At 41.8% G+C, this 255,750-nt stretch overlaps 24 protein-coding genes and 3 long non-coding RNA genes across 52 annotated transcripts in view; 11 read left to right on the top strand and 16 right to left on the bottom strand.

Moving 5' to 3' along the window:
• Window positions 1–28,972: 28,972 nt before the first annotated feature.
• LOC103978484 (chaperone protein dnaJ 8, chloroplastic) lies at window positions 28,973–29,973 on the bottom strand. The gene is made up of 3 exons (XM_009394291.3): window positions 29,739–29,973; window positions 29,402–29,482; window positions 28,973–29,322 (listed from the first exon to the last, which is right to left on the bottom strand). Exons 1-3 carry the CDS (start codon window positions 29,937–29,939, stop codon window positions 29,194–29,196), a joined length of 411 nt encoding a protein of 136 aa, XP_009392566.2. The 5' UTR covers window positions 29,940–29,973; the 3' UTR covers window positions 28,973–29,193.
• Window positions 29,974–71,441: 41,468 nt separating this feature from the next.
• On the bottom strand, window positions 71,442–74,794 carry LOC103978485 (serine/threonine-protein kinase-like protein CCR4). The gene has a single exon (XM_009394292.3). The coding sequence runs from the start codon at window positions 73,898–73,900 to the stop codon at window positions 71,540–71,542; it is 2,361 nt and encodes a 786-aa protein (XP_009392567.2). The 5' UTR covers window positions 73,901–74,794; the 3' UTR covers window positions 71,442–71,539.
• Window positions 74,795–78,070: 3,276 nt separating this feature from the next.
• Window positions 78,071–82,070, top strand: LOC135625838 (leucine-rich repeat receptor-like serine/threonine-protein kinase BAM1). Its single transcript, XM_065130938.1, has 2 exons — window positions 78,071–80,934; window positions 81,439–82,070. Exons 1-2 carry the CDS (start codon window positions 78,270–78,272, stop codon window positions 81,891–81,893), a joined length of 3,120 nt encoding a protein of 1,039 aa, XP_064987010.1. The 5' UTR covers window positions 78,071–78,269; the 3' UTR covers window positions 81,894–82,070.
• Window positions 82,071–86,087: 4,017 nt separating this feature from the next.
• On the bottom strand, window positions 86,088–88,649 carry LOC135638693 (protein SUPPRESSOR OF GENE SILENCING 3 homolog). Its single transcript, XM_065151977.1, has 2 exons — window positions 87,276–88,649; window positions 86,088–87,205 (listed from the first exon to the last, which is right to left on the bottom strand). Exons 1-2 carry the CDS (start codon window positions 88,647–88,649, stop codon window positions 86,600–86,602), a joined length of 1,980 nt encoding a protein of 659 aa, XP_065008049.1. The 3' UTR covers window positions 86,088–86,599.
• LOC135638699 (protein SUPPRESSOR OF GENE SILENCING 3 homolog) lies at window positions 86,160–86,589 on the bottom strand. Its single transcript, XM_065151986.1, has 2 exons — window positions 86,465–86,589; window positions 86,160–86,388 (listed from the first exon to the last, which is right to left on the bottom strand). Exons 1-2 carry the CDS (start codon window positions 86,587–86,589, stop codon window positions 86,160–86,162), a joined length of 354 nt encoding a protein of 117 aa, XP_065008058.1.
• A 679-nt stretch (window positions 88,650–89,328) lies between the features above and the next one.
• On the top strand, window positions 89,329–93,029 carry LOC103978487 (putative pentatricopeptide repeat-containing protein At5g08490). The gene has a single exon (XM_009394295.3). The coding sequence runs from the start codon at window positions 89,605–89,607 to the stop codon at window positions 92,425–92,427; it is 2,823 nt and encodes a 940-aa protein (XP_009392570.2). The 5' UTR covers window positions 89,329–89,604; the 3' UTR covers window positions 92,428–93,029.
• Window positions 93,030–93,219: 190 nt separating this feature from the next.
• LOC103978488 (two-component response regulator ORR2) lies at window positions 93,220–96,751 on the bottom strand. The gene is made up of 5 exons (XM_009394296.3): window positions 95,955–96,751; window positions 94,939–95,021; window positions 94,772–94,849; window positions 94,592–94,662; window positions 93,220–93,619 (listed from the first exon to the last, which is right to left on the bottom strand). Exons 1-5 carry the CDS (start codon window positions 96,109–96,111, stop codon window positions 93,424–93,426), a joined length of 585 nt encoding a protein of 194 aa, XP_009392571.2. The 5' UTR covers window positions 96,112–96,751; the 3' UTR covers window positions 93,220–93,423.
• Window positions 96,752–98,374: 1,623 nt separating this feature from the next.
• On the bottom strand, window positions 98,375–102,627 carry LOC135625802 (pentatricopeptide repeat-containing protein At1g71460, chloroplastic-like). 3 transcript variants are annotated; one of them, XM_065130894.1, is made up of 3 exons: window positions 100,105–102,627; window positions 98,895–99,034; window positions 98,375–98,792 (listed from the first exon to the last, which is right to left on the bottom strand). In XM_065130894.1, the coding sequence occupies exon 1, from the start codon at window positions 102,601–102,603 to the stop codon at window positions 100,531–100,533; it is 2,073 nt and encodes a 690-aa protein (XP_064986966.1). In that variant the 5' UTR covers window positions 102,604–102,627; the 3' UTR covers window positions 98,375–98,792; window positions 98,895–99,034; window positions 100,105–100,530. The 3 variants fall into 3 exon arrangements, with proteins under 3 accessions (XP_064986966.1, XP_064986972.1, XP_064986961.1); XM_065130900.1 differs by having other exon boundaries at window positions 98,917–99,034; XM_065130889.1 differs by having other exon boundaries at window positions 98,375–99,034.
• Window positions 102,628–102,741: 114 nt separating this feature from the next.
• LOC103978491 (uncharacterized) lies at window positions 102,742–114,561 on the top strand. 2 transcript variants are annotated; one of them, XM_009394299.3, is made up of 10 exons: window positions 102,742–103,068; window positions 104,151–104,189; window positions 104,418–104,538; window positions 109,964–110,025; window positions 110,369–110,436; window positions 110,750–110,799; window positions 111,595–111,664; window positions 113,305–113,425; window positions 113,498–113,614; window positions 114,296–114,561. In XM_009394299.3, exons 1-10 carry the CDS (start codon window positions 102,772–102,774, stop codon window positions 114,389–114,391), a joined length of 1,041 nt encoding a protein of 346 aa, XP_009392574.2. In that variant the 5' UTR covers window positions 102,742–102,771; the 3' UTR covers window positions 114,392–114,561. The 2 variants fall into 2 exon arrangements, with proteins under 2 accessions (XP_009392574.2, XP_009392576.2); XM_009394301.3 differs by lacking the exons at window positions 104,418–104,538; window positions 109,964–110,025.
• A 1,726-nt stretch (window positions 114,562–116,287) lies between these two features.
• On the bottom strand, window positions 116,288–119,223 carry LOC135637354 (zinc-finger homeodomain protein 4-like). Its single transcript, XM_065150052.1, has one exon. The coding sequence runs from the start codon at window positions 117,468–117,470 to the stop codon at window positions 116,697–116,699; it is 774 nt and encodes a 257-aa protein (XP_065006124.1). The 5' UTR covers window positions 117,471–119,223; the 3' UTR covers window positions 116,288–116,696.
• A 958-nt stretch (window positions 119,224–120,181) lies between these two features.
• Window positions 120,182–125,992, top strand: LOC135625783 (zinc finger BED domain-containing protein RICESLEEPER 2-like). The gene is made up of 3 exons (XM_065130874.1): window positions 120,182–120,468; window positions 120,755–120,817; window positions 123,801–125,992. The coding sequence occupies exons 2-3, from the start codon at window positions 120,813–120,815 to the stop codon at window positions 125,809–125,811; spliced, it is 2,016 nt and encodes a 671-aa protein (XP_064986946.1). The 5' UTR covers window positions 120,182–120,468; window positions 120,755–120,812; the 3' UTR covers window positions 125,812–125,992.
• Window positions 125,993–130,863: 4,871 nt separating this feature from the next.
• Window positions 130,864–132,275, top strand: LOC135625789 (B-box zinc finger protein 22-like). Its single transcript, XM_065130879.1, has 2 exons — window positions 130,864–131,085; window positions 131,820–132,275. The coding sequence occupies exons 1-2, from the start codon at window positions 130,864–130,866 to the stop codon at window positions 132,186–132,188; spliced, it is 591 nt and encodes a 196-aa protein (XP_064986951.1). The 3' UTR covers window positions 132,189–132,275.
• LOC135625797 (uncharacterized) lies at window positions 132,063–141,224 on the bottom strand. The gene is made up of 3 exons (XR_010492163.1): window positions 141,193–141,224; window positions 132,275–132,703; window positions 132,063–132,198 (listed from the first exon to the last, which is right to left on the bottom strand). It is a non-coding gene; the product is annotated as an uncharacterized LOC135625797 (long non-coding RNA).
• A 2,118-nt stretch (window positions 141,225–143,342) lies between these two features.
• Window positions 143,343–149,578, top strand: LOC135625758 (potassium channel KOR2-like). The gene is made up of 12 exons (XM_065130852.1): window positions 143,343–143,569; window positions 143,687–143,908; window positions 144,730–144,809; window positions 144,873–145,196; window positions 145,418–145,713; window positions 146,189–146,269; window positions 146,379–146,477; window positions 147,308–147,529; window positions 147,627–147,815; window positions 148,242–148,317; window positions 148,404–148,698; window positions 149,372–149,578. Exons 1-12 carry the CDS (start codon window positions 143,349–143,351, stop codon window positions 149,466–149,468), a joined length of 2,202 nt encoding a protein of 733 aa, XP_064986924.1. The 5' UTR covers window positions 143,343–143,348; the 3' UTR covers window positions 149,469–149,578.
• On the bottom strand, window positions 144,312–150,922 carry LOC108952436 (uncharacterized). 5 transcript variants are annotated; one of them, XR_010492161.1, is made up of 4 exons: window positions 150,307–150,891; window positions 147,361–147,445; window positions 144,635–144,786; window positions 144,312–144,566 (listed from the first exon to the last, which is right to left on the bottom strand). It is a non-coding gene; the product is annotated as an uncharacterized LOC108952436 (long non-coding RNA). The 5 variants fall into 5 exon arrangements; XR_001977435.2 differs by having other exon boundaries at window positions 144,659–144,786; window positions 150,307–150,890; XR_010492160.1 differs by having other exon boundaries at window positions 144,312–144,786; window positions 145,362–147,445; window positions 150,307–150,922.
• Window positions 150,923–151,288: 366 nt separating this feature from the next.
• On the bottom strand, window positions 151,289–158,246 carry LOC135625743 (PHD finger protein ALFIN-LIKE 8-like). 2 transcript variants are annotated; one of them, XM_065130842.1, is made up of 6 exons: window positions 158,107–158,246; window positions 157,859–158,025; window positions 157,730–157,762; window positions 155,607–155,835; window positions 152,024–152,150; window positions 151,289–151,928 (listed from the first exon to the last, which is right to left on the bottom strand). In XM_065130842.1, exons 2-6 carry the CDS (start codon window positions 157,956–157,958, stop codon window positions 151,656–151,658), a joined length of 762 nt encoding a protein of 253 aa, XP_064986914.1. In that variant the 5' UTR covers window positions 157,959–158,025; window positions 158,107–158,246; the 3' UTR covers window positions 151,289–151,655. The 2 variants fall into 2 exon arrangements, with proteins under 2 accessions (XP_064986914.1, XP_064986909.1); XM_065130837.1 differs by having other exon boundaries at window positions 151,413–151,928; window positions 152,003–152,150.
• A 1,599-nt stretch (window positions 158,247–159,845) lies between these two features.
• LOC135637347 (probable methyltransferase At1g29790) lies at window positions 159,846–161,423 on the bottom strand. Its single transcript, XM_065150048.1, has one exon. The coding sequence runs from the start codon at window positions 161,307–161,309 to the stop codon at window positions 159,984–159,986; it is 1,326 nt and encodes a 441-aa protein (XP_065006120.1). The 5' UTR covers window positions 161,310–161,423; the 3' UTR covers window positions 159,846–159,983.
• Window positions 161,424–162,142: 719 nt separating this feature from the next.
• On the top strand, window positions 162,143–167,958 carry LOC135625696 (uncharacterized). Of its 2 annotated transcripts, none has more exons than XM_065130793.1 (6): window positions 162,143–162,299; window positions 162,882–163,475; window positions 164,460–164,770; window positions 164,852–164,908; window positions 166,322–166,764; window positions 167,223–167,958. In XM_065130793.1, exons 2-6 carry the CDS (start codon window positions 162,916–162,918, stop codon window positions 167,694–167,696), a joined length of 1,845 nt encoding a protein of 614 aa, XP_064986865.1. In that variant the 5' UTR covers window positions 162,143–162,299; window positions 162,882–162,915; the 3' UTR covers window positions 167,697–167,958. The 2 variants fall into 2 exon arrangements, with proteins under 2 accessions (XP_064986865.1, XP_064986860.1); XM_065130788.1 differs by having other exon boundaries at window positions 166,319–166,764.
• Window positions 167,959–168,810: 852 nt separating this feature from the next.
• Window positions 168,811–170,166, bottom strand: LOC135625738 (uncharacterized). The gene is made up of 2 exons (XR_010492159.1): window positions 169,797–170,166; window positions 168,811–169,705 (listed from the first exon to the last, which is right to left on the bottom strand). It is a non-coding gene; the product is annotated as an uncharacterized LOC135625738 (long non-coding RNA).
• Window positions 170,167–171,079: 913 nt separating this feature from the next.
• On the top strand, window positions 171,080–173,751 carry LOC135583976 (ubiquitin-like-conjugating enzyme ATG10). 4 transcript variants are annotated; one of them, XM_065130814.1, is made up of 7 exons: window positions 171,080–171,277; window positions 171,739–171,923; window positions 172,001–172,051; window positions 172,130–172,189; window positions 172,759–172,861; window positions 172,939–173,036; window positions 173,150–173,402. In XM_065130814.1, exons 2-7 carry the CDS (start codon window positions 171,762–171,764, stop codon window positions 173,258–173,260), a joined length of 585 nt encoding a protein of 194 aa, XP_064986886.1. In that variant the 5' UTR covers window positions 171,080–171,277; window positions 171,739–171,761; the 3' UTR covers window positions 173,261–173,402. The 4 variants fall into 4 exon arrangements, with proteins under 4 accessions (XP_064986886.1, XP_009392589.2, XP_064986873.1 ...); XM_009394314.3 differs by having other exon boundaries at window positions 171,103–171,277; window positions 171,691–171,923; window positions 173,208–173,751; XM_065130801.1 differs by having other exon boundaries at window positions 171,105–171,277; window positions 173,208–173,751.
• A 930-nt stretch (window positions 173,752–174,681) lies between these two features.
• Window positions 174,682–176,518, top strand: LOC135625685 (uncharacterized). Its single transcript, XM_065130777.1, has 3 exons — window positions 174,682–174,874; window positions 174,960–175,026; window positions 175,971–176,518. Exons 1-3 carry the CDS (start codon window positions 174,791–174,793, stop codon window positions 176,234–176,236), a joined length of 417 nt encoding a protein of 138 aa, XP_064986849.1. The 5' UTR covers window positions 174,682–174,790; the 3' UTR covers window positions 176,237–176,518.
• Window positions 176,519–177,492: 974 nt separating this feature from the next.
• On the bottom strand, window positions 177,493–190,784 carry LOC135625669 (FRIGIDA-like protein 3). Of its 2 annotated transcripts, none has more exons than XM_065130758.1 (4): window positions 190,633–190,784; window positions 188,996–190,033; window positions 182,562–182,731; window positions 177,493–178,138 (listed from the first exon to the last, which is right to left on the bottom strand). In XM_065130758.1, the coding sequence occupies exons 2-4, from the start codon at window positions 190,020–190,022 to the stop codon at window positions 177,728–177,730; spliced, it is 1,608 nt and encodes a 535-aa protein (XP_064986830.1). In that variant the 5' UTR covers window positions 190,023–190,033; window positions 190,633–190,784; the 3' UTR covers window positions 177,493–177,727. The 2 variants fall into 2 exon arrangements, with proteins under 2 accessions (XP_064986830.1, XP_064986838.1); XM_065130766.1 differs by having other exon boundaries at window positions 190,530–190,753.
• A 1,847-nt stretch (window positions 190,785–192,631) lies between these two features.
• On the top strand, window positions 192,632–205,920 carry LOC135625652 (BAG-associated GRAM protein 1-like). 4 transcript variants are annotated; one of them, XM_065130740.1, is made up of 18 exons: window positions 192,632–192,974; window positions 193,324–193,374; window positions 193,546–193,643; window positions 195,879–195,954; window positions 196,542–196,667; window positions 196,753–196,799; window positions 197,248–197,353; window positions 197,462–197,578; window positions 199,413–199,442; window positions 199,725–199,770; window positions 200,309–200,412; window positions 202,340–202,483; window positions 202,564–202,668; window positions 204,340–204,486; window positions 204,581–204,634; window positions 205,120–205,183; window positions 205,275–205,336; window positions 205,636–205,920. In XM_065130740.1, exons 1-18 carry the CDS (start codon window positions 192,771–192,773, stop codon window positions 205,750–205,752), a joined length of 1,698 nt encoding a protein of 565 aa, XP_064986812.1. In that variant the 5' UTR covers window positions 192,632–192,770; the 3' UTR covers window positions 205,753–205,920. The 4 variants fall into 4 exon arrangements, with proteins under 4 accessions (XP_064986812.1, XP_064986805.1, XP_064986822.1 ...); XM_065130733.1 differs by having other exon boundaries at window positions 199,671–199,770; window positions 205,636–205,919; XM_065130750.1 differs by having other exon boundaries at window positions 192,857–193,016; window positions 199,671–199,770; window positions 205,636–205,917.
• Window positions 205,921–213,413: 7,493 nt separating this feature from the next.
• On the bottom strand, window positions 213,414–221,802 carry LOC108952399 (uncharacterized CRM domain-containing protein At3g25440, chloroplastic-like). 5 transcript variants are annotated; one of them, XM_065130683.1, is made up of 8 exons: window positions 221,664–221,802; window positions 221,181–221,571; window positions 219,335–219,736; window positions 218,484–218,993; window positions 216,928–218,102; window positions 216,328–216,546; window positions 215,571–215,824; window positions 213,414–215,184 (listed from the first exon to the last, which is right to left on the bottom strand). In XM_065130683.1, exons 1-5 carry the CDS (start codon window positions 221,759–221,761, stop codon window positions 218,094–218,096), a joined length of 1,410 nt encoding a protein of 469 aa, XP_064986755.1. In that variant the 5' UTR covers window positions 221,762–221,802; the 3' UTR covers window positions 213,414–215,184; window positions 215,571–215,824; window positions 216,328–216,546; window positions 216,928–218,093. The 5 variants fall into 5 exon arrangements, with proteins under 5 accessions (XP_064986755.1, XP_064986766.1, XP_064986762.1 ...); XM_065130694.1 differs by lacking the exons at window positions 213,414–215,184; window positions 215,571–215,824 and having other exon boundaries at window positions 216,118–216,546; window positions 216,928–217,374; window positions 217,884–218,102; XM_065130690.1 differs by lacking the exons at window positions 213,414–215,184; window positions 215,571–215,824 and having other exon boundaries at window positions 216,218–216,546; window positions 216,928–217,374; window positions 217,481–218,102.
• LOC135625647 (transcription factor bHLH153-like) lies at window positions 213,842–214,816 on the top strand. The gene is made up of 5 exons (XM_065130723.1): window positions 213,842–213,997; window positions 214,089–214,151; window positions 214,240–214,305; window positions 214,404–214,451; window positions 214,558–214,816. The coding sequence occupies exons 1-5, from the start codon at window positions 213,842–213,844 to the stop codon at window positions 214,681–214,683; spliced, it is 459 nt and encodes a 152-aa protein (XP_064986795.1). The 3' UTR covers window positions 214,684–214,816.
• A 145-nt stretch (window positions 221,803–221,947) lies between the features above and the next one.
• On the bottom strand, window positions 221,948–222,770 carry LOC135625645 (calmodulin-like protein 3). Its single transcript, XM_065130709.1, has one exon. The coding sequence runs from the start codon at window positions 222,696–222,698 to the stop codon at window positions 222,033–222,035; it is 666 nt and encodes a 221-aa protein (XP_064986781.1). The 5' UTR covers window positions 222,699–222,770; the 3' UTR covers window positions 221,948–222,032.
• Window positions 222,771–223,515: 745 nt separating this feature from the next.
• LOC135625608 (eIF-2-alpha kinase GCN2-like) overlaps window positions 223,516–255,750 on the bottom strand; it is a 49,656-nt gene continuing 17,421 nt past the window's right edge. For 5 of the 6 annotated variants that reach the window (XM_065130630.1, XM_065130648.1, XM_065130656.1 and 2 more), the window contains 19 exons: window positions 247,764–247,818; window positions 245,958–246,124; window positions 243,247–243,434; window positions 241,053–241,201; window positions 240,513–240,762; window positions 237,655–237,937; window positions 237,441–237,534; window positions 234,691–234,771; window positions 234,557–234,613; window positions 232,915–233,046; window positions 232,755–232,838; window positions 231,697–231,805; window positions 231,494–231,630; window positions 230,834–230,935; window positions 226,953–227,038; window positions 226,761–226,863; window positions 226,541–226,663; window positions 224,676–224,814; window positions 223,516–223,834 (listed from right to left, as the gene is read on the bottom strand). In XM_065130630.1, the coding sequence (XP_064986702.1) occupies window positions 224,704–224,814; window positions 226,541–226,663; window positions 226,761–226,863; window positions 226,953–227,038; window positions 230,834–230,935; window positions 231,494–231,630; window positions 231,697–231,805; window positions 232,755–232,838; window positions 232,915–233,046; window positions 234,557–234,613; window positions 234,691–234,771; window positions 237,441–237,534; window positions 237,655–237,937; window positions 240,513–240,762; window positions 241,053–241,201; window positions 243,247–243,434; window positions 245,958–246,124; window positions 247,764–247,818 (2,311 nt within the window). In that variant the 3' untranslated portion in view covers window positions 223,516–223,834; window positions 224,676–224,703. Of the gene's footprint in view, window positions 223,869–224,675; window positions 224,815–226,540; window positions 226,664–226,760; window positions 226,864–226,952; window positions 227,039–230,833; window positions 230,936–231,493; window positions 231,631–231,696; window positions 231,806–232,754; window positions 232,839–232,914; window positions 233,047–234,556; window positions 234,614–234,690; window positions 234,772–237,440; window positions 237,535–237,654; window positions 237,938–240,512; window positions 240,763–241,052; window positions 241,202–243,246; window positions 243,435–245,957; window positions 246,125–247,763; window positions 247,819–255,750 lie in introns of all 6 variants that reach the window. The other variant, XM_065130640.1, reaches the window with a different exon arrangement.

The raw sequence follows: 255,750 nt of genomic DNA, 5'->3' as shown, positions 1-255,750 counted from the left end.
GGTCTCAGTCCGACACCTCGGGGTATGTTAATTGTGCCCGGTCCGGGTATTCTGTGGCTCACCCTTAGTCCTAACTTTTGTCCGACTTCTTGCATAAATGGTGAACCTCCGATCCCTTCTAGACAATCGGGCGTTGTCGGCTCCTTCTCCACGCCCATCGGCCGACCCAAAGCCCGGCTCGAAGGATGCCCCGTTGGAGATTGAGGCCGGGCGTCCTCGGAAGAAGGCAAAGGTCACTGCCTCCAAGGGAGTTGAGGCGGCCCCGGGACGGGTGGACCGAGCAGAGGCGGGCCCTCTTCGAGGCACGGCAGGGCCCAGTCGGGAGGCGACAGGGAAGGACCCGCGCCCTCCCTCCGTGCGCTACTTGTGCCGACTACCCGCGGGTGACGACGAGCCGTTTTTGTCGTGGGTGGTGGGTGAGAACCCGACGGGGGAGGCAAGCGACCCCCTGGTCGCCCGCTGGGGAGGCCTGTCCCAGGGTGACAGAGTGTGGGCCGAAGGGGATTCCTCTGCCGCATTCCTCCGGGGTGCGCTTCATCCCGACATGGCTCGGGATATATATACCTTGCCCTCGGAGGCTCTGCTTGGCAAGTTAGCCAAGTCCCTGACATTGGTAAGTGTTGCGCCTACTATTCCTAAATATACATTCGACGATGTTCCTCCTGACCTCTCCTCTCTCTTACAGGGCCTTCACTACGCGACGGCCCTGATGGATTGGGTGCGTGACGCTAGACGGATTATCGGGGGCCTCAGCGGGTGTAATGCCGAGCTGCGCCGCCAAGTGGAGGAGGTCCGAGCCAGGGTGGGCCCGGAAGTCGTGGCGGTCGCCGAGAAGCGCGTGGCGGATTCGGAGGCGGAGGTGGCTCGCCTCAAATCGAAGCTCCAGACATCCGAAAGGACGAATAAGGAGCTCCAGAAAACTTTGCGGATAGAGCGGACCGAGCTCCGCTTGATAAAGACAGAGGCGAGCACCCTTAGCAAAAAGTTGGAGGAGGTGAAGGTAGAGGCAAGAGCAGCTTCCGAGGCACTCGCCTTCGCCCTGACAAGGACAAGGAACTGATCGAGACATACAAAAAGTCCGAGGGGTTCGAACTCGGGCTTACGCGGACGGGGCGAGTATCTTTCGAATATGGATACCGGATCGCCCTGGCCCGCTTCCGTGCGTGCCACCTCGGCCTCGAGGTGGAGGAAGATCCCTTCACTTCCCATCCCGAAGATCTGGAGGTGGACATGCTGATAAGACCCTAAAGTCTTATCGTAGGCTCTGATATCAAATGATAAGACCCTAAAGTCTTATCGTAAAAAAGAAGAAGAGAAAGGGGATGATCACTTCGAGGGGATCGGCCTCCTTGATCGCTTCGAGGGGATCGGCCCTCCTTGATCGCTTCGAGGGGATCGGCCCTCCTTGATCGCTTCGAGGGGATCAGCCCTCCTTGATCACTTCGAGGGGATCAGCCTCCTAGGGTTAGTCAAAAGACAGAATAATATTTTCCATAGATTACTGAAAAGAAGCAATTACATCCCTATTTATAGAGTTCCACCCAAAGTCCATCAGGACTTGAACTCTAATAATAAATAAATATTAAATAAATCTCTACTTGACTCTAACTGAACCAAACCGACTCAATAAACAATTGGACTAAACAGACTCAATAAACATTATTCAAAAGCTTAGAAAAAGGGTCCTAACAGTTCCTCCCTCTTCAAATCAGCCTTGTCCTCAAGGCTGAGCAGCATAAATCTCAGGGAGCTTCTCTTTCAGCATTTTAGTCATAGACTATCTGCAACGCATCACAACTCGTTGATCAAGTAAGTATGATCTCCACTTTTTGATAGTGTAAGCAACAGGTCGGTCTTTCAGTGTAGTAATCGTTGCATGAAACTTCTGGCCCTGTATAATCAATTTTATCTTTGAACCTGTGCTATCACAAGTGAAAATCCGTCCATCAACGATCTTTACTTCGAATATGTCATAGTCTTCAATGTGGAGGGCCAATCGGTCAATAGTCTCACTGTCCATAAAAATTATTAGTGCTACCAATATCAAGCAAAACTATAATAGGCTGATGCTCTAGAGTTCCGGCAACTTCCATAGTTTGCGGGTTAGAGTAGTCGGCTAATGTATGCGTTGTATGTACGGTAGGTTCAACGTCTTCATTAGAATTTATACCTTCATGATCGAAGTCCACATTCTTAGCTTTCGGCTCCTCTCCAATTGGTTCAATCATCAGAAGTTTCCCTTGTTCACATCGGTGCTTTATACTCCATTTTTCATCGTAGTACAAACCCCTTGTTGATCTTTCCTTGCTAATTTTTTTCTCATGTAGATTTGCAAATGAGATCGCAGCTATCATAGTGCGGGGTTGACGAACCTTAACTTCATACCGGATCTCTGGAATAAGCCCTTCAATAAATGTATCCAGAAGTTGTCGGTCCGACCAATCTCTAGCTTGATTTGACAATCTTTCAAACCTACTCTGATATTCTAACACTGTAGAAGTCTGACAAATTTTTGAGAGCTGTGCATCCACCTTCATGTATGAGTAGATTGTGTCACAATCTTGGGGCCCTTTTCTAGTATTTCCAGATCTGTGCAATGTAGAACTTGAGCTCCCATCTTGTTGAAATTTACTAAGGCTCCCCAGTAAGTCCTTTTTGAAATCATTAAGTACTTCTTGTAACCGGTTCTCAATTCTAATTTTCAATGCTTCCATTTGTGCTTTCACTGAGTTATCGGTGGCTATTTCGTAAGACTGCAAATCTGTAATCTCAACTCATATTTTTGGTGTTGGTCAAGGGCATCAATCACTGCCCTATTCGGTGCTGCTATTGTGACGCAGTCGGTGGCAACACTATGGGAATGAATGGTTGCTATGAGGATGCGGGGATGTAGCTGCGGTTGTCGCGTAGGAGGCAGCGATGCTTGTTGCGGTTGCTGCGTAGAGGGATCGCTATTGCTGAGGGCTTGGAGGCAGTGTGGTGGTGCGGCTGGGGCAGCACCGCCAAGGGCTCACCGCTGCGATGGCTGTGACGCCATGGATGGAAGGCAGCGTTGCTCTGGTTCTGTCACACTACGGAAGGAGGCGCTGGTGAGAGGCAACGATGCTTGTTGCAGTCGCTGCGTGGAGGGAGAGTTGCTGCCCTGTGTTTTTATCACCGTATGAGATGAGAGCGTCGAGGCTGAAAGGTGACGGTTGTGACTGCTGTGACCCAAGGAAGCAATCGCCGAGTAGCCGGGTTGAGGCTGCGGTGATGGCAACCAACAACTGCAGCAGTAGAGGCAGAACAAGAGGGAGGTGGCGTTGAAGCGGCTGGGGTTGAGGCTGTAGTGGTGGCAACCGGCGGCAGCGGCAAAGATGCAGAGCAAGGGGGCTGCAGCAACGGTGCAGATCGAGGGGGTTGAGGTGAAGGCTGCGGTGGCATTGCCGAGGTTGAGGCTGCAGTGGAAAATAGGAATCGACGGTGGCAGGCTGGGCGGCGAGCAGCATCATTGCTGGCTGGGCAGCAGCGGTGACGGTGGTGGCAACCGGCGTTCGCAGCAGCAAGAGGACCGGCGACTGCTTCGCAGCAGCAAGAGGAGGATTGCCCTGTTTTGGTCTCCAAGGGGGCAGAGCAAGGGGGAGTGGCGGCGGTCATTCTCGCTGGTTGGGCAGTAGTGGCGATGGTGGTGGCAACCGGCGTTCGCAGCAGCAAGGGGATCCGCGACTGCGGCAGCAAGGGGACCCGCGACTGCGACGGTGGTAACTGCCCTGTTTCGATCGCCACGGATGCAGAGCAAGGGGGAGCAACGGCTGGGAAGCGAGCGGGAGTAGTGGCTGGGAGGCGAGCGACGGTCGTTGTTGGGAATTCTTGGGGGCGACATCACATGCGCAGCGGAAGAACAAGAAAACAAAATCCCCGATTCCCAAAAAGATGTTCGTTGTCGTGCGAAGATTGGTGCGAAAAATCCGCGAAACATAAAACTGCGTATAGAGTAGATTGTGTTACCTAGGGAGATCGTATATCCCTGTTTCCTTGCAGATCCTTAGGAGAGGGTGAAGGAGGTCAAGCGTCCTCCTCTCTAGCGGTGATCCACACAGCAGGGTTGCGACGACGCTCCTCAAGACTCCAGGCCTGCTCTGAGGTGGAGAGGAAGAGGAGAATAGGAAAGGCAAGCAAAGGCTCTAGCCTATGAGGCTCTGAATCCCTCCTATTTATAGAGGTCCCCTGTCAAACCCTAATGGGTCCTCCCCTAGTGGGTATTGGATCTGCATCCAATAAGATAAGGGCTCCGTCGGATATCTCATATCTGAACCTCTACTCATCACAATGCCTACCATATGTGTGTGACCCTCTAGGCCCAATATCGAGCTGGCCGTAAGTCATACCTGTTCCTTCTAACTCAGTGAATTATTATCTCTGTAATAATTCACTTGACTCATCGACTACGGAAGTATTAGGCCACTACGCCATAGTCCCCAGACGATACAGGGGAATCCAATCCATTGGACCTGTCTGTCCTCAGTTACCGTGTACCTATAATCCCTCATCCATCTAATATCCCAGAGACCGTATATCGAGCATGGTGTTGTCAGACCCATACGATTTCTACTCGAGTCTCGCTCTAATCGGATTCTCCCGGAGAACTCTTTCTCTCTCAACCCGAATGACCCTGGCCAGGGATTTGTCTGAGCAAGAACACATGGGATATTCCTCTCATGACGCCGAGAGTGGATGATCCTCTATCGACACTCAATAGCCCTCGTAAGGTCGACTACCACTCTCAATGACCAGCTGTACTAGATCTGGGACAGCCAAACCTATAAGTCTGGTATCAAAGAGTGGAGCACTCATACAGGACATCCTTGGTGTCTCAAGTCTAAGGACCAGATACACCACTAGGACTACGGAATCGCTGTCTGACAATAAGGCATCATCAACCATCCAGCATTCCGTAAGCGGATCAATCAGTGAACTCATTCTCCAATGAGCACATGTATTGTATCCCTAGTGTCTCTACACGAGCAACTATGTGACCAGCTGCATCCATCATATGGACGGGTATACAGCACACCAGTCTATCCGGTTATCACGATGTCCCTCTCGAGTAACCTATGACTGGGATTATTTAGGATATGTGTTTAAAGGTGAATCGATCTCATTATCGTGATCTCATCACGATCCGATTCCCATTGCACAAATCCAAGGACATCACAATATATGTATGCATTTATGCAATAGTTATAAAGTGATATACGCCAAAATATAATAAGCAAAAAGATTCTATATCAAGTCACACGTGCCATCACTCACGTGATTGGCTTGCTGGACACCTATGACTAGCAATCTCCCACTTGACCTAAAGCCAATCACCTATGTGTCTGATCCCCATCAGACCCCTGTGACGCTCAAAGACAATATGAGACAACGGCTTTGTCAGTAGATCTACAATGTTATCTTCGGATGGAACTCTTTCCACTGCTACATCTCCTCGGGCTACGATCTCTCTGATAAGGTGGAACCTCCTCAGAACACTTCTGATGAGACCTAGGTTCCCTTATTTGAGTAATCGCCCCATTGTTGTCGCAATATAAGGAGATCGGCTCCTCGCTACCCGGCACGACTCCCAAATCTGTAATGAACTTCTTCACCCAGACTCCCTCCTTTGCTGCATCTGATGCAGCAATGTACTCCGCCTCTATGGTCGAGTCAGCAGTGGTATCTTGCTTGAAACTCTTCCAGCACACTGCTCCTCCATTCAAGGTATACACATACCCTGAATTCGACTTGCTATCATCGACATCAGATTGAAAACTTGAGTCAGTGTAGCCTTCAATCTTAAGGCTATTACCTCCATATACTAGTAAAAGATCCTTAGTCCTTCTCAAGTACTTAAGGATACACTTTACTGCTTTCCAGTGCTCCAAGCCTGGATCCGCTTGATACCTGCTCGTGACACTCAGAGCATGCACTATATCAAGCCTAGTACATAGCATGGCATACATGATAGACCCTATTACTGAGGCATAAGGTATCATATTCATGTTTGCCCTTTCTTCTGGAGTCTTTGGAGACATACTCGTAGAAAGCGATATCCCATGTCTCATCGGTATGAGACCTCTCTTGGAATTTTCCATGCCAAACCTTTTGACAATGGTTTCTATGTACCTGGACTGGGACAAGCCAATCATCCTTTTGGATCTATCTCTATATATTCTAATCCCCAAGATATAGGATGCTTCCCCTAAGTCCTTCATGGAGAAGTGTCTAGATAACCAAGCCTTTACTGTGGATAGCATTCCTACGTCATTCCCAATGATGAGGATGTCATCCACATATAACACCAAAAAGGTGATAGCGCTCCCACTTACTTTCCTGTACACACAAGGCTCATCTTCGTTCTTAACGAAGTCATAAGATCTGATTGCCTCATCAAATCTTATGTTCCAACTTCGGGAAGCTTGCTTTAGTCCATAAATGGATCTAAGCAACCTACACACCTTATCTGGGCAGTTCTTGGACACGAATCCCTCAGGTTGCATCATATACACCTCCTCCTCGAGGTTCCCATTGAGGAATGCAGTTTTCACATCTATCTGCCAGATCTCATAATCATAGTGTGCTGCAATAGCCAATATAATTCTAATGGATTTTAGCATTGCTATGGGTGAGAAGGTTTCGTCGTAGTCAACACCTTGCCTTTGACGATACCCCTTAGCCACTAGCCTTGCTTTATAGGTCTCTACCTTTCCATCCACTCCGATCTTTTTCTTAAATATCCATTTGCAACCGATGGGTACAATACCTTCGGGCGCATCAACTAGGTTCCAAACCTTATTGGAGTACATAGAATCCATCTCAGAATTCATGGCTTCTTGCCACTTCCCGGAGTCTATACTCATAATAGCCTCCTCGTAGGTCTGAGGATCAATATCCTCTACATCCTCTCCTCTAATATGTCCCACATATCTCTCAGGAGGATGGGATACTCTATCAGACCTGCGTAAAGTTGATACTTGTGTATTAGGTACCTGAACAGACTCGGGCTGTAGAGTGGTGCTTGAGCTTGGTTCTCTAACCTCGCTCAACTCTATCATTCTCCCACTATCTCCGCCAAGAATGTGTTCCTTCTCAAGGGACACTACTCTCTTAGCTACAAAGACCTTTTGGTCCTCGAGATGATAGAAATAATACCCACAAGTTTCCTTGGGGTGTCCCACAAATTTGCATCGCTCTGTCCTTGATTCTAACTTATCGGAGTTGTGTCTTTTAATGTGGGCAGGGTAGCCCCAAATCTTAACAACCTTAAGATCAAGCTTCTTCCCTTTCCATATCTCATATGGTGTAGACACTACCGACTTAGTTGGAATTCTGTTCAGAAGGTAAGCTGCGGTTTCTAAGGCATATCCCCAGAATGAGATGGGTAGGTCAGCGAAACTCATCATGGACCGTACCATATTCTAATAACGTACGATTTCTCCTTTCAGAGACACCATTGAGCTGAGGTGTGTAAGGAGGTGTCCATTGGGATAATTGTTGAATCTCAGATTTTGATGATGAAGTCAATTGACAATTGGTTGCCTAATCAGTGTGTTGAGATAAGTGTGCAGGATTAACTACGATGAAAGTAAGACATGCAGCAGGAGTTGCGCCGGAGTCATGACAATGATCACGTTGGGAGTTCCAGAGCTCGACGGAAGTTCGGACGGTCGTCGGAGGTTCTGCGGGAACAAATCCGAGAAGTCCAGAAGCTTGCCAAAGGAGCTCGTCGGAACTTGCCAAGTGGATCGTCGCAGTCCAGGAGTTTGTCGGAAGTCCGCAGGAGCATCACCGAGAGTTCATCGGATGATCGACGGAAGTTCGCCGGAAACTCGCCGGAAGAAGCGAGTGACGCACCGAAGCAAACTGCAGAATATGTCTAAGGAAATAATCGTAGTTAGCACTTTGATTAAGTTAGAAATGGGAGGTGATCCCATTAGCTTAATCATGGGGCAATTGGGCCTCTGAAGAACTCAAGTTGGGTCGAATGGTTCAACCCATTCGGACCCAGGTTGCTGTGGGAGGTGCAACCGCCCAGGCAGGGAGGTAGCACCGCCCAGGCTATGTCTCCCAGTGAGACTGGGCGGTGCAACCGCCCCAGCCAAGAGGTGCAACCGCCCAGGGCTCAGTCTCCGAGCGAGACTGGGCGGTGCAACCTCCTCTGTCAGGAGGTAGCACCGCCAGAGCTCAAGTTTCGAGCTCTGCCAGGCGGTGCAACCTCCCCAGTCAGGCGGTGCAACCGCCTGAGCTCGGTCTTCGAGCTCTGGCAGAGAGGTGCAACCGCCCCTGACAGAGGTGGCACCGCCTAGAGGCTCAGTCTTCGAGCTCTGCCAGGCGGTGCAACCTCTCCAGTCAGGAGGTGCAACCGCCTGATCCCGGAATTCCGGGATTTGATCGTTTTGAGCTCCAAATTTGAACTGGGTTGGGGCCTATAAGTACCCCACCCATTCAGCACTGAAAAGATACAGAACCACACCGAATTCTTGATCTTTTCTGTGATTCTAAGAGCTCAAATTTGTGTTAAGTCCAAAAGTTCTCCTCTTTCTATTCTTCAAGTCTTGAGTTGTAAAGAGAGGAGAGAAAGGTTCTGTAAGGGTTGTCTCCTGAGCCCGTCAAAAGGAGTGAAACTGTAAAAGGGCAGTTGGCCTTCGCCTATTGAAGGAAGGCCTCTAGTTGACGTCGGTGACCTCGTCGGTGGAGGAAGCCAAAAGTGGAGTAGGTCAAGACTGACCGAACCACTCTAAATCTCTGGTTTGCTTTCATTTTGAGCACTTTATCATTACTGCAAACCTCCTACACAGCTACTGCTCTCTGCGCTTTTACGAAGAAGTTTCTAAGTTCTGTTCTTTCCGAATCTGCATTCAGACGTAAATCGGTGTTTTCTTACGATCTCTACATTACGGTTTACGTTTACGTCTTGATTCTGTTAATAACTGCAAACTGATTTCTACGCTTTTACGAACGAGTTCCTCTGCAGTTTACGTTTACGTTTTGATTCCATTTATAACTGCAAACTGACTTCTGCGCTTTTACGAATGAGTGTCTAAGTTCAGATCTTTCCGAATCTACGTTTTGACGTAAAACTGTGTTTAGACGCAAACTGCGCTTAAGACGCAAACTGTGCTTAGACGCAAACTGCGCTTAGACGCAATCTGAGCTTCGACGTAATCTGCGCTTAGACGCAAACTGCGCTTAGACGCAAACTGCGCTTAGACGCAATCTGAGCCTAAGACGCAAACTGCACTTAGATGCAAACTGCGCTTAGACGCAATCTGCATTTAGACGCAAACTGCATTTAGACGCAAACTGCGTAAACTGCGCTTAGACGCAAACTGTGTTTAGACGTAAACTGTACTCAATCATAAGTAATCTTAGAATCGGCTTTTGCATCAAAATAGTTTTTATCAAACGAACGCAGCTTTCGTTTTAATCGCTGAAAGATTTCCGCTGCACTAATTTACCCCCCCCCTCTTAGTGCTCTCAATCCTAACAATAATATCCCATGGTCCTTGAGGAACTGAGTAAACTCTGTACTTAAGTACTCACCTCCTCGATCTGATCGAAAGTTTTGATACTCTTTCTAGTCTGGTTCTCCACCTCATTCTTATACTCTCTGAATTTCTCAAAGGCCTCGGACTTGTACTTCATTAATTACACATATCCATACCTTGAGAAATCATCAGTAAATGTAATGAAGTAGGAGTAACCTCCAATGGCATGAGTTGACATGGGTCCACATACATCACTATGTATGAGTTCCAACAACTCAGTGGCTCTCTCTCCAGTTCCACTAAATGGAGAGTTGGTCAATTTTCCACGAATGCAAGGTTCACAAGTTACATATGACACATAGTCAAATGGATCTAGATATCCATCATTTAGCAACTTTTGAATCATTCTTTCATGGATGTGACCTAGCCTACAATGCCATAGGTATGCACTGTTCACCTCATCTCATTTCCTCTTAGACACTTACCTTCATGATATATGGAGTAGTGTCTTGCATAAACAAACCTTTATGCAATATTTCTCTCGTCAATCTCCCCTCGGCATTGCTAGAGTTTACAATAAATTGTAGATGTGATAAGCAATACTAGTATCCAATACCAATGCACTTTCACAAAAATCTGACAATTGGAGATTGATCATTAATGTACCTGAAGCTTCTCCAAGCTTGTATTTCGCCCTTTCTGCAAGGTACCCTTTGCAGTTTCTCTTCCAGTGCCCATCTTTACCACAGTGGAAGCACTGGCCTTTATCCTTTGTTGGGTCTTTCTTAGCAACCTTTGCTTTACCTGGTCTGCCTTTGCCCTTTCCTTTCTTAAGGGACCTTTCTGCTTTCCTTTTCTTTCTGGTCTCACCAGTGTAGAGTACTCTCTGCCTCCCTCAACATATTGAGGAGCTCTGGGAGAGTCACCTCAAGCTTGTTCATATTAAAATTCATTATGAACTGTGAAAAGGAATCTGGTAGGGACTGAAGCACAATGTCTACACACAAGTTATCCTCTAGGGCCATTCCTAGACTTGTGAGTTTCTCTATCCACTCAATCATCTTTAGGACATGGTTTTGAACCGGTGTCCCCTCAGTCATCCTAGCGCGGAAGAGGCTCTTAGATATCTCATATCGCTGAGTCCTTCCCTGTTCCACAAACAATTTGCGGACATGTAGGAGAATGGATCTGGCATCCATCTTTTCATGTTGTCTCTGTAACTCAGGAGTCATAGAGCCCAACATATAGCACTGAGCAAGAGTGGAGTCATCAATGTACTTCATGTAGCGAGCGATCTCATCCTCGTTTGCCCCTTCTTCGGGCGCAGGCATCACTGTATCAAGGACGTACACGATTTTCTCCGCTGTGAGAACAATTCTCAAGTTACGGAGCCAATCCGTATAATTTGGACCAGTGAGGCGGTTGACATCAAGTATGCCACGTAAGGGATTTGAAAGCGACATTTTCTGAAAATAAAGATGCAGCAAAAATGAATAACATGCAGATTTTGCAAGAAATAAACTATCAAGATATGGACTTCTATCTTAATATGCTCCCACTATTTTACTAACGAGTCACGCGACACCCTCAGCACGTGAAACGGAAGTCTCCGGCAGACTTCTAGTGGGGATCAGGATCCAATTAGCGTCTTAGTGTAACCTCGAGGGACTCGACCAATCACACTAAGCCTCAAAGGTAGGCAACTCTTGCCGATCACAACTCCTTGTGATTCCCGTCCTGTTCGGCCTCCGAATCACCATGGCCTCGAGGGACTCGACCAACCATGATGCTCGGTTAAGTCAACACCTTCGTTACAAGATGAGTCTGATTTGATGATATACCCTCGAGGGACTCGACCAAGTATACCATGCCCTCAGGTCACCGGTGACATCTCTATGTCGTAAGCAAGATAGCGAATCGCGATATAGGTGAGTCTCGAGGGACTCGACCAACTCAACCTACACCGGGAATCGGTTCCTACTCATAACGATGGAAGGCCACGTGGGTCAATCTAATTGCCTCACGTTTACCGACTTAATATTATCGAGAGATGTTTCTAAGATTTGGTCTCCTAATATGACATGTCACACATATACATATTTAATATATATCTACATCGCATGCAAATATATATACTTATCTAGTATGTGTATAATCAATTACACCAGATGATCATGGACCACAACCTAATGTGATTAGGCCCGAGCCAGTAGGCCTAATCATTCACATCAAGATCTATGTGTGCAATGGTGCATCTCCATGCCCTGTGATCGTCCATCTCATCCTCGTCGGTTCCGTCGACATCTTGATGCATCTTCATGCATCGCGATCATCCTTCTCGTGGGTCCCGCTATCGCATCCACGCTCCCGCTGCGCCTCTTCATGTGATTACAACTTAATTATAGGCACGCAGGCCCGATAATAAACGAGAAATATAATGGAGGCTCGCAAACCTCAATAATAATAATCACAAGTACACACATCACACGGTCCATGATCATCCGTCCACACATCATACATCACATGTATAAATATTCATCACCATGTAGGACTACTAGATAATAATAAAAATAATAATCAACTAAACCTTTTAATTAATTAATATTTTCTAAAATCAGGGACATGTAGGGAATTTCTGAATTTATAGGGGTATTTTCATAATTTGGACAAAAGACAGAAATTGGAATTTCTCAAATTCCGAGGGGCAAAACTGTCTTCTGCCCAAAAACCCTAATGTCCTTTCCCGATTTCGCTGCTGCCGCCGCCGCCACCCTGCCGGCGGCGACCTGTGCGGCGAGGGGCGGGGCGCTGCCCTCGCCTGCGGGCGTCGCCGCCTCCGCGGGCAGTTCTGCCGGCGGGGCAACGCCTGCAGGCGGCCGCCCCTGCGGGGTTTTTGCCCGTGGGAGCAGCGGCCACAGGCGCCGTTGCCCTGCGGTGCCTCAGCCCGCGCTGCTGCCCCGCGGCGCCTCTGCCGGCAGGCTCAGCGGCCGCAGGCGCCTCTACCCGCGGGCTGCCAGCCCCGCCGGCCGCAAGTCTGCTGCAATCAGACCGCCAACCGGCTACTGCAGGCACAGCGCTTGCGCATGCGCCGGCGCTGTGCTGCCTGGCTGCGGTTGCGGCTGCCGCTGTAGGTGGCTGCAGGCATGCAGATCGAGGGCAGCAACAGTTGCTGCCCTTCCTCGCTTTTGCGTCAACTATTTTGACGTCAAAATTCTTCCTAAACACAACACATGCAGTTCAAAACCAATCATTCGCACGAACAACCTGGCTCTGATACCACTGTTGGGAATTCTTGGGGGCGACATCACATGCGCAGCGGAAGAACAAGAAAACAAAATCCCCGATTCGCAAAAAGATGTTCATTGTCGTGCGAAAATTGGTGCGAAAAATCCGCGAAACATAAAACTGCGTATAGAGTAGATTGTGTTACCTAGGGAGATCGTATATCCCTGTTTCCTTGCAGATCCTTAGGAGAGGGTGAAGGAGGTCAAGCGTCCTCCTCTCTAGCGGTGATCCACACAGCAGGGTTGCGACGACGCTCCTCAAGACTCCAGGCCTGCTCTGAGATGGAGAGGAAGAAGAGAATAGGAAAGGCAAACAAAGGCTCTGGCCTATGAGGCTCTGAATCCCTCCTATTTATAGAGGTCCCCTGTGAAACCCTAATGGGTCCTCCCCTAGTGGGTATTGGATCTGCATCCAATAAGACAAGGGCTCCGTCGGATATCTCATATCCGAACCTCTACTCATCGCAATGCCTACCATATGTGTGTGACCCTCTAGGCCCAATATCGAGCTGGCCGTGAGTCATACCTGTCAGAACTCCTTCTAACTCAGTGAATTATTATCTCTATAATAATTCACTTGACTCATCGACTACGGAAGTATTAGGCCACTACGCCGTAGTCCCCAGACGATACAGGGGAATCCAATCCATTGGACCTATCTGTCCTCAGTTACCGTGTACCTATAATCCCTCATCCATCTAATATCCCAGAGACCGTATATCGAGCATGGTGTTATCAGACCCATACGGTTTCTACTCGAGTCTCGCTCTAATCGGATTCTCCCGGAGAACTCTTTCTCTCTCAACCCGAATGACCCTGGCCAGGGATTTGTCTGAGCAAGAACACATGAGATATTCCTCTCATGACGCCGAGAGTGGATGATCCTCTATAGACACTCAATAGCCCTCGTAAGGTCGACTACCACTCCCAATGACCAGCTGTACTAGATTTGGGACAGCCAAACCTATAAGTTTGGTATCAAAGAGTGGAGCACTCATACAGGACATCCTTGGTGTCTCAAGTCTAAGGACCAGATACACCACTAGGACTACGGAATCGCTGTCTGACAATAAGGCATCATCAACCATCCAGCATTCCGTAAGCGGATCAATCAGTGAACTCATTCTCCAATGAGCACCTGTACTGTATCCCTAGTGTCCCTACACGAGCAGCTATGAGACCAGCTGCATCCATCATATGGACGGGTATACAGCACACCAGTCTATCCGGTTATCACGATGTCCCTCTCGAGTAACCTATGACCGGGATTATTTAGGATATGTGTTTAAAGGTGAATCGATCTCATTATCGTGATCTCATCACGATCCGATTCCCATTGCACAAATCCAAGGACATCACAATATATGTATGCATTTATGCAATAGTTATAAAGTGATATACGCCAAAATATAATAAGCAAAAAGATTCTGTATCAAGTCACACGTGCCATCACTCACGTGATTGGCTTGCTGGGCACCTATGACTAGCAGTCGTCGCACGGGGGAGCAGCGGCTGGAAGGCAACGACGACGGTGCTCGAGGCGACGCCGGCGGTTGGAAACAAGGGCAGCAGATGTGAGTTGCCCGTGATTGCCCTGTTTTGGTTACAAAAGATGCAGAGCAAGGAGGATCGGTTGCTGGAAGGCGTGCGGCGGTCGTCGCACGGTGGCTGGCAGCGGTGGTGGCTCGGCAACGAAGGAGAGGGGTGCAGTTGAAGTGGCCGAGAAACAGCGGCGGCGGTAGAGGCAACCGGTGCCTGCTCCAGCAGAGGGACCAGCGGTTGCTCTGTTTCTATCGCACCACAGAAACAGCGACGCCGACAGATCGCACGGCTGAAGCTGCAACCAAAGGAAGGCAGTGATGGCGGTGATGCTAGGGCAGCGTCGCCGATGGTAGAAGCGGCGATGGGTGGTCCGCTGGCTGGGAAACAACGGCCGCGGCCCTTCTCGCCCGAGCGAGATGCGGGCAGCAAGGAGGCGAGGTGAGAAGGTTGTTGGCCGGGACACAATGGTAGCGGTGGGCGCTGGCGAGGGAGCAGCGGCGGCGGTGGTCACTGATCAGGAAGCTACGCCGGCGATGGAGGAGAAGGAAAGCAGGGGTGGTCGGCGCCAGGAAGCAAATGTTCCACAAATTTTTTTTTTTTTAGATGACGAACTACAGCGAGAACGCCGAGGATCACTGCTCTGATACCAAATGATAAGACCATAAAATCTTATCATCGGCTCTGATACCAAATGATAAGACCCTAAAGTCTTATCGTAGGCTCTGATACCAAATGATAAGACCCTAAAGTCTTATCGTAAAAAAGAAGAAGAGAAAGGGGATGATCACTTCGAGGGGATCGGCCCTCCTTGACTCTAACTGAACCAAACCGACTCAATAAACAATTGGACTAAACAAACTCAATAAACATTATTCAAAAGCTTAGAAAAAAGGTCCTAACACATGCTTGAGGACATCCCTTTCGACGATCGCCTAGAGGTCCCGAAGGAATAAAAAGGGTCCTATAATAAAAAGGGTCGGTCAGTCTGTAAGTCAGGGTCGAGTCCTGTAGTCCTAGTTTTCCTTAAATGAAAGAAATTCATCTTCTCTTGCATATTGCCAACTTTTGTCTTTTCACACAAAAAAACTTCTTAAGGTTTTGGACGTTCCATGTCCTCGGCAAAGAACAACCTGCCATCGTTGCGAGCCGGTACGTTCCCGGTCGAACAATCTCGATGACCCGATAAGGTCCTTCCCATTTGGGAGTAAGTTTACCATGCGCTCGGGTAAGGTTGGTTACCTCGGCCCTGCGGAGCACTAGGTCGTCCAGCTTGATAGGTCGTGGGCAGACCCTTCTGTTGTAAATCCTAGCGACGGCTCTCTTGTAGGAGAGGGTCTTCAGGTGCACGTCGGCTCGCCTTTCCTCGAGCAAGTCCAACCCGGCTCGGAGTCCGTCGGCCGATGTCCTTTTGTTATACGATTCCGTTCGTGGGGTGGTAATTTCCACCTCAGCGGGTAGGACAGCCTCGGCGCCGAACGCTAGGCTGTAAGGGGATTCCCCAGTTGCGGTTTTAGGTGTGGTCCGCAAGGACCATAAGACGCTTGCTAGTTCGTCAACCCAAGCGGATCTGGCCGCGAGCGTCCTCCTCCTGAGTCCGCCCAGGATGGCTCGGTTGGTCACCTTGGCGAGCCCGTTCATTTGGGGGTGCACGACCGAGCTGAACCTCAGCTGTATCCCGTAGGTCACGCAGAACTCCTTGAACCGGGCACTGGCGAACTGCGTTCCATTGTCGGTGACGATGACTCGGGGTAGACCGAACCGGGTAACAATGTTCCTCCACACGAATCTCTCCACATGACGCTCCGTGATCGATGCCAGCGGTTCAGCCTCGACCCATTTGGTGAAGTAGTCAATCCCGACAATAATATATCTTCGTTGTCCTGAAGCTGGGGGGAAAGGGCCGAGAAGTACCATTCCCCACTGCGCGAAAGGCCATGCGCCGTCCATGGGCGTCAGCGGTAACGCCGGCTGCCGGGGGGTTGGTGCGTGCCTCTGGCACGCATCGCACTTCTGCACATACGATCTCGCGTCGCGGCACATAGTGGGCCAGTAGTACCCTTGACGGAGCGCCTTGAACGCCAAGGTACGCCCACCTATGTGCTCCTCGCAAACACCATCGTGGACTTCAGCAAGAACCGACTGAACCTCTTCGGGCTCCAGGTAGCACAGGAGGGGACGTGAATACGACCTCCTATATAACCGTCCGTCGATTTCACAATACCAGGCTTGGGTTCGACGCAGGCACCGAGCCGCAACTTCGTCCTCAGGAAGCGTCTCGTGACGTTTGAACTGCAACATCTCCTGCACCCATGTTGTCGGCGGGCCAGCGATGGCCACCGCTGCGACCGCGATGGCTCGGATGGGGAGTTCCTCCACGTCGGGCTAACCCTTGGGACCCGATCTAGAGGCCAGTTTAGCCAAGGTGTTCGCCCGATCGTTCTGGCGTCTCGGCACCCTGGATAATGTGAAGCAGGAAAAGTGGGCGGCGAGAGCTCTTACCTCCGCCAAGTACTTCGACATAATTGAGTCCCTGGCCTCGTACCCACTGGAGAGCTGCTCGGCTACTAGTTGCGAGTCGGTGAGGATGTGTATGTCGCCGACTTGCATTTCGATGGCTAGTCTGAGCCCCGCCAGCAGCGCCTCGTACTCCGCCTCGTTGTTGGTGGCTTTGAATCCGAAGCGAAGGGAGCGCTCGAACGAGCGCCCGTCGGGGGCTTCTAGCACCAGCCCGGCCCCCGCGCCTTTTCGGTCGGATGATCCGTCAATGTAGAGGGGCCATTCCGTCTTCACGCTTTCGGGCTCAGCTTCGGGCTGAGTCGGTTCGGAGATGAAGTCGGCCACCACCTGTGCTTTGATGGCGGTCCTCGGGACGTACTGAATATCGAACTCACCGAGCTCTACTGACCACTTGAGGAGGCGACCTACAAGGTCAAATTTAGACAAAATCTATTAGAGCGGTTGGTCGGTGTTAGAACCCTTGCAGATTCTAAACTTGGGGTTGATCTCTTTAGGGGATCGGCCTCCTGAAACTCTATAGGGGTTCCTCCCTCCAAGTTGCTGCTCAAAGGCTCCAGAAAAGATTCATCTATTGCTTATCAAAAGAGAAGGAATACATGGCTATTTATAGGGCTTCTAAACCCTAACTCCTAATAGGACTCCTACTTAAGACTCTTACTTCTAACCAACTCCTAATAGGACTCCTAGTCAAGACTCCTATTCCCTTACAACTCCTAATTCTTCTCTAAGAAAACACCTCCTACATGAATGCCCCTCTCAATTAGGACTCTCCTAGCTAGAGTCCTAACAAAATGTCCCTCTCAATTAGGACTCTCCTAGCTAGAGTCCTAACAGTTTTACATGAATATCCCTCTCAATTAGGACTCTCCAAGCTAGAGTCCTAACAGACCCGCCCTCTTTAAATCAGCCTTGTCCTCGAGGCTGATGATTTATGAATTCTGGGAATTTGATCTTCAAGTCGTCATAGTTCTCCCAAGTGGCATCTTCTATTGGTAGGTTCGCCCATTGTATTAGAACTTCATTAGTGGGTCGTCGTCGTCGAGTCACGATCCGTCGATCAATAATGGCACTTCGCTGGGTCTGGAGTTCTCTTTGGGTAGTCATATTTGGTGGGTGGCTTTGGGCTGTCTCCAAGCACCTATTTACAACTGTCTCGCCGTCGATTTGTGGGTGATATGCCATACTCCTTTTCAATTTAGTACCCTTATAGTGTAATTCTTTTGAGTCCCAATTGTAATGAGCCATGGAGCTTGGTGCTTCCTCCAATTTTTTTATAATCTTACTAGTCTCTGAATCTTCCTGCCATTCCATCTTAATATCCTCAAGGAAGTCACTAGTCGGAAGTGAAACGGTCGAAACTTCAACTTGCTCGGGTAGCTGCGAAAGCGCATCTGCAAGAACATTCTCTTTCCCCTTTTTGTAAGTTATTTCAAAATCAAATCCAAGAAGTTTTGTTACCCATTTTTGCTGCTCGGGGGAAGATATCTTCTGCTCCAAGAGATATTTTAGGCTTTTATGGTCGGTCTTGATTTGAAAGTATCGCCTGATCAAGTACAATCTCCACCTCGTTGCTGCGCGCACAATGGCGAGCATCTCCTTATCATATGTTGACATATTTTGATCGGAGGGAGATAATGCCTTGCTAGTGTATGCGAGTGGTCGACCATCTTGCATGAGAATGGCTCCAATTCTGACTCCAGATGTGTCGGCCTTAATAATGAAGGGTCGGTTGAAATATGGTAGTGTTAGCACCGGCGTCGTCGTCATGGCTGCCTTAAGTTTGTCGAAGGCAGCGGAGGCTCTGTCCAACCATTGGAAGACATCTTTTTCTAGTAAGGAAGTAAGTGGTGCACTGATCTTTCCATAGTTTTTCACGAACTTGCGGTAGTAGCCTGTTAAACCCAGAAAGCCATGTAGCAATTTTATGTTTCTCGAGGTCGGCCAGTTTTGCATTGCTCCAATTTTGAAGGGGTCCACTGCCACACCTTCCTCTGATATAATATGCCCAAGATATTCTACCTTTTGTTGAAGAAAGCAAAAATTCGTGGTTGTTGTGTGTTCAAAAGGTGGTTTTCCGTATGTCTTCTTCGCATGCTCGTATTTGATGATACCCGGATCAAAGGTCCAGCTTTGTAAAGATTTGTGCTCCCTTTCATCTAGCAATTCATCTACTATTGGAATAAAGTATTTGTCCTTTGATGATTATGCCATTGAGAGCTCGGTAATCAACACATATTCGCCTTGTTCCGTCCTTCTTGCGTACAAGTAGCACCGGCGAAGAGTAGAGGTTGCAACTTGGCCGAATAACTCCTGTTTCGAGCATCTCTTTTATAATCCTTTCTATTTCATCCTTCTGGAGATGTGGATACTAATATGGCTGAGCATTTGCTGAAGATTTGCTTGGAAGAATCATTATACAATGATCATGCCGACAGGTAAGAGGTAGGTTGCGCGGTTCGTCAAATATATTTGAAAATTCAGCAAGCAAAGGAAGTAGATTTGGATCTTCAAATTCTGTTGGCTCTCCCTTAGTTTGCTGCTCAAGTTGTATCAAAAAGCCGCTGCATGCTTTATGCAAAACATTCTCCATTTGTTGTGTGCAAATCGTTGTTATGTCGCCCCCACGTTTCCCGTGCAATGTCACATGTTTCTCCTTACTGTAAAATTTCATAATTAGTTTCATAAAATTCCAAGAAATATCACCTAATGTCGTCAACCATTTAATTTTGAGCATGGCCTCATGATTGTTAAGAGGGAGAAGGAAGAAATCTGCAATTATCTCTTGGTCCTGCAGCAATAGTTTCTCCTGCAAGCGCCTATGATCACAATTCAAAATCGGTCCGTCGGTGACCTTAACATCAAACCTGCAGCGATTCTCGATAGGTAATGATATCCGAACAGCAAGCTTACTATTTAGGAAGTTAGTAGTACTGCCCGTGTCGATGAGAACAGTGATTGGTTGTTGTTTGAGAAGGCCTCCAATTTTCATCGTTTGCGGGTTTGAGTAGTCAGCTAGTGTATGTACCGTAACTTCGGTCGGTTGTGGCTCTTCTTCTGCATCTTCTTCTTCATGTTCAAGGCTCTCTTTTGGATGTTCAATGACCTCTTCTTCTATCGGTTCAATCATAAGAAGTCCCCCTTTACGACAGCGATGCTCACGGCTCCACGGCTCGTCACAATGCCAACATAACCCCTTCGCATATCGCTCCCGAAGCTCTTCTCCTGTTAACCTCTTTGGTGCAGGGACATGGTCGACAGTAGGGGGGGCTGAGGGCTTTAATATTACTGGTTGAGGAGCGATCCTAGTCCTCCAAGCTTCATGGTTCAATTGCTCCTCTTGATGTCGTGCGAAAGAGATGACTGCCATAAGCGTATACGGTTGTCGCGCTTTAACTTCTCCTCGGATCTCCGGCTTCAAGCCCTCAATGAAGGTCCTCAATAGCTGTTTTTGAGACCAATCACGAGTTTGATTAGATAACCTTTCAAACCTGGTTTGGTACTCCTGAATGGTGGAGGTTTGTTGGATCTTTGCTAGTTGTTCGTCAATATTCTCGTAATCGGTTGGTCTGAAGCGAATCAGCAGTCCTTCTTTGAATTGATACCATGAAAGGACTCCATAAGTATGTTCAAACCAGTCAAACCACTGTATAGCATCCCCTTCAAGATGTATAGCTGCAATTTTCACCATAGATACATCCGCGGTTTTGTGGTACCGAAAATATCGCTCCGCGCGCGAGATCTAACCAATCGGGTCTCCTTCTTCCCATCTAGGGAAGTCCACTCTCATGCATGGATAGTTGGGGTCGGTCATAGAGCCTCTCCTCTCTTGGAAGTCATCTCTTCGGGCTTGGTGTGATTGGGCAAAGCTCTCTCCTTGATATGATTTCTTCGGGCTTAATGGTCGGCCCAATCTGAGTTCGGTAAAGAGCGTCCGAATCTTATCCTCCATTCGCGCCTCCAAGGCTTCGAATTTAGCATTGATTGCCTCCTTAGATGCCAGAGTATATGCCCCGAAATCTATGATGTTAAGATCTCTCTTTTGTTGTTGGGTTAAAGGCATGTATAGGTTGAGAGAAGTGATGGTTGAAAGGGTTGGTGTATTGGTGGATGTAGGCTGCGGTTTAGGCTTGTTTTGTGGCTGTTTTGGGTACAGTTTGAGGGTGTGGTTTGGTAGAGTTTTAGGGCTGTGGATGAAAGTTTTGGATCTGTGGTAGATGGTAGCAAAGGTTTGACAGAAATCCGTGGAAGTTGCAGCAAGTATGTGCTGTCTTGTAAGAGCAGAATTGTCGTCGAAGAAACAACGGTTTCTCAACGTAATTTCCACCAAAAACTTGAGAGAATTGAGGAGGGAATTGATAGCAAAATCACAGTTTATATGACAGCAAGGACATCTAATTTAATCAAGAAAATTTCGGCAGTATAACAGCAAAGAAATTGGTGCAAGTTGCAATTGCAGAATTATCGTTGAAAAATTTCAGCGGGTTACGATGAAAATTTGCAGCAACATAAAATCGTTTTTAGAGATGAATTTCTTAATAGATCAATCTTAGATGGAAGCCAAGATAATCTATGAAGTGTATAAGAAATTTCATTCAAAAAAGATTGCAAATAGATGGGTTAAGGCAACGATATGCAGCTGAAATTTTCTGCAGCATAGATTTTCAAGTGCAGCAGATTGGACATAAAACATCAGTAGTTTATATTGAGAATTTTTCGATGAAATCAAAGGAAAATATACTGTTAGGAAGTGTCAAAGATGTCATAAAAATTTCGTAGAAATTTGGATAGAAAAAGCACAGTAGCAAGATCAAACAGATGGTGCTATGCGGCTTGAATTCTGCAATTCAAGTGCAGCAGATTGGACATAAAAGATCAGTAGTTTATATTGAGAATTTTTCGATGAAACCAAAGAGAAATCCACTGTTAGGAAGTGTCAAAGATGTCATAAAAATTTTGTAGAAATTTGGAAAGAAAAAGTACAATAGCAAGATCAAACAGATGGTGCTATGCGGCTTGAATTCTGCAATTTAAGTGCAGCAGATTGGACATAAAAGATCAGTAGTTTATATTGAGAATTTTTTAATGAAACCAAAGGGAAATCTACTGTTAGGAAGTGTCAAAGATGTCATAAAAATTTTGTAGAAATTTGGATAGAAAAAGCATAGTAACAAGATCAAACAGATGGTGCTATGCGGCTGGAATTCTGCAATGTATCTTTCGTCGTAGAGATGAAAACTTTGTGACGAAAAGTTTATGCAGCAATATAGGAACAATTTTTTTTTTTTTTGGATTTTCGAATAAGGATAACTAAATTGCAGCAGCAGTAAGGTAGGAAACCAGAACCTGTTGCAATTCACGGGGAGATCAAAGGATGATCCGCGGTGGTGGAGATGATGGCGAAATTCGGTGACGATCTTTTAAGCAATTGTGGGAATTGCTTTGGATGGTTGTAGAGGGTTGATGGATGGCTGTGGAAGGGCAACGAGACGCCAAGAACGCTGCTCTGATACCAGGTGTTAGAACCCTTGCAGATTCTAAACTTGGGGTTGATCTCTTTAGGGGATCGGCCTCCTGGAACTCTATAGGGGTTCCTCCCTCCAAGTTGCTGCTCAAAGGCTGCAGAAAAGATTCATCTATTGCTTATCAAAAGAGAAGGAATACATGGCTATTTATAGGGCTTCTAAACCCTAACTCCTAATAGGACTCCTACTTAAGACTCTTACATCTAACCAACTCCTAATAGGACTCCTAGTCAAGACTCCTATTCCCTTACAACTCCTAATTCTTCTCTAAGAAAACACCTCCTACATGAATGCCCCTCTCAATTAGGACTCTCCTAGCTAGAGTCCTAACAAAATGTCCCTCTCAATTAGGACTCTCCTAGCTAGAGTCCTAACAGTTTTACATGAATATCCCTCTCAATTAGGACTCTCCAAGCTAGAGTCCTAACAGTCGGTGATTACCTCGATCGGATGAGCTTGGAAGTAGGGGCACAACTTCCGGGCGGTTAATACGAGCGCCAGCTTCTCGATGGGAGGGTATCGCTCATCGGGTTCGTTAAGGACATGGCTAGTCTAGTAAACTGGTAACTGCTCTCCAGAAGCCTCCTTGATCAGGACAGAACTTGCTGCACGCCGAGAGGCGGCCAGGTAGACACCCAGCTTTTCCCGAGGGGACACCAATGCGAGGCGAGGGAGGGACGCTAGATGCTCCTTCACTTGGGTGAAAGCCTCCTCGCATTCCGCTGTCCACGCGAAGTCCTTGCGGGTCCTTCAGAGCCCGGAAGAAGGGGAAGCACTGGTCTCCCAATCGGGACAGGAACCTTGACATGGCTGCGAGCCTCCCGTTCAGGCGCTGCAACTCCTTAATTGTTCGAGGGGCCTGCATGTCGACGATTGCTCGTACCTTTTCGGGGTTCACATCGATTCCCCTTTCATGTATGATAAACCCTAGGAATCTACCCGAGTTGACACCGAAGGCGCACTTGGCGAGGTTGAGCCGCATGTTGTACCTTTGTAGTGTGTCGAAGGTCTCGGCTAAGTCGGACAAGTGAGTCGCAGTCGCGCGACTTTTCGCAATCATATCGTCGACGTAGACCTCCATGTTTCTCCCGATCTGGTGAGCAAACATTTTGTTCACGGTCCTTTGATACGTAGCCCCCGCGTTCTTCAGCCCAAATGGCATAACCTTGTAGAAATATACCCCTTGGTCGGTGAGGAACGTGGTGTGCTGTTGATCCTCGGGTGCCATCCTGATCTGGTTGTAGCTGTTGGGAAATCATGGGGCGACATCATATGCGTAGCGGAAGAACAAGAAAACAAAATCCCCGATTCCCAAAGAGATGTTCGTCGTCGTGCGAAGATTGGTGCGCAAAATCCGCGAAACTTAAAACTGCGTATAGAGTAGGTTGTGTTACCTAGGGAGATCGTATATCCCTGTTTCCTTGCAGATCCTTAGGAGAGGGTGAAGGAGGTCAAGCGTCCTCCTCTATAGCGGTGATCCACACAGTAGGGTTGCGACGATGCTCCTCAAAACTCCAGGCCTGCTCTGAGGTGGAGAGGGAGAGGAGAATAGGAAAGGTGAGCAAAAGCTCTCTAGCCTATGGGGCTCTGAATCCCTCCTATTTATAGAGGTCTTCTGTCAAACCCTAATGGGTTCTCCCCTAGTGGGTATTGGATCTGCATCCAATAAGACAAGGGCTCCGTCGGATATCTCATATCCGAACCTCTACTCATCGCAATGCCTACCATATGTGTGTGACCCTCTAGGCCCAATATCGAGCTGGCCGTGAGTCATACCTGTCAGAACTCCTTCTAACTCAGTGAATTATTATCTCTGTAATAATTCACTCGACTTATCGACTACGGACGTACTAAGCCACTACGCCGTAGTCCCTAGACGATACAGGGGAATCCAATCCATTGGACATGTCTGTCCTCAGTTACCGTGTACCTATAATCCTTCATCTATCTAATATCCCAGAGACAGTATATCGAGCATGATGTTGTCAGACCCATACGGTTTCTACTCGAGTCTCGCTCTAATTGGATTCTCCCGGAGAACTCTTTCTCTCTCAACCCGAATGGCCCTGGCCAGGGATTTGTCTGAGCAAGAACACATGGGATATTCCTCTCATGATGCCGAGAGTGGATGATCCTCTATCGACACTCAATAGCCCTCGTAAGGTCGACTACCACTCCCAATGACCAGCTGTACTAGATCTGGGACAGCCAAACCTATAAGTCTGGTATCAAAGAGTGGAGCACTCATACAGGACATCATTGGTGTCTCAAGTCTAAGGACCAGATACACCACTAGGACTACGGAATCGCTGTCTGACAATAAGGCATCATCAACCATCCAGCATTCCATAAGCGGATCAATCAGTGAACTCATTCTCCAATGAGCACCTATACTGTATTCCTAGTGTCCCTACACGAGCAGCTATGAGACTAGCTGCATCCATCATATGGACGGGTATATAGCACACCAGTCTATCCGGTTATCACGATATCCCTCTCGAGTAACCTATGACCGGGATTATTTAGGATATGTGTTTAAAGGTGAATCGATATCATTATCGTGATCTCATCACGATCGGATTCCCATTGCACATATCCAAGGACATCACAATATATGTATGCATTTATGCAATAGTTATAAAGTGATATACGCCAAAATATAATAAGCAAAAAGATTCTGTATCAAGTCATACGTGCCATCACTCACGTGATTAGCTTGCTGGGCACCTATGACTAGCAGTAGCCGGAGAAGGCATCCATGAAAGAAAGGCGGGCGTGACCGACCGTTGCGTCGACTAGTTGGTCGATCCGTGGGAAGGGGGTAGCAATCCTTCGGACAAGCACGATTAAGATCGGTGTAGTCAACGCACATCCTCCAGCTTCCATTGGGTTTTTTCACAAGAACTACATTGGACAACCAGTGCGGGTACTTGGCCTCTTCAATGAAGCCTACCGCCAGAAGTCGCTCTACTTCTCCTCGGATGACGTGCTAGCGTTCGGGAGCAAGACGTCGGGGCTTTTGCTTTACCGGCCGCACGTCGGGAGAGATGCACAAGTGGTGCTGAGATACCTCAGGGTTCACGCTTGGCATGTCAGCGAGTGACCAGGCGAAGACATCCACATTCTCGTGTAGAAGATTGATGAGCTGGGCTCGCTCCCGCTCAGGAAGCTCCTACCCGATCTTCACCGTTCGATTTGGGTGTCCCTCCTGTAGTGGCACATCCACTGTAGGGTCCGTTGGCTCGGGGTGCTGGGGCGACCTTTTTGCTTCTCGGGGGTCCTCGAGGGGCGGTTCATCCCTTCTCCTCTTATGCAGGGAGACCGCGGTCAGGTAGCACCACCTTGATTCGCGGGGGCTCCCGCTGACTTCCTCGACCCCCGCACGGGTCGGGAACTTCACAGTTTGGTGGTAGGTGGAGATAACTGCTCTGAACTTATTGAGGGTGGGGCATCCCAGAATCACATTGGAAGCGGTAGGGAGCTCGACTACCAAGAAGGTTGCCATTACCGTCTTTGTCCTCGGTACTTCCCCGAGGGTTAAGGGTAGGGTGATTACGCCCAACGGTGAAATTGACTCGCTGGTGAACCCGGTGAGCGCTGAGCTCATAGGCTCCAGGGCGTCGTGGAGGAGTCCGAGCTTTTGGAAAGCTTCCAAATAAAGGATGTCGACCGAGCTTCCAGTGTCGACCATGATTTTTTTCACTCGGGCATTAGCAATCCTGGCGGTCACCACCAACGCATCATCGTGTTTGGGCTGCTTGGCTTTCTCTGCGGGAAATGTGACCTCGGGCCCGGGCCCGTTCCCATAGTCTTCAGCTGCGGCCGCGCGGGCATATGCTTTCCGCCCAGACATACTGTTTCCCCCAGACGCCGGGCCGCCCATGATCACGTCGATCTGCCTTTCAATGGGGTTCTCGAGCCGTGGGGAACGCTCTTTATCCTACCGTAGATAGCGGCTGAGGTGCCCTCTTCGAATCAGCTCCTCGATCTGTCGCTTCAACTCGCGGCACTCCTCTTTGTCATGCCCGTTTTGCCGGTGGAAACGGCAATACCGCGTCTGGTCCGCGAGCTCCCGTGGGTTTCTCATCGGGTTGGGGGTTCGGAGCAGCCCCTTCTCCTTTATCTGGAGAAATATCTGCGTCCGGGATGTTCCCAAGGTGGGGAGTGGCGACCTTGGCACGGGTAGGTCGAATCGGTCCGACCTGCGCCTCGGCAGGCCGGGTAACTGCCCTCGCGGTTGCTCCATCTGGGGCCTTTTGTGTTCCTCTCGCCTCCCCGACATCCAGGCTTCGGCCGCAACATACTGGTTGGCTCTCTGAAGCATTTCTGAAACTGCGGTGGGGGGCCGTTCCACGAGGGACTAGAAAAACCTAGAGGGACGGAGACCCACCATGAATACCTGCATCAATAGGGAGGGGTGAGCATCCGACAAACCCCAGATTTCCGTGGCGAATCGATTTACATAATGGGAGAGGGGTTCGTCCTCTTTCTGGTTTAGCCCTAAGAGCAGGGCGACGGATGGCTTCGGTCGGGCCAAAGCTAGGAAGTTGAGCTCGAACTCCCTGGCGAGCTAATTCCCTCGGTCTTTAGGCCGCTGTACCACGTGCGAGCAGGCCCCCTCAGGGTTGTAGGAAACGCTCTGCACATCAGAGCGTCAGAAGTTTCGTACAGCGCCATTTGAGCCCGAAAGGCAGACACATGGTCCGCCGGGTCGGTGGTGCCGTCATAAGCGCCCAGGGAGGGGAGTCGAAAGTTCGCGGGCACCGGCTGGTCCCACATTTCAGCCGCGAACGACGACCCCCTGTGCGGATCGTCCCCTAGCTCTCCCTTTGAGGTACAGACCTCCCTTTGTACTTCATTGAGTCACTGACCAAGAAGGCGTAGTTGGGCCCGGAGGGAGTCCGTCGAGCCCGAGGATATCGTCTCCTGCTCGGGTCGATCGGCAGGGTTTCACACTGCTTGATCCCCAAGGGGAAACACCTGGGTCTATGGTGAGCTCGGGAGTTCCGGGGTGGTTACGTGAGTAGGCGCAGACGGCTCCAGTCGATGCGCAGGCTGGGCCGCCGACGGGTTTGCTGATTGGGAAATGAGCGGAATGACGGTCTGCACCATTCTCGTCAAAGTTCGGACCTGATGGGCAAGGTCCTGGAAGGCCTCGGTCGACACGGGTGAAGGGACGCTAGGAGCGCCTTCGGGCGGAAGCAGACCCGGGTCGTTGAACAAACGCCAGTAGCGTTCTGAGGTCGCGGCGAGGTCGTCTGCCCGTGGCCCTTCACGCAGGGGCGCACGACCGACGCCCCTGTTAAGAACGACCCCTCGGTTGGGGGCTCGTTGGTGTCGGTTAGTGGATCCCTCGACATTGGTGCCCTCCTTCTAGCGCCAAAATGTTTGTGTAAACAACCTTAAGCCGTGGCCTCGGGGCCGATGCGGCTGGGTTCGGATCCGAATGATGGGGATCTTCTCGAGACGGCCTTCGCGTCCGCCAAGGTGGTCGGGTGCGGTGGTTGGGATGGTGTTGTTGTCTCCTCAGGGCAGGAACTCCTCACCTTCGTGTCCCGCGGGGACCTTCGGCTTTGCACCTACACAAAGGTCGGGTCAGGGTGCTCGGCCCGACCCCTCCGACGATCAAGTTAGTGGATAGCGGAGGGGGTTTCAGACGAAGAAGTCTTTTTGCCTGTCTCTTTCTTTCCCGTTCGGAATGCGAGGATATTTATAGGGAAGCTTATTGTTTCCTGATGTGCCCGCTTGCAAGGGGCAAGCTGGTAACGTCTGACGCTGGTGTTGGCGTGGCGTGAAGAATCGAGCTTGAGCAAACGTTAATGTACCTCGGTCGATGTTTTGGTCCGTTTGACCAGGTGCTGTCACATCGATCGAGGCGTGATGCGTCATCTAACGTCAGCCGAGTCTTATCATAATTACTATCCTTATCAATTTTAAAGATGTCAACTATGTTAACTAATAAATATCTTGATTATTGATAATAATAAAATTATTTCATATTTTGATAATAATATTTTTATTTTTCTGAATGTTGTTATATTTAAAAAAATATTATTTTGTAAGGGAATGCAGTCGATGAATCATGACTCACTCGATCAAGTAAAAATATTATTTTCATATCTCGTTTTAATTTATTTCTTAAAAAAAGATCGATAGTGAAAAGTTTGTAAGTTAGTATCTTACAAAACTAGTATGGCTTATTAGTATGATATCAATCAAATATGAGTTATTAAGATGTTACAATATAATTTAAAATTTCCAAGGAGAAAAATATATTTTTAAAAATATTTATATAATTTTTATAGGATGAAGGGAAAAAAATTTAAAATCAAAAGAATATTCAAAGACTAACAAGCTAAAAAGTATATCAAAAAATCGACCAAGTTCAACAAATCCGAGAAAAATTAAAATTTTCAAGATCAATTACGAAACACTGAGTTAACTCTACTTAAATATAATTTTTTTTATAGATCCTCTCATATAATTTTTTAAAAAAATTATATTCTTTTCTTTCACTCCCTTTAAATATTAAAAAATTTTAAGAACATCAAAAATATTTTTTCTCTCAATAAAAAAATTGTAAGATATTTGTCAATCGTAAAACGATAAAACTTTGTTTTATTATCAATAGATATATCACTTATAAACGGGATGGTTTGACCCGATTGACTGTATCAGACAAAGATAACTCCATCACAAAACAGAATCCAAGACATTACACTATTCTGCAAATGCCTAACATGAACTCGACCATCCGTAAATTGCATCACTAAGATGGCAGCAACAGCAGCAGCAGCAGCAGCAGCTTCAAATCAAGAGCTACGAAGGATTGCACACCACAGGAAACCCTCCTTCAAATCCCATCCATTCGTCCCACTCATCCCACTCGTCACCATAGCCATCCACCACGTCCGAGTTGCTCTCTTCCTCAAACTTGGACATGAGGCTCTGTCCACCTTACACGAGCACTCGTCAGATACATGCAGGAAGAGACACCAAACAAACGTCTATCGCCTCCGTCACTTACCTCGTAAGCCGACTTGATCTCCCTAAACGTCTCGTCCTTCTCTCCGCCCCCGTTGTCCCCTCTCACCACGTCCGGATGATACTGCGCACGTTGGCAAAAGAGTTGCCGAGTCAACCAACAGGAAATGGTCACAAACCAAAGCTTCAATCTAATATATACAGTTCCTTTTCGATAAGATTGTGATATGAAACTATCCATCATGTTCTAACATAGAAAAGTCAACGTTTATGCACTTTGACTTTGGAACTGCTGCTCCACGATTGTTTCCACAGAGAAACATATATCAGCGCTAAGGAGTAAATGTAATCCAGAAAGAAAAAGGATGCAGATCGCTTGCCTTCAACGCGAGGCGCTTGTACGCGCGCTTGACGTCGCACCTGGACGCGAAGGGCGTCAGCCCAAGAGCCGCGAACTCGCCGGCGATGGGGAGCGACCTGGCCGGGATCCTAAGGCACCGCCCGCCCTTCGCCAGCCTTGCAGCCGGGAAGCGGTCCATCGGTCCGTTCCCGAGTGCCCGCGGAGTCGCCGCTCTCCTCATCGCCCCCCTCTTCTCCTCTCCTCTCCTCTCGAAGGCCTTGAAGAAAAAAACTGGAAGAAATAGACCTGAGACTGGGTCTAAATGACGACGTTGCCATTGTATGACCACCCGTCGATTAGTGTGGGAGTGGTTCTTTTGTAATAGAGAGGGCCTCCTGGAATAAAAAGACGGATATAGCCCTTAGCTACTTACTCCTTGCGACGTGTACTTTTCTCCACGGAGTCGGGAATGTTCCGTTCGTTAGCAGCCATTCATCTAAAATATGTCATACGAGAACGCTAATCTAAAAGCTCCGATGCGAACAACCTCATCATGTTTGGTGCGATTGGACGAAGGTGCATGAGAGGAGCACCGCGTCATGGTTGCGTCAATATCCGTGCGCGAGCATTTTGCCGAAGTGCACCGGTACTGATGCAGCACGCACAATGATGAGATTAGATTTTGTTGATGTATGTATACAACACCGCATAGATTCTGAATCAAGAGAGAGATGACCGTTCTGATGTACCTTTGAAGTTGGGCCCAAATTATATATAAGGCCCAATTTAGGCGGGGGTTAGTCTCGAAAATATCAGTCTAATATGTATGTATATGTGTATATACAGGATCCAAATTATTCATTAGCCGATAAATAATATATTTAATGGACTTTGGAATTCTGCTTCTCATCTTACAAATTTTTTATTTTATTTTTTCCAAGAAATCTAAAATAAACATGATATTGAATTGACATTTAGCTTGATAAAGATCTGCTCATGGCCTTAGAAATTATTCTTGTTCAGTTTTTTCGAATTTTAGATTTTATTATTTGTAATTTTATGGTTTCTTTTATGAATAAAACAAAGGATTACAAGCTGATTTACTGAAGGGCATTTTATCATATTATAGATTTTTTTCTCGGTTCCTTTTGCTTACCTGAATGCCATTCTTGTAATTATTTTGTATGTTAATTAATATACACAGGTATTTTCTTGTGTGCGATCTATTTGAAAATTCTTAATCTATAGCAAATTATTCGTGTTTGAAAATTCTTAATCCATAGTAAATTAAATGAATATTCTTAATTATGTCATGTGTTGAGAGAAGATGTTGTTGACATGTTGGTCAGCCTGACATGGTTCAGACCTATATGCGTATGGTTATCCAAAGTGCTTTTGAGGTAGAAACGTCGAGCTCTCGAGATATCACCTGTACAAATATGAACGTTGGAAGAGGTTTCTTGACTCAATTCCTCTAACTCCTTAACTTGAGGCATCTAAATGTAGATGCAAGTGGTCAAAAAAGATAACCCCCATTTTCATTGTGTTGAAGAGGAGCTTTTATAGCTGCTCGTAAAAGCGCAGAATATTCTATGAAATGTTTTATGAGGAGACGATCTCTAATTGCCTTTAATAACCTCTCTTTGGTGTCTTATCCACGTGGGTGACAAGAGGGCAACTGATAACCGCCTATCTTGGACCCTAGCCCACATGGGCAGACGGGTGGAGGGTGACGATCACGTGTCATATGAAGATTATTTGATGATGTACTTTGTATTATTTGTCTCCTCCCAAGGTGTGCTTTGGGGCTCTCACGAGAGTGATCTGAAGTACAACATCTAGTTCATTTGACACGTTAAACTTGTTGAATCTCAGATTTTGATGATGAAACCAATCAATATGTGTTTATGTTTTAATCTGCGTTTTGAGTGACGAAGGATGCTTCGATCAAGATAAGACGATTAAATCAAGAAAAATCATGTTGGGCCGGAGGAACATGTCAGAAGATTGGACGTCAGACCGATGAATCGGTCGACGTATCGACAGAAGGCTTCAGACCGTGGATTCGGGCATCGGGCCAAGAAGAGCGGAGATTGCACCAAGGATATCGGAGTTGCGGAGTCAACTGGCCGATTGGGCAATAGGCCGCAAGAGTGGACGATGTGCCGAAGAATCGGACGAAGCGTCGAGGGACCAATGACATGCCGGACAACTTGATTAGATGCTTAGGATTAATTGTCTAGATTGAAGTGTGTTTTACATGTGCAGGATTAACTATAATAGCAAGACATGAAGCAAAATGAAGTCCTGAAGTCAAGATCGAGATCATATTGGGAGTTCGAGAGTTCGTCAAAAGTTCTACGGGAACCAGCCGAGAAGTCGCGGAGCTTGCCAGAGAAGCTCGTCGGAACTCACCAAGAAGATCATCGTGAAGTCCAGGAGCTTGCCAGGAGTCCGTCGGAACATTACCGAGAGTTCATCGGAGGTTCGCCGGAAGATCGCCGGAAGCTCGCCGGAAGAATTGACATAGGGATTTGTTTAGCTTAGAATATGTCTTAAGAATCGTAGTTAGCATGTAATTGGGATTAGATTTGGGCCAACCCAATTAGGGTCCAGCTAGGCCCATGTAATCACTGTGTTGGGCCCAATAAGAAGCCTAAACAGTGCCCCAAGAATACTCACCGTCGTGGCACAATCTTCGAGGCTGTGTCAGGCGATGGTACCGCCAGTCTGGGTGATTATACCGCCACTGATAGGGTGTCAGGCGGTGGTACCGCCAGTCTAGGCGGTGGTACCGCCCAGCACTCTATTAGAACCCTTGCAGATTCTAAACTTGGGGTTGATCTGTTTAGGGGATCGGCCTCCTTGGAACTCTATAGGGGTTCTTCCCTCCAAGTTGCTGCTCAAAGGCTGTAGAAAAGATTCATCTATTGCTTAAGAAAAGAGAAGGAATAATGGCTATTTATAGGGCTTCTAAACCCTAACTTATAATAGGACTCCTACTTAAGACTCTTACTTCTAACCAACTCCTAATATGACTCCTACTCAAAACTCCTATTCCCTTACAACTCCTAATTCTTCTCTAAGAAAAAACCTCCTACATGAATGTCCCTCTCAATTAGGACTCTCCTAGCTAGAGTCCTAACAGAATGTCCTTCTCAATTAGGACTCTCCTAGCTAGAGTCCTAACACCCTCTCAATTAGGACTCTCCTAGCTAGAGTCATAACAGAATGTCCTTCTCAATTAGGACTCTCCTAGCTAGAGTCCTAACAGACCCGCCCTCTTCAAATCAGCCTTATCCTCAAGGTTGAGATTCCATGAACTCAGGGAACCGGGTCTTCAGCTCCTCATATGGTTCCTATGTGGCATCTTCAAGTGGTAGATTATTCCAATGCACTAGTACTTCAGTAGAGGGACGTCGGCGACGCATCACGATCCTGCGATCGAGGATGGCTTGTGGTTGGGCTTGAATAACTCCATCCTCAGTTGTGTTGGGCAGTTGGATCTGGGGTGACTCCTGTTCTCCCAACTTGGGCTTTAGGCATGATACGTTGAAGACAAGGTGAATTTTGGCATTCTCAGGTAATTTAAGTCTGTATGCCACGGCTCCAATACACTCTGTGTTTTGATAGGGCCCATAAAAACTTGGGGATAGCTTCATGGAGGCTCGAGTGTTGATAGAGAGTTGCTTGTATGGTTGTAGGCGAAGATAAACCCAATCTCCCACTGAAAATTCTCTTTCACTTCGTCATCTATCGACTTGCTGCTTCATTCTGGCTTGAGCGGTAGAGAGATTATCTTTTAACAGTTGTAAGAGTTTGTCCCTATCAATCAATTCTTGGTCAACCTAATCTACCTTGGCCGAGCCAATTACATACTTTGGAATCACAAGGGCTGGTCGACCATACAATGCTTTATAAGGGGCACATTTTGTAGATGAATGATATGTAGTATTATACCACCATTCTGTCACGGACTTAGCTGGTTTTGCCTAAGTCGTGCGACACCCTTGCGTGTCCGTTCGCAAGGGTCAGCCTCCCCGAAGCCTCCCATTGTCCCTTAGGACCAACAAAAGAGAGAACAGGTTAGAGAGAACGCCTCAATCGGGATCCACAAGCAAACATCTCTGAAAAACACTTCATAGACAATGCAAATTACAAACAGACTTTACAAGCTCTGAACAGTGGCACAACAAAGGGTAAAATGGTCCATTACAGACCGAAAATCTCTCGCACGTGTCCACATGACACAACCTTTATTTACAAGCTAAAGAGGCCACAAACCCAACTAAAAATGAGACTATTAAGCCTTCGGCTGCCCCTCTACATGTTGTACAAGGTATGAACATGCCAACAGACACGGACATACATAAGCATTACATCCAACATCTTGTTTAGAAGTTTGTCCGTGACATTCTCCCCCACTTATTCCTTCGACGTCCTCGTTGAAGCCTTTGTCGACACTGCAACTCCTCGCCTTTGCTGAGTCTTCAATCTTCTGCTCCAGCTACAATGCGCCTCTTGGCTCCCAGCTGCTCTCCGTTGCTATTTTTGAGTAGTCGAACCTTTGATCCGCCATGCTGCTGTAACTCACCAATGACTCTGACTCTGGTGTGGGGTTGGCTGAGTTGTGTTGATCATTGTTGATTCATGCGGATCCCCCAGATGAAGGAAAAGACCATTCTTACTGCGCCAGTCTCTCAAATTCCACATGCTGCTTGAACTGGGTGGATGCTTGTTGGAGCTTTAACGAGCATCGTCTCGCAAACTTATGAAGTTTTGGGTCCTTCCTCCACAAAATTTGCTCATTGACTCTTCTTTCACTTAGTTGTCGTATCCAAGTAGGTTCGCATCACTTCCGCTTTCGATTGGCATTTCGTTGGGAAATGAAGCGGACAATCTACTCTCAATAACACCGATCACCGTTGGTGAGGATTTGACAACTATTGTCTTCCATTCTCTTCGAAGGGTCTTTGAACATATGCAGAGCTCCTCTACTGGATAGATAAGAGAATTGGGGTACTCGGTTTCGCCCATTCTCTTAAGAGTTGAGAAGGTAAAGGTTTCTTGACTTCGCCCGCCTCCTCGAGGTTGTACTCCATGCATCGAGCTGGTTACTAGCCTTCGCCTGCTCTTTGCTCACACTTCTGAAGCACTTGAAGTGTTTGCACTCCTTGCATTGAGTTAGTTACTATGATTCACCTTCTCAATGCCATCGAACTTCTGGAATGCAGGAAGTTTTCACCCTGACTTGGAGTAATTCTCTCATAGGTTTGGTCGCCTCTGGGATTGTACCGTCTTCTCCATCAACCTTGCCGCCTACTCCACTGAGTAGCAAAGGTACAGCACCGCGTACTGCCTGCTTCATTCCTTGGTTATGCACTCTTGCATGACCCGAAGTCCTTCACTTTCGGCTATCTTGATGAGAAGCACATTGACACCGGTCTTATGAAGTTCTTCGGCCTCTACCCTTCAGCCTTGTCTCGGTACTTGGAGATTGCCTCTGCATTCTCCACCTCCTCGGCCCCTTTCATGACCAAGCGCTCTCCCTCCATGAGAGCAAGGGATCAATGACTTTCACGGAAGTCCCACCTCTGCGGTACCATGGCGCTACCATGCCCATGGCCCTACTATCCGTCGCCTCGCATCTGCATCCCTTTCCTTCACGATCAGTAGATATGTCTCCGTGGCACTCCTCTGAGTCCACCTCTATTCTAACTGATGCTTGATTTTGGGTAGCTAAGTCCCTCTGGACTCGTCGTCGCTTCCTCGCCCCTTTCGACCCCCTGCTTCAACACCTCTGTGTTCTCCAGGCAGTATATTTGGTCGATGGAGAGACAAACTGCAACTCCCATGCATGGCCTCTGCCATCACGTTGTAGGGTTTACACCGATTCTGTTCTCCTTAGCTTTCTTGGTAGCAACGTTCGCTTACTCGGCCTTGTCCTCTGACTTGCCGGGCTCCCTTAAGCGAATATGAGCTCTGGAGCAGTCAAACTCTCCAGCTGCTTCGATCATACCTATGTATGATCAAGTCCCTCCCATGAAACTCACTGGTACTTGTATGATCAAGTCCCTACAATGCGCCTCTTGGCTCCCAACTGCTCTCCGTTGCTATTTTTGAGTAGTCGAACCTTTGATTTGCCATGCTGCTGCAACTCACCAATGACTCTGACTCTATGCTAGTCATAGGTGCCCAGCAAGCCAATCACGTGAGTGATGGCACGTGTGACTTGATACAGAATCTTTTTGCTTATTATATTTTGACGTATATCACTTTATAACTATTGCATAAATGCATACATATATTGTAATGTCCTTGGATTTGTGCAATGGGAATCGGATCGTGATGAGATCACGATAATGAGATCGATTCACCTTTAAACACATATCCTAAATAATCCCGGTCATAGGTTACTCGAGAGGGACATCGTGATAACCGGATAGACTGGTGTGCTGTATACCCGTCCATATGATGGATGCAGCTGGTCTCATAGCTGCTCGTGTAGGGACACTAGGGATATAGCACAGGTGCTCATTGAAGAATGAGTTCACTGATTGATCCGCTTACGGAATGCTGGATGGTTGATGATGCCTTATTGTCAGATAGCGATTCCGTAGTCCTAGTGGTGTATCTGGTCCTTAGACTTGAGACACCAAGGATGTCCTGTATGAGTGCTCCACTCTTTGATACCAGACTTATAGGTTTGGTTGTCCCAGATCTAGTACAGCTGGTCATTGGGAGTGGTAGTCGACCTTACGAGGGCTATTGAGTGTCGATAGAGGATCATCCACTCTCGGCGTCATGAGAGGAATATCCCATGTGTTCTTGCTCAGACAAATCCCTGGCCAGGGTCATTCGGATTGAGAGATTCTTGCTCAGACAAATCCCTGGCCAGGGTCATTCGGATTGAGAGAGAAAGAGTTCTCCAGGAGAATCCGATTAGAGCGAGACTCGAGTAGAAACCGTATGGGTCTGACAACACCATGCTCGATATACGGTCTCTGGGATATTAGATGGATGAGGGATTATAGGTACACGGTAACTGAGGACAGACAGGTCCAATGGATTGGATTCCCCTGTATCGTCTGGGGACTACGGCGTAGTGGCCTAGTACTTCCGTAGTCGATGAGTCAAGTGAATTATTACAGAGATAATAATTCACTGAGTTAGAAGGTGTTCTGACAGGTATGACTCACGGCCAGCTCAATATTGGGCCTAGAGGGTCACATACATATGGTAGGCATTGCGATGAGTAGAGGTTCGGATATGAGATATCCGACGGAGCCCTTGTCTTATTGGATGCAGATCCAATACCCACTAGGGGAGGACCCATTAGGGTTTGACAGGGGACCTCTATAAATATGAGGGATTCAAAGCCTCATAGGCTAGAGCCTTTGCTTGTCTTTCCTATTCTCCTCTTCCTCTCCACCTCAGAGCAGGCCTGGAGTTTTGAGGAGCGTCGTCGCAACCCTACTGTGTGGATCACCGCTAGAGAGGAGGACGCTTGACCTCATTCACCCTCTCCTATGGATCTGCAAGGAAACAGGGATATACGATCTCCCTAGGTAACACAATCTACTCTATACGCTGTTTTATGTTTCGCGGATTTTTCGCACCAATCTTCACACGACGACGAACATCTTTTTGGAAATAGGGGATTTTGTTTTCTTGTTCTTCCGCTGCGCATGTGATGTCGCCCCCAAGATTTCCCAACAGTGGTATCAGAGCCAGGTTGTTCGTGCGAATGATTGGTTTTGAACTGCGTGTGTTGTGTTTAGGAAGAATATTGACGTCAAAATCGTTTACGCAAAAGCGAGCAAGGGCAGGAACAGTTGCTACCCTCGATTTGCGTGCGTGCAGCGCAGGTGTAGGCAGGCAGCACAGGGGCTGCGTCTGCAGCAGCCAGCCGGCCGGCGGTCTGCTTGCAGCAGGCTTGCGGCCGGCGGGGCTGGCAGCCCGCGGGTAGAGGCGCCTGCGGCCGCTGAGCCCGCGGGCTGAGGCGCCGCGGGGCAGCAGCGCGGGCTGCGGGCGCTGCCTCGCGGGCAGAACCGCCCGCGGAGGCGGCGGCGCCCGCAGGGGGGCCAACCTGCAGGGGCAGCACCGCCTGCGGGCGTTGCCACGCCGGCAGAACTGCCCGCGGAGGCGGCGACGCCCGCGGGGGCGCCCACCTGCAGTGGCAGCGCCGCCAGCGGGCGTGCCGCCCGCAGGCGAGGGCAGCGCCCCGCCCCTCGCCGCACGGGCCGCCGCCAGCAGCAAAGGGTAGTAGGGCAATTAGGGTTTTCTGGGAAAAAGACAGTTTTGCCCCTCGGAATTTGAGAAATTCCAGTTTCTGTCTTTTGTCCAAATTACGAAAATACCCCTAGAAATTCAGAAATTCCCGACATGTCCCTAATTTCAGAAAATATTAATTAATTAAAAAGGTTTAGTTGATTATTTTTTTATTTTTATCTAGTAGTCCTACATGATGATGATTATTTATACATGTGATGTATGATGTGTGGACGGATGATCATGGACCGTGTGATGTGTGTACTTGTGATTATTATTATTGAGGTCTACGAGCCTCCATTATATTTCTCGTTTATTGTCGGGCCTGCGTGTCTATGATTAAGTTGTAATCACATGAGGAGGCGCAGCGGGAGCGTAGATGCGATAGTAGGACCCACGAGAAGGACGATCGCGATACATGAAGATGCATCAAGATGTCGACGGAACCGACGAGGACGAGATGGACGATCACAGGGCATGAAGATGCACCGTTGCACACATAGATCTTGATGTGAGTGATTAGGCCTACTAGCTCGGGCCTAATCACATTAGGTTGTGGTCCATGATCATCTGGTGTAATTGATTATACACATACTAGATAAGTATATATATTTGCATGCAATGTAGATATATATTAAATATGTATATGTGTGATATGTCATATTAGGAGACCAAATCTTAGAAACATCTCTCGATAATATTAAGTCGGTAAACGTGAGGCAATTAGATTGACCCACGTGGCCTTCCATCGTTATGAGTAGGAACCGATTCCCGGTGTATGTTGAGTTGGTCGAGTCCCTCGAGACTCACCTATATCGCGATTCGTTATCTTGCTTACGACATAGAGATGTCACCGGTGACCTGAGGGCATTGTATACTTGGTCGAGTCCCTCGAGGGTATATCATCAAATCAGACTCATCTTGTAACGAAGGTGTTGACTTAACCGAGCATCATGGTTGGTCAAGTCCATCGAGGCCATGGTGATTCGGAGGCCGAACAGGACGGGAATCACAAGGAGTTGTGATCGGCAAGAGTTGCCTACCTTTTAGGCTTAGTGTGATTGGTCGAGTCTCTCGAGGTTACACTAAGACGCTGATTGGATCCTGATCCCCACTAGAAGTCTGCCGGAGACTTCCGTTTCACGTGCTGAGGGTGTCACGTGACTCGTTAGTAAAATAGTGGGAGCATATTAAGATAGAAGTCCATATCTTGATAGTTTATTTCTTGCAAAATTTGCATGTTATTCATTTTTGCTGCATCTTTATTTTCAGAAAATGTCGCTTTCAAATCCCTTACGTGGCATACTTGATGTCAACCGCCTCACTGGTCCAAATTATACGGATTGGCTCCGTAACTTGAGAATTGTTCTCACAGCGGAGAAAATCGTGTACGTCCTTGATACAGTGATACCTACGCCCAAAGAAGGGGCAAACGAGGATGAGATCGCTCGCTACATGAAGTACATTGATGACTCCACTCTTGCTCAGTGCTATATGTTGGGCTCTATGACTCCTGAGTTACAGAGACAACATGAAAAGATGGATGCCAGATCCATTCTCCTACATGTCCGCAAATTGTTTGAGGAACAGGGAAGGACTCAACGATATGAGATATCCAAGAGCCTTTTCCGCGCTAGGATGACTGAGGGGACACCGGTTCAGAACCATGTCCTAAAGATGATTGAGTGGATAGAGAAACTCACAGGTTTAGGAATGGTCCTAGAGGATAACTTGTGTGTGGACATTGTGCTTCAGTCCCTACCAAATTCCTTTTCACAGTTCATAATGAATTTTAATATGAACAAGTTTGAGGTGACTCTCCTAGAGCTCCTCAATATGTTGAGGGAGGCAGAGAGTACTATTAAGAAAGAGAAGCCAGTTCTCTACACTGGTGAGACCAAAAAGAAAAGGAAAGCAGAAAGGTCCCTTAAGAAGGGAAAGGGCAAGGGCAGACCAGGTAAAGCAAAGGTTGCTAAGAAAAACCCAGTAAAGGACAAAGGCCAATGCTTCCACTGTGGTAAAGATGAGCACTGGAAGAGGAATTACAAAGAGTACCATGCAGAAAGGGTGAAATAGAAGCTTGGAGAAGCTTCAGGTACATTTATGATCAATCTCCAATTGTCAGATTTTTGTGATAGTGCATTGGTATTGGATACCAGTATTGCATATCACATCTACAATTTATTGTAAATTCTAGCAAAGCTAAGGGGAGATTGATGAGAGGAATATTGCATAAAGGTTTGTTTATGCAAGACACTACTCCACATATCATAAATGTAAGTGTCTAAGAGGAAACGGGATGAGGTGAACAGTGCATACCTGTGGCATTGTAGACTAGGTCACATTAATGAAAGAAGGATTCAAAAGTTACTAAATGATGGATATCTAGATCTATTCGACTACGTGTCATATGCAACTTGTGAACCTTACATTCGTGGAAAATTGACCAACTCTCCATTTAGTGGAACTGGAGAGAGAGCCACTGAGTTGTTGGAACTCATACATAGTGATGTATGTGGACCCATGTCAACTCATGCCATGGGAGGTTACTCCTACTTCATTACATTTACTGATGATTTCTCAAGGTATGGATATGTGTACTTAATGAAGTACAAGTCCGAGGCCTTTGAGAAATTCAGAGAGTATAAGAATGAGGTGGAGAACCAGACTGGAAAGAGTATCAAAACTCTTCGATCGGATCGAGGAGGTGAGTACTTAAGTACAGAGTTTACTCAGTTCCTTAAGGACCATGGGATATTATCCTAATGGACACCTCCTTACACACCTCAGCTCAATGGTGTCTCTGAAAGGAGAAATCGTACGTTATTAGATATGGTACGGTCCATGATGAGTTTCGCTGACCTACCCATCTCATTCTGGGGATATGCCCTAGAAACCGCAGCTTACCTTCTGAACAGAATTCCAACTAAGTCGGTAGTGTCTACACCATATAAGATATGGAAAGGGAAGAAGCGTGATCTTAAGGTTGTTAAGATTTGGGGCTGCCATGCCCATGTTAAAAGACACAACCCCGATAAATTAGAATCAAGAACAGAGCGATGCAAATTTGTGGGATACCCCAAGGAAACTTGTGGGTATTATTTCTATCATCCCGAGGACCAAAAGGTCTTTGTAGCTAAGAGAGCAGTGTTCCTTGAGAAGGAACAAATTCTTGGCGGAGATTGTGGGAGAATGATAGAATTGAGCGGGTTGGAGAACTAAGCTCAAGCACCACTCTACAGCCCGAGTCTGTTCAGGTACCTAATACACAAGTTTCAACTTTACGCAGGTCTGATAGAGTATCTCATCCTCCTGAGAGATATGTGGGACATATTAGAGGAGAGGATGTAGAGGATATTGATCCTCAGACCTACGAGGAGGCTATTATGAGTATAGACTCCGGGAAGTGACAATAAGCCATGAATTTTGAGATAGATTATATGTACTCCAATAAGGTTTGGAACCTAGTTGATGCGCCCGAAGGTATTGTACCCATTGGTTGCAAGTGGATCTTTAAGAAAAAGATCGGAGTAGATGGAAAGGTAGAGACCTATAAAGCAAGGCTAGTGGCTAAAGGGTATCGTCAAAGGGAAGGTGTTGACTACGACGAAACCTTCTCACCCGTAGCAATGCTAAAATCCATCAGAATTCTATTGGCTATTGCAGCACACTATGATTATGAGATCTGGCAGATGAATGTGAAAACTGCATTCCTCAATGGGAACCTCGAGGAGGAGGTGTATATGATGCAACTTGAGGGATTCGTGTCCAAGAACTGCCCAGATAAGGTGTGTAGATTGCTTAGATCCTTTTATGGACTAAAGCAAGCTTCCCGAAGTTGGAACATAAGATTTGATGAGGCAATCAGATCTTATGACTTCGTTAAGAACGAAGATGAGCCTTGTGTGTACAGGAAAGTAAGTGGGAGCGCTATCACCTTTTTGGTGTTATATGTGGATGACATCCTTATCATTGGGAATGACGTAGGAATGCTATCCACAGTAAAGGCTTGGTTATCTAGACACTTCTCCATGAAGGACTTAGGGGAAGCATCCTATATCTTGGGGATTAGAATCTATAGAGATAGATCCAAAAGGATGCTTGGCTTGTCCCAGTCCAGGTACATAGAAACCATTGTCAAAAGGTTTGGCATGAAAAATTCCAAGAGAAGTCTCATACCGATGAGACATGGGATATCACTTTCTACGAGTATGTCCCCAAAGACTCCAGAAGAAAGGGCAAACATGAATATGATACCTTATGCCTCAGCAATAGGGTCTATCATGTATGCCATGCTATTTACTAGGCCTGATATAGCGCATGCTCTGAGTGTCACGAGCAGGTATCAGGCGGATCTAGGCTTGGAGCACTGGAAAGCAGTAAAGTGTATCCTTAAGTACTTGAGAAGGACTAAGGATCTTTTACTAGTATATGAAGGTAATAGCCTTAAGATTGAAGGCTACACTGACTCAAGTTTTCAGTCTGATGTCGATGATAGCTAGTCGAATTCAGGGTATGTGTACACCTTGAATGGAGGAGCAATGTGCTGGAAGAGTTCCAAGCAAGATACTACTGCTGACTCGACCACAGAGGCGGAGTACATTGCTGCATTAGATGCAGCAAAGGAGGGAGTCTGGTTGAAGAAGTTCATTACAGATTTGGGAGTCGTGCCGGGTAGCGAGGAGCCGATCTCCCTATATTGCGACAACAACGGGGCGACTGCTCAAGCAAAGGAACCTAGGTCTCATCAGAAATCTAAGCATGTTCTGAGGAGGTTCCACTTTATCAGAGAGATCGTAGCCCGAGGAGATGTAGCAGTGGAAAGAGTTCCATCCGAAGATAACATTGCAGATCCACTAACAAAGCTGTTGTCTCATATTGTCTTTGAGCGTCACAGGGGTCTGATGGGGATCAGACACATAGGTGATTGGCTTTAGGTCAAGTGGGAGATTGCTAGTCATAGGTGCCCAGCAAGCCAATCACGTGAGTGATGGCACGTGTGACTTGATACAGAATCTTTTTGCTTATTATATTTTGGCGTATATCACTTTATAACTATTGCATCAATGCATACATATATTGTGATGTCCTTGGATTTGTGCAATGGGAATCGGATCGTGATGAGATCACGATAATGAGATTGATTCACCTTTAAACACATATCCTAAATAATCCCGGTCATAGGTTACTCGAGAGGGACATCATGATAACCGGATAGACTGGTGTGTTGTATATCCGTCCATATGATGGATGCAGCTGGTCTCATAGCTGCTCATGTAGGGACACTAGGGATACAGTACAGGTGCTCATTGGAGAATGAGTTCACTGATTGATCCGCTTACGGAATGCTGGATGGTTGATGATGCCTTTTTGTCAGACAGCGATTCCGTAGTCCTAGTGGTGTATCTGGTCCTTAGACTTGAGACACCAAGGATGTCCTATATGAGTGCTCCACTCTTTAATACCAGATTTATAGGTTTGGTTGTCCCAGATCTAGTACAGCTGGTCATTGGGAGTGGTAGTCGACCTTACGAGGGCTATTGAGTGTCGATAGAGGATCATCCACTCTCGGCGTCATGAGAGGAATATCCCATGTGTTCTTGCTCAGACAAATCCCTGGCCAGGGTCATTCGGGTTGAGAGAGAAAGAGTTCTCCGGGAGAATCCGATTAGAGCGATACTCGAGTAGAAACCGTATGGGTCTGACAACACCATGCTCGATATACGGTCTCTGGGATATTAGATGGATGAGGGATTATAGGTACACGGTACCTGAGGACAGACAGGTCCAATGGATTGGATTCCCCTGTATCGTCTGGGGACTACGACGTAGTGGCCTAGTATTTCCGTAGTCGATGAGTCAAGTGAATTATTACAGAGATAATAATTCACTGAGTTAGAAGGAGTTCTGACAGGTATGACTCACGGCCAGCTCGATATTGGGCCTAGAGGGTCACACACACATGGTAGGCATTGCGATGAGTAGAGGTTCGGATATGAGATATCCGATGGAGCCCTTGTCTTATTGGATGCAGATCCAATACCCACTGGGGGAGGACCCATTAGGGTTTGACAGGGGACCTCTATAAATTGGAGGGATTCAGAGCCTCATAGGATAGAGCCTTTGCTTGCCTTTCCTATTCTTCTCTTCCTCTCCACCTCAGAGCAGGCCTGGAGTTTTGAGGAGCGTCGTCGCAACCCTACTGTGTGGATCACCGCTAGAGAGGAGGACGCTTGACCTCCTTCACCCTCTCCTAAGGATCTGCAAGGAAACAGGGATATACGATCTCCCTAGGTAACACAATCTACTCTATACGTTGTTTGATGTTTCGCGAATTTTTCGCACCAATCTTCACACGACGACGAACATCTTTTTGGGAATAGGGGATTTTGTTTTCTTGTTCTTCCGTTGCGCATGTGATGTCGCCCCCAAGATTTCCCAACACTCTGGTGTGGGGTTGGCTGAGTTGTGTTGATCATTGTTGATTCCTGCGGATCCCCCAGATGAAGGAAAAGACCATTCTTACTACGCCAATCTCTCAAATTCCACATGCTGCTTGAACTGGGTGGATGCTTGTTGGAGCTTTAAAGAGCATCGTCTCGCAAACTTCTGAAGTTTTGGGTCCTTCCTCCACAAAATTTGCTCATTGACTCTTCTTTCACTTAGTTGTCGTATCCAAGTAGGTTCACATCACTTCCGCTTTCGATTGGCATTTCGTTGGGAAATGAAGCGGACAATCTACTCTCAGTAACACCGATCACCGTTGGTGAGGATTTGACAACTATTGTCTTCCATTCTCTTCGAAGGGTCTTTGAACATATGCAGAGCTCCTCTGCTGGATAGATAAGAGAATTGGGGTACTCGGTTTCGCCCATTCTCTTAAGAGTTGAGAAGGCAAAGGTTTCTTGACTTCGCCCGCCTCCTCGAGGTTGTACTCCATGCATCGAGCTGGTTACTAGCCTTCGCCTGCTCTTTGCTCACACTTCTGAAGCACTTGAAGTGTTTGCACTCCTTGCATTGAGTTAGTTACTGTGATTCACCTTCTCAATGCCATCGAACTTCTGGAATGCAGGAAGTTTTCACCCCGACTTGGAGTAATTCTCTCATAGGTTTGGTCGCCTCTGGGATTGTACCGTCTTCTCCATCAACCCTGCCGCCTACTTCACTGAGTAGCAAAGGTATAGCACAGCGTACTGCCTGCTTCGTTCCTTGGTTATGCACTCTTGCATGACCCGAAGTCCTTCACTTTCGGCTATCTTAATGAGAAGCACATTGACACCGGTCTTATGAAGTTCTTCGGCCTCTGCCCTTCAGCCTTGTCTCGGTACTTGGAGATTGCCTCTGCATTCTCCACCTCCTCGGCCCCTTTCACGACCAAGCGCTCTCCCTCCATGAGAGCAAGGGATCAATGACTTTCACGGAAGTCCCGCCTCTGCGGTACCATGGCGCTACCATGACCATGGCCCTACTATCCGTCGCCTCACATCTACATCGCTTTCCTTCACGATCAGTAGATATGTCTCCGTGGCACTCCTCTGAGTCCACCTCCATTCTAACTGATGCTTGATTTTGGGTAGCTAAGTCCCTCTGGACTCGTCGTCGCTTCCTCGCCCCTTTCGACCCCCTGCTTCAACACCTTTGTGTTCTCCAAGCAGTCTGTTTGGTCGATGGAGAGAAACTGCAACTCCCATGCATGGCCTCTGCCATCACGTTGTAGGGTTTACACCGATTCTGTTCTCCTTAGCTTCCTTGGTAGCAACGTTCGCTTACTCGGCCTTGTCCTCTGACTTGCCGGGCTCCCTTAAGCGAATATGAGCTGTGGAGCAGTCCAACTCTCCAACTGCTTCGATCATACCTCTGTATGATCAAGTCCCTCCCATGGAACTCACTGGTAGTTGCATTCGAACTTTTCCCTTGGTGGAACCCAACCCCCATATGCTGATGACCAAGGCTTTCATCCGATGCAAAATTCGATGCACGCCCGGAAGACCCGCCTCTGCGGTACCATGGCCTTCACTCCTTGAATCCATAGCCCTTCTTGTCGTCGTATTGTTCACCGAAGTGGAGCTTCCAGTAGCTCCCGATCATACCTCCATATGATCTAGTCCCTCCCGGGACTAAGTCGTGTGTATCGCATTGCCACGAACTGTTCCACCACGATCCGCTGCACCATATCGCCTCCTGGTGACATCTCCATTGCATTCTGATCCTTGTTTAATAAACTCGAATTGTGAACCCTCCATGTGTGGCCTCTGCCAATACATCGCAGGGTCTCCTCCACCTTCGATTTTGTTCGCTCCTTTGGCAATCGACCTTCATCCACCCACTCTTGGGTCACACCTAGATGAAGCACTGCTCTAGGACAGTCCGTCGCCTAGTAGCTCCCGAAGTCCACCGACTTCACTGTAATTTGTGCACCATTGTCTGGATCCTGGGCCTCTGCCCCTACCAACACAATCTCCGCTGCGCACCGCTTCCTTCATGGCAACTTTGAATGACAACACTGTGGCATATTCTTTAAGAGTACCCGCCTCTGCGTCCTCTTGCCCCGTGCTAAGGTGAACTCAACTTTGAATGACAACACTGTGGCATATTCTGAACTCAACTTCGCCTCCGCAAATTTAGTTGCCTTAGTTCCTTCATCATATGCTCCTCCGAGATAAGGTGCATGTGCCCCGAAGTTCCCTTCGTCTTTGGCACCATGCAAGATGAGTCCACTCCGTCAGAATGAAAGACCCATGAAACAACATGATCCTACTCTTGCCTTTGCAAGAGTTCATGTCCTTGACCTCTGTCTAAGGAAAGCACTATGCCTCTGCTCTATGTTCTAACTTCTATGCTGGCTCCCTTCATGCGGCTTGAGTACTTCGCCAAGTTACACCCAAGTTGCTCCGCTCCTCGTTTTTGCATTGAGTCGATGGTGGCCCTCGCGCCCACCATTCCACGGGTCAGCCCTTCCTTGAGTCCGATCTCCACATCGACTCCAAGTGTGCATTCATTTAAGTTGCTTTGGATCGCTCCCCCACTTGATCTCGCAATGCATCCACCAATGCATTCTCTCAAGCGAGATCATGCGGCGACTCCTCGCCGCCTGCTTAGTCCATCGAGCTTCGTGGAGTTGTTGTTTGTTGAGGTACTCGTCCTCAACATGTGAGGTCCATCTCACATGATTCTCCCTCTGGAGAGCCGATACTTATCCCTCTTGGATAACTGTCCCATTGGAGCAACATCTCTCTTCGTTTCGGAGACCACCATCCCCTTGGACTACTCTGATCTGCTGAACAAACTATGCATTATTCTGCCTCCTACAAACGCACTTGCTAGATTGCGACTCCACGTCAATACAGCCCCCGCTGCACCACTCAAGGCCTAGCAACATGTTGAACTCGTTGCACACTTCAGCCTCCTACGGTCGTATCCTTCACATGCCGAAGAGAAAGTTTCAATGCTCCATGGCGCCGAGTTTCGGTCGCCTTGGGATGGCCACGAACATTCCATCGTCCGCATACAAGCCCATGCATGAGTACCAAATTCTTCGAGTTAGCAATTCCCCTCATCTCTGTGAGCTTTGCATAACTCTTTTGGCCGTTGAGCAACTCATTCCACCTTGCATGGTCTCATCCTTTACCAAGCGCCTCGCTTGCCTTGAGCACCATCAAGTATAGTTGCCAACGTTGAGCCGTAGCTCAAACTCAGCCATCCCAACCTTTGTGCACTCCAAATTCTTCCAAGCTTGCCTATTCTCGTGGTGCCTCTTGCGCGAAGGGTTGGCCATTCCTCTGAATGCCAATGTCGGATGCCAGCTCCTCTGAGCGACTCCTTTTCCCTACATCCCCATGCCCGTTTTCCCCCAAACGATCGCGCGTGTGCTGATTGCCCTCAATGCAGCCCCGCTAGGTCCCCCACGTTTGCATGCTAAGTGTTTCTATGAGTGCTTGTCCCGCTCTGATACCATCTGTCACGGACTTAGCTGGTTTTGCCTAAGTCGTGCGGCACCCTTGCGTGTCCGTCCGCAAGGGTCAGCCTCCCCGAAGCCTCCCATTGTCCCTTAGGACCAACAAAAGAGAGAACGGGTTAAAGAGAACGCCTCAATCGGGATCCACAAGCAAACATCTCTGAAAAACACTTCATAGACAATGCAAATTACAAACAGACTTTACAAGCTCTGAACATTGGCACAACAAAGGGTAAAATGGTCCATTATAGATCGAAAATCTCTCGCACGTGTCCACATGACACAACCTTTATTTACAAGCCTAAAGAGGCCACCAACCCAACTAAAAATGGGACTATTAAGCTTCGGCTGCCCCTCTACATGCTGTACAAGGCATGAACATGCCAACAGACACGGACATACATAAGCATTACATCCAACATCTTGTTTAGAAGTTTGTCCGTGATAATTCGGCCCGGGGAAGCCATTTCGCCCACTCTTTTGGTCGGTCGCTAGCGAAACACCGGAGGTACGTCTCTAAGCACCTATTTACCACCTTTATTTGGCCGTCAGTTTGTGGATGATACGCTGTGCTCATCTTGAGTTTGGTGCCTTGTAACTGAAATAACTCGGTCCAAAATTTACTAGTGAAGATCCTGTCACGATCACTTACGATGGACCTTGGCATCCCATGTAGTTTAACAATATTTTCTATGAAAATCTGGGCAATACTAGCAGCAGTGTAGGGATTTCTCACAGCACAAAAATGAGCATATTTCGTAAGTCGATCAACCACCATGAGAATCGTGCTTTTACCTTTGGAAGATGGCAGCCCTTCAATGAAGTCCATAGAGATGTCAGTCCACACTGAGTCTGGTATGGGTAGTGGTTGTAGCTTCCCTAGATTTGCCACAGTTTCACCCTTGTGCTGTTGACATACATCACATTGTGCCATATATTCAGCAATAATTTTTTTCATCCCTCTCCAATAAAAATTTTGCTTCACTCTTTTATGGGTTCTTAGGAATCCAGAGTGCCCTGCTAAAGGTATGGAGTGCATTTCATATAAGATGATTGTGATGCAAGGGGAGTCAGGTATAAGCACAATGCGACCTTTGTAGCGTAGATCCCTCGAATCCCAGGTGTAGTGGGCTATTGCACTTGGATCATCCTCCATTTTTTTTATGATGTTGCTGATCTCTAGATCCTTCTTCCATTCTTCCCTAATGTCCTCGAGGAGACCGGTGGTAGGAAGGGAGATGGCTGAAACCTTAGCTTGTTCAGGTAGTCGTAAGAGTGCATCTACAACAACGTTTTCTTTCCCCTTTTTGTAAATAATTTCATAATCAAATCCAAGAAGTTTGGTTACCCATTTTTGCTGCTCAGGGATGATATCTTTTGCTCCAAAAATTACTTGAGGCTTTTATGGTCAGTTTTAATTTGAAATCGCCGGCCGATCAGGTAGGGTCTCCACCTTGTTACTGCGTGTACAATGGCAAGCATCTCCTTATCATATACTGACATGTTTTGATGGGAGGGAGATAATACCTTGCTAGTGTATGCGAGTGGTCAACCATTTTGCATGAGAACAGCTCCAATTCCGACTCCAGATGCGTCGGCCTCAATGATGAAGGGTCTATTGAAATCTGGTAGCGCAAGCACCGGCGTTGTTGTCATGGCTGCTTTAAGTTTGTCGAAGGCAGCAGAGGCTTTGTCCGACCATTGGAAAGCATCTTTTTTTAGTAAAGAAGTGAGTGGTACACTGATCTTCCCATAGTCCTTAACAAATTTTCGGTAGTAGCCCGTTAGTCTAAGGAACCCCCGTAGTAATTTCACGTTTGTAGGTTTCGGCCAGCCTTGCATTGCCTCAATTTTTGTTGGGTCTACCGCCACTCCTTCTGATATTATATGCCCAAGGTACTCTACTTTTTGCTGGAGAAAGCTGCACTTTGGTTGCTTAACAAAAAGAGTATTCTCCCGAAGGATCATCAAAACAATCCGTAAATGCTGAAAGTGAGTCTCAAGAGAAGGGCTGTAAATGAGAATATCATCAAAAAATACCAGCACAAATTTACGAAGAAAGCTCCAAAATATATCATTTATGAGACTTTGAAAGGTTGAAGGAGCATTAGTGAGTCCAAAAGGCATTACCAAGAATTCATAATGGCCATCATGTGTGCGAAATGCAGTTTTTGGAATGTCATCGTCACATACCCGAATTTGGTGGTAACCGGATCGGAGGTCCAACTTCGTGAAGACTCGAGCTCCTTTCAATTCATCAAGAAGTTCATCCACCACTGGTATTAGGTACTTGTCCTTGACGGTGATGCCATTTAAAGCTCGGTAGTCGATGCACATCCGCCAAGTTTCGTCCTTCTTGCGTACAAGTAGCACCAGTGAGGAATAGGGGCTGCAACTTGGCCGAATCACCCCTATTTCAAGCATCTCCTTTACGATCTTTTCAATTTCATCTTTCTGGAGGTGAGGATATTGGTACAGTCGAGTGTTCGCTGGTGGCTTGCCCGGAAGGATTTGAATTCGATGGTTATGTTGCCGAGAAGGAGGAAGATCGCGCGGTTCAGCAAATATGTCGGCAAATTCAGTAAGCAATTGGGCAAGATTTTGATCTTAAATTTCTATTTTCTTCTCTTCTGGTTGTGGCTGGAGATGCATCAAAAAGCCACCATTTACCTTGTGCAAAACTTTCTCCATTCGTTGGGTCGAAACAATGGTAATGTTGCTTCTGCGCTTCCCGCGTAGGATGATCTGTTTGCCCTTACAGTAGAATTTCATAATTAATTTAGAAAAGTTCCAAGAGACATCACCTAGTGTAGTCAGCCATTCTATACCAAACACTGCCTCATAGTCATCGATTGGTAGGAGGAAGAAATCGGTGATAATTTCTTGGTCTTGCAGTAATAGTTTCACCTGCGGGCATCTTTGGTCGCACTTTATGATTCTGCCATCGGCAACCTTTACATCGAACTTGCTACAACCTTTAATATGTAGTGTCATCCAAGCAGTAACCTTACTATTCAGTAAGTTATTAGTGCTACCCGTGTCGATGAGAACAGTGATCGGCTGTTGTTTGAGAAGGCCTCCAACTTTCATCGTTTGCGAATTTGAGTAGCCGGCTAGTGCGTGTACCGTAATGTCGGTCGGCTATGGCTCTTCTTCCATATCTTCTTCTTCATGTTCAAGGCTCTCTTCTAGATGTTCAATGACCTCTTCTTCTACTGGTTCAATCATAAGAAGTCTACCTTTTTTACAGCGATGCTCGCGGCTCCACGGCTCGTCGCAATGCCAACATAACCCCTTCGCATATCGCTCCCGAAGTTCTTCTCTTGTTAACCTTTTTGGTACTGGGACTCGGTTGATAGTAGGGGGGGCTGAGGGCTTTAGTATTGTAGGTCGTGGAGTGATCATAGTCCTCCGGGCTTCATGGTTCAATCGCTCCTCTTGAAGTCGTGCGAAAGAGATGGCTGCCATAAGCGTGTATGATTGTCGCGCCTTAATTACTCCCCAGATCTCCGGCTTTAAGCCCTCAATAAAAGTCCCCAATAGTTGTTTTTCAGACCAATCATGAGTTTGATTAGATCATCTTTCAAACCTGGTTTGGTACTCCTGAATGGTGGAGGTTTGTCGGATCTTTGCTAGTTGTCCGTCAATGTTCTCGTAATAAGTTGGTTCGAAGCAGATCAGTAGTCCTTCTTTAAATTGTCGCCATGAAAGGACTCCATAAGTGTGTTCAAACCAGTCAAACCATTGTATGGCATCCCCTTCAAAATGTATAGCTACAATTTTCACCATGGATGCATCCGTAGTTTTATGGTACCGAAAATATCGCTCCGCGCGCGAGATCCAACCAATTGGGTCTCCTTCTTCCCATCTAGGGAAGTCCACTCTCATGCACGAATAGCTGGGGTCAGTCATAGAGCCTCCCCTCTCTTGGAAGTCATCTCTTTGGGCATAATGTGATTGGTTAGAGCTCTCTCCTTGATGTGATTTCTTGGGGCTTGATGGTCGGCCCAAACTGAATTCGGTAAGGAGAGTCCGAATCTTATCCTCCATTCGTGCCTCAAAGGCTTCAAATTTAGCATTGATTGCCTCCTCAGATGCCATAGTATATGACTCCAAATATGTGATGTTAAGATCTCTCTTTTGTTGATGGGTTAAAGGCATGTATAGGTTTGATAGAAATCAATGAAAGTTTGCTACAGAATTGTGTTGTCTTGTAAGAGCAGAATTATCGTCGAAGAAATAGCGGTTTCTCGACGAAATCTCCCCCAAAAATTTGAGAGATTTGAGGAGGGAATTGACAGTAATATCTTAGTTTATATGACAGCGAAAATATAGTATCAAGATCAAACAAACAGTGCTATGCGGCTGAAATTCTGCAATGTATCTTTCGTTGTAGAGATGAAAACTTTGTGATGAAAAGTTTATGCAGCAATATAGGAACAATTTTTTTTTTTTGGATTTTCAGATAGGGATAACTAAATTGCAGCAGTAGTAAGGTAGGAAACCAGAACCTGTTGCAATTCACGGGATGATCCGCGGTGGTGGAGATGATGGCGGAATTTGGCGACGATCTTTTAAGAAATTGTGGGAATTGCTTTGGACAGTTGTGGAGGGTTGATGGATGGCAGTGGAAGGGCAGCGAGATGCCAAGAACGCTACTCTGATACCAGGTGTTAGAACCCTTGCAGATTCTAAACTTGGGGTTGATCTGTTTAGGGGATCGGCCTCCTTGGAACTCTATAGGGGTTCCTCCCTCCAAGTTGCTGCTCAAAGGCTATAGAAAAGATTCATCTATTGCTTAAGAAAAGAGAAGGAATACATGGCTATTTATAGGGCTTCTAAACCCTAACTCCTAATAGGACTCCTACTTAAGACTCTTACTTCTAACCAACTCCTAATAGGACTCCTACTCAAGACTCCTATTCCCTTACAACTCCTAATTTTTCTCTAAGAAAAAACCTCCTACATGAATGTCCCTCTCAATTAGGACTCTCCTAGCTAGAGTCCTAATAGAATGTCCTTCTCAATTAGGACTCTCCTAGCTAGAGTCCTAACACTCTTTCAATTAGGACTCTCCTAGCTAGAGTCCTAACAGAATGTCCTTCTCAATTAGGACTCTCCTAGCTAGAGTCCTAACACACTCTACCCCAGGCGGTGGTACCGCCAGACTTGGGCAGTGGTACCGCCAGACATGGGCGGTGGTATCGCCTAGGACAGTGTCATTCAAACTGACACTATGCGATAGTACTGCCCAGCGCAGGCGGTGGTACCGCCCATGCCCGGGGAACCCGAGATGAGATGTTTTTAGGCTCCAAGTTTGAATCAACTTGAAGTCTATAAATACTCCTCTCATCCCTAGTTAATACACACAAGCACAGAGAGCAAAAAAGAAATGAAACACTATAGAAATTAGTTGAGAAATCCCTCCTTTAGCTTAAGTGTTAGAATTCTGTTTTAGAGAGGAGAGTGAGTGCTTGTAAGGGCTATCTCCTAAACTCGGTAAAAGGAGAAGAGGGGTGTAAGAAGGAGGTTGATCTTCGCCTAGTAAAGGAAGATCGTTAGTGGATGCCGATGACCTCGACGGAAGAGGAATCAGAGGAGTGGATGTAGGTCACGATTGACCGAACCATTATAAACTCCTGTCTTCTCTGGTTTGCATTTTATTTCCTGCTATTACCTTACTGCAAACCCCTTCAATAGCTTACTGCCTTCAATACATTTATGTATGCTTTCAAGTTAAGTTTCCGAAATCAGTTTTACGTCGGAAATAGTTTTTATCGTACGAGAGATTTGACGAAGTTAACATTTTTATCCGCTGCACTAATTCACCCCACCCCCCTCTTAGTGCTCTTGATCCTAACAAAACTTATGTCTCTTCATTTGGTTCTTTGACTCCATGCATTAAGTGACTCCAATAAGGTCAGGGGGCGCCTGACCCCATCTTGAATTGATAACCTTAGTCCCTTAGTAAATGGTCGCTTCTTGTTGATGGGCCCTCATCGGTGGTAGGTTAATCATTATCGTTGTGAATCTGACCCTCATTCAAGTGTGGATATCGACAATAATAGGTATCAGTTTCTTAACTTCCATACCTCGGACGGAGGAGGGGGTCAAGTTTGCTAACCTACTTGGCTCTATGAGGATCACATATAATGAGTGCGAGCATTGCTAACAAGACGGTCATGTTGGAAAATTTGGGATAGCATCACATGCACAATAAAAGAATAGAAAACAAAATCATAGATTTCCTGCAGAAAAAGTTTCATCATCGTATGAAGATTGATGCACAAAAATTGTAAAACCGAAAACTACGTGTATATGAAAGATGTGTTACCTAGGGAGATCGTATATCCTTGAAATCTTATAGATTTACGGGAGAAGATGAAAGATGTCAATTGTCCTCATCTCTAGCGGTGATCCATATGGTAGGGGCTATCAAGACGCTTATCAAATTGCTATAAAGTCTTTCTTTCCACGCGCACCATGCGATCAAGAAGGAGATGTCTCTTATTACTATCCACATGCCCCAAACTAGGGTTGTTGGCTGAGGAGGAGAGGGAGAGATGAGTCTAAGAGGTGGTAGCCGAAAAGGGTCTAGCCTATGACCCTTTGGTTCACTTCTATTTATAGAGGCCCCTTGTCAATTTAATCCTAATGGATCATGCGCTATTGGGTACTGGATCTCCATCCAACTACTAAAGCCTCTTAGATTAGTGGATCTCTACCCAATAATCTCTCAATGACTCTTATTGGATTTTATCCATAATATCCAATAATTTAGGGGCTTATTGGATATCCAATAAGATAGGAGCTCTAGTGGATATCTCATATTAAAACTTCTAATCGTTGCAATACTTACCATATGTGTGTGACCCTATAGGCTTAATATCGAGTTAACTATGAGTCATACATATCAGAACTCATTCTATCTCAATGAATTATTATCTCCTTAATGATTCACTCGACTCATCGACTACGGACGTATTATACTACTATGTCGTAGTCCCCAGATGATATAAGAGAATCCAATCCATTGGACTTATCTATATTTAGTTATTGTATATCTATAGTTTTTTATCTATCTAATATCTCAAAGACCGTATACCAACCATGGTGCTTTCAGGCTCATACGGAATTTGCTCGAGTCTCGCTCCAATCGGATTCTTCAAGAAAACTCTTTCTTTCTTAATCTGAATGACCCTGGCCAGGAATTTGCCTTAGTAAGAACATATAAGATATTTTTCTCATGACACTGAGAGTGGATAATCCTCTATCGATACTCAAATGACCATCGTAAGGTTGGCTATCACTCTCGATGACTGACTATGTTAGATCTGAAACTATCAGTCATATAAGTCTGGTATCAAATAGCGGAGTACTCATACAAAATATCATTGGTATCTCAATTACAATGACCAGATACACCACTGGGACGACGAAATCATGGTCTAACAATGAGGTATCATCAACCATCTAGCATTCCATGAGCGGATCGATCAGTGAACTCATTCTCCAATTAGTACTTATACTGTATCCCTAGTGTCCACACACAAGTAACTATAAAACTAACCACCTCCATCATATGGATGAGTTTACAATACACCAGTCTATTCGATTATCTCGATGTCCCTTTCGAGTAACATATGATTGAGATTATTTAGGGTTTACGTTTAAAAATAAATCAATCTTATTATTGTGTTCTCATCATGATCCAATCTTATTGTACAGATCTATAGACATTACTATACATATAATAGGCAACATAAACTGAGAAAAAATATCAATAAATAATAAGAAAAAAGAGTATATATATTATGTCACATGTGCCATCACTCACATGATTGACTTGTAGGGCACCTATAACTAGCAGGTCCTTCATCGACCTGCCACTCTCATTATTGAGGAACCCATCTTGGGTGGAGGGGGCATGTCTTTACCCAACTTGGTCGAGTTTTTCAACTATCAGACCTCCGGTGAAGGAGGGGGTTAGGTATCCCGACCTCCTTGGCTCAATAAGGATTGCAAGCAAGGGTTATGATCGATGTTAGCTTTGGTCTATCATTGACCTACCCCTCTTCTTCTACTAGTTGTCGAGGTGGGTTGTGAGAGGAGTAAGACGGGTTATAGGCCATTTGAAGGTGGACTCCTCTTCTGTTCATTCTTGAGGGACTCACATTGAGCAATGGATCCATTGAGAAGATGTTGCAAAGCCCCTCATTGCAAACTGTTGGATCCAGCCCATATGTGGGTTTGGACAATTGGGTCGTTTGAGCCCAAATCAGTAATTAAAAAGAGACGTGCACGGCGTGTGCAGCGAAGTTTTTGAGGGTAGCGAACGTGAGAGAATAAAAATGAACGAGAGCGCACAACTGTTGCGGCGCACTGTCACGGACAAATTTCTAAACAAGGTGTTTGATGTAATGCTTATATCTGTCCGTGTCTATTGGCATGTTCATGCCTTGTACAACATGTAAAGGGGCGGCCGAAGGCTTAATAGTCCCATTTTAGTTGGGTTGGTGGCCTCTTTAGGCTTGTAAATAAAGGTTGTGTCATGTAGACACGTGCGAGAGCTTTTCGGTCTGTAATGGACCATTTTACCCTTTGTTGTGCCACTGTTCAGAGCTTGTAAAGTCTGTTTGTAATTTGCTTTGTCTATGAAGTGTTTTTCGGACATGTTTGCTTGTGGATCCCGTTTGAGGCGTTCTCTTTAACCCGTTCTCTCTTTTGTTGGTCCTAAGGGACAATGGGAGGCTGACCTTTGCGGACGGACGCGCAAGGGTGCCGCACGACTTAGGCAAAACCAGCTAAGTCCGTGTCATATGGTATCAGAGCGGGACAAGCACTCATAGAAACACTTGACATGCAAACGTGGGGGACCTAGCGGGGCTGCGTTGAGGGCAGTCAGCAACCCGCGACCGTTTGAGGGAAAAACGGGCATGGAGATGTAGGGAAAAGAGTCGCTCAGAGGAGCGGGCATCTAACATTGGCATTCAGTGGAATGGCCAACCCTTCGCGCAAGAGGCACCACGAGAACAGGTAAGCTTGGAAGAATTCGGAGCGCACAAAGGTTGGGATGGCTGAGTTTGAGCTACGGCTCAACGTTGACAACTATACTTGATGGTGCTCTAGGCAAGCGAGGCGCTTGGCAAGAATGAGACCATGCAAGGTGGAATGAGTTGCGCAACGACCAAAAGAGTTATGCAAAGCTCACTGAGGTGAGGGGAATTGCTAACTCGAAGAATTTGGTACTCATGCATGGGCTTGTATGCGGACGACGGAATGTTCGTGGCCATCCCAAGGCGACCGAGACTCGGCACCATGGAGCATTGAAACTTTCTCTTTGGCAAGCGTAGGATACGTCCGTAGGAGGCTGAAGTGTGCAATGAGTTCAGCATGTTGCTAGGCCTTGAGGGGTGCAGTGGGGGCTGTATTGACGTGGAGTCGCAATCTAGCAAGTGCGTTTGCAGGAGGCAGAACAATGCACAGTTTGTTCAGCAGATCGGAGTAGTCCAAGGGGATGGTGGTCTCCGAAACGAAGAGAGATGTTGCTCCAACGGGATAGTTATCCAGGAGGGATAAGTCTCGGCACTCCAGAGGGAGAATCATGTGAGACGGACTTCACATGTTGAGGAGGAGTACCTCACAAACAACAACTTCACGAAGCTCGATGGACCGAGCAAGCGGCGAGGAGTTGTCGCTTGATCTCGCTCGAGAGAATGCATTGGTGGATGCATTGCGAGATCAAGTGGGGGGGAGCGACCTGAAGCAACTTAAATGAAGGCACACTTGGAGTCGATGTGGAGATCGGACTCAAGGGAGGGCTGACCTGTGGAATGGTGGGCACGAGGGCCACCATCGACTCAATGCGAAAACGAGGAGCGGAGCAACTTGGGCGTAACTTGGTGAAGTACCCAAGCCGCATGAAGGGAGCTAGCAGAGAAGTTGGAACATGGAGCAGAAGCACAGTGCTTTCCTTAGACAGAGGTCAAAGACATGAACTCTTGCAGAGGCAAGAGTAAGATCATGTTGTTCCATGGGTCCTTCATTCTGACGGAGCGGACTCATCTTGCATGGTGCCAAAGACGAAGGGAGCTTCTAGGCACATGCACCTTATCTCGGAGGAGCATTTGATGGAGGAACTAAGGCGACTCAATTTGCGGAGGCGAAGTTGGGTTCAGAAGGCCTTAGCACGGGGCAAGAGGACGTAGAGGCGGGTACTCTTGAAGAATATGCCACAATGTTGCCATTCAAAGTTGCCATGAAGGAAGCGGTGCGCAGCGGAGATTGTGCTGGTAGGGGCAGAGGCCCAGGATCCAGACAATGGTGCACAAATTACAGTGAAGTCGGTGGACTTCGGGAGCTACTAGGCGACGGACTGTCCTAGAGCGGTGCTTCATCTAGGTGTGACCCAAGAGTGGGTGGATGAAGGTCGATTGCCAAAGGAGCGAACAAAATCGAAGGTGGAGGAGACCCTGCGATGTATTGGCAGAGGCCACACATGGAGGGTTCACAATTCGAGTTTATTCCACAAGGATCAGGATGCAATGGAGATGTCACCAGGAGGCGACATGGTGCAGCGGATCGTGGTGGGACAGTTCGTGGCAATGCGATACATACGACAGAGTCCCGGGAGGGACTAGATCATATGGAGGTATGATCGGGAGCTACTGGGAGCTCCGCTTTGGTGAACAACATGACGGCAAGAAGGGCTATGGATTCAAGGAGTGAAGGCCATGGTACCGCAGAGGTGGGTCTTCCGGGCGTGCACCGAATTTTGCATCGGATGAAAACCTTGGTCATCAGCATATGGGGGCTGGGTTCCACCAAGGGAAAAGTTCGAATGCAAGTACCAGTGAGTCCCATGAGAGGGACTTGATCATGCAGAGGTATGATCGAAGCAGCTGGAGAGTTGGACTGCTCCAGAGCTCATATTCGCTTAAGGGAGCCCGACAAGTCAGAGGACAAGGTCGAGTAAGCGAACGTTGCTACCAAGGAAGCTAAGGAGAACAGAATCGGTGCAAACCCTACAATGTGATGGCAGAGGCCATGCATGGGAGTTGCAGTCTATCTTTCCATCGACCAAACAGACTGCTTGGAGAACACAGAGGTGTTGAAGCAGGAGGTCGAAAGGGGCGAGGAAGCGACGACAAGTCCAGAGGGACTTAGCTACCCAAAATCAAGCAATCAGTGAGAATGGAGGTGGACTCAGAGGAGTGTCATGAAGGCATATCTACTGATTGTGAAGAAAAGGGATGTAGATGTGAGGCGACGGATAGTAGGGCCATGGGCATGGCAGCGCCATGGTACCGCAGAGGCGGGACTTCCGTCAAAGTCATTGATCCCTCGCTCTCATGGAGGGAGAGCGCTTGGTCGTGAAAGGGGCCGAGGAGGTGGAGCATGCAGAGGCAATCTCCAAGTACCGAGACAAGGTTGAAGGGCAGAGGCCAAGAAACTTCGTAAGACCGGTGTCAACAAGTTTCTCATCAAGATAGCCGTAAGTGAAGGACTTCGGGTCATGCAAGAGTGCACGACCAAGGAACGAAGCAAGCAGTACGTGGTGTTGTACCTTTGCTACTCAGTGGAGTAGGCGGCAGGGTTGATGGAGAAGACGGTACAATCCCAGAGGCGGCCTCATCTATCAGAGAATTACTCCAAGTTGGGGTGAAAACTTCCTGCATTCCAGAAGTTCAATGGCATTGAGAAGGTGAATCACAGTAGCTAACTCAACGCAAGGAGTGCAAACACTTCAAGTGCTTCAGAAGTGTGAGCAAAGAGCAGGCGAAGGCCAGTAACCAGCTCGATGCATGAAGTACAACCACGAGGAGGCGGGCGAAGTCAAGTAACCTTTGCCTTCTCAACTCTTAAGAGAATGGGCGAAACCGAGTACCCCAGTTCTCTTATCTATCCAGCAGAGGAGCTCTGCACAAGTTCAAAGACCCTTCGAAGATAATGGAAGACAATAGTTGTCAAATCCTCACCAACGGTGATCAGTGCTACTGAGAGTAGATTGTCCGCTTCATTTCCCAACGAAATGCCAATCGAAAGCGGAAGTGATGCGAACCTACTTGGATGTGACAACTAACTGAAAGAAGAGTCAATGAGCAGATTTTGTGGAGGAAGGACCCAAAACTTCAGAAGTTTGTGAGGCGATGCTCGTTAAAGCTCCAACAAGCATCCACCCAGTTCAAGCAGCATGTGGAAATTTTGAGAAACTGGCGCAGTAAGAATGGTCTTTTCCTTCATTTGGTGGATCCGCAGGAATCAACGAGGATCAATACAACTCAGCCAACCCCACACCAGAGTCAGAGTCATTGGCGAGTTGAAGCAGCATGGCGGATCAAAGGTTCGACTACTCAGAAACAGCAGCGGAGAGCAGTTGGGAACCAGGAGGCGCATTGCAGCTGGAGCAGAAGATTGAAGACTCAGCAAAGGCGAAGAGTTGCAGTGTTCACAAAGGCTTCGACGAGGACGTCGAAGGGATAAGTGGGGGAGAATGTCACGGACAAATTTCTAAACAAGGTGTTTGATGTAATGCTTATATCTGTCCGTGTCTATTGGCATGTTCATGCCTTGTACAACATGTAAAGGGGCGGCCGAAGGCTTAATAGTCCCATTTTAGTTGGGTTGGTGGCCTCTTTAGGCTTGTAAATAAAGGTTGTGTCATGTAGACACGTGCGAGAGCTTTTCGGTCTGTAATGGACCATTTTACCCTTTGTTGTGCCACTGTTCAGAGCTTGTAAAGTCTGTTTGTAATTTGCTTTGTCTATGAAGTGTTTTTCGGACATGTTTGCTTGTGGATCCCGTTTGAGGCGTTCTCTTTAACCCGTTCTCTCTTTTGTTGGTCCTAAGGGACAATGGGAGGCTGACCTTTGCGGACGGACGCGCAAGGGTGCCGCACGACTTAGGCAAAACCAGCTAAGTCCGTGTCAGCACGTTGAGAGAAAAGGCAGAGAGAGAGAGAGAAAAAGAAGAGAAGAAAAATGAGGACTTTGAGTTTTCTGCTTGACGATCAGTAGCTAAACGTTGTTAGTTTTGGCCCAAATTTTATGCATAGAATCCTTGTAGTAAGCTCTGCAATCCTAACGATGTTGATCTATAGTTTACCCTTGAAGATACTTTCCTACAATACCCATTTTATGAGACCTAAAATTCTCTCATGATAAGATCCATCTATGTGATGAAAATATGCTATTCTTGAGCCAAGATATATGGTCTTGATGTTATTGTGATCCTTTAGTTATTTTAGAGAAGACTTATTGTAAACCTATTATCATTACTATTGATAGTGGAAGTTTGAGGTGGACTATGGTCCTATGGTTTTTCCCACATTGGGTTTTCCACGTTAAAAATTTGGTCTCACTGTGTGATTCATTTATTGCTTTACTATTTATGCTGCTCTGGTTAATATTTATATTTTGATATCAATTTGGTATTTTGATGAGGAACCCATTTTGATACACAAAGAGGGAAAAAAATTATTCCACTTTAACATGTTTTTTTCCCAATAAGTGGTATTAGAGCAACCAAGTTATTTGATGCTAGTTTTTCTTGTATGATTGAAATAAAGCAGTCAGATTGTATGATTAAATTGAACTCATCAAATTATTCCATTTAGAAGCGTATGATGGAAGATTTGCTCTATTGTAAAGATTTGTATAAGCCTATCAAGGTTAAAGATAAACCTTCTACTATGGACGATGAAGAATGAAAAGTTTAACATAGAAAAACTATTGCTTATATTAGAAGATGGATGGATATAAACTTGCATGAGCATATTTATGATGAAACGATAGCTAATGTTGTTTGGCAAAGGTTAGAAAACCTCTTTAAGAAAAAGACAATAGGAAATAGAATTTCTCTCCTTAAAAGACTTGTAAATTTGAAGTATAAAGATGGTGGTAATATTGTTGAGCACATAAGCCAATTTCATAGTCTTGCAAACAAGCTTGTTGCTATGAAAATGAATATAGATGATGATATGCAAGGATTACTACTTCTCAACTCTTTACTAGAAAGTTAAGAAATATATGTTGTGACAATTTGTAACTCCACGCTAGAGGGGACTCTAACTATAGATATGGTTAAAAATAGTTTGCTAAATGAAGATGTTAGAAGGAAAGAACATGGTGAATCTTCTTCTGGTGCATTTATTACTGAAAAATAAGAAAGACGTGGAAGAAGTCAAAGCAGAAATCTATGTGGTTATAGAGGAAGATCGAAGTCTAGAAGAGATATAAAATGTTTTCACTGTAATAGGCTAGGTCATATGAAGAAAGAGTGTATGTTTTGGAAGCGAGAACAGAATGAAAGGAAGAAAAATGAGAAAGAGACCAATACAGTTGCTATTGAAGGTGATATCATTATTGTTTGTAATGACGGTTGTGTCAGTCTTGCAGCTCAGGACAGTAACTGGGTAATTGACTCTGGTACTTCATTTCATGTTACTTTTCATGGTGATTTTTTCAGATCTTACACTACTGGTGATTTTGGTAATGTCAGAATAAGAAACAGTGGTACATCTAAGATTGTGGGTATTGAATATATTTGCTTGGAGACCAGTATTGGGAGCAAATTGATACTCAAAGATGTAAGGCATATTCCATATATTCGTCTTAACTTGATATCTACAGGCAGACTTGATGATGAGGGCTTTGCACATTATTTTGATGAAAGCAAATGGAAATTCACTAAAGGTTCTCTAATTGTAGCAAGAGAAAATAGCTTATCTTTTTTTATAGCATAGAAGCTAAGCTATACAAAGAAGAGATTAATGCAATTCAGAAGGGTGAAAATATAGATCTTTGGCATAAGAGGCTTGGTCATATCAACGAGAAGAGTATTTAAACTCTTACTAAAAAGCAATTCTTACTAGAGTTGCAAGGTACATCTCTTAAATCTTATAATCATTGCTTAGTTGGAAAAACACATAGAGTTGCCTTTCATACATATCCATCATCTGGAAAATCAGATGTTATTGATTTAGTTCATATTGATGTTTGTACTATGCAAACTAGAACTCTTAGAGGTGCTCTTTATTTTGTTATTTTTATTGATGACCATTCTAGAAAAGTGTGAGTTTTTGCTTTGAAATCTAAAAACCAGGTACTTGATATTTTCAAGGAGTTTCATATCAGTGTTGAAAGAGAAACTGGCAGAAACCTAAAGTGTGTTCGATCAGATAATGATGGCGAGTACAAAGGTCCTTTTGAAAATTATTACAGGTTACATAGTATCAGGCTTGAGAAAACAGTTTTTAAAACTCTTCAACAGAACGGTGTGGTAGAAAGGATGAACAGAATCATTGAAGAAAAGATTAGGTGTATGCTTTCCCATGCCAAGTTACGTAAGTCATTTTGGGGGGAGGCTATGAGAACTACAATTGACCTGATAAATCTTTCTCCATCAATTCCTCTGAAAGCTGATGTTCCAGAGAGAGTATGGAAAGGAAAATATATATCTTATAATCACTTGAGAGTCTTTGGGTGTAGAGCATTTGTTTATATTCCCAAAGATAAGAGGTTCAAGCTTGATAATAAGGCAAAAGCATGTATCTTCTTGGGATATGTTCATGAAGAGTTTGGGTACATATTATGGGATCCAACGAATAAGAAAATTATTAGAAGCCGAGATGTTGTATTTTTTTAAGACCAATTGTTTGATGATGACGATAATGTTGAGAAGCCAAAAACCTCTATTTATATTCCTTGGAGTTTGGGTCTAGTTCATTCGTCTGTAGTTCATAATGATCATTGGGGAGATGAACAAGAAGATCGTGGTGAGAATGTCAGTGATGAGACTCCTACAATTGATGATGTTGAACCAACTGAACAAGTACTTCCACCACCAGTTGAGATTCCATTTAGAAGATCCATAAGAGAGCGACAACCATCTACTAAATATCCTCCATATGTATGTTATGCTTATTGATGGAGGAGAGCCAGAAACTTACCAAGAAGCTATTCTACACGAGCATAAGAATGAGTGGGTTAAAGCTATGTAAGAAGAAATGAGATCCTTGATTGAGAACCACACATATGACTTAGTAAAATTGTCTAAAGAGAAGAAAACTCTTAAGAATAAATGAGTTTACAAATTGAAGACTGAAAATAATAACTCACAACAAAGATACAAGGCACGACTAGTTGTGAAAGGATTCAGTCAGAAGAAAGGTATTAACTTTGAAGAAATATTTTCTCCAATTGTGAAAATGTCCTCTATCCGAGTTGTTCTTGGTTTAGCTACCCGCTTGAATTTAGAAGTTGAGCAACTTGATGTGAAAACAACATTTCTTCACGGTGACTTAGAAGAAGAAATTTACATGGAGCAACCAGAAGGTTTTAAAGTCAAGGGAAAAGAAAATCTGGTGTATAAGCTTAGGAAAAACTTATATAGATTCAAACAGGCACCTAAAAAGTGGTACAAGAAGTTTGATTCCTTTATGATGAGTTAAGGGTATGATAGAACCACATCTGATTATTGTGTATTTATGATGAAATTTTAAGATGCTGATTTCATTATTCTCTCACTATATGTTGATGATATGCTGATTATTGGCCATAATGCTGGTAAAATTAAAAAACTTAAAAGAAAGCTAAGTAAGTCTTTTGCCATGAAAGACTTGGGATCGGTGAAACAAATACTTGGCATAAATATTCTTCATGATAGGAAGAAAAGGAAGATTTGACTATCTCAGGAGACTTATATTGAAAAGGTTCTTGAAAGATTCAATATGAGTAAATCCAAAGCAGTTAGTTCTCCACTTGTAGATCATTTCAAGCTTAGTTCGAAACAATGTCCTACAAGTGAGAAAGAAAAAGAAGAAATGTCCAGAGTGTCTTACTCATTTGCAGTAGGCAGTTTGATGTATACTATGGTTTATACTAGGCCAGATATAGCTCAAGCAGTTGGAGTTGTCAGCCGATTTCTCTCTAATCCTGGAAAGGAACATTGGGCAGTAGTGAAATGGATATTAAGATATCTAAGAGGTACTTCCAGGTTGTGTTTATGTTTCGGCAGTGATGAACCTATGTTAGAAGGTTACACAGATGCAGACATGGCAGGTGATACTGATTCCAAGAAGTCCACTTCGGGGTTCTTGATGATATTTGTAGGGGGAGCAATCTCTTGGCAGTCTAAGTTATAGAATTGTATTGCTCTATCAACCACAGAAGTATAATACATAGCAATTACTGAAACATGCAAGGAAGCTTTATGGATGAAAAAGTTTCTGTAGGAATTGGGCTTGAAACAAGAAGCATATATTGTTTACTATGATAGTTAGAGCGTCATTCACCTCTCCAAGAATTCAATATACCATTCTAGATCCAAGCATATTGATGTGAGATATCACTGGATTTGTGAAGTGCTTGAGATGAAAAAATTACAGTTGGAAAAGGTGCACATACCAATGAGAATGGATCAGATATGTTGATAAAGTCTTTGCTTAAGAAGAAGCTTGAAGCATGTAGGTGAAGAGCGGGCTTAGTACAACCCACCATATGAGCTGGAGGGGGAGAATTGTTGGATCCAACTCATATGTGGGTTTGGACAAATGGGTCTTTTGAGCCCAAATTAGTAATTAAAAAGAGACGTGCACGACGTGTGCAGCGAAGTTTTTGAGGGCAACTAGAGCGTACATTAGGACTTTGAGTTTTCTGCTTGACGATCAGAAGCCAAAAGTTGTTAGTTTTAGCCCAAATTTTATACAGAGAATCCTTGCAGTAAGCTCTATAATCCTAATGTGTTGATTTATAATTTACCCTCTCTTAGGTACTTTTCTGCTATACCCACTTTGTGAGACCTAAAATTCTCTCATGATAAGATCCATGTATGTGATGAAGATATGCTATTCTTGAGCCAAGATATATAGTATTAATGTTATTGTGATCATCTGGTTATTTTAGAGAAGACTTATTGCAAACATGTTATCATTACTATTGATAGTGGAAGTTTGAGGTGGATTACGGTCCCGTGATTTTTCCCACATTGGATTTTTTACGTTAAAAATTTGGTCTCGTTGTATGATTTATTTATTACTCTACTATTTATACTACTCTGGTTGATATTTACATTTTGATATCAAGTTGATATTTTGATAAGGAACCCATTTTGATACACAAAGAGGGAAAAGAATTATTCCGCTTTAATAGGTTTTTCCCAACACAAACCTCTTCCTCTACTCGTTGTCGAGGCAGGCTGCAAGAGGAGCCAAGACAGGCTACAAGTGGTGCCCCTCATCCTCTACTCATCATTGAGGGACTTATTATGGGCAACGGGTCTACAGTAGGGATGTTATGAAGCCTCTCATCATCGACTTGCCTCTCTTCCTCTACTCGTCATTGAGGTGGGTTACGAGAGGAGTCGAGGCAAGCTACATCTAGTGTAGAGGTGGGCTCCTCCTCTACTCATCTCCGAGGGATCAACATCGAGCAATAAGTCTACGGTAGGGATGTTGTGAATCCCTTGTCACCGACCTAATCCTCTTGCTCTACTCGTAGTTGAGGCGGTCTTTAAGAGGGGCTGAGGTAAACTATAGGTGGTGTGGAGATAGGATCCTCCTATGCTTGTCCTTGAGGGACCCATGTCTAGTAATGGGTCTATCATGAGGATGTTGTGAAACACCTCTACTGACCTACCCCTCTTCCTTTTCTTATTATCAAACGAAGCTACGAGGGGAGTCGAGACAAGTAGCAAGTATTGCTCCTCTTCTTATGCTGATCCCTAAGGGACCCATGTCGGGTAATGGGTCCACAACGGGGATACTATGAAGCCTCTCGTTATTAACCTCTTCCCCTACTCGTTATTAAGGCGAGCTGCGAGAGGAGCTAATGCGTGCTGCAAACGGTGCAGAGGTGAACTCCTCCTTTGTTTATCGTGGTGGAAGTCAAGTTTCCCAACCTCTACACCTTCGACTATAGGTGGTGTTGAGATGGTCTCTTCCTTTGTTTATTGTGGAAGAGGAGGTCGAGTTTCCTGACCTCCATACCTTAAGAAACGGAGGAGGGGTTCATGTTTCCCGACATGGCAATAGTCCACCATCGACTTGCCCCTCCTATTGTTAAGGGACCCACCTCAAGTGGGGACCCTTTTTTTTGCACGAGGTGCTCGTATCTTCTTTTTCTTTTTTTATGGGTCTTTAGGCTGATGGACTATATTAGACAATAGCTTACCTACATTAAGTAAAGGAGTAGTCGATGCTCTATCTTCCTTCTTTGGCCATTGTTTCCCTTGTGTCTCTCGTCGTGATGAATTTACTCTCATGTGGGTTGGGATTTTTTAACTTATATGCCTTGGATACATCTCTTATGCCTCCCGTCATGATAGATTTCTTCTTACTAGGGTTGGGTTTTCCTAACTTTTGCGTCTTAAGCACATTTGGTTTTACACCTTAGGCGCATTTGGTTTTGTGCCTCCTGCTATGACGGGTTTTTTGTAATATAGGTCAAGTTTTTCTGATACATACACCTTGGGTACATTTTGTATTATGTCTCTCATCGTAGCATGTTTCTTATAACATAGGTTGGGTTTTCTTAATGCATGCATCTCGTCATTAATTAGTGATCCCTCATGATCGACAAATCTCTACAAGAAGGTGAAGGGGCTGAAGAGGAAAAGGGGAGACTCAGCACTTATCACTAAGGTAGAGGCTCGAGGAGTCAAGCTGGCGAGACAACTAGAAGAGGGCGACCGATGCTTTGCCAAGAGCTAAGTTCGATAAGGGCATACTACTATGGGCTCGTCGAGCAAGTTGTGAGGTTTCAGGGGGAGGTGATCATTGTCTTATCTTATAAGGTATTGGTCTTTACCAAGTTGTCAAGTCTACATATCCGACTTAGTTCTCATGTCTTTCCTTGCTACATCGTGTGGCTTGTCCACCTGAGTAGTCTCCACCTCGGTAGATCAATGTCTCATTTTGGATGTAGAGACTTGATCGAGTTAGTGTAGTCTTTTTCAAGTAATATTTTTTTTTCCTCAACTTGCAACACCTATACTCTAAAAATATATTTTTTACAACTGACACCAAAGGCATGATAGACCAAGGCTTGACGCTCGGGACATAGTCACCCCGACCTAAACCCAAGGGATGTCTCAAGAGTAAAACATCTTTAAATTTATAATATGATATGTCCTTGAAGGAGCCATGCCTTATGTTATCCCAAGGCAATAGGTTTCATCTTGGGCGACCTCGATGATTTGATATGACCATTCTTATTTTGGCTTTAGCTTAACTCGGGATCTAGTTGGGTCACTGACTTCAGCTTTCCAAAGTTTCAGGTTGTCTAGGGGTGCTTTAATTAGTAGCTCCACTAGCTTAGGACATAGGATGGACTTAGCGAAGTCTTAGGGGTCTATAGGTGACACTTCAAGTCAGGCTTTCTTTGGTAGGGAGACCATCATCATGTAGTACTAGCACAACTCTTTTGAATTACTTCTTAACTCTTCAATGCCAATCTTCGTTGGGAACTTCATCACCATATAGTAGGTTGATACCATTGCCCTTAGTCTATTTAGTGTATCAATTTGTGTCATGTTATATGCTGAGAGACATATACTACCATAAATTTAGTTAGAATTATTTTGAAGCAAGCCTCGTCTCCGAATTTGATGTGTAGGTTCACCATCCCACAAGGCGAGATAGAGTTGCCAGTGAACCCTACTAGTGAATAAGTTATAGGGATAAGGTTGTTAGTTGATAGTTCGAGTTTTTGGAAAGCATCATAGTAGAGGATATCAATAGAGCTATCTGTGTCAATCATGACTCTCTTGGCCCAAGCATTAATCATCCACAAAAAACTTATTAAGGCATCGTCATGATTTGGGTTAAGGTCATAATTCTAGTAGAATCAATAGCATTTAGACTTATCTGTTTTTATCAATAGTGTCTTTATCGGGTAAGGATCTTTTAAGAGTCTATTCTCTTTTATTTGTAGAAAAATTTTAGTTCTAGTCATATTTAGGAGAGTCAGCTCGAATCTTGGGTGAGGTATCTTAGGTCATTCATTCTCCCTTATCGTGGTAACCTCATGGTCGGGGTTGATTGTGGCCATTTCTTCACTCTCTTACGTGATTCCTTATGCTTGCCCAAGACCATTACCATGACAATAATATATTGATTGGCCATTTGAAGTACCTTTGACAGAGCTACTGATTGACTCTCTATTAATGACTATAAGAGGCGATAGGGCCTTAGCCCTATCATAAAGGTTTATATTATGAGTGACATATGAGTATCTAGCATGCCTTGGATCTCACTCGTGAACTGAATGATGAAGTTTGCAACTATGTTTTCCTTCCCTTGCTTAAGTCCAATAAGCATTGCCATCGATAGTCTCGAGCACACGTTCCTAAGGAAGTGAATTTTGAACTCGCTCGCTTGCTAGATAAAAGAACTAATGAAAAGTGGCTTTAAGCGAGCATACTATTTTCATGCTAGGCCTCTAAGTGTGGTCAAGAGGGTACGGTACATTAGGATATCTGAAGTACCATACAATGATATTTGAGCATGAAAAGTTATAATGTGCTCTATTAAGTCAATATTGCCATCGAATGCCTATAACAACAGGCTGCAAAAGTCCATTGGATCGATTCCTTCTAAATTTTCTAGGTAAATGATGACCGACCAGAGGTGGGGATAACTAGCATTTCCCCTTTGGATTGTTGAAACTTTTGTCATGTCTTATCCAAATGTTGATTCATTTGCCATAGTTGGATCTGCATAGAATCTTCATTGAATTTGTCGATTGAGTCTCAAATTTAGGTAGGATAGAATGGTGGTATGGTCTACTAAATTTTAAGGTTGAGGAGTGAAATGCCCCTTAACTGGCGGTTCAATGGGTCTTGGGCACTCCTGAGATATTGATACCACGTCGGGTTAGGGAACCTCGATGGGTGTTGGTGTCGATGGTTGAGCCGATGACTATAACTAAGTTGGTGGTTTCACTTGTTAGGTTAACGAGATAAAAGTGGAGTGATGATTTATATCATACTCGTTAGCATTTGCACTTGTTAGGTGAGATTTAAGAATACATCAGTAGAGACGAGCAGGTGGCTTGTGGGTCATCTCCAAGGGTGAGAGATTTAGATTATTGAATAGACGCCAATATCACATAGATATTTGCACCGAGATCAATGCATTCATGCACAAAAAAGGTGGTTATTGCCTCCCTTGAGTAAAAATACTATTGGTCGAGAGCAAAGCCTCCTCGCTCAAGCGTTCGTTGTAAGGATGGGTAGGTGTGTGTTTATGTGATAGTCATTCTTCTAGCACTAAAAATATTAAGGAAATAAGTCATTGATGTCCTAGTCAGCTCGACATGATTTGAATCCGTATGTGTATGGTTGTCTGAGCGAGATGGAAATGTCGATCTCCTAAGGTGCCATATGCATGATGATTGAGGTCGGAAGAGGTTTTCTGACTCGATCCCTCCGATATCCAAATTAGTAATTCAAAATATTTGAGTATGGACACGAGTAGTCAAAAAAGATAACCCTATATTCATTGTATTGGATATAAACTTTCATACAATATTGTAAAGGGATAAGATATTTCATTGAATATTTTATAGACAATATCTAACCGTCTCCAAGACTTTCTTATTAGCCTCTTATTCACATAAGCGATATAAGGGGCACAACACATAATCGTCTATTTTGGATCCTTACCCATGTGGGCGGATAAGTGGAGGGTGATCATTTTCTCCTTTCACCTTAGACATTATGTGATGATCATGTGTTTGAATAGAGATTAACTGATTGTATACTTGGTATTAAACTATAATTTAAAGGATTCTACCACTATAAATATTTGATCACGGTGTCAATTTAATTTTTCCTTCAATATCCTAATTCAACATGTGGACGCAATCAAACTCAATCCAATTTAAAATATACATTATAGATTCCACAATCTCCCAACCATTAAAATATTTATCCTGCGCAAGGCATGGGGGCACACAGCTTGCAGTAATTTAATTAGGTAGCTTATTAGGGTTCCAACCGGTGAAACATTAATGTACTCGTCCCAGCAAATGATGCAGTGGCATTGACATCAGAGTACCCAAATGCCCTAATGATGGTAACGGTATCCTAATAAAAATAAATAATACACCATCAGAAACATGGACCTATCCAACGTATTCACTTGGCCTACTAAACCCAAAACTGCAGCCTGCGTAACTCATTGACCTCATCAACCATGACATGCTCGAAACAATGGCATCAATTGCACACACTGAAATATCCACCTGAATTCCATAGTCAACATTGTCAGGAATGCGTCTCCCATGGCTTCAGGCCAACACAGCTTGAATCAGTCCTTTCTTTCTTTGTTTGCTGGCGAGCCACATTTAATATGTCACACACCGCGGAATGGTCTTCCACGTTCCCGTGACTTGCGTTGGTTTGGTGCGTCCCCATCCCATATGAGATTGCAAGAAGTGGGATACAACTCCACTAGCCAAATGTCACATCCCACCATCTTCCTCCAACAATAGTAGCCCGAATTTTAAAGCACTCAGAGGCATAAAAATATCTTTTTATTCAACCAATGAATTATAGATTACAAAAAAAAAAAAAAAAGAATTGGGAAGACGTGCGAGCCGCTTCGCATCGGCGGTTCAGATGGACCGGACCGTGGTGGACCGGTCCAGGGACCCAGCCGGCGTGTCGCAAGCCGCCACGGCCCGCTCCAGCCCGTCGACGACCTCGGTCATGGTCGGCCGCTCTCGGCCCTCCGGACTCACGCAGTCGATCGCCAGGAAGCCGACGTAGGTGACCGCCTCGATCTCGCACGGTATCGGGGGCGGGAGGTTCGGGTCGAGCACCCGGTGGATGTCGTGGGCCACGATGTGCGGCACCGCGAACTCCACTATGTTCTTTGGCGTGCCGCTGTCGTCGTACCGCCGGATCACCTTGCACCCGGTGAGCAGCTCCAGTAGCACGACGCCGAAGCTGTAGACGTCGCTCTTGGCGGTCAGGTGCTGGAGGCGATAGTACTCGGGGTCCATGTAGCCGACCGTGCCGGCGGTCCGGACCGGACCCTGTTCCTCGTCGACCGGGTTCATTAGGGAGAGGCCGAAATCGGAGACCTTGGCCGTCCATGTGTCGTCGAGCAGGATGTTGGAGGACTTGATGTCACGGTGGATGATGGGAGGGACGGCGTAGGTGTGGAGGTACTCGAGCCCGCGCGCGGCGTCGAGCGCGACCCGGAGACGCGCGCTCCACGACGCGAGGCTGGCGCCCGGGAGCTTGTGGAGCTGGTCGTGGAGTGTGCCGTTGGTCATGAACTCGTAGACGAGGACGCGCTCCGCGCCCTGCTTGCAGTAGCCCAGCAGGCGCACCAGGTTCTTATGGTTCACCCTGGAGAGGAGGGCGAGCTCGGAGAGGAACGCCGACTCCTTGTCGTGGCGCTTGTTCTCGGCCGCTGCTGATGCGGGGGCGGCGTGGGTGTTCGACGTCGAGGCCGACGTCTCGGCCCGCTTGATGGCCACGACGCGGCCGTCGTCCAGCGTGGCTCGGTAGACCGACCCGAAGCTGCCGGAGCCGGTCTTGTGGGACTCTGCGAAGTTGTCTGTCGCGGCGAGGAGGACTGACAGCGGGAATTCCTCCAACATGGGACTGCGGCCTCCGCCGACCAGCGAGCTAAATCGCCACTCGATCGGCGTGTGCGAGGTTTCCGAGCCGTGCGGCCTCGCGAGCGCTGACGGAACGGCCGGAGGCAGCGCCCCTGCCGCCGCGCTGTGCATTCCGCCCAAGTCGTGGACGCGGCCATTGCATCGACCGAAGTGGAGCAGACAGAAGCAGAACGATGCCGCAACCCCGAGGGCGAGCCCGACGGAGCCTATCACCACGAAAACCGTTCTCCTCTTGTGAGAAGTCTCGGCTCTGTTTGTCGATGGAGGAGGAGGAGGAGAGGAAGGAGTCGGAGATGCCGTCGGATTCGATATTTTCTCGGCCTCGCATAGACGGCAGACGGCGCTTCCTCTGTCGCACAGTGTGCCGGAGCCTTCCAGGACGCCGCAGCGACAACTAGATATCGGCACGCAAGTGCCGGGCAACACGTTCGCGTAGACGACCGGATTGTGATCGAAAACGTCGCTGCCCCAACAATACAACGAGTAGTCCACCCTGAGGATCCCACAGATGGCGCTGCCCTTTGCTTGAATCGCCATGAACTGGGTGTCGTTGAGGCTGCACGGCAAATTCGACCTCTCTCCCCAGCACGTCACTCTTCCTTGGCTTCCGAGGGCGCACGTCTTGTTCTCCCCCAAGGCCAATGAGCTGATCTCGGACGGAGTCGGTCCCATTGCTGGCGCCCCCGCTCCCCAGCAGACCAGTTTGCCTTCCCTGGACACCGCGCAGGCGTGCCGGGATCCGGCGGCGATCGTCCGATACGACCCCGTCGGCTCGTGGCCCACGACGCCGGTGTCATTTCCGAAGCACCGGATCTCCATGGAGCCCCGTAACAATCCGCAGACGAAGTCCCGGCCGACGGCGATGTCAGAGAATCTTACCCCCTCCGGGAAGACCAGCTGCTTCCATCGCCAGCAAATGGGGCGGCCTCCGGCATGGATGCCGCAAACACGCGAGTCTCCAGCCGAGAGGTCAGAGAGGGGCGGCCCACGGTAGACCCTCTTGTAGTCCCGCGACGAGCCATAGTAGTCGGATTCCTGATAGAAGCCCCACCACACCATGGTGGAGACATTGGTGGACATGCGGAGGAAGCACAGGAATCCCTCACCGCCAGCGATGGCGGAGGAGGAGATGTTGCCCGACGTGTACGTGAGTTGGAGCCCCGTGGGCAGGCTGGTGCAACTCAGCTCGTACTCATCGTTGGCTATGGAACGAACCACAGCACAAACCACCGTCGTGTTGGACGCACGGGATATAGCTACCGTCGACAGAGGAGAAGCAACACTGGCCGGCAAAGAGATCGAAAGAAGGACCAGGAGGAGGAGCACGAAGCTTGGAGGACGCATCGGAGGCGAAGGGCGGCAAAGAGGATGGCGTATATCATCGTAACACAGGAAGAGACGGAACGAGGAGGAATAGTGGGGGAGAGAGAAAGAGAGGAAGATGAGCTTGAAGAATTGAACTCGTCTTTCGGATCATTGTTAATTCCAAGGGGTGGGAGGTGATGGTTTTGTTGGGGTTGAAGACGGTGCAGACGCGGGTTTAGGTACGTCAGTGCACAGACCAAGTCCATCGTGTAAGAACCTCTCAGGAATACTCTTTCTGAGTTCCCTTCAGCCACAAAGTCTCGTCTGACTCATTCCATACTCGATCTGTTGTCAGCTGTCTATTGTCAAAAGGACTGTGGAGAAGGGGTCGCCAATCTGATGATGATACGAAGATTTAGTCTCTCTCACAACCCGAAGATAAAAAGAGAAATGATGAGAACTTCGATAGAGAGAAATGATGAGAATCACTATTGACATAATATACTGGAAAAGAAGGATTTTGCTTTGGCTTTTGAACACAAAGAACGAAGCATGGCAAGTGATGGGATTGAGAGGATGTAAAGCAGTCGCGGTAGAAGAACTTATCGATCTCACCATCAGCAATGATAGCATCATACATGTAATCAGATTCTTGCAGCCAACAAACTGATATAGACAATGGAAATGTGGAATCTTCAAACACCAAGTAAGAAGCACTTCTGTGGCCCAAACCATACTCGAGTCTTCTCCTTGAATAGATAGGGTTGGTGGGGTTTGGCATTTTTGGTTGAGGGCTTTGGAAAGGCTTGTCAGCTTCTGAAGGAAGCGTGCAGATCATGACAACCGCACATAAGACGGTGGTTGTTTAGGCCCCCCTCCCCCCACCTCTGAAGAAAACTTCACACAAAACCTGTTTGACCTTTCCATGTTGGCCTCTTCTTTTGGGCAGAGAAGCCATCCTGAGAGCATAAAAACCTCAAGAACAGGAGCTTTCTTGTATTGGGACCTCCCATACCCAGAGAGGCCAATCCAAGAAAGATCAACTTGGTGAGGTGCAGAAACAATTGGTTGTTTGTGTCTACAAATCAATCATGAGCAGAGGGAGCAGCAAGCCAAGTTTGAAGACTCTCTGTGAACATCACCAACCAAACTCAACAAGTCCAAACACGCTCAACATTTTCTTCTTTTCTTGGAGTTGTTGATAGAAAAGAATAGAATCACTAGTCTTCTATGTCAATCTACTCCAGCCATTATGTGAGGAAGCAGCAAGTGATTAATGAGATGAAGATAAGCTGTTTTTGACTTTTGATAGATGTTGGTCAGAAGAACATATATTTAACTACTTTATTCACCAAAACCAAGGGAGGTCATGCTTTGTCCAGTCTTCATCAATCTCTGAGTGTATCAAGTTGCCAAAAAAAAATGCATATTTTCTCAGCAAAAAAAGTGTTTGGATCCACATCACAATGCTGTAGATGGAGAAGATATAATATCTGACCTCTGATAATACCATAGAGTAATGCAAAACATGTTCCCACTTTATATCAATGATTTGGTCTTACCCTTTAAATCACAATTTGCAAGTATATTTTTATTGGGATAAACAGTCATGGTAATACCATGAAAGCTACAGTTAGATACTCTTATGTTGGACTAATGACTGCTGCAAGGGAGAAGAAGAGAGATGGGGCCACTTGTTCATATTCAAGTTTTCTTTGAGCACTGACCTACATATTGAGCTGTAGAACATTATTATGAGTCACAATCAATCAATCTAAGGCCATTCACACACAGTTTAATTAGCTCAACTTCAAACAATTCTACATAATATTGTTTCAATCTTGGATTCCATCGATGTCATTTGCAGTCAAGAAATCTGGATCACCATCATTGACCTTCGTTCCAGTGACCCAATCTTGTCTTTTGAATTCAAGCATTGCAAACATTTCATACTTTAAGAGTATGATAGATAGATAGATGGATACAGATTCAGATGTCAGCCGTCCTTCTGCGACGTGAACAGCGTACCTTCCTGCCATTACAATTTGAGCAGAGATAAGAGACAAAGTTTCCCTTTCTTTTATAGATCACTGGCAGGCAAACTTGATGCAGAGAGGGGTGTTAAGATACCTGAGCAACAACAGCAGCAGCGGCACATATAACTTGAACGCAAGCAAACAAAGCAGGGTGTGCAGATTATGTGAGGTAGAGTTCAACCGTGTCATGGAGGTGAACAAAGCATGGGCTGTTTGTCTTCATCCTCTGATCGTATGTCCGAAGGCTGGACTCTTGAGATGTTTGTTTCTTGTGACTGTGTGCCGAGAAACAGCAGAAATCAAATGAACAGGCATTCAAACAATGAAGCTCATGTCCTCATTCAGATCCTTTCACCTCTCGTGTCATTCGTTGCAGCACAAAGGGAGAACCTTGGCACCTTCCATAGATACTCTCTTCTCCTGGAAGGCAGACTGAGCTCCAAAGCTTGTATAGATCTCGAGGAAGAACTCTGTGTTCCTGCTTTACTTTCTTCCCTATGATGATGGCCTCCTTTCATTCAATATAATATAAGTTGAAGTGCACCATGCAACAAAGATAAAAAAGGCTGTGCCTTGCACTTTAGCTTTTAGAGGGCCTTCATCTCCATCTCCTCCACGAATGAAGACCAGCTTTTTGGCAGATATCAATGTGCATGGGATATCAAAGAAAGATAGGGGAGTAGTGTTCCACTCGGCAATCATTCAGCTGATGGCAGAGTATGATTATGATATGATGTTTTCGACACAAAAAGTGGCATTTCAATCTTCCTTTTACTGAGACCATCGATGTGAAACGCTAAATCCCTCTCCCGAACCAAAGTGTCTGCAATCGCAAATTACCTGTGTCTGGATGAAGCAGTACGTAAGTGCTTATTTGCAGACCTCATTAGGCCAGTCTGCTAAGTTCATAAAGTGATCTTCCTGTAAGAAAGCCTGTTGATGCCCTCTGAAGCTGTAGGAAGAAGGGCAGCAGCATGGAAGAAGCAAAGAATCCTTACCGTATTCATCAAACTCAACTATAGAACTCAATGCACATTTACTCACCATCATTCCGCATCTCATCTTTGATGAATCTTTCTGTGCATACGGATTCAGAATGGTCTTTCAGAAAGAAAGAACTTGTTGCCTAAACCACTGGCAATCCATCAACCTGCCTCGGTCATTTAGTGGTGTGTGAACCCCAGTGACAGACCACTCGCTTCTTGCACTGTAATGAAATAAAGGCTCGTATTGTGACCTCTCAGAAAACAGAGTCACCCTTGCTAAGGGACTTGGAAGGGTGAGTCACAAAAGTCTGCAGTAGTAAAAAGGAGATCTAAGAGAGGAATAAGGCTACTTTAGAAAGGCAGAGGGAGAAAGGAGATCATGCACCGATCTGAATCCATACGATACAAGAGCTTTCTTTCCCATGTGGAGTGGGAGGGGATTTAACCCCACATTTTCTCTCCTTTGCTTTTCTAGCCTTCTCTTTAAGATTACATATCCTTGGGGTGGGGAAGGAAGAGGCAAAGAATAAAGCTCACAAAAGCTTCAATGATTCCTTGCCATGATGATTCATCCTCCTCCTGCCAAAACCCCAATTTGAAGTAGGCTTTTTGAAATGATAGTTCAGCCATCATCAACTGCATAGTAATCCATTTGCACTTGCATCTATGTGAGTGAAACCATACAGTGACCACTCAGTTTTGGTGAGATCTTGTGACCCAAGATTGACTTGTAATGGCAGTGTACGGTTCTGAAGTGAGTAGACCAGGAGGATGCCGGAACCAATGCCTGTGTGTAAACTAGTGATCATCTCATGTAACTAGTTTCACACGAACATGATGTTTCCTGACTCACTTGAGTTGACCATAGCTATGAATCTTTGTTGGTCAAAGACAAATTGATGTTGGATCTCTGGTTTTGGAACAGGATCATTCAACATCAAGCTTGTTCTACGTTCGCCAACAGATCCAGAGAGGGCTGGGTGAAGAACATTGAGCATAAAAAGAGGCAATCTGCAGCCAATGCAGTAGTGTTTTTGTCCTGCTAATAGAATTTAAATCAGCTCTCCCATTCCCTCTCTCTCTCTCTCTCTCTCTCTCTCTCTCTATCCCCTGCTTCTTTTGCCCATCTTAAGTGGCATAAGCAGTGAACCTCTAACCACAGCCATCAACCACTTCCTACACGCAAATCCATGAGCAGAGCAGCAGGAGAATCAACACATCAGCAAGCATTACTCTCTTGATGAACATAAAAATAGAAGAGGTACTTATTCCATATCCTCTTCTTCCTTCACTCTGAAGTCTCTCCTCCAAAGATGCCTCTGCTCCCATACCACTACCCTCTGAAGCTTCTCTTATCTCATCTCCTCTCCCTTTCCTTAGCCTTGTATGCTTCTCTGCACACTGAACACTCCATTTCTGTCCTCCATCCTTCGAACTCCAATGACCACAAGACCATGTCCAACTAGAAGATCCAAGAAGAAGAAACCTCAGGAGATGGACCCTGTTCCTCTGTTACTTGTTACCCTGTTAGCTCTTCTAAGTTCTTGCACTTGCACTACGCTTCAGAGTGATGCCTTAGCGTTAGCTTCTATAAGAGAAGGATTCCATGGTTCCACCCCAGAACTAGAGAGCTGGAACACTTCCAATGTGGTCTTCGTCTGCTCGTGGTTCGGAGTCCGGTGCGAGCACGATCGCGTCGTCGGGATCGATATCTCCGACCTCAACATTTCCGGCTCCGTTCCGGTCGAGATCTCTGGCATCGACTCCCTTGTCAACCTCTCCCTATCCGGGAACCATCTCCAAGGTGAGATCACGGTGGCGAACTTGCCTAGTCTCCGATACCTCAACATCTCTTCCAATCAGTTCAACGGCGGGCTCGATTGGAACTACACCAGCCTGCCGAGCTTGGAGGTGTTCGACGCCTACGACAACAACTTCACGGCCTCGTTACCGCTCGGCATCGCAGATTTGAGGAGGCTCAAGTACCTGGACCTCGGTGGCAACTACTTCACTGGAAGAATCCCGGCGACCTATGGAAGCTTAGCTGCTTTAGAGTATCTCTCGCTGAACGGCAATGATCTCCGAGGTCGAATTCCCAGCGAACTGGGCAATCTCACAGGCCTCAAGCAGCTCTACTTGGGCTACTACAATGTGTTCGACGGCGGCATTCCTGTCGAACTCGGGAAGTTGGTCGATCTAGCCCATCTCGACCTGTCGAGATGCGGCCTCGGCGGCGGAATTCCCCACCAGATCGGCTACTTGACCAACCTCGACACCCTCTTCCTCCACACCAACGAATTATCCGGCCCGCTGCCGCCGTCACTCGGGAACCTCACGAGGCTGGTCTCGCTCGACCTGTCCAACAACGAGCTCACAGGAGAAGTCCCGCAGCAGCTCGCCGCGCTCACCGAGCTGAGCCTCCTCAACCTCTTCATGAACCGGTTGCACGGGCCGGTGCCGGAGTTCGTCGCTGAGCTGCCCAAACTGGACACTCTCCAGCTCTTCATGAACAACTTCACCGGCGGCATACCAGAGAAGCTCGGCGCCGGCGGCCGCATCAGCGTGCTCGACATTTCGTCGAACAGGTTCACCGGTAAGATCCCCTCAAACCTCTGCCCGTTCAACAGGCTCAAAGTCCTCATCCTCTTGAGGAACTCCTTTTGTGGTCCCATCCCTGAGAGCTTAGGCGAGTGTTTGAGCCTAACCAGAGCGAGGCTCGGTCAGAATTATCTCAATGGAAGCATCCCTTCCGGCCTCCTCTACTTGCCACGGCTCAACCTATTAGAGCTCCAAGCCAACTACCTCTCCGGTCCAATCCCAGAGAACTCTGACCCTGACCAGAGTCCGACCGAGTTGGTCCAACTCAACCTCTCAGATAATTCACTCACTGGACCTCTTCCCTCCTCGATTCGCAACCTATCTTCCGTCCAAACCTTGCTAATTAGCGGCAATCGATTGACCGGTCCGGTCCCCGGTTCGATCGGCTCGTTGCGCCATGTGGTCAAGCTCGACCTTAGCCGCAATGGCCTATCGGGCTCGATCCCGCCGGAGGTCGGAGCTTGCCGCCAGCTCACCTACCTCGATCTGAGCCAGAACAACCTCTCCGGCCCCATCCCGCCGGAGATCGCCGGAATCGGGATACTGAACTATCTGAATCTATCGCGCAATGGATTGAACGGGCCGATTCCGAGGTCGATCGCGGCGATGAGGAGCCTCACCGCCGCCGATTTCTCCTTCAACGACCTCTCCGGCAGGCTGCCGGACTTGGGGGAGTTGGCTTTCTTGAACGCCAGCGCCTTTTCCGGCAACCCCAAGCTGTGCGGGCCGGGTTTCGGCAACCCGTGCGACGACGCGGCGGGCGCGGCCCGGTCTGGGCACTCCCATGGCGATTATAAGCTGATCTTCGCACTGGGGCTTCTGCTGTGCTCGCTCGCGCTCGGGCTCGCGGCAACAGTGCGGGCCCGGTCGCGCCGCGGCGGTACGTGGCGCCTCACCGCGTTCCACGAGGTGGATTTCGGCGCGTCGGATGTGCTGGGGTGCATGAAGGACGCTAACGTGGTGGGGCGCGGCGGCGCCGGGGTGGTGTACCGGGGAAGGACCCGCTCCGGCGGCGCGATCGCGGTGAAGCGGCTGGCGGCGTTGGGATCGGACGGCGGGTTCGGCGCCGAGATCCGGACGCTGGGGAGCGTCCGCCACCGGAACATCGTCCGGCTGCTCGCCGTCTGCTCCGACTCTGCCACCAACGTGCTGGTGTACGAGTACATGACCAACGGGAGCTTGGGGGAGGCGCTGCATGGCAAGGGCGGCGGGCACCTGAGCTGGGGCCGTCGGTACAGGATAGCGGTGGCGGCGGCCAGGGGCTTATGTTACCTCCACCACGACTGCAGTCCGATGATAGTGCACCGCGACGTGAAGTCCAGCAACATCCTGCTCGACGCGAAGTTTGAGGCACACGTGGCGGATTTCGGGCTAGCCAGATTCTTGCAGGCAGACAATGGTGGGTCCGAGTGCATGTCTGCCATCGCTGGGTCCTACGGATACATCGCCCCGGGTAAGTTGCACGGTTTCATTTGCTCCTGCTTCCTGCATCGTTTACGACAGTTACATTATAAAGATTGGATGTATATTGGATTAGGACCGTAGTTAGATTCTCTCCGATCAAACATTAGTTGAAGTCTAAATAGTCAACTCAGACGCCCCATAAAGACAAGTCAGGAAACACCAGCAGTCACTGTCAGCGATCGTACCATCGCAAATGGAAGTCCAAGTCATTGGCATGGGGAGGGCGACGGAGACGGCAGCTCGGCTCGATAAAGCAGCTCAACAGTAGCAGACTAGGGTTTCGTGAAAGTGAAGCCCTCAGATCACCAACCCAACTCCTCCATGTCTTTGCCAAGCATGTGCTGCGCACCATCTCGGTGCCAAGATACCAAAGATTCTCGCCCTCTTCTTACCTTGGGACTGCTGAGGCTGTTGCCACCCACTTCATCCCTGTCTCCGAACATGATGCTGGTGTTATTGACATTGAGCCCTTACATGGCGATTCTGTGTGCAGAGTATGCCTACACTCTCAAGGTGGACGAGAAAAGCGATGTCTACAGCTTCGGGGTGGTGCTCCTGGAGCTCATCACCGGCCGGCGCCCGGTCGGGGACTTTGGGGACGGCGTCGACATAGTTCATTGGGTCAAGAGGGCCACCGCCTGCAGAAGAGAGAACGCCGCAAGCATCGTGGACTGCAGGCTGAGCAGTGTGCCGACGGATGAAGTCATGCATGTCTTCTTCGTCTCGATGCTGTGCGTCCAAGAGAACAGCGTGGAGAGGCCAACCATGAGGGAGGTGGTGCAGATGCTCTCCGAGTTCCCTCACCACGTTACGGACGACCAATGTCCACTCCCACCATCTCCTCCTCCTCCTCCTGGAGAAGACGGGAGCGGAGCCGACAAGGAGGCCAACAGCTACGAGCTCTGTCCTGATCTCTTGACCCAATGCAAGCTATTTCCTCAGAATTGAACGGAATTTGGTAAGGAAATGCTTGGAATAACGGTGCTTTTTCCCGGTTCAACATGTGTACAGGGTTTTGCTGGATGCAGAGTAAGCATGACAGCATCGTCACGCAGCTCTACTCGGGTCCATTGTACAATACAGTCTTCCATCATAGCATTTGGCTTTTGTAATCCCTTCCTGATCACTGCCTATCGTCTCCTGTCAAATCCCTTCAATTATTCATAAGCATTAGTGTCGCTTTCCTACGTGAGTTGCCTTGCCATCATTTGACGATGACAGCCGACGGACATTCGATGGGCTCTCCTCTTCCTCTGCGGCCTGCACTGGCCCTTCCTGCCCTCGGAAGCTTTGCTACTCGAGTCTACGAAGCTTTAGCTGGTTTCTTTAGTCGAAAAGAAAGATTCAATTAGCTCCCAAAACAATCAACTAAATAGTGATTGATGAGGATAGTAATTACGATAAGACTCGGCTGACATCAGTCACGCCTCACACCTCGATCGGCGCGACGATACCCGGTCAAATGGACCAGAACACAGCCCGAGCCGCATTAACACCCGTTCAGGCTTGGCTCTTCACGCCACGCCAAACCAATGTCAGACGCCACCATCTGCCCCTGCAAGTGGGCACATCAAACAGCGGCAAGCTCCCCTATAAATACCCTCGCACTCTGAACGAGCAGGGGGACCGGACGGACAACGGAGAAGAGAAAACAGCAGGGAGACACCTCAAACTCCTCTTCTCCTTTCTACCCCTCCACCACCTACTGACTCGATCGTCGGAGGGGTCGGGTCGCGTCTCCCGACCCGACCTGTGTGCAGGACTGCAGACGGAGCGCGTGCCCAGCCGAGGAGCCCCCTCCGGCGGAGTCGGCTGATCCCGTCCCCATCGGACCGCCGCGGCCGACCCCCTCGGCGAACCCCAGGGCCGCACCGGGGAGATCCCGCCTTCTGGACCCGAACCGAGCCGCGTCGGCCTCGAGGCCACGGCTCGAGGTTGTTTACCACAACATATTGGCGCTAGAAGGAGGGCCCGGAATGTCGGGTCATCACCCGAGCGGCTCAGACGAGCCCACGGCTAACAGGTCGCACCCGACCGAAGCCTTAGGGGAACATTCCCCGCACGGAGGCCATCGTGACGAACACCCCACCACGACCTTCGAACGATGCTGGCAAATATTCAACGACCCGGGTTTGTCGCCGCCCGACGGCGCCCCCGCCGACTCGACGCCTGTGTCACCCGAGGCCTTTCAGGACCTCGCTCGTCAAGTCCGAGCTCTGATGGATGTGGTGCAAACCATCATCCCGCTTGTTCCTCATCCGGCGCACCCGCCTGCAGTCCAACCACTGCAACAATACGAGCCGCCCGTTCGGGCCCACACAACACTTCCAGAGTTCCCCACTTCGCCTCGGGTCCGACCGACCCCACTCGGGGATCTAGTGATGGCAAACCCGAGCGGCCGCCCGGAACCCGAGGCACTCTCTGCGGACTCCTTACGGGCCCAGTTGCGCTTCGTCAGCCAGCGACTCGGCGAGGTGCAGAACGAGGTTTGCAGGTCCAAGGGAGAGCTCGAGGTAGACGCACACCAAGGGTCTCCCTTCATGCCTGAGATGAGGGATCAGATAGTCCCCCAGGACTTTCAGCTCCCCTCTCTGGACGCTTACGATGGCTCCACCGACCCGGCGGACCATGCAGCTGCTTTTCGCGCCCAAATGGCGCTATGCGGAACCTCTGATGCCTTAATGTGCAGAGCGTTCCCTACCACTCCAAGAGGGTCAGCCCGCGCATGGTATGGCGCCTTAAAGACCGGAACGATCCCTTCCTTCGACCAGCTCGTCAAGGACTTCGAGCTCCACTTTGTGGCCTATGCACGGCCGAAGCCCTCCGCGGCACTACTCCTTGGACTCAAACAAAGGGAGGACGAGCCCCTCCCTCATTTTGTGGATCGCTTTGCCACGCAAATCCGAGGCCAGCCGGACACTCACCCCTCTCTAGGCGTTCATGATAGGCCTGCGACTTTTCAGATTCCTCTGGTCCCTCGCGGAGCAACCTCCCACCACGGTGCCAGAGATGCTCCAGCGCGCTAACCGGTACATCGCCGCGGAGGCCTGGGCGACCGTGAGGAGAAGGGACGGCCCCCGATCGCGAGCTCCATAACAGAGGTCAAGCACCCGCGATGGCTACCCCATGTAGTCCTCATGAAAAGAAATCCAAGCCATGCCCCAGGCTTTTTCGAGCCAAGGTCCAGTATCTACCTGACCCCCTCTCGACTCATGGCTTAAAATATTCTGAATCTACACGGCTCGGCCACAGTCTACCGAGCAAACCTCAGGATGGCTTGCCCACCTGAGTTGCATCCCTCGGCCGCAGCCAGCCTACGTCGAGCTCCTCGGCCACAGACTGCCGAGCCCACCTCAGGGCAGCCTGCCTACCTGAGTTGCATCCCTCGGTCGCAACCCGCCTACGCCGAGCTCCTCGACCACAGACTACCGAGCAAACCTCAGGGCGGCTTGCCCACCTGAGTTGCATCCCTCGGTCGCGTGTTGCCCGAGACCACACCTGCACGGCCTGCCCGCCTGCGTCGTGCTACTCGACCGCGTGTTGCCCGAGACCACACCTGTGCAGCCTGCTCGCCTGCGTTGTGCTACTCGGCCGCATGATGCCCGAGACCACACCTATGTGGCCAGTCCGCCTGCGTCGTGCTCCTCGGCTTCATGCCCCCGAGACACACCTGCGCGGCCAACCCGCCTGCGTCGTGCTCCTCGGCTCCATGCTTCCCGAGACACACTTGCGCGGCCAGCCCGCCTGCGTTGTGCTCCTCGGCTTCATGCCCCCGAGACACATCTGCGCGGCCAGCCCGCCTGCATCGTGCTCCTCTGCTCCATGCTTCCCAAGACACACCTGCGCGGCCAGCCTGCCTGCGTCGTGCTCCTCGGCTCCATGCCTCCTGAGACACACCTGCGCGGCCAGCCCGCTTGCGTCGTGCTCCTCGGCTCCATGCTTCCCAAGACACCTGCGCGGCCAGCCCGCCTGCGTCATGCTCCTCGGCTCCATGCCTCCCGAGACACACTTGCGCGGTCAGCCCGCTTGCGTCGTGCTCCTCGGCTCTATGCTTCCCGAGACACACCTGCGCGGCCTGCCCGCCTGCGTCGTGCTTCTCGGCTCCATGCCTCCCGAGACACACCTGCGCGGCCTGCTCGCCTGCGTCGTGCTTCTCGGCTCCATGCCTCCCGAGACACACCTGCGCGGCCAGCCCGCCTGCGTCGTGCTCCTCGGCCCTATGCTCCCTGAGACACGCCTACGCGGCTAGCCCGCCTGCGTCGTGCTCCTCGGCTCCATGCTCCTCGAGACACACCTACGAGGCCAGTCTACCTGCGTCGTGTTCCTCGGCTTCATGTCCCCGAGACACACCTGCGCGGCCAGCCCGCCTACGTCATGCCCCTCGGCTTCATGCCCCCGAGACCGCGCCTACGCGGCCAGCCCGTCAGAAAGCTAAAGCCATGCCTCGGACTCCCGTTACAACGACCGACGCATAGCTTCTTTCCAGGGGGGAATATGATGAGGATAGTAATTACAATAAGACTCGATTGACGTCAGTCGCGCCTCACACCTCGATCGGCGCGACGGTACCCATTCAAACGGACCAGAACACAGCCCGAGGCACATTAACACCCACTTAGGCTCGGTTTTTCACGTCACGCCAAACCAATGTCAGACACCACCATCTGCCCCTGCAAGCTGGCACATCAAACAGCGACAAGCTCCCCTATAAATACCATCGCACTCTGAACGAGCAGGGGGATCGGACGGACGACGGAGGAGAGAAAACACCAGGGAGACACCTCAAACTCCTGTTCTCCTTTCTACCCCCTCCACCACCTACCGACACGATCGTCGGAGGGGTCGGATCGCGTCTCCCGACCCAACCTGTGTGCAGGACCGTAGACGGAGCGCGCGCCCAGCCGAGGAGCCCCCTCCGACGGAGTCGGCTGATCCCGTCCCCATTGGACCACCGTGGTCGACTCCTTCGGCGAACCCTAGGGCCGCACCGGGAAGATCCCGCCTTCCGGACCCGAACCGAGCCACGTCGGCCCCGAAACCACGGCTCAAGGTTGTTTACCACAGTGATAAAAGAATGTCCACTGCCTGCAAACAGAGAGGACTTCTAATTTCACACAAGTTTAGTAATACAGAGATCAAGTGGACTCTCTCATGTTTATGTCTTTTCCAAATGAAAGAAAGATTCTGTACACGATTCCTCTTCTCCTAAAACCTCTAAGAGCTACTGGTGGAGGAGGCATGGAAACCAGCAGGAGTGTATTTCTCCATCAACTTTGTCAGCGCAGCATCCAACTCCTTCGCCAGCTCGACTTTCTCTGCTTGACGTCTCTTCTTCAGTTCCAACTTCTTCTGCTCATGTGCATGCTTCAGCTTCTCTCTGTCTGCCTCAAATTTCTCCACCTCTTTAACTTGGCTATTGATGAACCTTTCGATCTCTTCGTTCCTGTATATATTTCTATGACCGTCACAGTCATCATCATAAAGATTACGAAAGTGTTCGTAGATAACTTAAGCTTTACCTGAACCTCTGATCTGAATCTTTTGCCTTTGCACGCTCCTCCTGCAGCTGCTTCTCAAAATTCCTCTCTTTCTCTTTAGTCATCTTGTCCATTTGTTCCTTGAGAAATCTCTCTTGGTTGTCCATCTAAACATCATTAAGCCAATGCAAAGATCAAAGTCCAAAGTGATCGTGGAACAGAGGTCATGAAGAATAAGATCACCTGTGCTTTGTGTTCTTCATGCTGGAGCTTGGCCCTAAGCTTCACAGCGCTGTTTTCTTCCATGACCTGATGCAATAGCTGGGTTACGTCATCGAGGGTTTGTTCGAGGGTCTGGTACTGTCGCTCTCGCCTCATGACCTTCTTCTCGAGCCTGGGGAGTTGCTTAGCGTCCTCACGCATTTGCTTCGTCGGGATCACAACCTTCTCCTGATATGATCTCATCTCATACTTCAGACGAGATCTACCATGACGGTGGCGGTTGAAGGAATCCATGTCTTCTTTCCGGGCCAAGTAACCATACAGCTGCCGCTTACCACCTGCACAAAACCTCGGGCAAGGGTGTGCCCATGCATCCCTATCGGTTCCCTGCTCTGCAAAATGCTTGTGCAGCCGCTCGGCCTCCAAGTAGCCCGTCGCAGTGGCTTCGAAGATCAAAACGCTCATCCCACGGTGCCCATTAGGGCCATAGGAATGGCGGACCTTCACTACATCATATGAGCTGAAACAGTCGCGGAGCTCTTGGTTTCCCATCCCAATCCACTGTAGCAGAACAACAGTAACATGAATCGGAACACAAGTTCGCAAAATAGCAATCCTCAAGTACAAGTACCTTTTCGTTCTCATCATGATCGAGTCGGGTGTTCATGACAATCACCGCTGGAGGCCAGACTATCTCATGATCGGTCGTCATGTTCTTCGGCCCCTGCCATTTGCCAAACACTTTACCGGCAGGTGCGGCAGAAGCTCCTCTACGGCCAAGGTTTTCTTCCAACATTGAAGCAAACTCTCCATGAAGCTTTAGTCGGGCCTTCTTCTGTGTCTTTGCATGGCTCACAAGACGCTGCAGGCCCTTGTAACGGCGGATGGCACCAGGAACACCGTGGCATGCAGGACACTGCCATTCTCTGGTTGGATCACTAATTTCTTCGGCCGTCAGATCATCCATCTCTCCAAAAAATTTCTGCAGCCATTTGTTCTTCCTTCTGGTCTCGTGGCCCCTTTGACTTGCATCAGTATCATAATAGCTAGTGAGATCATCATCGCTGTCATCGACTATTTCCTCCTCCTCCTCCTTCGCATCAGCAACCTCAACATGACAGTCTTCTTCTACCTTCGATCGAGAACTAGATGGTCCAAACCTTGTTGCGCACTGCCAGCCATGTGGCAGAGGCGGAGGTATAACCGGAGCTGAAGCCATGTGCCGTGGTTTCTGCTTATAATTACCTCTGCCAAGAGGCCGACTATTGTTTTGGAGACTGTTGTTTCCACGAGACCAACCAGCATTTGGTGAAGAAATTGAAGAACCCCAAGGTTCCAATGGAGCACAATCCTTCTTACCAGAAGACGAACCAGCTTTTGGTGAAGAAATCGAAGAACCCCAAGGTTCCAATGGAGCACAATCCTTCTTACCAGAAGACGAACCAGCATTTGGTGAAGAAATTGAAGAACCCCAAGGTTCCAATGGAGCACAATCCTTCTTACCAGAAGACGAACCAGCTTTTGGTGAAGAAATCGAAGAACCCCAAGGTTCCAATGGAGCACAATCCTTCTTACCAGAAGACGAACCAGCATTTGGTGAAGAAATTGAAGAACCCCAAGGTTCCAATGGAGCACAATCCTTCTTACCAGAAGACGAACCAGCTTTTGGTGAAGAAATCGAAGAACCCCAAGGTTCCAATGGAGCACAATCCTTACCAGAAGACCAACCAGCTTTTGGTGAAGAAACAGAAGAACCCCAAGGTTTCAATGAGGCACGTCTAGCTCTCCTCCTCCTGGATTTCCTTGTGTACACCTGCCATCCATCCTCCTGTGAGTCCTTCCCTACACTTTCCTTGTCCTTGTTCGGGTCATCAACAGCAGCGTTGCCTTCTCCAGCATCAGGCTCTTCAGCACTTCTCCCCCGTGGTGGAATATTACCACCAACACCTCCATCCTTTCTAGTATTTGCTGAGTCCATGTTAGCAGTCACCTTCTGCACCACCATAGCTCTTACAACATCAGATACATATTCTGCACCATTATGCAGGATGTTTCTATCACATTCTACATTTATACGATTTGTGAATATTAGAAATCATTCATATACCTATACATTCAACCCCCAGCAGAATAATAACTGCTCATCTATAAGGTAAATCTAAAGCATAAACTTATCAAGCATCAAAGAACCATAAAATAGTCAACCCAAAAATGATTTAAAGGACAGAAGTACATAAGAGTATGCAACCCAATTGAAGGTTTTTTAGAGAGAGAGAGAGGGAAAACTCGAAAAGGAAGGCCAAAGAGAACACCTCCAATTGTGCTCGGAGCGCCAAAAGGTTGATCGAGGTGGATGAGACTCTCTGTCGCCCGCGCCAAGGGAAGCTAAGAAAGCAAAGAGAACATCACGTACGCAAGGAAGTGGAGAGACTCGCCGACGAAGCCTTTTTATAGAGGAGAGAAGACTCCAAACGCAGCAGCTGGTGGCTGAATCACGGCCGTCGATCCGTTCCAAGGATAAGATTTTGAGGATGGATCCGTCTTTCCTACGTTTCATCTTTCCATTCGAGTTTTAAGCTGCTTTATTCGACTACATTTAGTGTTCTGATGGTCTTTTATGCAAAGAAGATTTTTAATCCTCTTGATCGAGCAAGACGAGACTTTCCAGTTTGGTAATTAATGGGCCAAATATATAGAGGTTTTCCTATGTCTAAACGGCGACATATGGTCACTTAGGCCTTGGGATATGGATATGGATATGGATATGGATATGGCTAACGTAACCAAGTGATATATGTTGCATGGCTCGATATGGGTCCGTAAATTGCTATTGTATTTTGTGCATGACATTTAGATGGATAATAAGCCTTCTCGGATAGCCAACGTGGAGTCATATCCACCCTTGTAAACGCATCAGGATGCGTCTGTAGGCGAAGAAGAAGTTGCCATGCTATGCTTTGATGGTCCCGATTTGGACTCGCAAGGTAGCCGTCCGACCGAGTTCCAAGCCCGTCGTCACCTTCTTCTCCTCGGATCCCAACCCTTCGGCTCGCCCTCTTCCAACATCCATTGTCGTTAGATCCCTCTCCGCTGAACCACTTGCCTCCTGTCATGGCTTCGGAATGCCCCGTGAACGATCGCCCGTCAAGACCGCCCGCTACCTGCTCGACGAAATGCCCGTACCCGACCTCCGAACATGCAACCAGACGATCAGGGCCCATACGTCGGGCCGCGATTACCAGGCATCGCTCTCCGTGTTCGTGCGAATGCTTGGCGCCCGGCTCAGGCCCGATGGCTTTGCGCTCGCCGCCGTCGTCAAGTCCGCGGCGGCGCTTCGTGTCGCTGGACACGCACGGGCCGTCCATGGGTTTGCCGTGAAGGCGGGATTCGCGGGGATCGTGGCGGTCCAGAAGGCGATGATCGACATGTATGCCGGATTTGGAGCGCTGCGTGATGCTTGCCAGGTTTTCGAGGAGGTGGGTCAGCGAGATTCGGTCACTTGGAACGTGCTGTTGACGGGATATGCTCGTGCCGGGCTTTCCGAGGACGCGATGCGTTTGTTCCACTCCATGCATGGGTGTGGTGTCGAGGGTGTCAAGCCTACTGCGGTGACTATTGCTGTGATCCTTCCGGTTATCGCCAAGCTAAACGTTCTGAAGACAGGGCAAGGTGTCCATGCTTACGTGATCAAGATTGGATTAGACACTGATACTTTGGTGGGAAATGCACTTGTGTCGATGTACGCAAAATGCGGTAGCATCATCGATGATGCTCACAAAGTGTTCTCGCTCATATCTTCGAAGGACACGGTATCATGGAATTCCTTGATTGGAGGGTACTCTCAGTGTGGGTTATTTGCTGAGGCATTCCGACTGTTCTCTCGGATGGTGTCGATGAATTTCTTGCCGAATGATACAACACTTGTGACTGTTCTTCCTATCTGTGCATTCACGGAAGGTGGCTGGCATCGTGGAAATGAATTCCACTGTTACATTCTGCGGCATGGTTTAGATGTGCAACTTTCTATTTGTAATTCACTTCTGACGCATTATTCAAAGGTTGGAGACATGAAGAGAGCTGAATATATCTTCGGTAGATTGGATTCATGGGACCTCGTGACATGGAACACCATGATTGCTGGATATGCCATCAACGGGTGGACCTCAAAGGCATTAGATTTACTTCAGCAGTTGCTGATCGGTAGCACAAAACCTGACTCAGTTACTTTCCTAAGCATTCTTCCTGTATGTGCTCAACTGTATGATGTAGAAGGGGGAAGGAAGATCCATGGTTATGTTATTCGGCAGAATCTACTGTGCCAGGAAACATCTTTAGGGAATGCTATCGTTGATTTCTATGGAAGGTGCGGTGACATAGTGGATGCACTACAAACTTTTAGGGGTATTAATAAGAAAGATATAATATCATGGAACACAATGCTTTCAGCTTGTATCAATAATGAACAGTTGGAGAAGTTTGCTGACCTCCTGACTCGAATGATTTGCGAAGGGATACAACCTGACTCTATAACAATTTTGAGTGTTCTTCGGGCAAGCACTACATATGGCATAAGAAAGGTCAGAGAAGCTCATGCTTATTCCTTTCGTGCTGGTTTCGTGAGTCATATTACTGTTGGAAATGCGATACTTGATGCATATGCAAAGTGTGGGAGCACTGAGGGTGCACATAGAACCTTCTTGAACTTGACAGGAAGGAATGTCATCACAGGCAATACAATGATCTCAGGCTATCTGAAGCATGGTCGTTCAGAGGATGCAGAGATGGTCTTTGGTCAGATGTGTGAAAAGGATCTCACAACTTGGAATCTCATGGTGCAAGCTTATGCTCAGAACGATTGCAGTGATCTTGCATTTACTCTGTTTCATCAGTTGCAGAGTGAGGGCATGAGACCTGACGCTCTGAGCATCATGAGCATTCTTCCAGCTTGTGCACGTCTGGCTTCTCCTTGTCTGGTAAGGCAGTGTCATGGCTATGTGATCCGTACTTCTCTATACGACATTCACCTCGAAGGTGCTCTCTTAGATTCATACTCGAAATGTGGAAGCTTAGATGATGCATACAAACTCTTTCAGGCAAGCCCCAAGAAGGACTTGGTAACCTTTACTGCTATGCTTGGTGGCTATGCAATGCATGGATTGGCAGAAGAGGCAATCAGAGTCTTCTCTGATATGCTTGAAGCCCATGTAAAACCAGATCATGTTATCATGACTGCTGTTCTGTCAGCTTGCAGTCATGCAGGGTTAATTGATGTTGGGTGGAGGCTTTTCAAGTCCACAATTGAGATTCATGGTATTAGACCTACAATGGAGCACTATGCCTGTATGGTGGATCTTCTTGCTCGAAGAGGACAACTGATAGAAGCTTATGAGTTTATATTGGACATGCCCTGTGAGGCTAATGCCAATGTGTGGGGTACGCTGCTGGGAGCATGTAAAATCCACAAGGAGGTGGAAATTGGGCGGATGGTGGCAGATCAGTTATTTGATGCTGAGGCTGAAAACATTGGAAACTATGTGGTGATGTCAAATATATATGCTGCAGATGGGAGGTGGGAAGGTGTTGAGCAGGTCAGGAGACTGATGAAGACCAGAGACCTCAAGAAGCCAGCAGGATGCAGCTGGCTTGAGGTTTCAATGAAGAGGCATGTATTTGTGGCTGGTGATCTATCTCATCCACAAAGAACCTTAATTTACAGTACACTGAGGACTTTGGATCAGCTGATGAAAGAGCCAATGGAAAGGATTTGCATTCGAGCAAACTGACAATGAAGAGATATGGACTTGTGGCTGGTGATCTATCTCATCGAAAAAGAACCTTCATTTACAATACACGGAGGACTTTGGATCAGCTGATGAAAGAGCCAATGGAAAGGATTTGCATTTGAACAAACTGACAGATTTCCCTGCTCTTGATCATCTAATATCTTCGCTATATCTCCCACAATTTATATATTACTCAGGCCTCCAGAGCAACATACACAAGAACAAAGTAAACATATAGTAGTCGGTGATGCCTCAACTACACGGATGTTGCCTGAAAAAAGCGTTAGCTGATTATAAATGAAATCAGTTATAATGATAATCTGAGAACTTTTAGTTGAAGTTTTCTCCTTGGTGGAAACAAAATGTTGATCATAAAGCTGGCATTCTATTGGATTAGCTGCTTCTAGTTCTAATAACAAGTGCTGTTTAATATCTGTGGCAGCAGAGAAAAGAGTTTTTGATTAAGATCAACTCAGTGTCATTTGAGATTCCTCAAGAACAGTAGTGCAAGATCTTGGTGCATCAAACATTCAATGTTTGGTGGTATCAGTGTAGGAGTAATCTAAAATTTGATTTAGTGGAGGAAAAGAATATTTACTGAATTGGGTTTGTGATTATGGTGAGTCAGACAGAAATAATGATGTGTTGGAACCTGTAAGATCTTACAACACAAGGTTATTTTATCAGATAAACATTCAGGTGGTAGTAAAAATCTTCAGGTTGCAAAGAAGCACCCTTATAGACACAGAATTAAGGAGTTAAAATTGACAGTCCAATGCAAGCAGACAAGTCTAGAAGAATCAGAACTTTTATGGAATTTAATTAGGAGAACATTCACAAGAACTCAGAAGAACAGTTGTCTGTAATTGATTCATCCACTCACACCAACAAGCAAACTCACTACTGAGAGCACAAGGAGAGGTGGGATATATTATGATAGGCACTAAATTGTTGTTACAGCATGAGAGCCTCCTTATCATGCTTGAATGATTATCATCAGGCCACTGCCAACCCAGCAAGGCATGGTCTCCTCTCCGAACCACTGTTCTCAGCCATCATTTCTATTGCGATCTTCCTTTTGGTGCCTGTTTTGGGTGATAACGCTGTCGGTCGAACATAATCCCTCAGTCTCAGCACATCATTTGTTTGAAGAGGTTTAAGAAGATAATCCTCAGCGCCAATAGCTCGACACCTACAATGAAACAAATGGGCGATCAATTGGTGTTGCTGGCATTAGTCGAGGAAGAAACATCAAAATCTTCAGTTTAGCTAAAAGCAAGGACCAGAAGGACAATTCAACAGGAAAAGCAGATTCCAGAAGTCATGGAGATGGTGGATAGGAAAAGCATATGATAAGTTGTTGACTATGTTGTTTGATGCCAGTTCAGATGGGTGGATAGGAAAAGCATATGATATGTCGATGGACAATGATAAAAGGTAAAATGATAAGTTTACTCTGATAATTTTCTAGCTAAAAACTTTTTGACTGCAGTGATTTCTTTTGCATATCAACCACACAATTGGATCTTCATATCCACAATCATTTCATAGCTTGCTTTAAGTTTGGGGAACATCAATGTCATTGAAGAAAAGGAACTATTCAACAAAAGTTAACCAATATCTAGTTGGCAAATCATAAAAGCAAAGCTTGAATCAAGTTTTTCTGTCCATCCAGTGTACCTCTCAATCCACAACTCTATCCTACTTTAGAAGGAAAAATCATTCTATCCTAGATTATATATATATCCTGAAAGATAACACATGGCATGCCTAGAAAGTCTATTGGTTTCCTTAGGACCAAGAAAGGCTTCAAAGTGACCAATGTAATAGAAACTTGCTTGTCTGTGATTATAATGGTTCATTAAATTATGGGGATCTAAGATCAATGCGTACATAGAAAGCTAGTTTCTACTTTCTCATTCTTGGATTAACTTGACTTGCTTTGTAGTTGTTATAGTGACAGAAAGAAGAAGAATTAGGCCAAATCTTTTCAGATAACAGATATTTGATAATGAGCTGTGGTTAGGTATCTGTATAAAATGTTTGCTTGGCTACCGAGTTTTGTATCTAGATTTGTTCATATTTGTGCTAAAAACAGATTGTTTGATATGATCTCATATTAACATCATATGGACTGGAAATGAAAATTAAGGAAGCTACAGACCTGCTGATTCTCTGTGGCTCATTCTCTGATGACATTATGATCACAGGAATAGGTTTTTGACTGCTCTGCTCCTGAAATTTAAGACAGATATGTGACAAAAGCAATATCAAGAATTGCTTATGATTAACAGCAATAGATATGACTAGAAATGTGAAGCAGAGGGAAAATGAAGCATCATACCTTGACAGCCTTTAGAAGATCATAACCAGTCATTTCCGGCATACAGTAATCGGTGAGGATTATGTCTATCTTTGGATCCTACATTATTTTTTAGAGTTACTGCAAAGTTGAACTACATAATCTTTCTGCAAGATTGCCATTTTTTTTCGATCGACAATGTGACTTACATCAACAGTAGGCTGTTCAGCCTCCTTCCCTTCAGTCAATCCAAGAACTTCCATGGCTCTTTTTCCGCTATCGACAGCTATGACTGCATGAGAATAGCTTGTTTGAGGAATCAGGCTTTGGAAGTCTTCCAATTAGAAATGAAACTTTCAATTGGAATTGACAGTAGCAACAAAAGAATGTTGATTGCTGGTGAAATCGACTTACCAAATTATCACATGAAAAATTTCTAGTTTCATCATTATAGATTGCTTCCTAATGCTTGATTTTAGTTAGTCCCATCAAAATGATTGAAACAAATCTGTCAATGGACAAAGCATAACTAAATGCTTTGAACTTTTGAACTTAGATCTGTCGGCAACAGTTGCAGAGCAAACTAAAAGATAGATCAAAATCCCTCATGTATGTTCTGCAAAAGTTGGAAACCAATTTTTGTGTAGATATAGATCACATTTTTCTTTCATAATCATACATGGAAGAACCTTAACAATGCAATTGCCAGTGGAAAATAGAGATTTTACTGATGGAAAGATGCATATTTGCTACTAGATTCTGAATGGTCCCCAAAAAATATACCTCAGAAGATAGTGGTCCAGTTTCAAGAGATGCATACTACAGATAGTCCTCAGACTACACACAGACCAATCCACATTTCAAGTACAGATTTTTAGCAAACGAAAGAACATCCAGCACTGGGGTTATTGAAAGAGATAGAAGATGTGTCTTTAGAGAGAGAGAGAGAGAGACTGAAGAACTTTGAATTTGTACAGCAAACACTAAACAGAAGAGAGAAGAAAGGAGAAGTAATCACTACACCAATAAAACATGCCAAATTCTAAGATAACTTTATTTCTTTGAAAAAGCTTAGAATAATCTAAGAGAAAAAAGATAACAGAAGGAGCTAAAAAGACAAAAAGGGAAAACGAAAGAATGAATTGATCATAGAAGACACCAACCAAATCTGAAACCACAGAAAAAAAAGAAGGGCATAACACCATCTCCTGCTCACTGATCTCACCTTGAAACATGGCTCCACTCCTCTTGAGCAACCCTTCCACCACCCGTCTGTCCACCGGGGAGTCATCCACCACCAACACCCTCACCTCCACCCCTCCCTCAAACATGCTGCCATGACTCCCCTCCTCTCTCGCCTCCTCCACCTCCTCCATGCTCATCTTCCTCCTCTATCTACCTGCAACTCACTCACCGCAGAGTCCAACGCAAGAATTCTATCATGCATGCGGCAGAGAGGAGGAGGAGATCAATCCCAGAGGCCGGAGGGGATGGTGAGCGAGTCGAAGCTCTTATAAGGAAAGCGGAAGGCGATGGTGGGACCCTTCGCGTGTTGTGTGCGTGGGGCCCCCTCGGGAGGGGAACGGAATGCTTTCCTCCCCTAGATTTTGTTGTCGGGGGGAATCTTTCCTGCCATTGGATTCGCGACATCAACCCCACGCATGGCTTCAAGCGACAGCCTCTCCTCCTCCTCCTCCCGCTCCCACTCCCACTGTTGAAGCCCTCGTTCCTTTTCTCACGCAGATACGAATCTGCTTGGGTAAAAACCTGGAGGCATGAATGATCACGAAACTACTCTTCAATTGATGTGATCTCCAAACAGCGATGTGAAGAATTCCATGAGCTACTTGTTCTGATGCTGGGATTTCAGCTGCATGCATGCAGTAAGCCTCACATCAATCTACACTACTGCACCCACCATAGCCCTAGAGAGAGAAACCAGAGACGCATGCCAAAGGAAGGTAGAACAAGATCACATCGACCCCCGGAGGCATCTAAATAGCTGCCGCAATAACAAGCAGCTAACAGTCCTCACTAGTTGGAAGCCCTCCACTGCATATATACTCTCTCTCTCTCTCTCTCTCTCTCTCTCTCTCTCTCTCTTCCTATGGATGTTATCAGCCCATAGCTTAGCAATGAAACAAATCCTTCCTGCTGATTTCTTCTCTTCCTATGGATGTTATCAGCCCATAGCTTAGCAATGAAACAAATCCTTCCTGCTGATTTCTCTGGGCAAATGGTTGGTATTTGTTTCCCTCTTCTGGCATCTCCCTGATATGGTTGACTTCTCTCTCTCTCTCTCTCTCTCTCTCTCTGATTATATGCACACTAAAACATCCTTATATTACATAAAAGAAAAAGAGATAAAAGCTGATGCCAAGCTGCTCAAGTAGCAGATCATACTGTTTTCCTTGTATAAACCATTAGATTAGCATGAGACAAAATAATGGTCATTCATTCTGACCACTTGTTCTTCAGTGAACAGCTGAGTCAAAAGGAGTAGCTGTAGAGTAAATAATTCTCTTGATTTGTTACACATATTTCCCTATCCTGTGTGTTGGATACAGAGATCATTTATGCATGCTGATATCATATAGCAAACAAAAGCATGATTAAAAGATCAATTCCATTTCTACCAACAACACTGTAGAACCCCAAGTCCTCCACTGATTCCTGTGATCTGCACTTTGTATTAAAGCCGAAGACTGCGTGAAGTGGGATGGCGTCATGAAGCTACAGAAACCTATTCATGAAAGGAAGAATGTGTGGAGTGGGGACGGAGATGAGAAGGTGGTGGTTGGCGTTGCAGCGGTCATCCCTCGAACCTTTGTTTGAGGAATCACAAGATCTTAAAAGAGACATCATATCTAGCATATATCTGCGATGGAATAACCGTGAAAGTTACAGGTCAGACGATGGATTCTGGTGGTGAGATCTTTGCAGCCATTTTCCGGAGCTTCAACTAGATTCGCTGTCTTCTTAAGCATCTTGACCTGCACATGGATCTAAGGAAATAAGACAATGAAATGTCCCCCCTCTTTTTAGTTGCTATCATATAATTTGATCTTCGGTTGTGTTTTTTTTTTTTATGGATCAGTCTTTGGGATAAAAATTTCTTAATTTCTTGTCATCTTATATTATATTCAGTGTCAATTCCACTATTATTTCTTTGGTCATTACTCTGCAAACTTCTGTTGCAGTCACTGACTCCTCTTACCACACCTTCTGCTGCCCAGATGCAATTTAGCTTACAGCATCCAACTCTCACATCTCTCTCTCTCTCTCATATTTGTCTTCTCCTTGTTTTTGTTGCTTCAAAACCTACTGCTGTCGAGATGCAAATTAGCTTTCAGCACCCATCTCTCTCTCTCTTGTCTTCTCCTTATTTTTGTTGTTTGAAAGCCTCACCACATCAGGTCCTTCAACCGGAGGGAAGGCTACACTGGCTTGTCACCAGAAGTAGGGTAATGGTCCAAAGCATACAAGAGAAGATGCTGTACTTCTGATTGAAGTAGTCCAAGAAAAAAGTCTCCCTCTTGCCTCACATTGCAAAGATCATTCATGAACACTCTATCACCCAAGATCAAACATGACTTGCTTGGGTGATTGCTTGTGTAATTGAAGCTGCAGTATGATGTCCAAAGCTTGTAGGCAATTTTGTGCATTGCTCATAGGACACCAACAATATTCTAGTAAAGATTAGTAGTACATGAAGATGACCATAACATAATAGATTCTATGGCCAAAGATGAAGAACTAAGAGTCACAATTAGGTTTTTGTCCTCTGAAACAAAGCCAAGTATCTTGGCTACATTCACAAGGGATTCCTTAGCTCCTCCACTACATGCACCCCAAATGTAACTGGTGCCTCAGATTTCAGCAGTAGTAGCAGCAGCAGCAGCAGCAGCAGGAGATGGACAGTGTGGTAGGTACACTCTCACAGATCTGTAATAGCTTTGCATGCTTCCTTGCAAGCCATAGCTCCATAAAGATGAGCAACTTAGCAACATGGTTTCACCTCTTGCAGCTCAAGATCTGGTCAGACTCCAACCAAGCTTCAAATCTGAGAAGAGAGGAGAGAGGAGAAATGATGCAAACTCTACAGCAGGCAGGCCAGCAAATTGACTTGAGAATAGGGACATGATGAGCAATTATTAGGCTGTACATCGACAGCATTGTCGTAAAACCTGACGCATTCTGGCTTCTCTCTTTGTTCATCACATGGAAACCAGCAGCAGCTGCTGCTGCAGCAAAGAGATCCTCTTCATGATCTGACAGTCTTTGCCTCTCTAAGGCTAATACTCACTGAGAACAAAATTACAACAGATTAAGACAATGTAAACCAGAAATCAGGCATGCAAGAAGTATGAAGCATTTAACCAAACAATGAACTTGTCATATTAGTATATTACAGATTGATAACAAGAACCAGAATACATAGTGCAAAATGCTGAAAGCCAAATGTGCAGGCCAAGATTTCTATAGGCAATGGAGTCATCAGCTGCTTTGAGATACAGGAAGGCCTCTGATTGTGGTCATTAAAGATTCATGCTCATTACTTGAATTGCTTCTCAAGGATTAAAAAAAAAGAAATAGTTAGACCTAAAGAAAGGATTGTTCCATAATTTTGTCAAGAATTTTATATTCTAATCAAGTCATCTTTTTATAGATATATCAAAAATTGACATAATTATCAATGTATCATTTTTGTTATCATCAATTCATCATTATTCTTTAAGGGGAGCTACATAATATTCTGCATAAATTTCATCATCAACTCTTCCAAAATTTTCAACAAATCCAAATGCTAAGGCTGGGCATAATTAAAAATTCTTATTCTAAGTCCTGGTTCGTGTAACATCTGTTCCCACTCAAATGCTTTTCGCTTTTGTACAGGCTACCATCACAATATATGAGAGAAAAAATATTTTCTGATTGATAAGAAAATATTTCCTCTTATCTCTACAACCATGAATCATAGACATGATTCTTTTTATTACTTGCAAAATGTATCGCATTGCAGTAGGCTTTAGTTCTAAAAATGATTTAGTTCCTTTGATTACTTAAACTGTAGACACAATACATTGATCACTATAATATCTTCACAAAGATTTTGGTTTATAGATAATATATGCTGATGCAGCTGATACAGGAAAAGAGTTAGAGAGATCAGAAATTGTCAGAAAAATGGGTGCTTCATCCTTTTGTTTTCAAAAATAGAAAGATATGTTAAAACTTTCAGGTTGTATCAGAACAACCTAACGAGATCATTATACAAAACATCAAAGTGAAGGAACAATCTGTTTTAGCAGTTTAAGCCTGCTTAGCCATCCGATAAGCTGTACTCAAATCAAAAAGTAAGATGAAAAACTTACAGTGATGCTATTCTTGGTAGTGTCAAATAATAAAAGAAGAATTCAACAGCTAGGGATGGAGTTCAGACTTGGAATTCAGTTGTCTAGTATGTACATTGTTTCCCCTACGCTCCCGGAGAACTGGTATTTTTAAACAAAAAAAATAAAAAACTAAATCACAGCAAACTTGGATCCTTTATGTTGTTAGGCATAACGGGAATGATCCTCCCCTCCCTGGATCCATCAGCTGCAATGAACATATAGAACAGTAATAAGTTCTTGAGAGATTGGACAACATTTTCAAGTATCAGCCAGTTCAGCTGCTAATGATTAGATATCTGAAGAACCTGTTCCCTCTGATCCAAATCAACAACTCAATGTTCAGATTCCAGAAAATAGACCATATCAAGGGAAGCACCCCCAGCCAGAAATCAAGTGACATGCACATCATACAGAGAGCAACATGGATCTTAAATAGAGAAACTTCTGCGCTTCATTGATCCGACCTACACGAGTAAGAAGGTTGATAATGCAGTCATAATTTTCTTCGGAGGCCTTCAGATCATACTCTTGGATCATCATATTAAATATTCTGAGAGCTGCATCAACCGACTCTGCTCTCTCATAAATTCTCAAGATTGCATCAAACATGAAATGGTTTGGAACAAAACCATTCAATAGCATTGAATTAAAGAGATAAATAGCTTCTTTGTACTGAGAGTTAAAACCATAAGCTTCTATAATAGATGTACAACTTAGAGATCCTTTAGTCTCGGTCCTATCGTACACCTTCCTTGCCGTCTCAACATCTCTGCATTTGCCATACATTTTCACTACTTCTGCTATAGCAATAGGTGCTGACTCTAGTTTCATTTTCAACAGTTGACCATGTGCTTCCCTCCCAAGTTTTAATGCCCCTATCTCACCGCAAGTGTTCAAAATCCTAGCTAATGCAACAACATCTGGCCTCCGGTTAGCTTGGAGCATGGATCGAAACACATGCAATGCATCATAAGGGCAGCCATTCTTCAGGTATGAATCAACCAAGGCTGTCCAAGCAAGGACATTCTTTTTCTCCATCATATCGAACAATCTGCAGGAATACTCCAAGTTTCCACATGCTGAATACATGGTCATCAACGAAGTGGACATGGAGACATTTGGTAAGAACCAATTTTTCACAGCATAAGCATGTAACTCCTTCCCTTGTCTCAATGCCTTCAGTTGGGCACAAACAGGGACAGCTGTTGCAATCGAGACAACATCTGGCTTGATTCCTTCCTGCTGCATCCAAACAACTGATCTCAGAGACTGTTCAAACCTGCTGTTTGATGCATATCCTGACATCAGAGCAGTCCATGACACTGCATTCCGCTCATTAGACCCATAGAAAACCCGCCTCCCCGACACCATATCCCTGCATTTGCAGTACATATCAATCAATCCTGATTGAACAAATACCATTTTGTCATAGTTCCTGAACCTCTTTAACACAAAAGCATGAATCTCACGGCCTAAATGCCGTTCTGCGAGCTCTCCAATCACTGGAAGAATTGATGTTACTATTACCGAATTGGGCTCTATCCCTTCACTTCCCATCCATCTCAAGTACTTCAAAGCCTCCCATCTCAACCCATTGTGCGCAAAGCCTGCTATCACCGCTCCCCAAAGAACAATGTCTCTCTCGGTAATTTCATCGAAGACCTTCATCGCCATGTGAGTCTTGCCACATTTGAAGTACATGTCAATCAAACAGGTCTGTAAGAGCACAGAAGCACTTGCAAATCCATTCTTGATCAGGAGAGCGTGCGCCTTTGTGCCCTGAGCGAAGGCCGGCGAGCCCGCAAAGCTCTTGAGCAGGCACGAGAACGTGTACTCGTTCGCATCCACTCCCATTCCCCGCATCTCCGAGAAGACAGCCAACGGTACGTGGCCCCACCGGGGGCCGCCGGCGACGTTCCCCTTGAGCAGCGCGTTCCACGGGTACACGCTCTTGGGAGAGAGCTCCGCGAACACCCGCCTTGCGTCGTCCGGCGACCCGCAAGAGGCGTACATCTCGACGAGCTTGGCGAGGATGAACTCATTGCTCTCGAGCCCGTGTATCCTCAAGTGGACATGGATTTGGCGGCCGAAAGCGAGGGCCTTGAGGCGGGAGCAGGCGGCGAGGAGGGCGGAGAAGGTGGTGGTGTTCACGGGGACGCCGCGGTGCTCGAGGTAGTCGAGGATGGTGAGGGCCTTCTTCAGCTGGCCGAGGCGGGCGAAGCGCTGGATGTCCTTGTAGATGGCGTGGGGGTTCTTCGAATGGAGGGGGAGCGAGTCCGGGAAGGCGTCCGCTTCGGCAAATTTGGGGGCTTTGAGGGCTCGGACGGCCGGAGGCTGTCGGGGCTTGGAGCGGAAGGCATCGGAGGGAGGGTTCGGTGAGGCTTTGGCGACGGCTGCAGGAAAGAAGACGGGGGGTTTGGAGTTGGCGGCGAGCAAAGCTTTGGAATCCATGGGAGAGCAATGGAAGGAAGAAGCCATACTAAGTGGCACGAGGAAGGAACTTAGCAGATATCCCATCATCCATAACGTCCTCTCTCCGGACATCACATCCGTTGATTTAGAATCTAACGGTCAGATAAGAATCACGCGTACAAAATCAAGGGTCTGCACGCGGCCCTCTGGTGGCGTTCGAAGGCACAGACCATCATGTTATCCGTGGCATGCGGCCGCCCGTTCTACCCCCTGCGATCCTTCCATGGCCAACCCAATCGCCTGGTGGTCCGACGCAGCAGGGCTTCAATCGTCGAGCGAGGTTCCCCATGCCGACCGTGGAGATCCTATAGCAGCGGAAGCTTGCCCCCCTCGTCGCCCTCCTCAAGAAGCAGATGGAACGCGCGGCCTCCAGGGACAGACGGAGATCCTGCCGTGGAAAGCAGAGTTGGTTCCGGAAGCCCTTCTACTAGTTTCTTGTCCCTGCTCTGCCCTCTTCTCAAGTTCTTTGGTGTAAGAATTACTCTCTCCTCTTTGGCATTTCTGTTCTTGATTCTGATTGTACTACGTTCTAGGACTTTAAAGAAGTGGTTGTTCTAGTTATCCGAATCTTAGTTCGTGCTTTCAGTGTTAGGGTTATTCTCAATAGGATTGTTTGTTCTAATCCATGTGCCTCGTAAACATCAAATCAAATTAATTTTCACCTTCTTCATTTCTCTGGATTAGAAACTGGACCCCTAGTGCCGGAGGAACCAGATAGCATCAAAGTCGAAATTTTGATGAAACCTGCTTTAGGGAAGCAATAATCAAATCTATTTATGTGAAAGAAAGGTTGATCATATAATTTGAGTGGGTTACTCTCTCTCTGCAAAAAATTCAAATGAGAATATCTGGTGAGGATATTAGTGATTTTGGTAGATTGGAAACCTGGATTCAAACTAAAAAGCGGCTATCTTGTTAGAACTAAATTGATGAACCCTACGAATAGCACATTTCGTTGTGACCTTTTGTGTCTTTTATACTTTCCTCCTGCTTCTGAACCAAATGGACCATGAAATGGGAACAAGAGTTATCTCACATCGATTCATTTCCTAAAGTTCGGATTCAATTACCAAATGTTTTGGATAATGTAGACACTTAAACTGCCTTTTTTCTTGTTACATATCGACGTTTGCAGCCATATGGCAGAAGTTTGTCTTTTAGAGAGTAAAATAAAACCATCTTACAAAATTACAGAAGGTTGAAATATGAGGGTCAGGACCTTGTCTATTTGGTACCTTCTTTGGTTTCTACCCTTTAATTCCCAGGTCTTGCCCTTGGACCTCTGGATTCAAAATGGATCCATTCCATTTGAAATGCACCTTGACCTGACAGTTCAACACAGATGATCTCAAATCTATTATTGACAAGCTTTTTCATGCATAGAGAATATTTTACTTGTAATAATACCATGCTTGCCAGATAATTTCAACAAATAATTAGACTGATAATGTTTCCCTTAGTTAGCTTTATTTGTTGTGCTTGAGGAACCCATTAAAGTTTTAAGCCGCTCTATGGATATGATTGATGTGTTTTGATCTTTTTCTTTGCAACAGGGAGGAGATCCGTCTCAAGAACGAAATGAATTTCTAGAGGTAGGATACATCCTAATCTTATATTTTTTTACTACTAACTGCTATGAGTATACAATATGCATCATTCTTCATCTGAATTAGTTGCTAGCTACATGATGCACTTAACCAATCAGCGAACAACTATTAGGATAAAGGACATATACAATTTTCTTTGTAATATGAGAATGTAATCCTTTTGATTGTAGCACGTGTCTTATTTTTTATTGTAGTACCTGTTTTATCTCACAGGTTGCAACATCTTCACTATCTAGTTTAGCTAGATCTCCATGGGGTTCAAAATCATTAAACAACATAAACAACCTGGAATCTGCAACAAGTCCACAACCATACTTGCAAATATATGAATTTGGTAAGCTTCTTCTTAATCTACAGAGGGATTTTCATGTTTAATTATGATAAACAAACAGTCTACAAGTGATTGGATCTAGCTTTAGATATGCTTTTAAGTGATCATATAAAACCAGCCAAATTAAGTAACAACCCACTATAACTTCGTTAATGCTTAAGAACAAAGTAGATTAAGAATCATTACTTGGAACTCCTACTTAGCACATGAAATTCATTTGACAAACTTGTAAAGAATTATGAGTCTCTTTGTCTTGGTACAATGGTAAGATTGTTTTTTACAATATGGGTTATCAGTATTCATGTCTCAGAAACAATATCTCTAATTATAAAGTAAATATAAAGTAAAGTAAGGTTGCATATATTGATTCTCCAAAGACCCCATTTACGAGATCCTCGTGCACTGGGTTCATCCTATTGTCTTGTTTGTTCACGAAAAAATTGATCATAGGTTATTAATCCTTTTTGGTTAATATGGTGAGAGAACTTACATCTTTAGTAGATGTACTTCTCTTTCCTTTTTCTTTTCTAAAACCCATCGGGAGGCTTATAAAACATCATGGTGCCTTTATTAGTTACATCAACTTAAAATTAAAGAGGCTTCATTGGAGAATTTAGTCTAATCCAGGTCATTCATGTCATTTACATGCTAGAGGTCATGTTTGCTTGTTTTTCATCAAATAAATCGAAAAGACATTTTTTTGTTTGACTTAGTGTCACGGACAAACTTCGAAACAGGGTGTTTGATGTAATGCTTATGTATGTCCGTGTCGTTTGGCATGTTCATGCCTTGTACAGCAGGTAGAGGGGCGGCCGAAGGCTTAATAGTCCCATATTAGTTGGGTTGGTGGCCTCTTTAGGCTTGTAAATAAAGGTTGTGTCATGTGGACATGTTCGAGAGCTTTTCGGTTTGTAATGGACCATTTTACCCTTTGTTGTGCCACTGTTCAGAGCTTGTAAAGTCTGTTTGTAATTTGCTTTGTCTATGAAGTGTTTTTCGGACATGTTTGCTTGTGGATCCCGATTGAGGCGTTCTCTTTAACCCGTTCTCTCTTTTGTTGGTCCTAAGGGACAATGGGAGGCTTCGGGGAGGCTGACCTTTGCGGACGGACGCGCAAGGGTGCCGCACGACTTAGGCAAAACCAGCTAAGTCCGTGTCATATGGTATCAGAGCGGGACAAGCACTCATAGAAACACTTAGCATGCAAACGTGGGGGACCTAGCGGGGCTGCGTTGAGGGCAGTCAGCACACGCGCGACCGTTTGGGGAAAAACGGGCATGGAGATGTAGGGAAAAGGAGTCGCTCAGAGGAGCGGGCATCTGAGTTTGGCATTCAGAGGAATGGCCAACCCTTCGCGCAAGAGGCACCACGAGAACAGGCAAGCTTGGAAGAATGTGGAGCGCACAAAGGTTGGGATGGCTGAGTTTGAGCTACGGCTCAACGTTGACAACTTTACTTGATGGTGCTCAAGGCAAGCGAGGCGCTTGGCAAAAGGACGAGACCATGCAAAGTGGAATGAGTTGCTCAACGACCGAAAGAGTTGTGCAAAGCTCACAGAGGTGAGGGGAATTGCTAACTCGAAGAATTCGGTACTCATGCATGGGCTTGTATGCGGACGATGGAATGTTCGTGGCCATCCCAAGGCGGTCGAGACTCGGCGCCAGTGAGCATTGAAACTTTCTCTTCGGCATGCGAAGGATACGTCCGGAGGAGGCTGAAGTGTGCAACGAGTTCAGCATGTTGCTAGGCCTTGAGGGGTGCAGCGGTGGCTGTATTGACGTGGAGGCGCAATCTAGCAAGTGCGTTTGCAAGAGGCAGAACAATGCACAGTTTGTTCAGCAGATCGGAGTAGTCCAAGGGGATGGTGGTCTCCGAAACGAAGAGAGATGTTGCTCCAACGGGACAATTATCCAGGAGGGATAAGTCTCGGCTCTCCAGAGGGAGAATCATGTGAGACGGACTTCACATGTTGAGGAGGAGTACCTCACAAACAACAACTCCATGAAGCTCAATGGACCGAACAAGCAGCGAGGAGTTGTCGCATGATCTCGCTCGAGAGAATGCATTGGTGGATGCATTGCGAGATCAAGTGGGGGAGCGACCTGAAGCAACTTAAATGAAGGCACACTTAGAGTCGATATGGAGATCGGACTCAAGGGAGGGCTGACCCGTGGAATGGTGGGCGCGAGGGCCACCATCGACTCAATGCAAAAACGAGGAACTGAGCAACTTGGGTGTAACTTGGCGAAGTACCCAAGCCGCATGAAGGGAGCCAGCAGAGAAGTTGGAACATGGAGCAGAGGCACAGTGCTTTCCTTAGACAGAGGTCAAGGACATGAACTCTTGTAGAGGCAAGAGCAGGATCATGTTGTTCCATGGGTCCTTCATTCTGACGGAGTGGACTCATCTTGCATGGTGCCAAAGACGAAGGGAGCTTCTGGGCACATGCACCTTATCTCGGAGGAGCATTTGATGGAGGAACTAAGGCGACTCAATTTGCAGAGGCGAAGTTGGGTTCAGAAGGCCTTAGCACGGGGCAAGAGGACGCAGAGGCGGGTACTCTTGAAGAATATGCCACAGTGTTGCCATTCAAGTTGCCATGAAGGAAGCGGTGCGCAGCAGAGATTGTGCTGGTAGGGGCAGAGGCCCAGGATCCAGGCAATGGTGCACAAATTACAGCGAAGTCGGTGGACTTCGGGAGCTACTAGGCGACGGACTGTCCTAGAGCGGTGCTTCATCTAGGTGTAACCCAAGAGTGGGTGGATGAAGGTCGATTGCCAAAGGAGCGAACAAAATCGAAGGTGGAAGAGACCCTGCGATGTATTGGCAGAGGCCACACATGGAGGGTTCACAATTTGAGTTTATTCCACAAGGATCAGAATGCAATGGAGATGTCACCAGGAGGCGACATGGTGCAGCGGATCGTGGTGGAACAGTTCGTGGCAATGCGATACACACGACTTAGTCCCGGGAGGGACTGGATCATATGGAGGTATGATCGGGAGCTACTGGAAGTTCCACTTCGGTGAACAACACGACGTCAAGAAGGGCTATGGATTCAAGGAGTGAAGGCCATGGTACCGCAGAGGCGGGTCTTCCGTGCGTGCATCGAATTTTGCATCGGATGAAAACCTTGGTCATCAGCATATGGGGGCTGGGTTCCACCAAGGGAAAAGTTCGAATACAAGTACCAGTGAGTTCCATGGGGGGAACTTGATCATGCAGAGGTATGATCGAAGCAGCTGGAGAGTTGGACTGCTCCAGAGCTAATATTCGCTTAAGGGAGCCCGGCAAGTCAGAGGACAAGGCCGAGTAAGCGAACGTTGCTACCAAGGAAGCTAAGGAGAACAGAATTGGTGCAAACTCTACAACGTGATGGCAGAGGCCATGCATGGGAGTTGCAGTCTGTCTTTCCATCGACAAAACGGACTGCTTGGAAAACACAGAGGTGTTGAAGCATGGGGTCGAAAGGAGCGAGGAAGCGACAACGAGTCCAGAGGGACTTAGCTACCCAAAATCAAGCATCAGTTAGAATGGAGGTGGACTCAGAGGAGTGCCACAGAGACATATCTACTGATTGTGAAGAAAAGGGATTCAGAGGCGAGGCGACGGATAGTAGCGCCATGGGCATGGCAGCACCATGGTACTGCAGAGGCGGGACTTCCGTGAAAGTCATTGATCCCTTGCTCTCACGGAGGGAGAGCGCTTGGTCGTGAAAGGGGCCGAGGAGGTGGAGCATGCAGAGGCAATCTCCAAGTACCGAGACAAGGCTGAAGGGCAGAGGCCAAGAAACTTCGTAAGACCGGTGTCAACAAGTTTCACATCAAGATAGCCGTAAGTGAAGGACTTCGGGTTATGCAAGAGTGCACGACCAAGGAACGAAGCAAGCAGTACGTGGTGCTGTACCTTTGCTACTCAGTGGAGTAGGCGGTAGGGTTGATGGAGAAGATGGTACAATCCCAGAGGCGACCTCATCTATCAGAGAATTACTCCAAGTTGGGGTGAAAACTTCCTGCATTCCAGAAGTTCAATGGCATTGAGAAGGTGAATCACAGTAACTAACTCAACGCAAGGAGTGCAAACACTTCAAGTGCTTCAGAAGTGTGAGCAAAGAGCAGGCGAAGGCCAGTAACCAGCTCGATGCATGAAGTACAACCTCGAGGAGGCGGGCGAAGTCAAGTAACCTTTGCCTTCTCAACTCTTAAGAGAATGGGCGAAACCGAGTACCCCAATTCTCTTATCTATCCAGTAGAGGAGCTCTGCACTAGTTCAAAGACCCTTCGAAGATAACGGAAGACAATAGTTGTCAAATCCTCACCAACGGTGATCAGTGCTACTGAGAGTAGATTGTCCGCTTCATTTCCCAACGAAATGCCAATCGAAAGCGGAAGTGATGCGAACCTACTTGGATGTGACAACTAACTGAAAGAAGAGTCAATGAGCAGATTTTGTGGAGGAAGGACCCAAAACTTCAGAAGTTTGCGAGACGATGCTCGTTAAAGCTCCAACAAGCATCCACCCAATTCGAGCAGCATGTGGAATTTATGAGAGACTGGCGCAGTAAGGATGGTCTTTTCCTTCATCTGGGAGATCCGCAGGAATCAATGAGGATCAACACAACTCAGCCAACCCCACATGGCGGATCAAAGGTTCGACTACTCAGAAACAGCAGCGGAGAGCAGCTGGGAGCCAGGAGGCGCATTGCAGCTGGAGCAGAAGATTGAAGACTCAGCAAAGGCGAAGAGTTGCAGTGTTCACAAAGGCTTCGACGAGGACGTCGAAGGGATAAGTGGGGGAGAATGTCACGGATAAACTTCGAAACAGGGTGTTTGATGTAATGCTTATGTATGTCCGTGTCGTTTGGCATGTTCATGCCTTGTACAGCAGGTAGAGGGGCGGCCGAAGGCTTAATAGTCCCATGTTAGTTGGGTTGGTGGCCTCTTTAGGCTTGTAAATAAAGGTTGTGTCATGTGGACACGTTCGAGAGCTTTTCGGTCTGTAATGGACCATTTTACCCTTTGTTGTGTCACTGTTCAGAGCTTGTAAAGTCTGTTTGTAATTTGCTTTGTCTATGAAGTGTTTTTCGGACATGTTTGCTTGTGGATCCCGATTGAGGCGTTCTCTTTAACCCGTTCTCTCTTTTGTTGGTCCTAAGGGACAATGGGAGGCTTCGGGGAGGCTGACCTTTGCGGACGGACGCGCAAGGGTGCCGCACGACTTAGGCAAAACCAGCTAAGTCCGTGTCATTAGGGCAACACATGAAATGTGTACCTGTGAAGTTGTATTTCTCAACTTAAAATTCTTACCTTATTAAGAAAATGATTCATTCACTATGATATTTATGTTGATTGTGTTGCGACTTGCGACACTTTTTTTCAGAATAGCATTGATTCACAAGTGGAATGTTCTTAATATTATTTTTCAACAGAGGCATGCCCTTTTTGTAGGAGGGTCAGAGAAGCAATGACTGAGCTGGATCTCACGGTAGAGGTACTAAAAAGTGATACTTATATTATTATTACCCTTAACCCTGTGAGTCCGTATACACATTTATCTGAAATTTTGTGTGAAGAAGGTTGGCAATGAAGGCATCCAAAGTCCTACTTTCTTTCATGCTTAAGAAACATAATTTGATGATATAAATGAATAGGAATTAGTGATCATTTAATCTCCCACATAGATTTAATTGGTTTCCAGTAAAATTTTCTCTGAGTTATTAGAAATAATACATCGATTCAATTTCAGGTCCATCCATGATATTGTACTTTAACATGTTCTCTTTTTTGATAAGTACTTTCATATGTCAGTTTGTCATATTTGGATCAGTTTTCAGGTTTACCCTTGCCCAAAAGGATCACTACGCCATAGAGAATTGGTCCGGAGTATTGGTGGGAAAGAACAGTAAGTATTACATTCACCGTCTTTAATCAAATACTTTGAGTAATAGCACTTCCATAATTATAATTGTCATCCATTATCATGTTTGATGTTAATATGACATATTCATTTATAAATATTGCAGCTTATGTTATTTTCTATTTCTTTTTTTGGACATTTGCATATGCATAATTTCAATGAATTGGTCTGAGACGTGCCATTTAGTTATTAATTGAAAGAATATATTTCTGTGATGTGAAGTTTCTCTTGTTGTGATGCTTTTATTATGTGGGGTTTATTAGAATCTCATTTTTACTTGAAAAATGCTTTTATGCAGGTTTCCTTTTCTTGTGGATTTGAATACTGGTGTTTCAACGTACGAAAGCAGTAAGTCATCATGCTGTAGTATGCTTTCAGTTATTGCACATGAATACAGAACTTATAGGTGAAAATTTTTAAACCAGAGTATTTAGTTTGGTATTTCTCGATTGTCTTCTCCATAACAGTTGGCATCAGAATTAAAATCAGAATTTAATTTGAAATCCACTAGAATTTTTAGGAATGAGATCTGAAATCACACTTCCAGCTCACTAGGTAGAATTTCAAATCTTTCCATATAGGGGATTTTGATTCCCTTAATGATGAGATTTGAAATTTTATTCACCATAACCAAATATAACTCTTGAAATTGATACCATTTATTTTAATTTTCATTCCAGTGATCAAAACCTGTGAACCAAATGACCTTTTAAAGTTTATTATGTAACAAAGAGATGATTACTGATATATCTATTTGATACCAGTATTGCTTATGGAATTATTTTAAATTTATAATGTATAACGGGATCTTTTGATCTGTGAAGTTCCTATCATTGATAAGAGGTAGTAGCTTCATGGCAGGCTTCATTTTCATGCCATTATCTGCATGCAAATGCAATGTTTTGATACAATTTGTGATAGCATCTACTCTTAGTTGGCTAGGTTTCTTGTACAAGGATGATGCTTTCGTGTACCAGTTGCTATTCATGTTAAACTGAGCTTTGAAGGTGGATATCATATTTGTGATTTGCTACTTCTAGAATCATGCGAATATTTATCTTTCTGCATGTTACTGTGATCTTGCTTGTAAACTTTATTGATGTCTGAAAACCTCCTTATAACATGTAATTTGTACATGTATAGATGATATAGTGAAGTACCTATTCAGGCAGTATGGTCAAGGGAGGAACCCATCTTTTGGTCTCTTGGAGAGGTAATATTTATCAGTCATTTTGAAGTTTTGTTCATCTAGATACTGACATTTCATTTTGTTTTGTTATATTTTGCTTTTTTTTGTTTTCGGCGGGAGGGGAGTTTGAGAATCTAACACCTGGCCTCTTAGTATTGATTTCTGAGGGATAACATAACATGTAGTGATGCTTGAATGTTGAGGAGTATTAGTTCAAGCATTAAAAATGTTCAATTACTTTCAAAGAAGTACTATGACTAGAAATGTGACTAAAGTAGGCAATAGCTGGCATATGTAATATAAAAGAAGTTGATCTTGTGTCCAACTTGAGAAGATCATTTAGTTACAGGTTTACTTGGTCGGATTAGTTTAAGTCTCTTGAAATTGATATTGGCCTTGTTGATCGTAGTTCCAAAGAGTTTGGAACTTCTTTAAGATGCTGGTTGGATGTTACAGAATCCTGGTAACTTTATACACATGCCATGCAAGCATCCATACGTAAGTTGAATTTGGTGTCCCATTGAGGAATCCGTATTTTGACAATAGTCCTATTTGTGTCATATTTTCCACTTCTTGTTATATTAGCAAAATTATATCCATGTCAAGAGCACTACAAGACTCTTCTTTTAGAGCTGTATATATAATCTCAAGATTTTCAGGTTTGAATATGTCGCTTTTCATTTCTGCAAAGATGTCTCTTGATGATTGTTCCTAGGTTTTAATATAAGGTAGCAGACCAGGAATCCTGTTCTTTGGATTTAAATTAGATCATTCTGAATGTACGATTCTGTTTACCTGCATTATCTATTAGCATGCTTGTAGAACATACTTCTAGAACCATTTAATATCAGAATTTGTCATTATGTTGTTGATAATATGAGTTACTAATTAGCTATTAATCACAGTCAATTCCTCTTTAATTCCATGAGGTATAATTTTTCCTGAAAATTCCTTGAATATTTCTTAATAATTTATATTAACTGTTGTCTAATTCTTTCATTATGTAGTTCAATGGTTTTCTTTTCTGTGATAATCACCATTACATGTCTTCTTAGGTTGTCTCTCTGTATAATGTTACTTTTCTTGTTTCATTTAGTTGAAGACCACATGATAATTTAAATGAACGAAGACTGGCTAAACCTATGACATGAGCCACTACATAGGAACTAGAAAGAGATACATAGCTACAGGAACTTTTATGCAGTATCATAACATAGAACCCTCCGAGGAAGAATTAGGTATGATGTACAAACTACAATTTATTGTCACCTTTGTTGTAGCTTTTGACCTATGCTGAGCTTGTCCTTATATGTATGTACTTTCTTTAGCCATTCGTGTACCCGTGAACTATAAATATTTTTGTTTCAACCCTAGCCTTGTCAGGTTGGCAATCAAGTAATTCATGTGGCTGGTACAATTTTCAGGCTCCATGTACCGACTTCATCTTGATGTTAAAAAGGCTTATGTGACGATGATGATATACATGTGTATCAAGTGAACTTCAACATCTAAGTAGTTAAGAATTCTTCACTGCCATCATTGCTGCATTGTTGGTGCAGAACTGTCGAATCATTTTACTTGAGAATATATTGCCAAATAAGACACCAATTTCTAGAATGTCTAATTTCATAAATTGAAATCTTACCCACCTATGGGAGGAGCAGCACAGTGTTCACAGGATGGGTACCTACTCTTCTACGGGCCGGTAGAGGCATGACATTGTGGAAAAATGCAGGAAAGGAACCTTCGATGAAGCTAGAACTTTATTCATATGAGAACAGTGTGGTATGCAATACTTTCCTTCGACAAATGTTCTTTTGATGTCTTTTCCATCCTCAATCTTCTTTTTATATGTAGTATTCTAGGATTGTTCGAGAAGCGCTTTGTGAGTTGGAACTTCCATACATTCTCCAAAATGTTGGAGAGGGCTCAACAAAATCCAAGTTGCTTCTTGAGACATCTGGTTCGAACAAGGTGAGCCATCAAGGTGTAAAGATCGATTTGCATTAAAAACAAAAGAAGATATCTAAATATACACAGAAAGATGTTGTGCTTGCATATCAACTGAATTTTTAAGCACAATGTTCTCTATTCTAGATAGCCAAGTAAACAACTTCTTACTGGGAAATCATGCACTTATTAGAAAAAGAGTTTGCTATGTCAGCACAAGAACCCATTTTTGTATTAAAGAGGCCACATGGCACCTGTTCTTCCTTGCTAATCCTCTTGACACAGTAGGAAGTATTTATGGGTCTAGGTAATATCACATAATTAACAAGCATAGCCCAATAATCCTTTGTAATACTTGTTTACCTTCTTGTATACTTCAATTGTTTTCTATTTTATCATGAGAAATTTATTTTTTTATAAAGCAAGTAGGCTTTTAGCTGATAACCAATTATGGGTTTCTCTAAGTATGTGATTATCTGGAGATATAGGCTAGTAATACAATGAGATCATAGATAGAAGAATATGATGGCACGGATTGGTATCTAGGAACGGGACTTCGAAAATAATGGCAATGACAACTGCTGGATCCGTTGGTAGGATTGCTTGGCAATGACAAGTTTCATTGAGATATTTTTGTTGTCATGCTATTGCAACATCTAATGTAATTGATCCTAACATCAATTGTGTGGCATTTATCTGTTGCAGGTACCATATCTTGTTGATCCTAACACCGGATTACAAATGGGTGACTATAAGAAGATTTTGTCTTACTTATTCCAGACATACTCTGCCAGTAACTAGATTTTCTTTCGCAAGCTCATTGGACTGTATCACACGAGACGTGTCCCTTCCATTTCATGCAGTAAGCTGTGTCATTTACCAAACTTTCGCCCAGCTAGAAAAAGAAGTGAAGAAATGTATGATGCTCAGTAATTCATTTGACAAATCTAAACCAGTACCTTTAGCTGATAGATTGCATTCCACTGAGAAATTCCACGATTGAGCTTTTGTTGAAGTATGCTAATTCCTTCAAGTACAGATACATTACACCATTTATATGTAATCATATAAATGTCTTTCTTTGTCATTAAACATTTCCATGGTCATCACCATTTATCCTTTGTTAGTAGTGATCACCCCAACCACTCATCATTATCATCCTATTTTTTATGTTGACCACATTTAGAGAATAAAGGAGACCTAGCAAAACTACACTTCTTTGCTAAATCAGTCATTTGCGCACCACAAAGGTCCTACCTTGATGCCTTGATGCAATGCCAGCACACTGTAGATGTGCTTCAGACTAGTTCATATGGTAATGTACTGTCTCAAGCAACTTTTATACTTTGAGGACACTGATTGCCCAAATCTTTGAGAACATTGCACATCCTTCTATTTCTATGGTATAATAGACCTTCCAGTGCTAGACAAATATTTATGTTCAGAGTCAAAGCATGTGATTGCTAACCAGGGAGCACTACTCTCCAATGGAGCAGTGATGCTCCTTATACCCTTATCATAAATGCCACTAAATGAGTTGACCTGCTGTTTTGGTTCCCATCTGTGGTAAGTTTCCAGTACTTTACCAGCCTATGGGCAGTGAAACCTGCAATCTGTTCCCACAACATAGGAGAAGCATAGTAGAGTCTAGTAGGGGATGCTGTAAAAACATCTCTATTAGGGAGATAATGTTGGTGAGCACTCACAGCTTCAGTTGAGATAAAGAAAGCTTTACTAATATCACATGAACTTTATCCCATGCACTTCACTGCTTTGTACATTGTTCAGAACCAACTCATGAGGAAACTGAACATACAGTCAGTTCAGGAAGATGGCACCAAACTAGTAAATGCTATTGCCTTGGCAATGTTTAATGACAAAAGACTGACTATATGGTGACAGCAATGTCTTCTAAAGGTTGGTAGTTCAAATATCAATGGTGAAATAATATATTTATTGTCTTACTCAAAGGGAAATATGGTATGCATGTATGTTGTGCCCAAGTTTCTACACTTCAATGGGAATATAATGTTTGATAGTTGGCTTCTGTGGTCAGAGTTCTTAGCCAAAAATAATAAATTGCATGGATGACTACATGCTTGCCTTGTGCAATTGGATTCACATGTATTTGCTGAACTCAGTGGGGGAGTGCTTTCAACCATGATAGTAGGATAGTGACCTACTTGACAAACAAAGGTGGAGATCATAGTGACCTTAAGGAAACAAGGTAATGTATTAATTCAATCTTTTTGCAGAGCCAGCTCTGATCCTCATTTTGATCATCTTCTTGATGATAAAATATATGATCTACTTGTCCTTATTTTAAAGTATATATATATATATATATATATATATATATATATATATATATATATATATATATATATATATCTCCCCCCTCATTTTGATCATCTTCTTGATGATAAAATATATGATCTACTTGTCCTCTATTTTAAAGTATAAATAGCATCTCTCTCTCTCTCTCTCTCTCTCTCTCTCTCTCCTCATTTTGATCATCTTCTTGATGATAAAATATATGATCTACTTGTCCTCTATTTTAAAGTATAAATAACATATATATATATATATATATATATATATATATATGTGTGTGTGTGTGTGTGTGTGTGTGTGTGTGTGTGTGTGTGTGTTTATATATGTACAACTAAGTATATTTTGATGGTTTGCCAATTGATCTGCCAATTATGACATGCTGTTCATATTCAAAGTTCTTATATGAAGGATCAAGAAAACACAAACCAGTTCTTGAGAATGAAAAGAGAAGGTCAAAGAGAAGTCATACAGCCATATGAAAGAAAGAGGCAGTGATTGATAACTATTCAAGGGATGTCTTCCTTGTCAGCTGTCTGAAACACCTGAAAGCATAGTCCTGGAATGACATTGAAGTGATCAACAACTAAGCTTGGAGAACTCTGTAGAAGAAAAAGTTCATGGTTTCAATCCACCAAGCTTCCTATCCTCCTTCATCACCTCATGAGTGACATGAGAAAATAGCTATGGCATGCGACCACCAAACTCAAAACTTGTAGGATGAGTATTTGCTATGGAAACACTAAATGACAGTGAGAATGGCAGAATGAAGTGGTCATTCAAGCTGGAGAGAGATCTTCCCTGCCAAATTGTGCTTGTTGTTGTGCATCCACACCTTGAGGACTCTCCTCTTCACCCCAGTCTCCTGGCAGAACTGCTGCACCACACTCTCCTCCTGCTTCTGAAGCCTCCATCCCACCTTCTCAGCAAAGCTCAGCATCTTCTCCTTCTGCTCTGTAGTAAACCTAGTTCTGAACCTCTTCTTCACCATGGCAGGCATCGGCACCATCCCGCCAACTCCTTCCATCTCGTCAGACTCGGAGGTCTGCATGGCTCCCAGTGGCATCACCACCCTTGGAACGAGGCTGTTACTTGCAGGGCTGTAGCCAAATGCATCTGATCCTGAGACGAGGAAGCCCTTCTGACCCATCATCACCTTCCTCCCCCTAAAGGGGTGGAAGCAGTCACACGAGGGCTCGCCTTCCTTCTCTTTCCTGTGGAAGTTCCTGTGGCAGCCGCAGGCAGAGCACTTCAAGGCCTCTGGAGTTCCTTCCTCCCCACTTGGCATGAACTCGCCACAGCCATCAGTAGCACTCCCACCGATGGAAGCTGCGTGGTTCTTGTGGCACTCCCTGTACTTCACCACCACCCCTTTCTTGCCATGGTGATGGTGGTCCTCTGTGGTGACAATGGAGAGGGGAGGAGGAGGCCCATTGGTGGAGTGGTGGATAGGAGGGGTGTCATGGATGCTGCTGTTGTGGCCATGATCACCAACACATGCACTGGCCATTGGTGTTGGCATCTCTTCTTCACGACCAGAAACATCCATTCTCTCTCAATCTTTGTTCTCTTTCTTTATTTGAAGTGCTCTTCTTGACCTGAACACCAGAAGGAAAAGGACAATGGACAAGAAAGATTGATCTTTTTTCTTCTTTCTTTCTGAGAGCTAGACTAGACCACCCTCAAGGCTCAAAACATAAGCTATGGCTTCGGGTATGTCTTGGAAATCCAACTAAGATACTAATGGATCACTTTGGCTTTTGCAGAAATCAAAACCCTCAGGTTCTGGTGATCCTTATCCTGACACTCCTTGGGGTGAGGACCCAAGTGTGGATGAAGATCGGAGACACTAACAATGGAAGAGATGCTTGAATCTTTTCTCGATGTAAATGCGTTGAGAAGAAAGTAGAGGAAGGTAAGTAAGATTAGCAGTTTAACGAGGGGGAGAAGAAGACTCGAAGAATTTGTTCCGAATGACTGCCCTGAAGTTTTTCCTTGTACGAAGGAGGAGGAGGAGGAGGAGGAAGAACTTTGGAGTCTCCATAAGACCAAGCATTCATTATGATCTGTAGACCGGTAATTACCGCTCTTTCTAAGAAGGTGAAGTCCTCAAATCTCATACAAAAGACAACTCAATTAGTTCCTGTGGGCTGTGAGAAAGAAAACAACAACAGTGCCAAAGGTCTTCTTCCTAGAACCTCTTCATTGTCTCCAAGGACAGCTGAAGAGAGCAAGAAGAGGTACTCCATGATACCTGGAGTCATGCAGAAGCGCAGAATGGTTGACAACCTGGGACAGAGCAAATCCCACCATCCTCGCTCTCGGCTGCAGGCATGGAAGGTGAGAGAAAATCTGCATGGATTTTATCCCATAAGAAGGTACAGTGTATGCTTCGTTGTTCTTTCCATTGCGAGAATTGAGCATCAAGAGGAACTTGGACCGAAGAAGGAAGGCAAAACAAATAAAGGCCAAAGGGTGGAAGAAATCCCAGAGAGAGGAAATAAAGTGATTTGGTAGAAGGGCTGTGGTGTGAGACAATAAGAGTCTTACAGCAGTAGTGAGGGAGCACAAATGTTGGAACAAGAAAGGGAAGGTAGAATTTTACAGGACAAAGGAAAACCGAGAAAGTTTTAAGGGAGGCTGTGACCAAACAAAAAGAAAGTGGGGTGTTTGCTTTGCTTGCACTATCAGGAATCAAGCTTACGCCATAGATGGAGAGAGTGATGAGACAGAGAAAGAGACGACTGCTGTGTCAGAGAAGGGAGGCACTCGGTGAGAGACAGAGAGAGAGAGAGAGAGAGAGAGAGGAAGCAGCAGCAACAGTCCCCCTCATTATGGCGTCGAGGAACATAAAGAAAGCTTGCTAACAATACACCCTTACAGGAAAACAAATGACACAAACACGTCACAGCTTGAGAGTGGCCGAAGTCCCCACAGCATACCCTCAACATTCCATTCCTCTCGCCGAGGAAATCAGATGTCGACGATTTGGCAGCAACTTCGGGCGTGCAATGAGTCCGATGAGAACCTGCTGTCATCAACGTCACTGGGAAGCTCTTCATGCACATTATCTTATTGTCAGCAAGAAAATAATGCACCATTCATGTGCGATGGGACTTTACTCGGTGCATCTCTCATACTTCAAGCATCCTATGATTCGTTGCACTATCTTGGTCGGCTACTGGCAATGCTGCTCGAGCTTAGATCAGGCTTTGAAGGTTTCAGAGCCTTCCTTCCTTCCTTCCTCGGAAACATAAACGTCTGTTTGAGGACACTCTTATCGAGTGTTTGAGCTCTGTATTCAAAGATCATTACCGGTTCTTCACTGAACAAAGGGTAAAACAAAAGGTGAATGCCATGGTCCATGGGATTCATTGTTCTTTGGCTGAGCAACATCCTCCATCACAAGCCACTTTTGCTGTAGAACAGCATGAGATCCTTGAACATGTCTGGGGAAGCCGACATGAAACCTTTAAGGTGGAATTGTATCAGAACAGGCTGTTTCACCAATCCCCATTGACATGTTACCCTTGAGGATTAGTGCTCTTCTCTTTTCATCTCTGCATCTTTTTACAGCAAACTGCTTTATTCAGCTCTGCTTCCTCCAAAATCCCTTTCTTGAATCTTCTTTCCCACCTTTTAATTTTGTTTCATTTCCTTTATTCTACTATAGTTCCCTTTACCAGCTTCTGAGCCCTTCACTTTTGGAATCATCACAAGATTGGCAGATATAGAACTTGCTGAATGCTAACATCTCTGCATGCCATTTTCTGGTGCAGCTCATCATAATTCCTTTGAGAAGGGAACTGCTATGATTGGCTTTGTTGAACTCATCTTACTGGAATGGAACCTTAGTCTAGAGATCATCAACTTTTCCTTGTGATCCCAATACAATGCTTATTTATCACCTCACAATGATCATAGAATTCAGAAAATAAAAGAGATTGGAGCTTTTTCTATTGCAAATTTAAAGGAAAATAAAAGAGATTGGAGTTCTTGTGGCACACATAAAATCTAAAGGAAAATAAAGATTTGATTCGTTTTCAGTTCCACCAAAAAAATGAAAGAAAGATTGCAGAAAATTATTCTCGATCCTTAATTGTTCTATAAAGACCAAAGTGGAGCAAAGGGAGATCAACATGAGTCACGCAAGAATAATGGGCTGGGTTCGACTCGAACCGGAATCGAACCAATTACTCCCACCAGACCGGTTTGGGTCCGTGAAGTGCTATAAATAGGAGGCCCACGGATCGGCCCATGGGCGACCCCAAGCGGCTCTCTCTCCTCGGCTTCGATCGCGGCGCCCGTGCCCGCCGCCGAGCTCCCTCGACACCACGGCCCAAACCCTAACCCCAATCCCCATCCCGACCCAATCCACCAGGCTCCGGTGGCCCCGTACCGCCGCGCCGCCGTCGGATCGCCGGCCTACCCGCTCCTGCTTGCTCATCTCGTCGCCGCCGGAAGGGGCGGGGATACTTCGATTGTTCTCTCACGCGATTCCTCCAGCGTTCCGCGGTTTATCCTTCCCGCTCTGGCTCTGGACGTCGGTGAGAACTTTTTACCGCCTTGTTCTCAATCTAGTGGTGGTGGTGTTTACGTCTCTCAGTAGCAGATTAGTTCTCGAGGTTTAATATTGTCTCTTTCGTTCCAGTATGTATTGATCAGGCTTTCTGGGTAATTGTGTCATCGTTAGAATGTTTCTTCTGTGGGGATTTCTCGGTTCCTTGTTTTGTTCCTGGTTATTTTTCATCTCGTCTGTTCCTCAACTCAAAATTTCTTTATGAGAGTGTTTGCTGATCATTTATGTAACGATTATGTACCTCGACTTTGCAGTGCGTCTATTCTGTTGGGTCTTTGGGGTCTGTTGATTTCTACTGCTTCTTCATAAGATATGAGGTATGTTCTTCTCCTCAAAGTTACCTTTAATGGTTGATGCTGAAGCTGGTAATGACAATTTTCTGTAGAAAAGGTATCTTTCCAGCTTGCTATGTGCTGTTTATGTAAGCCCGTTGTATACCATTTTGATGCTTGAATGAGAAATATTCAGAATTGTTGGTTGTTGGTTGTTGGTCATATCACTATGACAACGTTAGAAGATGCAAGTTTCTTTTTCTTGATGAAAGAAATGAACAATATGAGATGCTAATTTTTAGTCAAGACAAAAAAGTCAATTGAGTTTTGTGTATATATATGATAAAACCAAATAACGATTGTCATTCCTGTTGTATATGGTCATTATTGTAGGCAACAATAAGTTGTAGGCTATCATTTATACTTCCGCTGTTATTTCCATACAATGGTATCCAGGTTCTTTCTATCAGGATTGTTTGTGTTGGATCAACCAAAAAATCTATTAAAAAATGGACATCTATCATTTAAAAGAATTAATTTCATAATTTAGTGATTTAGAAAACAAGAAAAGGTAACTTGAATGTCTCACCTGGTTCAATATTTTTTTCTTTCTTCCACTGGGGAAACCTTCTGTCATGGGTGGTCTGCTGAGTTCCTCTTCCCCTTTACCCTCCTTATGTCATAAGGTGCCAGAACTGAATGATATGGGCTGGGTCCAACTAAGCTCAGCTGATAAAAATACAATGAAAAAATTGATCGCAATCTAGTCATTGAGATCAGCCGGATTGGGTTGGGACCCAGCTGTTGGTGTGTATATGTAGCTGTAGCTGAAACTACCTCAATCAATTCCATTCCTTCTTGTATTATGAGCCCTTGTTGCAAAACTTCTTCAAGTCACTAGTTATTTCGTTCAATTGGGAACACAATGTGAACTCAAGAAAAAGCTGTTGATGCAGTGGCCTATTTTCACTTTTTTAGGTCATGATATTTTAACTTGGTCTCATTTTGCAAGATCTTCTTGCTTTGGGAAGCATGTAGTATTTTCATTACATAAATGTAGTTAATGTTATTCTTTATACACAATTTTTTGTTGTGATTGAGTGCCAATTTACATACACTTTTGTAGAAAGCTTATTGCAAATAGATTTGATTTATATGATTAGTATAAGTCCATATATTCATGCTTGCTGTACTTGCATGCTTACTATTTATTTCACCAACCTTTGGATGTAAATACTCTTTGATATGCATAGTTTGTATTTGTTTTGTTGAACATTAATTCTTTTGATGCTTCTGATCATGGTTCGCCTTACCAGTCTATACTAATGTACCAACTTGCTCTCGGTATGATACATACCGAGCTGTATCGAGTCATACTGAGCATACTGACACATGATACATGGGGTCATACCAATGTACCACCCATACCGGTCCCTTGTTAGATTGGTATGAACCACCCATACCGAGTGGTACACTGTGATACAGCGAACCTTGCTTCTGATAACAATTAACAAGATTCATATACATTATTATTTCTTTTTCTAACTTAATCTAATTTTCTATTGGTGTCTAAGTTGTAACCAGTTTGATGTTTGTCGAGTTATTGTTTTATCTAGTCTTTGTTATACAGGTTGTCATGATTAACTGGCTTCTTAAACTATAGCGATAACCTAGTTGAATTGATTTTTTTATCTGTCAATTAACCTTCTAGACTGCATTTTCTGTCAGAAGCTTCTCATACAGAACAACATTCACTTTTTTTGTTGTTTGAAATGATTCTGAATTATGTTGTTTAGGGCCAACTTCAGCTCAAACTTTATGGGAATCTCAACCTTGATTGGGCTTCTAGGGAATGGCCCAAATAATAGTCTCTGATCCTCATGGTGAATCCCAACCTCAGCTCTGCCGTGAAAAACATCCAATGAAAACCCCCTAACCTACAATTCGTTCTCTGCTTCTTATGTCTTTAGTTTCACCAGCCCCTCAATGGTTTCCACATCTCTTCCTCCTCTCCCCTCTTCTCTATCATGGATGTTCTACACATCCACCTTTTGTTTGTGCATCAGTCCACCCACCTCCTGTACCTCTTCCCCTGCACGTTCTGCCTCCAATCCAGGGCTTCAGACACGGAAATGGGGGAGGATGAGATTGGTAGGTAAGAAAACATCTTCCTCCATTCTTTCCCCTTTCTCATCATTTTAGGCAAGAAAGATTGCACTCACCAAAGTTGAAGCTTTTTTTCCCCTCATTTCTTTCGGATGCAAAATTTAACAGCAAGGGTGGAACTCAGAAGATCAATGCCTAGAGAGAAGAGTCTGGAGTGAAGCCTTACGATTTCATTAAAGATCATCTAATTATCCTCCAGCAATTTTCCTATTTCATATTTTGGTTTACTTTGCTCACTTCACCATTTCACATAAGATAAAGAAGATACCTGCGGCAACTGTATTGCACCCATGGCTACTTTGTCAACCTTACAAAAGGCCCTAAAGACCTAATTATGCTGATATCAAATTTTTAGTGTGGGATTCATAAGTGCATATTCTGTTTGGTTTAGAGCATGCATTTGTTTATTCTGTAGGTTTCTATACACTATAAAGCACATATTTATGTGCATTCTCAGAAACATTTTGATTTCTTGCTTTCTTCCTTTTTTTGTGAGTGATGATACATTACAATACCACTTCTTTGATGTTTTGAGGGTACATGTACAAAATCTACCTTATGACGGTTTACATGCAATTGTGAACTCTGCAGTGGTATGCATGCAATTTGGAACTTGATGAGGTACATGTACCATATAACTTCGAATAATTACAGGGTGCTCTCCTTTTTTAATCAGAAACCTTAAATTGCAACATTTCCAATTTTGTTGTTGTCCAATTTGTAGTTGGGTAATGGTTTGATAATGAACTTCCCATCTTTTGTCTTTGGTTTTGATTAAGCATATCCAGACAATATTGAAGAGCCCTTGGTCGCATTTTGCTTTAATACATTTTAATTTATATTATATGTATGCTTAATGTAGCATGACCGGAGGTAATGATACTGAACCAGTCAAAACAGAAACAACACCACCAACTTCAAGACGCGGGAGAAAGAAATCGTCAGTTTGGGAGCACTTCACTATTGAAGAAGTATCCGGAGGATGTACACGAGCTTGCTGCAAGCTTTGCAAACAAACCTTTGCATACAGTAGTGGGTCGAAGATAGCCGGCACCAGCCACCTCAAGAGACATATTGCCTTAGGTTCCTGCCCCAAAATAAAATTTCAGAACAAACTGGCACTTGCAAAAGTTGATGGAGATACCCTTGATCCACCCAAAAGACGCTATAGGTCATCTGGCTTTTCAAGTGTATTCGACCAGGATCAAAGTTATGTAAATCTTGCAAAGATGATCATTGTGCATGAGTACCCTCACGACATGGTTGAACACCCTGCTTTCGTTGCTTTTGTTCATAGTCTCCAACCGCTATTTAGGATGGTCGATGTCAATACCATTGAAGGAGAGGTCTTATCACTCTATCAGAAGGAAAAACAAAACCTCATACAGGTCTTTGGAACTATGCCTGGAAGGATTAGCCTGACAATAGGTCTGTGGACAACTAGTCAGACTCTTGGCTACATTTGCCTTTGTGGGCAATTCATTGATAGCGAGTGGAAGTTGCATCGGAGAATGCTTAACTTCATGATGGTATCTTCTCCCCATTCAGAAAATGCTCTTAGCGAAGCCATCAGTATTAGCCTTTCAGATTGGAATATGAAGAGTAGGTTGTTCACCATAACTTTAGACAACACTTGCTCATCACATGACATCTATAGTGCAAATCTAAGGGATCACCTCTCCAATAAAAACATGCTTATGCTGAAAGGACAATTGTTTGTTGTACGTTGCTACACCAATATCCTGAATGTTATTGCGGAAGATGTGATTGCTTCAATTCATGGTATCATATATAACATTCGTGAAAGTATAAAATTTGTGAAAGCATCTCCGGCCCGTGAGGAAAAATTTGCTGAGATTGCCTTACAACTTGAAATTCTCAGCACGAAGGCCCTATCTCTTGATGTCACAACACAATGGAACACAACTTACCTCATGTTAGTAGCTGCCTTGGAATATAAACAAGCATTTAATTTCTTGGAAACCTGTGACGATAATTACAATGAAGCTCCGACAGCTGATGACTGGAAGAAGGTGGACATTGTTTGTACATACCTAAAACTTCTATACGACTCTGCAAATGTTGTCATGGCAGCAGCAGATCTAACTGCAAATATATTTTTTCATGAAGCTTGGAAAACTCAGGCGGAGCTGACTAATGCAACATTGAGTGAGGACACTATGGTTAGCAGCATAGCTAAAGAGATGCACGAGAAATTTGACAAATATTGGAAAGATTGCAGCCTTGTCTTGGCTCTTGCTGTGGTTATGGATCCTCGTTTTAAGATGAAGCTAGTTGAGTTCAGCTTTTCAAAGATTTATGGTGCAGATTCTGCCAGATATGTTAAGTTGGTTGATGACAGTGTTCATGAGCTCTATCTCGAATATGTTGAACAGCCACTTCCTCAAACTCTGGCTTATGTGGACCAAGGAGAGGCCAACCATGCCAATGGCGATGACAAAAATGTGCCCACAACATCAATGCCTGCGGCGGATGGGCTTCAAGACTTTGATATGTATCTGTCTGAGTTAGCCGTGAATCAGTCCTCTAAGTCAGAGATAGATCAGTATTTGGAAGAGTCACTTATGCCACGGATTCAAGAGTTTGATATCTTGAACTGGTGGAAGCTCAACTACCTAAAGTATCCTACACTCTCAAAGATGGCTCGGGATATTTTAGCTATTCCAGTATCAATGGTCGATACAGGCTGTTCTATATTTAGTTCAGGAACCGGGAGCAGAGTGCTTGATGAATATCGAAGTTCTTTACGCCCAGAGACAGTGGAAGCACTTTTTTGTGCAAAGGACTGGCTCCAGTACTTGCCCACCATGGCAGAGCCACCATTGGCGGCAGTAGTCAACATGGAAACCTAGGATAACACTTAAATGCATCTTTGTTGTGGCATTATGTATGGTCGCAGATGTAATGTAATGGTAGCTTTCTATTACTAGGTCAAGATAGGTTATTATTTCTTGAAACCTTTATTTATTATATGAACTTAATTATCTGTAATAATATATATATATATATATATATATATATATTGTTTTTTTACTATCTGAATATTCCATAAACGCCCAGTAGATTCATCTCCTCAGACTGCCCCACATTTGATGTAGCAGTTGCACAGGCATGCTGGATTGACTTCAAGAACACATTTTCTGTGATAGCAGGAGAAGATTGTGTTCAGAAATCCAAAGAAAGTAGACACAATTTGGATTCAGGATTGGGATATCTCATTGCAACCACTAACAGGTGGATTCTCTTATTGATTATATACTTGTGTTGGCCTCTGCTGATGTTTTTATGTCACTCATTCCTGATGCATGCAGGAACTGATGCAAGCTCCGGTGGAGGAACTCGCAATATGGATAGAGGTCAGCAATTCCCATGAAGAAGATGCAAGTGTTTGCAACGTTGTAAATGATTTATCTGATGATTCAATGGGCAATAATCTGCAGAAAAGGCGCCCCCAGTGATGATGTTTCAGATGCCAGAGATTCAACCAACTCCAGCCATTGACTGTTCACTTCCTGCAGGTTGATTTATTTCTTCCTATTTCAGATGAGATCTTATTGATATGGAGATTTTTTTTTTTGGGTGCTTTCATGTATTCTAACCTTCAATCCAATTTTTCAGTGTTTTCAGTGAGCAATCCGGAAGAGATGAGTTACATCAGGAGAGCACATCATACTGGAAGGTAATTTTGCTGCCATATTTTTAATTCTTTTCATAATATAAGTATTATATCAAACTGCATGCATAGTATTTATTCTCATGGACTCGAACCTGAAATCCATCACATGAATGATCTAATAATTATGTTACGAAAATTATCATTTAACACTAAAGGTCATCCAATCCAATCTCAAATTATTAAGATACCTAAATCATTTGGTACAGAAGCTTTTTATTCAGCCATCTTATCTGCATGATCAGTTCTTCTCTTTAGCATTGCTCTGACAAATATTTCGTGCATTAAATCATAGTTTTATTTCCACGATCCAAGTTCACATCAGTTTTATCTCAGCATCATCGGCTAATAAAACAAATACATCATGACATGTATCTCTATCTGGTAGGTTCATTCATTCACCAATATAAGAATATAAATAAAATAAAATAAAAGATTTGATGTTATCATCGGATTCCTGACAAGACATCATGGGCCTCGGATGACATAAGTGGAAATAGATCATCATCAATGTGACCCTCGGCCATGGGAAAACCTAGTAATCACACACACGAGCAAGGGAAGGGGAAAGACGAAGCATCAAGATTCGTTCTTACGAGGGAGGACATGAGAGATGATGCCAAGTGGGAAAAGCGACCCAAATCTGGTGCCCATCCCTCGGACAGCGACTGGTGCCTCATCTCACTCGGATTAGGTGGCCATGTCCATCTCACTCGTGCCTCCAATCGTGGGCATAGTTATTGCCCATGCCAATGTGGTCCCTCGACATTGACCCATGTGGCCCGTCATGGGTCCGGACTCGGGTTTCATCAACATCATCATCATCATCTACCCATCCGCCCCCACCCGACCAGGAGCAATTTCCATGCCCTCCCTCTCTCCGAGCTTGATTTGTTGCCATTTCCCAACTAAAACATTAATTGGATGACAAGAACAGGCTTGGAACCTTTTTTGTGACGTGAGGCATAATGTCAGGAACAATCTCATCATCTCTTTTTTTTTTCCTTTTAATTATGGATGAGAAGTGACAAGAAGATCTCCAACGTGAGGCATAAGGTACAGGCTTAATTGGTTAATCTTTCGATAGCTTATCAATTTTCCTCATTTCGTTACTCCATCACCGGCTTTTGATTCGAGATACTACTGTAGGTCAAGTTTTAGGGATTCATGTTGATCCAAGCTAAATTTGAGGCCTTTTAATCTGAGTTCCTATAAGAAAATAAAGACTCGAGCTGAGTTCAAAGAGTATGATCGTTTTGTTCTATCCAACCTGTTTAAAGTAGATTCTGAGTATCTTTTACTTTAGATCATGCGGTTTCAAGTACTAACTATTGAATTGGATTTGGATGCTAAAACGAGCTATTGATGTTGAAATTGGACTGTAATTTAAATAGAATTTATGGATATCTTATTTATCCTTATTATTATACATTACAGTGGGTGAGACTTTGTATAATGTTAAAATCGTTTCTTTATATCATCATCCCATGTTGACAACATATAGGGATCGATAGTCTCGAAAATAGAGATAAGATTATATACATTGACTCTCTTTGAATCTTACGTCGGCGAAAGAGAGCACTCTGCATGTATCTTCCCATTATCCTGGATGTGCCTAAACTCTACAATCACTACAATATAACCAGTAGAAAAAGAAAGAAAGAAAGAAAGAAAGAAAAATAGCTTTCATTTTGGGGGTCAAGTCCAAAATAACTTTTAGATCAGGAATGATTTCTTTACTATTCTCCTCCTGCTCTTCTTGGCCTTTCACGAATGATGAAAGTTATGGATAAGGTGACTGGATCTCTTCTGCAAATCTTCAAGTACAGAACTCCTCATGTTGGTAGAGAGAGAGAGAGAGAGTAGAAAAGCTCCTCAAAAGCCTGATGGCATGTGAGTTAGATCTTATTCAGGAACAAGATGTTTTGGGCATGGAAGCATTTTGGTGAGATCAAGTGGAAGGAGCATGTGGTTTCCCAACTCATGATTCATGAGAGAGGAGGAGGACCACAGGTGATTCGAGTCTGCAAACATTGAGATGGGTTTATGCTGATCTCCCCACTCATTGCAGAAAGCTATGGAAATTTCTGATGATTCATCATCCACCATCACAAACACAGACTTCCCTACCAAACAACTTATGAGCCAGCCAGCCATTCATTGATGGTGCTGTGGAGTCAATTCTGAGTTCTTTTAGAGTCATTCGACTATTGACGAAGCATCAAACTGCTTCTTCTTCAACATAAAAGGGTTTTGTACCCATGGGAGATGCATTGGAACTTTGGTGTTTGAGTTGGTCCAATCACTGTTTTAGCCGTTTCTTAGGCCCTATTGGATTGAGATTTTGTGCGAGTTGGATTTTTAGATTGCATAGTCAAATCACTATTTTATTCTATCTCATGTTCTTTTGAGGATTTGCACTCAACTGCATCTTAATTGTATAAGTCTATATAATTTAATTGGATCATCGATATTTTCTACTATTTCTTTAGGAAAGGTCTCGTTTTGACTCAAGACTATAACAACTCGTTTTGATGTCAGATTTGTCGATCATCGTTCCGATCGAATGGGCTCATCTATTGACACAAATATTTATATCTTGATCAGCGTTGCATCAATCTTATAGAACAAAGAATTGCATATTGTATCAATCAAGTGTGCGTGACACATCCACCAAATATGTCGATCGTCAATTTATCTTCATGTCTCCCTATCTACGGATAACATTTTGAACGGAAAAGAAAAACCTAAAAATTAAGCGACATTAGATATCTAGGGATAAAATTAAGTATACAAATGTTATAAGTAGGAATCCATCAATCGGAGGGACTCTGACATTTAACAATTTTGTTAAATAATATATATTATATCAAACAATAAAATACATTAGTAATAATAATATAAAAATATATATAATACAATTCAAGAAGATGATATGGGCAATGATAAGAGAGAACAAAAGAGAATCGAAAACTTTAAAGTTGAGAGTATTTAAATCTTTTAAATATTTAGCGAACAAGCCAATTGATGTCTCCGAATGATTTTGATGTCTCTATTCCAATATTTCTGAATGATTAGTGTGGAAGTCAATAGATAAGATGGTGAGATGTTGCTTGCCAAGCCAGTCAGATGCAAACAACAGCAATACCAACAAAAGGAGCGGTAATGTCCCAAGAAGCCAAGTTAAAATGCATGTTAGCCAAACGCAGTGGTCCTGATGCTGATGGTCTTTAATAGCACCAAGACAAGTCCGGCAGCTGCCGTCGCCACTGCAACTGTGTCCCTTGTACTAGTTGCCCACCAATCAGCAGACTGGCCTCTGCATTTGAGTCCATCTGATATCTCTTCACATATGTTCTGTCATCGTCGATGCTGAAAACTTCTTCTTCTTCTTCTTCTTCTTCTTCTTCTTCTTCTTCTTCTTCTGCAAGCAGCAAATCACGCACGCAACGCTTTGATGGTTCATTGTTTCCGGACGTTGGCAGTCAGCTTCTTCGGATGGGTGCTTTTGTCACCTGATTCCTTTACCTTGTTCTTGAAATGCGATGCCTGAGATCTACTGCATTGCATTCCGAGAGCTATAGAGGAGGGCTGTCAGTATATGTGAAGAGAGAGAGAGAGAGAGAGAGAGTACATGCAGGTGTGTAGTTTAACCTGTCATGTTTCCGAGGCCATTAATTAACCCCATATCTTATTGAATGCTGATGAGAAATATTATAGGGAAAGAAGGTGGGTTATCCTCTCGGCCACTGCCACCATCATAGTGCTCTCGCACAATCCACCAAAATATCTCCTCAGCTTTCTTTGGCTGCCTCTTTTCCTTTTACTTTTTCCCACCGCACTCTTTCCTTCGAACCCCCACCCACCTCTTGCTACTATAAGACCGCCAATCAAAGCTCTCTCTCTCTCTCTCTCTCTCTCTCTCTCTCTCTCCACAGGACAAGACCAGTGCAACTCCAGAACAAGATTTTCACCACCCTTGGACTTCACGTACGTAAGAGGAGGTACCACTTCTCTCTCTCTCTCTCTCTCCGTAGTCACTTCACCTGAAAGTTCTTAGGATCGATGGAATAATGCGTGAGAAATCTGCTGATCGGGCCGTCAACGTCTTCGATTGTTCCTGCTTGTCTCCAGTTGTTAGGCTGCCCATTCATGTACGTGTGAGTGACGTGCGTTGCTATTTGGTAGCGTAACCTGCAGCACGGGGGGAGGGCGGGGCATTCGGGTCAGGATGAAGATACAGTGCGACGTCTGCGAGAGAGCGGCGGCGGCGGTGCTGTGCTTCGCCGACGAAGCCGCCCTCTGCTGGAGCTGCGACGAGAAGGTGCACGCCGCCAACAAGGTCGCGGGGAAGCACCGCCGAGTTCTGCTGCTCCCGAGGGGCTCCTCCTCCCCTTCCCCGCATCCTTCCTCGACCTCGGCTGACAACATCCCCGCCTGCGATGTCTGCAAGGTGACGTCGTTGTCGTCTTTGCCGAAGCCGTTCTATCGACGGACTGTAGCTCTGATTTATCACGCTTATTTCCTCTCTTTTTTTTTTCTCCCTTTTTCTGCTCTGCTCTGCTCTTCTCTTTTTGTGTTTTATTTTTATTTCTGCTGTAGTCAGTCATATGTGTAATAATACTTCTTTCCAATATAAGACGTTTCCTTTTGACTTGTAACATATTCCAAATGCCTTTAGCATATGACCTTTCGATTGTTCAAATGCCTCTTTAGCATCCATCCAATCAATAATCTCTGGTTAATTATAATAATTAATCATAATCATTATAATAATAATATTATTATTAAAATTTAAAAAGCCTAAAAGACTCTTTAATTCAATAGAGTTCATATTTTTTATTTTGTTTGGATTAGGCAGCAGGTAGCCATCCATCTTTCTTGAACCAAAATTGGCATTTAAATTCTCGCTGTCTCAATCGATTTTTTTTATTTTATTTTATTTTTTATTTTTTATTTGCACTCCCCATCAGATCTCCACTTTCTCATAATTATAGAACAGAGGGCAGTGCGCAGCATTTATTCTTCTTACCTTCTTCACTGGGGAATGAGAGAAAGCTCTCCGCTTTGTTTAGGCCAAAAGCAATTTCCTGTCACAGAGTGTTAGAAAGCAAAATAATATGCTTGCATCGATTAGCTTTGCCGAAGAAATGTAATGTCATGCCATACCGTAATGATCTTCTGCAGGAGAAAGCTGGGTTTTTCTTCTGCTTGGAGGACCGGGCGTTGCTGTGCCGGCAGTGCGACGCGACGACGCACGCAGCCAAGCCCTGTGGGTCGTCGCACCAGCGGTTCCTCATCACCGGCGTGAGAGTCGACGATGCCATCGACAGCAGCAGCAGCAGTGGTGGTGGTAGATGCAAAGCCAACGGCAGCGGCGGTAGCGGAATCCAAAGTCCTTCAGGCTCTCTGGCGTCGACGCCGACAGCGGCTGTGGGTGAGAGGCTTCCGGGAGATCCCATGGGCCATGATGGGTGGTCTTGGACTGAGCTCTTGGATGGTGTCGAGCTCGAACGCTGGTATGGGATACCAGACCCTGGCTCATCCTCCAGTTGACCTGCAAAAACTGTAGACGATCCAGAATCAGAATGAAGGGAATAAGAGCGCTATTATAATCATATGAACTCATCTAATCTTTCTACCTCTCCTATTCATTGTTTTTGCTCTAAGCATTTTCTGTGCACCACCTGATCTCGATGGGCATGAAGAACACCTGTTTCTTCTCTTGTGGCATGAGGTGTACAAAGAATCCAGAGAGAAAGAACAGCCAAATTAACTCACAACCATGACGTTTCTTTGGTAGCTTTGATGTGCATGCCATATGCCACGGAAGATCATAGGAGAAACAAAATAGTCTTATGAAGCATAAATCTGTTTGCATAACTTTCACAACACAAAAATTGTCTTGTGAATTTTGTTCCTAATGCCAACTCAAGGAGATGATCAACCTTCAAAGACCTCAAAAGTCAACATTATGGGAGCAAGTTAATCATCTCAGAAAGTACGTACATATCACAAGGTTCCAAAAACCATGCAAGAAAAAGACTTATTTCTTCGGAGTACACCATAACCTGCAAGAGTATGACCATCTTGTAAGCGAAGCAGCTGCCTTTCAGGAAAGAAAAAGGATCAACGTCAATTATGTCGAGCATTTACCTGAAAGAGAAAATGAAAAAAACATTGGGTCCACGGGCCAAATCCACAGTAAAAAAAAAACCGCAAATAAGGATTAGCCGATCAAATAAGAGGACTGCAGCGAGTAATGTATGTAAAACCCAGAAAAAAGAGGATTGTAGCCTTTGGCATCGCACACAGTGTCGTAACACAAGTGTGAAATAAACAAAGATGATCACTAGATAACGGCAGACACCACATGGGAAGGGAAAACACAGAGAAAAGCTCAGTGTTGGCAACAATTAGGTCATGCAGCAAACCTTTGTGATGTGATATAAGATTAATTAGGTTTTCTTTAGGTCAGTTAAGACATCATACCAAACTCCTCGAGAGCCTTGGAATTAGTTTCTATGTATTATATGTTATATTTATGTTGATTTTGTTATGTTGCTGGGTTACTGAGAAATCCGCACAGGCAGTATTGCCAACTAGTCTTTATAGATATCATAAGTTGAGTCCTTAACACTAGAATATTAGTGTCTTACGTGTAGCAATCTACAAGAACTTCTAAATTTACAAATAAGCATCGATAAATTCTTAGACATTCTTGGAGAGGATTCAATATCTAAGGAGGGATGGTTTCGAAAGAGTTGCATACATACAACCCAATTAAGATAACAGAATCATATTGGGTTTGGTTTTTCAGGTCCAAAGTGAGTCAAAAGTAGATGGAGCCACGGTTGAGTCAGCTGGATCCAGATAATCTTTTCTACTTTTTGGATCCTCCAGCTGTTTTTTTGCTCTATATTAGTAAGGTCTGCTTCATGTGATTGTGATTTATTTAGTTAATTATCAACTGTAAATTGTTCCTAATCTCTTAGGTTTTTAGATCAAATGATTTATTCAGCTAAATTTCCTCTAATTTCAGTGAGGTAATTTCCTAATCAGAAGTTCATGAAAAATGGTATTTTAAAAGGCTGATAATTAGGAGGCTTAAAAGAGTAGGAGGTGATGGAGAACCATTGAACTTTACAAAAGGATTTTTTAAAAAAATTATTCTAAGCAAAGATATCAACAAAAAAATCATCAATTAGTTACCCTAAAAATTAAAAGAGCTGTGTTGAAAATTGAAAAGTCTTTTGATCTTTACACTCATTTACTATTTAGGTATCTTAGAAATCACATTTTGAATTTCTAAAAGGCATAGTAATTCCCTAGGAGATTACTCTTGAGAATCATTATCTTCATTAATTGTACCAAGACTCCTAAACCCCTATAAATAGTATAGCTTGTTAATAGATCAAATACTTCATATTTGAAATAAAAAAAATGCTTGCATCTTCTCTCTCCTAATCTCTTACATTCTTCTCTTGCTATCTTGCTCTCTTGCTTTCTCTCTATTTCTATCTTCTCTCTACTTTTCTGTATCAGTTTGGTATTAGAGCCCATCAAGAAATCTGCCCTGCATCCTATTGTGTTCCAACTAGCAGCAAAAGCTTCGATCAACACTCAAGAATCCTTGCACTCCCAACGTCAATCCCTTGCGTGTGGAGTTGGACTTTAGGACCACTATCCCTACGGAACTGGTGGACCACATAGCTCTCAATGCCAAGTAAAAACTTTACCAATATTTCTATGTCGAAAAAAAAATAGTACATTTCATAATTTCATTAAATCGTGGTTTTCATCACTTCTCCCCCCATTTTCTTCTTTTTTTTATATTAATCACCCTCTCGCTCCCCTTTAGCTACAACTACAATACCTCTAAAATTTAAACCCTTGAGAGTTTTTCAAAAAAAAAAACAAACCAAAACAAAAAGTGTGGGAAAAAAAAAGAGAACCATTTAAAACATTGTATTTCTACCTTGTGCATTGCAATAATTAACAACCTCACTACCAAAAGGCAATTTGTTAATAGCATTAGATTCATGATTTGACGACATAAAAATCAAACTAATCCTGATGAATCCCTAAACCAATAGAGTGAGTTAGACACCCTTAGGACCAAGCTAGTAGATCATGACACAATGTTAAACCAGTTATATGACCAAATGAGCCAAGTCCTAAGAACTCTCCGACACCTTGAAAAATGACCCATGAATGAAAAAGTTGATGAGTCAGTTAAGCAACAAATCCATTCTCCACAATCCATAGCTTCAAATTAGGAAATTTTAACTACTCCCCAAGCTCCAGTTCGAACAAATCCTAGGTCCACCTATAAGGCACCTATTTGCAATCATGCTCCAACAATTCCTAATGACCAAGCTCTTGACCTTAGAGATGAATTCCTAGAACCTGCTAGAAATCCACAAACCTGAGTAATGGGCCAATGAGTTTGATTTGCTAATAATCTGGAGGAAATAGCTAGAAGAGTCAAAGTGGATGTGTCGAACTTTGATTATAGATTTGACCCAAATGCATTTGTTGACTGGTTAGATAGCATGGAAGACAACTTTGAGTGGTATGAAATGATTGATATGGAACGTGTACTATTTGCAAAAATGGAACTGATAGGATCCACTAGAAAATATTGGCAACATGTCCACCACAGTCTCGAACACCGTCGAGAGCCTCCCATCACTTAATGGAAAGTCATGAAACAAAAACTAAGGAAAAATATTTCCTCACCTACTTTCGAAGCCAATTGGTTCAACAATTGTTAAACCTAAAATAGTTGAATTCTAGTGTGATAAGTATTTGGTCCAATTTGAGGAACTTTTACTTATGTGTGAAATAGAAGATGACCAAATCATCACTATCTGAAGATTTGTTAATGGGTTGAGATTTGACATCCAATGAGAAGTCTCCCTTAGTTTCCCTAACACTATAGAGTTCTCGATGAGACCTTAAGATTGAGAAGAACATTAAACTTTATCCAATTCGTCAAGCATCTTCTTGGTCTCTCGACAATAGAACTATCTCCCAATCTACCCCAAGTAGTAGCTCTATCAAGCCAAAAATCCCCACTACTAGCAACAATCCTGGTCCAACCATGAATTGTCCAACTTGTTCAACTATGAATTTTCAAACTAGTTTGTCTTAAATCCAATGTCACTATTGCCATAATAAAAGTCACATTACCTCTTGTTGTCCTCAATGTACCCTTACCTTAAGACAAGAACCAGAGGATCAAATCGTGGAAGCATACCAAATAGTTGAACTTGAAGCCTACTCAAGTGACAAAGACGAACTAGAAATTGAAGATGCCCATGTTAACGTTGTCCGCATTATTCTCTCTACTACTAGTGATTCCAATGAATGGAAGATGATAAACGTCTTCCATACTTCCATCCAAAGTGGAAAAAAAACTTGTAAATTAGTTATAGATGAACGTAGCACTATAAACGTAGTCTTAAAATCTGCTATCAAAAGACTAAACTTAAGGTACATCCGACCTATTCAAAGTAGCCTAGTTTAACAAAACTATTTTACCCGTGATCGAAAGATGTCTGGTACCAATTAAAATAGGCGATTACTAGGATAAGATTTATTGTAACATCCTACCAATGGATGTTGCGCACATTCTTTTAGCTAGGCCTTGGTTGTATAACCTTGATATTACCAATTATGGGAGAGAAAACACATATTTCTTTCAATACAAAGGCAAAAACATTATCTTACGATCAGTAAAACCATTAGAAAAAACAAAACAGGAACACCCAAGTCTCTTCCACAAGCCCCAACTATCAAGGGACGCCACTTGTGAGATCCTAAATCTTTTAAAATAGAGCCTAAATAACAAATTTTATATGACATCATTGCCAGAGAAATTCCTAACCCTTGCACTATTCCCGACTTAACTCCTGAGGTTAAATCCTTATTACATGAATTTTCTGATGTCATACCCTTAGAATTACATAGTGAGCTACCACCCTTATGGGAAATCTAACATGTCACTGACCTTATCCCAAGATTGCAGCTCCTTAATCTCCCACATTATAGAATGAATCCTGAGGAGAGAACCGAGTTAAACAAGCAAGTTGAAGAACTTTTGGCTAAAGGCCATGTACGACACAACCTCAGTTCTTGTGTTGTCCCTGCCTTGTTAACCCATAAGAAAGATAGGTCTCAGAGGATGTGTGTTGAGAGTCGAGCGATCAACAAAATAACAATCAAATATCACTTCTCAATTCCTCGACTTGAGGATATGCTAGACCTCAATGGATCTAATTGGTTGTCAAAACTTGACCTGAGAAACAGATACCACCAAATTTTTATAGACCTGGTGATAAATGGAAAACAACATTCAAAACTCAAGACGACATATACAAATGGCTAGTCATGCCATTTGGTCTATCCAATGCCCCAAATACTTTCATACGCTTCATGAATCAAATTTTATAACCCTACATAGGCAAATTTGGTGTAGTCTACTTTGATGACATCTTGATTTTTAGTAAGACCAAAGAGAATTATTTAGAACATCTTCGATAGGTTCTTATTACCCTTCGAGTTGCTAAGCGTTATGTCAATCTAAAATAGTGTTCGTTCATGCAAACCTATGTCCTATTCTACCAAAGATGTTGCCACTGATCCAGAAAAGATTTGCATCATTTTACAAGGGCATGAGCCAAAAACCATTTATGAGGTTCAAAGTTCTCACGAATTACTCTCTTTCTATGGGAGATTCATAGAGGGTTTAGTTCTATCATGGCATCTATCACTAATTGCCTAAAGAAAGATGAGTTTTCTTGGACCCTGGATACTACCAAAGCCTTTGCTAACATCAAAACGAACCACCGCTACTGTTCTTAGGCACTTTTATTTTAGTGAACCCTTTAAAGTCACTTGTGATGCCTTTGGTACAAGCATACGAGGAATTCCTAGTTAAGAGGGTCAACCTATTGCCTTTTCTCGTGAGAAACTCAATGATGCAAAACAACATTATTCTATCTACGACAAAGAATTATATGTGATTGTGCAATGTCTAAGTATTGACGATATTACCTTTTGCCATAAGAGTTTGTCTTATTGTCTAACTAGCAAGCCCTAAGATACTTAAATGCCCAAAAGAAATAAAATGCTCAACATGCAAAGTGGGTTGAGTTTCTCAACGAATGCTCTTTTATAATTAAGCATTGTCTTCGCACTCAAAACAAAGTTGTTGATGACCTTAGTCAAATTTCTACAATCCTATCTACCATGAGTGTCAAGGTCATAGGATTCGAGCGATTAAAAAGAAGAGTATACCCAATGTTTAGACTTTAGTCACATATATCGAGAAGTCCAAGATGGAAACTGTCATGAACATATGGACTTCATTCACAAGGATGATTACCTTTTTTGATCTACTAGCTTGTGTGTTCCTCGATCCTCCCTTCGAGACTTGTTTAAGAAATGCATGCAAGTGAATTAGCTGATCACCTAAGCCGAGACAAGACCATTACATTAGTCGAGGATAGATCTTGCTAGCCTTCCTTAAAGCAAGATGTTGATCGAGTGGTGTTGCAATGTCACACCTGTGAAATTACCAAAACTCGCAAACACAATACTAACCTATACACCCCTTTGCCTATTCCACATTCGCCATGGGAAGATGTAAGTTTAAATTCTATCCTTGGACTCCCAAAACAGCCCGTGGCCATAACCCTATTCTGGTTGTTGTTGATCGATTTTCAAAATGACCCACTTTATCCCATGTGACAAGACCAATGATGCCTCACACATTGCTAAATTGTTCTTTCAAGAAGTGGTTAAATTATATAGCTTGCCCTTAACTATGGTGTCTGATATAGATGTGAAATTTGACTGCTTTCAGAAAACTTTATGAAAACTATTTGGCACAACATTGAAGTTCTCTTTACCCTTTCATCCCCAGACTGATGGTCAAATTGAGATTGTTAACCATTCCTTGGGAAATCTTCTTAGATGTTTAGTTGGGGAGAAACCCAGAAATTGGGACTTAACCTTACCCACTATAGAATTTGCATACAATAGCTCAATCAACCGCTCCATCGAAAAAAAACCTATTTCAAACTATCCTCGACTATACTCCTTGCACCCCTTTCACTTTACTATCGTGTCTCAAAACCAATCCACTCCTTCGCTCAGCATATTCATGATTTGCATGCTAAAATTCAACGTAAAATTACCCTAAGTATTGAAAGTTATAAACTTGTTGCTAATGCACATCATAGAAGTCAAGAGTTTCAAGTTGGCGATTATGTCTTTGTTTGCATTAGCCCTGAGATATTCCCTAAACACTCATTCAAAAAGTTGCATGCCCGAGCCAGTGGTCCTTTTTCCATTATCCAAAAGCTGAGATCTAATGCATATATGCTCGATTTGCCTTCCGACTTAAATATTAATCTAATTTTCAATGTAGAGTATTTAACTTCATATCATGGTACTTTTGTGCCTCCTCCTCTATCTACCCATGTTCCTGTATGTGATAATCCTCCCAAATCACGGATTCTCCCACGACACAGGGAGGACGTAAAGGTCATTCTTGATGATCGCCTTGTTACGTTTGCTACTAACATTACTCAATACTTTCTTATTAAGTGGTGTGATCGTCTAGATTTCAATGCCACTTAGATTACTTTGGAAGAACTTTGTGACTTTACACCAGACTTACTAGACCAGTACCTTGCAAATCACTCTCCAGGGTCGAGTTCTTTTCAACTGAGGGAGAATGATGGAGAATCGTCGAGCTTTACAAAGGATTTCCGAAAAGTTTATTCTTGGCAAAGGTATAAAAAAAATCAATTAGTTAGCCTAGAAATTCTAAGAGTTTTGAAAATTAAAAAGACAAACTCCTTTTGTATTAAGTGCACTCATTTACTATTAAGGTATCATAAAAGTCACATTTTGGATTTCTCAAAGACATACTAATTCCATAGGAGATTACTCTTAGAAATCATTGTCTTCATTAATTGTAAACCCCTATAAATAGTGGAGCTTGTTAATGGGTCAAACACTTTAGATTTGAATGAAAAAGAAGGCTTGTATCTTCTCTCTCCTAGTCTCTTATACTCTTCTCTTGCTCTCTTGCTTTCTCTCTATTTCTCTCTTCTCTCTACTTTATTCTACATCAGTAGGTCAAAATCACCTAATAAAATTAGATATGATTGTAGTTGATTAAATTCTCACTTTGGTCTTTAGAAGTTACATGCTGTCTAAATTAATAAAGATTATTAATCTGGTTGTCAAATTGTAAGGTAGATTTTTTTTAATCAACAAAATATAGATGCGGGTGATCAACTGCACATGTCATAACCTCTTTTCTCTTGTAGCATGTCCAATAAGCCACAAATCAATCTCCTTATCATCTTCTAGAATAATTAACTTAGCTAGGCTTTGGAGTCTTTTAAGTTTTAACTTCAACTTTTTGTGTAGCATATTTATTTCTCCATCACCTTTTTAACCCTTCATCTATAAATTAAAATTGGTTGATGTAAAGAATGTTGTCCCACATGATTAACTATGCTTTATAAACCCATAATTTCACAGACTCAATGGTACGCAACGACCATAGCTCTAAAAGCAAAGAGGCCAGAACTTTAGTGATCGAGGTTAGAAAGAAGCAACTTTACCGCCATGGAAAGGGCCCTCTCAAAATTTCTCCCATCATTTCACAGACTCAATGATACGCAGCGACCTTAGCTCTAAAAGCAAGGAGGCCAGAACCTTAGTGATGGAGATCAGAGAGAAGCAACCTTAGCCCTCTCAAAGTTTCTTGATATTTTTTTATATCATTTCTTGAACATATAACACTGGACATATTTGTGTTGTTTTTTGGAATTGTTGGTTGCATCACGAAAAGAACTTATGTTGATCCTTGATGACTTGTCAGAAGCCTAACCATCGAGATTCTGTTCTTTAATTGCTTAGTCAAATTTTTAATAGTTCATCGACCACTTAAGCATTAAAAAGAAAAGCTTCATCAGACGAGCAAATGGGAAATCTATAGAAAAGATAATATAAGATAAATCATGAATTTCACAAAGATAAAACTTTGTCACCAGGTATCAGATTATCCTAAACAAATAAAGAGAAGCAAGAAACCTCAACAAGCCCGATGGACCAAGAAACTGTGGCCATAAGAACCGGGTCAGCAAACCATGAGGGTTTCAAATGGTATTCCAATGATCAATTTAAAGTTGACTTCAAAATCAATCATTACAAACGACAATAATCAATATCGCAAAGGTTTGGTCATAACGTCTCTATTGCCTCGATTCCAAGCATAAACTACAAAGGAACCATACGGCCAACAAGATCAGGATAGCATGGCAACTTACAAGACAATGTTGATGCTAACAAAATCCCTAATCGATCAATAACGAATCAGTCAAACCCTAAAAAGACCAATAAAACGATTATTCATCAGCAAATTAAAATTTTCGAGAAAAGATCAAAAATTGAGTACGGTCCATAAACCAACAAAAGGACTTTCCTTCGCAAAATCGTTTCGTTTAGGACGGGGAAGAAAGCGGGGAGAGACCTTAAAGAGGGGGAAACGAGTGATCACGCATCATCCACCAGTTCCACGATCAGTGGTGTGAGGTAGAGTGGGGGTCGGGGCCGCGGAAGTGGTTGTAGGCGGCCTCGCCGACGAGATAGATGCCGAAGGCTACAAGGGCGATGCCGAGGCCCGGGGTGGCGCGGCGCAGGTTGTTGGTGAGCATCGGGTGCTTCCTCCACTCGTCCCTCCGGCGGAAGAACTCCCCCGTCGGCCCCAACGGCTTCGCCATCCTCCACTCCTCTTTCCTTCCGGTCCGCCTCTTTTTGTCGTCAACTCCAAACGTGAACGTGGAGAGAGCAGGCCGAGACGGCACTATTATAATTAAGATTAAGATGGCCCTAATTAGGCCCATATAAACCCACTTCTTTGGGCCCAATTAACCCAAATCGTTACTTCATGCGATCCCACAAATAATAAATATTACATATAATTATGAACGATTTTCTTAAAAAAATATTCACATTTTAGATTATTTTTAATTGATACATTTCATTTTGTTATTTCTTAAATAATACTTCTAATTTAAAGAATATTCAAACTATCCCTCTTTTTTTTTTATAGTGTTTTGGTCTATTACTGACTTATTACAATGTTTTGATCGTCACAACAAAAATACTATAAACTTATTTACAAATATTATAAATAATTTAAATAGACTTTTAACCTCAATCAAACTAACTCAAAAATAAAGAATGTAATATTTTGATGGTCTATGTGCAATGACAATCAAAGAGACATGATACGATATCATTTACAGTATTCTTTAAAAATATTTTTAATATTTTTAATATATCAATAAAATACCATAAATGTTATTGAAAAATAATATAAACGAGCCAAATGAAAATACTCTAATAGTTCAAAATTGGCAAAAAAAAAAAAAGACAAGGAAAGATTTGATGGGAAAATCTTCAAGGGGTATTTTGGATATTTTTAAATTAAGGGTATTGTTTGATAATAAAAACAAAAGATTTGGAAAATGCCCAAAATAGGGATATTTTCTAGAGAAATCATCCTATAATTATTAGCTGAATAATATAAATAATACATATAATAATTATTATATAAAATTAAGTATATAATAATTGAATTCATCAAAAGCACTAAGTGGAATTGGATGTTTCCAAAGCTATGCAAGACTAAGTCTGCTAATGTGGACCTACATAAATGAATCCTGAAGATGAGGAATCACACCAAAATGAAAGAGAAACACAGTTGTCACTCTTCCTATGCAAGGTTCTCAATCCCCATCAACTTTCCATAGTTTATGATCTTTGGAACACAAATGACCAGAACAAAATGATTTGCTGCATTGAAAAGCCAGCAACATGTCTTCTAAACCAACAATCTGATGCTTAGACAGAAACTTAATCCACACAAATATGCTTTAGCAAAGCTAAGTGCACTCACTTTGATCCTAATTAATATAATTTGATTTCAGACCATAAGGCATCCTGAGAGCCAACCGATACAGTACAATAGCATTAATTATAGGTGATATACCAAACAGTGGGCATTGTTCTTGCACCACCAACAGTGGCATTCAGTGATGCTGGCTGACCACTTTGGGATTACAGCAAGTTAGCTGACTTCTCTCATGCATGTTGGATTCCTAAACATATCTCTCCCACTGGTCTCATAAAATTAAGTCAAGAAAGTGAAGTGGTTTGTCTTCTCTGATCAAGTTATTTGTGACCTAATAACAAGTAGCACAGCCATACCATTAATCTTTGTATTCTTTGATGTTTGGTTGCCAACCATACGGATCTCACTACTAATTTAAATGCCCTTCCACTCGAGACACTTGTATACTAATCACTCTTTCTCTGTGGTGGAGCACAAGCGTACGTCCTTGAACTAATCCATGGGTTTCTTCTAGTGGTGCAAACTTGATTAGCATCTTTGGCCACTCGACCTTTAGCATCCACCACATAAATCTCAACAACAGCCTGCAGCATGTGTGTGTGTGTGTAGGTCGACTTGATTGTGCATGTCACGTATGAAGTGAGGTGATGACATAAATAGAACGAACTCTGAGAGCCTTAAGACAACCAATATCATCTGCTAGTGGCCGTAATGCATGCTGCAATCTCCACCCACGTAGCTGTATAAAGGATCCTTCTCCCTCTTCTTGCATGAGGACGCTGAGAAGGGAAGGGGGCGAGAGAATGGGTGAAGAGGTCAATGGAGAGTTTGAGCTAAACGAAGTGGCGGATAACATCGAAGGGTCTGTTGGCAGCAGGCTGTCTTGGATCAGTAGGGAGTATGGACTTGGAAACAGGAAGTGGAGTAGCGGTACTAAGCTGAAGGTCTCAAGGGATTGCTATAGAAGCTTTGTGATCAATCCCAATGGAAGGTATACACGTACATATCAGACTGTATCCTTGTCTTCTCAGCTACTTCATGCATGTCCTTCCACAAGGCATGGATAGGAATGATACTGAACAGGTAGGAAGCCATCATGCTTCAGCAGGTCGTACAGGATATGGGTGGATGTCGTCTTCGTCTGGTCCATCTACTCCGCTTTCTTCACGCCACTGGAATTCGGCTTCTTCCGAGGCTTGCCGGAGCTGTTAAAAGACCTCGACTGCGTGCAGGTCATCTTCCTTGCTGATGTAGTGTTTCAGTTCTTTGTGGCGTACAGGGACGCGCACACGTACAAGATGGTCTGCGATAGGAGACGCATCGCCTTCCGGTGAGAGCAGATGCTACGTGAGGTTCCGCATGCATTGAATGACTCCTGCACGCATGATTACGTCCTGTATTGAGTTCTGCATGCAAGCTGCTCCTCGCAGTTTGCATGAGCTCAGCACTGACTCACCCATGCCACTCGCACTGCAAAGTCCAACATGAACAATGGTTTCCGGTGATCATGCTGGATTCGTGAGCTATATCATTAATATTTGTTTGGTAAATTGAGCTTATTTGGCAATGTTTATGCTTTGGTAGGTGCACTCGTTTTGTACAGCTGATTAACACCACCACAGTCGATGGTCATCCCATATCATCATGTTTGATGTCTCGACGACACCAACAAAGGTTTGGACAAATTAGATAGACATGAAAGCTGAAACATGCTGTTAAGACTCAAGGAAGGTGACCTGCTTGCACTAAGAGCATATTGCTAGATTGCGTTAGGGTATGAAACCCACCCACCACCTCATGAAACCAAGTATTGATACAACTTATCCACCAGCTTGAATGACAACAAGGTTGACACCATGACACAAAAGATAGAGCCATTTCAATGCCACTTCTCATTTACGAGTATCCTTTAAGAGGAACACCTTTCATTCCAGTTATAGGACAGTTCATCCGTGTAGAAGTGGAGACACTTCCAACACTGTTTACCCCTGAGATTGGAGAAGCTCAATCACTGCATATAAATGGACAAAAGCAGCAAACCACTAGTTCATAACACCTTTGATCGGTTACCAGTGCATACTTTAATATAATCCCGCGAAAATGAACACTTTGTCTGGGACTTAAGACTGGAAATTGATTCCTGTGATGCAGCTATCTGAAGGGTAGCTTCGCTGTTGATCTTCTTGGATGTGTTCCTTGGGACTCCATCTACAAGGTAAAGTATAAAGCGAGTTTAGCTTGAATATTATAAACACATAATTCATATGTTCGCTTAACACAGATGATGGGAGTAGAAGCAATTCGGTTTCTCATATGGGTTCGCATATTTCGGGCAAGGAAGATCAATCAATTCTTTAAAACGATGGAGAAGGACATCAGAATCAACTACCTCTTCACAAGGATCGTGAAGCTTATAATGGTCGAGCTATACTGCACGCACACGGCCGCATGTGTTTTCTATTACCTAGCAACAACAGTGCCACCGGCACAAGAAGGATATACATGGATTGGAAGCCTGTCGATGGGGGACTATCAATACACAAACTTCAGAGAGATTGACTTCTGGAGACGATACATTACTTCGTTATACTTCTCAATCGTTACCTTGGCAACAGTTGGTGAGTCCTGAAAGGTTCTTTTTTTGACTTTCATACTCTTCAGGGTGCAGCTAAACTACTTTGGGTTTTGGTAGAAGGAGGCCCTCAAGCTATGTTCTGACAGAAAAAGGAATTGCCCTATTCTGAGAATCCCAATTCAAATGTTCAATGAGATTTGAGATTTACCATTTCATCCATTGAATTTTGACATTTTTTGTCACATCATGCCAATACTATTGCAGGGTATGGTGATGTACATGCTGTGAATACTAGAGAGATGGTTTTCAGCATGATATATATTTCTCTGACAATGATACTTGGCGCCTATCTGATTGGTAATATGACTGCATTGATTGTCAAGGGGTCCAAGACTGAGCAATTTCGAGACAAAATGACAGACCTCATCAAGTACATGAACAGAAACAAACTTGGGAAAGACATCAGATCTCAGATCAAAAACCATTTAAGACTACAGTATGAAAGTAGCTACAACAAAGAAAGTGTTCTCGAAGACGTCCCAATGGCCTTGCGATCAAAGGTAATTGTGCATCCTTAAGTAATGAAATAAAGAGAAACAAAATGAAAGTTTGCCAGACATTTCATAACATCAGAAATTCTAAGAAGAAAAAGGAGCAAGCTAACTATGATCATATTCATATATGGCAGAGGAAATACAGTTCATCTCTGGCTCATTTTCTGCCTTGTAACAATTGTCAAAATAAACAACATTAAGGATATTTGATAAAATATTTGGGTTCACGAATTTTTTTTTTAAGTGAAAGGCAATAATTCCTTGATTAAATTTATCATGGATATTTAATGTTTATTGCTCCTAATATCGGTTTCCTGTTTACTGTCAGTGAAGTACAAGTATTCTTTTGCACAATCATAAGAACTTGGTCATGATTAGCATCACAAAACATATCAGTTTTCGTGAAAGTTATTTTTAATTACAGAATATAATCATTCTTTTGTTATAGTAATTAAACTTATTCTACAAAATACTTTTGCAGATATCTCAAATTCTATACCTTGATGTGATCCAGAAAGTTCCACTTTTCCAAGGATGTTCAGATGAATTCCTTAATCAGATTGTATGTTTCGCAATATACCACTTTAGAGATTATTTATTTGCCATTACGCATTTAACAAGAACTTATAACACAAATCTAGTGTTACGGAAATTTTTTACACTGAATGCAGGTAATGATGCTGAATGAAGAATTCTTCCTCCCAGGAGAAGTGGTCATAGAACAAGGAAGTCCTGCGGATCAAGTCTATATTATATTATTAGGATATCTGGTAAGTGCCGAGCTTCTCACGATGTAAGAAAGCTAGAATTAAGATGAAGAGACAGTATCATTCAAATAAGATCAGTGGCATAAAGTTAGTTCTCTATCAGTACAGTGAATAACTTAGAATTGGTAGGAAACGAGAAAGAGAAATTAAACAAATATAATGATGTAAACCAGTTTCCTATTTCAGCAGAAAAGACTTCTGGACGTTCTAACAATTAACTATGGAAAAAAGGCATACAGACAACTCTGGTTGAAGAAAAGTTATTAGAAATTTAGAACTGCAATCCAAGTTGTTAAGTTTTTGCAGTAATCCACATGAAAAACTGTCCTGGCACATGCTAGAAAATAATATTACCAAACCTCTCAGGATGTAAAACTATCCTAGCACGTCCTATGATGCCTCTTGAGACCAATAATGTCATCAAATAGAAGTTTATCTTATGCTCTGAAGTCTGAACCTCTTTTATTAGAAAATCTCGGAACCAAATCTGAAAGTATCAATCTTCACCTGTATTGGTTTATTAAAATCACCAGCACCAAATAATCCCCAATGAACTTCATCCAAGATTTCTCATAAGGCATAAAAAGGCTTTATCACTACAACTACCTTAATGTCAATGGCATGCTGGTTCAATCCGGAGAGATGTTTCCTAAAACAACAGAGTCAGAATAGACTGTTGTAACCTTAGGTTCCATTCATTTCAAGGAGGAAATGTAAACTTGACCAATGTACATTAATTATATTGTCTAAAAAGGCAACATAGGTATTATAGGAGCAAATAAGAAATAACAAAGCAGCAATTGAATAAATAGGAAATTTCTTTTTCCACATAGGAGGCAGTTGCTGTCCGAGAAGATGGCTCAGAAGAATCAATTGCCAAACTTACAACCTATGATGCACTGGGTGATGCTGCTGCACTATGCAATATCCCACAACGATATACAGTGCGTGTTTGTGAGCTGTGTAGACTCCTGCGAATAGAGAAGCAATCCTTAGCAAACATATCACAGCTATACTTCAAGGATGGAAATCAGATGCTCGTCAATTTACTGAAGGTAAAAGACTAGAAGAAACCAGCTATTTTTACAAAGTTGAAATAAGCAACAAGCAGGTATCTTCTTTCTACGAGGTTTAATTATTTGCAACACCTAGGGGAAAGGAAGCGAACCGAGTATCAAGCAGTTGGAGCCAGATATCAAATATCTCATCTCAAAGCAAGAGGCTGAGCTAGCATTGGGGGTCAACAGTGCAGCTTACCATGGAGACATTAACCGTCTAAAAGTCTTAATCAATGCTGGAGCAGATCCAAACAAAACTGACTATGATGGGAGAACTGCACTTGTATTTGATTTTACTTTTTCAAGCACTATCATCAAGCTTCTTTTTGCTCATTTTCATTTCATCAAAATTTCATCCTTCAAAATTTATGCATCATAACTAGAGAAGAAAAAAAATACTTTTAGCCCATTATTTCTAATCATTCCCTCAACAATTGTACTGATTGAGCATGGTACAACAGGCTTATCTTCTAAAAACAATCATTGCCATAGAACAATCAGCTAAAATATGACACATCTGCTCACATTTCTGTTTGCATGTCTTGTAAGATATTACATGTTGCAGGAGAACAAACAAGCATATAACTTGCAAATTAATTTGTTTTACAAGATAGTGCATATAGAAACTCCAGTTATATGTTGTATAACAAGATATATAGATTTATGATATGAGGGAATTTTACTGATAATAACATCTTTTTTTCTGTAGCATATGGCTGCATGCAAAGGACATGAACAAGTTGTGAAGTTTCTTATACAACGAGGAAGCAACGTCAATTGCATTGGTAGGTGAAGCTACCAAATTTAAAAGTAGTCTCCTATTAATTTTATAAGGAAGGATCAGATATATAGTGCTTTTTCATCAATGCAGACAAGTTTGGGACTTCTCCACTATTTGAAGCCCTGAAGAGAGGAAATGACAGGATTGCTGCCATTCTTGTGGAAAATAGTGCAATCTTGAATCTGGATGATGCTGGGAATTATCTATGCGAAGTTGTGACAAATGGCAATATAGATTTATTGCGATGTTTGCTGGAATATGGGGCCAACCCAAATTCCAAAAACTATGACCGGAGAACACCACTACATGTTGCAGCTTCAGAAGGTTTGCATCTGATGGCCAATATCCTAATCGAGTTTGGAGCAAATGTTCTTTCTAAAGATAGGTAATAACTGCTTTATTGGCTATTATTATAATGCAATTTGATATCTGTTTCTTACTTCCAAATGCAAATTTAATGTGCTTCCAATAGCTCATGATTATCCATTAGTTTTGGTGACTAGTGATATCAGTGATTTTAACACACTGAATTAAGGTGAAAGGACTGGAAATTCTACTCATTTATTTCATGCCGATGGTTGTTTTAAGCATATATAATCGCGTATAAATCAGATGCAACTCAGGGTAGAATAGCAGGATAAAAGAAATTAAATGATCCTTCAAATTTAAAGCATACAGTGCAGAAACATAAAAATCATACAAATCATGCAGTAGGTTTAGAGAGAAAACAAAGGGTTTGAATGGTTTGAAAGGAAATATGTATAACAATCATTCACCATTTTAAATAATATGAAAAGAAGGAAGAAAATATTGAAATACTAATAAAATGACCAATTCGACCAAATGACTAAAACCCAAGCCATCGCTGTCCATCGTGATAGACTAATATGAATAGTCATCTTTATAAGAATGTGTCTGTCCTTCTAAATTACATTTTTCTGCTGTCTACGTTAATGATTTATCAGTAGTGCAGACAGATTTTGTGTTGAATTTTTTTCCTATCAAAGTTCATTAGTAGCAATAAAAGTCATGTTATAAGTTTGTACTTGTAAATGTAGGTGGGGCAACACGCCTGTCGATGAAGGATGTAGATGTGGGAGCAAACCACTAATTAAAATTTTGGAGGATGTTGTAGTAAATCATGCAGGGAAGTAAAATAATGGTTCACCACCTTCCTCATTAGTAATCATCAAATGCCGACATGTATCATTCAAACATTTATTCCATGATGAGTACTACGAGATTGATCCTATTGGTGATGTCACATGATCGATTCTTACTGGTCCAAATACATATTTATGTGTTCGTCCACAAGTATAATCTAACTTTAATTGAAACCTATTTTCTAATGCTCAGATAGGAACAGAGATTTTGGGACATTAGCAGCAAACTCAAACACTTTATCATTCTATATGTCAGATTGGTGCATGGCTATTGTACAGGCATCTCAAATAGTGTTCCACTATTTATAGACATGACCCAACTTAACATCTCAAGTTGGGTCATGTCTATAAATTTTTAAAGCAATATATCTAACTCGATGTGAATTAACTAATCTTTCTATGGTAAATTGAGATGTTAAGAGTTTTGACATTCAGAAATCTTTGCAAAGCATACTAGTAGAGAATTGGAAAACGGACTAATTTATAAGCATACTGAAAACTTATAAAAGACAATTAAATTTCTAGTAGGCTTTCACAGAGCCAAAAATTGTAGATGGAAGAACTATGTGTTATGGTCAAGGCTAAACTAACAGGTGGGTCTTACAATTATGACAATGGTCATGTGGTATAAGCCAAGCTTAGGTGAACGAGCGGTACGATGAGAATGTAAATTTAACACTCCCTGATCTTGCAATCTAGAGCATAAAATTCTCAATTTCTTGTTAAAACAACCAACATAGATACAAGTTAGATAGAGTTCTATGATAAGACTTTATAAATCATTTAAAATTTGAGAAGAAATGTACTGATCTCCGAAAAGAACAGCTTACCATAGAAGTGACGAACGATTACCCTCGCTAGCCTTGAAGCAATATATTGGTCATTCGAGAATAGTTTACGGAATAATACACGCAAATTCTTGTTGGTACATGAAAACATCCATAGAGAGTTGATCTTTGGCACCCTCGTCACGTACCAAGAAAAGCTTGTCTTTCCGTTATGCGAATAAGCGTGGCAATCCGCTCAAAATGGCGCGTTGAAGCGACACTACTTGCGATCAAAGAACGAAAGAAAGACCCATCGACGACCGATAAAATGATCAAGGAAGGATAAGGATGAGAATCACCTGGAATCCCCTAGTCGAAGAACGGAATGCATCCAGTATAACGATGGCAACGGACGAGAGCAGAAGGCAAAGCACGCTGGAGAGTTCCGCAATGCGCCGGACTCCCGGAGGCAGAGCAGTTAATGATCCTGGGAGAAGTGGAAACGCCGTGATCCCACAGAAATATACGCTCTACCGCGGGAATCTCGAGCCTTCCGAGGAACAAGAAGAAGAACAAAAATGATCTTTTTAGGGTTCCAAATCGAAGGGGTTCTCCCGAACCCTCGCACCGTGGGGAAGGACGGCAAGATTGTGGGAACCACGGATGCCGACCAATGGGAGGCCTTACTCATGTGGTTTGTCGCTTAGCTTAGACACGGAAGCCAACTCCGCCTCCATCTTAACTTTGATTCATTTGGGTTTGGCTTTAGATATGAATTAGAATCTAATTATCATAGTTAGATCCGATCCATTTTGGAAGGATCAAGTTCGGGAGAATTAAGTCTATCCAATCCACCAATCAATATGAGATTTACCTCTATATATATACCTTTATATTTAGGAGCTGTTCTTCAGTAAAATCCTGTTAAATGGCATCAACTTGATGAAAATAGGAAGGGTTTCTTCACAGAAATGGTTTTATAGGCAGACAAGACATGTTGAACATTAAGAAACCCATAACTCACATCTCTAAAAGAAGCCTACGATTCAAGACATGAGCTAAATGCATTAGAGATTGGCAAAACAACATGAAAGTTCCACCATAAGGAGGGCTTTGTTTACAAAGAAACAAAACAGGTTTATCACAAATCTTAAACACAAACAGACACGGAAACAACCGCAGATGTGTTCATAGGAAAAGCTAAAGATATGTTCAGACGCAAGGAAATTGCAGCAGATCTAGTTTGCTAGTTCTAGATATCTATGAATAATCAACAGCAATGAATTAGTCTTTAAGTAGGGTCAAGGAGACTCCAATTTGTGGTCCCATGGTCTGCTGCATTCAAAATGGTTGTCCCTTCTGAAGCCCTAATCTCTTAAGCCGGAAACCACATGCCTGTTCATCGTCTGTCTTCATACTCGGGATCTCTTGGTACTGCAAGCGGGGCACTTGTACTGCTTTATGTGCTCGGCACGTGCAGGAGTAATTTTAACACATTTCCCATGGAACCATTTTTCGCAAATATCGCAGCATATCCAGAACTCATCATTGCCATAGTTGTCCCCGCATGCACCACATAGAGTGTTTCCGTTCTCTTCCTCGTCCTCGTCCTCTCCTTCGCTCTCTTCCTCTTTCGGTGGAGGCATCTTTGAGGTCTTTGCATGGGACTCGGAGGATCTTGAAGGCTGAAAACAAAATGGAGGCGGCATGGGAAAAGGAAAAGTGAGCCACATATCAATGGCAAAGGAGCAATTTATACCAAGCAGTCTATCCAAACGACCTTTGAACCAGACTTGTTGCTCTTGCCATTGCTACTATGAGCTTTCTCTTTCGGTTGTTTCCTGGCAGCTCCTGTCACAACTTCATATATAGTTGGAAGACCATTAATCATGTTGAACAGCCGCTTCCTGCAATTATAATGGTACCCGATATCAAGCAGCATGTCCAGTGGTTTCCAATATCAAATGCCAAAAAGAAGTGTAATTATGTAATTAGAGGCTAACATGATGTTTCAGCAAGAAATGACATCTACTGATGCTCACTTAGACCTTGATATGGTCCAATCTGTCATATCAATTGTTTGATGTGATACATGTGTTGAAGGAAATGGCACCACAGAAGCATGGATGAAAACCATCATTATTATTAGTAATATTTTAGAACCTATAAAGCTGGAATATAGCAGTTCAGCAAATCATGATCTAGTATGGCATAGCACACCAGTCAGCAAAACATGCAAGACTGGTACAAGTTCACCAGTCTAACTTCAAGATACAAACACATCAGAACTCACTCCAAAAAGAAAGAATTTTCATGTAGAAGGGTACACTCAGTAGTCAGTATGATTACCAGATTAGGAACTCTTAGTGGAGCACATTAACACTAGAAGTAGTATGGCAGAAAAACAAAAGGCTAGTAGAATGTGGTAATTAAATGCAAAATTAAAGAAAACTGAACAAGATTTGACAAGCCTATTTTGCCAAAATAATTGAGAACCCATGTCGATGCATGTAACAAGTACAAGAATAAAAATTATTTCAATTAGCTTAAAATTTATTCTATTTACTAACTTGACTCTTCATTTCTAATCCATGATTTAGAATGTTATTAGACATGGCATTTACATATGGAGAATCAAGTGACACCAAGTTTGGCAGTCGTCTGGGATAGTAGATATGCCTAAACCTTAAAAGTAAATATCTTTAAAATGTAGACTACCTCTACCAAGGATCAAGAATTTGGAAAATGAGTTTCTCATCCAGGTAGTAGTTACTTTAGCTCATTCTAAGGTAACCCGAGCATGGGAGAAGAGGGAGGAGGGAGTAGGGAGGAGGTTTACTGATGCTCTTACTTCCAAAAAAGAGGCAGAATTCTTTGCTGGGAGTCATTAATGTTAAACAATGCATTCAAACAACATAAACTTGAAAGGGTGAACACACAATAAATTTCAATGCTCACAAAGAAGCTGTTGCAAGTGAACTACCAACACTCATTAATGTTAAATCATGTACTCAAGAAACATAAATTTAAATCAGAACACTAGATTCCATGGAGCATTTCATTGTTCAGATGGTCAAAAACATCTACCTAATTCATACAAAAATCCTCACCATTGAGTTCATCTATAATTTCCTAATCATCCACAAAATAAATGGGAAAGAGATTGCCCGAAGTTTTCTTAACCCTTCGAACTTTTCTTCTTTTGAACTTCTGATTGTTTAACTGGTTTTCGTTCAAATTAAACTAGTGTATCAATAAAACATGAAGTGCCTTCCCAAATACATCCATCAAAGCCTTGTCAAAACCATAGCTAAAGCACCAAACAAGATTTACATCATTCAAAAGATACATCAGAACTTGTCTATAGAGCAAGGTGCACATGTTTGGGATTGGTCATATAATTTAGTAACAGGATCTGAATTTAATTGTAAGTACATTTATTTTTAAAATAATCAGAAAAAGGCTTCGACAAGTCAAAGCCAGCTTGGTTTTGCCTAACAAATGTTAAATGGCTGGAATCAGTGTCGGACAGAAGATGTCAAGAAACGCCATGATTAGTATGTCCGCAAGAGGCATGATTAGTGTGGTTCCCCCAAAGGTTAGCAGTACTAGTATCCAATTCATACTATCCCATGAAAAATTGGGAATTTGGGGATCTCAATTAGCATCAACCAATTCCAGAAATATTCTAGAAAGTTATAAAAAAGAATCAATCTAAGCATTGGAAAAATCATAGGTACAAACAAAATTTCAGACACTGGCAAGGAACATTAGAACAAAAAGGTATCAAAATGATACCTGAATAATTCGAGCAAAGCAAGAGCAAGTCATTTGACACTCCCTACCAACCCAAACCTAAATCTAGCTTTTAAGGTTGCTTAAGTATAAAATGTAATTATTCCACTTTGGCTTACACCATACAACTAAAGCAGCAGAAACAGAGAAGAGAGGTATAATTCTGACCTTCAACCTGAAATAGTATAAACTTGCATAATATCTTAGTCTGAACTCTGAACTATAAATGAAACATTATAGGGTACCATCCATACCGGATGGTACATTCTAACCACAGATCATCTGGTTTTTGGCAGTATACTTACTCTCCCCCTAAGCATATCTGCACAGAATATTGGTGAGTCAAACCACATCAAACTGACAGGATTAAAGATTGAACCAGTCCAACTGAGTTGGTTAGACTTAGGTAGTTAGGTTATCATTTTTTCCAGTGGCTTATCAAACATGGCTTTTGTAACTTTAGAGGAGGAATCTCAAGTTATAATTATGGGCATTGAGGCGCCCAATATTTTCAGAAATTTGTTCTCATAATTTAATCAGATTTTACTAAAGCAAGTTTGCACATAGCATGAAACAATTAATAATATAAACATAATAAAAAAGGTTTTTTTTCATAAATCTAGAGCAGTCTATTTACTATGGATTGCTTTCTAATGCATATTACAAGGCAGCCTAGCATCACTTTACAAGCTCACAACATTAGCAAAGAACTAAACAAGTTATTTGTTGAAGTTATTGGAACAGCCTTTCATAGCTTTTCCACATATGCCACTATAACAATAAAAGGTACATAACACTGCACATGCACAAGAGCCATAATATATCCTCTTATGGTAAAGTAGATACCTAAATGTGTACAGAAAATATTTAAGAACATCAGATGTCAAACAACACCAACAGTAATTTATAAAAGGTTACATATTTCCCAGATTGTCTAGAGAAACAGCTTCCACGTGGTGACTGGTATAGCTGCAGACTCAATACACTTAAATAAACAGAAACACTCAAAATTAAGAACATGGAAGCTATCAATTTATTGTTTAGCTGCAAGCATGCTCGCCTTTTCTTTAAATACCATTCCAAATCTAGAACTCAGAAATTATGTTACCAAATCAAAAATGATATTTTTCTTTTTCATAGCTCAAATTTTTCATTTGATTTAACTATATAAGCTATTGATAAAAATGAAGAATACCAAAACATAAGTACACAACGAAGATAAAACAAGGCACAACGAAGAACTAATGCTAAGTTTTATAATTCCTAACATGAATGATGCTTAGATATACAAAATAAATAAAGAACTTAACAAAACCACTGTATACAAATGAAAGAAATCAAGGCTACTTCAAAGATGCATGCTTCACACAAATATGTTATTATAAATGCAAACAAAAAATGAGAATAGCATAATACCAGTATGGCATACTTATAAACACATCTTTGCAAAAACCAAATAAACATCCAGGAATTGAAGTTTTAGTGAAAGACAAATGCTCCATACATGTTCTTGATGGTAAGATCTCAAAGTAATAAATCAGCAAAGCAGAAGAAAGATGTTAAAGTACCTTGATTCCTTATCAAACCCAAAACGTGCACCAAAGTAAAAGGCAACAGCCAATAACCATGCATCACTGTGAACTGCAACTAGTGACAACCAATCCCTTTCATCCATTCCATCCCGAGCAAAGTTTATACCTAATGCTGGTTCTGGAAGCTCAGGAGGAACTTCCTCGGCTGGCAAGTTCACTTCCCAAGTCTCGTTAGGCAATCCATATAGGCATAGGTTCTCCTTTTCTGCAAAAACAATCAGAGACTTACGGAATCATCATATGATATTTGGCCAAACAAACTGCATGGAAGACCGCAGGTTTACAAATTTCTCATTGGAATAGAATTTTATTGTATGTAGAAAAAATGCAGTAATAATGCAACAGCTGAAAACTACATCCAGTAGGCCCCACTTATGTTTTCCATGCATCTAAACATACAAATAAATAACAAAAAAATAATATATAGTTTTATGCATTCAGTGGTCAAAGCTTTGTCTCATTCGAAGGGTGCAAAATTGAACAATGGCCTATGTTACAAGGATCATTTGATGGTCATGAGGCTAAAAGAGTTGAAAGTTGCTTAAGAAAATGGAATTATGGGCAGCCCACAAGGCACCCAATACAGGGCCTCAGAAGGAATAATGTGCACAACCTTACTCTTACAAGCAAGTGATAAAAAATATGGGATTATAAAGTATGAGCCTTCCAAATATTTATAAATGAGGAAAGTGCTTTCAGAAAAGTAAAAAAGTATAATTAAAGTTACCAAACATGTTTCGGTGTATATTTTTTAAGTGAAAAGCCGGCATGTGATTCACACTAGTACAAACATCACAACTAAATCAATGAAATCTACGTTGCAAAAGATTCAGTCTCCAGCCCCATTTAACACTTGAAATTCCAGTTTTGTTTCCAATCTTTTGAATTTTCTTACTAATCCTCATAATCCTTAATATTATGTATTAATCCTTGAAATTACATAACATCTTATATATACATTCTTGGGGTACGTTTAACCACTCCTGAAAAGAGTATACCTGAAATATCTATTATTCACTTTAAATTAATTTAGCAGTGGAACAACTTGTGCAATTTTACCCTTAACTTCTGAAGTGAATATGCCATCATCTTCTCCTTCAAGAATCTGCCTCCTCATAATTAATTGTCCCTCACTTTTCAAGAAGCATATTGCCTGAAGATAAAGTTTTATTTAACTTTGTGATGACCTGACATTTCTTCTCAGTTCCATTCCCATCATGCCCCTCTACCATTTTCCTATCCCTTACTCTCCATTATTATTTGAAACTATTTCTGATATCCACCCCTTCGTTACCCAGATAAGAGCCTCTCTTCCAGTTATCAAACTCATGTTTCAAGGTGAGGTAGTCTTGGTGGGAGGTCAACCAATGGGCCGTCTGGTTCCAACCTACACCGTTAACTTGTCTTCAACATTATTTGTCCTTCTTGTTGTGGATGGTCCATGCAGTCCACTGTTATCCAACATACAGAAGCAGATCATTCCCTAGGCAGGATAACTCATACTCAATAACCAATCTGAAAACTCAACATAGAACTCATCTTTTGGGCAATGCTACCTTTCATACATTTATTATGCATTATACAATCACATAAATGTAATCAAGATGCCCTCAGACTATCTCCCATTTCTTTCTTACAAGATAGAGAAAAGAAAAAAACCAACTTTCCATCATCGTCAGAACTAATATAATGACTTAGGGGCATAAGGGTCAAATTAAATCATGAGCAACTCCAATCTGATTAGCTTTGGTACTTAAAACGAGATTTTAGGGGCTTTATTGCAATTTAAAGCTTTGGAGAATTAACAAAAAACCTAAAAGATTTCGGGGACTAATATGCAAAAAATTTGCTTTTACGGAAAGGTAAAGAGAAAAAAAAGAATCCAAGAAAAGAAAAAGCGTAAGCACTTAAGCATCCCAACCACCGGAACCTAGGTCGAGAAGAGAGAGAGAGAGAGAGAGAGAGAGAGAGAGAGAGAGATTTTCCTCCCCGTAATTCCTCTGCAACCAAACCGCAAAAACAAGAAAGGAAGCAAAAGCCGGTGGATTCGATAACAAATGTTGATGCCAAAGGATCCAATCAAGAGCAAGGGATCTCACCAGGATCGCACTGCTGGTAGAACTTCTCCACATCTACAGCAAAAAAACTTAAAATTACTAAATTTACTCCAACCCAACAGACCGCGAGATCTAACAGAGAGAAACAAGGAGGACAAAATGATTGGGTACCGGTTGTGAGAGCCTTCACTATTCCAGCCCGCCGGCCTCGAAAATCTCCAAAGACCTGCTCCGGCGTCCGCGGATTGTAGCCTCCCGCACCCCCTTCCATCTCCCGCGCCGAAGACGACCCGACTGCCCTTGCTCCGGGACTCCAATAACGACGCGGAGCAGCAATTCTGCCAGCAAAGAGCTCGCCGAAGAACAGAAGAAAGGGAGAAAACGAATAAGAGAAAAAAATAAAAGTAGGGTTAGGTTACCAATTAAGTCTATAGCTTCTTGCCGAGACAAGGAGGAGTCGTTGGAGTTCCTCCACGAGAAGAAGGAGAACGGAGGATTAATGGCGAGGCATAAGGGGAAAAAGGTGAGGGTTTTGAAGGGCCGCCTCTTTCTATTTTTCTGTCTTGTTTTAGTTTTCCTCTCTATTAATCTAAATCTAACAATTATAATGTGAGTTTACATATTTATCCTTCAAAGTTTGCAGAGTAACATATTTACCCCTGTAAACTCTGATGGCGTATAAATTGCTGGAAATATTTGACATTCTATTTCATGCGACTCTCATTAGCTTCCACCTAATAATTATTTTACTAATATTTTATAGGATATTTAAAGTTTGAGAGTTAGATCATCCAATTTAATGATATTTAATATCATCAAATTTTCAACATTGTTGTGCTAATACTGTGATCATATATTTATTAATTTTGTCAATCAAATTTCATATAATTTTCTAGTGAACCAATTTAAATTCTAATTATCATAAAAACCTTAAACTTCGATGAGTAAAGAACATTTTGTTATGATCAAGTTGGTACTAAGAGGGGGTAAATTAGTACTTTTAATAAAAAAAAAATATTGATTCAAAAATTTGTTCCAAGTTTGCACCCGAGAAGGCATTTAAACTTGAAAATGTTGGAAAGAAAAATATTAAAGAAATGGCACAGAAAGAAAGTACACCAGATTTATAGTGATTCGATCATCGTAACCTATATCCACTCTTTATTCCTCCTATGTTAAGGCCACCGACATTCACTAACGATCTTTCTTCAATAGGTGAAGACCAATCGCTCTCTTACAACACTTTCTCCTTTTTACGAGTTCAGAAGATAATCCTTACATGTCTCGTACCTTTCTTGAATGATCTCAAAACTAGAAAGGGAGGACAAGGACACTTAGCAATTTTACAACTCAAAATCTTAAGATTTTTGTTCATATTTTCGTTGCTTTTTTATACAGGAAAGAGTGGGGTATTTATAGGCTCCAATGGCTTCAAAAATGAAGCCAAAAAGTATATCATCTTGTTACAACTAAAACAATTATTCTACATGCAATCTAGGTTGTCCTGCACATCAATGATTCAACCGAACTCTCATTGAACTTTCGGTAATCTTCTAATGAGCTTTCGGCGAACTCTCGATGAACCTTCGGTGAGCTTTCGACGAACTCTCGGCAATCTTCCGATGAGCTTTCGAAGAACTCCTGGTGAACCTCCTGTGAGCTTTCGATGAACTTCCAAAGAACTTCCGACAAGCATTCGGTGAAACCCTGATAAACCTTCAACGAGTTTTTGACGAATTCCGAATGAACTTCCAACGAGCTTTCGGCGAACTCCTGATGAACCTTTGGCGAGCTTTTGACGAACTCCCAACGAACTTCTGACAAGCTTTCGGCGAACTCCTAGTGAACCTCCGGTGAGCTTTCGACGAACTCCCAACAAACTTCTGATGAGCTTTCGGCGAACTCCCGGTGAACTTCCAGTGAGCTTTCACTACATCATCTGATCCTTCGGTATATCCCCCGATTCATCTGACCCGATGCCCGATCATTGACTCTGGCTTAACTTTGATTCTTCTTTAATTATTTTATCTTTCTCGATCATAGTTAGTCCAACATCACTTATCTTAATGCATAGATTAGATCATTAATTCACCAATTGATGTTATCATAAAAAATCATGAGATTCAACACATTTGACACCAATAAAATATATAAATTTATTGAAATAGCTATGAGTGTGGATTTTACAAAAAAAAACAAAAAAATGTTTAGATAATATTTTTCTTTGCTCTTCTCAATGTTAATCCTCTGCTCTTAAAATCACTTCAGAGCCATAGGAACGCTAGCATTCTCCGCTTCAGGTCATGGGCTTCTCCAGCAGAGCAGACAGGTACCACTCGTCCTTGGCCATCCCCCGGTCGAGCTTCCTCCCGGCCGTCCACCGCAGCTTGTTGAACCCGACATGTCTCAGCATGGGCACGTACGTCGAGTTGAGCTGCGTGCCGGCGCAGAAGAAATGGTCCAGCCAGAACAGCCCCCCCGGCCTCAGCACCCGGTAGATGTCGTACAGCGCGAACTCCAGCACCGTGTCGGGGATCCAGTTGCTGAGGACGTGCATGGAGTGCACGATGTCGAGGGTGCCGTCGAAGAACGGCAGCCGGTGGGCGACGCTGACGTGCATCGGGACGAGGCCCCTGGAGGCGATGAAGCTGTTGAAGGGGCCGTCGAAGTTCATGCTGCTCGTGACGATGGTCACGTTGCGTTCCCTCATGCGGGCGGCGAAGGTGCCGGTGCCGCCGCCGATGTCGAGCCCGATCCGGATGGTCCCCGGGGGTTTCGTCCCCAGGACGGCGTCGATGCCGTAGGCGAGGCCGCCGTCGTCGTGCAGCCACCGCACCTTCTCGCGGCCTTTCAAGTCGAAGCAGTCCTTGCAATCGTAGGCCCTCTTCTCCTTCCTCCTGTTAACCAAGCAGGTGTAGTTCTTGCAGGTGTATGCGTCCCAGGTGATGCTGGTGTCCGGCGGGATCGTCCAAAGGCTGGCGGGGAACGGCACGGGCTCGACGTATCCTTTCGGAGACTTCGGGTGGCACCGCCGGCGGGGCAGAGGCTCGCACCCTTTGAGCATTAGTCTCTGCGCGAAAACTTCGTCCACGGGGCACTCCTTCCCGACCTCGTAGGACATGTACTCGACGAGCTCCTTCTGGAAATTGAAGCAAGCGGAGCCGAGCGCCGGGTACAGCTCGTCGGTGCCGAGGTTGGAAGTGAAGCCGAGGGGCATCTTGTGAGGCCCCATGGCGAGCTTGAGCTCCTCAGGGATCTCGTCCCGCGACCCACCCACGCCATCGGCTGCGGCCACCATGTCCTCTCGAGCGCGGCCGACCTCGGCCAGGAGGGTCTGCAGAAGGGAGCTCGTCATGGCGAGCCGCCGCTGGAGCTCGGCAGATTGAGTTCGGCTGTCGGAGAGGTCCCTCCGGGTGGCGTTGAGCTCGTGGAACAGGGCGGCGGAGTCCCACGAATGGACTCGGAGGCCGCAGCTCGACCATCGGGAATCCAATGAGGTGCAGGAGAAGAGGAGGACGGTAAGCAAGTTGGTCGATACAACGAGAAGCAGTATCTTCAGCTTCGAGCAGATCGAATTGTGCTTTAGGACTGCTCTTCTCTGGTACTCCTCGATGCTTGCCATAGAGGAGTCGACCAACTTCCGATCAATTCTTCCTTCTCTGATCAATCTTCAGATCAATGCGGAAGTCATCGATCTATATAGCAGACTAGTAGTTGATGTTTACCTAACGCACCATTGTTCTAATGGTATTTTTTGGTCAACGGCAAGTGTACACTTGATGGGCATTCATATCATCTATATATGCGGTCAGATACAAAACATACAGACCTGCCTTGCATCATATCATCTAATAAATTCCAAATGGTCAAAATAAGAGTCAGACTTGATTGCCAAAGTCAAAGCCAGCCAAACAAGGACAAGTGGAATCGCATCTGTGAGCCTAACTCGCGCCTACCAGGAAGAAAGGATGAAGTCAAACCAAGCTACATGTGGTCGTCAATTAACTCGTGACGTAATTATTTATATTCTATTGATCAATAACGAGAAGTTGCCTTATTTAAATAGTAATATCTATCATAACTTAATTGATCCGACCTTTAAATAGATGTTTTCTCATGATCAGATACGTGTATATTTTGAATAGATATGATGGAATATATTTCTTTAATTCACATTCCTTAAAGTAGAAAGGTAAGAACGAATTCTATCAGCATTGAATAAGAAAATTTTATTATTTAACAAAAATAATTAAAATTAATGCTCTGTCATCTCTGTTTCCGGCGCGAAGACGGCTTCACCAATTTTGGACCCGATTCGAATGTGGATCCAATAACGATGTCGCATACGATGAGCGATGGAAGAAGCGCTCGAATGAGGTCATCGATCACGGACCGGATCTTGTCGGATTAACCCGGTCAAACACGAACCCCGATTGAACCGAGCCATAAACCTATCGGATTTGTCGCATGGAAACGCCGGCCACGCCCACTTCGCCCTAAACCCTCGCGACTCTTCTCTCGCGCCGCCTAGCCTTCTCGTCTACGCCTCCGGCCGCCGACGCCTTCCGCTGCCCCGCTCCTTCTCCTCATCCTCTTCTACAGCTGGTCGAAGGTACTTTCATTTCTCCCCCCTCTCTCTCTTCTGCTGTCGTGGTTTTGATTTTGCTGATTACTTCTTCTTTGTTTCGCGTCCGTATGTCTTGATGTCCGATGGAATTGAGGACTAGAGGAATAACGAATCGCTAATTCCAATGGCCAATTATGAGTCCGTATCTTGAAGCCACAACCTTAATCCCTACTAGTTCTCCCAAATTACCGATTCCCGATCCATATAAATTATCGTCTTCTACGGCCTCGTCACTGTTGCTCTGTGATCCATGTAGCCGCAGGCAACGACGGGCCAACCGACGTATGGCCGTCTGGCACAAGCAGCTCTCCACAGCCCACCCCCAAACCTTTGGCTTGACCACCCTGCTCCTGATCCCCTGACCACTTGTTGTCCGAGAATATTGGCTCGTTTTCATGATTTGTCGTCACCACAGCAATTCATTCTTTTCCTGGTGATTACAACTTATGACAACAAAGTTTTGATTTTGGGTTTTAGGTAAAATTACCGTATTTTAGTCGTGAAACTTGCCTGCTTAGAGTGTGGCTTCCAGACTTGTTCGATTTCAAGTCGTTTTGATCTTTTCAGGTTTAGAAAGTTCAGGAATTGGGTTTTCTGTGCCATGGCTCCCGCTCAAGCCTTATCAGGGGTCAGCGACGAAGGAAAACCTGATGTTTCTGTGAAATATGAGAACAGGGAATCGGTGGATGCAAAAGATGTATCCGGAATCTTGTGTGTGAACAAAGGCGAAGACAGTCTGTTATGTGTCGGTACCTCGAGTGCGCCTACAAAGGCTGATTTTAACTCGCATGAGGGAAAACTGGATGTAGTCGTGAAATCTGAGAAGAGGGATTTGGTAGATGCCAAAGACGTGTCAGGATTGATGTGTTCAAACAATCGAGAAGACAGTGTGTTCCATGTTGGGTCCTCGACTGCCCTGACAAAGGTCAATGAGGTCATGAATGAGGAAATTGACATCATAGATTGTACTGCCAGCACCGTTGTCAAGACAGTGAAAGATGAAGACCAGGATGCCACTGAGTATTCGAGCTCGTTTGGGGACACTTTCTCTGGGTCAGACAGTGAGTTGAAGCAGGATCATGGGGATATGGAAATAGAATCCCCCTTTTTCCCTTCAAATGAGGACCCTGCTGCTATTGATGGATTTAACAGGGTTTTTAAGTAAGTTCTTATTTATGGATGTGGTAATTTTATTTTTTTCTTATAGTTAGCACTACTGCATCTGCAATTTACTTTTACTAGATTGTTTGACCAAATAATATTTAGGTCAAAGAATGAAGACAATTATTAATGATATAGCTGTATAGCTAATACATGAAAATAAGTAGTTTATGACTTAGCAGTGTATAAGGTGCTTGTGTAGTTATTATAATGATCTTGAGCTTTTCATTGTGATGCTCGATTTGCACAAACATGTAGAGAATGGCATGAACTACTTTATGTAGTAGCCTATGACTATGTTGTTGAAACTCTAATAAGAAACTTTTATGTAAATGAAAAGGAATAATAGTCAAATAATTACTTTATCTTCAAAGCTGTAATATGATATTTTCATGTAAATGCAAGGCTATCCCAAAACAGAAAACTATTTTCATGTTAATTTTTTTTGTTTAATTTTATTATTTGTGCGACCAATTTAGAGAGAATATGCATTATAAAATTGAAATATACAAGCTGATGACTAGAAGTGAAAGTAAGATTTAACAGATATGGAGCTATAATTGAGTGGAGAATCTGAAGAGGCTTCTTTCCTTCATGTGAGATGGGGACCCAGAGAAAGTTTAGGATAAACATTAGGTTTCATTTTTTTCAAAAAATAAGATACTTGAATCCTTCAGTGATGAATTCTCTTCAAGTGGTCAAAGAAATTTCTATCGGGATGTACTTTTCCCCTCCGATCTTAACGGTAGTATCTTGTCTGCTTTCTTATTTTGATTGGTTATTATGATCTAAGGTTGAAAATTTTTTTATGGGCTTTTTTTTGGGGAAGAAAGGTATCTGACAAATCATATTTCATGATGATGGGTTGAGCAACAAATTTGTTTTATACTTGGTTATCTCCGATAGTTGTATGTCTTATAATGCCATTTGATTTATGGATAATATTGATATCTTATGCTTCATAGAATTTACCACAACTTTCAGGAAGAAGAAAGTGAGTGCTCACTGGAGAAAATTTATCAGCCCTCTCATGTGGAGGTGCCAATGGTTAGAATTGCGCATGAAAGAATTGCTCTCACAAGCTTCAAAGTATGACAAGGAGCTTGCTGCATACAAGCATGAAAAGGAACTACAGTCAAAGATGATCGAGTTAGATAGTTCTGTCTCTAGAGCAGTGCCGTTGACATCTCAAACCCATTGGAGAGGAGCCATGAAAAGGAGGAAGAGAAAAAGAAATGAAGACAAAGTTGACCTGTCATCATATATGTCAAATCATGTTGTGTTCTCTTATTATGGTAGCTATGAGTTTCATGTCATTAATTTCTCTATTCCATGTGAATAAAATATATTTAGTAACTTTTGTTACTCTTGTGCAGAAAATAAAAGAACAGATACAGATGGCCACTCAATTGATGATGATTGTGGTGATTTAGGTATGATTTTTATGTGCTAATGTTCATAAAATCTGCTGATTATAAATGAAATGAAAAGAACTATGGTGTAGTAAATTGTTTTTGCTGCATTTATTTAGTATTTTAATTTTTAAGTATATATTTTATTATCAATAGCTTGTGTGGCATTTGACATACTTTTACTTGTCTTCGTACTTCTATAAGCAAACACATCAGGACATGAAATAAAGATGTTTGACATCATTTTGCTTACTGTTTTTCAAATATTTACAAGATTTCAATTTTTTTTCAAAAGTAGAGAATTTCTACCGTCAAATTTTTAAATACAGGATTGTGCTGTTACCATCTAATGGTGTATCCGATTGGAGAAGGGTAATAGGCTTCACTGTTAAAGCTTAAAGCTCCTTTTATTTTTCTTTTCTATGTGGAAGTTGGACTATTAGTTCTTCCTGTTAAATATTTCTCGCAATCCCTTGCTTGCCAAGCTGCGAAGAAATCTAATTGACAATTTTGCTTACTCTATTTACGTAACATGTTCTTATCATAAACTAAGAAAACTGATAAGAGGATGTACACCCTTTTATTTGATCCCAAATAGATATTGTGGCTTGTCTGGTGTTGTTATAGGACTGATATGGATCCCCAATGGCTTGTTTGTTGTTGTTATAGGATTGATACATTCTACTGTTGTGCTTGATACCTAATAATGGTACTAAATGATTCAAATATTATTTGTGCTTACTAAATATGTCATTTTTGATATATGCACTTATTTGGTTGTAGACTAATCAAATTCTAAGATAATGAATTTGTGTGAAAGTCTGGATTGGTGATATCTGCAGCCTGATTCATTCAGATGCCAGCTAATCTTACATTGAGGCCCAGATGAGTGATGCAGGATAAGTTGATTTGCATTCAATTCAATCATTCAAATTCTCTCCCCGTACATTTTTGTATAGAATCGAATGATTGAAATGACATACCCTCAGTGTGATTTCAGATGAATGTTACATGAAAAAAAAAAAAAAAACTTAACATCTTTTGAGTTTGACAAGTGTTTATATGTGACACATTTTTTATAGAGCACTTATCGTGCCTAATTAGTGAAAATATAGTAAGGGAAATAATATTTGAGTGATGCACTTCTACGTACAGTCTGCACTTCTTTACTTGAACATTGTTCAGAAATTAAAACTTTATCTCTAATTATGAAATGTGATGCACTTCTAGGTACATTCTGCACTTATTGACTTGAACATAGTTCAGAATTCAAAGCTTGAGCTCTAATTATGGAATTCAAATTGTATTTGTTCTCTAATTAAATTATCTCTGCAGTTTTTTTCTTCTCTTGTGGTTTTTTATTTACATCGAATAGCACAACCCTTATTTAACATTAGCAAATTTTGATGCTTAATTTGTTATTGACTACAGCAGAGGATAACATTAGGGGCAATGATGATAATGACTGGTTGCTTGGCTTGAAAGGCTGTGATAGTTCTCTTGAACAGATTCTTTTGAACATTGAAGCTGTCCAATCTAGAGTTACAAAGTTGAAGACTCTTCTCAACAATTGCATCTGCAGAAATGCCAGAGAGATTTCTTCTGGCAATTTGTTTCTGGGAGATGTTCCTGCCGGCTATGCTCAAAATGTTAGTGATTCACCTAGAAATAACACAGATTCAATGCCAGCTGGATTGCTGGGTAGTCCACCCCATCGTGTATCTGAGTATGAGATGGAGGATATGGTTATGCCTGAAAGTGCAGCTTCAAGCTATGGGGATGCTGCTGATCTTGATATTATTGAAAGCACGGTTGGTGGTCTGTTGTCTGCTGATGCATCCCTGGATCAGGATCGTATCAGAGACCTATGCAGAGATGTAAGACCTTGCTTAGCTGATTTTTTTTATGTCAAAATTTTATTTCTTAGTGTGTCTCTTGTATGGCAGTAAATTTCTGAAAAGCTTCGTAATCAAATTCTTATTTGTTATATGACCATCTATCTCTAGATCTAATTTGTTTCTGTCAACCTTACCAATGTGACTGATGAAACTTCGGGAGCATATACTTATCATGACTGTAAAGTGCAGTAGTGCTTCAAGTCATGTTACTGTATGTTGGTATTATGAGCCAGTAATCAGAACTAAGAGGTTAGTTTTGGTTCTGGAGACCAGATTGAATTTCCCGGCTTCTTCATTATGTGCTCAATTGAAGTATGTGGTTAAATTAAAAGAATAGTGCTTTGATCATACAGTAGTCCTACTGCCAAGTATATTATCAAGGAAATAAATTTTTTATTCTCTTAATTTATTGTACTATCATCTCGCTTGTGTTGCAGAGTGCAGATGACATTTTGATAGATAACCAAGTAGCTGAAAATGATTATCAGAACTTTAAGAAAGTCAGCCATGCAACAGAGGAACTTCAAGAGATGATAAAGACGCAAGCTGAGACCCATTCTGGAGATGAGAGCACGGCCCCTAAGGACTCAATGCCAGAACCAGGTCCAGCAACAGAAAATGTTGATATGCCACAGCAGCCGGTTCTGAAACCCTGCTACACAGGAAAAAAGAGAGGACGAAAGCCCAAGAAGAAGCGACGGGGAGGTTCAGTTGCTGGTTCTGGACCTCCGAGGAGCGAGAAGCTTCATGTTTCCGGTCCTTCGAAGAGCGAGAAGCTTCATGGTTCTGGTCCTTCAAAGAGCGAGAGGCCTCAAGGCTCTGGTCCTTCCAGGAGTGAGAGGCTTCAAATCACTGTTCCATTGAGGAGTGAGAGGCTTAAGAAACGAAGATTGTCCAGCAAAAATACTTGAGTTTGTATTGGAGTGTCGTATCATCGAGGGGATTTTTTTTTTGTTCTAGTGCCTGGTTTGATTTCTCTTGTCCCAGTATGTCCTGGTACACTTATCAGGTTAAATTTGTATATTGTCGGACAACTGAACCACTCCTGATATAGAATGTATCTGGTAGTTTTCGCTGTCGAAAGTGTTAGATGCTGTTTCATTCAATGACAGTTGTCTAAAAGATGCTGCTCGGAAACAGTGACGACCATCTTTTGGCCAATTTTTGGGACCATTTTGGAGATTGATGCTTGTTGATTGATGTTATGTATGGGTGCTTGTAATGAGACACGTGCACCATTTTTAGATCAACACATCTCCTTTATCATTTAGACCTGTTGGATATTAACTCTTTGATTGCCCTCCCGATAAAGAATATTTATGCTTCAGGCAAAACAGTGAACACAATGATTGAGGTCTGAGACACACTGTATCTATATATATATTGCTTACGAGGATAATGCTGCATACATAAATCATTTCTACAACTCTATTTAACATCTCCTTTATTTTAATCGTTAGCAGGAGAAGGCTCGCATTCTGCCACAATAATCACAAGAAACCTGACTTCCAACTGCTACGATCCTTGGATCCTCATCCTTGGCTAGTTCTCGTCTTCATGAAGTTAGGGGGAGCGGGGGAAGAGACGAGAGTCGTCCAAAGTGGATGTACTGGAAAAAGGATAAAGAACAAAGATGCAGTGATGATGGCTGCTTGTGAAGAGTCGCCTTCTGTCCCTGTCGAACAGGAATGGTGGTGCTCGATGACGATGATACAAGCATGACAGGATGTTCCTCCGGACAGATAATTTGCCTGGATTCATGGATCATGCAAAGTCCTCTCTATATCGACCGAGCTGGTAAGTTCCTCCACCACCCTGGTGCAGCAACTGCGGAATAAAGGTTGGAAGACCCGGACGCGAAACGATCCCAGGGGAGAGTGAACATACTCTGATTGCTACACTCTGAACCATGCGAAACAGGTGGAAATCTCTATAATAAATGGAAGCAAGAGATGGTCTTGCAAGGACTTGTGCCCAACCAAACCTCAACAGTGGAAGTCGGTATTAGAAGTTAGCATGAACGCAGGACAAGAAATAGTAAGTTAATTGCACCTTCGAACATGAACACATGTCTGCAATATCCAATGTAGCCTAGCGTTGAAGCTAACCACACAAAAGGCTTCATTATCTTATATATCTTGTGCTAATTCACAGCTTGCTTATTTACAGATAAGGGGAGGCCATGTTGCTGATGTCCGAGGGCATAAAAGCAAGGATCATGAGTAAGACTAGTATGGCTACGGGAAGCAACAATAGCATGGAAGGTGGAGGGGGCAGCGGAGGCAGGACGAGAGGAAGTATCAACAGCGACATGGTGAGGCAGATAAGGATGAGGAATGACTCCACGCTGAAATAGTTCGAAGAAGTGGCTCCATAGTTTGTCTCTTGCGGCGGTCTCGCACCGCTCACTATTCTGTTCCTCCTCCTTGTGCCTTCGATCGAACCATCTCCGACAGCTTTCATATCAATCTGTTTGTTGCTTTCGAGTTCCTTGTCTGAGAGCTCGACGCTTCGATACACGGCCTATCAAACAACTGATCTACGATTTCTTAGACGCTTTCATCGGCATAGCTTTCAGATCACAAACTGTTGAATCTGTCTGGGTTGATGGACTCTGCCAAGTTGGTTTTTGCTGATGCTGATGCTCAAACCAGTAAGCCCGGTGGCAGACTCAGATGTTTGGCTTCCTGAGACAGCAACAAACATGCCATCAACTCCTTTTAGAGAACTGGATCAGACTTTGCAATGGAAACTCTGGAACTATGATCTCGATCCAGCAGAAAGTCATAATGGTATCTCCAGGAACCCTTGTTCACAGAAAATAACAATAGCGAGCGCTATCTTCTCTCAAAGACATGTTGGAAACCAAGATATCTTTTACATGTTTTAACATCAAAAGCTATCCTAATCTTTCTGCTTTCTGCAGCAGGGTGTGAGGAGAACAGACATCATATTAGAAGAATGATCGAACTGACAAAGTAGTCTCATCTCAACTACTCAGAAATAATTACCTCTCCAGCTTGTTTCTGGCATCTCTTAGGAACAACTGCATGAGGTACTGTCCTGCTCGAATGGTCCTTCACTTTAAAATCCATCAGGAAGAGAGGAAGAAGAATCAACTATCAGTGCATGGTTTCTCTCTTGCTCTTGTGCTGCAGACAAGCCAAGGAGTAACAGGAGAAGGTTGGTCATGCCAGGAAAGGTCTGATGAGATGTACGCTTCCAAGGAGAAGGCAGTTTCTGTGATGCTGAGATGGACTGACGCTGCTCATGTCGCTATGCGTGATTCATATTTATCTGTGGAAGACGAGGGAAGAAGGAAGAAGCGTGAGACTTTTGGGGTGGATACACTGCATTCCATGTTGAAGTTTCAACTGGTACTCACCCCATGCATGAGTGGTGGGGGATGCTGATGCTATTGTGAGGCATATTTCTGCTCTTTTGGGAGGACAGTTGTTAAGGTTCCTCTCCCCTGGCCACCTTTCATTTTCCTCTGATCCCATTGTCTCTTTCTTGATCCCTTCACCCGTCCAAAGAAGTGATCTCCATGCCCTTGTTCTTGGGCCTCTCTGACATGGCCCCACACTGTGTCCTAAAGTCTTCTCTTTACTTCAGTACCAAAGATGAAGAATCTCTCTCTCTCTCTCTTTCTCTCTTGAATGAAATGAAGGATAATGTAAAGGTTATCCCTTCTTTTGTTCTTCATATGCTTTGAATGGTTTGAAGAGATGAAGTCCTGCTGTAAAGTAGAAGCTAGAATTTTCTCTCCATCAAATTTTTGTTGTTTATTTAGATTCTTTCCCTCTCTTTTCTTCAACCTTATTAACAAAAAGGCTATCTCTTCTATAATTCTTCTCCTAAATACATCTTGAAACTCAAGAGAAAACAAGCTCTGTTTTCATACATCCTTTCCATCAACTTTCTACTATTTCATTGAGGCTCTTCTTTATTTGTTCCCAAATAAGCCATTTCAAGATGGAACAAAGAATCCCCCTTTTCTTTTTCTCCTAATTGTTCTTTACTTGTACCATTTAATGTTTCATCTATTTTCTGCACTTTTCACAAAGCTTCTTTCTTCTATGCTTATTCTTTCAGCTCTACTCAAAACAAAAACAGCTCTGTACAGCGGTAAGCAGTAAGCAGTGAAGGTCGGACTATATCCTTATCATGTCGAACCGGACCGGACCGGACCGATCCAGTTGCACTAAATCCGAACCATGCTCAGCCGGTCTAAACTCACACCGTCGAAGCGAACCGGTCTATTCTTATCCCTCCGTTCCAACTTAGACTTCGAAGGGTATTTAAGACTTTTACTTGAGTATCCGATAAAGAAGAACGCAGAAAGGATCGTCTCGGAGCCGTGCCCTAATCCATCCCGTCGCGGCCGGCCTCTCTCTGTCTCTCGCGGCCTGACGCCATTGCCGCCGCGCTCACGCCACGGCTGCCGCGCGTTCTCGACTCTACGGAAAGCCGCGGGTTTTGAATCTGAATGGTATGAGCCCTTGCCATTGACGTATCGATTCATCTCGTAGTTTGCAAGATCTGTTGTGCTTTAGTTGGCAAAGCTTCTTCGATCACCCTTCACGTGCTTAACATCTGTAACCTGATGGGAATGCGTATCGAGCATGATTGCATACTAGAGTATGAATCTCTCTTTTGAGCTGTACCTTCTCCGATTGAGTTCTGTAGTGTTTTGCTTCCGACGTTGCAGAAGACGAGCTTCCTGGTTTGTACTGGATCTCATCTCTGCCAGTGTCAAAAGGAAATTTTTGTAGCTTTCTTTTGTACCAAGTATATGAAGCTGTTGGTGGATGCCTTAATTTCTCTTTCTCTCTTTACTCTTAATTCTCGTCGCTGTTTCTTGAATTAAGCTGTTAATAACAGTGTATTATTAATGTGGCACAGGTCGTTTCTGAATTTGTGCATAGCGATCTTGTGTTGTCTTTCATATAGGACTTGTTGATTTGCTGCCCGATATGCAATCAGAGACGAGTGCGCGCCAGTGGGATGGAACTCTTTCGCCAAATGACTTCAATTCTTCTGTAGCTGCTTTTTGTGAGAGGTGGAAAGAGGTCAATGATTCTCTTCCCCAATGGTTGTGGGAACCTTTTCCGGTGGTCGGTGATTCGTCGTGCAATGTGGGTGTTTCTGCTTGTTATGGCCGACTGAACCAGTCTATAAATTTGACGTATATCTTTTCTCTGGTCATGCTTAGGCAGCAGGATACTTAACAATGGAGAACGTGTATCATCAGAACGCAAGTGAGGTCGGTGTGGTTGCAAACTTATTTTTCGTAGATTGTGAGAAAAATTAGGCAGCTATCAGTTTTTGTTGTGTTTTTCAGGAAGTTAGTCATGAGGAGAGCATATTAGGAGACGAAGACCTATGTGATGATGCCACCTTGGTAAACTTCATCCGTTACAATTTTACTATCTTCGAATTTTGACAATCTGCAAATTAGATGCATAAGTTACGTGCCATCATGCGTCAAAAGTTGTTATTCTAGAAAGGCACCGACATGCGCCATGTCGATCGGCGTAGAATATATGGTTAGAACAGTTTCTCTGTCGCATGGCATAGGGGTGTGCCAACTGGGATTGTGCATGCCAAAGAGGTGTCTGATACGAATCTGTGCCACGATGTTTGCAAATCCTTGCATGTTACACCTCTTACTGATTTCCTCATTGATTCTTATGAAACTCATTTTTAACTTGTAATATGCAATCCTTAATGAGTTAGCACTTTTATTCACTTCCGTTATATTTTTAACTAGTAATTCTGTTCTCGACATTTTGTCTGATTTAGAAGGCTCTTGGTTTGTTCGTATCCAAATATTATGAAGCTATATAGAATCAGGCATTTATTTACTAGTGCTGCTTTCTTGGCATGCTTTTTTTTTTTCCCTTTGTGTGTATGATATTCTTTTTCTTTTTTGGTGATTTCTTAATGATAAAACTGGCTATGTTTTTTTAGGTTCAGAGCTGCGGCAAAGATGACATTCATGTCTATGATTACCACATAGTTTACAGTTTCAATTTCAGGGTTCCCGTTCTTTATTTCCGTGGATATCGATTGGGTATGCATTTTTCAGGTTATGTTTGTGCATGACCTTGTTTGCATCTTTTTATAAAAGTGGGAGCTCACTTGATGTAGATGGCTGCCCTCTGAAATTGGAAGACATCGAGAAAGATCTTCCTGCATACTCTCTCAAAGGACTTAGGGAATCAAAATGGACATTCATGACACAGGAGGTACTCACTTTCGGTGTCTTGCTTCTAGTTTATACTCTCTTAATATATTGATTTTATTGAGAATGCAATGTTTCAACTGGTGCAAAGACAACTTTTTTGTTCTTTTGTTGCAGTACGTGATGATTATTGACCTTCATATGCTGAAATGGGCTGAATTCTCGAGACTTGCAGGATCATCCTTACCTACGTCGACCATGGTATACTTTACATCCTTGTGGAACTAGTGACTGGCTGAAGGTTTTGATCGGAAGCAATGCGGCAAACAACCAGCCTCGGCCCCTTCACTATTTATCTGCTTGGTTATCGGTGGTCGGTCAGGCCGTTGGATTGAGAATCCCCCTTGGACTATACAAGTCACAGTGAAGGGTGTACCCAATACACGAGGCTACTCGTATTCGATCAGGGTGTACCCAATGCACGAGACTATATAAGTCGGTCGGTCAGGATGTACCCAATGCATGAGGCTACCCGTACAGAGATTTACCGGTGAGAAACTGACAATTAGCCAATTCAAAATTTCTCATTCGATGCTTCAGCTTAATCTTGATCGCATTTGAAGTGCGCGAAAGTGACTGGAACTGATATTGTGTGTGATTAAGCAGATATCAGTTATCTCATATTATCCCAACTCTGTCGATCGATGAACTTGTAATTATTGTCTTATTTATAAAATAAAGAAAAAGCAGAATAATATGGCTTGGATTGGACCCACCAATTTTTCTTGTTTACAAAAACTAATCGATTGCATTTAGATCCAATGCTTGAATTATAATTCTTATTTCTTAAATGTTCAATTATTGCCATTGTGTATAAAATAAAATTATGCTCTATGATTTATCGTCTTAATGTCATCAGCCTAATGAGATCAAATGATAACTATAGTATGCGTCGTTGCAATATAATAATCGATGCTTAAGTTCTTTTGAATGTCTTCTTAAAACATTGTGTTATTTCTAATTAAACGTTAGGGAGATTGTGACTTAGATATCGGAGGCTTATGATGGAAAATAATGTTATTTTTTTTTACGTAAATCTGGATCTAATTTCCCACGTCAGCATCAATCAATCAGCGATGATACGGTTGTGCGATTTTTTCAGCAACTTGCAAGCTTCCGTCGCATACGCAGCCAAAAAAGCTCCGACCCTCGTGCCTACGCGTTCGCCACGCTCTCGCCGTCCTCGTATCTCGTGCAGCACGTGATCACATCGACGACGTGCTCGTCGTCAGACGTCGATTGATCTTGACCGCTCGCGCATCTCTCCCACGATGCGCCCGTTTGATTTCAGGGCACAATTCTCAACGCAGCAGCGACAGTCGGATTGGCTGCAACTCTCTAAACTGCGTATGGCATAGCCACGCAACTATTGACACGTACCAGTTGCATATCCAACCTTTCAAATTCTGCAAATAGCAAATTTGCTCTCACAACTTTATTTTGTATTCGATTAACTTATAAAGGGATGATTAATTACGATGATAAGATTTTAAATTTAAGATTTGGCAATGATATCATATATATATATATATATATATATCATTTTAGGTGAATCAAATCCATCGATGCCTCTCACATGGGAAGTATAAAATTGTAGCTTGGGTTTTACAACTGTAGTTGCATGTGATCCATCACCCGAGTCTACAATAGCACGTCTCCTGTCTTCATATTTCTCTGCATCTGCCACCAGTATACGCCAAACGAAGAGGAGGAGGTGAGCTCTCTTCGTTTCTTCTTCCTGACTTCCCCAAGTCCACCATGCAGGCCTTGAAGAAGTACTCTCCCTCTGAGATCTCACTCCACGCCTCCAAGAAAGACTGCTGGGTGTCCATCCATGGCAAGGTCCCAACACTCTTCCCGAGGCTTCCATCTGTTTGGCTTTCTTAGCTTGATGTATGTTTTCATGGTTTGGTGTACTGTAATCTAGGTTTATGATGTGACCACCTTCTTGGAGGATCATCCGGGAGGGGAGGATGTGATCCTCCATGCATCAGGTGCGCTTGTACTGATCCATCTCCGTTCTTTATTTTTACATGTCGTGTATGTTCCTTTTGTTCCAGCTTTGTAACAATCTAATTCAGCAGATTTTATAGACTTTTACCTGATTTTTGGCACTGCTATGTGGTATTGTTGCATTGCATCATATTATTCGATAGGAAAAATTAGCCACTATCGAAAGACCCAATTCCCCCTGGTATGAAGAGGATAAAACGATTGGGAGTAGAACAAGAAGATGTGGAAGAAGAAAAAGGAGCAACGACTTGAACTGGTCACCCTAAATCAAGGTGATGAAGAAGAGGAACTTGAGCTTGACGAAGAAGAACAACTAGAACTGGTTATCGTAAATGAAGATGGATAAAAAGGACTACGAGTTTGGTCAGACTAAATAGAGTAGAATTGTTTGGTCCAATGGATTTTATAAAGTGAAATTTGGAATTTAAGTAGACCCCGGAAAACAAAATTTTCTGAATAGGTCAGACTAAATAGAGAGTTGTGTCCAAATGCATTTTATAAAGTGAAATTTGGAATTTAAGTAGAAACTTTTCTGAATCTTCCTGTTGTATTTTTAGATTCTCTCATACGGATCTTGATAAGTCACTTAATCGACTGTCATTGGTGCGATCCCGTAGACTCGCGAGGAATTACCCGTTTCGCATAGCTCGTGAGCCCCTAAAAGCACCTACGTGGGTAAAGGTGACCCGATAGACTTATGAGTCCTTGGTTTCCTTACTTCTAAAAAAAGAAATGTTTTAGTAATTATATACTATTTGAGCCATATGTATGCTGATTGCTCAAATTAATTTGTTGATCAGTTAAATCATGCGAAGCAACGATATCTAAAAGATATGCATGTGAATTTCCTTTTTGTGGCATCCGTAAATCACTGATTATTTAATGTTTTTGTGGTGTGATTGGTTGGAATTGATCTGATCTGAAGCCGGTGGCGATGCTACCCAAGCATTCGATGATGTGGGTCACAGCTCCACTGCCATTATCATGATGGAAGGCTATGTGATCGGCACCGTCGAGGGTCATGTTGCCGTCGACGAGCCTAGCAAACCAGTCAGCGGACTACAGCGATTGCAGCGGAAGCAGCCACCCCCTTCCTACAACTTCTCGGACTTCCTCCTGCCTCTGCTGGTCCTCGGCTCTGCCTTTGCAGCTTGGTATTACCTCAACTTCTATTCCGTGCCCAAGGCTTAAATGACCATATGATGGCTAGATGTAGCTTCCTATGTCGTCGAGAAGAATTAGAGGCATGTGGAATGAAACATGTTGATGACGATGATACATCTTTATCGTTGTAAGAATGAGGGAGAGGACTGCTTTAGTTTCTATTGCTTCACAAACTTCCAAATGCAATCAGTGCTGAATTGTTATTCTAGACAAGCTTATCGATATCGTTCTCCTTTACTGTTCCGATCACCATGAACAAATTCAACTTGTACTCCATATAAAAACCTATTCACAGACTTGACTGTTTCATTTTGTTGGATGTTCAGCCTGTCGAGTTTTTTAGCTGAATGCACCAACCATTTTTGCTTGTTACAACATCATCATGAAGCCTGCTTATATGATCTTAGTCTCCAGCTTTGTCGCATAATTTACTCTTGTTGGAGACCAAAGTTGCCTTTTGGTGGTGGAACCCGAAAGATCTTTCTTGATGTGCCTCTTCAAGCATGTATCGCCAAAGTTGCCTTTTGGTGGTGGAACCCGAAAGATCTTTCTTGATGTGCCTCTTCAAGCATGTATCGGTAATGTGGTTTAGCCTGAAAGAATGCCATAATTATTAGAAAGTTTTTCTTTCCCTAATTAAAGTGCTGATAGATTTCCTTTGATCCAGCAAGAAAGTTTTGTGAGAGCTTGGTTGCAACGTATAGACTGGGTTGCCTTACGTGACATGAGGCTTCCAACAAGCTTCACCATTCCAATATACTTGAGCAGACTCTAGCACAAGCATTGGTCGCAACCAAATGTTTGTAGTTTCGGTTGTCGAATCTAGCACAAGTATCGGTCACAACCAAAGGTTTGCAGTTTCGGTTGTCGAATTCGTATCAGCTCATGATCAGACCATGAAGTGAAAGAAAGAAGAGGAGGCGAGGCGAATGCCGCCGTTAAACATGATTAAAAAGTCGAACCGATAAATACCGACCGACCTGATTAGCAAATCTTGGGTGCCACCGACTTGAGGTGAAACAGAAAGAAGGGACTGCAGAGGCAAAGGAGCACAACATGTATTGACATCAATGTTGAGGAGAAAATTTTAATGAACTGTTAAGCCAAAGTAACTTTTGATAATTAGTGAATCAAGAAGAAACCAATGTCCCACATGCACTTGAGGAAACCTTATGAGTAATCAATGTTGAAAAGCCAGAAAGCAACCAATAAAATCGTAAGCATTTGACCAACAGCTCTTTGAAGTAAGTATAAATCAAAACACAGAAGCATAGAAGACAAAATTGTTTTAAGAACTTGAACATAGGATCAAACTGGGCATTAGAAGAGTTTGTGTCATTCAGTCAAAAAGGATAAACAACACATAAGCTTCCACCACTAGAAGGTGGGCAACCACTTAGTGCGATTAACAGGCTAATCTTTTGGTTATGCAGATTTAGTTAATTAACATATTGGAAGTACCCCGATGGGTTAAAAAGCTAGTAGTTAAGAGGAGATCATGATCACTAGCCTTCTCCATTAGTGCAGGTAGGCAGTCTGGTACTGGACCTGGTAGCCATTTCCATAGTACGTGGTGTGTGGAGGGGAGATTGTGTATGGAGCAGAACCCATCAGTGTAGGATGGTGAGCTTCAGCTGGGTAGACATACTGCCTATCGTACGGGTACGCGAATCTCTCAGGAGGGGCACGGTAGAAGCTTTTGTCAGGCATGCTGGTAATTCGAGGAGTGTAAACGCTGCCAGTGGCTCGGGGTCTCTTGGATTGCGGCTTTGCAGCTTCAGCAGCCCTCCTCTTGTCAGCCTTCGCTTTTTCTAGCTGGAGGATACGCTTCTGAAGTGGATCGACAGGGTATTGCTCCTCAAGTTTGTGTTCCTCGATGCACTTGATGACAGCTTTAAGGGCAGATAGTTCACGTTCATTTATTTCATTCTGAAATAATAAAAAAAGACTTGTGACACAAACAATCGCAAGTTACAGGTTAGACAGTAAAAGAAAATTGGAGCAGTAGCAAGATTACCCTAGTGTTTGTTAAATATGTGGATATGTGATGCATACAAGTTGTCAAGCAAAACACAAAATTTTGCAGTTTTCAGAAAATTGGAGCAGTTGATCATATATACCAACCACTCATGTTTTCCCGGATTTGGTATTTCAATTATAGATAATTCTGGCCACATAAATGCTTCATCCTATCATATGTCCACACAACAGTTGTTCTACATCACAATAGTGAGGTGTGACAGAAAATAATAGCTGGCCATAGAATCAGTTTCAAAAGGGAACTAATTATTCCATCTAATTGGCATGTCAAACAAACATATTACTGGGATGCAATCTTCGAGACATAGTTAGACGAGAAAATTAACTACATAATATGCATTAATGCTGAAATTTGACCCAGAAATTAAGTAAAAAAAAATTCTCAACTTATTAATTAAAGCTGATGCCATTTCAAATAAGTCAAACAAGCACCCTTCTAAAGTAAATAGACGCCCACATGCTGGACCAGATATTACCAATGCACCTTAAAGGCGAGAAGGTCGTACCTTAAAGACCACTTGGAACGTAGGACATTTAACTTTTGTACAATGCAGTTCATGCAACCAATGAGCAAATCATAAAAAGAACTCTAAAAATACCATTTTACATTGTGACTGGTCATGGGACTGCCATAGGTACACATGACTGGCTATGACAAATTTATCTCTCTTTTGTCCTCTTACCAAGCTAGCAAGACAAACCCATCCAAGGCACATATGTCATATACCATTGAGTTCAGAAATAAGGAGAAAAGACATCAAAGTTAAGAAGGGAAAAGCAAATCCTATATCTGGTAGACTGGTAACATTGTTTTGTTTAAACATAGAGCTAATGCCCATTAATAAAGTGAGATGGATTAAACCCTTAGTTGCCACACAAAAATTAATAAAATATCAACATAATTCATGATTAAAATTGAATCTTTATCTTGAATTTTATATAAGTCAAAAATGGATATAGAATCCTAGATAATTGCTTTTGAGTTTTCAACCTTTTCAAAAGAAAAGAACTATCTTTGAGTAGATCAAATTCATATTGTATAGCTGATGACAATATTATCATCTCTACATACTATAGAATCTTAATATTCTCAAACTGCCTATCAGGTGCAGCCATGAAGATTTACCTAAAATATTAGTTATAGTAATAAAAAAATATTATATTGACCCATTGCACATGTTACCATGGATAATGGGTTTTTCTATTACTAACAGCGATTAAACAATATCCCAGAAGATACAATCTTTTAATTTGTTTGTTACTAATGCTTTTCAAAGGACCAGAAGACAGTGAAATAACACAATTTATGCTGTAGCTACCTAAAAACATCATGATCTTGTAATCATAGAAATAGTTAACAACATTTTTAATTAATTGAGATATCAGAAAATAATGCTATGTGATACATGGTATTATCTAGAACGTACAAATTTCAATCGGACTGCCTTACGTTGTGATTTAAGTGTTTTTTGATATAAAACAGTAATTTGGGGAGGTTTTAAGCAAGAACCTTATTACCAGAACAAAAACATTGTACCCATCCATGCTTATTATGCATGTCAGCAAAAATGGATGTGTGGAAAGGCAAAATATTTGAAATGAATAACTATCCATTAGTGGTGTTAATACGGTATGGTATACCATGGTATACTGCTTGAGATATCATATTGTCAGTATTTTCTCGACATGGTCAGTTTACAGGTCAGACTAGCATATACCACTATAGTTTGGTAATTTGTACTTGAATCCTCATCAGCATGCTAGCATCATATACTATATTGGTACACAGCAAAGTGATACTTAGTTTACTTGAAAGACAACAAGAAAAATAGCTAATGCAACACGACAGCCAAAACATATAGATATCTAAAAGAAATGTTATCTAAGACCAGCTAACTACATACATTTTAGGTACTTAAAACCTCCACAAGAAGAAAGTCACAGATGTACCTTTGATCAGAAATGACTGCCAAAAAAAGAAAAAACCAGTAGATTCTGAAGAAAACATCAGGTGATATAAATCAAATTCAAGATACACGAGACTTTTCTGGTGACACCCCGTGACCAGATATCATGTGTATTCTCAAAATTTAATTACAATCCACTGGATTACCTATCTATTCAAACTTACATGAAACCTATTTATGTTCAATTATATTGTAAATATTTGCTCATATTTGCCGCCAAAAGAACACTAGCAAAGACTCAGGTGAAGAAGCCTAAGGGCATCTTAAGTTGATAATTACTCCAAGGCCATTAAATAACTGTCACCAATCACAGGGAGCAGAAAAAGAGTATGAAAAGAGAAAAACTAATAAGTGAGACATAATTCATCTCTGATTAATAGATCAATTTGAAGATTTATTGCTCATGTAGTCTGATTTCAATGGACTTACTATAACATATCTGCCAAACTTGACATTATTTTAAGAGGGATAACAACCTATCAGAAACTATTTAGATTGATGAAATGTGAGCTATGGAAAGTGTAACGGTGAGAACCCAACTCTAGCAATGAGATGCTCCATTTTGAACTCCCATATAAGCACATTCCTGCGGTATTATTGATAATAAAAAAACCCTTTCATATATCAGATGTGCGAACCTAAGAAGCATAGACATGGATACGACACGACATGACATGGACACGACAACACATCATAATTTTTTAAAAAATTAGGATATGGACACGACAATAACACATGTTTTTTTAATATATACAATATTTGATTAATATGAGTTTTATAGTATTTAAATTTAAATTTTATAGTACATTTGGTATTTTTTAATAAATTATTAGCATATATCCACATAATTTACTTTAATTCTGTTATAAATTTTATACAGGACTTATTACTAATAAGAGACAATAACCTCATTTATCATCAATATAGTTAGGTGACATTGTAATTTAGGGAATATAAAAGGTGATCAACTCCTTAAATAAAATACTATAAAGACATAGAGAGAAGGCTTTCCGCGGTTGAGGTTGCGGTGTTTGCTGTTTGCATATGTGCCAGGTGATGGATCGACAAGAGGGATGCCGATGGAAACCCACAAGCGAGGCTGCCAATGGCGGGTCGTTGAGGGCACGACTGCGCGGGTCATGCGACGATGCTGGTGAAGTCATCGATGAGTCGTCGAGGGCACGACCACATGGGTTGCGCGACAGGTGCTCGTGCGGTCGTCGACGAGGGTGAGGTCGCAGACAGCACGACCACACGAGTCATGTGCAAGTGATGGTGAAGTCACTAACAAGGGTGAGGTCATCGACAAGTCATGGTGCGCACAACAATGGCTTCAACCTTACCATGGACAACATATATAAGTGGGTTTGATTTCCCTCGATTCCATGCTTCCCCGTCCTCACGTGAAGCCCATGCAACTCAACGCCGCACACGAGCATCACACGAGGAAGGGGAAGGGTGTAGGAGAAGTGTTCGACACAGATACACTATATCCCAAATAAAAATAAATAAATAAATAAAGACACGTGTCTAGCTGTGTCGGCGATATATCCGTGTTCGACGTGTGTCCGACATGGATATGTCCAACAAGTTGATGTGCCCGTGCTTCCCAGGTGCCAACTGATTGTATTGCTAAATACATGCCATCAATATGTCTGGCATGCTGCCTGTCGACACAAGCATGCTAGTGGGATCGAAAGGTGAAGGGAAGATACAAAAGGAAGATGCCTTTGTAACAAGTTCTTATCTCCATTGGCTGTAGAAGCTTAACCAGTGGAAGCTTGTTGCAGATCCATCTTCCAAGGCCTTCAATCATGTGAGTAACAATGACAAAGCTCCAATTTAAAATAGGGCTGTAAAATATATAGATTCTTATGAGATCTGATCCAGTCGAAACCAGCTATGGATCAAGTTTATGATTCAAGAACTGGAATATCAAACTGATCCGACAACCCATTTTACAATCAAGCCAGGTGTCAATCAAGTCTGATCCAATCATATTAGTGCATACATAATTTATCACTAGAAAGCAACACAAAATTAACTCTAGCCCTAACAAAAAATGCACCACCAGCCATCCCTCTCTCTATACCAATCTTTGTCATCTATCTCTTCCTTTGCCCGTTCCTTCCCTCTTACAATGTTTATGATCTCACACACAAATCCTTGCACTGGCTGTTAATACCAAATGAAACTAGTTTCTATTAAACTATTTGATGAATATATAACAGTCTAGAAAAATAAATAGGTAATAGATGGTAGTCACCACTAGATATAAGAGAAGATGCAGATGGCAATATAGATGGATGAACGAAAGAAAATGTATCAAGCTAGTGAAGACAAACCTGTGCACCAGGAGACATGCTTCCAGCTTTGACTTGTGACACCTTTTTTGCCTCCTTCAAATATGATTTAAGTAATGGCACTGGTGCAAATTGTTCTGTTAGTTTGAATGCATATGCGAGATTAATGGCCTCAATTTCCCTCCCACTATCAAGTAGAACATTGATCAAACCTAGGAATCAACAGTTTCAGTCAGTATATATGAAACAAAAAGACATGCATAGACTTAAATAAAGAATCATAGATCTATCAGATAATTATTGTATTACTACATATTCAATACTCTCCAACAGTAGGATGCGATAAAGGAGACTGAAAAGTAATTGGCATGAGGGAAATTTTAAAAGAACTTGTGAAAATTATGCAATAAGACATTCAAATCAAACCATTACGAATGCTCACTATGAAAGCCTGAAAATTAATAAGCAGGGGAAGAGATATTACAAATCAGTTTCTAAATAGTAAATAATCAAATTGGAGTTAAATCACAATCCTAACAATCCATTGCAATGACTATTTAAAAGATTTTCCAAGCATATATTTACCAAAATCAAAACTTAAAACAAAGAACTCATAATCACCTTTATAAGCAAGAAAAATTTCAGACAGGTTAAGACCTTACATAATTAAGATATCATGTATGGACTTTGAACAGCTAGTCTAGTCACGTCCTAAAATAATTGCCTTTCAAACACACAACAAAAAGTCAGGCAAACTGCAATATAGGGTAAATCACAAATTCTACTCCTTATTGCAAATAATATATAGTGCACTAGTTGATTAAAAGTAGCAGACGGACAGTGAAAATTTATAAGATCACTTATTACTTCAAGTGGTCGCAAAAGCATGCTGGAAAAAGCAGGCTCTGGAAAGAAGAACTTAGGGGCCAAGCGTATGATTCAGAACAATAAGGTATCGATACTTGCAAATTTCCAAATTAAGAGTACATCAACAATAGGATATCACAAATCAATTGGATTACTTTAACGAAAAACTGCATGGTGGAGGTCATGGTCCCAAATTGGGAAAAAGGAAGAAATATAAACCATTGCATGCAGAGACCAGTTGTTCATGCTTTCTATTGTCTTCCTGAACACTGTTTTAGTAAAATCATTTGCTACAGAATCACAGTGATGATATCTTTATTGCAATCATAATTCATAACTAAACATACTTTTCATCAAAGAAAACTGCGAATAATGCATACCACTACAGAGAGGAACAATAAAATGTTCAAAACAGAAATGCCATCTGCAAGAAAAAGAATTATCCGATTTCTAGACATGTAAATGGATTTTCAATATGATCAAATTAACGTACTGACACGGACTTAGCTGGTTTTGCCTAAGTCGTGCGGCACCCTTGCGCGTCCGTCCGCAAAGGTCAGCCTCCCCGAAGCCTCCCATTGTCCCTTAGGACCAACAAAAGAGAGAACGGGTTAAAGAGAACGCCTCAAACGGGATCCACAAGCAAACATGTCCGAAAAACACTTCATAGACAAAGCAAATTACAAACAGACTTTACAAGCTCTGAACAGTGGCACAACAAAGGGTAAAATGGTCCATTACAGACCGAAAAGCTCTCGCACGTGTCTACATGACACAACCTTTATTTACAAGCCTAAAGAGGCCACCAACCCAACTAAAATGGGACTTATAAGCCTTCGGCTGCCCCTTTACATTCTGTACAAGGCATGAACATGCCAAACGACACGGACATACATAAGCATTACATCAAACACCTTGTTTAGAAGTTTGTCCGTGACATTCTCCCCCACTTATCCCTTCGACGTCCTCGTCGAAGCCTTTGTGAACACTGCAACTCTTCACCTTTGCTGAGTCTTCAATCTTCTGCTTTAGCTGCAATGCGCCTCCTGGCTCCCAGCTGCTCTCCGCTGCTGTTTCTGAGTAGTCGAACCTTTGATCCGCCATGATGCTTCAACTCACCAATGACTCTTGACTCTGGTGTGGCGTTGGCTGAGTTGTGTTGATCATTGTTGATTCTTACGGATCCCCCAAATGAAGGAAAAAGACCATCCTTACTGCGCCAGTCTCTCAAAATTTCCACATGCTGCTTGAACTGGGTGGATGCTTGTTGGAGCTTTAACGAGCATCGCCTCGCAAACTTCTGAAGTTTTGGGTCCTTCCTCCACAAAATCTGCTCATTGACTCTTCTTTCAGTTAGTTGTCACATCCAAGTAGGTTCGCATCACTTCCACTTTCGATTGGCATTTCGTTGGGAAATGAGGCGGACAATCTACTCTCAGTAGCACTGATCACCGTTGGTGAGGATTTGACAACTATTGTCTTCCATTATCTTCGAAGGGTCTTTGAACTTGTGCAGAGCTCCTCTGCTAGATAGATAAGAGAACTGGGGTACTCGGTTTCGCCCATTCTCTTAAGAGTTGAGAAGGCAAAGGTTACTTGACTTCGCCCGCCTCCTCGAGGTTGTACTTCATGCATCGAGCTGGTTACTGGTCTTCGCCTGCTCTTTGCTCACACTTCTGAAGCACTTGAAGTGTTTGCACTCCTTGCGTTGAGTTAGCTACTGTGATTCACCTTCTCAATGCCATTGAACTTCTGGAATGCAGGAAGTTTTCACCCCAACTTGGAGTAATTCTCTGATAGATGAGGTCGCCTCTGGGATTGTACCGTCTTCTCCATCAACCCTGCCGCCTACTACACTAAGTAGCAAAGGTACAGCACCGCGTACTGCTTGCTTCGTTCCTTGGTCGTGCACTCTTGCATGACCCGAAGTCCTTCACTTACGGCTATCTTGATGAGAAACTTGTTGACACCGGTCTTACGAAGTTTCTTGGCCTCTGCCCTTCAGCCTTGTCTCGGTACTTGGAGATTGCCTCTGCATGCTCCACCTCCTCGGCCCCTTTCACGACCAAGCGCTCTCCCTCCGTGAGAGCAAGGGATCAATGACTTTCGCGAAAGTCCCGCCTCTGCGGTACCATGGCGCTGCCATGCCCATGGCGCTACTATCCGTCGCCTCGCCTCTGAATCTCTTTTCTTCACAATCAGTAGATATGTCTCTGTGATACTCCTCTGAGTCCACCTCCATTCTAACTGATGCTTGATTTTGGGTAGCTAAGTCCCTCTGGACTCGTCGTCGCTTCCTCGCCCCTTTCGACCCCCTGCTTCAACACCTCTGTGTTTTCCAAGCAGTCCGTTTTGTCGATGGAAAGACAGACTGCAACTCCCATGCATGGCCTCTGCCATCACATTGTAGGGTTTGCACCGATTATGTTCTCCTTAGCTTCCTTGGTAGCAACGTTCGCTTACTCGACCTTGTCCTCTGACTTGTCGGGCTCCCTTAAGCGAATATGAGCTCTGGAGCAGTCCAACTCTCCAGCTGCTTCGATCATACCTCTGCATGATCAAGTCCCTCTCATGGGACTCACTGGTACTTGCATTCGAACTTTTCCCTTGGTGGAACCCAGCCCCCATATGCTGATGACCAAGGTTTTCATCCGATGCAAAATTCGGTGCACGCCCGGAAGACCCGCCTCTGCGGTACCATGGCCTTCACTCCTTGAATCCATAGCCCTTCTTGCCGTCGTGTTGTTCACCAAAGCGGAGCTCCCAGTAGCTCCCGATCATACCTCCATATGATCTAGTCCCTCCCGGGACTCACTGGTACTTGCATTCGAACTTTTCCCTTAGTGGAACACAGCCCCCATATGCTGATGACCAAGGTTTTCGTCCGATGCAAAATTCGATGCACGCACGGAAGACCCGCCTCTGCGGTACCATGGCCTTCACTCCTTGAATCCATAGCCCTTGCCGTCGTGTTGTTCACCGAAGTGGAGCTCCCAGTAGCTCCCGATCATACCTCCATACGATCTAGTCCCTCCCGGGACTGTGTCGTGTGTGTCGCATTGCCACGAACTGTTCCACCACGATCCGCTGCACCATGTCGCCTCCTGGTGACATCTCCATTGCATTCTGATCCTTGTGGAATAAACTCGAATTGTGAACCCTCCATGTGTGGCCTCTACCAATACATCGCAGGGTCTCCTCCACCTTCGATTTTGTTCGCTCCTTTGGCAATCGACCTTCATCCACCCACTCTTGGGTCACACCTAGATGAAGCACCACTCTAGGACAGTCCGTCGCCTAGTAGCTCCCGAAGTCCCCCGACTTCGCTGCAATTAGTGCACCATTGTCTGGATCCTGGGCCTCTGCCCCAACCAGCACAATCTCCGCTGCGCACCGCTTCCCTCATGGCAACTTGAATGGCAACACTGTGGCATATTCTTCAAGAGTACCCGCCTCCGCGTCCTCTTGCCCCGTGCTAAGGCCTTCTGAACCCAACTTCGCCTTCGCAAATTGAGTCGCCTTAGTTCCTCCATCAAATGCTCCTCCGAGATAAGGTGCATGTGCCCTGAAGCTCCCTTCGTCTTTGGCACCATGCAAGATGAGTCCGCTCTGTCAGAATGAAGGACCCATGGAACAGCATGATTCTACTCCTGTCTCTGCAAGAGTTCATGTCCTTGACCTCTGTCTAGGGAAAGCACTGTGCCTCTGCTCCATGTTCCAACTTCTATGCTGGCTCCCTTCATGCGGCTTGGGTACTTCGCCAAGTTACACCCAAGTTGCTCCGCTCCTCGTTTTTTGCATTGAGTCGATGGTGGCCCTCGTGCCCACCATTCCACGGGTCAGCCCTCCCTTGAGTCCGATCTCCATATCGACTCCAAGTGTGCCTCCATTTGAGTTGCTTTGGATTGCTCCCCCACTTAATCTCGCAATGCATCCACCAATGCATTCTCTCAAGCGAGATCATGCGACGACTCCTCGCCGCTTGCTCAGTCCATTGAGCTTCGTGGAGTTGTTGTTTGTGATGTACTCCTCCTCAACATGTGAAGTCCGTCTCACATGATTCTCCCTCTGGAGTGCCGAGACTTATCCCTCCTGGATAACTGTCCCGTTGGAGCAACATCTCTCTTCGTTTCGGAGACCACCATCCCCTTGGACTACTCCGATCTGCTGAACAAACTGTGCATTGTTCTGCCTCTTGCAAACGCACTTGCTAGATTGCGCCTCCACGTCAATACAGCCACCGCTGCACCCCTCCAGGCCTAGCAACATGCTGAACTCGTTGCACACTTCAGCCTCCTCCGGACGTATCCTTCGCATGCCGAAGAGAAAGTTTCAATGATCCATGGCACCGAGTCTCGGTCGCCTTGGGATGGTCACGAACAATCCATCGTCCGCATACAAGCCCATGCATGAGTACCGAATTCTTCGAGTTAGCAATTCCCCTCACCTCTGTGAGCTTTGCACAACTCTTTCGGTCGCTGAGCAACTCATTCCACTTTGCATGGTCTCGTCCTTTTGCCAAGCGCCTCGCTTGCCTTGAGCACCATCAAGTAAAGTTGTCAACGTTGAGCCGTAGCTCAAACTCAGCCATCCCAACCTTTGTGCGCTCCAGATTCTTCCAAGCTTGCCTGTTCTCGTGGTGCCTCTTGCGCGAAGGGTTGGCCATTCCTCTGAATGCCAATCTCAGATGCCCGCTCCTCTGAGCGACTCTTTTCCCTACATCTCCATGCCCGTTTTCCCTCAAACGGTCGCGCATGTGCTGACTGCCCTCAATGCAACACCGCTAGGTCCCCCACGTTTGCATGTCAAGTGTTTCTATGAGTGCTTGTCCCGCTCTGATACCATATGACACGGACTTAGCTGGTTTTGCCTAAGTCGTGCGGCACCCTTGCGCGTCCGTCCGCAAAGGTCAGCCTCCCCGAAGCCTCCCATTGTCCCTTAGGACCAACAAAAGAGAGAACGGGTTAAAGAGAACGCCTCAAACGGGATCCACAAGCAAACATGTCCGAAAAACACTTCATAGACAAAGCAAATTACAAACAGACTTTACAAGCTCTGAACAGTGGCACGACAAAGGGTAAAATGGTCCATTACAGACCGAAAAGCTCTCGCACGTGTCTACATGACACAACCTTTATTTACAAGCCTAAAGAGGCCATCAACCCAACTAAAATGGGACTTATAAGCCTTCGGCTGCCCCTTTACATTCTGTACAAGGCATGAACATGCCAAACGACACGGACATACATAAGCATTACATCAAACACCTTGTTTAGAAGTTTGTCCGTGACAGTACTGCCAAATTGGGAAAAAGGAAGAAATATAAACCATTGCATGCAGAGACCAGTTGTTCATGCTTTCTATTGTCTTCCTGAACACTGTTTTAGTAAAATCATTTGCTACAGCATCACAGTGATGATATCTTTATTGCAATCATAATTCATAACTAAACATACTTTTCATCAAAGAAAACTGCGAATAATGCATACCACTACAGAGAGGAACAATAAAATGTTCAAAACAGAAATGCCATCTGCAAGAAAAAGAATTATCCGATTTCTAGACATGTAAATGGATTTTCAATATGATCAAATTAACGTACTGCCAACCTGGCATTTTATGTGACAGGCCGAGTGAACGACACAAGTCAACAGTTTGACGGCGCCGTGTAACAGCTGGAATAAGTGTGCAGATTTCATCTTGATCAAACTCTGAAGCAATATCAAAAGTAGCCAAAAGCTGAAGAAATGCATGTGATTCCAATGAGTTTCCACTGCTAGCTTCAATGTCAAGATGATCTAATTTTGGCTTCCATTCTTTAGCTATCACCTTTGCTTTTTCTTTAATATCTGAAGTAAGTATCTGTTCATCAGAAAGGGAATCTGCCAAAAGTTGTTCAAGAGATTCCATTAACATGAGACAAGTCCTTCGCAGGCCCAAAAGGTTCCCATCTTTTTTTCCATTTGATCCTAGAATTTCTCCAGCATAGAAGCCCTTCAAGGAATCTAATACTAATATGAAAGGATTGACTGCACTTCTTAATGCTACCGGAACTTCCTCACGTATAGAGCTCAAGTTCTTACGATTATCTGAAATAAACTTGTGAAGCCCTTCTGCATCCATTTCTTCACACAGTTTCATCAGTTCTGAAGAAGGCTCAGTGTAAGCATTTGCATTTTCCATAGTATATATATCTTCTGAGCCAGATTTGGCAGCTGCAACATCAAAGTTTTCTTTTATAACAGGATCAGCCATGCCATTGCTGACACCCTCACAAATTGGTTCTGGGGAAGAGGTTTGATATTTATCAAACAAAGAAGATAGAGCTGCATCTCTTTTCTCCTGCAATCGTTCCAAGGATGCAAGCTCCTTAGCCACAACATCAGCCTCCCGCTTCTCCAGCATCTCCTGGGCTTCTGTAACCTTTATAACATATTCCTTTTCCTGATCTTCCAATCTGTCAAACCTTTTTTTAAGAGACTTCTCAAGTCCATGAAAATGTTCTTCAAGTTCTTTCCATTTCAAATTCAAGGATATGGCACTATGACTCTCAAGTTCGGAAAATGCCTGTTGCAATTGTTGTATCTTTGAAGTTGCAAAATCAATAAGTGTAGCAACTGATTGTGTATCAGCCATCGCATAAATCCCTGCCAAAAGCGGAACACAGTAGCTAGAGTATCAAGAGAACATCATAAAATGTACTAGTTCTAAGCTGCACCAAAATTAATACGGAATAAAAAACTAATACAACTGGTCACCCAAACAGATATACAAATAGTGAGCTTTCTGATGAAAAAAATAAAAAACAATGACTATGCCAATTTTGTGTTCATTGCTCTCTCGAATACTCGGTTAATGAAACCATACGGTTGAAGCCCCCCTTTCGTTTGCCACCCCCAATCTCAACACTCACACTATCAACTGCCTACACTAAGTAAGGAATTCAGCAAAATCCAACCTTGTGAAGTAAAAAACCACTAGAAAATAGGTTTTCACTTACTATCATTGCCGAACCCTAGATACCATCCAAGAAAAGAACACCGTTTCCCGGTCGCTCTAAACCGAAATCAAGCGACCAATACAACAAAGTACAGAAAACCACTGCTTTACCAAATCCATTCACCGAGAAACCCTACTCCGTACCTCAAATCCACAAAATCTGTACCCAAAAAGGGGATCCAACCACAAATCCACCTAAAGAGAGACAAATCCTTGAAGGATGCAACGATTCAGAAGTATAACTCACACAAATTCGTGGCGGCTGGCAGAATTAAGGGATCCGAAGAGGAGGGAGCTGTGAACGGGAGTCGGAGCTGAAGCCATCCATCGACATAACGACAAAGAAAATGAAAGGAGAGCGAAAGGAAGACGGCCACCGGCTTCCGTCGTTACATAACGGATCAGATGTACGGCGGTATGTCGACCGTCCCATCTACGAATTGACGGATCAGATAGCCGTCGATTGTAGCCGTTGGATGATTGGACCTTTTGGTGATCGCTGCCTTGATGGGTGTAGTGGTGCACTGATGAGCGTGTGCCGCTTGCGTTTCGCGGTCCCGTTGACGAGGTCATCATGGGGGACACGTGGTGGGAGATGGTGGTCCGATGGCACATGGTCTTCCATGTGCCCTTGATGCTTGCCCACGGTCACATTTGGTTGACCATGGCAACGACTCAGAACCAGCGACCTTGTGTTGACTAGTTCCAATTTTGACTAACAAATTTTGACTTTGTGAGACTACTGGAAATATGGCGTTTGCGTTCCTTTAGATCATTTATTTTTCATGAATTATTTAAATATTGAAGGGAATTTTTGGAAAGATATTTAGTTACATTACAATAAAACAGATCAATTTTAAGGTAATTATTTTTTTCTTTTACATTTTCCCTCATGAAAAATTTGACTTGTGGGATTTTGCAATAGGTATCTTGAAAAATCTTATTGTAATTTCAAATCAAGGGGATCAAAGGCAATCTCCAGCACGAAGAGGCTGCCTTTAGATAGGTACGAGCTGATTAGAATTCCATTAGACTTTGCTGATGAAGGTTTTGTGACAGATCTCCATGGAATTGTGACCTCCATCACTCTTCCACACCATCACCGTATCATGTTGCTACCTACACAGTTAGTTCTTCAAGGGAAATGTCCACCTCGAGTTCATGAACAAACAGTGAAAGCTTGACTGATGTAAATCTGGTCCCTCCAAGATAAACTTTGTTCATGTTAGAGCTTGGTAATGATAAGATAAACTTCATGTTAAACTTTGTTCTTGATGTGGTCGAGCTATAACTAAGCAAAAGCTTAGGCAAGAGATGGACTGATCACTGAGAGTAACTTCAGTGGATCCAAGCTGAACTCTCAGGATTGCTTGGTCAACAAAGGGTTGGACAAACACAGATGTTTCATGGCTTAGCTTTTCCTCGGTCTTCTTCACATCAAGCATCGGCATCATATGGTCTCCAGGACACAGCAACATTATTAGCTCCTGCAACCTCACCTCGCGTGCCACTCTGCTCCTTGCTTAGTTGACAGTGACCTGACTTCAGGTCGGCGAGTAGAAGACGCTTCTCTTGCAAGTCACCCTGATAAATGAGAGAGAACAGTTAGCTAGTAGAATCTGTTTATTACATTGTTTTCTTTGGTTAAGAGGAAGAAGACTGAAAGGTCTGTTCGATCGCCGGCACAATCATATAATATGTTTTAGCTTTCTGTGTGATGCATGCTGAGAAAGATATGCTTATGAAGACATCACTGTACTTTCAAATGGAATCCCACATGCAATAGAAATCATGAACGCAGTGGCTTTACAGCGACGACGCCATGCCGGAGCCACTGCAATGCCGTCCGCCATCTTTTCCTCGTCCTCCTTTCGGCTCCTCCCACCCTTTCCGATCATTACTCTTCCGAACCCCCTCCGCCGTACCCGCCAACCCTGACTTCATCGCGAGTGGTTCAAGAGATGGGGCCCTCGAAGGATTTCCCGTGGGTACGTTTCGAGAGAGTCGGACAAGTGGTTTCGAAGCCTCCCGGACATCAAAACGGTTATGTACTCCGCAAGATTTATGTAGGCTTTGCCTTTCTCGATGCTGTGAGCTCACACGTCTTCAAACTCTATTGGTTAAACGACCGGTGCATGTTAAAATGAAGGGAACGCGGAAGTCAAGCAGAACGTGTCTTCCCCATGCGCGCTCAGTGGCGTTTTTGTTAGTTCTTAGTTCGACGGGGGCATTTCGCCGATGTTTGGCCCTTTTACTTCCCGCGACGGTCGTATAAATCTCTCTCCCGTTTTGGAGCAACCAACGGAAGCAAATCCGAGCTCCAAATCCCTAGAAAACTCCATCTCGATCTCCAAGTCCCAGATATCGGTCATTCTCCCATTGCAGATGCTGGTAGACGTTCTCTTCCCCTCGTGGTGGGAGGTTGAGGTGGCGGTCTCCTCTGCGATCCTCTTGATCGCGGCTTACCTCATCTTTTGGGAGAGCTCTACCTCCTCCTCCAAAGGAAGCGAGCTCGATTGGCCTCGCTGTAGGAGTGAAATAACAGCAGCGAATAGGGAGATTGTTCTTGAATCCGAGGACAAGGAGGAGGTCGGACTCAAAGAATTATGTTTATTCTTCTGGAATTTCTAGGTTTGAGTCAAATCGGGTCTTGGAAAGTTCTTCACTTTCTATTTTTAAAAAACTTCAAAAAAAAAAAAAGTATACTAGCCAACATGGAAGTTACAATTTTTCGATTTTCAGTTATATGATCTCTTCATATGTTTGGTTTGGCTGATGGTATAAAAGAATATGGAGCCAGAAGGCAATGACTTGTTTCAATGTACCATGACTAGGAGAAATGTCTTTAGATTATTTTGAAGAAACAGTTGATATTCTGGTTTTGCATTATACAAAATGGTCTTTCCATTTTTTTGACATTAATTCACTCATTATGTAGAAATGTCCATCAAATGAAGACTTGCTTGGCACTTCTCCATATCTTGTCAAGGTAATTCTAGTTAGGTTTGCACTAGTTATTGGATAACAATACTTGAGTAGAACAATTTGCTCTACAGTTTTAAGAAAACCATTATTGGACAAATAGTACTTGAAAACAGGTTATGCATCTCTTTTTATTTTCCATACTAGATACAATTGTCTAAATATGTTTGTACTTAAGTTGGAACTACTGGCGGCCAAGAACCTAATTGGTGCAAACCTGGATGGCACATCAGATTCTTATGCAATAATTAGTTGTGGCGGACAAACCCGGTATAGGTAAGTGCATTCATGCTCCTTCCTGATAATGTTATGACCAAGTTGTTTGGATCTACATCTATTATGTAATTAACTTATCTCAATAACGTTTTTTGTTAAGCATCTAGATCTTTGGTGCTCTGGTCTTTGCTTGATAATGGTTGCTAAGGCACTTGAATCTACATATTCTACCATCCCATTTTAAGTGTTTAAGTTTACAGTATTGTCTCTAATGAACTCTAGGCCTCACTTATGGCAACAAAATATTTAAGAAACATAATTTTGAGTACCAGAATAGTGCCTATCCATGGCTACGTTGATATGGGTCCGGTCTATACCAGCATACCAACATGCTATGTCAGCACATACATATGGTGAAAAGCCGATTTTGGTCGATTGGAATTAGATAGACATGAGCCCAAGTTTATAACAAAATAATTAATAATTGATATTGTATCCACATTGTTTCCTATGAACCTCATACTCACTGGAGACTGTAGACTCAGATGCTTGCTGGTATGAAACAATAAGATGAGGGTGAGTGAGTATTTAGGATAACGCAAAAAAGAACTCTCTTTTTTCTTTGAATAACTAAGACCTCGATACTCAATTACAAGGATTTATTTACCGAATTCAAAATTTCCTCCCAAGCTTCCTTTCCTCCTTAAATAGATGATTTGTTTGTTAAATATCTCAGTCACCAGATACCTAATTAATCAATTTAGCTCACAGTAACCTAATTACTGGTCTCAATTTACAAGGATACACAAGTTACAAAACAATATTAATTAACAACACCCTAAAACTTAGTTGCTTGGAACTTGATAATTAGTTTTGAAACTTAATATTTTGCCTAAATAGCTTTAACTGTAAGCTTGGTGACTCATCTTGGAACTAGATGCTTGAAACATGATGAATTGAGACTTGAGATTATTATTATTTTATGATTCAATATTGTCATATTATTTTATTCAAGGTTCGTAGTTTCGCATACCTATACTGTATTGGTTAGGACTTGGACCGATACTGTGATGGTCCATATCAGTGTACTGTGTCGAGACACTGATACATACCGATTTACAGAAAAACCTAAAAAAATACTTAAAAGACAAAAAAAAGAAACTGTCCCCTGTTCTGGGCATACTGAGCGGTAAAGGCCTTGTGCTGAATGGTACAAGCCTTGTGATGCCTGTTGGATGTACAGTTTGTACATGGATGATACAGGCCAATCTATGTTATTTAGGTCAACTTGTATGGATCTAGGCTTAAAAGTCTGCTCAAAACTAGGCTAGATTTATATGAATTTAACCTTAGTCTATGCTTTTGTAAGTTGGATTCCTATAAATCTCTACCAAGGAAACAAAGTACAACAGAGAGGAGGAGGAACAACCATAGTTTTCAAATTCCTTGGAGACAAAAAAAGTCATTGAAAGGTCAATTTGCTGCTTTTCTTTTTAACCTTGCATACGATGGGTTCTTTTCTAACTAATGAAGAAGATAAGAAGCTCTTAAGCCATTGAAATAACAATTGCCTTGCTGTAATAATGGTTCCTCTAAATATGATAAGATGGTCTTACCTTCCATGCAATATTATCTTATGAATAGTCTATGTAGATTGTAATTTCTTACTTGAATCAATTTTAAGTAAATGACTGATGTAGTTTTTTCATTTATGTTTGACTTAGAGACAGATAAATATCAGTCTGATATCAATTTTAATAATTTGTTTTCAACTACCAATTTGTGCTGCTTGAAATTAATAGTATGGGTCGGTTTGATCCATATTTGAAACCTTGGACTTCGATACTTGTGATAGTTTCTTCCACCAAGGTTTTAGACATCAGTTGGACTTGTATGTATCAATTGATATTTACTAGTTCAACCAAGGACTATATTGGACCATATAAATTGATATTGATATATATATATATATATATATATATATATATATATATATATATATTATTATCTTTTTGGTGATACTAGATTGTTTATCACTCAATATATATGTATTTTGTACTGGTCTGACCAACTGTAGGGACCAGCATTGGATCGAGATTTTTAAATCTTCGCTTTTTTACAATGCAAATCTCAAGGATAATTAACTTATCCAAATACCTCTTTTTTCTTTCATATTTTTTGTTATGTTGATACAAAAGTTGTACTTCAAATAAAATCTACTTTTCTTTCTTGTACATGGTTAGTGTGCAGATGAAATATTGCACTATTTAAGTACCATTTGCATTGCTAATGCAGCTCAATGATACCCAGCTCAAGAGACCCTTTATGGGGAGAAGAATTCAATTTCTTTGTAGATAAGCTCCCTATTCAGGTCAGTTCTTCATTTCAAAAATCTTATTTCTTGCTACAATTTGTTGAAGTTTTTTCAGTATTGTTGCACATATTGAAAACTAAAAAATGTTCTCTTTACACCTTTTTTTGACATGTAATAAATGACATCTAAAGTAACTAATAACACTATTTTGATATGCTAGCATGTGGCATGTGACATGCCATGACAACTTGACGGTCTAAATTGGATTTACTTCATTTATATTGTATATTCAATATAATCAAAATAAGTGCCGACATAAATTGCTAAAGAAGGACATACTTTCTTGAATTAACATATGATAGAAAGCAATGCCATTGACGAAGTATTCTGCTATTCTCAGGTCTTAATGGTTGTTGTCTCAACATAAATTCATTTTCTTCAATATCTAACATTTTCTAGATTTACCAAGGCTTCATACACTCCAAGAGAGTAGCTTCATTTAATCATTGATATGGAGGTATAATTCATGTACCAAACATAATGTCCATGTATAACGTAATACAAAAAGGTCCTCTAGACTCATGAACTTTTATGATATTTGGTGTTTTCCATGGTAATTTTTTCTATTGCGACTTTGATTTCAGATCTGTATAACATTTTATGACTGGGATGTAGTACGAAAATCCACAGTTCTTGGGTCATTGGTTGTTTCAGTAGAAGAAAGCTATACTGGGGCAAGCTGGTACACTTTGGATAGCACATTGGCAGAGGTAAAATGAGTACATTTTCAGTTTCTATTATCCTCATGAAACTCTTAACTGTGCTCTTGTAATTGTTATACATTTTCTTTTCTAGGTCTGTCTGCATATTAGTTCATTTAAACTACCTGCAGTTTTCTCAAGGTAATATTTTTCTTTAATGGCTTGTAATTTGTTCTCGTTGTGAACCTTTTTTTATTTTTATTCACTGTTAGTAGTAGTTATACTATTATATATTAGTTCTCTTCTAACATGGTTTTTTTTCTGTATGATGAACTCATCTTGGACAACTTTTTCCTGAGTGAATTGTCCAACTATATTTTATGATTTGTTCTTGAATGTTTTATGCATATTAACACAACATAAGTTGAATTGGCTTGTTTGCTTCGGAATCCTGAATGCTTCATCATCTTGTGTTTATCTGTGTTCACAAGCACAAGTTATATGCATTCTTTTCAATTTGCAATTTGGACTTTCTTTTCATAGTTGATTGTAATGCTAATACAATCTGAAATTTCTGAGTAAGAGTTCTCTATCAATAAATTTTATTAGATTGAATCATTCTAAATATAATGCATTATTTGTTCTTTAGGTCATTTAGTAGTTTTATCATAGCAGATGCACGCAGAAGGTTGTCATCAGAAATTCATCATAAACCTGGGCCTCTGCAGACCATATTTAAACTACCTTCAGATGAGGCAACTTTCTCTACTTCAATAAAAATATATTTTTTTGAATGACATTAAAATTTTCAGAATTTTAAGACCTAATTTAGTTATTATATTGAAGCAACAGTTTCTTTCCAGGTTATTTGCCACAGTTATTCATGTGCTCTTGAAAGATCATTTTTGTACCATGGGCGCATGTATGTCTCCGCTTGGCACATTTGCTTCCATTCTAATGTTTTCTCTAAACAAATGAAGGTCTGGTAATCCCTTGGCTTAGATATTTTCCTTTTTTGGATAATTTTGTTGATGGAAACATTGTAGTCTATGATTGTCAATAGGCTACCTATATTCTTTACATTGTTCTTTAAACTCAAAAACTTGATGCAGTCAGTTAGTACAGTTTTTAGTTGATGCTCTTTTGTTGTTATTGATTATAAAAATCTATGAATAATGGTGATAGTGCAATGCTCCTGATGAATTATTGAATGACATAGTCACATGTCACCCAAGTGTACACAGAAACTAGAAACTACTAAATGATAAGTTTACTTTTCAGGTTGAGAAGACTACTCATTATTGCTAACCGACATGCAATATAAGATTTTGGATTGAGGATATAAATATAAAGAACTCACTAATGAATCAATCATCTCCTTTGAGAAAGATCAGTCCTATCATTGTTGTGATTGCAGGGAGGAATTTACTTTTTCTTCTTTATAACACATGCCCTTGGTTTATAATGAATTTTGATTCTTAAGTTTAGTCACAAACTTCATTAAATTATAATAATGCTTTTCTACAAATAAATTAATCTAAAGAGTGTGACTTGATACAACATATTTAGTTTAATTATTGCACAGGAGAAAATAATTCTAGTCATATGGAGGAAGAAAGGTATTGCTGATTTTTCACTTAAGCAAATTACACTATTTTTTCTCATGGGCATGCTTATTTCTTGCATTCATGAAAACATTGAACTTGGTCATATTCTTAAGCAATACTTAATTTGTTTTTTTTTAAGCAAATAGAATGTGATCTCTACTGGTAAGAAAAAGGATATTTCTTATATTTGTTTACTATAAGTTCCCAAGTCAAACTGTCAATTTCTGCTAAAGAAATAAAATATCAATTCCTGCTAAAGAAAGAAATAACTTTCAATGTTATAATTATCTAGTTAGACAGATTATTAAGTTTACATATTTTTTATTTTTGTTCATTTGAGATAAATAAAATACCCTATAACAAAGCTTTTGCTTACCACCATGAAAATTCTCTTTGTTTGCATGAAATTAATTTGCATCCAATTAGTTACATACTTCACTAAACTTATGGTGGATCAATTTTTTTAATTTTAGCTTGTACTCTATATGAGGTGGGTGGTTTGGTATACCGATTTCATATTTTGATAAGGGGTGTAATCAATCTTGATGCTATGATATCTCATCCCCTGGTCTTAAAATTATTTTGGCTTACCTTTGAATAACCTAACCACATTGATTAGGTTACTATTGAAGAAAGAAATAACTTTGTATGTTATAATCATCTAGTTAGGCAGAAATAACTTTATATGCATGTATATATATACATACATACACATACATATATATACATACATACATACATATATATTATGTATATATATTAGGCAGATTATTATGTTATATATATATGTACATATGTATGTATGTATGTGTGTGTATGTGTGTGTGTGTTTGTATGTATGTATATATGTACATATGTATGTATGTGTGTGTGTGTGCGTGTGTGTGTGCGTGCATGCGTGCGTGTGTGAGTGTGTGTGTGTGTTTGTTTGTATGTATGTATATATGTACATATATATATGAGGTGGGTAGTGGTATTACTGATTTCATATTTTTGGGCTTAGTCAATCTTGATGCTATGATATCTCATCCCCTGTTCTTAAAATTATTTTGGCTTACATTTGAATAACCTAACCACATTGATTAAGCCTTCAAGAAATATATCAATGTTCTCATTTTAGTACTCTAACTGCTCATATTTTATTAATGTTTTCTGTATATTAATTTTTCATAGATTCTGAAAAATCACTTGACGTCAACTTTTCCAGGTGGTTATTCCCTTTGGTGATATATATGTGGTATGTTGATTATACTCTGCTTTATGTGCACTCTTTGCTGGTTACTCTTACAGTATCCTAGAATTATATAGAATAATCAACTTTAAAATGCTTAAATACTTTTGTGATATAAATGATATACGTTGATCATATTTTGCTATATTTGATCTCTTTTCTGGTTCTTCAATGCATAAAGTTTTCTATATTTATAATTTTGTGTCAAATTGCTTTCCGGTGTTAGAAGTACAGATCAAAAGGAGCCAACATGCTTGTATTAATCCTGCAATTACAATAATTCTCCAGATGGGTTCTGGCGGACATGGTGTGCCTCCTTTAAAAGGTCCAGATGGTAAGACATTTGTTTCTAGACGTCTCAATTTAATATGTTAGTACTTTCTGAGAATATCCTAATTCAGTAAAAACTGAAAATTATATTGATTCCAAGAATTAACAACTTGTTTTTGTTGTCAAAATGATAATTGGAGTAAAATATTTTAGAATAATTGTACAATATATAAAAATTGTTTAAGCTGGAAACTTGAATGAAAGCAATTGGTTATTACATAGCTATTGACCATGGGTACTTGGTTTATGTTTTATATATGTAGACGTAACACAATAAATACTCAATTCATTTTAGATTCCCTATATTTCTCTTAAGAGGCCATGTCATGCATTGTCTTAATTTACTTACCTTGCACCATAATAAGATCTTCTCTTATGAGGGCCTATGTCATTCATTGCCTTAAACCATCTTCCTTCATATATGTTCAACAACTCGAATAGAAAAATATAAAAAACCATCTCATGCGACCCTGTGGTTGATTAAGAAGATACCATGGTTTTACAGTTAGCCTTAAACTAAGCATTTGTTTGGCCATTTTCAGGTCGAGTCAGATACAAATTTGCATCATTTTGGAATAGGAACCATTCAATAAGAGCTCTATGGCATACCATAAAACTATACCGAGCACGATTGGATGCTGAGAAGGTCTGTATGTCTCCTCTGTTTAATTTATACTCCTTGCTGCATGTCTTCTTGCATATTTTATTGTTAACTGTTTTCACATTTCTTTATATATTTTCTAACTTTTTTGAGGCATTCAGTAACAGTGAAGGATAGTACAGACAGTTGTTTATTTGCAAAATATTAACCATTGGCAAAATATCCATTTCAAGCTATCAACTCCCATCTATGGTGATAAAAGAAATACAATTATAGGAGTTATAACCTTCTGTCAGGCACCTTCTAATCTCCATGGGAAGACTCAGGAGAAAATTGAGAAAGAGAAAAGAGAGAAGGGGGAAATAGAACAGAGATAGAGAGGAAAGAGAGGGAACAATATTGACAATTCAAATTGTGATGAGTCATGATATTATAGGATGTGTATCTATATTAGTTTACTCATCCTTCTCTATTTGTAAACAACATAGGAATAAACAAGGGCTTATGATCATAAGACTAGAGAAAATAATTTTGCATGCCATGAATCCTGTATTATACAATTCCCCAAATACCATTGTTAATAAGAAAATAACTAGTCTAACTTATACTACAATGATATCAGAGCTTTTGGACACTAAATTGATCCTAAATGGGGCTCTATAGATCTCTCAAAATTGTCTTTAAAAATAATGAGAAATATAAGTGCTTTATTTTAGTAGGACTTGAATACCTCTTTCAAGAGGAGGATGTTCTTATTGCTTGCATAGGAAAAGAGACTGGCTGATATGAAACATTATATTTTATAGATTAAGTACAAACATAAAATGTCAAAATCAGGAGTTGGATGATATGTAATTGCTATGATAAGGATCTTGATTTCTCCTAATTATAAATAATGTGTCTATGACAATTTATTTAATCAATATAGGCTGTTTTCTTTTAGAAAAGTGCATGAAAAAGTTTTGATTTTTTCATCTTCATCTGATTTCCATCAAAAGTCAGAACAATTACAGAATGACAAAAAAAAAAAGAAGTTTGATATCACAAAATTGAGCTGGTTTACTTAGCAAATATTTTACTATGATGTTTGGTGAAAGACATATAAAGGAGAGGAGAAAATATGAATAAACAATCAATTATTATCAAGAACTGAAGATTGTCTAATATGGTCCATCTAGGTAGGTATTGACAAAAATGACAAAGAAACAACTAAGAGGATCAAGCTTTCCATTTTCATCCCTTGCTTTACATCAAGTTGATAAGGATGGTATATATTCACTGTTGGATCAGATGTGGTCAGTTGATACTCGTGGTCCAACAGTCTGGACCTCTATCCAGGGGCTTGTAATTAACCAAGTAGACATGTAAATTACATCATTTCACTGTTAAAATAGACAAACTAGAGATCTGATTCATGGCTATGGTTTGCAAACCATATTATGAAGATTTATGAAACATCTAAAGCTTTTTCTTCAGTTTCTCATTTAACTTGAATGTATCACCACTATTATAAAAAGGCCTTTGTTCACTTGGTAAATATGTGATTATTGGTATGCTTATTTGGAAAATGGCATTTTGACATGGCTTACATCCCCTATGATTCTTGCAGCAAATATGGTGAGTTTTCCTTGTGCTTATACATATAGTTATAAGCCTGTCTAGCAAGGTTTCATCTTTTAAATACCGGTGTTGACAACCCTATTATCCCAGTACATAATGAGATATTGAGCAGTATACTAACCTGTATTGCCATGTACCATCAGAAAAAACATAAACTAGTATAATACCAATAGTAACTAGACTGGTAATTACTAATTCGACCAGTACTAGTTTCTAAACAAGTTTTGTTGTTCACGAGTGATATGTTCATATATCTTGGACTCTGACTTTTATTTTAAACCATGCTTTATTGTTCATGATTGAGACACAAAAAAAATTTAACGCTTACCTTGACTGCATTGTTTGAACCTAGGAGAGGATGCAATCAGCATTGCGTGCATGCAGCAGTTCTGTCTACAATGATACAAAGCAAATAAAAAGTATTAAAGGAAATATAGCCAAGACTAAAAGATTACAAGCTTTCATCAACGAGAAGGCTCTATTTTGCTCTGTCAATGTAAGCATAAGTTAACTTTATTTTTTTTTTATTTTTATGATGAATATAATTTAGAATTGACAATGCATCCAATTTTCCAGGATATTTTCCCATGTACAGCCAAGCAGTTCTTTACTTTGTTGTTAAGTGATGATTCAAAGTTTATTGAAGAGTTTCTGGCAGCAAAAAATGATACTAATATTAGTGTAAGTGTTTATATCTATGTGCAATCTCTACCCTCAGTTGTGTGGTAACTAGAAATCATTCAAAGCTGATTGAAGCCGATTCAATTAGTCCAACCTCTGCCTGTGATGGGGATATATTTCCTATTTAAATATTAGTTTATTAAAGCCTTGGCATTTACATTTATAGCATGGTTTTAAAATATGATATTGGACCCCATACTGTTTGCTGACCAGACCGGTTTGGGTCTGGTATATTGACAAATGGTACAATGGCATAGCGCGGTGAGCACCAGGAAGGGGAGAGGGGGAAGAAAGGAGGAAGATGAGAGGAGCTGAGGAAAGGTATTGGGCAGGCAGGCTTCCTGGTTTCCCATCATACCAATATTTACCATCCAGTTCATACCAGTCTGGATGGTTTTTCAAATTGTGGTTTGCAGCTTTATCACTGTTTCATATAATTAGTGAGGTTACCGTCCCGTCTTGATCAGCAGGTGTCTATGACAGGCCCATTCTGGTTTTCAAAGATGAGACTGACATGCAACAAACATGTCATCCAGAAAATACATTGCAGAATGGAGCTTACGGTTGTTTTTTTGTCAATGGCAATATTTTTTTTCCATTCTTTTCTGTTTTCTGTGTCAAATTGGTTCAGTCACTGAATGGTTCAATACATGCACTTCCTAATGCATGTCATAAGTAGTGTACAATGCATTACTCAATACATATTGTGTCATAGAAGAATCAATACTAAAAGTTTTTCTGTTTTTGTTGGATTTAATACTGTTGCAGTAGTGTAAAATCCCTTCAATCCAATCGGATTATAATTTAACTGATTTTGTCCAACTCAATTATAGTCGGACAATTAGCAACTAAAATGCCATATGTTTGGTTCTAGGGTGTGTAGGGGAAGCGGCTGAATCATGCAAGTACTTTCTCCCACAACCACTTATAAGGGTTAATGATCAGAGAGCATGAGGATGATGATTTTCCATCTCTCTTTAACTTCTTGGACCAATGAGTTTAGTCCATAATAGATCTTGCATGAGTTTCATATTTGGTAACCTAACATAGCACCTGTAACTTGAGGGTATTTAGGTGTATATTGTTGGCTATCATGAAGAATTTAAAAATTCATCTGTCCCAATTGATTGACATTCACAGAAAAAAAAGATTCATTTTTATAAATGATCAGATGAACTTTCTGATGTATCATCTTCCTCTGTGATCACTTCACCTAGGAACAGTTCACCGTTAATGAATGAGAAAACCAGTTTGTGCTACAATCTCATTTTTGAAGTTCTAGATAACAAATAAATTTCATTGTTTTTTTCATGATCCAAGAGATTAGATCTTAACAATAGACAGGTTGTTTCAGATTAGATCTCAACAATAGACAGGTTGCTTCCCAAGAGCATCTGGACTGTATCCTGCTTAAGTAAGCTTTGTATTCCAGAGATCCAAATGGACCCTTTGTGAATTTTGTATATCACCTTTTAGTTGATCTCATGTGGCTGCATTTTGGTAGGATGGTACGGTAGCTTGGGGGTGATTAATTTATCAGGAATTGTATTTTTTGAATGATTATAATGTAAATCTCATCTATGTTAGGTGTGTTCTAAATTGTATTTTAGCATTCAGCATATGTCATATTCCTTAAGGAGAATGCAACAATTTTAATACTTGTGTTCCCAGTCGGGCAAGTGGCAGATTGCAGATGATTATGATGGTTTGGTCCGTGAACTAACATTCAGGTCGCCATGTCACAGTCCATTGTGCCCTCCAGATACAGCCGTCACAGAGTGGCAACATGCTGTTCTTTCAAGTGACAAGGCAACCTTGGTATGGTCCCAACACTTTCATTTATACTTTATAAATATTTAAACTTTCATAGTTTTCCCTAATATAAGTTTACCTACAATTTTCTATTTATTAGGTTTATGAGACAGTGCAGCAAGCTCATGATGTTCCTTTCGGTTCCTGCTTTGAGGTACTTAATAATATACTGATAATAAACTGTGTACAACTTGATTAATCTGTTGATAACAAACTGTGTAGAACTATCGAAGCTACTGAGCCAATGGGCTACATGGTTCATGAGAATTGTCATCATAGTTTGACTTCCCATGTTAAACCTTGTTGGTTGTCTAGGAGAATTGTTTGCATCAAGTTGACGAAGTCAAGATGTTTCATAATGGTCTCGCTTTTATGTTTGTACCATAAAATGGCAGTTCCCCCAATATGGTATGGTACCTGATTCACTCCACCCATCGATTGTATAAATTCACAATAAGCACATAAGATCGTTCTTTCTTGTTTTCAAGATGCTCGTCTGTAACCAAGTGACTTTTGACTTTGAACAGTAGTCATTGCAATCCAAACAATAGAAAACAACCAAGGAAGACTTAGCAAATGTGAGAAACTCATATCAGGGCACAAAAGATCTTCTTCGGTTAACGCTACACTTTTCTGCAGATCCACACCAGATGGACATTGAAAACAACCACCCAGAGTTCCTGTTCGATGGATATACGAATTGGTATGCTTTCCTTTTGTTTTATTGTTCTTGAATCTTTCATGTTTGTCTCTAGTTGTTGGTGTATCGTTTTTCAATCGATGGCATTCATCAGGTGTAAATTTTAAGAAGTGGTGCATTTTGCAGTCCAGAATAAGGTCTGGAGCCACTGATGAGGTGTGCCTCTGTTCATCTACTCTCCCATCTTTTAAATCCGTTTACATATGAGTGATGTGAAGACACAGCTACAAACTTTGTTCGATGACTTCTCCCTGCATGCATTCTCACCAAACTGCGATAAGCATCATCACTTAACCTAACTTATCAATTAAGGCAGCATGAACAAGTCCAATGGTCCTTTTCATTTCGTTTTTTGCTGACCAAAAAAGAAAAAAAGAAACATGATGATATAGTTGCTAGATGTCGCTCATCAACTGATGATTTATACATGTTGATCTGTCTTACCATGGCTGCAGCAAAAGAAAGAGGTGGAGCGGTTTATGGCGGCAGCTCGCGCATATCTTCTTACTTCCAAGTACTCAACCATGGAGATGGATGAAGCATCAGCTTCTTCTCCTTCCTCAACTAATTAACGATGGTGAAAAAAGACATTAATTGTTGTCTTCTTTTGGGGTGTTTCTCATTGAATCATTTAATCTAATTGATGATGTCCTGTTACATTTGCTGTGTCAATCAAAATTTTAAGTCTCCAATCAATTCCCATTAGATGCATCAATCAAATTATTGTCCTTTTATTCTCCTTGCAAATTGCCCACAAAAAACCTTTGAGGAACAAGTAGTGAATGATCGAGATTCCATGAATGTTCTTTTGATCACTAATAAAATCATTATATTTGTATTTGTATGAAATTTAGCCTAATCAATGGAAGAAACGATAGTTTAAAGCTATCATTTCTATTGTTTCTTCAATTGATAAAGTAAAAAATTGATATTAATGTGTCGGTCATCTTAAAGATCTTAACAACAATTTATCGGAAGATCGAGACATGTGATACTAAGATTTGTCCTCTTAAACAAAGATTATAACTGTGTCGTTAATTGAGCCGATGATACCAACGACCAAACCAACTAAAATCCTATGATCCCTCTCATTACTTGCACCAATCACTGCATGAAAGCAGCATTCCCACCTATCAAGCTTGCTTATCGATCTCAAAAGCACTCTTCATGGATCCTCACATGGCGATCACCTCGAAATCCGTATGTTGATGACGCTCATCTTCTTCGCCAGTATTATTCTGACTTAAAGCAGTGGCCATGAACACCTCGGTGTGCCCACTTCCTCGTCTCGACCCTCATGCATAGCTTCCTTCATCGCATCAGCCACCATAAACGCTGTGCTCACTTCCACGCACCAAAAGCCGAGCCGCCGGCTTTTCGGGCGGCACGATCGCCGAGCTCGAGGAGGTCACGTTCGCAGAACCTACTTAAACCGACCGTGTCGCGTGCGTCGACTGTGTTTGAGCTGCCTCCAGCCCCGATGGAGTCGAAGAGAGCAGTCGCAGTGTTGCTCGTCGTCCTCGTTGCGGCCGTCGCTGTGAGCACAGGCGGCGTCGACGGTGCGAGGCGTGTGGTCGAGTGGCCTGAGAGTTTGGTGGCTGCAGATTCTGATCCGAAGACGACGACGACGACGACGACGGCTGCGTGCCTGATGGCTAGATTGGCGTCCGGGCCAAATCCCAAAGGCCCCGGCCATTAGTGCTCCGCTATGGAAGACACAGAGGAAGAGGACGTGCAAAGGATAATGATACAATGTTTCGAGTATTACTCCCTATAATTAGCTCGGTTATAAAAAGCTCATGCATTATGCATTGAATCTTCTTCTACTTTGTGCTTCTTAAGGAAGCCAAGATCTCTCAGATCTAATAATCTAACTCTGTGATATATTACTGTGATCATTCTTAAAGTTTGTGCTATGCATGCGCTCGAGCATCCAACATTTCTCTGCTTGTTTCCGATGGAACAAAGAACACGATAAACGGAGTCAGGGTGAATCATGGGAACGTGAAATGGAGGCTGTCTTCGAGGCCATGACAAAGAGGTCAATCATTCTCGGCAAAGATGACACACTAACAAATCCAAACAGGTTTTAAGGAACAGAGACCGGTGGGTCTCACTCCACGGGAACTGCACTCTGCAGCAGATGGAGGCCTACAGAGATCACTGCAGATTGATTCCAGCTCTCCAAGACTCCCGACACCACCCCCTGGGCAGCCACCTATAGCTAAGCGAGCATCTTACGACATGACAGGCCCCCATGTCCTGCTGTCTTCTCCGGTGTTGGAGTAGACAGCCTTCACATCTCCAGGTTACAAGCATTTGCTGACGCAAATCTGATTAACAAAGAAATGGGAGACAGATTGTTAAACGTAGGACAGAGATTTAGAAGTGGGGAGGGAGGGGTGGGGGCACTGAAAGTGTGTCAGCGTCTCTGTCTGAAAGCTTGCAAGTGTTTCCAGATCTCGTTGCCTTTCTGACGGACCACAGACACAAGTCCGTCAGGCCTTTCAAAGAGATGACAGCTTGTCAGAAGCGGATACAGTGGCGTAATGCATTGACAACATAACATGAATACATACACAAAAAACATGAAGCAAAGATGGCTATCGGAGATGAAAGAAACTATTTCTTTTCACCTTTGTAAGGCATGAAACTAAATAGCATTGATTGCAGAGACAAAGAAGGACGAGGCTAAACAGAGCCAATTCTTTTCTGGGACTGTCTTCCCTGAGAAGCAATTCTTTTGGTGTGCTTTTGCTGTGGTTTTATGACTGAGCAGAAATAGAAGAACACAACACTCTCAACGCCGGTCTCAAAGTCTGAATAGAAAAAATAAAAAAAAATATGAAAGATTATTATTTAGTATAGAATTAGATCATCATTCGGAAGGATATGATGCCAAGTAAATAAGGGTTCTCTCTGTTGTTTTATGCTAATAGGTGTTTTATGCTAATAGGAGTATAGATGTTACTGTAAGAACAAAGGATTAAATTAGCAACGTGAAATATAGAAATACTTTCGGGAAAGGGAATATAATTGATAAACATTATGATTACAAGAAGAATAAATATTATTTACTTATAAGAGACTAAGTAGGTAAAAAAAAAATATAAAGAGATTAATATTATTAGATTAAAATTTGATATACTAAAAAAAAAGTTAAACACGAAAATGATGTAGGAATTATTGTTAATAAAGATTTTAAGAATATTATTATAAATTAAAAAGATTTGAAGATAAAATTATAGTTCTAAAATTTATGAAAGGATAAGATGTTTTGAATATCATTAGTGCTTATGTTTCTCGAGTTGGATTAAATCATTGAATCAAAAGAAAATTTTGAGAAAGCTTAGATGATATCATTCTGTTTATAATCGAAAAATTTATAATTGAAGAAGATTTGAATGGTCATGTGGGGAAAATATATGATGAATATAAAAAAAAAAAGCATGAGGACTTTGGTTACAAGAGAGAAATGAAGATAACGGTATGGTTTTAGATTTTATAATTTTATATAATCTTATAATTATAAATATTAATTTTAAGAAAAGAGATAAATATTTAATTATTTATAAGGGTGGTCACAATAGTCGAATAAATTTTTTTCTCACTAGAAAGGTAGATAAAGTTATTTGTAAAACTTATAAAGTTACACCCACATAAAGTTTGATGAATGTTGATAGTATTAGATATTTACTCTATAAAATAAAATAAATTAGAAAAAATTACTAAAACTAGATAGTGGGATTTTAAAGTTGATAACATAAATATTTTTAAGAATAAGATGAAAAGTAAGATGACTTGAAACTTAGATAATGATAATATTAATATTATTTGGATTACGATGACTAATAAGATTAGGAGTTTAACAAAAAAAATTCTTGATACTACTAAAGATAGAGATATAATCTTAAGAAAGAGTTTATGGTGATACAAGATTGTTTAAAAAATAATTTTTACTAAAAAAACAAGTTTTAAAGATTATTAAAATTATAAAAATAAAGAAAATTTAGAAGATATAAGAAATCTAAAAAAGAGGCTAAAAAAGTGATTAGCATGATAAGATTTAAAGCTTATATTAATTTTTTAAATTAGATACTAAAGATGGTATATATATATATATATATATATATATATATATATCCAATTGCTAAAGTTAGAAAAAAAATTAGTAAAATTAGATGGATTAAGGATTAAGATCAAAGAATACTTATTAATGAGATAAAGAAAGGATAAAAAATTAATTTTATAAACTATTTAATGATTATTTTACATAGGACTTAAATATAATGATAAATAATAATGGTAGATTTAATAATAATAGATTTATTAATAAAATTAAAACTAATAAAGTAAAAAAATACATTAAAGAAGATAAAAATAGTTAAAAGTATGGCAGCTGATGGTCTCCCTATTGAGGTCTAAAAATGTTTAGTAGATAATAAAGTAGTAGTTTTGTTAATTAGCTTATTTAATAAAATCATAAGATTCAGAAGGATGCTTGATGAATGAAAAATGATTTTTAATATCATTTTATAAACATAATTATGATATACAAATTATTTAAATTATAGATAAATTAAAATCATGAGTCTGAAATGTTAAAAAAGAGTTATTGAAAATAGGATAAGGATTAAAATAAATATATCTAAAAATTAATTTAATTTTATGCTTGAAAGATCAACCATAGAATCTATTTTATTTATTAAGATAATTAATAAAAATTATTGAGAGAAAAAAATCTATATATGATTTTTATTGATTTAAAGAAAGCTTACGATAGGATTCTTAGATATTTAAGGTGGGTTTTAAAAAAATATATATATTTGTTAATTATATTGATGTTATTAAAGATATGTATGATAATATAGATATCTATAGTGTTAAAACTATAGAGAGTATGTCTTGTAAGTTTTCTATTAGTATAAGATTACACCAATGATTCACATTATAGAGACCTCTATATTTTCACATTGATAATGGATGAATTTACTAGTCACTCACTTATATGATAGACTTTCGTGATGTATGTCATCTACTGATAATATTATCTTAGTTGATGAAAGCTTAAGTAAAATTAATTATAAATTTGAGTTAGTGAGGTAAGCCTTAAAAATTAAAAGTTTTAGATTAAGTAGGAATTAAAACTGAATATATAAAATATAATTTTAGTGATTCTAGAAATAGACTAAAGAATATAATTAAATTGTATGAAAAAAAAGTTCCTTTAAATAAAAACTTTAAGTATTTTGGATCAATTATTCAAACGTTAGGAGTCATGTGTGATCATTGGATATTTTCGATATTAAAAGAAATATTTTATAAGATAATTATGAGGCCGATAATGCATTATGGATTTGAGTGTAGGATATTTAAGAAAAAAAATATAAAATAATTAGTATTGGTGAGTTGAGATTGTTAAGATGAACGTGTGAAGTTACTAGGAAAGATAAAAAATAATATTTATATTCATTAACAACTAGATATCATTTCGATAGAGGATAAGATAAGAGAAAATCATTTAAGTTGGTATGAATAGAGAAGACATGCAGACGTGATAATCAAAAGAGATAAAATAGTTATCGTAAAAGGATGTAAAAAGATCTTAATAAAAATTATAAATAAAAAAATTAAATATTCTAAACTTAATTAAATATATAATATTTTATAGATTTCATTGATGATAAAAAAAAAAGACTTATAATTTTATTATTATTGTAAAAATAAGATAAATTATTGATGAGTAAAAGTAAGATGAGGAGAAGCTTCCTCTGCTGTATCTCTATAGTTACCATCATCATCCTTTTGCAAATGATTCAATCCGAGCTTACAGTGAACACAATTAATTATATGACAAATTGGTGTGTCATCTCAACCTAAAGTATACAAAAAAAGAAAAGAAAAAAAAATGCAACAATAGAAAGGAAAAGTTCGATCACGATGACAAGTTGGGTTTGATGGTGGACCGGGCAATAAATTTGTTCTTATCAAGTTTGCTGGTTGGAGATCAATGGTGATTATTCAAAATGCTTGCAGGATAGGATAAGATAGGATAGCTTCTTTTTTCTTCCCCATGTTCTGCTTTGACTTGATGTTGTTGACCTTGGAAAATTACTTACTTTTTCTATTTGGTCAATTCTTGGACTTGGAATTCCTCTCATAAAATTTGATCCTCTTGAATTAATAAAAACAGGCTTCTCCGAGACAATCTAAATCGAAAGTAATAAAAACAGGGTTCTTCTGACGTCTGACATATAGATTGATGCGTGCAAGCAGCACAAGTATGTCGAGTCACACTCCAAATAATGCTGCAAAAAATTAATCATCATGAATCCCAATCTCAAGCAAAATATCTTAATGATTCCAATCTATCTATATTAAAAAAATATATATGTTTTGATGAGGGGCTGTGCTCATGCATCAATATCCATCCAGTCTTTTACCATGTGTTCGGTGCATGTTCTTTCTCCCAAGCATGCATCGATGTAGCGTAGCACAGGTTTTTTTTTTTTTTTTTTTTGTTGACAAAGTTGCATATTTAGCAATATAAAATTTAGTCATTTTTTTTTTCTTCTTCTTCTTCTTCTTCTTCTTCTTTTCCCTCTAAATTTCAGCATAACATATTCTTATAGTTTATCTCCATTAAAAAAAAAAAAAAAAAACAAAAAAAAAATATGATCCTGTTTGATAGTTAGGGGGCAAACGTGTCATTTTCAGACTTTGGGGGAGGACTAATAAGTAAAACCGTTAGGCTTGACAAAGAGAGATCCGACGGCATGTTTTCGTTACGCGTGGCGTGAGGGAGAGCGACGGGCGGAGCGAGGGAAGGACGTGGGTCCCGTCCCGAGTGGGGGAAGAAAGGTTGTGTGGTCAAACCTGCCACCACCGCCTCGACCCTTTTTCTATTATTTTTGGTGGGCCCCGTCGCAGGTAAGGGTCGGTGGTGAGTCCCGAATGACGCACGAGATGGAAACGGAAGGGGACGCCGCGGGGGGGGGGGGGTGGGGGACCCTGCCACGTTATATGATGTATGAGCCGAACCACATGACATGAGGGACATGAATGTGTTTCTGTTTTGGCTTTTTATTTCCTTCCTCCTCTTTTTTTATTTTATTTTATTTTATTTTATTTTATTTTATTTTATTTTATTTTATTAAGAAAACAAACAAAAAGAGAAGAAACATTGGGGCTTTTGTTTCCTTCCTATCTCAAAACACCTTTCCTTTGCACCATATTGCAAATATATGAAGAACAACGATATTTGGAAAAACCTTAAAGCAGAATATGAAGCAAAGTATAGAAATCCTGTTTGGATGTCTTCGATGTGATTCAAGCATTGTTTTAGCATCATATAATTCAGTGAACATACAACAAAACCAAGATGGGATTGGATTGGATTGAATCTTTCTTTCTGATCCATACAGACGATTGCGTCTGCATGGCTCGGTCTAAGCCTACAACACCCTACGACTGGTGAAAAAGAAAGGTTTGGGGGAAGCTTCTTGACGATTTCCACGGGAAGACAAGAGAGATGACCCAAATTTAAGGGGATGACATCAACGCTGCAGGGGAAGCGGACCCTACCATGGGTTGGATATTAGCTGTCACAAGACGAAATCCTTGAAGGTTTCTTCTTCCCATGTCCAATCTCAACATGACTTCTCTCTTTGGCATCGCTTGTGCTATGTGTCGATATAAATGACAGCCACAGCCCTCTCCCCATACTTCAAAACCCCTCCCACCCCTCACCTGTAGCAAGCTCTCTCTCCTCCTCCTCCTCCTCCTCTGTCACACTACGGTTCATTTTGATCAAGAATCAGGCTTATCTTCCATGTATTTCTGATCCTGGTAAGTATCTCTCTCTCTCTCCTTCCATCTCTCGGTTATTACTCATCACTTCGGACCTTAGGAGGTGTAGGTAGGTGAGAGATGGAGGACACAGACTAGTGACGCTACTCCTTGTGGTACACTCTTAGAGCTTATTGGGAGGGACCTAATGTAATATGAATCATAGAACATGGGGAGGCAAGTGAAGGGATCTTTTGACACTAAGAACGCCCATATCTAGTACGCAAGTGCCATTACAAGCTTCTCTAAGCCTAGTTTGGGATCCAAGGTGTAGCTGTTGACAATGATGAGTTCAAACAGTTCATTTCTACTACCAACAATATCTCCGGACCAGGTCAGTATTTTCCTAAGCACCAAGGTCACAGAGGGCTCTAATTTGATGGAGTTGATAAAAAGCTCTCTCTCTCTCTCTCTCTCTCTCTCTCTCTCTCTCTGTGTGTGCCTAGTGAAGTTTTCAGACATGGGTGGGTTTACCCTGTGATGGCATCTCTAGAAGCAAAAGGTAAAAAGGGTGACAAGGAAACAGATGCAATATAATCGTAGGGAGTAAGAAGACGAGCACAATATAATATATTAGAATAGGAGGCAGCAAGACGGGAACGACGAGACGTACCATTTCGTCAAAGATTAATCGCAGCACTTGGTCAAAAGCTGACGGCCATTCTGATAAGATCTTGCAGTCTCGAAATCTGACCCTGAATACACGTTTTTTTTTTTAATCTTCCGGGACAGGAGCTCTTAATCCACGCACTTAACACGAGATGTCCGTGACAGTGTAGCAGCAGCAAGAAGAAGAAGAAGAAGAAGAAGAAGATGATGATGACAGAAGTGGCAGATCACAAACGAGCAAGCCATGATGGCTTCGTTCTTCGCGACATGAGCGGTTCATCGAGAAGTCACAATGACAGCAGTGGGGTAAAGAGGCCCAAAACTAGCGATGGTGGAAGAGGAGCTGCTACGTCCACCAAGGTCTGTGTTCTCTTCTCTTCCTGTGATGCTGACATAAACTTGCAACGATAGGGTGTTCGGAATGATGATGGTGTTTAAGACGGGTGATCAGGAGAAGGACAGGATGGGAGAGAGAGTGGCAAAGCTGCAACAACTGGTCTCGCCTTTTGGGAAGGTTGGCAGACATCAACCCAGTTCTGATGGCTGCACAGCAATACTTTTGTTCCCACCTCAAATTTTGTTATTGCTTTCTGTGAATGCAGTCAGACACAGCATCTGTTCTTTCGGAGGCCACTGCATACATTAAATTCCTCCATGAACAACTCCAGGTTTCCCCTCCCTCTCTTAATCTGCTGACAATCTACAGTCCCATCGGTATTCTTAGCTCTCTCTCTCTTCACATGTCATCAAACCGTGTGCATCGCAGGTGCTCTGTGCTCCATATCTCAGGAAGGCAATGACAGGGAAGATGGAGGTCAGCTCTCTCTTCAATCGAATTCTCAGTTACTCAGAGAGATTCAAGGTGGGTCGCAGACCCCTTTCGCTGATAACCATCTCTTTCTCTTTGTAATGTGATCCAGGGGGATGATCATTACAGCCTCAGAAGCCGTGGCCTGTGTCTTGTGCCGCTGTCCTCCACATTCCAGATTGCCCGAAGCAATGGCGCTGATCTCTGGGCACCAGTAAACACGAATAGAAAACCATAGGACTACTACTTGCTCGGGGCACTGTAAAAGGGCAGATGGTTTCTAACTCGATTCATTTCATTCCCTCTACTGACCTGAGAACTCCTGTTCATTGTAGATATCTTACACTCGTAACCTGATATTGTATTTGTCCCCTGCTGGTTGCATGTTTACTACTGTGAGCTGATCTAGTGATCACAAAGGTGTAAAGTGTATGAAGCAGTATCATTTCCAATACTTGCTGCTCAAGGAGATGAGAAGTTTAAAAGGATGACCTCAGTGCAAGAGGCTCCTGCGCATGTAAAGTCTAGAAGAGAGTAAACAAAATCACAATTTGAGTTAATGCCATGCGAGAACCTGGATCGAGTACTGGACCAGTCATTCGGTCTTCCAGTTAGATCATTCCAGTGAGAGGCTCAATCACCATTCAGAGGGATAACATCAAAGTCCCAGTTCATCTCGTGTTCCTTGGCAGCAGCAGCTAAGAAACATCTTGTGCTGCTCTCAGAAAAAAGTGAAAACCTGTACAGTGAACATAAAACAGGACAAATGAGATGCAAATTTTAGATTCCACCCTTTCGACTGTCATGTAATAAAGAGTTTCTTGTTGTAACAATCAGTGTTATCAATGATTTGAAACCTTGGATAATCTAAACTAAGGGCCTAATATGACTGGATGATTGTATGAGTGCAAAGATATATATACATATATATGTATAATATATATGGATCAAGGATAGGGGCAATTTGTTAGCACCAGTAAAATTTAGAATGTGCACAGGAAAGACAGATAATTTTAAAGAAGATCTAAATTAAGCTTCATAAAAGATGACTCACCATTCCCATCTGTACATACATGTGTATAGGGATGACTATTCAGCCATATGATCATTATATAGTTCACTCACCTTGATGAAGAATTTGCTTATCTCGCACATAATGCACCAGTGTAGAACTGCCAGCTAGCCATTAAACCATCATGTTAAGACTCTTGGAGGTGAGAAATGGACAAGCCACGAGAAAACCTTCAGAAAGCTTGGTGACATAATAGTTCACTGAAGCAGCATCGGTTAGGGCCTTCCCTTGGATCAAAATAAACAAAATCACAGGAATAATGCCTCTGAATTCATTTTGCATTCCATGTAGCTCCAGTATCTTGCTTCTATTAGAAACCAAGAAAAAGAACATAGATGGATAGAGGTCAGGAAACCAGACTAACAAATGTAAGAAGTTCAAAAGACTGTCCATCAAATTATAAAGATAGATACCAATTCTGTGGTGATGGAAATTGTAAACACGGTTTTCATGTCGCCCAGGATCTGGATTTACTGCAATATCAATGGCTCACCTATATATTCTCATATATATATATATATATATATATATATATATATATATATATTCATTTATATTTTATATGTTGTACAACATGGCCATGATCATACAATCTGGATGTCAGATAAAGTGAGATATACTATTGTATCTGAAAAGGCAATTTAAACAACAAGATAAAGAAGTATCTGAGCTTAAATTTTTGTTGGTTGCAGCATCAACAGGGATGACAAGATTAATCATGATAAAAATGATATGAAAATGTAGCACATTTCTTAAATTCATTGCAAGAAAATCCAAGGCTTCAGTAGCTGTGAAAGATTGAGATATCACCATTTTAAGAAAAAAAATGCTTTGTTCCCATGATGTATAGCATATCTTTCCATAGCTGGACGCAAGCTCGAAAAAACATAAAACAGGAGCATCACTTTCTATGTAGCTGGCCTCAAATATTTACTTTCTGGTCAAGACTTGCGGTGGTTTGTTGCTTAAACTCAATTATCTCACTTTTCTTTTCTTCTCCCAGTGAAAGCCTCAAAGAGTCTAGCATGCCTGCAGAATGCCACAAATAGAAATATAAAATGACACGAGACAGAAGAAATATAAGGCATGCCTTCACTCTATGCATTTTGCAGGTTTTATAATAGCAGACCAAACTTTTACATTTGGTTGAATATATTGAACACAACAATGCAGCTAAAGGACTCAAAATTGTGAGAAGATATGAATATCTAAATTAATTGGATAAATAATGAAGAAAATCAAATATGATGCTTCTCAAGAGCAAATAAAGAAATTTCATTTCATTTATTTTTTATTTCCACAATGACTGTGCAAAATTAACTGCCTGCAAAGTCAAGTTGCAGTGTGAGGGTACAGTTTCAGCGCAGCATTTCAGAACAAATATCTCAGGATTGGTATGCATGTACTCACAGTGTTTTCTTCATCTTCCGAATTCACTTCGAAATCCAACACTGGTTCTCCTTCAGAGTCAATTTCAACTGCCCCGAGTTGTCCGTCATCAGAATCAGACTCTGCTTCTGAAAGAGATGTAGCTGAATTGTCATGAGACAAACAGACACTTTCTTCATCGCAAAAATGTTCAGACATATCATCACTAGCTGATGAGCAAATTTCATCATCAGAATTATCATCAGACATGTCATCATCACCAGTTGAAGAGAAATTTTCTTCATCAAATAGACTTGCAGAAGCATCATGACTGGTTGAGTTGATACTTATGTTCTCAGTTGAAGGTGGCTTTTCTGATATCCTCACTTGGGGCCCTTGTTTTCCATCCCTTGGATCAAAATAAACAAAATCACAGGAATAATGCCTCTGAATTCATTTTGCATTCCATGTAGCTCCAGTATCTTGCTTCTATTAGAAACCAAGAAAAAGAACATAGATGGATAGAGGTCAGGAAACCAGACTAACAAATGTAAGAAGTTCAAAAGACTGTCCATCAAATTATAAAGATAGATACCAATTCTGTGGTGATGGAAATTGTAAACACGGTTTTCATGTCGCCCAGGATCTGGATTTACTGCAATATCAATGGCTCACCTATATATTCTCATATATATATATATATATATATATATATATATATATATATATATATATTCATTTATATTTTATATGTTGTACAACATGGCCATGATCATACAATCTGGATGTCAGATAAAGTGAGATATACTATTGTATCTGAAAAGGCAATTTAAACAACAAGATAAAGAAGTATCTGAGCTTAAATTTTTGTTGGTTGCAGCATCAACAGGGATGACAAGATTAATCATGATAAAAATGATATGAAAATGTAGCACATTTCTTAAATTCATTGCAAGAAAATCCAAGGCTTCAGTAGCTGTGAAAGATTGAGATATCACCATTTTAAGAAAAAAAATGCTTTGTTCCCATGATGTATAGCATATCTTTCCATAGCTGGACGCAAGCTCGAAAAAACATAAAACAGGAGCATCACTTTCTATGTAGCTGGCCTCAAATATTTACTTTCTGGTCAAGACTTGCGGTGGTTTGTTGCTTAAACTCAATTATCTCACTTTTCTTTTCTTCTCCCAGTGAAAGCCTCAAAGAGTCTAGCATGCCTGCAGAATGCCACAAATAGAAATATAAAATGACACGAGACAGAAGAAATATAAGGCATGCCTTCACTCTATGCATTTTGCAGGTTTTATAATAGCAGACCAAACTTTTACATTTGGTTGAATATATTGAACACAACAATGCAGCTAAAGGACTCAAAATTGTGAGAAGATATGAATATCTAAATTAATTGGATAAATAATGAAGAAAATCAAATATGATGCTTCTCAAGAGCAAATAAAGAAATTTCATTTCATTTATTTTTTATTTCCACAATGACTGTGCAAAATTAACTGCCTGCAAAGTCAAGTTGCAGTGTGAGGGTACAGTTTCAGCGCAGCATTTCAGAACAAATATCTCAGGATTGGTATGCATGTACTCACAGTGTTTTCTTCATCTTCCGAATTCACTTCGAAATCCAACACTGGTTCTCCTTCAGAGTCAATTTCAACTGCCCCGAGTTGTCCGTCATCAGAATCAGACTCTGCTTCTGAAAGAGATGTAGCTGAATTGTCATGAGACAAACAGACACTTTCTTCATCGCAAAAATGTTCAGACATATCATCACTAGCTGATGAGCAAATTTCATCATCAGAATTATCATCAGACATGTCATCATCACCAGTTGAAGAGAAATTTTCTTCATCAAATAGACTTGCAGAAGCATCATGACTGGTTGAGTTGATACTTATGTTCTCAGTTGAAGGTGGCTTTTCTGATATCCTCACTTGGGGCCCTTGTTTTCCATCCCCATAAACCAAATCTGCGTTCCGAAAGTTTGGGTCACCATAGAGTGCAACATGTCTGTAATAAAGTTCAAGTTCCTTCTCAGATATTGCAATAAAGTGCCTTACTGTGTCCAATGATTGTTCATATTTGGACTTTTCAAGTGCCTGAAAATAGAAAACAAGAAAAATAAGAAAAAATAGATTGGTCACCAAGCATCCTACTTACTGAGGCCCCAGTCAGTTATATTTGTCATACGGGAAAAATCTACATTTGGATTAAGGTACATGTATCATGTGTGGATTTCAGATGTAGCTTTATGTCCAATTCTTGATACCTTTTTTATTTCCTAGTTAGGGATTCATATCCAAGTGTCATGTCATCACATGATAGCAGTCAACACAAGCAAATGCGAAGCACACTGTAAAATGCAAGATAAGCCGAATATATGCATAAGTGATATCAGGAAAACAAAAACTTAAGAAACGAGGAGATTTCTGATACATACTTTCTTCTTGGATAGTGTATCAATGGGTGACATAACTTCTGGTTGAACATAGTTCTTTCCCCGATAAAATATTATTGTGTCGCTGCCAATAATTTGGATTGGTATCCCACCACTCAGTCTTGCTAATTCTTTTGCATATTCATGAACTTGGCCTGTTTTACATGGCCTGCAGATGACTTTAACTGTTTCATGTTTTTTCCAGTGCAAATGCATGTTCAATATTACACCTCCAAAGATGCCTCGCCTTCCGACAGGTACATAATTGGACTTCTTTTGGGCCATTTTTTTCAAGTAAAAGCGTTCCTCCCCAGTCAAGACTTGTGGTTTGATCTCTGGACCTTCAACTTTCGAAATTTCATATTTCTTTAGCTTTTCAACCAGCAAGGCTTCCTTAATTTTGGCCTTCAATAAAAACAAGATAACCTTTTACTTTTGTTAAACAAACCAAAGAGGCATGCCGACGAATAATAAATATTAACAAGAATATATTATATCGTCTGAACTCTAGGAGGACCATTAAAAGAACTCATGAGCCAGCAGCAACTGATACTCAACCACATTAATTCAAAAGCTACGGCATGATATCACTACTCACATGTATGTTTTGCCTAACCATGCATTAAAAGGAACATTATATGCAAGTGTAATCAATAACAACTCTTAACTACTTGGTTATAGAACACATAATTGATATGAGTTAGCTCGTGGTTCAAAAAATACTTCCAAAATTTTGACAATTAGACTTGGAAATGATGCTGCAAATCACAATTGCAAGATATTTCTTACACGAGCATCATATATGGATAAGACCATACGGTTAGATGCATGCGTTCCATGTATTACCAATCTAGGATCTCATGCTCTACAAGAAAAAAAAAAAGAAAAGAAAGGGAATCAAAATGATATTAATCTGGCAGAAAAGTAGGATATAACCACATGGCTATGAATTTCAACTGATCCTGCTTAAAATTTTATGGAATTCGTCAAGTTTCAACCATTTCAGTGGTTCTGGTTTGATCGGGATACAAGCCTGAACTCATCCATAGATAGATCCAACTAAACATGGAAGCTATCAAGAAGTAAACAACCCTAAAGAACTCAATAAGATATAGAGCTCTGTGTAAGTATCTTTCTAGCATTGATTTACTCTGTTATTCTTTATATGTAAGTTCTCCTTTTTATCAATGGCTTGATTTGAGAAAATTTCGAATGCAAGTACTCCTATTCTATTAGTTGTGCAAGGATTTCAGTCATGAACCTAATGTATTAGTTGGAATATTCATAAATGTCATATATTTTTAATCAATTACGGAACAATATCAATACGATTCTTGTTTGTCCCATTTCAGGGTTGTCGAAGCATAATTAAAAGCCATGTAGATTGCTGAGTATGTTACCTAGAGTAGATGCTTATAGAGAGAACACATTATGACCAAGAAAAAGGTTAGTCTAGAATGATACAGGAAAGAAGTGACGGGCTCTATCTGAAACAAGCCCATCCAATTTAAATCATCAATGAGATAGATTTTCTTAGACAGACCTGAATTTGATCAACCTGGGTACCAAAAGCTTGGAATCTTAATAGAACATGCACAATACAGAGAGGAGACAGAGGTAGGAATTTTATGAATTTCAGACCCTATATTGGGCATTGAAAGTTGGGAGTTTCAACAAACAGTTGATGCGCAATATAAAGAGGCGACAGAGGTAGGAAACATACTCTGAAGCCAAAACAAATGAACAAGAAGAATCTTAAGGGTGCTAGACTTTGGGGAGCAGTATATGAATAAAGAATGCGATCATCTAAAAAGGTTATAATCTTTGAAGCTATCTGTTAAGTTTATACCTTCTCCATCTTATACTTGATCCGGTCCTCCGCGGTGGGGAACCTCACCTTATTCTTCTTGCCCTTGGGCCGGATTCTTCGCGGGTCCGTCTTGCTCGCCTCCCTCCTCTTCCGCCTCTCCCGCTTCCGCTGCAGCTTCAGCCTCTTCTTCGTCCGGTACTTCCCCTTCTTGGGCTGCTCGATCTCGTGGGTCTCGAACCGCGGCTTCCCGTCGTTGAGGACGAGGTTGACCGAGCCGTGGCTCAAGCTCCGCTTAACCCAACGAACGTGGAACGGACCGAGAGAGACAACAGGAGACCTGTCTTTGGAGAGCACGAAACTGACCGAGGCATAACTCAAGCTCCGGGCGACAAACCAAGTACGTAACGAATCGAGAGGGGAAACAGGGGACCTGTCATCGGAAAGTGATTGAGATAACACGGACGAATCGAAGAAGAGGAGGGGGAGAGTGGGATCAGGGAATTAGGGCTAGGGTTTAAGTACCAGGAACGCAGGGGAGGAGGAGAGCAATGGAGGCGGATTCGAGAAAGATGCCACCTTTTACGTAGTTTGGGGAGGAACAGAGCAGCGCGACTCCCCATCGCAGCGCTCGCCTACGGCAGCGGGGTCGAATAGAGCGAATCATCACCGCGGCAATATACGAAGTGGCGTTCCGAAACGACCCTGGAAATTTAGTTGACTTGTTTAAAACTGGTTTATCGGTTACGTTGACTAAGGTTGACTTTGAGACTTGATCTCAACAATACACAGAGACTAACAACAAGAAAGAGAAAACACGAAGCCATTTTGAGAAAAGAGCTCAGGAGATTCTCCCGTCATCATCGTCACTATCTACACTCACTGCAGCCATTACTAACTGCTGGCCGCGAACCCTCCCCCGTTCATCATCTGCCTAAACTCCTTGAAGTCCACCATCCCATCGCCATCCACGTCCACCGTGTTGATCATCGTCTTGCAGTCCTCCGCGGTCCTGCCCTGCTTGAGACCCAGCGAGGCGAGCACGGAGCGCAGCTCTTCGACGGTGATGAACCCGTCCCCGTTGCGGTCGAACACGTTGAAGGCCTCGCGCATGTCCTCCTCCTCCTCGTCCCGCTCCTCCATGATGGACCGGTAGAGCGTGGCGAACTCGTCCGAGTCGACGTACCCGTCTCCGTTCGCGTCGATCCGTTCGATCATGGACGCCAGCTCCGCCTCGGGGACGCGTATGCCCAGGTTCCGGAGAGAGTCGCTGAGCTCTTCCTTCGTGATGCGGCCGTCGCCGTTGCGGTCGAACATGTGGAAGACCGGCTTCAGCTCCGACGGGTCCATGGATGGCGCGGACGACGCCGGCCTCGCCGCCACCGTGGAAGCAAACGAGGCAGCCGGGTTCTCATGGCTCGGAGAAGAAGAAGAAGAAGAAGAAGGCGAGAGGAGGAGGGAGGTGAGCTTCTTGGGGAGGAAATAGAGGAGGCGGCTGATGAGGCGAAGGCAAAGGAGGGAAAGCCTTACGAGGACAATTGGCAACGGAGTCAGTTCCATTGCGCGATCTATCGTGTGGTGCGGAAGGACTGGCGGTAGCGACGAGCTTTAAAGCAGCCATGTCGCCCTTCGCCTCTCGTCCCCACACGCTGTTGCCGGCGGAGTTGGTTTAGCGCAAGCGCGTCGGTGGGGAATGTTACGCGCCGTAGAAAAGGCAGAGACGGCTGGTGGAGACCGCAGCGCCGGATTCGACGGCCCGCGCAGTGGGGCGAACGCGGCAGGCGTCGTCTCGAGGGGTCCGCCGCTTCCCGGGATCTTATCCGGTGCGCCCCACACGTGATGACTAGGGATATCAACGGGTGAGATTTCTTGGATGTTTATATGCACTGGAATCACCTAAGCTGGAATAATACGATGTGATTAATCAAAGTTAGCACGGATATGAAGGGAAAAAATTAATAAGCAAGAGGAATTGATGAAAAGAAAATATTAAAAAACAATAATTCGAGGGTCGACGATGCCGCGGAGGCACTTTGGAAGGTGGAGAGATGCACGTAATGTTGAACTGGAAATTAGTTGTAGTCTTTGTGGGTTCACAGAGACGTTTGGTAGTTTAGGTCGACCTAATGAACTATTTATTATTAGGTGACCTAATGGATTATTTTATTAAAGCAAAATAAAAAAATCCATTGCAAAAGATGAGCTTTTAAAGAAACGAACATATATTTAACACGAAAAGTACAAACAAATAAAATATTGTATTACATTTATATATAAATGTCTTTTTAGAAAAAAGGAATAATTCTAACATACTATCTGCTAAATAATAGTCAAATCAAGTCAGAAAAAGTGGAGACTTCGAGAAGAGGGTAAAATGTAGAGAGTAATAGAGCTTTGAAGCATATTAAAAACAGGTCCTTGTTGATACAACAACATCAGTTCTATACATCTTTTAAACGCAGAAGAAATGTCACAACAAAAAGGAGACAATATAATAGGGGAAATGCTAGTTACTGTTTTATATTTACATGAAATGTTCAAAATTTGTAAGAAATGAAAGAATAGAACCATAGCTGCTGCTGCTGCTGCATTTGGCGTAAAAGGACTTCATCTACAAGTCAACAAGCAACGAGATATCCAGTAGATGGAAAAATTGCCTTCCTAATTGTAATTTACACTTCAATCCTCAGCTGCGGCTGCAATTGAACAAGCAACCATATATCCAGTAGACTACAATTAGCAAGGGGGGTAAAATAACTCAAATTAGTTTAGGTGATCAGATATTAGTGAATACTTGTATCGATAGCATGATAAGAGAAAATGCAAGCCATTCATGTAAGAACGTTAAATGATCCTATGTGGTTCTGGTTTAGGTTCGCAAGTTGTGCCACCTGGAAAACAATCTGGACAAACCTCTTGTTAAGTCGGATAAAACGAATTAAAGTTAAGTTTAGCATCACCCTAATCTGAGAAGAAATTAAGTGGGTAATCCAAAATCGAATATGGTACCAAAACAGTAGACAAATTAAATATATCATTTGCCAATATCAGATTGGATGTCAAATCCTAATGTTAATGTTGGCTTAAGCATATTAGTTTTCCTTGCAACAAAAATATCTTAATATATTCAAGTTATGAACGGCATTCTTAGTTCATACCATAAATGAATGGAACATTACGATATTCATCACGATGATATATCTGTGCATTAAACATGAAATATATAAATTGCCCACTAGTCCACCTGCAAAACTCCTATCCAATAGCTCTAACCTTGGCTCATATAGGACAGTTTATTTAAATCATCATCTTTCCTGAATTCAAATCTGTTAGTGACTTTGGATGACAAGTACATAACAATAAACCAGCGAAAATGTACCACACAAGAGGCTTAATTGCTAAAGACATCTTTATCTCAATTATTTTCCCACTGTAGTTGCTATTACTATCTTTTATCGATAAGGGCTCTGGCATTATTTGGAACATGATGTATGTCTAACACCTCACACAATCTTGAAGTACTCAAAGGAAACAAACCTGTGAAAGACTTGAATGTATGAAATAATTAAGTCCATAATGCAAGGTTCCTGAACTGTGTAGAAATTGCTTCTATTAAAAACTTTATAACATCCTCTCTGTTAACTTCCTTCTCTTTCTTCAATTCAAGATGACGAACCTGGAAAAACAAGCACTTGAGATTTCATAGATAAAGTGGCAAAGTGAAAGGCAAGGAAATGCATTATCTAACAGAGCATGGAGGATGGAAGAGAACTGTGCAACAAATATAACATCTATAATTACCTCTGACATTTTCCTGAAAACATGCTGAATTCAATTCAACATATGTGATATTACACTGCAGCTCTACTATGATGACTTCAAAGATGACAATATACTACTGTGATACTGTTTTGCGGCAGTAAAATTTGAAATTAAGAAAAAGATGATTCTCAACTTGCTAAGAAGTCAATATTCAGATACTATATATCTATGGCAACTACCTGTGCTGGTAGATGACTGACAATACAAGTGCCATCAGTAAGTCGAACTACACAACCATATTCACATGGGTTTATCGGTGAAAAGAAAATGATGCAAGCCAAAATGAGAAGACAGGTTATAGCAGCAGGACTTGGAACTCTGAAACATCCAACTGATTCAATGAAAAATAATATTTAGTTCGATGAGATCAATTTTTCAACTAAGTATGATGAGAGAACAAAGGAACTTTTTGGATGTAGTGTTGATGAATAGTCAGTCCATCTGATCTGGATACCAGCTCCACGATGAACTGGCACAGTTAAAAAAGAAGTGGAAGACACCATGTGTGATTGCCACCGTTATGCATATATCAATGCAAGATATCAGATCTTGCTTGTGCCAGTTGGTATGGATCAGTTTTTATCAGTCCCACCAAGAACCAATACCAGGTCATATAGGTTGGTACAAGCTGGTGTTGATTTTTTGTTGTTTGTTCTGGTGATTCCAGGCAGTATGGGTGGGCACACAGCCCTACATACTTTCACCTGTTATTGAAACTGAGAGCGGATTGAACTTCAAATCCTTGGATCAACTCACCTATTTTTCCAAATATTTCAATGTATTTTAAGGATTGTAGTAGAAATGATTTCTGTGTGCAATATAACAATGAATGGTGCTCATATGAACCAAGAACATGTGTTCAAGTTAGAATAAATATAAATCTTTGCTCTTAGTTACCTTTTTCCTGTGACGATTGCATTCATCTATTATCTCAGACCTGGGTTACTTTGTTTAACTCCGTGATGGATTGTGTTTGGTCTCTATTTAAGTATTTCCTGCTCATCTGGGGATATATCAACATATGTCCTAGCTATGATAAGTTGTCCCTTTTATGAGATTCCCTCAACAATACATCCTTCATAAGGATGTTTCACTTGAGCAAGTAGTCGGACAGCTTGTGCTGGCTGCAACCTTGCCAAGAGACTTTTACAGATGGCCATGTTATTGAAGCAGGAAACTCTCATATATAAACAATCGAATAACACTAGGCTTGGCACAAAGACTATTGTTTCCTATGGATTCCAAAAGCAGAAATATAGAAACAATAAAGGCCAAAGCTACTTTATCTGAACTAGAACCAAACACAATTTTGGACCAACTTGCATCAGTATGACAAAGCAGGAAAGATAAATTTAGTATAGTTACCTGCATAAAGCCTTAAGATTCTGTAACAAACATTCTTTAGACAAGCAACAGAGTATACAATCAAATATGCACATTCTAAACAAGTTGCATGAAAAATCAGAGCAGATGATCCAGATGGCAAAAAACTCAACTGTGGAGACTCAAAGATTTTATCATAAATTGCATCTAAAGAAAATGATCAATTTCCATGTAAAATAGTTCTGTAAATATGTTACCTTCACTAGACTTCCTTGTGATAGACCAGCTTCAGTTATTATAATAAGGCATTTAATGTCATGCTCACTTGCATATTCGTACTGTTCTTTGAGGCTCGGGTCTGTCTGGGGAAGAAACTCAGCCTGACAAAAGTCATGGTTTATCAGAATGAGATACCCTTCTAAATTAATGAGTTCGTTTACCAGAGGTGGATGTTGTTTAATTTTTCAGAATCATCACCTTTATGTTGGCTTGCCATAGCTCTGCAACAATTTCCATGCGCTCTGGTAGCAGACCACCCCCGCCTCTTGAACAGACAAGAACATGGGTACTGGATTCAAATCTAAGAAAAGAAGGAAATATGACCACGAGTTTTCTTTCAAAAATAGTCAATTTTTAAGACTGTAAAATCACAAAACAGCACGTAGAAACCTGGAAGGCATGATATCTACTGAAGAATGAAGAAGAATCTTCTCCAATGCAATGCTAACTCCAACACCGCCTGGAGGGATGGATTTCTATCAAAAATAAAAATAATTAGAGAAAAAAATTGCAAAGGACTAGAGTTTGTCCCATTGCTAAATTACAATCTTCGCTCAAGGATTACTTTTATATATATATATATATATATACCGACCGGTATACTGAATGGTATACTGCTCGGTATATAGTCCATACCGTACCGAGTGAATGTCGAAACTTCGATATGATACAATATTTCAATACTTGTCTTTGCTTTTAATCACAAAAGTAATTGAGAGAATTGTATAATCTATGAACACAGCAGGAAGAAACATACAGATAACAACAATGAACAAGGTTTAAATCTCATACTGAAACACTTACATGAAGAGATTACACAATACAACTGGAGTTTCTTCTTCTATCCTTATCAAACAAAAGTTTACGGTAACATTGTGCATAACATTGTAGCAGGTCCCTATTTTCAAAATATCTTTGCAATGAGTTCAACCAGCAAAAGAAGAGTTTTGATTTTGGCTTGGCATGAGATGAGTCCACACTTGGAAGACCATATCTTGATCTCATAGAAAAGAAATAAAGGGACAAGGTTTATGAAAGAGGTAATATTTTAAGTACATTATGAATGATCCCAAAAGGGTTGATCATCTAAGCAGTCACTACAGTATGTCTTAGTGGATTTAAGATGACTTTTAGCACACTCTAGGCACATACAAAAACATATAGACACATTGAAAGATATTTGTTTTGTGTGCACCACTATTATGCTTCCTTGATAAAGAAAAATCAAAATGGAAGCAAACAATTTGAAGCATCATTTCTTCACCTCTAGCGATTTTTCACTAGTCCTCAAATAATCAAGTATGTAAATTGTTAGTCATAAGTGCCCTGTAAGCCAATCACGTGAGTGATGACATATGTGACAAAACACGTAATCTTTTTGCTTATTGTTATTATTTGACATTGTATCACTTTATATTGCTTATTGCGTATATGTATATATATTATGATGTTCATGAATCTGTGCAATGGGAATCAGATTATGATGAGATCATGATAATAAGACTGATTCGCCTTTAAACACAGATCCTAAATAATCCTGGTCATAGGTTACTCGAGAGGGATATCGAGATAACCGAACAGACTAGTGTGTTATATACCCGTCCATATGATGGAGGCAACTGGTCTCATAGCCGCTCGTGTGGAGATACTAGGGATAAAGTGTAGGTGCTCACTGGAGAATGAGTTCACTAATTGATCCGCTTACGGGATACTGGATGGTTAATGATACCTCATTGTCAGACAACGATTCTATTGTCCCAATGGTGTATCTAGTCCTTAGACTTTAGACATCAAGAATGTCCTGTATGAGTTCTCCACTCTTTGATACCAGACTTATAGGTCTGAAAGTTTCAGATATAGCACAATCGGTCATGAAGAGTGGTAGCCAACCTTACAAGGACTATTGAGTGTTGATAGAGAATCATCCGCTCTCGGTGTCATGAGAGGAATATCCCATGTGTTCTTGCTCAGACAAATCCCTGGCCAGAGTCGTTCGGATTGATAGAAAAAGAGTTCTCTTGGAGAATCCGATTAGAGCGAGACTCGAGTAGAAACCGTATGGGTCTGATAGCACCATGCTCGATATACGATCTTTGGGATATTAGATAGATGAGGGACTATAGGTATACGGTAACTTAGAACAGACAGGTCCAACGGATTGGATTCCTCTGAATCGTCTAGGGACTACGACATGGTGGCCTAGTATGTCTGCAATCATTGAGTCGAGTAAATTATTATGAAGATAATAATTCACTGAGTCAGAAGGAGTTCTGACAGGTATGACTCACAGCTAGTTCGATATTGGGTCTAGAGGGTCACACATATATGGTAGGCGTTGCAATAAGTAGAGGTTCAGATATGAGATATCTGCCGGAGCCCCTATCTTATTAGATATCCAATAAACCCCTGAATTATTGGATCCTATGAATGAGATCTAATCAGAGCCAATGAGAGATTATTAGATAGAGATATACTATTCTAAGAGGCTTGGGTAGTTGGATGGAGATCCAATACCCATTAGGGCAGGATCCATTAGGGTTAAGTTGATAGGGGACCTCTATAAATAGGAGGGAACCAAAGGTTCATAGGCTAGAGCCTCTATTGGTTGCCACGTCCTATTCTCCTCTTTCCTTCTCTTCCTTAGATAGCAGGATGATGATTTGAGGAGCGTCGTCGCAGCCCTACTGTGTGGATTACCGCTAGATAAGAGGACATTTGATCTCCTTTACCCTCTCCTAGAGATCTATAGGGATTCAGAGATATACAATCTCCCTAGATAACACAATCTTTAATATACGCAGTTCTCAATTTCACGGATTTTACGCACCAATCTTCGCATGACGAACACATCTTTGGGAAATTTAAGAATTTTGTTTTATATTATTTCACTACGCATATGATGTCACCCCCTAGATTTCCCTTTCATAAATTTCAAGGATTACAACATCAACTTACTAAATAAATACATTAGAACAGACCGAGCCATAACAATCCGACCATGGTCCAACATAAGTCTGGTAGCCAAAATTGCAATTCTTGGTCTTAAGATTGATAACCGTGTATTTAGACAAACATCTAGCAAACTAGGTCTCTCCCCCCACCCCCCCCCCCCCCCCCTTTTTAATGGGTATAAAGAAAATACAAAGAACAATTTTATTTGGACCTCTTGACATTGAAAATTGTATATTTGTCCGTTGTATAGTGTAAATACATATGATTTCCCTCAAGTACCCTCCCATGAGCAAGGAACGCCATTTCGCCTGCACCATACTGGGTGGCACCAAAATCCTTGACGTGGAAAACATTCTTAAGGGAGTAGATTTAGGGGCAAGGAGATGATAAGAAAAGGGCGAAGACAAGCCTTAGGAGTCTTTAGTGCAATAAGAAATGATTCCGAGGATAATAACAATATCCTATGCAGTCATCCTGCTTTTCTTCTCAGCCATAATTCATCTAATGAAACACAATTGCAGAGAGACCTCAGTCAAATGCCCAACACATAAACAATATAATAGCAGTTTTTATATCAGGTATGCAGTCTATCCAGAATTTAGATACTGGTCCGGACGCTGTACTGGTTCGACATTAATCCAAAATAAATATACCAGAATAAATTGCTCAGAAAACAAAAAAACTGATGTGTGGGTGCTACTCGAGCATATTTGATATATGACATTACTGGTACTAATTCCAACTCAAACTAGTAAATAACAGTTAGCAAGATTAGCTGTTATAGCCAGTACAATTTAATATATAAATCTTTGCAACCTATGATGACAAACTAAGGGTTTAATTTACTATAAGATATAGAAAATAAAATGTTTTCTTTCATGAACAATTAAGGGTAGTTCTAAGTTCTGACAAAGGATAAAACAAGGAAATCACTGTCTAAGATAGCATAGACATGTCAAGAAGACCTACGGATGCTATACTTATAAAACATGAGACAAGTAGTATTAGAGGTGTCACAAAAGGCAGACGCAGACCTAAAAAGACCTTATTAAAAACTATAAAGAAGAATTTAAATTATATTAATTTAAGGGCATTATTGTATAGGGCTCAATGATGATGAAAGATCTTTAATCCCAAATAGTTGGGACATTATGGCTTGTTGTTGTTGTTGTTATTGTCGCAACCTATAAACAAGCTGAGTTGTTAAAAAAATAAAGGTATCTTAAAAACCTCTATCGACAAAGATCATCATATATTGTATGCAATAGATGACCAAACGAAATTTAATAATTGAAGCAGCTTGACATTGTAAAACTTACACATTCACTATCCCATGTCCACTGAATCAAATGATCATACCGGCCACCAACAGCAAGCAAGAATGCTTCAGAACTCGAAGAGATACTCTCTTTCAAGTATATCTATTTGAAGTTAAGATAGGATCACATTAATTAGATGCAACAAAATGACACACAAGGAAAATCTATCAGATAAATGAAACAAAAAGATAAAGAGAATATCACTGGTATATCTTCCAATAGAAAAAAGTATGCTGTGTATCAAATATTGTAGTCACAACATTTTGGCTAAAATAACAAAAAACAGCACATCAACTACTGTATAGCAAGTACAAAATTAGCATATATCAGATTCCAGTGTTCTGATAAAGTTATATATCAATATGTGTGTACCGACACACACATATATGAAGTACACACATTCATGAGGGTTTGATCATACAAAAGACTAGTTCAATTACTTAAGTTAGAAATTTCTTATTTGTAGTAGTCATCTCTTTTTAATAAGTGCACAAAAGTCAAACAAGAGGACTACATTGGGATTTGTAGTCATATACTTATATCATCTAAAAAATTTTCAAGTAAACTGAGGCTAGCATTATTCAATTTTAGCAAATGATCTCGAGTTGATATTTACAGTTTTCCTCGAGCAACAGTGAACGAGCAAAAAATAACTACTACCTGAAAGAAAAGATTCTGGTAACATGTTTCAGTAGGAGGCATAAGAACATCAATAGAAATACTTTGTTCAATACCCCATATCCTCAAGTATCTAAGAAGAGCCGACAACTCCTCAAGAGCCTTGCTTGTAGGTTTATCTGCAATTCCAGTGATCATAAGAATCATCTTATGTAAAGATCAACGCAGAACTATGAAGACACTACCTGGAGAAAGAGCTCCCCGCAGTCTGGCAAGGGCTTGATCTGCTGATCCACAAAACCTTAAATCTGTTATCTGTAGTCTGTCAACAAGTGCTTCAGAAAGATTAAGGTCCTGAGAAGAAATATAGTCCACATTTTAGCTTATGAGAGGAAAAGAAAAAACTTCCAGCATTTCAATTTATCTGTGCTCTAAATCAAATATCTCTGACATTTCACAACTCCATAATTGATGCCAGGTTGACAATATATTATCACCTTACTACTTTTTTTTTTGGAAATAACTTTCTCAGAGAAAAGCTAGCAGTCTTTGAGATACAACTGCAAGCAAAAGCTTTAATAAGTCTGAATGTTGGCCTTTATGCAGCTCATTTTTATCTTGAATTGCACTGTATAATATAATAGATATCATAATTATAATTTTCAAATCCTCCATTATTCCCTGTGTTATGACAAATAACTTTGGTAATTATGAGCAAACCACTGTTTCACAGATCAGCCCTACAACACTGCTCAGTACCATTTTGTATAGGTGAGTTCATATTACACGAGGTGTTGTAGCTACACATGGTGATGTGCCACTCAATGTCCATATAGTGCAATTATTTGATTTGTGTTTTCTCTTGAAATAATCCTTACATTGTTTATGTTTAACATAACTGTCATCCGTTAATTTTTTACCAGATAAATATGATGACATTCATAACTGACCAAAGTAGAATTAGTAAATGGCAGGACCAATTGGAGAAGTCTCAGAAAAAGACAGGAAAGAAGGATGCATAACACTGTAGTTAAATCACATAACGAAGATTGTAAAATTGATTCATAAGTAATAAAATAGAAATGTAATACCAAACCTCAAAGAGTAAAAACACATTTGAAAAAGGTTGAAGCATGCTAAAATCATGCACAAAGTCCAAGGTTACCATGCTGATAAGGAATCAACACGAGAGAGTGCCACACTCAAGATACATGTACATCCAAATGTGGGAACACTGACAGGAAGCACATGCTAGCTCTGTGCAGACGTGAGTTTGGCTTTAGGCAAACCAGTAATTGATTACCTGTAGGAGCTGTCGCCGGATAAATTTCCAACTTGATTTACGATTAGTGGACTGAGGACAAGATGAACCAATCACAGAAAGCAACTGCATTTGATCAAAAGAATCAGGTTACGTCATGCATCACCATGGATGTAACGAAGATTTATTATTTGCTATATACCTCAGCTACATTATGTCGCAATTCAACCGGTATTCCTATCCAAGTCCATATGGATTCTAGAACTTGGCCATGATTTAAATGAATCTCCATTGCATTTGGAGGAAAAAAGCGGGCTACAATATCCAATGCCACCTGATCATGAAAGTTTGTTAAAAATCTTGCCACACGAGGTGCACAACACAGGATACTACTATGATTAAGTTCACAACAGTTTAGGAGCTGGATTGAATTACTGATAAATTAAACAACTCATAAATTGGTCAAATTAATCTATGGAAAATATAATTACGCCAGAATTTAGAGAACTACAGTTAACATTTAAGGCTTTCACAAGAGGTTCCAGTGCTGTCCTTGGAGCCCCATTTTTAGATACCTATGCAATTACATAATTATCCTTTATCCTAAATGAAATTCCAACTCAGTAGTCACTACAAGGAACTAGGAACTTTTTCGGCACTACTCAACTCAAACTGTGACGTCCAATTAACATGATAAAAATAAACAACCTTCTCCAGAAAGATGGCTTGGCACACCTAAATTCATCAAGTATTTTAAGTCATCTGGTACATACATTTGGAGCATCATTTATGGTGTACAGTTTTTTCTAAAATTCTGGCTGAAATTCAAGTTGTACTGGGATAGAAGCCAAACCTCAAGAAGGATGATGGAAGGGTACTAATATAAATAAGACAAGGAACCTGATGGAGAAGTTAATTCTAGGCGTACATGACTATAGTTTGATGCAGGGATAACGCGCATTCAGTATACATTGGGCTGCCCATTTTTATATATCCCCAAAACACATAAAATCATGATCCCTTTATTTATTCCTCTCCACTACTATATAGGGCACTGGAGGCAAGCCGAAGCATCGTGCAAAGATTCAACATTGTGAGAGTGAAGAGTAACACCATCTTCATCCATAAAATTTGAGCAGCAATCAAGTTAGGATTCCTCTGGCACAGCAAACCTCTCTATATATTTTGTTGTTGCCTTCATATGATGACTCTTCTCTTTGATGAATCTCTAAACCAATAGATTGCTTTAAGATCCAATCACTTCAATCAATTAATTATGTATTGGTTGAAGATGTATCACCAACTACCAGAAGATCAACGGTATGTGTGGTTTGTTCTTTGATTTAGGGAGAAATGACACAGGAAGAGAGAGAGAGAGAGAGGGGACGGGGCATTCATGCATTAAGGTGTCACTGTGTACTAATGGATTTGATGTTAGTTGTTCGTGCCCATGTGGCTCGTCAACAGATGTTGGGAACATACTGCGGCATGAAATTAAATCTCTATGATCAATTTTTTGTTAAATTCTGGAATTCTTAACTAGGAAAAGTGAACACATTACATTATCTTGTTACAAAAAATAAAAAGAGAAATTTAGAAGTTATTGTGCAAATTTTGTGTCTTTGAGAAGAAATGCATGCAATTACAAGTAAAGACCAGCAAACTCAGCCAGCTTTTCAATAAACCACAAGAACCGATCAATAGAGCCAAACTGACTGGGTTTTACAAAATGAAAAATCTGCAAAACCCTAATCAAGTGAAATCATGTAACATCTATCTGTGAAGGAATAATTTTCTATAAATTAAGCATATTTTAAAAATTTTAGACCACAAAGAGAGAATACCTTAATGACTTCTGCTTCTGTCAGTGATGGGGCACCACCAATAATGTCAAAATCACCCTATCATAGGCATAAAATTAGCAATCATAGAAGTTCCAGAATCAATGTGTGTTCCCTGTAAAGTTTGTGTTTAATACCTGAAGAAATCGACTAGGAGTTGAACGGCCAATTGCTCTTCTGTAAACATAAGAAATTTCATACCTTTTGCAAAACGATTTCTGCAGGTAAAACGATGGTTATACAAGAAAAAGCCCTGAAGTAAAGGAATTCCTTTCCAACAAAGGCAGAAAAACCGTCTCCAGAATGGAACATCTACAAAATGGAAATAATACTTATTGCTGGTCGTAATCTTAACCTATGCTTTGAAGTAAAAAACATATGTGGTCAGAAAGAAAAATATTCTATGCTTAAATAAAAATGCAAGAGTGGTTCTCTAGCTGAATAAGTGAATTTACTTCAAATGAGGGCACAATTTTCACATAAAATTCTAGACAAGGGCCATTTAGATTAATCAACCATACCCTTACTGAACACCTATCACTCTTGCGGTCTTACTATGTTGTCAAACAGTAAGCTTTTCTTACATACAAGATTTGTAGTGAAATTTAATCTACAGATTATACATTACAGCACACATTTCAACAATTCAAAATAATCAAGATAAATAAAGTTATGTTTTTTATAACCATCAACACTGTGCATATCTAGTAATAAAGGCTATATCAGTTTAGACCACCAAACAATCATGTCTGTATGTAGAAAACAGTTCTTACACTTCAAACAAATGGACTTGCACAAGTGCTAACAGGCAACTGCTGGGTTTCAATGGCCATCTTACTCAAAGCAAGCACATGATGCAAGAGATACAGATAAATGGCAGTCTATACTTCAAGTTGAAGAAACTAAAGACAATACAAGTAATAAAGCTAAATAAAAGTTGACAATTTATTGTTACCAATAAATTGCTTGTTTGGAGAAAAAAAACAAGCTCTTCTGGAGAAAAACCTAGCTTCTCAATAAATCTTCTCTGTAGCAAGAAAGGAAGGCCCAAAATCCAAGATGTTAAGATAAATTTGATAGGAAAGGAAACTGACACTATGCATAGGCTTATTGTCTAGTAATGGTATAATTCAATATCAGTAACATTACTGGGTGGTATGCCTAGCATAAACATACTGGGTGCTACAACAGCTTACATGCAGACCAGTGATCAACACATTCAGTCCAACAATTTAAAATTTTTGCCTACAGAAATCTGATCAGTACCCTTGTGTCCACAATCTTTCACTCACAATTTTCATCTAAGCAATTTCCAATTAAATTTGAGCCTTCTAAGACCTGTTAAATAGCAGAACCTTGTAGTCTATAAGGCAGGCTTCTCTCTCCTATTGCTTTACAAGATGATCTCAAATGCTGAATGAACAGTCATTCTCTTGAAAGTAGTAGCCAGCTTGACTAGAAAGTTGGATGCTATATTGGTCAAACTAGATGCAGCAATCACCTCGTAAAATATACTCTTTAATATTTAATTGGTATTGTGCAACACAATATCCAATTAATTCTGACAGATTCTTGGACAATCAAAGGAACATGACCACAAAGTATGCAATTTCGAATAATATCGCCCGGTACGGGCGGTACGTACCGGTCCATTAGCTGATCGGTACACGGACCGTCCGTTATCGGATGGAACGATATATATATATATACATATATATATACTCAACGATGTCGCCTCGCCTCGACGATGTCGCCCCACATGGGAGAAGGAAAAGGCGACGTCGCCGAGGCAATGCAACGTCACCTTTTATAAAAACAATAAATATATAAATATATATATATATATATATATATAATATTTTATATATAAATATATATTTATTAATTTATATATATATAAATGAGGAGACGTCGTCGAATTATATATATATATATATATATATATATATATATATATATATATATATATATATATACCGAATGGTATATCGCTCGGTATACAGTATCATACTGTACCGAGCGAACGTTGAAACTCTGGTACAATACGAAATTGCATACCTTGCATGACCATAAAGTATAACACAATAGTTATGAGCAGTCTTTTGATCATATGACATCGTATCAAGTACATGCTTGCAAAGGTCTGTGATACCACCACCCCGTCATCTTTTTCTTCGTCCTAATTGCCTCCTCCACCGCCTCGCACACCACTCCACGCTCGCCCCCCTCTTTTCACATTCTAGTATACCTTGTGTTAGTACATCAGCATGGATCAGAACCATACCAATCCGATCATGGACCGATACCCAAAATTGAAAATGTTGGTTGAGCGGCTTGAGCCTACAATAGATATGACACCTCTAGTACCAAACACCACCCATGAGGGAAACTAGTTGCCTTCTGTGGAAATGGGCTTACCATGAAGCATATGCTGAAAAAACATTAGCTCTAGTGTCTAAGTCAATTCAAGAGAAGATAAATTCTACCACGAGCAATGTCATCAAATGCTTAGATCAAGGATTGCCATTCTCTAGTGTAGCATATCATATCAGTGCCTCCTCCGTCCAAGCAGGGAACATGGCCACCCACACCAACCCATTCAATACTCCAATACAAAGAATAGAAGAAATTGAAAAATCCAACAAAAGAATAGCACAATGCTGTAACTAGCAGGCAAAATGGCTGGATAAATGTCATAATAGTTTATACAAACAGGTACAGAAGGAAAACATTGTTTCATACATGAGGCTGAAACAAAAGATGCAAGAATCATGATTAACGACCTATGACCAGGATGTCATTCGAAATATAATGGCAGTAATGTCGCAGGTTAGCAGGATATACCATAGCTCAAAGATTCTATCTCATTAATCTTAGATATAAGTACCTGACTTTTAGCAATCCAATTCACAAATGGTAAGCGTAATTCATGGCAGAGCTCAAGCATGTTTCCTCCTTGAGTTAAAAGCTTGACAGTCTTCCTAAAGGTAGAAAGTCAGCATTTTCATTTAGCAATTCAATCATTAGAACCATAAGCGCAGGGGTATTACACCCATCAATAATTGTATTTTCAAAGAAAATTAAAAAGAAAAGAACCAAACCTGTTGAACGTATAACAGCCATCCAATATTCGCAAGGGTGATATTTCAAATCTCTTTGCACAGTGCTGTTTAAATATTTCCTTGCTAACTGCAACAACAATATCTTTGAATCCAGTATCGAACTGTGCATGCTGCACAAAAGAAGGGTCATCTCTTGTCATGTTTGCACTGCCACTTTGCTGGTAATGATATTTTGTAATTAGTCTTTCCTCATCAAAAATAGTGGATACAACTCGATCATATACATATGTGTCTTCTGATGTCTGTATGGTTCGTAGTATATCTGTTTGGCAAGCATAGACAAATGTAGATTAGCCCTTAATAGAGAAGTAATGTTAAGAAAATCTTTTAATAAAAAAAAGTACAGAATAACTTCTAAATAACAAAAACAATAAAAAATTAAAAATTTATACCAAATAAGTTGCATTAGTCCATCTCAAGTGTAAATGGTTTTGGAGAACGATTGTAAACAACCTACGTCTTCACCAAAAAAATATTTCCCCAACAATGAACAGGTATAACTTGTCAACTAACTTTAATCTACTGCATCAAGTTGTAAATTACAAAATCACAAGCTTTTCAGTTAGCTTGCTTGCTTCCTTTTTTTTTTTTTTTCCAAAAATGACAGGTCCACTGAATATGGATATATAAATTATTATAAAAAAATCAAAAATTATGAAATGATTTAATTTTCCACCTTATATCTTTGCAATAATAAGGTTCAATGTAGAGGAGTGTTTGGGCACCAAGGTGGGGTTCCTCCTTTGCAATTTGGTGGCAAGGGTTTTACAATGGAAGTAACTTGTCTGTGAGTGTGAGACAGCATCTATTAGCCCTCCTTGAATTGCATGTTATATTTGTTACTGAGTATCATATGCCATCCGATAACAGTTTTTCCCCCCCCCATATCATCTATCTACATTATGGTGGTTCTCATACTTTACTTTCCACCTCCAAATGTACTTACAAATGCAAATCCTTTCTAATATGATCAGAATTGTCACTGAAGTTGTTACTTGTTACAACCACAACAGTGGCAGATACTAAAAAGTGGCATGATTAACTTTAATGGACCTGTAAACCTAATTACTTGCTAATTTTATTAGCACATAAGTGCTAGTGTTCACAATACAGCTACCAGTAATCTATTGTAAATGCAACTCCCTTTTTCCCAGTTCACTCAAACAGGCAATAAAGAATCCTGCTTCCTTTGTTCTGCATCCTTTCGGATTCTGGCTCATTTATGCAATAGAAGTCAAAAATATTATATCCTAATAGTTCTCTGTACTCTCTAGTCTCCAGTCTCTAGTCGCTAGTCTTTACCTTTTACAAACTTCAAGCAGAAGCAAATTTGGAATTTGGCATAGTATCATGAACTCACATGGTAACATAAATTTATAGTTGTGCATAAATATTCATGACAATTTTTTTGCATTAGTCTGCCTTGGCTAAGGATCTAACCCTACAACACCAATAAATGCTAGTTGACAGTAAGATGCAATCTGGATCACCCACAATCCTGAATGTGAAAAATCAATGTACCAACAAGCGAATAGGAAGCAGAAAAAGGAAAGTTGAAAGGGCATACACATCCTAACAGTAAACAGAAAAACAAAGACATACACAAACAGATTAGAATTTGCACAAAATTCAGTCCCAGAATCTGCATGCATATCGTAATATATGTGATCAATTCAATACATTCAACCAAGGTTTGCAAGTTCCAGTACTGGTACCATACTGGTCAAGGCTCGAACTGGTACTATATATAAGTATACCAAATGTCGGTACATTAATACATACTGACTTTCGAAAAAAACTGAAAAATACTGAAAAAATAAAAAAATAAAATGTTGTCCTATACTGAGCAGTACCATCGCATCGGACAGCATTGCAAACCTTGCATTCAGCATTTCCAATAAACATATTTCATCTAAACGAACTGCAGAAATTCCTCCTCATATAATGTTCCAAACTTCCAATAATAGTAACAGTCCACATTCCCATTTTCATTCCACATACCAAAACATTCCGTGTTCCCAGTAACACAGATCCATCACACAGTTCATATTCGTCATAAGATCAAGTCTTGGTGGAACCTGTTAATTTTAGATGTGGAATATAGATGACTAAATATTGATCGAATAAGCCATTCATGATTTCAACAATATCCAATGTAGCGCCTAAGAAAGTAGATGTTCCAAGAGATTTAGCAAATATGGGCCCTGACAGGTTTTAACTTTTGAAAACGTCCCTCGCTTAATCAAATCCTGCTCTCTTTTGCCCCAGAAAGTGCTTCTTCTACTAACTACTTTCTGTGAGCCAATCATTCTATTATAAAGCTACAATGCCTAACATGCATATTCATGTTGGATGTGATTATAGACCAAGTTAAGCCAAATACCACTTCACAACAAAAAAAGAACATTATGAACAGTTCTTAGGAGATTGTATTATCAGTTCATTTATTATTGCTTCTTGGAGCATAAATATGAACCACAGCAATCCTAAATCACACATATACCTCAAGCCATTATGAGAAACAATCATATTTGAAACAATTTTCAGAAATGTTTCAACTTATCATGTTTGAACTCTTTCTTAAATATACTAAACGAATGAAGCAAAGGTATTCACTTGCAGATATGACTCAAGGATCCGACAGTCACAACTTACATTTGCTATTTTCAGTGCATTTATAAAAATGAATATTCTCAACTTTTACTTTAAAGCATCAAGTTTACAAGTATTTAAAGATAAGCATTTAACAGTCATTTATGGAACCTTGAACCAATGTAATCCATTTTCTCCTTATAATAACAACAGTTAAATGCTTCAACCTGGTAGAATTAACTTACCATTTAGCCACTCATCTTCCAATCTGGGAGGCAACTCATGCTGCAGAACTTCAATAGCAGATGGACGGTCTGATGGGCTTGGAGACATTAACCGCCGCAATAGTGTTGCCTGGCTAGGGAATTTTGCAGCCCAGGAAGGTGGAACCACACCCTTTTGCTTAAGATCTGAAAGAACAATGTGTCTCTCCATTGCAGTTGCAAAAGGATGCCATAGCTCAAAGAATATAACTCCTAAGCTATACATGTCAACCTGAAATTACAAATAACAATTTAGTACTATAATTTACAATTGGGGAACCTGGAGCTACAGATTTAAAATAAATAAACAGATGTTGAATAATTACAGCAATTTCATGCTTAGCATCCAATTGATTATGTGAATTATTTACTGTAGAAAAGATATGTGAATTATTATATCCTATAGAACTCGTCTGCCACTTGGCTGACGTGGTGATACCCAAGAGTCATGTTTTAAATTGTTAAAAATTGAAATTATCCAATGGAACAACACAGGCAAATTCACTGCATGAAATACCAAACCTTTTCGTTTATTTGTGGCCAGCTCTGCTCAACTTCAGGTGCAGTGTAAAAATAAGTACCCACTTGACCAGTTCCATCCATTGACACTCCAGTTGTTTCGATGGGAAAATTTTGATCATGATCAAGCTGCTCTAGTTTTAAGAACTTGGCTGGAAGCAATAAGTTAATTTAGAGTTATAGCTCCATTCCAAATTATAAGATGTTGCTTTCATGATATTACAATTCAATAGACAGAATTACTAGAACATTAACTACTCCCAGAGTTTGGAAAAGAAATTTGCTTTATGTAAAGAACTTCATGTCACCATATGAAAAGGAGAGCTTCTTTCCTTGACAATATAATTATCAGAAACAATTAATTGATGAACTTTATGTAAAGAGTAAAAGCAGCATAGTTCTTGTTCTTTTTGCATAGAACTTATTAATCAATCATGTATTTCTCATTTTGTAGGGGAAGATCTTTCCAGCATAGTTTTTGTTCCAATATAGAGAAAGATCTAACCATCCTGAATAGCCAGAAAACACCACATGAGAAGTTCTTACTGAGTAGTGGTTACAAAAATGTTTAAACCCATTATATCAAGATTAACCTTGTTTGACTTGAAGATGGAAAGGAAAAGAAAGAAAAACAATACTAGTTAGAAGCAAGAAAATATATCACCATGAAAAAAGGCCAAAGATGATCATTAAGCAAATAAATTTGTAAGGTGAAATTGTCTAAATGAGTCCTTTTCTGTCATTTAGCTCTATAAGGCCCATTAACCAACAGCAGCATGTTTTATATTACACTTTCTTAAACTTTTTCTATAGGTTACAATCTTACAACAACTTTTAATTGAACAAACATGACCCTCCTTGCCCATATAATCTATTTGACATGGTTAAGCAAATATCGAGCGCTATACTGTTCAGTATATGTATATGTATATGTATATGTATATATATACACAAGTAAAAAAAAATTTCGTAGGCGATGTCGCCTCCCTTCTCCCCCACGCGAGGCGACGTCACCTCTCTCTCTCTCTATATATATAATTTTTATTTATATATCTATATATCTATTTATATATATATATATATATATATTATATAAAAAAATAAAAAAATGTGCGACGTCGCCTCTCTTCTCCCCAGGCGGGGCGACGTGGCCAAGGCGACGTCGCAGAAAAACGAGGGGATGTCGCCTCTTTTTATATATATATAAATATATATTATTTATAAATAAAAAAAATAGCGCATGGTAGCGAGTGGTTCACGTACCGATTTCCTCTCAGACCGGTACGTCCATTCAAAACTGTATACCTAGCTTTCATGTTCTTCACTAAGCATACCCTCTTAAAGCAGCTGCCATGTTTAACATTTTACAGAAAATAGCATAAGCTTTTAAACAACATATAGAATTTACGGGGATAAATCATGTATGTAAATAAGGACAAAAACTCAAACAATTGTGCAAAATTTATTTGGTTGTTGCATCACAAAATTACTTGTGTCCACCATTTGTTCTTGGATAATCGCTACAACTAAATGAATGCGCTAAATCAAATCAACACCTTCACCAAATATTTGATACGTTTTTTCTCTTTATCATTGTTCAACGATCTCCCCATAAAGTTTCAGAAGTTCAATCTATAAAATATAAATAGATATCACAAACTTCCACCTAACTCATTTAGTATGTCAACTTGTCAAGAAACAGCTATCCCCAGAGTCGTATCAAATTAATTACTACTACAACAACAACAACAGCAGCAAAACCGTCAGTCCCAACTATGGATTCTCATATCAAATTAATTAGTAAAACTTATTAAATAGGTCATGCAACTATGTTAACTTTTTATCTCAATGGCAGTTCCACACTACAATGAGAAACCACCTAGTCCTACATAGCACATTTTCAACTCTCTCAAGGAACTTTGCAACATACGCCAACTTCTGACCAAACTATATTCATTGATTCCACCTAGGCACCTACAATATCTAGTTCTAGAATTGTGTCAACCATGTCAAGAATAAACTTCTCAATTATAATCACAACTGATGAAGATTAGCAGATTAAATGATAAATGACGTGATGTTTCAAAGAATTTCTTTTTATGCCTTGAAATAGCATGACTACTTCCACATACCATTGTTCTCTTTACTATACTGCAGATAATCAAATTTGAGGAAAGAAGAAAAACACAAAACTTACCAAGACCAAAGTCTCCAATTTTAATATCATTACGAACATCAAAGAATATGTTACTAGGAGTCAAGTCACGATGAATTATTCCCTGACTATGTATATGTGCTAGGCCTTCCACAACTTGGCGAAACAAATGCCATGCATAGTCCTTATCGAAGAAGGAACTGTATGACTCAAAAACCTGCCGTAAAGTCCTTCAAAAAAAAATTATAGTAAGAAGTAAGAACAAGGCAAAAGAAATAAAATTATTCAACCCATGCAACCATGAGGTATTCTAATGGTGGAGATTTACAATCAATAGATCATATGCCAAGTCCAACTTAGAATGGTGAATATTTATTCTCGAGAGGATATCCAAGAGACAGGGATATTTACGAGAGAACCTAGTAAGGTAATAAATAAAAACAACAACCATGAGGCATCAGCAAAAAATAGTTATATGATCATGAGCTAGTGATATCACAGCATCCATCAGGTTACCAGCTAGTGATATCACAGAAAATGTTGCTCCAAGAAGTAAAATAATAAATGAACTGATAATACATATTTATGCTCGGTAGGTCTTTGAATATATAGGAAAATATCATGGTTTTAAAAAGCCATCTGTTATTCCAAGACAAGATAATTTCCTGTGAACAAACCAACTGGTGACAAAAATCTTCATGCACAAGTAAATTTTAGTATATCTTCCAAGAGAAATAGGAATATACACTAAGAAACTAATTTCATTAGGATCATGGAATATAAATGTGGTTAGGAAAAGAGGAGAGGGAGAGAAAGAGATAAGAAAACACTCAAAAAATCCCCAACAAGATTCCAATCCATTGTACATTGACTCTCCACTCCAACAAGCTTCTTAGGCATTATCCAAAACTACAATATATCATCAATTGTTTTTAACATTCTTCCAAAGAAAATAGTCTCTCCACTACAACAAGTTTCCAATCCATTTGATGGGGTCACAAGCAAGAAGTAAATATCTAAATATCCCTAGAAATAATGGAGGATTTGGGATGGTTTTATGATGAAAATTTGCTGAATGATATAAAGGTCAGGATAAATTAACCTTCAGCAACATGACTTCCATCTCTCAGGATCTGATCAGAAGCAGCTTTTGATGGTACCATTCATGGAATCTGAGTCCTTAGCAAGTATCAAATGATATGGAAAGCCGGAAAAAAGAATAGTTTAAACCAAGGTTCGTCGTATCGTACCGTACCGGCGTTTCGACCCGGGCTCGGTACCGGTACGGTACGGTATACCGGTCGGTACACCCAGGTGTACCGAGCGGTACACTCACGTGTACCGAGCACTGTACACTGCTACAGTGCTCGGTATGGTACGGGTCGGTCCGCGTACCGCTGGCCTGTCGGACCGGTACGTACCGCCCATACCGGGCGGTACAGTCCGGTACGGCAAACCTTGGTTTAAACCAAGGTTCACAATACTGTACCGTACCGGAGTTTCGACCTGGGCTCGGTACTGGTACGGTACGGTATACCGCTCGGTACCGAGCGGTATATTCAGGCGTGCCGAGCACGGTAGCAGTGCTACAATACTGCTACAGTACAGCTACAGTACTACAGTCTGCTACAGTGTCGGAACAGTAACATATGGTCCGCGTACCGGAAGTCTGGCGGACCGGTACATACCGCCCGTACTGGGCAGTACGGACCGGTACTGCAAACCATGGTTTAAACATTAAAGCAACAAGACTTTCATCATTCAGGATATGTTCAGAAGCAGCTTTGATGGTTCTATTCTAGGAAATTGGATTATTAGTCTTTAAGAAGTATATGTGAAGATTTGTGATTTTTAGTGATTGGATGAAAGAAGCTTGCAGACTGATTTTGACTGCTGTTTTTTCGACAGTTTTTTTTTTCTTTCTTGTATCCTTTAATTTCCTTGATAGAATGAACTTTGAACAGACTCCAGCCTATTTTTTTGCCTCAACAAGCATCTAAAAACTGAAGATCCTAACCCAAGCAAATCTCGATGGTAATTTTTTTATCATATTTCTTAGGTAATATATTGTAGTATTGGCTCGATGAGCATGATCCTCTGCCAGACTAAGATATCAATGTCAGGAAGATATGGCCTTATGTCTCATCAAGCTACCCATGGTAATCAATACAGCATCATATTGCTATTAATTTTTGACAAACATGTAACCAGATGGATCTTCCTTTAAGTGCAGTACACATAAAAGATTAGCTTTGCTTATGCAGGGCAGTCCATATTATCTTCGAATTTGGGCTGCAGATTCCTCCAAAATCAACAGATTTAGCACCTACCACCTATTGTTATGAAGACTGCCCCTCGTTTCAGGCCGGGCCAATCCAGGCACTCTTCACACCGGTCCGGGCTAAATATCAATCACTGTTGATACCTACTTCTTCACTTGGTGACCCCAACAGGTGAAAAATGGACAAATGCTTGGCTCCTTACAAAACAATAGGTGGGCATGCCTTGGATGCCTTGTTCATTAGTATATCAAAACTTCTCTAACCATCAATCAATGATTAAGTGTCTAAAACCATCGCATTGCAATACTGAAAGCCATGTAAACGAAGACACTCAACTCTTGTATGGGCAAGAAACAAAAACATTAATCTTCATCTAATACACAAAGAAACCCATAGCAGAAGATAAAAAAGCTGCCGTGCACATTACTCAGTAACAGGCGAAAGTAGCAAGGGTGTTTATGAAATATATACCTAGGACAATACTCCATTTGTATATACAGATATGTTGATTCCTTTCTGTTTTCACCAGTGGCATCTGCTGAACTAGTACCAATGTAGCTATAGCTGATGCTCTCAGCAGTTCTTGAACCACAAGTGATATCTACATTATTATTACCATATTCAGTCTCAAACCATGCCTGCAAATTAAACATAACAATCAATTGACACCAAAACTAAACAATGATACTCATATTTATACGTAAATTGAATCTCAAACAAATTTGTAGATATCACAATTAGGTGAGGTTGAGAGAGAAAATGATTGTTGCAGTAACTATGAATTCGCTTATAGTGACTTAGACTGCATGACTATAACATAACTAGCCTGCCTTCCATGAGAAAATTGATCATACAAGAAATTTTTGTAGTGTATACTGTATACATTGAAGTGAGCAAAGGCACTTGATCATCTTTTTTATTTATGGAAGAGTAGCTACCTAGACTAACAAAAATAGGCTCAAATCTCATCTGTATGACTAAAAAGCAGCATAATTTTACAGTTAACTTTAACAGACAAATTAAAAATAATTGGAAATACTACTAACTACACTTGTCTCCAACCCATGGTTCCTTAAATCACTTCTACTGTACAAGTCTCATCCCGAAATTGGTTCATTGTCGCAAGTTGTTCCTTTTTGGCAACCTTATGAGTTGATCATTAAGACCAAGATAGTTTATCCATTATAGGCAGGGAAACACAAGACTTTTGGAAGCTTCTAGATCAAATGATCTTTTTAGTGGCTTAATTCAAAGCATATTAACAGTCGAAGAGCAGATAAATGGTATAGTAAATAGTCGACACAAGCATGGTAAGAAAAATATTATAAAGTGAAGGGTGAGGAAAGTTAAAGACCATGGTAGACAAGATGGAAGTCAAAAGCAGGATGTAATAGACTTTGCATCCATCCATTCTATCATAAATTTGATTTTTTTTAATTTCACAACTTCCAATCTTCTTTTCATAAGAACAATAACAAGTGGAATACTTATAGAATAAACCCTGAAAAATATACACTTCATACCATGGTTCAAAGTCTTGGGTACTGGACCCATACTGGTCCCTAGCTAGACTTGCATGAGGCTGATTCATACCAGCACAATGCTGCATGGTATGCTGGTAGGCGCTATGGTACAGAGAAAGGAGGAAGAGGAGGAGAGGGGAAGCGGAGGATAAGTATCAGGCGGTGAGAAACAGGCAGCAATGGCAGTGGAAACAACAGAGGTGAGCAGCAGATGGTGGTGGTGGCGGCAAACAAGTGACTGCAAACAGGGATCTCCCAATTCAGGAGAGAGTAAGAGCAAGAGTGAGAAAGAGGGAGACAGATTAAAGTACGTTTGTAATTTGACAGGTTGTAGAGTTGCTTCCAAATTAAAAAAAACAACAATAGATGGGCCTACCACCTGATTCAACGCCTGAACCAATCGGTATTCATGGTTTTAAAGGGTTGCCACCAAAGAGAACACAGATGGGCTTACCGCCTCATCAAGGCCTGAACCTAGCAGTATTCACAGTTTTAAAGATATGCTACCTCCTAAGCCTGATTTAAACCATCCAGAATGGGTTGGCCAGTATTTCAATTCTCTGCCAGATCAATATTGGCTGTCCAGTAGATACCAGGCTGCGGGGTTTTTTAAAACATGCTCTAAACTATGAAATTGTCATAAAAAAGTCCACAAAATTGGATCCATCACTGAACCATCAGTAGGACATCCCTCATAACAATGGCAACTGAATACACATTTCAATAAAATAAAAGAATTTTTAAGAGCAAAAACCTGATAGTAACGAACTACATGTTGGTGCTGCAATCTTGAGAGTGTTGCTACCTCTCTGAGTACCTTGTAAAAAGGACAAAATAGTTACCAGGAGAGTCTGAAACTATCTCTCGACTTTGAGAGTATTGGAATAAATAATGTACCAGAGAGCTAATATAAACTATGAAACTATCTCTAACTTTGAGAGCATTGAAATAAAAAATGCAACAGAGAGCTAATGCAAACCATGATTGTCATGACTAAAAAATATAGAAACAAAAAGTGTTTTAACTTTTAACAATATCCAAAGGCTAATTATTAACTAGATCTAAGAATACCTCATTCAACATGCCAGCAATCACCTTAAAAGATATGATAGAGGATTGTTAAAAGGAAAGTCTCTTTATGGAGTAGAGTAACTTTGAGAGCATTGAAATAAATAATGCAACAGAGAGCTATTGTAAACCATGATTGTCATGACTAAAAAATATAGAAACAAAAAGTGTTTTAACAATATCCAAAGGCTAATTATTAACTAGATCTAAGAATACCTTATTCAACATGCCAGCAATTACCTTAAAAGATATGATAAAGGATTGTTAAAAGGAAAGTTTCTTTATGGGGTAGAGAAGATTAGTTTCAATAAATTGGGTGCCTCAGTGTTAGCCAACAGAAGTTTCAAATCCTGTACATTTTTTTAAAACAAGAATCTTCTCATTCTTCTAATTTTTATACATAGAAGACTTCTCAATGATCCAAGGAAAAAATAGTCTAAGCCAGTACAATCCTGAATTTCCAACACATGGGATCAATATATATTATCACAAACCTCCACTTCATGGCATGATTTGACCTTATCAAGATTTCTTGCAATCAACAATTTGTAGCACACGCCATGCCATTTATTATATTGTATAATCTTTACCAGAAGTACTAATTTTCAAAAATAAATGGTTATTCCTTTTCATATCCTAACAGTTCCTAGATACTCAAAGATTATCACGAGAATATTGAACATATTGGACCTCAAAAACTCATCAGGCAAGAACTCCCATCTCAAAGTGGCTTCAAGAACTCCCACCTCATATAAGCTCTTCAAAAATCATATAGTCACATATTAAAATACCAGACTTTCCACATTTATATGGTCGTTGGTGTGGCCATAATTAACATATCCATTTGATAAACACCTAAATTATGAAGCATAGTGAAGTAGAACAGAGTAGGGAAATAGAGAAAAAGAGAGGGGAAGAGAAAGAAAAAGAAGTGTATGATGAGAGAGGAGAGCAAGAGACTAGAGAGATGCAATTCTTTTCATTCAAATCTGAAAATATTTGATCCATTAACAAGCTCCACTATTTGTAGGGGTTTAGGAGACTTGGTACAATTAATGAAGACAATGATTACCAAGAGTAATCTCCTACGGAATTAGTATGCCTTTTAGAAATCCAAAATATAACTTCTAGGATATCTAAATAATAAATGAGTGTACTTAATACAAAAAGTGCACTTAATACAAAAAGATTCCTTAGAAAGACCAAAAGATATTTCAATTTTCAACACAACTCTTAGGATTTCTAGGCCAACTAATTGATATTTTTTTGTTGAAATCCTAAAATAAACTTTTCTGAAATCCTTTGTAAAGCTTGATGGTTCTCCATCATTCTCCCTCAGTGAAAAAGAACTCAATCTTCGAGAGTGATCTACAAGGTACTGATCCAATAAGTTTGGTGCAAAGTCATGAAGTTCCTCCAAAGTAACCCAAGTGACATCAGAAGTTGAACGATCATGTCACTTAACAAGAAAGTGTCGAGTAATGCTAGCAGCAGATGTAACAAGGTGGTCATCAAGAATGACCTCTACGTCATCTCTGTCTTGTGAGAGAATCAGTGCTTTATTTGTCATCTGCAAGAACATTGATAGATAGAGGAGGCTCAAAAGTACCATGACATGGAGTTAAATCCTCCACATTGAAAACTAGACTAATATTTAAGTCGAAAGGCAAATCGAGCATATATGCATTACATCCTAGTTTATGGATAATGGGGAAAAGACCAATGGCTTGAGCACATAAATTTTTGAATGAGTTTTTAGAGAATCTCTTAGGGCGAACGCAAATCAAAACATAATTGCAAACTTGAAACTCTTGACTTCTGCGATGGGCATTAGCAACAAGTTTGTAACTTATATTTCTTAGGGCAATTTAACATTGAATCTCAACATGCAAATCATGAATATGTTGAGCGAAGGAGTGGGCTAGTTCTGAGGCACGATAGTCAAGTGGCAGAGGTGCAAGGTCAATAGGGTGTGAGGAGTATAGCTGAGGACAGTTTGAAATGGGCTTTTTCCAGTAGAGTGGTTGACTGAGTTGTTGAATGCAAATTCTGTAGCAAGGATTAAAATATCGTACCGTACCAGAGTTTCGACCTTCTCTCGATACGATACGATACTATGTACCAAGCGATATATCGTTCGGTGTATATATATATATATATATAAAGTAAAAAAAATATTTTGGCGATGTCACCTCCCTTCTCCCCCCTGCAAGGCGACGTCGCCTCTCTACTACCCAAGTGGCGCCGATGTTGCCTCTATATATATATAAATAAATAATATATATATATATATATATAATCTTTTGTTTATATATCTATTTATATATATATTTATATAAAAAAAATGGGTAGCGAGCGGTCCGCGTACCAACTTACTATCGGACCGATACGTACCACTTGTACCGAGCGGTATCATTCGAAATTATATACCTTGTTCTATAGTGGGTAAAGTTAAGTCCTAGTTTCCATGTTTCTCCCCAACTAAACATCTAAGAAGATTTTCCAAAGAACGATTAACAACCTCAGTTTAATCATCAATTTGAGGGTGAAAGGCTGAAGAGAACTTCAATGTTATGACAAATAGTTTCCACATAGTTTTCCAAAAGTAGCTAACAAATTTCACATCCCTATCGGACACCATGGTTAAAGGCAAGCGACATAATTTAACCACTTCTTGAAAGAACAATTTAGTAATGTCTAAAACACCGTTGGTCTTGTTACATGAGATAAAGTGGGTCGTTTTTGAAAATTGATCAACAACAACCAAAATAGAGTCATGACCACAGGCTATTTTGGGAAGTCCAAAGACAATCTAAATTCACATCTTTCTATAGTAAATGTGGAATGGGTAACAGGGTGTATAGGCCAGTATTGTGTTTGCAAGTTTAGGCAATTTGACAGATGCAATATTACGACACCACTCGAGCAACATCTTGCTTTAAGGAAGGCTAATAAAATCTATTCTCAACTTAATGTAATGGTCTTGTCTCGACCTAGGTGACATGTTAATTAACCCACATGCATTTCCCAAACAAAGAAGTCTCAAAGGGAGGATTGGGGAACAGATAATTTAGTAGATTGAAAAAGGTAACCATCCTTAAGAATAAAGTCCATATGTTCACAACGGTTTCCATCTTAGACTTCTCGATATATGTGACTAAAGTCTAGACATTGGGTATTCTTTTAATCGCTCAAATCCTATGACCTTGACACTCATAGTAGATAGGATTATAGAACTTCGACTAAGGGCATCAGTAGCTTTATTTTGATTGACAAAATAATGCTCAATTATAAAAGAGTATTCATTGAGAAACTCAACCCCCTTGGCATATCGAGCATTTAACCTCTTTTGGGCAACGAAGTATATTAAGGCTTGGCGATCAGATAACAAGGTAAACTTTTGTGGTAGAAGGTAATATCGCCAATAACCTAAGACATTGCACAATCGCGTAGGATATTTTGTCGTAAGTAGAATAATGTTATTTTGCATCATATAATTTCTCACTGAAAAAGGTGATAGGCTCCTCTTAACTAAAAATTCCTTCTAAGCCTATGACTATACTAGAGGTATAACAAGTGATCTCAAAGGGTTTACTAAAATCAGGGTGCCTGAGAACAGGAGCGATAGTCATTTTCGTTCTGATGTCAGCAAAGACTTTGGTAGCAATTAGCATCCAAGAAAACTCACCCTTCTTTAGGCAATCAATGATAGGAGTCACGATAGAACTAAACCCTCTAATGAATCTCCTATAGAAAAAGACTAATACAAAGAAACTGTGAAGCTTAGAATGAGTTTTAGGCTAAGGCCATTCTAAAATGATGTGGATATTTTCTGGATCGGTAGAAACACCTTGGGTGGATATGTTGAAGCCTAGGAATAGGACATAGGTTTGCATGAACGAACACTTTTCTAGATTGACATAGAGCTTAGTAACATGAAAGGTGGTAAGAACCTAATGAAGATATTCTAAATGATTCTTTTTAGTCTTACTGAAGATCAAGATGTCATCAAAGTAGATTACAACAAATTTGCCTATGTAGTGTCGAAAAACTTGGTTCATGAAGTGCATAAAAATGATTGGGGCATTAGATAGACCAAAGGGCATGACTACCCATTTGTATAGGCCATCTTAAGTATTGAATGGTATTTTTTATTTATCACTAGGTCTAATACGAATTTGGTGCTATATGCTTCTCTGGTCAATTTTTGAAAACCAACTAGATTAGGAGAGAAAGTATAGCATATCCTAAAGTCGAGGAATCGGGAAGCAATATTTGATTGTTATTTTGTTGCTTGCTTGACTATCTACACACATCCTCCAAGACCCATCTTTCTTATAAGTTAACAAGGTAGGGATAACGCAAGGACTAAGGTTGTGTCGTACAAATCATTTAGCTGAAAGTTCTTCAACTTGTTTGTTTAACTCAGCTCTCTTCTTAGGGCTCACTTTATAATGTGGGAGATTACAGAGCTATGATCCTAGGATAAGATCAATGACATGTTGGATTTCCCGTAAGGGTGGCAACTCACTAGGTAATTCCGAGGGTATAACATCAGAAAATTCATCTAATAAGGATTTAACCTCTCCGATCAAGAATAGTGCAACGGCTAGGAATTTCTCTAGCAATGATGGCCACACAAAATTTATTGCCAAAGCTCTCTATTTCAAAATATTTAGGATCCAATAAGTGGAGTCCCTTGATGGTCGGGGGCTTCTAGAAGAAAAACTTAGGAGTTCTTATTTTGTCCTTTTTTGACGAATTTGCTAGTCACGGGATAACATTTTTACCTTTGTATTGAAAGACATGTGTTTTTCTCTCCTATGATTGGTAACATCAGTCATACAACCAAGACCGACCTAAAAGAATGTGGGCAACATCCATTGGCAAGATGTCATAGTAGATCTCATCCTATTAATCGCCCATTTTGATTAGTACCAGACATCTTTCAATCATGGATAAAATGATTTTGTCAACCAAGGCTACTTTAAATAGGGTCGGATGTAACTCCACTTTAAGGTTTAGTCTTTTGATAGCATACTTTGAGACTACATTCATAGTGCTATCCCTATCTATAACTAATTTGTAAGTTTTTTCCCCACTTTAGATGATGAAAATATGGAAGATACTTATTCTCTTCCAACAGTAGAGAGAATAATACAAACAACATTAACATGGGCATCTTCAATTTCTTTTTCGTTTTTGTCACCTATTGAAGATTCGAGTTCAACTACTTGGTCTACTTCCTTAATTTGATCCTCTAGTTCTTGTTTTAAGATAAGGGTACGTTAAGGACAATGAGAGGCAATGTAACCTCTATTATGGCAATAATGACATCGGATTGAAGACGAACTAGTTCGGGAATCAATGGTTGAATGAGTTGGATGATTCATGGTTGGGTTAAAAGTGTTGCTAGTAGTAGGGATTTTTGACTTGATAGAGTCACTACTTATAGAAAATTGGGTAATAATTCTATTGTCGAGAGACTGAGAAGATGCTTAACGAATTGGTTAAAGTTTGATGCACTTCTCAATCTCAAGGGCTCATCAGGAAGCTTCCTCCATGGCGTCGGGGAAACTAATGGTGACTTCCCGTTGAATGTCAAACCTCAACCCATTAACAAATCTTCATACAGTGATGATTTTATCATCTTCTATTTCACACCTAAGTAAAAGTTCATCAAATAGGGTTAAATACTCTACAACACTATAATTCAATTGTTTAAGGTTTAACAATTGTTCAACCAATTAGCTTAAAAAGTAGGTTGTTAAATATTTTTTCTTCGGTTTTTGTTTCATGACTTCCCATTGAGTGATGGGAGGTTCTCGACGATGTTCGAGACTATATTGAATATATTGCCAATATTTCCTAACGGACCCTTCTAGTTTCATTTTTGTAAATCGTACACATTCAAAATCAATCATTTCATACCACTCAAAGTAGTTTTCTATGCTATCTAACGAGTCAACAAACATATTTGGGTCAAACTTACCATCAAAATCTGGCACATCCACTTTGACTTTTCTAGCCATTTCCCCCGTATTATCAGCAAACTGAACTCGTTGGCCCATATTACTCGGGCTTGTGGATTTCTAATAGATTCTAGGAATTCATTATTAAGGTCAAAAGCAGAATTGTTGAAGTATGATTGTGAACAGGTGCCCTATAGGTGGACCTAGGATTTGTTCGAACTAAAGCTTGGAGAGTACATAAAATTCCTTGATTTGAAGCTATAGATAGAGGAGAATGGACATATTGTCTAACTGACCCATCAACCTCATTCATAGGTCGTTTTTCAAGATATTGGAGAGCTCTTAAGACTTGGGTCATTTTGTCACATAACTGGTTCAACATTGTATCATGATATGCTAGCTTGGACCTAAGGATGTCTACCTCACTCTATTGGTTTAGGGATTCATCAGGATTGGTTTAGTTTTCACCTCGCAAAGTCATGATTCTAATACTACCGACAAATTACCTTTTGGTAATAATATTGTTAATTATTGCAATGCACAAGGTAGAAATACAATGTTACAAATGGTTCTCACTTTTTTTCCCTCACTTTTTGTTTTGGTTTTTTTCTTTTGACAACTTTCAAGGGTTCAAATTTTAATGGTGCTGTAGTTATAGCTAAAGAGGAGAGAGAGGGTGATAAATATAAAAAAAGAGAGAAAATAAGGGGAAGCAGCAATGAAAACCATGATCTAATGAAATATATAATTTTTTTTTTCAACAAAAAAATATTAGTAAAACTTTTAAAAATTTATCCAACATTGAGAACTATGTGGTCCACCGATTTCGTATGGACAGTCGCCCCAAAGTCCAACTCCACACACAAGGGGTTGACGTTAGAGGTGCAAACAATCTTAAGTGTTGATCGAAGTTTTTGCTACTAATTGGAACCCAATAGGGTACATGGTAAGTTTCTTGATGAGCTTTGATATCAAACTAACGTAGAATAGAGTAGGGAAGTAGAGAGAAAGAGAGAGGAAGAGAAAGAAAGAGTAATGTGAGATAAGAGATGAGAGTAAGAGACTAGAGAAGATGCAATTCTTTTCATTCAAATCTAAAAATGTTTGATTTTTATAGGGCTTTAGGAGCCTTGGTACAATTAATGAAGATAATGATTCTCAAAAGAAATCTCCTAAGGAATTAATGTCTTTTAAAAATAAAAAATATAACTTCTAAGATACCTAAATAGTAAATGAGTGCACCTAATACAAAATAAATCCTTAGAAAGACCAAAAGGCTTTTCAATTTTTAACACAACTCTTGGAATTTCTAGGCCAACTAATTGACGATTTTTTGTTGATATCTTTGCCTAGAATAAACTTTTCTGAAAATCCTTGTAAAGCTCAATAGTTCTCCATCACATAGACACTTCAAAACAAGGTATGCGGTACCGTACCGTACCAGTGTTTCGAGGTTGGCTCGGTACGGTATGGTACCGTGTACCGAGCGATACACCAAGACGTACCGAGCAATACACTAGGGCGTACCGAGCGGTACACCTAATTTAAAATATTTTTTTCTCTCTACTGTAGTACTGTAGCACGTTAGCGGTCCACGTACCGATATACCATCAGACCGGTACATACCACTCGTACCGGGCGGTACCATTCGAAATTGCATACCATGCTTCAAAATGCTTATAACATCTAGATTGTGTCCAT

Source organism: Musa acuminata, chromosome BXJ1-3 (genome assembly GCF_036884655.1).
Source record: "Musa acuminata AAA Group cultivar baxijiao chromosome BXJ1-3, Cavendish_Baxijiao_AAA, whole genome shotgun sequence".
Classification (NCBI taxonomy): domain Eukaryota; kingdom Viridiplantae; phylum Streptophyta; class Magnoliopsida; order Zingiberales; family Musaceae; genus Musa; species Musa acuminata.
The sequence above is the reverse complement of the archived record's forward strand: the minus strand, read 5'-3'. Positions and strand labels throughout refer to the sequence as shown.

Bases quoted from the DNA above. Each gene is read 5' to 3' on its own strand.
- LOC135625669 (XM_065130758.1), bottom strand. From the start codon at position 190,022: ATGGCTGATACACAATCAGTTGCTACACTTATTGATTTTGCAACTTCA. The intron at 182,732-188,995 runs GTTGGCAGTACG...GTTGATTCCTAG, and splicing joins CCTGTCACATAAAATGCCAG to GTTTGATCAATGTTCTACTT. The intron at 178,139-182,561 runs GTTTGTCTTCAC...TTATTATTTCAG, and splicing joins GCATGTCTCCTGGTGCACAG to AATGAAATAAATGAACGTGA.
- LOC103978488 (XM_009394296.3), bottom strand. From the start codon at position 96,111: ATGAGCATGGAGGAGGTGGAGGAGGCGAGAGAGGAGGGGAGTCATGGC. The intron at 94,850-94,938 runs GTAAGTCACATT...AAAATAATGTAG, and splicing joins CTGAACAGCCTACTGTTGAT to GATCCAAAGATAGACATAAT. The intron at 94,663-94,771 runs GTATGATGCTTC...CTTAAATTTCAG, and splicing joins ATCTTCTAAAGGCTGTCAAG to GAGCAGAGCAGTCAAAAACC.
- LOC135625789 (XM_065130879.1), top strand. From the start codon at position 130,864: ATGAAGATACAGTGCGACGTCTGCGAGAGAGCGGCGGCGGCGGTGCTG. The intron at 131,086-131,819 runs GTGACGTCGTTG...GATCTTCTGCAG, and splicing joins CCGCCTGCGATGTCTGCAAG to GAGAAAGCTGGGTTTTTCTT.
- LOC135625838 (XM_065130938.1), top strand. From the start codon at position 78,270: ATGCTTCTCTGCACACTGAACACTCCATTTCTGTCCTCCATCCTTCGA. The intron at 80,935-81,438 runs GTAAGTTGCACG...TTCTGTGTGCAG, and splicing joins CTACGGATACATCGCCCCGG to AGTATGCCTACACTCTCAAG.
- LOC135638699 (XM_065151986.1), bottom strand. From the start codon at position 86,589: ATGGACAACCAAGAGAGATTTCTCAAGGAACAAATGGACAAGATGACT. The intron at 86,389-86,464 runs GTAAAGCTTAAG...AAATATATACAG, and splicing joins GATTCAGATCAGAGGTTCAG to GAACGAAGAGATCGAAAGGT.
- LOC135625685 (XM_065130777.1), top strand. From the start codon at position 174,791: ATGCAGGCCTTGAAGAAGTACTCTCCCTCTGAGATCTCACTCCACGCC. The intron at 174,875-174,959 runs GTCCCAACACTC...ACTGTAATCTAG, and splicing joins GGGTGTCCATCCATGGCAAG to GTTTATGATGTGACCACCTT. The intron at 175,027-175,970 runs GTGCGCTTGTAC...TCTGATCTGAAG, and splicing joins TGTGATCCTCCATGCATCAG to CCGGTGGCGATGCTACCCAA.
- LOC135625652 (XM_065130733.1), top strand. From the start codon at position 192,771: ATGCTGGTAGACGTTCTCTTCCCCTCGTGGTGGGAGGTTGAGGTGGCG. The intron at 196,800-197,247 runs GTAATATTTTTC...TTTGTTCTTTAG, and splicing joins CTACCTGCAGTTTTCTCAAG to GTCATTTAGTAGTTTTATCA. The intron at 197,354-197,461 runs GCAACTTTCTCT...GTTTCTTTCCAG, and splicing joins TTAAACTACCTTCAGATGAG to GTTATTTGCCACAGTTATTC.
- LOC135637347 (XM_065150048.1), bottom strand. From the start codon at position 161,309: ATGGCAAGCATCGAGGAGTACCAGAGAAGAGCAGTCCTAAAGCACAAT.
- LOC103978484 (XM_009394291.3), bottom strand. From the start codon at position 29,939: ATGAGGAGAGCGGCGACTCCGCGGGCACTCGGGAACGGACCGATGGAC. The intron at 29,483-29,738 runs GCAAGCGATCTG...CAACGTGCGCAG, and splicing joins ACAAGCGCCTCGCGTTGAAG to TATCATCCGGACGTGGTGAG. The intron at 29,323-29,401 runs GTAAGTGACGGA...TAAGGTGGACAG, and splicing joins AGATCAAGTCGGCTTACGAG to AGCCTCATGTCCAAGTTTGA.
- LOC103978485 (XM_009394292.3), bottom strand. From the start codon at position 73,900: ATGCGTCCTCCAAGCTTCGTGCTCCTCCTCCTGGTCCTTCTTTCGATC.
- LOC135637354 (XM_065150052.1), bottom strand. From the start codon at position 117,470: ATGGATGTTTCTGGTCGTGAAGAAGAGATGCCAACACCAATGGCCAGT.
- LOC135625758 (XM_065130852.1), top strand. From the start codon at position 143,349: ATGAGGACGCTGAGAAGGGAAGGGGGCGAGAGAATGGGTGAAGAGGTC. The intron at 143,909-144,729 runs GTGAGAGCAGAT...CCTGTGATGCAG, and splicing joins AGGAGACGCATCGCCTTCCG to CTATCTGAAGGGTAGCTTCG. The intron at 148,699-149,371 runs GTAATAACTGCT...TTGTAAATGTAG, and splicing joins AATGTTCTTTCTAAAGATAG to GTGGGGCAACACGCCTGTCG.
- LOC103978491 (XM_009394299.3), top strand. From the start codon at position 102,772: ATGTTATCCGTGGCATGCGGCCGCCCGTTCTACCCCCTGCGATCCTTC. The intron at 111,665-113,304 runs GTAATATTTATC...TGGGAGGAGCAG, and splicing joins TCTTTTGGTCTCTTGGAGAG to CACAGTGTTCACAGGATGGG. The intron at 113,615-114,295 runs GTGAGCCATCAA...TATCTGTTGCAG, and splicing joins AGACATCTGGTTCGAACAAG to GTACCATATCTTGTTGATCC.
- LOC135625645 (XM_065130709.1), bottom strand. From the start codon at position 222,698: ATGGAACTGACTCCGTTGCCAATTGTCCTCGTAAGGCTTTCCCTCCTT.
- LOC108952399 (XM_065130683.1), bottom strand. From the start codon at position 221,761: ATGGGGAGTCGCGCTGCTCTGTTCCTCCCCAAACTACGTAAAAGGTGG. The intron at 221,572-221,663 runs GTACTTAAACCC...TTCCGATGACAG, and splicing joins CCTCCTCCCCTGCGTTCCTG to GTCCCCTGTTTCCCCTCTCG. The intron at 218,994-219,334 runs GTATGTATCAGA...TTCTATTTTCAG, and splicing joins ATACACTATCCAAGAAGAAA to GCACTTGAAAAGTCCAAATA.
- LOC135625647 (XM_065130723.1), top strand. From the start codon at position 213,842: ATGATGATGACAGAAGTGGCAGATCACAAACGAGCAAGCCATGATGGC. The intron at 213,998-214,088 runs GTCTGTGTTCTC...ACGGGTGATCAG, and splicing joins GAGCTGCTACGTCCACCAAG to GAGAAGGACAGGATGGGAGA. The intron at 214,452-214,557 runs GTCAGCTCTCTC...AATGTGATCCAG, and splicing joins CAATGACAGGGAAGATGGAG to GGGGATGATCATTACAGCCT.
- LOC135625743 (XM_065130837.1), bottom strand. From the start codon at position 157,958: ATGGAAGGGGGTGCGGGAGGCTACAATCCGCGGACGCCGGAGCAGGTC. The intron at 152,151-155,606 runs GTACTTTAACAT...TTATAATTGCAG, and splicing joins GGGTTTGATAAGGAATCAAG to GAAGCGGCTGTTCAACATGA. The intron at 151,929-152,002 runs GTATAAATTGCT...TTTTGTTTTCAG, and splicing joins TCGTTTGGATAGACTGCTTG to CCTTCAAGATCCTCCGAGTC.
- LOC103978487 (XM_009394295.3), top strand. From the start codon at position 89,605: ATGGTCCCGATTTGGACTCGCAAGGTAGCCGTCCGACCGAGTTCCAAG.
- LOC135583976 (XM_009394314.3), top strand. From the start codon at position 171,762: ATGCAATCAGAGACGAGTGCGCGCCAGTGGGATGGAACTCTTTCGCCA. The intron at 172,862-172,938 runs GTATGCATTTTT...CACTTGATGTAG, and splicing joins TTTCCGTGGATATCGATTGG to ATGGCTGCCCTCTGAAATTG. The intron at 173,037-173,207 runs GTACTCACTTTC...CGAGACTTGCAG, and splicing joins GGACATTCATGACACAGGAG to GATCATCCTTACCTACGTCG.
- LOC135625696 (XM_065130788.1), top strand. From the start codon at position 162,916: ATGGCTCCCGCTCAAGCCTTATCAGGGGTCAGCGACGAAGGAAAACCT. The intron at 164,771-164,851 runs GTAGCTATGAGT...ACTCTTGTGCAG, and splicing joins TGTTGTGTTCTCTTATTATG to AAAATAAAAGAACAGATACA. The intron at 166,765-167,222 runs GTAAGACCTTGC...CTTGTGTTGCAG, and splicing joins TCAGAGACCTATGCAGAGAT to AGTGCAGATGACATTTTGAT.
- LOC135625802 (XM_065130889.1), bottom strand. From the start codon at position 102,603: ATGGCTTCTTCCTTCCATTGCTCTCCCATGGATTCCAAAGCTTTGCTC.
- LOC135638693 (XM_065151977.1), bottom strand. From the start codon at position 88,649: ATGGTGGTGCAGAAGGTGACTGCTAACATGGACTCAGCAAATACTAGA. The intron at 87,206-87,275 runs GTACTTGTACTT...GTTCTGCTACAG, and splicing joins ATCATGATGAGAACGAAAAG to TGGATTGGGATGGGAAACCA.